Genomic DNA, 288,358 nt, shown 5'->3' with positions numbered 1-288,358 from the left:
TGTTTTGGCCACTCTAGCCCCCGCAATCTTAGGCTGCATTAACAGAAGAATAGAATCAAGATCACGTGAAATGTTAGTACCACTTTATAATGTCTCAGTAAGACCACACCTGAAATATTGCATCTGGTTTTGGTTGCCACAATATAAAAAGATATCTAGTCTAGAAAGAGTGTAGAGAAGAGCAATATTAATGGTTAGGGGCATAGACACTAAAAAAGGAAGAATTAGGTATATCTAGTTTAATGAAAAGAAGGACTAGGTATAACATGATAGCAATATTCTACTACCTAAGGTACCTTATCTTACCTGAAGGCAGGATAAGAAGCAACGGATGGAAACTTATCAAAGAGAGATCCAACCTAGAACTAAGAAGAAATTTCCCGACAATTAGAACAATTAATCAGTGGAACAACTTGCCTCCAGAAGTTGTGAATGCTCCAACATTGGAGGTTTTTAAAAAGAGTTTGGATAACCATTTGTCCAAAACGGTATAGGGTTTTTTGCTTCTTGACTTTTCATTAGGCCCTGGATTTGCCTGGAAGTGAAAACTTTTTGTTAGAGGTCAAGAAGCCCCATATAAGATCAAAAGCAAGTGGAGCAGTAGATAAATTGTCCCAACCCAACAGGTGGAACAAGAGCTATGGATATTTGGGAGGCGGAAAGATAGGGATGATCTGAAAAACAGGCTCTAGGAATGGCTCCAAAGACAATTTGGAGTACAGGAATCAATTCACTAAGGCCATCTTAGGAGGAGTCAGTTCCGGTAGAACAGGACCGCTTCTCCAGAGGTAACCCAACCATGTGGGGTAGGGATTGAAAATGGTGAGCAATGGAGAATTGGTGAAGGGGAATAACTAGAGAGCGGAAGAATGATAACCTTTTGTTCAGTGTCTTCTCTTCTTCTTGACAAAATGTGGCCAATTGGAATTAATTCTCAGAATCTTTCAAGGTAGAGAATACCTCAGGATAAGGATACATTGTGTTCCAAAGTCAATATTATTTCAGTACATTTATTACAGCAAATCCAACCTATTCATCCTGATAAAAAGATATGAACTTTTGTATCATGATTAATTATATCCAGATCTGTAATTACATCGGCACTGGGAATGCTAGAGCGGAAGGAAGGGGGAAAAAAAACTTCCACTGTATGTCTTGTCTTTAAAATAACCATCCGACAACCGACACCTCCTAAATAGAGATGATGTTGTACAATGGCAAACAAGGGTACAATGGATCCCTTATTCTGGGCAGGAATCCCTCTGGGTTGCACCCACAAGGAAACAAAGGAGGGTTGTTCACACTTCAAGGCACCTTGATGCTGCCATTTGACTTGATTTTTTAAAATTAATTATGCCATCCATTAAGGGAGAACTTTCTGACAGAGGTGGCTACCTGGTCTGGCTCTGAGCGATTTGGTCTGCATCCTATTGGTTCCACATGTGTTTGTTCTCAATAGGGGAGGATTCCAGGGTGAGAAGGAAGCATTACTGATCCATTCAGGTCAATCAAGCAGAAACCTTAGTTTTGTGTTTGTTTCTAATTCTTCCATCAACACTTGAATTAATACTTATATCAAACACTTGAGCTGTCCCCCCCTCCTTTATCCGTAGAACTCTGGTTAAAAGAGGAGGAGTTCCAGTTAAGTCCACCCATCCTGTTTCTGCCCCCTTTGCAAATATGAAAGAAAAAGAGCAACAAACTAAGGCAAATCTGAATTCATGTACTTAGGAACTCAGCATAAAAGGGAATGGAAAGAAAATTGTATTATGTTCTGCTCTAATGAAATATTAAAGTCAGGATTATGATGCTCCCCCCGCAAATGAGAGATATATTTAACTATGCTGGACAGATTGTCCACCCAATGTACAGGCAGAAAATTGGGTGGATGATGTCTGAAGTTTTTCAAGGGAAGGAGAAATTCTCCAACTGTTTCCAAGAACATGGCACCCATTTGGCTGGAGAGTAGTGCGGTCCCTCTGGATATCTCTCCCTTTGGTTGTTTCTAGCTCTCTTTCAACATGCTGATGGGACTGGCCCTTCCAAGGGAAAAAACAGATTAAAATATTAAGTTGGAAGACTTCCAGGTAATTATAAATAGCATCTCGGTGTTGCTTCTCCTGTGTCATAACCTCTCAGATTCATCCTCAACATGAAACATCTGATGAGAGGTCTGAGGACTCATCCATTACACGAAGCCCAAGTAGCTATAATTTCATTTTCCATACCCATATTGCCTCCAGTTTTTTCACACAGCCATGTTGTCCTAATCGGGAAATCTGGCTGATTCCATTCAGTATTATTATCTGTGCTGCGACAGGATTCATTTTGAGGGATCTCACATGAGTATCTACAATTGGAGCACTTTATGGTGGATTTCCTTTACTTTTATCAGTGTTTTTTATGCCTTGATCTTAAACTAATCTGCAAAAAGGTGACACTTTGGCACCGCAATGGAGTTACGCCAGAGGCGAAATGCTACTGGTTCGAACTGGGTCTCCTGAACCGGTATTAAAAACGCTACTGGTTCACCTGAACTGGTAGTAAAAAAAAAAAATTAAACCGGTTTGGCAAACCAGTTTTTCTGATGATCAGCTGTGGTGTGCGATTTACATTAGCTAGAAAGCAGGATTCCCCCCTGCCTCACTGAACCAGTAGCAAAGGATTTCACCCCTGAGTGAAGCAGTATTTTGTTGATTCATCAAATACAGGTAGGTGTATAATCAAGAAACAAACTATATCCTCAATCAAGGAACTGCCAAGATCACCCCCACTAACACTAACAGGGCAAGCCACTAGACAGAACATAAAATGAGAGCAAAACCCACTCCCTACTAGCACTGATGATGTTTCCTAGTTTGATATGAAATGTCTGCAAAAAAACAACAACCAAAGACCCCACACATCAAGCCTGAACTACAAATATTCTTTTCTACAGGTAGGTGTAGAAAGCACTTTATTGGGCAGAATCTATGCTCAAAGGCATTTACAAAGGTTTTCCTAGATTAGTTAAATAAAAAAAAAATCACATATACATGTAATTTTTGTTATTGCAAAACATTTTATTGTATGGAATTCAAGTGCTTCATGAGGATAGAAAGCCTTTTGCTAGATTTTTAGCTTATAACAGGGTGAAAGCTCTCATTTTCCATACATAATATGAATGTGTGCTTATTTTTAATCTTGTTGAATTGCAAACTGGAAGCCATTTCAGCCAGTTTCTACTTTACTCTGAACAGATCTTGTATGCTGGAGGACAAAATCATGGCTGTCTTTATGACCATGTTGCACTGCTTGACCTGATCCATCACTTTAGATGGATGCAAAATTATAAAACAAGCTGCAAAGCTTTTAGTGGACCTTTAGGTTACCTTGCAGTCACTTAACGTAAATGGAGTCATAAAGATAAAAACGTACAAACGGCCCTGAGTCTCCTTCCTATTCTTTGCTCTACATTAATACAACACACCCAGTTTTGATAAAGTGGTTTATGATTGCTAGAGTTTAAGTTCTCTAAGCATCCCTACTATAAAGCAATGGAACAATGGTTCAGAACAGATGTGCTGCAGCTATAGGATTACAGGCTGGGTGGAGGAGAAAAAAGAATAATAATGTAGAAAACCAAAGTTCACACCTTTGAAAGAAAAAAAATTAATCTGGTCCAGGGAAATCCAATCTATGTATTTGTCTAGAAGAATAGCCTATGAATTGCTATAGTGAAAATGAGGAAAGAAGAAGAGGAAGTGGTGGAGGAGGAGGAAGAAGAAGAAGGAGAAGGAGGAGAAGAAGGAGACGGAGAAGGAGGAGAAGGAGGAGGAGGAGGAGGAGGAGGAGGAGGAGGAGGAGGAGGAGGAGGAGGAGGAGGAGGAGAAGAAGAAGAAGAAGAAGAAGAAGAAGAAGAAGAAGAAAGAAGAAGAAGAAGAAGAAAGAAGAAGAAAGAAGTGGTGTTTTGGTGTAATCCAATGCTGATTTGTTTGGAAAACATTTGGATTTACTTCTTAGATAGCTTGCAAAACCCAAAATTTAGCAGTAGTGTCCTTATTTGACATGAGTTGTTCTGCTGTTTTGCTCTGTTTCAAAAATAAACATTAAATAATAATTATTTTGAAAAGCCCATTAAAAATACTTTACAATTTAAAAGAACAAGAAAACACTAAATCAATTAAATATATGTGTATATTTACTGTACTACAGTTATTGACCACTAATGGTGAATCTAATGCCTTTTTTCAGATTTCATAAAGACAGAGACAGAAGCAATTATAAGAGTGGTGATTTCAGAGGAGATCTGATTGTCCCTTTTCTTATGTGCACAGGCACTCCAAAGTGACATTGAGATAAATCTTTTGTCATATTGACAAAAGTTTTGGGGTTCTTTGGATGCCACTGGTTTCTTTTGCAAATCTTTAAATCTGAGCAGATTTTTACTCAGAGGCAATTCCTCAGACAGTAAAACTCTAAGCTTAAAGATAAATAGTAATCCTTTAAATTATACTTAGAAAAAACTGGCAGATATTTTTGTATAGGTACAACCACAATTGATGTTGCTAAGTGAGACAGCTGAACAGCCATGAAAAGGAACTTCTTACTATAACTACTCTCTATGAATTCAGCAAGGAAATCCCTCAGGCTGCAAAGCTGCTCTTTCAGGAAGGTATGACTCCATCTTTGTTAATTAGTAGGATTATTGTTGTGGCCCGTCAGTGGCCAGCGGAGCTGGCAGCAGATTCAGACAATGAGGAGGTTAGGGAGGAACATGGACCAGTCCTGGAGTCTGGGGAAGGCTCTGATGAGGGCTCTGTGTCGGAGGCAGAGAGAGGGCCAGAGCGTATGCCAGTTATCAGCTGCCTTCAGAGTCAGACATCAGTGAGGCAGATGAACAGCTGGAGCCTGTTCCAAGTATGCGCATGCACAGAGTTGCCAAGACAAAGGGAATAGCTAAAGAACAGGAGTTGACTTGGGAGTAAGGCCACAGGTGGACGATAAATGGGCCTCCCAGAGGAAATAAAAGAGAAGCAAAAGGGGAGTGGAGTTTGCAGGAGACAATTAGTTTGCTTAATTGGTTTGTGACTCTCTGGAGACTCCTTGCCAAGTTTTGCAGATATCGACCTGGCAGCTCTCCAAGTCAGATAAGGTCTGTAACTGTAAATCCTCCCTTGAAAGACTTTGCTGGATATGAATGAGTAGAATTCACAGTAAATCAATAAAAGGGTTTTTTGTTGGGACAAGGAGTTGCTTCATGCTCTTGGGAAGCCTAGGTCAAAACAATTATATCTACATTCTTGATTTGATCTTTACTATTGACAGATGAAGTGCCCCAGGCATATATTTGTCCCTTTCCATACTCTTCATCCCCCAACCATTTATAAAATCTGAAGGGCCTTCAAACGACAACTACTGAGAGGTGTTCCTTTTGGTTGTATAGGGCTTCTTTAGGCACAATCAGAGCTCAAATGCTTGATGGACGCATGACAATCTAATGCTCACCCACAACAGGCTAATTTGGGTGAGATGGCCAATGGTCTACCAATGGACCAGCCTTACTGTGACCAATGAGATTTTCATATAGAAATCCTGATGTGGCTAGAGCATGGGGGAATGATCTTTTCTTGTTTAGTTTTACGTAAGTTTTCAAAGCAAAACTGATTCCATAGCAAAGCTATGAGCAAAACCCATTTTAGAACAAATGTAATTCCAGAATCAAGACAAAAATGTTTTTCTCCTTAGCGATGTTCACAGGAATGTCCTTTCCGCAAGAGACTTTTGAATTTATACCGAATTACATCTTATTATCAGACGATTTACGCAACTGCTTTTCTCTTTCCCTTTAAGAATATGCTTTGGCAAAAAGATCCAGTGTCAGCAAAGCTTGAAAATTTGCAGGTATGCAGGGAAAATCCTTGAGAGAGCTTACCACTAGAAGGCCCTCTGGCAGGAGGCTCCATTTCACAAAGGCCCGAGAGAAGTTTAACTCAGATCTTCCATTTTGAGTTTAAGAGTGCTTGGATCACGCCAGGCAGCCTAATGTCTCCCTCAACAACACCATAAATATACTCTCAAGCAGAACTGAATGTGCATAGAAATTATATTATGTATTTCCAACTTGGAATGGAAGGGAAACACAGATTGAATTTCTCAAGTATCACAGGAAATAAATTGCGAGTTAAAACTCCAAACCTGCACAGAGTTAATGTTTGCTTAACCTGACTTTGCGGTGTAAGCATGTTTAAATGAATATTGGATTTAGACCTGTTAGAGGCCATAATCCTGCTACATATGTAAGGAGCACATATTTTTCCATGCCAGTTTCTTACTAAACTATCAGATGTTAAGTGCTTGAAGTGGGGGGGGGGCACACCAAGTTAGCTCTGTTTTTTGTCTCTTAATGAAGTTTGTCATGTCTCTGTAGGGAAGGGTGTGTGTAAAATAGTTTAATTTAACACTAACAAGAGAGGATAATCTAAAAGAACTCTCTCTCTCTCTCTCTCTCTCTCTCTCTCTCTCTCTCTCTCTCTCTCTCTCTCTCTCTCTCTCTGCAAAATAGGATGATAAGTATTTGAGAAAATATATCCCCTGCAAATTGTGTTTATCCAATCAAGCAGATCTGAACTAAGGTATCAGGCAGGTGAATAAATTATTTGTCTTTAAATCAACCAAATGGACAATTTTACCTCCTAGGATTTCAATTATAAACATCTTATCACTGAAGCTTGACTCTATGGAAATGGAGACACCAGGGGGGTATATTGATAATTAAGGTTCTTGCCTAATGCTTTATTCCTAACAAAATAATTTCAGTACACTTACTAATTTGACAGAATGTTTTAAATGATTTATAATTAAGTGTTAACATCCCTGAAATAGAACATTATCATAGGTTAATGGTCTCCTGCTGGAGCAAATGTTTATTTTCCAAGTAGGAGTGCTAATCCTCTAACAGTGTTCAGCTACAATGATATTATTTTCATAATAACAAATGTCTAGTTCATTATCTTATACAGGTGAGTGGAGCAGATTGACACGGCTGCTTCACCATATGATGTATTGACCCAATTTGTTCCAGGGATCCCTATAGCAATTGGGACTGGAGGAGGGAAGGCTGATTTTAAAGTACAGCTCCCAATTTTTGAGCATCAAAGAGATAAGTGCCAGACTTTCCTTTTTTAAAAAAAAATCCTAACCCACTTTCAATTTTCCCCCTCCTCCGCATCACATTTCAACTTTCTCCATTGTGCCCTTCAAGGTTTTTTCAGCTCCCAGAAACTTTGGGGATTATGGAAGGAATTCATTTTCTTCTCTAGAGATTGCATTTCTCTTTGGTCTGAGATGGGTGGATTGAGGAAGGAAGGAAGGAAGGAAGGAAGGAAGGAAGGAAGGAAGGAAGGAAGGAAATAAATCACAGGATCATAGAGGAGCATGTACCACCACTCCTAAATTTCTTGCAGATTAAAGCAAAAGCTGAACTTCACTCCCAGATGCACAGAAGTCAGATCACTGGTCTTCAGAGAGAAAGAAAAAGAGGTCTCAGTTTTAGGGTGGGCAAAACAGCCAGGTTTGGGGCAAACAGAGAAATAAATAAATAGAGAAAGAAAGAAAGAAAGAAAGAAAGAAAGAAAGAAAGAAAGAAAGAAAGAAAGAAAGAAAGAAAGAAGAGAGAGGGAGGGAAAAAGAACAAAAGAAAGAAAGAAAGAAAGAAAGGAGAGAGGGACAGAGGGATGGAGGGAAGAAGAAAAGGAAGGAAGGGAGGGAGGAAAGGAATCATGAGATTTCAATGTCTTCTCATAGTAGCCTGTAACATCTGAGTATCACATCACTGAAATATCATGAAATTTGGCTATTTTGCAAGATCTGAGCTATTTTTAAATTCTTGTTTTTATTACATTTGTTATTACATTTGTCAGCACTCATGCCATCAAGTTTTGTTGCATGGAAAAAACTATCAAGCATAAGACTGCCTGGCTGTTAAAAACATTATGCTTATATTGAAAACCAAGCAGGTAAAAATGGAAGATTGCCCCAGGAGAAAAAAAAAACTATAGAAAAATAGATAACTTCTGTTTTAGGTAATCCTTGACGTGCCGCCATTCATTTAATAAATGTTCAAAGCTACAACCGCGTTGAAAAAAATGATGTGATTTTTCACACCATTGCAGCATCCCCAAGGTCACATGATCAAAATTTGGATGCTTGGCAACTGGCATGTATTTACGGTCTCAGTGTCCTCTGGTCATGTGATCACCTTTCTGACCTTCTGACAAGAAAGTCAATGGGGAAGCTAGATTCACTTAATAACCATGTTACTAACTTAACGACTTCAAGGATTCGCTTAAACAACTGCAGCAAGAAAGGTCATAAAACAGGATAAAACTCAACAAGCCTCTTGCTTAGCAATGGAAATCGTGGACTCAATTCTGGGACTACCCATGGTCACCATCTTCCATCACATGTCTCTACCTTTTTGGCTAAAACATTTTTGTCAAACCTAACATTTTCCCTTTCTGACTCCATATGACTTGCAGCATAACTACTTCATTCTGTAACATTCTGTAGAGCTCTGGTAGCACAATGGTTAGAATGCAACATTGCAGAGTAACTCTGCCAACTGCCAGGAGTTTGATCCTGACCGGCTCAAGGTTGACTCAGCCTTCCATCCTTCTGAGGTTGTTGAGGAGCCAGATTACCGCTTAGAGAGGGCTGTAAAGTATTGTGAAGCAGTATATAAGGCCAAGAGCTATTGCTATTGCTACCCAAGTCTATAGAAAAGTCTACATCTTCTATTGAAATGTATATTTAAAAAATTGATGATTGAGAATGTCTCAGGGAGGGTGAAATTTTTTTAAGATTGTGGTTGTGGCCACACAGTCAAAGTCCTGCCCAGTTTGGTATGCATACATTTAAAAGGGAGGGGAGCTTTATTTGCACTGTGGTGACACTATCTTGACTTACTTGGACTCCCTTGACGTGGACAGGACTTTCCTTATAAACATTTATCATAAATGCAGGGTATATGTTAAACTAGTTTGTATACTGTTTATTAATAAATATTAATAAACTAGTTCCAGAATACACAAGAAACAAGTGCATGAAAAAAGGTGGAAATTCATAAAGTAATAAATAGGAACCCTTGGCTCAAACATGGTCCTCCCAGATCTTAGTCCAACACCTAACTCACTTCACCACAGTGGTGAAATTATTTTTTTTTTACTACTGGTTCTGTGGGCGTGGCTTGGTGGGAGTGGCAGGGGAAGGATACTGCAAAATCCCCATTCCTTCCCCACTCCTGAGGGAAGGATACTGCAAAATCTCCAAACCCACTCCACTCTGGGCCAGTGAGAGGTGGCATTTGCCGGTTCTCCGAACTACTCAAAATTTCCACTACCAGTTCTCCAGAATCTGTCAGAACCTGCTGAATTTCACCCCTGCTTCACCCCCTTCTTATGAGCTCTTGTCTTTTACTGCAAGAACCATCCATCACCAAGTGTTTAGCATTTTAATATCAAAAGTACATATTCATTTATCAAGTGTTCCTATTTCTATCACTGTTATCGCTTGTTGGCATCCGGTCACTGAATTAGTAGAAAGTTGTCTCAGATCGGAGGAATTCAAAACTCCTAGACCATAATTCTTGCCTCTCCCTGCCCCCTTCCAACTTGGATTTGTTTAATCTGTCACTTCTTAAAGAGGGTCCCATCTCCTACACATATAATCCCTCTGAATCAGTGACCTCTCTAAGGCTACTCCCAAAGGATCTGATCCTTCTGCCTGTGAAAATGTTAGTCGGGCTCAGAGAGGAAGGTCTTGGCAGACAGCCGTCACCTTCCTATAATTCATGGGCCACTATTACTCATTAGTTATGTTACACATATTTAGCACAACAAACCCTTGGAGCATAAGATCAAGAGATGAAGACTGAGCCAAGAATAAAATCGTTTTTGCTAAAGAAGAGGGAATTATGCTCAGTTCAGATGGGTGTCCACTTCTCAATCGTTTCGTATTGGACAAGGTAGTAGTAAAATATGACTTCAAAAGTCCAGAAGTTATATGTTGTCTCAAGATACTTTTTTTTGCAATTAGGACAACATTTGTGTTTGTGTGTCTGTGTGCATGTGCACATGTGTGATCTATCTGTTTTAGAAAAGGAAATATTTGCTACCCATCCAAGGAGATAGTAATATCTCCTGTGGCAGAGATTCTGTGATATCTTTTAATAATATCTTATGTTGTTCATATTATACTAATGAATTCATAAGTACAAAATATGATAGATTTTTCTTCTTCTAGAGTTTGCATTTTTAGTTTGTACTTTTAATTTTTAAAGGTTCTTATTTAAAGATAAAAATCATTTTGCTATGAAAATAAAGATACTTCACAATGGAAAAATAACACCAACAAGACATTGTATCTGAATGCAAAAAGCACCAATTATATACTGAATTAGTTTATAGATATGAATAAACTTTACTATCTCAAAATAAAACTTTTAAAATAACCTTCTCCCAAACAACTGCCATGTGATCTGCACTTTGTTTTCTTGTATAAGCTTTTCTGAAAAAGGTAGCAACTGACACAGGTAGTCGTCCACTTACAATTATTTGAGCCCTGGTGGCGTAGTGGTTAGAATGCAGTACTGCAGGCTTCTTCTGCTGTCTGCCAGCTGCCAGCAGTTTGGCAGATCGAATCTCATCAGGCTCAAGGTTGTCCTTACGAGGTCGGTAAAATGAGGACTCAGATTGTTGGGGTCAAGAGGCTGACTCTGCTTAGAGAGGGCTGTAAAGCACTTTGAAGGGGTATATAAGTCTAAGTGCTATTGCTATTTGATTTATAACCAGTTGAAAAAGTGACTTACGATTGATGCTTTTAGTTGCAATCATTGCAAGATCCCCATTGTCATGTGATCAAAATTCAGGCTCTTAGTGATCCGCATGAACGTATGATAGTTGCACATCTCAGCCGGGTCATGTGATCCCCATTTGTGATGGTCCCAGCTAGCGTCCTCAAGCAAAGTCAATGGGGGCAGCTAAATTTGCTTAATGACCATGCGATTCATTTAACAACTGCAGTGATTCCTTTAACAGCCGTGGCAAAAAAGGTAATAATATCAGGTGTGTCTCACTTAGCAACCACTTTGCTTAGCGATGGAAATTCTGTCCCCAGTTGTGATTGTGAGTCTAGGCCTACTTGTATAATTATAGATAGTCCTCGACTTACAACAGTTTATTTAGTGACCATCCAAAGTTACATCAGCACTGAAAAATGTGATTTATATGACTGTTTTTCACAGTTACAACCTTTGCAGCACCCTCATGATCATGTGATCAAAATTCAAATACTTGGCACCTGGGTCATATTTATGACCATAGCTGTGTCCCAAGGTCATGTGATCACCTTTTGAGACCTTCTCACAAGGAAATTTAATGAGGAAATCAGGTTCATTTAACAACCAGGTTACTAACTTATCAACTGCAGTGATTCACTTAACAACGGTAGAAAGAAAAGTCATAAAACAGGACAAAACTCAATAAATATTTCACTTAACAACAGAAAAGTTGGGCTCAGTTGTGGTCCTAAGTTGAGAACTCTACCTTGAAACGTTAGTCAGCTTAGCAAGAAATACTTTATCTCGTTCAGAGGTTTTCCTCCCGTTTTATTAAACAATCTCTTCATGTGGTGAGGATGTGCAAAAAAAATTGGATCAGCTAATTCTGCACTGTGGAATAGTGGCATTCTTCCAGCATGATGCGATCCGAGAATTAATTAGGAATATTGAAGGGTAAATAGTATTGACCTACACCAGGCATTCTATAATGAGACGCTTTTGCCAGTGTCTCAGTATGTATTCAAAAGTTTCTCTCCCCCTTTTCATACTAGGCATTAAGAGCAGAATTTATCTTCACTTGGATTTATGTAAGTCTTCTCCCATCCTTGCCTCCTTTTGTAGTTATGTTTGTGTCTGGACAGAGGAAGTGGGAGAGGGGAGTTAGACTGTTGGCTATGATGTCTTCTTACTCCTTGATTGTTTTACTCACAGGAACGTCAGCTAAGTTCATGGTCAGTTGCTTCAGGACGGGAGAAGACCCTGCCTCCGTCTTACAACCATCAGATTGTTATGGCTGAACCAGTGAGGAAAGGTCTGGGGCCTCCAGGCTGGAACATCTCCAAATTCATCACAAGATTTTTATTTCAAAAATTGAAACAAACTTTCTTGGCTTCCTGTTCTTACTCCTCTTTCCAAGAAATGATGAGGGCTGTCTGAGGGGAAGATACAGACTGGGAAGAAGAAATGTTTAGAATGTCCAAATATGTATTTTATGATGACCAGTTGCTGAACTTCTAAAAGCACCCCATTCCCCCTTTCCAGTGAGGTGTGGTAAAATTAAATGGGGGTTGGTGTATCTACATTTATTTGGTGTATCTACTGCTAGATCAGCAGGTCAGCGGTTCAAATCTCACCGGCTCAGGGTTGACTCAGCCTTCCATCCTTCCGAGGTGGGTAAAATGAGGACCCAGATTGTTGGGGGCAATATGCTGACTCTCTGTAAACCGCTTAGAGAGGCCTGAAAGGCCTATGAAGCGGTATATAAGTCTACTGCTATTGCTATTGCTATTACATTTAATTTTTCTGTAGCAAAAGAAGCAGAGAAGTTATATTATAATACCTCCAGCAGCTGTACAGTTAAAATGTTAATTTAAAACAAAATAGTGCAAAGGAAATGATAAATTGCTCTGGATCCTGTTCTGGGCCACATAGTGATTTAAGAAACATTCTTCGAAACAAGTAAAATAAGATAGATTTGTTCTGTTCACTTCTGCGGCTGGTTTAGGCTGAAACCCAACCCACTCCCCCGAATAGCAGCACAATTGATTTTGGTTAGACTCCTTGCTGAAATAATTAAAAGTTTTATTAAATAGAGGAAAGAGAGAGAGAGAGAGAGAGAAAGAAAAAAAATCTGGAACCACCATTGGTATAAACCAACTTTCCCCCAGACTGGTGTCCTCCAGATGTGTTGGGAGTTCAAGTCCCCTCATTCCCCAGCTTGAACTGATTGCCTCGATGTAATTTATTTTTAAAAAATGAACAAGAATTTGCATAGCATAGGCTTTAAAAAATGCTGAAGTGCTAAGGGACATGCAGTAAAACATAAACAGAAAATAAATGCTAGCTTTATATTAGACATATTAAAAATTAAATACAGCTTAAGATTGTTCCAAATCAAGGTTTAAATAAAACCACAATAATGTGGTTTTGTGGTAAATCATTCTCCTGACTCTCTGGAGATTTTGGATGTACAGTTCTGCAAACAATTTTTAAAGTAAAAACAAACATCACTTTTCTTTGAAGCAATTTAATTAATTTGGAAGTTAGATTTTTTTTAATGTACCTCTTATAAGTTTGATTAAGAAATTATGAACTAATTATGTATATTTCTTTGTTTTATATCTGAAAGTGACATGTCAATGACAATTGATGAATTGATTTAGTTTCTACTTCTTCTTGTTGTTTTACCATTACTACTACTACTACTACTACTACTACTACTACCACCACCACCACCACCACCACCACCACCACCACTACTACTACTACTCCTCTTGCTCCTCCTTTTCTGATTACCCCACCCAGAATCAGAATATGTTTTCACTTTAGTACTCTTATCAATTGAAGTATCTAACTGTAGTGTTTCACACACACAGTCCTGCCTGCAGCTGAGACAGAGAGGTCTGTATGGAGAAGTTTGGTATGCTGTTTAGGATAAATACTTCAAAATCCACAGGACTCCTGATTGGAATGAAGCCATTATCTTCAGTAGAAGCTGAAGACAAGCTGCAAATGTTTTGTATCTTTTTACACTGATTTTTTTACACCAGTTGCAGCTATTAACTATATACACCGTGGATCAATAAAGTTGATGGATGCAATAAGGTGCAGGGATGCAACTTAGCTCCTTAAATTTAGAGGGTTATAGGAATCCTGATGATTTTTTTTTGGGGGGGGGGCATTTTTCCAGCCTGATTTTTGCATTTAATGAGACGTAAAGGTGATAATGATTTTGCTACCAGGATGGGTAAAATGTTATGGTGTGATTTTATTTTATTTTTTATCTTTTTGGGGAGAAAGAGGAATGGAGGGTTTAACGATAGGAACATGTCAACAGAATCACTAGCTTCTCATCTGCCCTTCCCTTTCCCTAAATTTTGCTACCAATTTCAGTGGAACAATCTCAGAAGGAAGCCAATCACATTCTGCTTGTGGATCGGAAGGTCTCCTGCTGTGGTTCAGTAGAAGGTAATGCATGGATGAAGTATATTTTTGTTTTCAAAGCACAAATCCATCCATCAGACAGCAGTTAAAGATAACCTGCAGCAAAGACAATGTCCTTAATTATACCTCTGTTCGTGCACCTTTGAAAAATATGCACTATAAACAAGCATTTTAAAAAAAACATTTTTCGTCTGCAGCAATTGAAAAGCACATCTCTTTGACTGGTTAGAGTATTACTGGTCTTCAGCTTCACTTATGTGGGTGCTTTGCAACACAGTATTATCCAGTTCAAACAGTCCAAGTGTGAAATATGGGTAAACCGCATACCAAACTGGTACTAGAGATCCAGCAGCACAATAGTTTAATTACATTGTGGTCGTTTTCAAAGCCTTGAGTGCAAAGTGCTGTGGCTGCTTCCTTTTAGCATGTGGTTTTGGAGACAGGCAGAGGGTGGAATGGAATACCGCCCAGCGTGCTCCAACAGACATATAATTAAAGCTGATGAGTCATGATTGGACATGTGTTCCAAGGAAAGAACTCCTTGCCTAAGTCTTGAGTTCCTCCAACACCCTTTTTAAGGGAAGGAATTTGGGCTGGTAAATGATTTCCGACAGTTCTCCATTTATTTTGATTGATTTCCCCCGTTTGCATTTGTTCCCAACAGTACAAAAAAGGTCCATATTGTCTAGAGAATTTTGGAAGGACTGAAAAGGCACAAGTCTAAATTCCTCATGGTCAGCTCTCTGGTTGACCTTGTCCCATTGAGTATTTCTTAAATTAGCCTACCTCATAGGGCTGTGATAGGGTAGAATGGGAGGGATCCATTTTTATTCATGCAGAGTACGGCAATTTATTCATGCAGAGTACGGCAAATATGAACATTACCAAAAAATAACCACAAAAAAGATTCACTCAAACCTTAGGAAGAATTTGGTTAGATGAAGAACTTCCTGCTTACGCAACCAGATATAAAGGAAATCTTGCCTCTCTGCTTCTTCTGTCTCTATGGTAATGTTCGTTGGGTTTCTAAACTTATATAAAAACAATGAAAGGGGAATTTTTGACACTGCTTTAGTAAACTATTAAAAGACATAACTATTGGCAGGGGTCTTTTTTTTGCATTCTGTTTCTGGTTTATTGCTTTCTGTTTTCAATATTTGGTTGAGAGCCACCCAGAGTTGGGTTTTAAGATGGCCAGCCTATAAATGTTGTAAATAAATAAGTAAATGGAGGAGGAATTGAGGACGGTATCATTTTTCAAGCTTTTAGCTTTGTCTCTCCTGTACAGATATTAAGTGAGTGGAGGCCCCTGCCTCTTCCGCAGCCACTGAGCATTTGGCACGCAGCCAGGAGAGCAGGAAGAGCCTCAGGGATATGCAAATGCCTCCCTAGATTGTACTGTCTGCCTCAATCTGAATCAGTCCTAGGGACGAAACAGGACCACCCTCAGACAGGGAAGACCAAAGGCTAAACTGGTTCTAGCCCATAGCCAAGAAACATTATTTCAAGCCTAGAGAAAATGAACTCCCCATCAGAGGTTAGAGGCTACTCAGGAGATCCGTGATCAGTTTTCATTCTTTGCAGCATAGACATTTCAGAGCCTCTTCCCCCCCAAAAAAAAGTTTGTCTTATCGTTTACTTTTTGCTAAATTCCTTCTTCTGTTCCAAGGCTGTTCGGCTACAGCCTCCATCACCCACCACCAGTGTGATTTCACACAGAGGAAAGAAGAAGTATAGATGGAGATTCTCAGTCATCCAGGTCACGGTTGTCTCAAAGGTGCTTTTTCAAGAGGCAACTGGACTTTCTGATTTTTCTTTTCTTGGAAGAAGTTTTGCTTTTCATCCAAGAAGCTTCTTCAGCTCTAACTGGATCCCCACCATCAAGTCAGAGCTGAAGAAACTTCTTGGATAAGAAGCAAAACGTCTTCAAAGAAAAGAAAAACCAGAAAATCCAGTTGCCTCTTGAAAAAGCACCTTTGGGACAAGGGGAAATGTAGCACAACCTGGCTGGAGAAAGCTCTTTTGAAGTTGTGAGTTCTTCCCTCCTTCATTGTGAATAATTACTTGCAGTTTACCAAGAGCTTACAAAGTAAGTCACCACTGGGCTAAAAATGAAGAGAAAGATGCAGGCCAAATTTTCAGATTGTACTTGTGGAAACTATTCATTGTGAATCTGGTTTGAAAATAAAAGGCATAGAGATAGCCTTCTTCCACTTTAATTTGACTTCTAGCAACTGGATGGTCAGCTGGTTTTTCTTGTAAGGATACCAGTGGGTAACCATCATCTTAGTCTGGGATGCAAACAATAGGTTATTTATAGGTTAGTCTGGTTGAATGTGACTGAATTTATCCTCCTATTAACGCATATACCGTGTTTCCCCGAAAATAAGACAGGGCCTTATTTTCTTTTGACCCCAAAATAAGTGCTTGGCCTTATTTTTGGGGAAGTCTTATTATTTTTGAGGTGCAGGAGGTGGCGAGTGTGGTCCCCTCATGGTTGCTGCTGTGTTGCAATATTTTTAGGGAGGGCTTATTTTCAGGAGAGAGCTTATTTTAGGGCATGCGCTCAAAAGCCTGTTTGGGCTTATTATCCGGGGAGGTCTTCTTTTCAGGGAAACATGTTATTATGTTTCATTATTCGGTGAAATAATTTCATATTTCATTAGTCGGTGTTAGTGGGAGGGCAGAGATCGTCCCCAAGGCCCCTGAAATATGGGGTGCCGCAGGGTTCGGTCTTATCCCCCCTACTATTTAACATTTACATGAAACCGCTGGGAGAGATCATCCGTAGGCACGGGATTAGATACCATCAATACGCGGACGATACTCAATTGTATCTGTCCGCCCCGTGCCAAATCAATGAAGCGGTTGACGTAATGGACCGGGGGCTTGAAGCCGTCATGGACTGGATGAGGATTAACAAGCTTGTGCTCAACCCAGAAAAGACCGAGTGGCTGTTGTGTTTTCCTCCCAAAAATTTGGCCATTAATCCAACACTCAGGCTGGGGGGTCAAATTTTACACCCCTCAGAGAGGGTTCGCAACTTGGGAGTCCTCCTGGACCCACAGCTGTCATTCGACCATCATATAGCGGCTGTGACCAGGGGGGCATTCGCCCAGGTACGCCTGGTGTGCCAGTTGCGACCCTACCTGAACCGGGAGGCCCTCACAACAGTCACTCGGGCCCTCGTGATTTCTAGGCTGGAATACTGCAACGTGCTCTACATGGGGCTGCCCTTGAGGAGCATCCGGCGACTTCAGCTAGTGCAGAACGCAGCCGCGCGAGTGATCGCGGGTGCACCCCGATTCACCCGCATTACACCTATCCTCCGCGAGCTGCGCTGGCTACCTGTCGATCTCCGGATGCGCTTCAAGGTGCTATTGATCACCCATAAAGCCCTACATGGCAGTGGATCTGGATACTTGAGAGACCGCCTTCTGCCAATTACCTCCCTACGACCTATAAGATCTCATAGGTTAGGCCTCCTCCGCATTCCATCGGCCAGCCAGTGTCGGCTGGCAACCACAAGGAGGAGGGCCTTCTCAGCAGCGGCCCCGACCCTTTGGAACGAGCTCCCCGTAGAGATTCGTACCCTCTCCACCGTCCAGGCCTTCCGCACAGCCTTGAAGAACTGGCTCACCCGTCAGGCCTGGGGATAAGGACCATTACCCCGCCCGAATGTTGTATGCATGTTGCTTATTATTTTATTATGTGTTGTCGTCTTAGTGCTGTATTCCCCCCTCCCTGGTTTCTGTGAGCCGCCCTGAGTCCCCTCAGGGAAAAGGGCGGCCTACAAATAAAATCAATTCATTCATTCATTATTCACTGGCTGTAATGTACTCCCAACAGTGCAGTTCTAAGATTGAGGCCTTCTGCTCATCAAAGCAGCAGGGAAGCCAGTAGAAATCAAAGGAGAAAGATCCTGTTGCCATATTTCAAAGCTTGGAAGGAGAATGTTAGACTAGATACCGCAAGACAAGCCTTCATAAAGTGACCTGATTATTAGCAGAAATGATTGCTCAATGACAGCCTGCTTCCAAAGAAGGTTAGGGAAACCTAAGGATTTGAGATATTTCTTGTCCCATAGCCTACATCCGCTTGATCTCCATGTTTCAATTCCATAGTTTTGTAGAGATTTGACTTTTGCAAACCACATGTGACCAGGTTGTAAAGAGAACACCATGTTCAAAGAACTATGCAAAAATCACAAAAGTGGGCCTGCCAAGCAATCTCCCCTCTGATTTTAAAAGCTGGGGAACATGTCCTATGCTTCTGATGGTAAAAAAGCAAAAACAAATGGCTTGCCTATCTGGAACAAGATTGGGCTGAACCTTCAGATCTGAGCAGCTAACCAGTATGAACAACTAGCACTTTATTATTTATTGGGTGGAGGGCATTTTAGTTTTTGCTTTTTTTAATGCAGCATTCCAGAAAATATAATCAGTGGCATGCATCCAGTTCCTACTTTGAAAGCATCAAAGTGGATGCAGCTGTTTGTGTGCCTGGTAGTTGCCAGTTTGATAGTGTGTAATCATATTTGCATAAAGATAAAAAGGAAGGTGTTATAGCACAGAGAAGAGCTTATGGTTTCACCATGCATTAAAGGTAATTTTAGACTAATTAGGTATAATTTGTTAAGGAATTCTTCCTGGCAATCACGACTCTGATTTTGTAATTATAGGACAATGCTTACTGTGGCTTTCAAAGGCAGGATAAAGCTCCCCCAAGGGGGTCATGTCCCACACTTGGCAGATCTAATGGTGCCACAAAAGACAGGTGTTTTGTCAGATTTCAGCCACACACTTTCGCACCTGCAACACATTAACTGCAACAGTGATGTTAATGAAAACCAGGTGCTTCTTCCATAGTCTAAATAAGGAGTCGGTGCTGATGCTCATAGTTTACTACCTGGAGGCTCCCTGTCTCTCTTTGGAGGAGTGTGGGGGAAACTCATACATTCTGCATTTCAAAGCTTTGGTGCAGGAGGAAGCTCAAGCATATAGGGAAGCCTGCTCATCATCACTACTACTACTGTACTGCTGCTGCTACTATTACTACTACTACTACTACTACTACTACTACTACTACTACATTTCTTCTTCTTGATGTTGTTCTTCCTTTTCCCTCCTCCTTCCACCTTTCCCCCTTCAGCTGTTCATTGCTAAAAAGGAAGGAAGGAAGGAAGGAAGGAAGGAAGGAAGGAAGGAAGGAAGGAAGGAAGGAAGGAAGGAAGGAAGGAAGGAAGATTTAACCAGCTCCATCTTCTAATGAGAAACCTAGTTAATTTGATTTCTTAGGACCACTAAACAAGACTAGTTAGATAGACACAGTAAGACTGGCTGAGGAATTCTGGGAGTTGAAGTACACACATCTTAAAAGTTGCTGCGGTTGAGAAACACTGCTTTCACATGAAAAAAAAATATGATCAGATGTACATCTTTGGCTATTTCTGTAGATGCCTCCTTCCTCCTAGTGTTACCTTTCACAACGCACAATTCTTCTTCACTTTTTCTTCTTTTGAAGAAGAATAGAAACCCAGACAGGATACACTGTGCAATAGCACCAAACCAAATTTTTAAAAGAAATGTTTTTTGCGATGCATGAGTGTGCAAATGAAGCATCACTTTTCAAATCATTTCAGCAGCTGTGTCTTTGGTACAGTTTGTGTGACTGCTTCAGAAATGGCTCCTGGAAGATTTTGCAGATGTGGGTATGCAAACCTCTTTTTCTTCCTTCTTTCCTAGCATAGATGTGGCTGTTTGAATGATTTAAAAGCAGCAGTTTTTGTATGCACTCCTCTGGCTTGCAAAGCCCTTCTCCTCCCTTTTTTTTTTAATCAAAAGGCTGTGCCCAACTCTATTGTGTGGTGTGGGCTTATGCACTGTATTCACAAAACACCTGACTATCTGTCATCCAAATGAAAACTCAGTCCTTTTGCTGAGTCTGATAAGAAAATGCTACGTAAACCATCACAAATGTCTTGCCATTGAAGCTTGATAATGATTAAAAGATTAGCAAAGAACTTAGTAAATCTCCTCTTACTTTACCCTTCTTTTTGAATCTCAGATAGAAGGTGGCTGAAGACATATGTGTGCCTGATCTTTCCAAAGGTCGTTCAGGGCTTGGGATTATTAAATAATTCATTATCTTGCTTGGACCCAAACTAGAGGCACATTTTCCTGTTCCAATTTCAATGGTCAGGCAATGAATCAAAATAGAGCTAGAAGGGAGCTTGGAGATCTTCTAGTCCAAATCCCTGCTCAAGCAGGAGATCCTATACCATTTCAGACAAGTGACAGTCTAGGCCAGTGGTTCCCAAACTTTTTTGTCCATGCCCTACCTAAGCATCTTTAAAATCCTGATGCCCGTCCACCCCCCCGGTGACATATAATTTTTACTTTATTCAAAAATTGAACTCTACTCACACGGAGAAAGTCTTAAAGGCCATTAACTTGGTTTAAACAAAGTTCAAATTGCCCCCATTACAAATAAAATTGCTCTCCCTGGGGGGTGTAGGCCAGGGGTGGGTTCCTGCCAGTTCTAACCTCTTCTATAGAAGACTTGCGTGCTTCAAATGCCAGAGTTTCTGAGCCAACATTTTGGTTGCTAAGCAAGAGCGTTGTAAAGTGAGTTTCACCACATTTTACAAGTTGACCACGCCCACCCAATCACATGACTGGCAAGCCACTCCTCCTGGTCACATGGCCAGCAAGCCACTCCCACAAAGCAGACCACACGTACAGAAGAGGTTCTAAAAAATTTTGAAACCCACCACTGGTGTGGGCCCCATGTTGGGAACCACTGGTCTAGACTCTTCTTAAAAACCTCCAGTGATGAAGCACCCACAGCTTCTGAAGGCAAGCTGTTCCACTGCTTAATTGTCCTCACTGTTAGGAACATTCGCCTTAATTCCAGGTTGCTTCTCTCATTGATTAGCTTCATCCATTGTTTCCTGTCCTGCCCCCTGGTGCATTGGAAAATAAGTTGACCCCCTCTTCTTTGTTGCAGCCCTTCAAACACTGGAATATCATATCCCCCCACCCCCAGTCTTTCTTTTCTCTAGACTATCCTGCAACCATCCTTCATATGTTTTACTCTCCAGATCTTTTATCATCTTAGTTGCTCTTCTTTGAACTTTTTCCAAAGTCTCAACATGTTTTTTGTGAAGTGGTGACCAAAGCTGGATGTAGTATTCCAGGGGCGGCCTTAGTAAGGATTTATAAAGTGGTACTAATACTTCACATGTGTGTGTGTTTGTGTGTGTGTGTGTGTGTGTTTTAGACCATGATGATTAGACCATAATGAATTGAAGAATAACAGCTACACTTCCTGGAAAGGGGCTAGTGTGGTTATTATAATAGCCAGTAATTAATCCAAAAAAAGATTATGATATTTTTATCTAGCCTGGTGGCCTCCAAATGTGCTAGACCCGGGATGGCGAACCTATGGCACATGTCCCACAGGTGTCATGCGGAGTCATTTGTCAGGGCATGTGAGGCGTTGCCCTGTCAACTGGCCAGTGTGCATGCACACGCTGGCCAACTGAGTTCAGCCTTTTAAAAACCATTTTTCGCCCTCCCCATGCTCCAGAGGCTTTATAGGAGCTTGGGGAGGGCGAAAACAGCATCCCCCACCCTGTTCCCCCGGAGGCCCTTCCCTGAAGCCCCCAGAGCGCCAAAATCTGGCCCTAAGGGGAAACCAGAAGTTCAGGAACAGAAGTCCAGTTTACTCATAGGGTTGTTTTTCGTCCTCCAGAGCCTTCAGGGAAGCCTCCGGAAGACCCTGAAGGCTTCAGAGGGCTTAAACAGGCCCTACGAGCAAACTGGAAGTCCATTTTTGAACTTCCGGTTTGCCCATAGGGCTGGTTTTTTGCACTACGGAGGCTTCAGGAGGCTTCCCTGAAGCCTCTGGAAAGCCCTGGGGGGCTGGTTTTGCCCTCCCCAGGCTCTTATAAAGCCTCTGGAGCCTGAAGAGGGTGAAAAAAGCATGTAAAAATGGGGGGGAGTGCTTGTCATGTGCACATGCACGCTGGGGGGGTGTCGCACATTGCATTATGGGTGTGGAATGCCCGCGCACGACCCCCCCTGCACTCCCCCGCTTAGGGCACGCGAGCCAAAAAAGGTTTGCCATGGCTGTGCTAGACTATGTAGTCTACAGTCTACATGGGGATCCTGGGATTTGTCACTGAACACATTTGGAGAACTCCACCGGGGAGGTAGGGCGGTCATGAAGGAAGGGCTTTAGGGATCACTTCACTTCAATGCAAGGAGAGGATACAGGTGGGGTGAGAAAGAAGGGATGCTCAGATCAGCAAAATAGCCAATAGCAAAATCCAGTGACAGGCAACTACTTGAGACAGAACGGGGCAAAACTGTTTTGAGGCCATGTTCCCCATTAGTAAGAGGCAGATTGTAGCAGGATGCTGACCTTTTCCTGTAAAGTATTGTCATCTGCAAGTTGTAACCTCATGCCATTAATTATAACCTATCATATCTCTAGAGTGTTTCTGGTCTATTTCTCCTGTTGGCATTAAACTTTTCTCCTGCTCTCCCTCCCCTGCTGCCTCTCCTCTCCATTTCCCTAACTCTCTGAAGAGATCGGGTTTCATGCTGCACTCTGAAATAAATTGGAGGAGGGGGGGTGAACAGAAAAAAGCACGTTGGTAGCGTTGTATGGTCTCTTTAGACAGGAGGCCTCAGCTGGAGGGAGAACGTGGGTTTTTGAAGGAAACTTTTTCACTGAGACGACAGCTGATTTATTTCAATCTGGGCAGTGTTTTTCATAACAAAATATAGAGGAATCCATATTTGAATATGTTGTGTCTTTATGAATAAGAATTCAGTGTTTCACGGGGAAGAATATTCTCATCCTAAGAAAACTTCAAAGTGGATAAATTGTGACGGTTTTTGTTTGCACATTTAAAGAGTTTTGCAAGCACATACAGAAGTATAAAGCCTTTTTTCTAAGCAGGCTTGATGGCAAAGCCAGGTTTTTAAGTGCCTTTTGAAGAGCCACAGGGTTGGGGCAAGTCTTCTTACTTCTGCTGCTGAGGCCTCCTCCTTACTTCTCAGTTCTTATGTTAGGTCAGTAATGGTATGCTATTGTCCTCACTACCGGTTTGGTAGCTGGAGCGTGTGCGTCTGGGCATGCACAGAACCTTCTGCACATGTGCAGAAGGTTCGTGATGATGTCAGGGCGGGCGGGCGGAGCCTCGCGCCACCACCACTACTGGTTCACCTGAACTGGTGTGAACTGGCAGCATACCATTTCTGTGTTAGGCCCTTGGTGTTTCCGAACTTGGGTTTTCTTGCAGACATTTCATTACCCAACTAAATAATATCATCACTATGATACACTATGTTATCTAATTGAGTAATGAAACATCTTCAAGAAAACCTTGCCACAGAGAAAACCAGAGAGCACTAAGGTCCCACAGTTCAACCTTGAGTTACAAATATTCTCGTCCATTGGCATTTTTATGTTACATTATGTAGCTCTGTTGTATAGAGTCACCTTTGGTGAAATGGGCAGCCATATGAATCTAATAAATAATAAACAATAGCATAAATACCCATCTATTACCTGGGGATTGTCAGACATCTAATATAACACAGCTGTTTTGCTGTGTCCCCTTGACTACGTCTTTGTACATTTAAAAAGTTTTGCAAGCACATTCACAAATATATCAAAAAGCCGCCTTTCTGAGCAGAGTGGGGAATATGCAGAAAAGCTATATGAATTTATTATCCCAATCAAATTCATTTGTCTTTTCTAAGCCAATTCAATTGCCTCAAACATTATCCTTGAATTTTCTTTCCAAGGAACTTTTATATTGTGATGCAATTTTCTGTAGTTTTCTAGCTGTGCTAAATCAGTGTCACAGAACCAGATTCCCATGCTTATTTTTTCTGGAAATAATGAGCAATATTTTTTAAACGGACATTTCCTAATTGTACCCAAGAAAGAATACCAATAGATGAATGAAGTTCAAATTCTATCCATTTGGCACTCCTTGGATATAGGTAGGAAAACTTTATGAGAGTCACAGTGGATAGAGTCTTTCCCCAAAGTTCTGGAATATGTTTTTGTCACGGTTTGGGACTTAGCCTTTTTATTTTCTGAAGTCATAAAATAGATTAAAGCATATTCAGCTTGCAGTATTTAATGCAGACTTCAGATCTTCATTAATGACTGCCCATTCTTGAAAAATAAAGTGGCATTAAATGTAATTTTGTAAGACTAAATAAAGTGGGAGAAATTAAATGAAGAGTATTCATCTTTGAAAAACAATCAAAGGGGTTTAAGGAAAAAAAATGACTGTGAACATATTCTCTTTGCTTAAGTCCCAATGAATATAATGAAGATTATTTTTGTGTAAGCATGTGGGATTGAACTGGGACAAAATGATCCCTTGAAAATGCTTATTTAGGACGTTGCTTTACTGCTATTAAAAATTTCTTAAGGTCAGAAATATTTCCCCATGCTCTCATCCCTTAGCTAAATGTAACAATAATCAATGATGTCAGTGCTCCTTTTTTAGTAGATTTGGAAATATCTTGGATACCTCTGAGCAATTTCCAAGGTTGGTCATTTCAGCATCATACTCTTTCATTCTCCCACTCAAATATTTGCTAAAAGATAAAAATGTGATTCTTCCTCTCTTCCTCTCTTTCCTGCCCTATTGCTTTAGTGTTATATTTACCTGCATGGAAAGTGAAAATCATCAACAGATACTACTGCTTTATTGTAACCCTCAATTTAGTTCTATAAATAGGAATTCTAACATAGCCAAAACCATGACATTGATACAAAAACCATGACATTGATTGAGGGCTCAGAGGACCTCAACATTTGCAGAGAAAGCTGATTAAACTTTAAGTACAAAATCACCCCCCCCCCAAATCCACCAGTGCCCTCAACTAATAGTCTAACAAGGTCTGAGCATATATAGATTATTCACAGTATATTATAAACCATCGATATCCACGATATAGCCTTAAAAATAAAACAATAACATGTTCACACAAAACAACACACTTTAAAAGAAGTAATGCTAATAATTTGAATCCACAATAGCAGTGCAATATAACCATTAATTAATAATATTAAAGATTTTGCAAACAATCCTGACATACTAATAGCCACTCTTTTACTGAACAGCTACATGCAGGATGACACTGATCTTCAAAGTCAATTTGGCACCTTTGTGGAAAGATTAACGTTATTCATGGGGAGAATTCCATAATAGTGGAGTTTTGACCTAATAGCATCCCTTCCTGATTTGTTTCCCATCCTCCCTCCCTCCCTCTCCCTCTCTCTTTTTCAGACTTCAGAAGCTGTATTCTGTCTTGCTAGTTCTATCTTTTGACTTTCACCGATAGAATTTCGTTGTGAATACTCAGCTGAATTTAAAGCAGGTTGCGATAAGTTGATTACATTAGCTTTGTGCAGTTGTACTTCAGTTAAAAAAAATGCAATGTCACCTAAGAGAGATGTGCTGTTGCATAGCCTGTCATGGATAGGGTACACTTTGTGAGATTAATAATCCATTTATTTTCCATGAAAACATCTATCCCTTATTTTTTGTTTCTATTCCACCTATGTAACTGCCTTGTGAGGTAGTCCAGACAGAAAGCGCACCCAGGTGAACAGAATCTTGCAAGTGTTAAAGCCCATTTCTTTCCTGTCACCTTTACAGCCCAAGAAATTAGGCGTGCTATGCCCACTCCCCTTCTATGGGTTAAGCTGCCTCTTATCTGATCATTTCCCTGGCTTTTGCTTCCCCCCCTCTCTCAAGATCATTCCCACATACCATCACAGTAACAGAGCAATCTTGATACAATCGCCACAAGCTGTTCTCATATTGAGCCATTTTTCTGATGAATCTTAATCATGGATATGGAGAAAAGGGGAGAACATTGAGTGCAGGCTGATGTGAAATTGGAGTAGTTGATTGCCATGGTTTCCAAAGAAATAAAAAGGCCCCTGAACATGGTGTGGGAGAAGGTGTTTGTAGAGCTGGCAGTCTTTAGAAAGAGAGAATCCAGACCCACTAATGGACAATTTTGTTTTGCTTATCTAAAGCAACCTCAGGCTGCTTAGAATGGAGTCAATGTTCTCCATCTTTGACGAGAACATTTCAAAAACTTTTTTTCTAAGAAGAATGGAAGTGTTGGTTAATATTACTTGTAAAAGTTCTTAAGTCTAACCTGAGCCATTCTCAGATGTCAATCACCTTTTGAAAATGATGGCATGAGTATTTTTATCTGGTGTTATTAACAGTAGTTTATTAGCCTTGTATACCACCTGTCTCTCAATCGCTGGCTGGGAGGTCTCTCAAATAACCACACCTTGAATTCCACCAAGAAGCAAATTGGCAACTAGTGCAGGTCACGAAGCAGGGATAGGCATGGCCATTTCTATTTACTCTGCTGAATTTTTGAAGCTTTCAGGTATTTAGCAAGGGCTTATGGCCATTCAAAACAGAAAGTGTGTGAATGTGTTGGTGGAGGTGCTTCAAGAATCTCCATCCCTACAGATAGTCTTCACCTTACAATAATAATTGAGCCCAAAATTTATGTTGTTAAGTGAGAAATTTGTTAAGTGAATGTTGCCCCATTTTACGACTTTTCTTGCCACGTTTGTTGTTAAATTAGTTGTTGTTAAGTGAATCTGGTTTTCCAATTGACTTTGCTTGTCAGAAAGTAGCAAGAGGTGATCACATGACCCAGTTGTCAAACATCCAAATATAAATCATGTGACCATGGGGATGCTGCAACGGTGATAAGTGAAAAATGATCACTTTTTTCAGGTGGTCACCAAGCGAACTGTTGTAAATCAAGGACTATCTATAGTATACATCGTTTCACTGGCTTGGTTTCCAGGTAGATTTTGGTCTGACAAATTCCCATCTGAATGTCTAAGCATTGTATTATGGTGGTTTAGCTACCATATGTTCATGGCATTTGGTATAAAAACTAAAATTCACAATTAATCTTACTAACCTAGTTCTAATAAATATCAGCAGTGTATACTTTTCCAGCAGGGTGAAATGTTGACTTCAGATTGTGTCTTTGAACAATTTGTTCTTCCAGCAGTCTGAGAGAATGTCTTCATTAGTATATGATTTGGATACACTTTGGCCCATTGGTCTTCTCTATCCTATTTTGGTTCCTTGCTTGGCTAAGGGCCAGTTTGGTGTAGTGGTTAAGGCTCCAGGCCAGAAACCAGGAGACTGTGAGTTCTAGTCCAACTTTAGGCATGGAAAACCAAACTGGTTGTTGGATTGTTGTTGTGGGAAAAATAGAAGGAGTATTAGTTATGTCCATTGCTTTGGAAACATGAATAAAGGTGGGCTAAAACATTTTTTGGAAAAAAAAATTCCTCAGTTTGATATGTGCAAAGGTATAATATTATATCTTGAGGAATATCAGTTCTGAGTTCCATTTAGAATAGAATAGAATTCTTTATTGCCCAAGTGTGATTGGACCCTCAAGGAATTTGTGGTGCATACACTCTCAGTGTAGATAAAGAAAAATAAAATTTATCTGTGATATAAATTAAATGGGAAGAGAGACAGGATCCAAGATGGCTTTGTTGGAATCCCTCAAGTCAGCTGGCTGATTATACTAAAAAATAGCGAAGGCAGCTTAAAGGAAGTTCATGTATTCCCTCCCCTGTTTGCCTCACAAAAGTTTTCTTCTGCAACTCAGTGGCTTAGGAGCTGAAGAGCCTGTGAAATAATGCTAGGCCTTGCAGATGCCTTCTCCTTACGTCGTCTTGCCAACCGTTTGTAACCCGGAGACCAACCATTTGGATTCTTTAACTGTGTGAACTCTGAAGCAGATGTGTGTAACACCGTTCTCATGGGTTATCCTAATCCTTCTTAGCTTTTGAAGTAAGAAAGCAGGGAAAAGGTACTAGGGGAAGAAAATAAAGTCCTTTATTATTTGTCTCTCTCCCTACCCTCCACCCCCCGGAGCTATTAAATTGCAACAGTTCATACTGAACCACATTGCTGCACAGATCTGAAATCCTCATAATTGGCCTGAATATGATTAAAGAAATCCCTCACCCGGAGGCTTTTAAGTCTGAATAGGTTCAGCTCATTCTGCTGACTGATAAACGTTGTCATGTTTGATCTAACATCAAAAGTATGGAGAGAAAAAGCAAACCAAAGTTTGAGGGGGCGGGTTGAGATTCAGTGAAAAAATATTAAGGTATCTGAGACCAAACAATTATACTTTTTCATACTGTACTCATTGAGATGATAGCAATGGATTTATTCCTGGGGGAATTTGAATTAATGGTTGCCTGTGAAATTGGTTTGATAGAGAATGGAGGGTTGTTTTTTTTTGAAAGGTGGCCCAATTCTTAAGTAAAACTGAGTGTGCATTAAATGATTCATCTTAATTAAAAGTTACATCTGTTCCACATATCCTTAACATACATTTTGCTGTACCTAGCATTATTTGTAAATGTCACAAAGTAGTTATATCTGCAATTGGAATCTGCAAACACAAATAGGCAATTTAAAGGCATACCAAATTCTAAGCATTTATGTATGCTTTTAAAATCTCCATGTGCAGTATTGTAGAAGAATTAATATTAATACTAAATAAACTGATACTAAATTCTAGTAACAAATTTAGTACTTTTTTTAATTAGAGTCAGCCTCTGCATAGTTGTAGCTTAACACTTAAACGTCTCTCTTGATCCAGAGGCATTTTGTTAATCTGTACGTATATAATGGGGATATGCAGATCTATTGAAAGAGGGGCTTGCTTTTTTTTCATGTTGTTAAAACGGCTACTGTACTTGAACAATTCCTTCTTTCCACCTATCTGTGCTTGCCATCTGATGCATTTGTTGGGAAAAGAGCAACATGGCTTTGCGTGACAAAGAAAACTGGGAGCAGCTTCTACAATCTGGAAGAAGACATGGCTCCTTTAACAAGAAGGGCTTTATACAATCTGCCAAGCCTTTTGAGGTACAGCTTTCAAAGGATTTGCTCAGCCATACGTTTTTCTAACCCAATTGATCATGACAATGGCAGTTGCTCTAAAAGTGCTGGGGTAGCAGATGTGAGAAAGCTATCTACATCAAGGGTATCCAGCCTTGGTAACTGTAAGACTTCTGGACTTCAATTTCCAGAATTCCCCATCCAGAATGGCTAGCTGGGGAATTCTGGGAGTTGAAGTCCTCAGGTATTACCCTGTTTTCCCCAAAATAAGACCTCCCCGGATGATAAGCCCAATCAGGCTTTTGAGCGCACATGCTAAAATAAGCCCTCTCCTGAAAATAAGCCCTACCCCAAAATATTGCAACGCAGCAGCCATGAGGTGACCATGTTCACCACCTCCTCCACCTCAAAAATAATAAGACCTCCCTGAAAATAAGGCCAAGCACTTATTTCGGGGGTCAAATAACCCCAAGACTCTGTCTTATTTTCAGGGACACATGGTAAAAGTTGCGAAGGTTGGACACCCCTGATTTACATAGATATAAAACATGCAATGGATGTGATTGAATGAAATACATTCTGTAATGGTTATTTAAAGAACTGGTCAAAGGGACCAAAGACTCCTCTTTCTCCTCTGGAGTTACCGTCTCCTTGTTTTCATTGAAGCCATTTCTTTTGGCCTTTGTGAAAGAGTCCTATTGACTCTGAACATTACAGGTTAGAGTCCTTGGTATGACAAGTGTGAGCTCACTGGAACTTCCTGTTTTTCTACTTTTGATAAAACATGGAAGAGCTTTGGGAAGTAACATTGAGAACTGCAAAAACAAGAAGTGACTGGATCTCATTTTTTTTATAATTTAGTATGCCAAGGAAAATTTCCTTTGCTAGTAAACATTAATTGCATTTTAGACTTAAGAAAAGGCATGGCAAGTGAAATACAAGTGAAATTATAAAACTCATAGTAGCAGCAACTTTAGGCATAGCAGGAATAAAGAAATGAAATCACTTGTGTGTTTCCTCACATGAAAAAAGTCTGCACATTTTGATTAAATTAAAAAAAACAAACACAACCAGATGAAGGAACTAAATCGATACAACCCACCCTAACATAAAGAAGTCATGTTGTACCTTCCTTTTATGGATGGAGTTCTTCAAAATGAGATGCCTGTCAGAAAAAAGAGGTTGAAGATTAATTTTACATGACTGTCATGGTTGAATGAACAGGAATTAAACCCCAGATTTTTAACATTTAAACCCTCCAAATCCTCTATTATCTTTGTATGAAAATTTATTTCTGCTACTTGGAAAGTTTTAAAATCTCCAGTTCATTCTGCTCCACATATGAAAAAAAACAACAAGATCTTTGTCCTTGCTGAAAAATAAAAAATAAAGCACAGCTAATCTCCATCACTCATAGATGCAAATTATCTTGCTCAGGACATCTGTGAATAACTTCTGTGCTGTTACTGTGCTGTTTGGACCAATCACCATTTCAGGAGTGTCCATGGGATGTGATCATAAAATTCAAGATGGGGCTCCAATAGTGTGATTGAAACACTACTTACTTTATGTGTATCATATATAAATTTGATTGCAGTGTCATGGTATCCATGATAGCACTAGCAATAGCACTTAGACTTATATATCACTTCACAGTCCTTTACGTCCCTGTCTAAGTGGTTTACAGAGTCACCATATTGCCCCAATAATCTGGGTCCTCATTTTACCCACCTCTAAAGGATGGAAGGCTGAGTGAATCTTGAGCCTGGTGAGAATCAAGCTGCCAAATTGCAGTCAGCCGGCAGTCAGCAGAAGTACCCTGCAGTACTGCACTCTAACCATTGCACTCATGGGACAAGTTGATACACTGATAGAGAATAGTTACACCTATAGTTATTATTCACAATCATGTAGATATTATCTCCACAATCTTCTTTTCTTCCCTTCCTCCTGCTGTATGAAAGGCTTACTTATTGGACCAATTACTGGAGGGATGGATCATAGGGCAGATGGCACACGTGGGGAAAATCTTAGGCTCATTTCATGACTTCTGAAAGTAAAGCTGAAGATATCTGTTTGAGACCTCAGAGATCCAACAATATTGACGCAGATCATATCAGACCAGTTAGGTCTATGTTCTGAAGCTGGCAGCTATAGGAAGTACATATACTTTCAATGCCTGGGAGTTAAATAGTTACCATGTGAAACTCTCTTCAAGTACCAAGACTCACAAATAGCTCTTAGAACCAAAAATATTTTCTCTGCCTGTTTATTGAATATTGAAATTGAGGACAGCTATAGGAGCTTTATAACTGCTTTGTTGCAAACCTTATGCATTCACGGAGGTAACAGCGAAACAGCATACAATAGTTTATGCCAGTTCTGCACAGAAATGTGATTTGGGTGAGCACAGGCATTGCACTTGGTTAATTATGGTTGATTGTTCAATGAGAACTATGAACCCAGCCAAATGTGGCTTCTCCTAGAAGACTACAGCTGAGAGTATTTTGCTTTCAGCTACAGGAAGTTCAATTTCTTGATAATGTCTGACCGAACTAAAATTAATCTAGAGCATCTTTTTCAAATTACCAAAGTTAATCTAGACCTTTATATATATTAAAAAATAAACTTCATATAAAATCTACTTTGAATTTGTGACAGGAAAAATTACGCTTTCCAACAAGAAGGAAATAAGGAGAGTCCGTAATGCAAACTGAACTGAAGTAATTATATGAAAATCAGTTCAGTAAGATGAAGTTCAGCAAAAGTATGGTTTTATTATCATATTGTTTCCCTTTGTAATTGAAATATGTCAGAACTGATTAATTTTCTTAGGGTTTTTGGAACAAAGTTCAGTTGGGGGGGGGGAGTCTTAGGATTTGCCATAGCTTATTTTCTTTCAAAAGAAATACAAGTAAATAACTAACTTAGAAAAAGTTATTTATACCTCAGTACTTACTGTCCTGAAAATGCCTGTCCCTCTGGAAACATGATTCAGATGGTTTGAACCAAGGAAACATTTTCCTTTTTCCTGTGTTATACGTGAGACAAAAGACAACTGCAAACACCTTGCTCAAAAATATTCATTTGTTTCCTCTATTTGGGTTTGACAAAACAAATTATACATTTACAGCAGCTTTCCTTATGAAGGTGATTCATGTTAGACAATGGCCTCCCAATGACCTCCCAAAGACATTACAAATAATTTCGTCTGTTTCTTAAAAAAAAAGAAGAGGAAAAAAGTGGAATCCACTCGATTCATATACCAAAGAAGGCTCCTTCACTGAAGTTCTCCTGAACTGAAGTTGTCCATCCATTGTCAGCCCTTCAAAGTAGACCACATTAGGAAACCAAAGTCATGCAGTCCAACACAAATATTATTATAAGGCTATGGTAACAGAATTTTGCAAATCTAACTGTACTTTATCTTTGTGATAACTAGAGAGGTCCTTCTCTGAGATGTTTTCTCAGATTACTGATCTGACACAGATTCAGATTTCTTTTATCTGACCACTAGCCGATAACCCGGCATTGCCTGAATATTTATTTATAGGGGGAAATACCCGGACCAAATGTAATTTCTAATGTTGGACTTTCCCCCTTACCAGAGAGAGCCCCCTTATGGAGTACTATGAAGCCATTACCATGGCAACTCCCCTGCACTGTACAGTAGAATCCATTTTACGGCAATACAGTAGAAGCCATTTTACAGCATTACAATAGAAGCCATTTTAAGGCACAACAGGCTGTATCTTAACAGACCACACCCCTTGAGGGGTGTTAGGGTGTCTAACCCCCACAGTATTTGTTTCCAGAGGTTAAGTCATCTGTGTACCAAGTTTGGTTGAAATTGCTCGAGGCATTCCAGTTATGCAGGAACACACACATACACACACAAACACACAGAGATTGATACACATACATATATACATGCAATCTTGTCTGCATAGCGGTTCTTCCTCCTGTTCTTTAATATTATTCCTTCTGCCTATTACATTCATGTGGAAATGAATGTGAGTAGAGGCATCTAACTTACTTTAATCGACTTTTGTTGTTTGCTTTATTCATCACACCATCACTTACCTTCTCATCTAATGTTTTAGGAGATTATTTTACGTGGTGTCCTTTCGACAGAAGACCTTTTGACAGAGGTCAAACGGGTTTTGTTTTGTGTGCACATGATGCTCCATAGAGGATTATCACTCTATGATCCAAACTATTCTTCAGTCAAGATTTTGTCCTTCCAAAAAGTTTTGATTTTTCCCCATCCTCATACTTTTGTACCATAGAATGCAGTGGTGGGATTCAATTTTTTTTACTACCAGTTCTGTGAGCATGGCTTGGTGGGCATGGCAGGCTGTAAACATCTCCATTCCCTCCCCACTCCAAGGGGATGTTACTACAAAATCCCCCTTCCCTCTGATCAGCTGGGACTCGGGGGGCAGAGACTAGATGAGGGCGGGGCCAGTCAGAGGTGGTATTTACCAGTTCTCCGAACTACTCAAAATTTCCACTACCGGTTCTCCAGAACTGATCAGAATCTGCTGAATACCACCTCTGATAGAATGTCCAAATATCTCTACTAAATCATCCCTTGCAGTTCAGCATCCAGATTCTCAGTAGGTGAGCCCACTGACAAAAATAAAAAACAATGTAGCCAGCAAACTTACATGGGAGGTTGCTCTATAACTTCCATTTAAATCAAGGGTGCTCCAAAGCAACATATTATGTAACAGTGTCCTTTGGGCGCATATCAGGGAAATGCCAGAGAGTTTCTGTAAGCAACTCCATCATGTATTGACCATATAAATAATCTACTTTTTAATTTGCAAACAGAGAATGTTCATTGAGAATGTAAAGGTGATGCGCTTATTAACATTTCTGCCATATAAATAAATAAGATCAGAGGTAGACAACTAATTTTCCCAGGGTGCTACATGAGAAATTGGGAGTTTGGTGGAGGACTGCTACTACCCACTACTGCTGCCCTGTCCCCATTCCCCTTTCCTGTCCATTCACCCCATCCCCCACCGCTGTTGACGCCACAGTCTGGACATGGACAACTGAGAACTAGATGTGGCCCATGGGCCATTAAATGCCTATGTATGATTTAGATTATTCATTATTTGAAAAACTGTAACTAATATATATGCTGAGATTCCATTATTATGTGTTTGAACAAGCTCCAAGTTTTGGAGATTTAATCCTCCTTTCTTTTTAGTTTCCTTTTTAACAAATCCTTTTTTTTTTTTTAAGAAATCTTCTCTTTGAACAAAAGAAGCAGTATTGGACTTTTCTGGCAATTTTCCATTTAAATGTATTGTATTATCTGAAAAGAAAGCTAGTGTTCTCTTGAAATGATTTACCTTTAAAAATGAAGGAGCATCTTGAGATTCTCAGAGTGAGGGGAAGGAACCTGATAAATCTTCCTTTCATGAAGATCATCTTAAATTCAGGTCACCTTTTCTTCCATAAATACAGGGTTGAATTTGATAGTCTTGCAGTCCCTGTTTTCAATTTCTTCAACATTTATGTCTTGCTGAATCAGCTCCTTTGTGTAACAGCAACCATTTTATATGTGTATCTGTAAAATAGCTCTGGGAATTGTGTTTAATAGAGAGAAAATATTTTTAAGATAACTATCCAAAATATTGAGTTTTAGACAACATGTAGTATCATTCCAAAGTATGGAATGCACTTCTTGGAAAGTACCCCCCCTGGTCCTCCCCCCCCTTTTTTTTCTATTTTTGAGAAAATAAGTCTTTGTTCTTCAGTTGGGACTTTAGTTCATTCATTCATTCAATTTATGGGCTGCCTTTCTTCAAGGTTTTGGTGGCTAACAGTGTCAATATATAAAGCAATGAATCCCCAACCTGTAATATCTATAAAATGCCTAATAAAAATGAAAAAGACCAAAAAAGACAAAACAAAAGCACTGAAGTACCCTGGAACCTTTAATTACAAACCTTCAGCTTGGTCTTTCTAATTTTCCTAACAATCAAGAGAATGGGATACTAATGATTGTAACCTGTTTTTAATATTGGGCTTTAAGAGTTTTGTGTTTTAAAATTTGATTAGAAGGCAAAAATTGAAATAACAAATGAGTGCAGTTTCCCTGTCTTTATCAAAAAAAAGTATCTACTGCATAGAATCTTTTCTGGTTCAGCGATTCTAAAACAAAATTACATTCCCCCTTTTAAGCCTCAAAATTTAAAAGCACACCGTAGAAAGAAATTTATATCTTGTTGAGCAAATCATTCTCAAGTGTAAATCAGCATAATTCCACTGAGGGTTAATGCATTTTACATCAGCAAAAATGCAGCTTTATAATAGCCCGTTGCCTTCTTCCTGTTATTAAAGAGGAGGTCTCTTTGTAGACGTTTTGAAAAATGGTTCATATTGTCAAATTTCAAGAAAGCAATCCGTTCACTTGAATATTTAAAACTAAGTAACTTAATGATACCTGATAATGAGCATGTGAAATGTTTGTAATGAGAAACTATAGTTCAAACTGACACCAGATAAGGAACCAACGTAAGAAAAAAGACATTTGGGCTGATTTTTAGGGACCAAGTGATAGAAAAGACTCTGTACTTCAACCTCCAAATGTTCTGAACTCTCATTTTCCATGCTCTGATAAAGATTTGTAAGAGGAACCTCCATGGATCCATGAAATAATTCTACCTGTTCTGGTAAAGTCCTGAATTTGTGACTGAATGCTGTAATTCAGTTAGTTTTGTACTGCTCATCAAACCGGGGGAATGATTTTGAATTTTAGATAGTGCACGGAACTAATTTGTGTTGGTTTATTTTGAATTAGTGCCCACAGAACCACATTTGTTCCTTCAAAGGCGAGCCAGAGGTCAGCTTAAGTCCTGATGAAACCAAGCGTGATGTACTCTGCTTCACAATCAGATTTTCCCTGAGTATGCAAGCACTTCACAACAGTTTCTCTCTCATCAACTGTCTATTCTTCTCCATACGTGGGGTTCTTTCTGAGATTCGTCAAACCACAAAATTGCAACAGTGTGTTCACCAACTAATGCAATATTATGAGCGCATTATAAGACTAACAATTTGCCAACAGGAAGCAAAATTATACAATGTTACTATGGGTGGACATTATGACAATCACACAAATCAAGAAATACTTTATTACGTGAGTTAATCATATATATTGCATCTTACTGGTTTGTGATTTTCTTTTTCTTGGAGGGTTGGTTAGTTAACTTTTCAACTTGTTGCTCCTTCACACTTAGCCTCCCTATTTTTCCCCTTATCCTATTCTCTACCTACCCATAGAACACTTTTACCCCATTTTCCAAGGCCAACATTACTATTAAATTGAGCAAGACAGGTTCACAATATTACAAAAGGCAGTATATTCTTTTTTTCCCCATTGGCGATTACTACATTTTCCACCACTAGGATGGAAGGGAATGCCTGGTAGAATTTTCTGTCTGATGTGCTGAGGAAAAAAACATGCCTGGCTTTGGGATAATATGGATCTTAGGTATTATATTGGATCATCGATGACATTTTTTGTTTTTCTGCAATCCCTACCCCCAGTTCCTTACATTTGGTAAAGAAGTCTTTTCCAACTGTTAGTCTCTAAGATGTAGGAGGCAGGATCAGGGCTACTTATGATAGGACTTATTTTTTTAAAAAGCTCAAATGGCAAAAGCAACACTCTGAAAAAAATATATGTATGGTCCTTTTATAATTATTTTTGTTCCCTCCTCTCTCAAAGGAAATTTCTGAATTATTAAAGCACTGCTTTTCCAAACCTTCCTCCTGTCAAAGTAGGAGTGGGAGGTGAAACGAAAGTTAAAAACATACCAAGAACATTTGCTCTGTCCAAGCCAGTGGTGGTTTATGACCAATACGCCCCAGTATGGGCATGCCGGTGCCTGATGGGAGCACCAGGTACTGTTCTGGTACGGTGCTCCGGAGGGCCCACCTGCCCACCCGCGCTCTTTACTTGTATTGAAGTTTTCGGTGCTTCCGCACATGCGCACGGAGTATATGGTGCCTGCACAATGCTTCGCCAACCAGCTGGGGCATCACAGGCGGTAAGCACACATGCGTGCATTGTGCGTGTTCATGTGGTGGATGCCCGGCCACATTGCACCATACCAGATGTCTATCCGAGTTTGTTCTAATTAAAACATATTTTAAGCAACTCTAATCAATGAGAGGTGGAATGTAACAAGGAAAAAAAATCAAGAAAAAACACTAGCTGTTTAAAACTGGATTTCTGGAAACTACCGGCGAATCATTTGCTGGAAGAAAGAACAAAGAACAAAGAAAGCGAAGTGATTAAGATGTCTCCCCCTTCTCTTCCTCTCTATGTTAGCTGAACTGAAATATATACCTGGACCAGAATCTCTCTGTTTTAACTGAACTAGAATATAAATTGGACTGGAATTGTGAAATTATAATCAACAGTATAGCTAACTCTAACTTTGGGACTGGACAGTATAGAAAGGTTGGAATTTGAAGAGTTGTGTGAAATTTAAAAAAATATGCATAAATCATTAAAATTAAGTTTAAACAGAATTTTGAAGCCAGAATCTGAGGAGAAGCAGGAAATGAAAGAGGAAGAGGGGGAGGGGAATGAAATTTTAGAAATGGTGGAAAATAATAAGCAAATAAAAGATTTCACTGGGCTTGACAGTGACATAGGGAATATTGAAAAGGGGAGAGGTGAACCCATAAAGGGAAATAAAAAGTAGAAAAAAGATTTCACTGACTCTGACAGTGGCACAAGGAAAACTGAAAATTGAAAAGGGTGGATATATCCCAACAAAGAAAAGGGAGATGACAGGAATATAGAATTGGGACAAAAGACTTGTTAGGGAAAAATATGATATTTAGAAATTGTTACGGGGAGAATATAAAGTTAGGCATGTGGTTTACATCTTAACATGATAATTAAACTGAATTGCTAACTGATTGAACAGGATAATGGAAAGATAACTAAATAAAAGTTAAAATATATGAAATATTCTTTTACACAATAAATTAAACTGAATTATTAATTGATTGAATATGATAATGGAAATACAATTAAATATAGGTTAAAATACAAGAAATATGAATGCATATAGAATTTTTAAGAAGATGAACAAAGTGAAGTGTGTATTGCTTGTTATTTTATGTAGCAGATCAATGGAATTGTAATGAACACTGAGCAGCAGGGATTGTTATTTAAAGACAATCAAATATAAGCTAAGATATGGAAAAACGGAGGGGGAACATGAAATATACTTATAATGAGATTATAAAAACAGATTAAAATTTGGGGCGGGTAATGATATATAACTATACAATATTATGATGAGAATAGCTGGGAATTGTAATCAGGTCCACATTCTGAACTAAAATAAGTTGGGGGCGGTTAAAAAATATAATTGCTATATATGTAAACTTTTTTTTCTTCATTGCTTAAAAAAAGATGTTAAAACTAAAGAGGTTTATTGATATGAAATTATAAATACCATTAACATAAAATGGAGCTTGCTCAGTGGTTAAGAGGGAGAGTGTGGAAGAAAGGGGAGAGGTAAGGGAAGAAGAGAGGGTAAGGAGAGAGGGTGGGGGGATAGGAGAGAAAGAAGGAGTGGAAAGGGGAGAAAGGAGAAGAAGAGAGGAAGCGGAAGTTGAGAACAGAAGAATGACAGAGGGTAGAAAGGAGGTAGGGAGGATTAGAGAGGGAGAAAGAAGTGATGGACAGGGTAATATGGTGTATGGAGAGCAGAGGAACCAGTAATAGTTTTTGGGGAGTTGATGGTAAGATGAATTGTTGTTAATATTTAATAATATAAAATAATGTGGTTATGTGTTATGAAAATGAAAAAATAAAAACTTTAATTAAAAAAAAGAAGTTACTTAAAAAAGACCTCAACTAAGCACACCTCCCATCACACCCCAGAAGAATGAAATATTTTGGAAAATATTAATAAAGGTAGGATAGAATATTTCCCCTAAAGAAGAAATGATGAAAAATCTTAAGGAAAGCATAAACCAGCACCAGTCTCCCTGCCCCCAAGCAGAAACTGAGGACACCAGCTTTTAGACATGCAGATTTGGTAATCCATTCAAAACAGGATGTTTCAAAACTCCTTGGCAGAATGGTAGGATTAGAAAACAGCCCCTCACCCAAGATCCAATAAAAAGCCATGAGCCGCAATAGGAGTTGCCCAACACCCTTTCAGAACACAAGCCCCTTTATTGCACCACCCTCAGAACAGTCCAAACTTCAAAGAAACCTCTAAAGATCCACTCATTCAACCTTTTTGTCAGCTGCACCACAACCACAAACCCTGATGGTTCTACTTCAACATTAAACTTTCTTTCCAATCAGCCTCCATGTTGTTTCCAGCGTCATTCTCCCAACTTGGAACTGGACCAGATGGATTTTCCTTCCAACACAAGATTCCTATGAATCAAAACAAGCAGAGTCCAAAAATTCAATATGATTGAATGTGCAATCAAATGTGTATTTGAGATAAGCTGCATGTGATAAAAAAAGGTAGCAGGCCTTGTCTTACGCAGTTGTGCATGCCATTCTTGACTTTTGAGATCCCTTCTATGGATGGACATGAAAACAAAACAGTCTTTACCCTTGGGCTTCCAACTGAAAAAAACATAATGCAAAAGAAAAGCAAAAGGGGGAAAATGAAGATTAATTCTCACCCCACAATGGGCTGTGAGAATAACCTTGAGGAAATAGAGGAAGAACTGCAATCAAAGCAACTGTCAGATAAGAGAAGATTTAGCCCAAAGTAGAAATGTAATTTGAGAAAATGTCTCAGACTCGACACTCCCTCACAGGGCTGACACATCCTAAACAATTGCAATGTAGAGGTCAGATGGGTTTATGGTAAGAAAGCTGGCAATGCACAACTTAAGAGAGTTCTGGTGTAGCCCATTGTGGGTGCCCATTCTGTTATTACTGCCTCTTGAATTTTACCTGCATCTTGCCATTGCCAGGTGAAAAAGGCAGGAAGAGGACAGTCCATTAGGTCTTCCTTGCTATAGTCTTGATTTTTCTTGATTTTTAGCCTACAATTATGATTGAACTCAAAACGGTCTTCATCATTTCAGGCTCTTCTGGATGCCCCACACTCTATGCTTTCATTAATAAAAGAGATATTTTCTACCTCTTCTAAAAGCTGAGATGAAAAAGAAAACATGTAGTCACTGTTCCGCCTGTTTTATCAAAAAGATCCCCCCCCATCTTTAATGTTTTAAATCAATGAATGAACATCCTCACAAATGATTGGAATAGATGGTATACAAAGAACGTGTGTGTGTGTGTGTGTGTGTGTACGTACTATAGCAAAAACAGCATTTCTCTCAAAACAATTCATTCTATTGAGGTGGCACAGAGCCCTCTCTTTGGGCATGTGTGCTGTCGCCAGCTGCTCTTCTGGTTTCCAGTGTGCCAGTCTTTGCGTGCGCTGGAGCGTTGGAAACCTGAAGACCAGCTGGCTGGCACACATATGTGCACAGCTGGTGTTCTACTTTCCGGTGCTCTGATGCGCATTCCGGTTTGGGCACTTGGTGCCGAAAAGGTTCGCCATCGGTTTTCTAGTCTTTTGTGGTAACTGTGCTTGGACAATCATGTCTGCACAAAAAAGGTGCAAGTAAATATAAGAGTTTGCTTTATAGTACTATAAAGTACTTTGCAGTACTTTAAAGCTTAAAAATGCATTTTTCTGAACATGTTTATTTTGTTGTAAATTTCTCCATTGTTATATGCATTTCCCTTTGTTACTCATCCATGAAGATAAAACTTTCCTCCAGAAGTCTGGATGTTCACCCCAAGAAATGTTTGCAAGCTCTGGATGTAATTATGGATTCTTTGCGACTTCCGGGATGATTTTCAGTTGCAGTCCTGGAGTAATGTTGATAGGCTAAACATCCTTAAGAATATTTTATAACTCAGGCGATTGGCACCCAGGGATTAAAAACATGAAACCGACTATAATCCCTGATCCCAATAATTCCACTTACCAAAAAATAAATAAATACTATTATCTCAAATCTCCCATTCAAAATCGTTACTCCAATTGATGAAGCCCCGCAGATTTTCCAGAATATATATCATTGTTTTAAAAATTTCTTTTGGGAGAACATGGTATGCTTCCAAGAACTGTCTGTTTCTAATTCACTGTGATAAAGGAAAGGAATGTTTGTGAGATTTACATAAAGATGACCATCCCAAATCAGCCGTTTACTGGGAGGGAAAAAAGCTTATCCCATGAATTGTTTGAAGGGTTTTGGTAGTGGTTATTTTTACCACTAGTTTATGATATGTTGAACAACTTAGTTTTAATATAAATGAAATGAGCACCACACATGAAATACCTATGTGAAAGTCTGATACTATTCAATGGGAAAGATGTGCAGAAATACAGAAAATCCAAACTAAAAAAATATTTTTTTTACAGAACTAAATATTGGTGTTTTCTTTTGCCCTGAGTAAAATTCCCACAGATACTCATGCTTCTAGCCAATTTCCGGCATTTGCAATGAAATCATCATCAAATTGTCTTCCTGCCTATTTGTCTCTTGGTGTTAGTTACACAGCTCGTGTATCATGCTGGAGGCTGATATCAGCCTGTAGATAAACAAGGAAACACATCAATTGATGCCTCTTGGTAATTACGAAGGCTGTACAATTATAGCTTTATTTTTGCTCCACACTAATTATTATATGGAGTGGGAAACATTTCCCCAGTTTGAAGAACAGGAAATGACTGGCTCATTGGTTTGGGCAACCTTAGCTTAGGGACAGAAACAATATCTCCTTGAGAAGTTGTATTTAATTCTACTGCTGGAAAATGTTTTTGTTTAGCCATGCGGTTCCTCTACCCATGTTATCTAGCAGGAACGCAGAACTTCTCTTCACCTTGAAGGCCAGGCAATCTTTAAAGGACACAGCAAGGACCTCATTCCTAAAATAAACAGGGCCAGGGCCTATTTGGAAATCGGCTTTAGGAGTTTTAAGTGCAGAAGAGGATGCCTTAAGTTTGCAAACATAGGGCCTCTCCTCACCAAGAATGTAACACCAGCCCTGGGAGAGTGCTGGGGAATGGGGTGGGGTGCTATTATGGGTGAAAGTGCACAATAAAATTAAAACTCCAAAGGAAACAATACAACAAGGAATAAATGTAAACACTTGGGTAGTCCTGCAATTCTATTCAATATTAATGTCCAAGATGAAGGTACTCTATGTCAAGATAGGGCTAATGAATAGCAACCTACTTCATTCTTATTACATTTTGCAAAACTTTTTAGCATTTTGTGATTTTTTTTCACTTAAGCAATTTCTTAGTCTCTTATCACTATCCAGAATAAATTGAAAGATGGTTACTTACCTAAGCAAAGGTCCATGGCCAAATGAAAATTTGACCTCATTCTGGATCTCCCAGACTTTCTTCTAACCTTTAATGTCTATGGAAATTATCAATCATCCAGGTCATGGTTGTCCCAAAGGTGCTTTTTCAAGAGGCAACTGGACTTCCTTGTTTTTCTCTGAAGATGTTTAGCTTTTAATTGAAGAAGCTTCTTCTAACCTTTAACCAATATACCATATTGACTCTACACAGATATGATGGAGTGCTATGAAACTTTGTATAAATAGTGGTAATTAAACATTAATTGCAAAATAATAAAGGAACACACCGTTTGCCACCGAACCGGAATTAGTTTATGGCGTCCAAACAGATCCTGTGGTTTTGTGACTCACTTTATTTGATCAGGCAATTATGGCCCATATTAATCTTGACCTTCTGATACGTCTCTTCTACATATCATCTTAGGCTTTCATATTTTCCTTCCACTAAATCCAAGGCACTTGTTTTTCCTAGGGTCTAATTGTAGCTTACTGAGTAGCTTATGGAGTGGGCTCCATAAGTGGCCTGGTTTAAAAATATGAATTGAAAAAGCATATTCACTCTGGTTCAAAAAATGAAGCAAAAAAGCATTTTCACCCATAATGTAACTGGCCAGATTTATATTGCGAATTTATATTGCAGGTCCACTTGCAATATAAATCTGGTCAGAATTACATTACGAGAGAATATGGGGGTGGTGAGGATGGTGGTTGCAACCCAATAAGCTGTTTACCATCATACCTATGATGATAAATACTGTAAGTAACTAAATAATGGTTATTTCATCTTATACAAATAATACAAGACTATTAAAATGTGCTTAATAAGATAAATGGCATTATAAAAGACATGCAAAATAAAACTATTACAATGTTAGGACCAATAAATACGGTAAATGGAAATGATAGCAAAATATAAAATTATGATAGGTTAGCCATTGTGACATTCTCAATAATTAATCCATAGGGTAGGTTTAAATAATTACAGACTTACAATAGTGCTGTGGATCCAGACTAAATTGTGAATCCCACCTGCTTGATATTTTTTATATTATCCATGCTGCAGGATGGTTGTGTAGTGAAAGTGTGAGTCTTGCATAATTTGAAGACTTAATTAACTGTTTTTATTTGGCACTGAAAGGAAGAAACACAGTATCATAGATCTGAACAGAAGCTTCCCAAAGTTTACTGGCAGAGAAAAAAGCGGGCTGGTTCATGAACCATTCCTGATTGTTTTTACTGGCTGACAACAGAGTTGTTGTGATTGGAATTAAAATATCAGGGTGAAAGAAATCCAGAAAAGAGAACATAGTACTTCGCAGAATGTTTCTGTCAATTAAAAACAAAATTAAGCTAAATTAAACCATCAATAATTCAAAGTTGCCTGATTTACATCAGTGTAGGCTTGGGATGTGGTGGCTCAGTGACTAAGAAGCTGAGCTTGTCAATCAGAAAGGTTGGCAGTTCGAATCCCTAGCACCTCATAACGGAGTGAGCTCCCCCTACTTGTCCCAGCTTCTGCCAACCAAGCAGTTCGAAAGCATGTAAGAATGCAAGTAGAAAAATAGGGACCACCTTTGGTAACAGCATTCTGTACGCCTTCAGTCTTTAGTCATGCCAACCACATGACCATGAAGACGTCTTCAGACAGTGCTGGCTCTTTGGCTTTGAAACAGAGATGAGCACCACCCCCTAGAATCGGAAATGACTAGCACATATGTGTGAGGGGAATCTTTACCTTTAGGCTTGGGTCATCTCTCTTTTTAGAGATCCACTCAAGTACATGCCATTTTCAAGTAACATTTCTAAAATTATTTTTAAAAAAGACAAAAATGAAAACAAAAAGATAACATAACAGCAGACTCTGGGTTCTTAATTGTAGTCTACATGTTGACAACTGCTTATCAAAATTAAGATCCTAAAGTTAAAAGACAAGGGTTTTTTCACCACCTGAATATAGATTTTATTTTTTTTTGAAAGTTATGTTCCTTGACAGTTCCATGATGAATTCAATCAGACCTACACAAAGAGAAACTTCTAAATTCTCTTTATTTCAATTTCCTTGCAAGAATTCTCTAGACCTTATTTAAAACTCAAAATAAAAAAATTGCGGCTGAATGCTAGCTATGCTTCTTCAACAGCAAGGAAGGATTGTTATTGTTGTCGTTATCTCTTCCTGCTTTTCCCCACCCCCAGCCATGCTCAGTATCCAGCATGATGAAGAGTGCCTGGAGAACTGCGTACCTCGCACCTTCTTTGGTGACATTTTGATGGCTGTCACTTAAAACTAAATAGCAGATTAATGTGGCAGTGAGATAGCAGACTGATGCATGCAAAAGTGACACCAAGTCAGAAATAGACTGATTTTCCCATCTGTGGATGTTTCTGTTATTTGTATTTTTCATGGGTCCTCTTCCTTGTTCCAAAATTGGGATGGTGTGGCTTGTATGAAAGATCTTAGATGAAGTTACAACGAAAGGTGAAAAGCAATGCAGAAAACCACAAAGTAAGGACCTAAAAAGACATTGATTTATCACTGAATAATGTGTGCCTCTTTGGGGCTCTGATATTTCCCCCCTGATTTTAGCCCAATAAAATCCCTCTCCAGTTGAGATGAGACAGTGAATGGCTGCAAGTTGTGGTAGGATTGGAACTGAGATCTTACTATCCCAGTCTCTCTAACCACAAAACCAAACAAACTAGTAAAGTACTGTCCCCACTCTATATTTTCCTATTTTATTTTTTAATAACACCATTCCAGAATATGAAACCTTGATATCTCTGTTCACTGTTGTCTCTCAAAAGTTTAGGAATATTTCACTATCAATTCAGAAATAGATGCAGGGGAAGAATATATCTTTTAAAAGATTTCACTCTGCACAATCAGCATTATATTGATATTTGTACTTCCAGAATGTGTGGTATTTGCTAACCCTCATCCCATAGAAGTATGAGTGGGTGCTCCAGAGGAAAATAAAGTATGGCAAATTTTCTTGCACAACTAGGTCTGTCATAGTTCTTGTGGTCTTGCAACAAGTGCTAATCTATCTTTTAAAAAAACCAGTATGAAGTCTTGTGATTTTATAATTCTCAATTTTAGTTATAAATATGCTGGCATTCTCTTCCTGTGGGAATTTCAGGGTAAAATGACATTGCACTAAAACCTTAGGCATACTTGCAATACTCCAGAATTTTGTGCCTCGAGCCAAGGTGGCGCAGTGGTTAGAGTGCAGTACTGCAGCCACTTCAGCTGACTGCTAAGCTACAGTTCGGCGGTTCAAATCTCACCGGCTCAAGGTTAACTCAGCCTTCCATCCTTCCGAGGTGGGTAAAATGAGGACCCAGACTGTGGGGGCAATATGCTGACTCTGTAAACCGCTTAGAGAGGGCTGAAAGCCCTATGAAGCGGTATATAAGTCTAACTGCTATTGCTATTGCTAAGTGCAACAATAAAAAGGTGCACAGTTGTGCAAAAGAAATGTCTGTTCCAATCCATCCACCTAATGTTTGCATGAGTGCAAAATGAAGGAAGGAAAGATTAAGGGGCTGGAGGGACCGACAGAAGAAACTTACACAAACCATTTCAAGCACTGCAATTAATCCCCAGTGTGGACAGCATTCTGCAACTTTCTGTGAAATTAAGCCCAGCCAGAAGTCAACTCAGCAACCAAACCCAGAAAACAAACAGCATGAACAAATAAAGTGTTTTTTTTAATATAGTGTTTGACCCATTCTTTGACTTTTTTCACTGGCTGTGGGAAGGCACATTCCCATTTTAAACGAACTAGCAGGGATCCGTAAGTGGTTTCTTATTGCCCTGCAAAAGCTGAACAAGACTGGCTGAGGGAAAACCCGTAAATCAAAAATGGAGGCTGTGCCATGGCTTGACTGGTCTTGAAGTAATTCTAGAAGCCTGTCCTCTGGAGACGCTATTCGTGCCTTGGCAAGAACTGGAGTGTGCATAAGACTCCTTTAAAAGCAGAATGGATATTATTATCTAATAGTAATCTAATCTGCAATATATCTATGTGTAAAAAGTGTGTAAAATAATGGGTGCATTATTATCCAAATCTCTGTGTGTGTTTATGTGTAAGCACATATGTAGAAATATGTGTGCGTGTTTGTATGAATGTATGTACAAATATGTGTGCATGTACACATACCAGTACATACATATAGAACTAAGTAAGTTGTTCATGTAGGTTTGTGTGTGTGTACGCACACACCCACCCACCAATTGGTTGTATATGTATATGTATGTACAGGCATAAGTACATACACATGTATTTGTACATACATTCACACACACCCCAACTTAATAGGCTCTATATGTATATGTATGTGTGTATATGTACATACACACATATTTGTATATAATATTGTAATATAATATTAGTACATATTGGATATGTATATATCTGTGTATAAAAATAATATATCTTTTTCTTTCCAGTGAGAGAAGGAAAAAACTGCCTCCTTCAGTATCGCCTTTAAAACTCGGAGACTCCACGAAGCATTAAGCATTCAAGAACCTTAGCTGGAACAATAAGAAACGTTCAGAGTTCACCTCATAATCATAAGCAGACATCTTATCCTCCCACTCTCGCCTCCTCTTTCTTGGGGCTGCTTCCAACCCCCGCAATTTCCCCATTCGCGAGAAAGAGGAGCCGGGCAGGGAAAGAGGGAAGAAGAAGCAGGAGGTAGCCCGGAGATCTCGACATCTGGCCTCTTCCCTCCCCGGCTCCTCTTCCTCGCCGCGCGCTCTCATTTTCACCCGGTGTCGGGTTGTATCTGAAGGAAACAAGCCGAGACTGGCTCCCAACCCGCTCGATTCTGAAGGAAAAGAAGAAACGAAGGAAGGAATAAATAGACGAATAAATGAAGAGGGGGAGGGATAGAGGGAGTTTACGAGGCAGGCTTCGAAAAGCAGGGATGCGGCTGCTTACTCGAAGCATATGTGGGCCACGGAGGAGCGCACCGCCTCGCCTAGAGTCCGCCAAATCACGTTACGCAAGCCAAGCCGCTTATTGAAGTTTTCCCAGTGAGGCTCACGTAGGCCCGCTGAGAAGAGGACGTTAAAGGATTTAGGAGGGGTGGGAAACCTTCTGCCCCTTTCCCTTATTTCTCTTCTCTTTTCTTCTTTCCTTGAGTCCCGCGCGGCCCTAATCCGCATCGACTTCCCGACCCCGTTGCGCACGTTTCGTTTGGCCTGGGAGACGCCGCGCTTTTTGCATAAATCAGACCTGGTTTTTCCAGGGCTGAGGGCGTTTGACTTTCAGGTAACAGCTGACTCTGTTTAGACATGGCTTTCGAGGCAGAGGCTGCCTTGTTAGCCTCATGCTGCGGCTCTTAAGTTTGCAATTTGAAATCTGAGCACAGTAGCCTGTGCAAAAAAAGGTTCGTGCTAAAAAGTTCCCCGCGTTTCCTTCCCAGGCTGTGGAATGTCCGTAACTTTTTTGTTACTGTTGTTCCCCAAAGGGGGGGGGGGGGAGAAACACAATTTTATTAGTAAATAGGTATTTTAAGATTAGTAGAAAGAAAAGGGAGTTTTGATACATTCTTTAGAAAAAAACAAACAGCTTTAACATCTACGTGGTGGTGTATTTGCAAGATTCAATTTGCTCAATGTGCTCAATGTATTATTTGATTCTTCCTTGTTGCATTACTGAATCCTTCACTTTTGACTGACAATGGGATGACATCTGATTTAGAATGGCTCATTCAGAGTCTAAGTCAACTTGCAAATGTCATCCAGGCGAAGCATGTATGCCTGAACCTGGTGTTCAGGTAGCAAAAACCTAGCACTCACTGAAACCAAGGTTTGGTTTACTTCTTTTTAATTCAATCCTGAAAAATGTCACTTATTTATTTTAGATGAACTTTTGATTATTAACCTGGGCCACAGGACTTCATTTTGTGTACACTTTTCAGCAACTTTGCCTCAGTTAAAACTGACAAAGTAGGTTGCAGGATTGTTCCATGTGTGTCTTTGTTGAAGGTAGAGATGTGTGCTCTTGAATGCTTTTCCACGTGAACTATTGTAAAATCTCTCAAACTTGGCAACTTTTAAGATGTGTGGACTTCAACTCCCAGAATTCCCCAACCAGCCTTCACAATGAGCGAATATCCAGACGCAGGAGGTTTTGTGTCTCCAAAGGGATCATTTAAATTTGCTGCTGTGCAAACAAGGCAGCACAAATGCTTTTGTGTCATCTTTGAAAAATGGAATGAGAGCTTTCTATGAGCATGAATGCCTAGAAATTCAGCCACATGACTCCTAGAGAAGCAGTAATGGACCAATGAAAAAAAAAGTTGAGACATTCTCACATTGGCTTATGGTTGTTTTTTTTTTTGTAGATTTCCAGCCTGCAGCTATTATAATGCATAGCATTTATTGTACAAGATCAAGGTCATCGTGATCTAACAATGATCCTAACAATGAAAAGTTGAGACACTTGAGACATTCCAATATATGGTATTAAAGTCAATACCAAAAACAAAGCAAATGTTTGGTTTTAGTGTATGTGTTAACAGCTGTGCATACTTTACTGTAATCTTTCTAAGGGTGTAATTACCCTATAAATGTGCATAACAAGACTAAGAACAAGTTGATTAAGAATTATTAGATTTTTATCCTGCCTTTTAAAATTAACATATATTCAATACAATCAGGAGTAAATATAAATTCAAAAAGCCTTCATGTAGCTCTTAGTAACTTATAAATAAAAATTAAACATTTGCTGATATTCTTGTTGCATCCCTTTCCTATATTCTGGCAGTTGCTGTAGTTATCTTTTAAAGTGGGGATCCAAGGAATGTTATATTCTATGAATAGAAGACTCTGGAGTCCCTGTGAGGGAGATGGGTAGTTTATGATTTTGGTAAATACAAAGGAAAGAAGTAAAGGGAGGAAGGAAGGAAGGGAAAACAACGAAAATCAAAATCAATCTCATGCAGCTCGCATGAGTCCAGAAAGTGACAGTCAATCCCAATCCCTAAAGAGAAGTTCTCAAGATTTGGCATTTTGGCCTATATGAAGTTCTTGAATCTCTTGAGATAGAAGTTGAGAAAGTACTTAGTTATGGGGATGCAGATATAGGAATGGACAAGCCTACTTTATGGGAAAGTGGAGTCTCCTTTTGAATAAAGGTTCTTCTTAAGAATAGTGTGGCAAGTTGAGGCTTGGATGGGTCTTTGAATTACTGAATTTAATTCTGACTTCTGGCTGCTTAGTTTACTACCTGTATATCAGCCTCTTGCATCATATTTTATAGTCTTCCTTTGAATGTTGTTGGTGTATTAATCTTCCCATAAAAATGTCTTTTGTTAGAACTCATTTCTGGACTCCAGAAGTCTTGACTAATTCTGCTAACATTTGGTGATAGTTCAGATTTTTGTAAGCCAGAAATGGTAGCCCTTGCTCATGTTCTTTGCTTCTGATCTCACCCATTGCCCAATTTGAATAAGCCAGAAAGACCTGCAGCCAACTTTGGCCCCGATTGAACCTGAACATAGAGGCCTTGCATGGAGCTGTCAATCTCCCAACATCTTTTTTACAGCTACGAAGCCACCCATTTCCATAAAACAATTCTTCCTATTGTTCCTAGAAGAAGAATGAATTACAGTAGTGAATATTTAACTTTAACTGCTACAAGCTAGGCAGTAGACAAAGCCCAGCCTTCTGTGAAAGATCTGGATTCTTGAAATCTTTAGCCCACATTTTACACCACCATGATTTAGAAATGCCCAAAATCAAATAATCCAATTTAAATTGAAATTATATGGTATGGGAAGTAAAATGTAGCATCCAAAAGCAAATGGCAACTACTCAAGATTTGCACAAAATACTCACTTTTCTTCCAGATATTGCAATATTTCTGTATTTTAGATGGATTTTTTAAAAAAATTATTCCATTCAAACAATACCTTTCAAATTTTATATGTATAAAATCTGATGCACTCCTAAAAACAAGATGTTAATGAAATGGTCCTGACTCACATCTATAGCTTTGAATGACAAAGTTCTGTCTTTTTGCTGCAGCAATAAAAAAGGAAAAGTATAAAACTTTATAGGTTATTTCTGTAACATTTCTAACACCACATCATAAAGGTTCATTATAAAATGAAACCATTTTAAGAAATATATAATTCATTTGGATTTTTCATTATTTTAAATACATATTGCTTGGGCTTTAGCAATACTTTTGTCTCAGGGGTGAAATCAATTTACCTTTGCTACCGGTTTGCAAATGTGAGCATGCTCACGCTCGCTTCAATCGCATGTGCCACCTTTGTGTATGTGCAGGACCTTCCACGTATGCTCATAACATCAAAAACAGGACGTGATGTTGTCCAGGTGGGTGGGCACTGCCTCCGGCTGCCACTGCTACTGGTTCTCCCGAACCAGATAGAACCATCTGAATTGCACCATTGCTTTGTCCCATCAGGTTTAATTTTGTCAGATTGTCATAATTGTTAAAAACCAAGATTTGTTTCCAGACAAGAGCGATGATGCTGATTTAGCTAACAAATTATATTCGTTTCCTGAAGAATAAGCCACATTGAACTGAATAAAGATTTATTTTGGTTAGATCTAACAAAACAACACCATTATTGAATTCCAAACATTTCAAACATCCTAACTGAAAATATTCAGTTATGACTAATTTTGCAGAAAAAAAGTGAATCTGAAAAACTGGCTCTTGAAGGCTTCAATGGGCTAGACAATGTCTAGGGAGATTTCAAACAAAATAATTTGCCTTCGAAATGCCAGTGAACGGCACTCTGCATGGCTGGAGAGGGGGGAGGGGTTACGCGAGCGGCTGTTCCGCTCTCACTCACGGGCCTCCCAGCCTCACAATGCCCTGGCCCAGCTCTCCCTGCAGAGCCAGGGCACCTCTGCTGCCGCCACCGCCATCCCAGCATGGTGTTTTCGGTGGCTTCCAAACCAAGTCTTCCAGCAGTGACTGCTCTGGGCCTACGCTCTATGGTTGTACGTTCTTCCAGCAGCTGGCTCATGTACACCCAGAGCGTACTGCTGGAAGACTCGGTTTGGAAGCCGCCGAAAAAGCCATGCTGGGGTGGTGGTGGCGATGGCGGCAGCGGAGGTGCCCTGGCTCTGCAGGGAGAGCTGGGCCAGGGCATCATAGGGCTGGGAGGCATGTGAGCAAGAGCAGAACAGCCACTCGTGCAACCCCCATCTCCAGCCATGCAGAGCGTCATTCACTGGCATTTTGAAAATGCCAAGCTGCGGGAGCCAGGCGATGGCGAACAGGCACTCATGCGGCTTGGCGATACCCCTAGGTCAGTGAATGGTGCTGTGCCCAGATGGAAAGGGGGTTTTCTGGGTGGTTGCTTGTGAGTGATCACTTCATGGCTGTTGTATTGCGCTGCTGTGACAGCGCAACACAGCCATTCAGCCATGAGGCTATGCCCGGCTCTTTGGGGGCCTGCTCGCAAGAGAGCAGCCACCTGGCAATTCCCCTCTTCAGCTGGGTACAGCGCTGCTCACCAACCTAGTGGTATCCCGAAGGCGCCAAGCAACGTGATCACCTTTGCCTCCCCCCCAAATCTTGGCACCTTTGGGATACCGCTAGGTTGGTGAGCGGCACTCTGCCTGGCCAGAGGTGAGGGGTTGTCCAGGGGGCTTATTTGCGGGGGAGGGCTTATATTTTTGCCCAATGTGAAAAATGTGGCATGGCCTTATTATCAGGAAATGTCATATTTTCAGGGAAACACAGTAATTATTAATTATATTATATAATAATATAAGGGAAAAATACATATTAGTGACAAATGAACATGACGAAAGAAAGAAACAGAACTCAAAATAAAATAAAGCAGAATTTAGCCAAAGGATAATAAAACTATTTTTCTAAACCTTTTCAAACCTATAAATAAGAACTTACCAAAAAACAGCTCAAAAATGTGGTTAGGAATAGCTTCAATCAGGAGTGTCTGTAGGTCAAAAAAGTCACCTTGATGGCCATGATAGTTTGATCATAGCTACTTTTTAATGTGCATTGCACTATAGAACAGAAGAACCTTCAATCATACCATTGTGGCTGCCATCTTGAATTTTTTTTACGATATCCTGTAGGTAACCTTGGTTTCAACAGTAGAGAAAACTAATCTCTGTAAGGAGGCACTCCCCAAAAAGAAAATAGGGCTCCTAAAGACTGTAAGAAACTCTATTAGCTAACACTGTTAAAAATAAGTTCAAGATGAGGATCAAAGTTCCAATATTGAGGAATGGCAGTTTTAAGTTGATATTCCAAACTTTGTTGGGACTGTTGACATCCCCCAAATCTCCTTACTTTCTGAATGGTTAATGCCCTTCACATCTATTTAAAAGTCTGGGCTAATATACTAGATAAAGGAATCCTGCAAAAAACTATTTCATTGCCTCCAGGGACTGATACATTCTCAAAGCTTATTGGAATAGCACGGTACAGATGAAACTTAAAAGTTTTCCCATGCATTTGCATTTTTCTTACTGCTTTTAACCTGGTTACCAGCTGTATAAGAATATCTACTTTGTGCCTTTCTCATATCCCAGGATCCAGGCAGATGTTTGCCTTCAAAAATGATAAAGACTGCTTTATAAATCAAATGTGAGTCAAAAATTTTTGGATCCATTTTTTTTCCTCACATCCTGTTTCAAGCTGCTACAGGCCTCAGTTTGGAATACACCTAGGCTCCTTCCATCCTTTAAGATTGTACTTGTCGAATTTATATGACCTGTCTCAGAACTGTTTGGATGCTAAAGCTGTACAGTTCAGTGAAAGGAAGATCTCAATAATATGAAAACCCTGAAAAAACTTTATTCATTCATTTAGATAAACTTATGACGTGTGTGTGTGTGTGTGTGTGTGTGTGTGTGTGTGTGTGTGTGAATGCCAGTTCGACTATATTTCAAAATCCCTACACCAAGGAACTGCTAAATTGAATTGGAGAAACAATTAATTCAACTCACTGAAACAAAGACAAATGTAAATGTTGCCAGATAAAAGAGAGATAAACTGAACTTCGGTAAATCATTTTTTACCTGTAACTGTTTTTGTATTAATCTGCAATTAACAATTTAATCCGCTAACAAAATGTATCTTAATAAACATTTTCAATATGCAATGCAATATGTATTTTCTCTGAAAACATATGCTTAATGCATATTTTGAGATATTTACACTATTGAGAACTGTAACGCGATGTTCAGAAAAGTGTGACATTTGCATTGTATTCCCATCTGTACATTTGTCCATGAAATGCTGATGAACTCATTGCCTACAAGAATCCACAAGAATTCCTAGCATGGCATGGCAGTGTTAAAATTTCACAGTTTAACAAGGTTTGTACAAAGGAACTTTCTTTGTGGATCAGGCACTCTATAAGCATACTGTAAAAGTGAGTTGCATGGATCAGAGGGGAAAAAATAGGGGGCTATATACACTCTACATTTTAGATTTGCTTTTATATAAAAAAACGTTTTAAAACTTCTGCTTCCATCTTTCATTTCAACAGCAAGTCTCTCTCAAAAGATAGGAGGCCCCTCATCCAAGTTTAGAAAAAAAATAAATGAAAAAGCAACTAAAAACACTGCAAAAAAGTGTTGAACAATTCTCTGTGTGAAGAAAACTGTTAACAAATGTCCAGAGCACATCGCAGAAGCTAGGAATGTGCAGCTGGAGATACAGCCTTGTCTCCAAGCAGTATATTCTTAATCTGAATTTGGAAAGCAGCACAAGGCTGCACAACAGCTGAAAGTTTTAGCAGCTGATGTGCCAGCTTTCTCTGTCTTTAACTTCGTTAGTTGCTCAGCATTACAGATGTTCTCCCCATGAATCACACCTGCAAGCCTTAAAACACTTTTTTCTTTTTAAACAAGCTGGCAGATCTATGTAGCTTCAATACTTATGAAAAAATAAGCAGGAAAAACATGCCTTATTCCCGCCCCCCTCTGATTTCAGAGAGGGTGACATTATTGTCCCGGCTGTCTAATACTTGAACAATTTAGATAATTCAGTATTGGATCAGACAGGCCTCCTTGAGAGAAAACACACGCATAAGGGGTCCTACAAAGATGACTGTCACCAAGTACAAACTACACTTATTTTTTTGCTGTGATGATTACCTTGTTAGATCTCTATGGCGAATGCTGTCTTAATATTTGCTTACACAAACATGAGTTTATCCTTTCTGTGTATAGCACCAAGGCTGGCCTTCAGCACCATATAGAAGGGCGAAACAAGAGGGGCAGCAGCCTATATTTTGTTGAATTAGTCAGAATTGCTATATGTTTGCATCATCCTTATGTGGGTTCTCAACAATGTGCTCTTACAATATCATCCAAACTAACATTTGAAAATGTACACAGTGCAATAGGCTAAATAAATACATAAATACATTTCCAAATGTTAACTCCATTATAGGAGTTAATTTAAATCCCAAACTCAAGATTTCCAGGGCAACCTTTTGCTTAATTTCAATTCCTCAAAACTTGTCCAATATAATTCCTATTGGAAATGGACTTTGGACATAAAGCATAATTCTTGGATACATTTTAAATTTGTACTAATGTTTCTAATCCCCCTCCCCCCACCGGGTTCCCAGTTAACAGAAATAGCTTGAAAGCACTATAAATTATGCTGGGATAAAAATACCACAAGCAAACAAATAACCCTTCTAGAAAGAAACCGTCATCTTCACAAGATAAGTTTTTAAAAGTAAAGGCAAAGGTTCCCCCCACACATATGTACTAGCTGTTCCCAATTCTAGGGGGCAGCTCTCATCTCTGTTACAAAGCCGAAGAGCCAGCGCTGTCCGAAGATGTCTCCATGATCGTGGCTGGCATGACTAAACGCCAAAGATGCTCAAAACGCTGTTACCTTCCCACCAAAGGTGGTCCCTATTTTTCTACTTGCATTTTTATGTGCTTTTGAACTGCTAGGTTGGCAGAACCTGGGACAAGTAATGGGAGCTCACTCCGTTACGCAGCGCTAGGAATTCGAACCACTACCGACCTTTCTGATTGACAAGGTCAGTGTCTTAGCCATTGAGCCACAGCGTCCCTCAAAATAAGTTTTTAGGGATAGAATATCTATATTAAATCTGTTATGATCAGTGGCACCAAGAAAATCAACTTTCCCTTGTCAAATACTCATTCCTGCAATTTGTTTTGTTTGCAACAGACACAATTTTTCTGTCTGATCTGAATCCCAATGCATCAGACATGTTCAGCATCCCATTAGCTATTTAACAATTCTTAATATTCCCCAATTCTGAACCTCATTGGGGAGGGGGGGAGGTATATATTATATATTGAACAGGTTACAACTTCATTACACTCTCTTTTTTCATAGGTAAACAATAAACAAATCAGGTTTTCTTGTTGTTCGTGTGCTTCTATTTTATGCAATTCAATTCAAATAAAATATTTTTATTACGATCTTTGGCAAGCTTAGTAAAAACTAGGCCATCACTGAGAGTCCTGATCTATCCAAAATATCTAGCATGAGTGAGGAAGGCTTTGAATGACAGGACTTTCCCCTTCATTATTTTGTGGGCTGTGATCTCTACAGGGTTGAACAGTGATGTAGATGGAACTTTGATATGGGTGGAAAACATTACAATTTTATTTTTAATTCCTTTGGGGAGAAGACCTTTTCCCACCCTTAGATTTAGGGGCTGCTTGCAGTACTGTGACCAAAGATTATCCACTATTATGTAATCAGGAAATATCATTTCTGGGCATCCTAAACACATATAATCTGGGATTTCTTGTAGTTTGGGCAAGAAACCTGTGGCACCTGCTTGGGTTTCCTTGGGAGTTGTGTTGATTGCCATCCTAGAAATGGCTTTGCTTGCCCATTAAAAAAGCCACATTTTTTTTTTTTTTGCAGGAGATACTCTCTCTGCATGGGGAAATTACAATGATTTTACCTTCTGGAATTCCTATTGTTTATTGAGCAAAATAACAGCCTAGGAATGGTAGCTTTTGTTACTAAAGATATGTTACCCCTTTCTTTATTTTGACAACTGTGGTCTTCAGCTTTCTGGGATAAAGAAAGGAGTGTTAACTGCCAGTTTACATCTGTAATGTGTCTTTTTTGTGTGTGGGTCATCAGAAAGAAACGGAAGGGAGAACCTCTCTATCACCTCATTTTGTTTTATCTACACACCCACCATAGAGATAGATATTCCACCTCTCTTCCTGTTTCCCAACACTCTGTAATCTACTATAATGGGCTACTTTCTTTCCTTGTCCTCATTACCTACCTGAAGAATGAATAACATGAAGCAAAACAGGGCAAAACCAAGCCTTATCGGGTGACTAGATAAGGACACAGCCTTAGCAGAAACAGGCAGCGAAAGCCCCAAGAGGAGAACTTATCTGCCTGAAACAGGAAGTTCTGCTTTATGTCTGTTCAATGCATTTTAGGGAGTTAACAATGCGTTTTCCTTTCCTTTTTTTAATGAGGCAAAAGCAACACATGTTCATTCCTCCTTGCAGTGGTTGTAGGCTGTTGTCTGTTTAAAGGCTGGTCAGGAAAGGCTATTGAAACCAGCCTGAAGCCATTTTGTTCTAATTCCTACTTTCTTTCTTTTTTTAAATAAAGGCTACCAGGAACCAGTCTTGAGACATTTCTGATTGAGTATCAGCTCTATCATGTGCAATACTGCATCCTGCACTCCTAACATTTTGGATAAGAAATTTTGCTAAGACTGTTTCTGGAAGAGTAGAGATTTCTCAAAAAAAAAAGGTTAATCATAATTAGTGGACAACCATTTAAATATGAGCCAGCAGTGTGCAGCAGTGGCCAAAAAAGCCAACACAGGCTGCATAAACAGAGGGATAGAATCAAGATCACGTGAAGTGTTAATATCACTTTATAATGCCTTGGTAAGGCCACACTTGGAATACTGCATTCAGTTTTGGTTGCCACGATGTAAAAAAGACGTGGAGACTCTAGAAAGAGTGCAGGGAAGAGCAACAAAGATAATTAGGGGACTGGAGGCTAAAACATGAACGATTGCAGGAACTGTTTATATCTAGTTTAATGAAAAGAAGGACTAGGGATGACATGATAGCAGTGTTCCAATATCTCAGAGGATGCCATAAAGAAGAGAGAGTCAAACTCTTCTCCAAAGCACCTGAGGCTAGGTCAAGAAGCAATGAGTGGAAACTAATCAAGGAGAGAAGAGAACTTAGAACTAAGGAGAGATTTCCTGACAGTTAGAACAATTAATCAATGGAACAACTTGCCTCTAGAAGTTGTGAATGCTCCAACACTGGAAGTTTTTAAGAAGATGTTGGATAACTATTTGTCTGAAGTGGTATAGAGTTTCCTGCTTAACAGGGGGTTGGACTAGAAGACCTCCAAGGTACCTTCCAACTCTATTATTCTATTCTATTCTATAAATCCCAAGCATGCAAAGAAAACTGCATCTTTCATATATGCTAAGGAACTTCCCCAAGCTCTCTCATACTTTTGCTTGCAGGAAAATACACATCTGCCAATCATTCTTGGATGTCTATCCCAACTTTTGGGGAACTTTTGTTCTGTCTCCACAACTTGGAAACCTTTCCATTGAACCACTGGGTTATGGATTAGTGAGTCCAGGATAGTCTTATTGGCCCCAAACCAGGCTTCAACCCCTTAGAATCACAAGTTGTCGTTAATAGAGCATAAACTCAGTCTGTTTTTACTTCTGTTGCTCTTCCTTGATGTTGTTTATCAACTGTAGACTGGTAAGTTAAAGAATGTGGCAAGGTGGGCTTTCTAAATGTCTTCCTCAGTAAGGTTGCCACAGGCAGGGTTTAGAAGTCCTGTAGAACTTTGGCCATCTTTTATGAATTATTTGTTTTCACTTCTGAGCAATCCATCTCTATAGGTAGCCCTTGATCTAGGACCATAATTAAACCCAACATTTCTGTTGATAACCGAGACATTTGTTAAGTGAATTTTGCTCCACTTTGCAATCTTTCTTACCACAATTGTTAAGTGAGTCAATGCAGCTGTTAAGTTAATAACATGGCTGTTTGGTGAATCTGATTTTCCCATTGACTTTGCTTGTCAGAAGGTCACAAAAGTAGATCACATGATCCTAGACCATTGCAATCGTTGTAAATATGAATCAGTTGCCAAGCATCTGAATTTTGATCAGATGACCATGGGGATTCCGGAACAATTTTAAATGTGAAAACCAGTCGCAAGTCACTTTTCTCAGTGCTGTTGTAACTTTGAACAATCACTAAGTGAACTGTTATAAGTTGAGGACTACCTCAACTTATAACAAATAGCACTATAAAGAGATACCCATTGAACCCCACAGTATTGATTGTATCCCTACTATAATTGCGGGTCTCATTTGCACTAAGTTGTGTATTTAAAATGTATATACAGGTAGACTTACAACTGCAACTGGAATTTCTGTCATTAAGCAAGGTCGTTCAGTGAGTCCTGCTTGATTTTATGACTGTTTTTGCTACGGTTGTTAAGCAAACCACCACAGTTGTTAAGTGAACCCCACTGACTTGTCAGAAGCTGTCTGGGAAGATCGCAAATGGCGGTCACATGTTCCTGGGACACTCCCATCATGGTAAACACACACCGGTTGCCAAGTGCCTGAATTCTGATTACATGACCATGGGAAAGCTACGATGGTTGCAAGTGCAAGGACCAGTCATAAGCCACATTTTTTCACTGTTGTTGTAACTTAGAATGCAAAATGCATGTTGTAAGTTGAAGGCTACCTTATTTTGTCTTAACATACAGCGCAAGATGAAAGGCCAGAGACCAGACATTTCGTTTAGATGCGGGGAGGATCAGAAATTAGGCACGAAGGAAGTTAGTCATGTTCTGCTGGTCCCATTGTGAATGCCACCTCATTTCTCGTAGTCTTCGACTTAACAACAGTTTATTTAGTGACTGTTCGAAGGCACTGAAAAAAGTGACTTATGACCGTTTTCCACACTTACAACCATTGCAGTATCCCTGTGGGGAAGCGATCAAAATTCAGATGCTTGGTAACTGACTCATATTTATGACGGCTGCAGTACCCCAAGGTCACCTGTTCCCCTTTTGTGACCTCCTGACAATGGGGAAAGCCAGATTCACTCAACAACTGTGCTACCAACTGAACAACTGCAGTAATTCACTTAACGGTTGCAAGGAAGGTTGTAAAATGGGGCAAAATTCCATTAACAAACACCTCACTTAATAACAGAAATTTTGGGCTCGATTATTTTCGTCAGTTGAGGACTACCTGTAATTATTATTAGGTCCTCACGAAGCAGTCCATATTTAGGGTTTCCCCCTTGGAGGTGGAATGCATGATTAGTTGGGAATCCTCAGCCATTTTCTGAATGATGCTAGTTATGCTTCACCCAAATAATTGGGTGAGCAGCTGTATCCTCATTTGCCGACTCCATAAGACTGTTCGACCCATAGGTTCCATATATCCAAACAGCATTTCTTTCTCAATAGGACATCCTTGAATGTGCCTGATTAAAATAATATATAGTCAGCCAGCTCTGGATGAACATCTGGACTTCTCCCAGACAGTCTGAGGCACCAACCAGGCCTTTTTAACAAACTCCATTTTCTGAATCTATTTTTTCCTCTTTAGCTTCCACCCACATCTCGTTCCAGAGTAAGCTAGTCAACGAATCGTGAGATGCATCAGATTTTGAGTGTTTGCTGGGATCATGCCAACATTCATAAAGTCAGACCGTGCCTGCCTCAATATGACTAACATATGGTCTTAACAAATTTCAACAGCACTGTATATAAAAAGAGAGCTGATCCAGAAACTTGTTCTGTTTTTTGCAATCCATTTTCTCCCCCTTTCTATCTTTCCTAAGGCCCACAGTATGGCACAAACTGTTCCTAGGATTCGGTCGTCTTTGAAAATGCCAGAATAATGATGATTATTTCTACAAAATAAGAAACTGTTTTCAGATTTATGTCCTTAGCATTTGATTTTTCTGTTGTCTCCCAGAAACGGACTCGGTTTAGCATTGTGGTGATTACACAAAATTCCCCCCACTCCATTATGTGAAAAGGAGCTACAATAAAGTCTTGGCACAGTTTCTTTAAAAAACCATTTCCCAGTAATAAAATCCTGCCGCTGTATTCGTAGAAAAGCACTCCATTTCTATTTAAACTTGAACCTTGCATAATTCCAAAAGCTTTAAAAAGGCTGCACTCCAATCCATTTTTACTCAGAAAAGGAACTCTTTTGTGGCAAAATGAGTCATAAATGCTGCAGTGACTAGATTACGTTGTTCAAATTCTGTTTGAGATATATTCTTTTACACTCTCTTGAATAACCGAAGTTACATCTCCGTCTGTACATACCACTACTTCATAAAAGCACTTCTGTTCATTAACTTAAGTCCTGCCAGACAGCCTCGAGTTTTAAAAGCCATCTGTGACTGATAAGAGATGTAAATACTTATCTCTCCTCCTAAGGCCAGTGGATCACAGCCAAATGGTGCATGAAAAGCTTTAAACATGCTACCATCTTGGTTATGATCTGCTGTTACACTGGAAGGCGAGATTAATAAGGCAATGTAGCATGTGTGTATGTGTGTGCGCAGGCAGGGGATGTCAAATTATCTTTCCTATTCAGCCTTTAAAAAAAAATAAAACCTTGGGAAAAAGAAGACCCATGGTTTGAAGGCAATTGCCAAGCCTCCCTTCCGAGCCCTGTGTTTACTGATAACGACTAATTATACCTGTACAAATACAGTGTGTAAACAGCCCTTGTAAATTAAACAGGCTTCTTTATTTAAGAAAAAGCACATACCAGACTATATAAAATGCAAAAGTGCCTCCTGTTTTGTCTGGTAAATTGAGACAACAAATGTGAGAAAGTTTTCTGTTAATCTGTGATAAGGAACATAGGCATATATCTACATGCATGTAGTGTACACAAATCTACACATTCTTTATGGTAGGGTTCAAGATTCATGTAATGTTTATTTGTCATGCCTGATTTTATTCTCTTTTTTTGGTCTCCTTAAAATGGAATGCTCATAAGAAATCAAAAGCACCTTCTTATGATTCATTTAAGTTGGTCTATAGATTTGGAAATATCTTACACAGGGAGGGCATGTTTTTTCTTGTTCTGATTTAATTTAAGAAATAACTTCTGGTGATATATTTTCTCCCTTTTCTCCTTTTAGGAAGGAAATAGAGACTTAATGAGGACATTCTTTTCTAAATGAAGGAAATTAAAATCAAGGCCGGCATAAGTAGATACTAATCATGTTACTTAACTTTCTTGTTTTCTAGAGATGTATTTGTTAGAATTTACTCCTGGCTTTTGTTCCAGAGCAGAAAGTGGTATATATAGTGTGCCTTCTTTCCACTTGTCTCCTCAATGAGGATTCTGTGAAGTACATTGGGCTGAGAGTTACTAACTCAATGTTACTTGCCGAATTTACACAGCTGAAAGTGGACTTGAACCTGTGTCTGTCTGCTGCCCTTCCATTACTGCCTTTTGGGTGATGCCTTTGAATCAGTGTTGATTCTGGGCAATTGCCTGGATGAGTCCTTGCAATTTTCCTGGCATTGCCTTCTAACTAGGGCTGAGAGAGAGGCTGGCCTAAAGTGACCTGGTTGACTTCATGAATAAGGTGAGACTAGAAGTCACAGTCTCCCAGTTCCTAGTCTGATGCTTTTAACCACTAAACCAAACTGCATGTTACTATATATATTGTCTTACGCTGATGCCTAAATCTATATGCATCAGTCACAAAACAAAAAGGAAGATTGTGCGTGTACAGTATGTGTAATTGCTGGTTTTTCACCTGGCATTTCACACCAATATTATGTCTGGAATAAACTTCCATCTTTATATATTATTTGTTATAGATTTGGAGATGTTGGCTTCTGAATAAAGATAGGATTATACTGTGGGTCCTTTTTTAGCATTGTATGCTGACCGATGGGCTTCTTGATATTGGAACAATTTGTGAAGTTGGGAAACTTATTCCAGAAACTTTTTGTTAAACAATTGTTTCAACTTGATGATTCTTGTTACTTACCTCACGTACAATATTCCTAACAAGGCCGAGGATAAAGAGCATTGTATGTATATTATCTGTGGTTTGGTCTGGTCTTCAAATGGGAAGGAGGTTTTACCCATAGAGGACAGTTTGTTGAACAGGATGACACTTCCCAGAAATGCTGGACATCTATGGCCAACTTGCCACTGCTGGCAACCTGAACTAGATAGATTTTTGGTCTTCCTTGCCAAGAGAATTGTGTAGGCATCTAGGACTTGGTGAAATAAAGTATTTATTGCTTTATTCAAGTGTATTTATAGGGTCATCTATCTTGCAAGCATAACTCTCGGTCACTGAGATGAGAAAAAAATAAACAAAACCATAACCAAATAAAAGCAAGAATTACACAAAATAAAAACCATAAAATAGCAACAAGGCAATCAGCCAATCAACATATTATGGGCTCATCTAATTCCCAACCCCCATTTGGGAGAAAATAACTAGATCTTAAGAGGCTTCAAAAAACTCAACAGGATCAGGCCAACCTAACCTCAGATGAGAAGATGCTTCAAAGGACAGGGGCTATGACAGAAAAGGCATACATCCTGAGTCCTGCAAAATGTCATTTTCTGATTGACAGGACTCAGATCAGGCAAGAGACCGAGGGCTGAGCAGCTTTGTCTGTTACTTCAGACCTTAGGAGAGCTCACTTGATAGACAGCCCGCAACAATGAAAAGATGCATTTAAATTTTATACTGGTATAGGCTTTCATAGCCAGTATCTGCTGAGTAGTATTAGGCTTCAAGGTTTAGTAACTGTGGGCCAGGCAACAATTCCCTAACTTTTCACCAGCAACTATGGCTGGCATTTTCAGAAGCAAGCTGGTGCATTCCACAGGCACTAACTGGGATCCTGTCTTTATACCCTGATGCCTTGAATGCTGGTTTCCAATTAGTGCAGGTTGGTAAGAGCTGGTCTCTAATTGGTTCTTTGTTTGTGCTGTTTTCGATTGTTGGTTTTGGTGGCATTTTTTATTTTTCGTGAAACAAAAGTTAACTGACTTGGATGAAGCATCTGAGAAGGCAAAACAGACTTGATAGATCCCGGGGAAGGACATATGTTCCGCATTATACAAAGCAGGAGTTCTCTCCCCCATTTAAATAATAGGTCTATAAATTTTTCTCTGTAATTCAATATCCAGCATTTTGGATGACTTTACTCCCTTCTCTATTTTTTTTATTTTTTTTTGCGTTAGGAGTATGAGAAGAGAGCAGAGGTAAATTCTGAGATGTCTGCAGCATTATTCCCAATTAAGGGGTCTGTAATCAAGACTACATAGTGGGGAAGGGAGTGACTACATAGCAAGGGAGTCTCTCTCCTATTTTTCTTTCTCTTCCTATTTTCCCCACTATAAGAACCCTGTGAGGTGAGCTGGGCTGAGACAGAGTGATTGGTCCAAGGACACCCAGCTAACTTTCATGGCTAAGGCAAAACTAGAACTCATGGTCTCCTGCTTTCTAGCCCGGTGCCTTAGTCACTAGACCAAACTGACTTTCTATGTTGGCTTAGGAATCCAAGGTTAACATTCTGATTTGATGTGATCATATATTGTCTAGAATAGGGGTCCCCAATCTCCTACTGGACCGCGACCTGCTCGGAACAGGGCTGCGCAGGCAGTGGGAGAGAGTGCGTATTTGTGCATGTGCTGCTCATGCAAATGGAGTTGCGTGTGCCCGTGCAAATGCAGTTATGCATGTTCATGCAAATGTAATTGCACACATTTATGCACACAACCCACCACTCACAAGGAACCATCCCCTTGTCCTCTGCTGCCAGTCCACCAAGCCGAAAGGTTGGGAGCCGCTGGTCTAGAACATGTTTGGAAAAGATGCCAGGACATGGCATTCAGTATTCCACAAGGGATTATGGCATTTACAAAGATAGATTGAAGATCGTGAAATGTTTTCACACTGACCCAACAAAGTTTAAACCAGCACTGGATCTTGTTTTCCAAGACTTTAAAAGTGCTTTCTTAGCATATCAAGTATTTGATAGTATATAGTATATGGAGAAATTATATGGAGGAAGAGGTAGCCAGCAGCATAGTTTTTGAGATGTTAACCCAACCCCTCCCAATTGATTATGCTGCCCAGAAATTTAGGCTACCATTCAGTATCAACTATTTAGCAGCAGATTGTTGGTGGAACTAGCACAGAGGAGGAGGCTCAGTTTTTAACCCACCCTGAATTATAGAATTGAATTAAATTCATTGAATTTAAATTGGTGTTTTTTAAAAACCTGGTTACTTTAAGATGTGTGGACTTCCGCTCCCAACATTCCCCATCAGCAGAGTGCTGGGGAATGCTGGGGATTGAAGTCCTCACTTGTAAAATTGCCCATATTGAAAAATGCTTCTTTAAAAGAATACAGACCTTGGGAAGACAGACAGAAAGAAATGGTGAACCATTACGGGCAGGGGGATTTGCAGAAAATATTACAATAACAGAGTTGAAAGGGACGCCCTGCTCAGGACAGGGCAGGAAACCCTGTACCATTTCAGACAAATGGTTGTTCAAGCTCTTCTTAAAAACTTCAAATATTGGAACATCCACAACTTTTGGAGGCAAGTCGTTCTACTGATTAATTGTTCTACCTGTCAGAAAATTACTCTACAAAATTACAATTCTGTATTGGTTCTCTCCTTGATTAGTTTCCCTCCATTGCTTCTTGTCCTGCTTTCAGGTCCTTCCGAGAATAAGTTGACCCTCTTCTTCTTTGAGGAAGCCCTGCAGATATTGGAACACCACTATCATGCCATCCCTAGTCCTCCTTTTCATTAAACTAGACATATCCAAGGTTTGGTTTAGTGTAAATTAGGACAAACTTGGACAGGCTTTCAAAATTTTGCATTTTCTACAACAAAGAAAAGTCCTAGAATCCCTATTGTGCTTCAAACAGCTGCTGCTCTCTTAGTCCTGCCTACATCACAGGATTGTTTTTGTGGAGAACAAGGGAAGAAATAGCACCATCTATGTGCCTTTCTGTTCCTGTATAAAAGGTGGAATACAAATCTAAAAAATGAAATGGACCACCTCCAAAGGCCCACCGGATTCTGTTGGCTGGCTTTCTGCATATCACTTGACCAATCTGGCAGCTTCCAGATGTGCTGGAATTTCCCCACCATAGTCAGGAATAACACAGGCACTGGGAGAAAGTTAACATTGAATGTATGGATTTTATCGTTTGCAGCTGAGGTTTGTGCTTAATTTGATATTCTGGCTTTATGATTTTAATTTGCCTGCCAGGATTTTGTTGTTACTCTAAACCGCTCATCTAAATGCTCCAGATAAATAAATACTTGCATAGGGCACCATGGGGTTCAAGCCAGTATTAGACATGCCAAGGATTGATTATACCATATTGAATAATGATATTCAGTATTGTACAGAAAATTCAGGGCAAATGTAGAACAAATTGGAAGCTGCGTCTGACGAGAAATGGTAGCTCAGTCCCCTCCCCATGTAAGTAAGATAATTTAGCTAACATTCCTGAATGATTCCTTGTGTCTAGATCAATTTAAGTGTGGTAATCAAACTTCTAAAACGGGTGTGCGAGAAATAATTAGAAATTCACACCAATCCAATTTAAAAATAGAATTGTTATTATTCTAAAAGTAATACCTTTGCTATTATTGCCCCAGGCTTGTTTTTCACTCCATCAGTCACATGTATTGCTGATACAGATTGCTGGTAGTCTTAAACCTACGTCCACAGTAGAGGCCAAAATTCCTTTGCTAAGCAGGACGGTTGTTTGGTGAGTCAGATGTGGGATTCTACCGGTTTGGGCGAACTAGTAGCACCGAAGATCATTTGGGAGCAAACCAGTTCACACCCACTAGCAAGTTGGGCCACCCGCCTGCCCCTGTGCTTTACCTACCTTTATCTTCTCAGCTGAGTTGCGCAGCAGAGTGGATTGCCGCGCCTCAGTTGTTTTCCTTCCCAAGCAGCAATCCAGAAGGTACGTCTTCTCTAAACTGCGCATACATGCATAGTGCGCATCAGGTGCATGCATGAACGAAGCGTGTGCATGCACGCAAAGAGCGTGTTCAGCCAACTGGTTGTTAAACCGGTAGGATCCTACCCCTGCAGTGCAGTGATGTGCGGTGAGGTTTATGGCTGGTGAGGCAGCATTTTTTTTAGACTTGTGGACTTCAACTCCCAGAATTCCACAGCCAGGCATGCTCAGTTCCGATTTAAAGCGACAGCATTTGTTTTCTAAACTTATTTGCTAAATAAGTTTCCTTCTTTCTTTTTCTTTTTCTTCTCCCTTCCCCTCGTTCCTCCCTCTCTCCCCCCTCCCCCTCTCTCAAACACACACACACACACACACACACACACACACACACACACACACACACACACAAAGTTGCACCAGGATTCAGAAAATTTAGGTTTTCCTCCTTAGCCCATGTTAGCAATACCACTAACAGCATTTTGGCTGGCAGGTGTAAGTAGAAGTGGAAATTCATTCTACTGAAAACATTGTTTTTGCTTATGGTTGGATAATTAAAATTTCAGAAGACCCAAAGGCATAGTATTAGAGTGTTACATAGTACATAAACTAAAGAACTGTCTCAATATGCTACCTCCACTCTCTTTCAACACACACACACACACACACACACACACACACACACACACACACACACACACACAAAGTTGCACCAAGAGGATGAAGTTTGAAAGGAAAAATGCAAGAGCTGCGGTCAGGCTGAGCTAGTTGCTGCCAGAGTCACCGTGTGGATGACTCTGCTTAACTGTTTAAAAAAGCCTCCAAAAAAACACCCTCTACAGGAGGCAGAAGAACGACGTGCCTCATCTACGTCAGGAATTTTTTGGCTTTTAACCCTTGCCTAGCTCTGCTCAAGTGATCATAAAGTCAGACTAGATGAGGCACCTCGTTCTCCTGCCGCCTCCTGTAGAGGGCACTTTTTTAGAGGCTTTTTTAAACAGTTAAGCACTAAGCAGAGTCATCCATGGTGACTCTGGCAGCAACTAGCTCAGCCTTTTTCCTTTTACATTTTTTTTTCTTTTCATGATGACAGTGGGGAGGCTCTGCCTCCCCTGCCTCCCCTGTCTGCACGTCCCTGCTGCAGTGAGTCCTGCCCAATATTCTGATTTTTGCCACAGTTCTGAAGCAAATCACTGCAGTTGTTAAGTGACTCACATGGAGGTTAAGCAAATCCAGCTTCCCCCACTGTCTTTGCTTGTTGGAAGGCCACAAAAGGTGATTGCATGAAGCCTGGGACGCTGCAACTCTTGTAAATATATGCTGGTTGCCAAGCGCCTGAATTTTGATCATGTGATCATGGGGCTGCAGCACCAGTTGTAAGTATGAGGACTGGTCATAGGTCACTTTTCCTAGTGCCATTGTAACTGAATGGTCATTAAACGAATGATTGTAAGTCGAGCACTATCTGTATAGTATCTTTTTCTTGCAACTGCTTTATTGAGGATTGTAGTGGCTCCTGTGGTGAGGATGCTGGGTTGGTGATTAGCAAGAGGAGTCCACTGCTGCATGGAGAGAGAGCTCCTGTCGTTCGCTCCAGCTTCTAAACTAACTAAGGGAGAGAAGCAACCTAGAACTAAGGAGAAATTTTCTAATGGTGATAGCAATCAACCAATAGAATAGCTTGCCTTCAGAAGCTGTGGGTGCTCCATCACTGAAGGCTTTCAAAAAAAGCCTGGGCAACCATTTGTCTGAAACAGTGTAGGATCTCCTGCTTGAGTAGGGGGTTGGGCTAGAAGATCTCTGAGGCTCCTTCCAACCCTCTTGTTCTATGTTCTATGTTGCTGCCAGCAGTTCGAAAGCAAGTAGTCGCAAGTAGATAGATAGGTACCACTTCAGTGGGAACATTAACGGGGACATGAAAGGGGCCCCTATTGAGCATCGGCCAGACAATGGTGATGTCACTGGCTAATTCTTTCAACCCTGAAGTAACTTGGGTGTTTCCGAGAAGAATGGGAGAAAAATGGCGATATTTACTTTTATCTTCTCCTTAGACTTTAATGCAATAGTAACAACTTGTCCTCCTTGCAGAATGTTAGCTGAAGCCGTAGACCACACAGTTTTGATTACAACCCTATTTGGGTCGATTAAGCGAAATCCGCCTATAAGCTTTTTACTGTGCCTCACCACAGGAATGAATTATGCTTCGAATTCACCAGGCAGACACTGAGGACATGTAACAACAACACAACTCCCTGGATCTGAATCTGCAAACAAAGAGGATCTGGGAAAAGGAATTGGGGCTGGAGGCATACCACAAACACCATGACAGGTTGAGGAGGCATTTATTTATAATGACGGAGGGGCTTTCATTAAAATGGAGCCTCTCGCCATCTGCTTTTGGATTTTCCTGATGTAAGGTCAGGATCCTTTCGGTGCTTCAAATGAGCCGAGATGTGTAATTTGTGTTAGAGCCTGTGGTCGAGCTGCAAACATTTTGTTTTTCCATTTGCAAAAAAACCCTCAAAAAACCCAACTCTAAACCGCAGTCCCAGGACACAACAGAAAACAAACTTTTCCCAGCTGCACTGCTGTCTGCAAGGAACCCATCTTGAGCAGAGGATTGACAGTCCTGCCACTTTAATTCTCAGTCTTGTCTTGGTGCTGGATGGATGCCATGAGGAACAGCAGTGTAACTTTATCTGCAAGAAAATGTGCTTTGCTGCTGCCATATGGGGAAAACACAGAGGATCAGCTGTGGAAGACCTCTTTAGAGGAGCAAACACACACGTGTACACACACACACACACACACACACACACACACAGACACCACATGGATGCAGGGACAGACAAACATGGATAATGGTGGGGATAGATTTGTCCTGATTAGTTGAGTAAAATTAAGACAGGCTGCCCAATTTTGCATATCATGCTAGGAGTAAGGAAGGATACAATTAGAATTGTCTGAGGGCTAATTCATAGGTTGCTGCAGAAGCTGTTTCTCAGTTGCCTGCTTAATACCAAATGCCAGCTTTATTTTTTTAATGGAAATAAGATGGTTTGAGAAGAAAGGAAACCAAGGTACAGCAAGAGCCTCGTCCTCCTTGCAGAATGTTAGCTGAAGCTGTTCTCGGAGGACTGGAGACTCCACAGCATAGCAAATATGTACCAAAAGTTTTACCCAAATAGTTCTCGAATTACGACCATAATAGAACCTAGCTATCACAGTCATAAACGGTTATAAATCGAATCACCTATGTAACCAATCTGATTTTGTAACTTCTTTTTGTGGCAGTTGTTAAGCAAACCTTGCAGTCATTAAGCAAACTAGTACCATATTTTTCAGAGTATAAGACGCACCTTCCCCCCCAAAAGGGAGCGAAAATTTGGGTGCATCTTATACACCGAATGTAGCTCCACCCAGCCCCACCAGAGGCCAAAAACCCAATGCACGGTGGCAGCGCTGGTTTATGGCAATCCCTGCAGCCTGGAACAGCTGATTGGGGGTATTCCGGCAGTCCAATCCACCCGCCAATCAGCTGTGCTGAATTGGACTGCAATAAGTGCTGAAGCTGATCTCGCTGGTCGGAGTTGCAGCAGTAATCACATTCAGAAAGAATAGTAACTGATTCAGCAGAATTCAAAATAATAATAGTGTACAATACATTCCCAAAAGCAGGTTTTCCAAGGTAGCAGTAAATACAAGCAAAACACAAGCAGTTTCACTTTCAGTTCGCAGCTCAGGGTCCTTCCTGTCTCCTTCTTGCTCACACAGCAAGTTTCAGAGTCCAAATAGCCCTCATTGGCTTTGTTGCTATGCCTATTGATTGGCTGACCTTGTTACCATGGATGCTGATAGGCAGAAGAAAAATTTATTTTCTTCTTATTTTCTTCCCCCAAAACTAAAGTGTGTCTTATACTCTGGAGCATCTTCTACTCCCAAAAATACGGTAGTTTGCTATCAGTCACTTTTGCCCAAAACTGGAAATACAGTAAATACCAGTTTTTAGCAAAACCATAATAAAATGAGACCCTATGACTGTGAGACACTGCATAATTTTAAATGTGAGATGGTTATTGTGGGGGTGGTGGGTGAGTGGGCAACCATTAAAACTTCAAATCATGGTCATAAGTACCCCAGGGAGGGCCATCATCACTGTAAGTAACTTGTCATAAGTCAAGGACTACTACCTATATTGCAACCCACATCTTCCCCAACAATAGGCTACTGCACTGAGTCAACTCTACTTTTTGCAAGATGATGTTGCCACGTGAATGAGGTCTTTAATACTCAGTTCTTTAGTGCTTAGGCTTTCAATACTCATTTCGAACAAAATCCCCAAAGTCTTTAATGTTAACATACAAGATTCGCCTTTCTCCAAGCATTCTTGCCCTTGTTGGGATGAGTTGCTGCTTCGGTGTGGTTGTTCCTTTTCTAGTTGCTGCCGAACTCTAGGCAAAGCTCCAAGCAGGATTCCCAATGGATGTGCTGCTCCCCGTAGCTTGTGCTCCCAGAAGTTGAATTAAAGTCCTCTTGCCTCTTGTAGTAGCTGCCAATCTTCAGAAGCAGCCTCTGTTTCCCTGTCTGTCAGTTGTTTGATTAGCTCCTTTCCTACTACAAGCATCTCTCCTCTCTCTGTCTTAGCGTTGGCTTTTCAATGCTAAGAGTCCCCATGGGGGATGGGGCGCTGCCCCTGGATGTCTGCATGTCATTCAAAATGCCAGGGTGTGGTTCGGTTATCACAAACAGCTGCAACACTCAATGGGAAAACTGGACCCTGTGAATAAATGCAGACAGTCCAAGGACTGTAAGACTTACAGCACAATTGGAACCAGAATTCCCATCGCTAAGCAAGGCAGTTGTTAAGTGAATTGTGCCTCATGTTATGACCTTTTTTTTTTTTTTGCAATGGTTGTTTAGCAGATAGGTGTTGTTATTAAGCAAATCCGAATTCCCTCATCCATTTGTTTGTTGGAAGCTGGCAGGGAAGGCCACCAATGGCGATCACATAACCCCCAGGCACTGCAATTGCTGCGAAGCCATGCCTGTTGCCAAGCTCCCAAATTTTGATCACGTGATCACAGGGATGCTGCGGTGGTCATAAGTGCAAGGGCCGGCTGTGAGTCCTTTTTCAGTGCCATTGAAACTTTTGTCCCAAAATGAATGATTGCAAATAAAGGACTACGGTATGAATGAATATCTGAATGCATAAGGGATGAGTTTGGAGATAAGCTTGTCTGCACCGCTGCAGCTACTTCTGAAAAGAGCAGACACTTCCCCAAATTCACTCCCTCAAAAGGGATAAAAGGAATGGAGAGGTGATGATTGATTGAAGAAGGGTTTTTTTGGGAAGGGGGGAGGAAAATAGAGGAAAGGAATATCTTTGTTACATTTGGAGCCTTCGTAGATAGAAGGGAAGTCCTGTATGTGAACCGAGCAGGATAAGTAATAGGAATTCATATATGGAATACAGATAAAAGCTTATGCAGGAAGTTATAAAAACTATCCCCCAACAGTTCCTTTATCAAAACTCTAGCTAAGGAGAGTTCAGCTATTTTCATGATTTGGGAGATTTAAATGGTGGAAATGAGAAACCAGCTGTTTGCCAGGTGAGCTGTGGCCAGTGTTTAATGCTGGAAACGTAGCTCACATGTCATATTTGTGTCCCATTTCTTGTTTGTTTTTCTGGCTCAAAGTTTGCCAAGTTCTGGCTCAAAGTTCGCCAAGAGAGTGAATATGTGTTATTTGCTTAGAAGGCCATAATACTCACTACTCATGGATTGGTGGAAAGAATTTGTTCGTGGTATACGGAATAGGATGGTGAGAATTCGCTCTTACACTGCTGAAGTCACACCTCAGGATATCCAAAACAGAAATAAGCCATTAAATGGCTCAGAGATTTAACCTTCTTAAACTGCAAGTATAAGGGACGCGGTAGCTCAGTGGCTAAGGCGCTGACCTTGTCGATCAAAAAGATCTGCAGTTTCGCGGTTTGAATCCCTAGTGCCACGTAACGGAGTGAGCTCCCGTTACTTGTCCCAGCTTCTGCCAACCTAGCAGTTTGAAAGCACATAAAAAAATGCAAGTAGAAAAATAGGGACGACCTTTGGTGAGAAAGTAACAGTTCCATGTGCCTTTGGCATTTAGTCATGCTGACCACATGACCATGGGGATGTCTTCGGACAGCGCTGGCTCTTTGGCTTTGAAACGGAGATGAGCACCACCCCTTAGAGTCGGTAACGACTAGCACATATGTGCGAGGGGAAACTTTACCTTTACCTAAACTGCAAATAGGTTTAATTAATCTATTGCTTTTTATCTATTCTGTTCATTAAAAGAATGAGAATTCTTGAGATACGCACATACACATGCATACCCAAAGGTGCTACACAGAATTCTCTCGCTCATGTCTCTTGATCTTGCCGTTTACTCCTCTTTCTCACAGCTGTATCAATGTTCCTTTCTCAAGGCCTTGAGCGGGCTGAAAAATGTCCCTGCATTCATGCTCTGGTCTAATGATGGAATCTTACTGCATCTGCCTTAGTGATGAGTCTGATATTTAATGCAGAACAGTGAAAGTTTGTGAGGGGCAGATCCTCTCACCCTCCTTGCCCTATAATAAGGTAAAGGTAAAGGTTTCCCTCGCACATATGTGCTAGTCGTTCTTGACTCTAGGGAGCGGTGCTCATCTCCATTTCAAAGCTGAAGACTCAGCGCTGTCCAAAGACCTTCCCACCAAAGGTGGTCCCTATTTTTCTACTTGCATTTTTAAGTACTTTTGAACTGCTAGGTTGACAGAAACTGGGACAAGTAACGGGAGCTCACTCCAGTACGTGGCGCTAGGGATTCGAACCGCCGAACTGCCGACCTTCTGATCAACAAGCTCAGCATCTTAGCCACTGAGCCACCTATAGGATGAGTTAAATGCACTATCCAATAACAGCGAGGGCAATAATTGGTGCTGGCCTTATAGTTCACAACTTAAGAATTGGTAGATTTCTTTAGTATGATATGCTGGCAGGAACTGCATGTTCTAAAAACAAGAAGACAGATAGTAAAATGGATATTGGTCATAACAAAATCGGGCCCTGAGATATCTGATCCATAAGTGTATGTGTGTGGTGGGAGAAGGGAACCCAATATTTTTAAAAGTGGGTCTAGTACTCTTCTAGAAAATATATGGAGTATAAAATCTCTTCTAGGAAAACAAATGAAAAATATCTTAAGTATCGAGTGGATCTTCCCCCACAATGCTGTCTGTGATCATAGTCGAAATAACTTACTAGCTCTTTCCCAGGCAGGGAGGGTAGGACTTGCATGGCTCGGTTCTAGGCAGCAATGTGTAAAGAATCTTATTTATTTATTAGGTTTTTAAAAATCTCACTTTTTTAATAACAGGTAGTCCTCGACTTACAACCATAGTTGAGTCAAAACTTTCTCAAAATTGCTAAGTAAGACAGACATTTAGCGAGTTGTGCCCCATTTTATGACTTTTTGCTACATTTATTAAGCGAAGCTCTCAGTTGTTAAGTGAATCACTCCAGTTGTTAAATGAATCATGTGTTCATTGACATTGCTTGCTGGAAGCCAGCTGGTATTGTTACAAATGGTGACCACATGATCCTGGGATGATGCAGTTGTCATAAATACGGGCCAGTTGCTAAGTGACCCACATTTTGATCACGTGACCATGAGGATGCTGCTATGGTTGTAAGTGTGAAAAAGTCATCTTTTTCAGTGGTGTTGTTAACGTCAAGCAATCACTAAACAAACAGTTGAAAGTTGAGGACTATCTGTAACTCAATGTGACGTTATTGTACCCTATCGACAATAACGGCCCATCTCTATAGAGCTTACACAGTGTATCACAGAAGTGAGTACACCCACTCACATTTTCTAAATATTTAAGTATATTTTTTCATGTGACAACACTGAAGAAATGACACTTGGCTACAATGTAAAGCAGTGAGTATACAGCTTGTATAACAGTGTAAATGTGCTGTCCCCTCAAAATAAAGCAACACGTAGCCATTAATGTCTAAACAGCTGGCAACAAAAGTGACTACACCCCTAAGTGATAATGTCATTTTCCCTCCCTGGTGTCATGTGACCTGGTGTCATGTGTGTGGTACAAGGTCTCAGGTGTGAAAGGGGAGCAGGTGTGTTAAATTTGGTGTTATCGCTCTCACTCTTCATACTGGTCACTGGAAGTTCAACATGGCAATTAACTCTCTGATGATTCTGTATAAACGTACCATATTTTTCGGAGTATAAGATGCACCGGAGTATAAGATGCACCAAGATTTTAAAGAGACAAATTTTAAAAAAAGTTTTTGCACTCTGCAGACCTCCCAAAACAGCCCGTTTTTTGTCAAAAAAGGGCATGCATAACCTTTAGGAGAGTGCTCCAGGGGCCTGGGGCAAAATTGAGCAAAAAACGGCCTGTGTTTTGCTCATTTCTGCCCTCCCCAGCCCCCAGGAGCACTCTGGAAGCCTCCTAAAGGCTATGCAGCGCCATTTTGGTGAAGGTGGCAGGGTTTCGAGAGGCAAAAAATGCTGTATTCAATGTATAAGATGCACCCAGATTTTCAGTCTCTTTTTTGAGAGAAAAAGTTTTGTCTTATATTCCAAAAAATACAGAAGTTTACACTCATAGGAACAGGTGTTTGTACCAATCAGAATAGAACTGGACATTCACGTCCAAGGATCATCCTGCCAGAAAAGAAAAATAAAAAAACTGCATAGGTCAGAGATCAAGATTTTAAAGTTATAGGCTCCTCTCAGACAAATTTGTGTGAGTTCTGCCACAGAGGAACCCCTTTTTTGTTGCTTTTCAGCTTATTTCATCTGCAAGGCCCACAGGCTGAGCTCCATGGCCAAATTTAACATCTGTACTGTGGCTGGTATGTATTTTCAGGATTGGCATTAGCCTGTGACCACAGCCATGCTTATTGCTCCGTTACTATAATAGCTTGGCAGCCTCTTCCTTTCCCTCAGGCTAGATAGTAAGTATGGTGAGAGGGCAACCAGCATTGGCGGTCTGGAGACTTATGTTAATAAATGACACATTAAAATATTTCTGCTGCTTCATGGAATAACCGGTTAAAGTGTGTCGTACATTTTCAAGTTAAATTAATCAATCATTAGATTTGTAAACCTTATAGGCTTATCTGGAAGGATACTTTCCCTAGAATTTCATGGATCTTCTTTAATCTGGATTTTAATAGACTTGAGTAAAACAAAGAGACAACTGGGAAAGTTTGCAATCCCGGTGAACCGTGAAGTTCTGCTTCTACCATCACTTGCACACACCTCTAAAAATTAAAATAAGTTATAAGAAATTATAATTAAGCATCTCATTGACAATGTTATGTGAAAACTGAACTTTGAGCCAAGAGGTTCCTAGTTCAAATTTAAACTATATAATGAGCTCACAAGCTAGCCATAAGGCACTCATTATCCATCAGCCTTTGTCATTGCAGTAAAAAACTCTGATCTATTCCATATGATTCTCATAAAGCAACCTTACTCAACCTTGGACTTCATTTCCCAGAATTCCGAGCCAGCAGGGCCAAAAGGAAGGCCTTTGTACAATGACATAACAGGGGTTTAAGAAACAGAATCGCACCAAATTCAGACTCTCAGCTCCATCTAGCTCAGTTGTGAATTTTAACCCCCTGAGTTTTAAAGGCTTTCCAACTTTATTGTAAAAAGAAATGGAATTTGCAAGCTTTTCTATGTCAACCATGCACACAGCTTTAGCATATATGAAAAGTTCTGGATCTTCAAATTTTAATTATTGTATATTCCCCAATGTACATTATGGTATTTCGTATTTTCTATGGAACCTTTGGGAATTTCCACAGTGCCAACTGAAACTGCCAAACCCCTTTGGGGGAAACATTTCTGTCTAATCCAATAGCAATAGCAATAGCAATAGCAGTTAGACTTATATACCATTTCATAGGGCTTTCAGCCCTCTCTAAGCGGTTTACAGAGTCAGCATATTGCCCCCAACAACAATCTGGGTCCTCATTTTACCCACCTCGGAAGGATGGAAGGCTGAGTCAACCCGGAGCCGGTGAGATTTGAACAGCCGAACTGCAGAACTGCAGTCAGCTGAAGTAGCCTGCAGTGCTGCATTTAACCACTGCGCCACCTTGGCTACATACAATAGGGCTTCATAATAATTCTTGAAAGGACCTTTTTACAGATAGTCCTTGAATTATGACCACAAATGATCCCTACATTCCTGTTGTTAAGCGAGACGGCGGTTAAGTGACTTTTGCCCCATTTTACAACCTTTCTTGCCCCAATCACTGCAGTGGTTCAGTTAATATTGCGGTTGTTAAATGATTCTGGCTTCCCCCTTGACCTTCTTGTTGGGAGGTCTCGGAAGGACATTACATGACCCTGCAACTGTCATAAATACAAGTCAGTTGCCAAGCGTCTGAATTTTGATCATGTGACATGGGGACGCTGCAACAGTTGTGAATGTGGAAAGCGGTCAAAAGTCACTTTTTTCAGTGCCTTTGTAACTTTCAATGGTCACTAAATGAACTGTTGTAAATGTGTAGGCCAGTTAAATGAAATGGTTTCCTAGTTAAGCGGTGCTGCTTTGGGTGGGCTCCAGAATGCCTTCATGAACCTGGAAGGTGACTTACAGCATCTTCATAATCTCACTAAGCCTGTTGTGAATCCTGATCATTTGGAACAACGATGGTTGGATATATGTAGAAGAAGTGGGCAGATGACTTTAGAATGCCTTTTTCCTCTGGTGTGGGGACTGACAGCTCCCAGGCTCCCTCCTTTCTCAGTTTTGCTTGTTGGTAGCTGAAAACGGCCCTTGAGTCTATCAAAAAGCTAAGATTTAGAGACAGAGACCCCACACAAAAATAGGATGCAATGTTATATGAAATAATTAGTGTTCTCACATGTAATTGAGGGTTTCCAATCCAGATTAAGAATATATTGTATCCAATGGTGGGATTCCAAATCTTTTCCTACTGGTTCTATGAAAGAGCGCTTTGCGCTCGCGCGTGCCTAACAGGTGCTTTACACATGCACACAGCACTCAAAGACCGCTCTCAGTGTCAGTGCTGGTGAGTTGAGCTGTTTTTTTAGCTCAACTGAGGTGCGGCAATCCTCTCTGCTGCGCGAATCAGCTGAGGTAAAAAAACAAGGGAATATAGGATAGAGAACTACAGGGGCGGGAGGATGGGGCCAACCAGAGGCGGTATTTGCTGGTTCTCCAAACTACTCAAAATTTCTGCTACCAGTTCACCTGAACCAGTCCAATCCGGCTGAATATCACCTCTGATTGTATCCCCCAAGAGTAAAAAAAAAAAAAAAATCCAACAAAAAATGAAAAATTACTAATAGGTTGTGTATGCTACAGTTGGAAGGGAAAAGTAAAGAATGGTATGTCCCAGTGCAATGAGAAACCAGTTTGGTGCTAGACCTCCCATACTTTATTCTGAATAAAAACCAAAATAGAAATTTTTCACCCTATGAGCAATACTTTTGGTCTACAGAAGGAATTTGCAAGTGGGTAATGAATGGGTAAACTATTCTGCTTCCTACCCTTTCTAATTTGATTGATAAATGGTCTCCAGTCTTAGTATTTATCTGTCCTGTCTACCAGGGTTTGGATGTTGTAGTAGAGCTTTCCATGCTGCATCTCTTGGGCCTCAAATGATAAATGACCCAATGCAGGAATGCATCTGGAGGCACCAGACTGGGTCTGATTGGAGATTTCCAGTGAATTTCGTTTGTGCTACCTACCAAGCCTCAGAAAGCAGCAGAAGCATAGATGTGGGTCCCAAATTTGCCAGGAACATGATATATTATCGAAGAAGCCAAGTAAATTAATTATCTTTGACATTATAAAAAGATGTTAGATTGGCTGGCATTGCTTTTAATGTTCAGATGAATGCACTCACTCATCAATCTTGAGTTTTTGTTGTTTTCCTAGCCGTTTCAAATATGCGGCATTATTAAAATATCAACAACTCCCCAAATTATGAACCACCGAAACATGGAGGAATAAATCTTCCAGAGTTTGCCTGGCAATGGCACATTTGCTGTTCCGTGCACCAGCAAGGAAACTGAACTAAGACATATGGTTGCCATCAGCCTAGATGATTAATTTTGAGATGATGCACTTATTAATCCATGTGGAAAAGGGGAAGCTACCAAAGAACTGGTTGCAATTAACCAACCACAAATAACCTCTTTCATTCCCAAGCCAAAGCCAAGAAATGCCATTTTGGAATGATAATATCCCACAAGGATTTGCAAGGCTTGATGAGTCCCCAAGGTTAAGATCGAAGTCGTTGTGTAAAACCAGCCTTCAATTATCCCTTTGCAGGGAGAGGCAGATCAGTAGCAGGTGGCGCCTGCTATAAAAGGCTCATTAGAACACCTTCTGGTTGAATTTCACAAAGGAGACATGCCAGATGGAAGCCCATCACTACATGGCCACCTTACCTTGAGTTTCACCTGACACATTGGAGATTGCTGTTCCCCCCCACCCCACTCGCTTCACTTAACAAGGCTCTAAGGTTGAGAAGTGGATATATTAGGATTAATAGCACTTGATGACTAATCCATTGTCATGCCATATGCTGGCAAAATTGTTCCTTGTTAAGGCTCGAGACAGGTAGGCCCCCTGTGGTAATGTAAGCCCTCCCCAATTCCATGGAGCTAATCCAATTTCATCTCCAGGCAGACCTTGGATTCCAGTAAAAGATACTTAGCTCTTCCTGCCTCGCCTCTTGATGCATTTTGAATGGCTGCAAATCTGATATAGAAGCTAATGATGCTGAAAGTTGCTGACAAATTGGAAAACATTTTCCCCTTACCCTTCCTGCCACTGCTTTCTGTATTGTCTGAGAACTTGATGAGCCAGATGTATATGAGAAGAGTGCACTGTTTGCTACGTTTGAATGATGCGCATAGAGATCGCAAAGGGAGATCTTGGCTTTTCACACCTCTACTTTTTGAGGTATTCCTCAGCATTTTCAGAGAAGCTGAAAGGTTTATACCAAGAAGAACGATTATTGGCAAACTGAGAAGTGTGAGCAAAGTTTGCAGTTGCTGAGGGAAAACTTTGTCACCTTCTGCAACTCTGCGAGTGGGAGGGTTTTCCCTCCGGGCCTTGTCTTTGGGATGGGTTCAAATAATTCTCTGTCCAACTAGAGTACTTCTATTATTACTTTTTAAAGGATTCTGTTGTGAATTTTTGTGTTAGGCTACTTTAAGTTAAAAAAAAAAAGGAACCACCTACTAAGTCTGTTTCTTAAATCAAAGAGGTCATGCTTATTTAATGCTTAGTACATATGAGTAAGTTGAAGGAAAAAATGTTAGGAAAATAAAACCTTTACACTGGGGGGAAAAAGCATCGGAGAAACCAGGCCCAAATGGAGATTGTTTGTGGATCTAAATCTTGAAATGTGTCTTCCTTGTTCCTCTGCTAGCAACATTCCTGCCCAATTGCTCAAAGTATCCTTGATTCCTCATTAAAGCTACCCCCACCCCCGTATAAAAATTGCTCTGTGGTGAAAAGATGAATCTATTCTGTTTCCAGTTTTTCAGAGACATTGGAATGATTAAGGCGTGTGTGTGTGTGTGTGTTGAGGGAGGGAATTTCCTGAAATAGTTTAAGACTTATTGGGGTGAAATGTGATTGAGCTCTGGAGAGCATCTTCAGAAGACTCTGGGTATGATGCTGAAGATTATAAAAAAAGATTTCTTCCTCCTGTTATCACTGGGATGTGAATCATCACTGAGCTGTTCTGAGTAATAAAAGTACTATTAGGACTTGAATATCATGCTTAGAATATGTGAGCCTGTTGTAAATTATTAGCATCATATTTTTTGGATAAAGTCATTCACATCTGATTCTACTTAGAGTCTATAGATAGACGAGAGTCCATGCTGAGGAATCATTAGTGACTTTTTCTTGGATTTGCTTGCATCCTTTTCAGATGACTTCTGTGTGACGCGGTCTGCATAGCCACATGTATGTCAGTCTTCTTCTAGGCCATCATATTGGATGGTAGATGCCACCAGAGAGAAATGGGAAAGAACCTTCAGCTCATGGGGTGGAACAAAACACAATTTTCCCATCTAAATCCAGTAGTCAGAGTTTAACCTTCATTTTCAGTAACCTTCTACCACAATGGCTTCTGCTTTGTATCTAACATTTTGAGGAATACAACTGAATACATACTTCTTCCCAAGTTCCAGAAAGTTCTGGGTCATGTAATGGGGATAACGATAATAATTTCTTTCTATTTATTAGATTTATATCTTCATTTAAAAGGATGATCTGGGAAGGGTTTGAAACAACCATTAAGGAGTGGCTTACAGAAACAATTATACAGTCCAAAGCAGTGGTGGGTTCCTACAAGTTCAGACTGGTTTGGCTGAACCAGTAGTAGCTTAGCGGCTTGAGTCGCTGGAACCGGCAGTGACCCAGGCCTGTCATGTCCCCAAACTGGTTCTCCCAGTGCCGTCATCTTGTTTTTGGCTTCTATGCAAGCTCGGAAGCATTTCTATAGTATTGCACATGCGCATGCTGTGCAACCACAAGCGAACCAGCAGTAGTCTCTGCTGGAACCCACCCCTGGCCCAAAGATTGAAGGAAGATTGAAGGAATCCCTATTCCTGCCTTGGTTTTATTTAGTCTCATACAGGCAAGAAGAAATGTGGCTTCTAAGAGTCTATTACTATATTCTACAATATTTCTTGAATCCTTGCAGTGCTTGTTTTAAGAAGAGACTGGACAACCACTTGTGATAAATAGCACAGGGCCTCCTGTTTGAGCAGGGTCTGGACTAGAAGACCTCTAAGGTACCTTCCCACTCTGTTATTCTGTTATTTCTTGATCTGCTCTATCTTAAAAGGTGGGTATTTGCCTTTACTCCAAGAGTTATCAGTAGCCTACCTATTATTGTTTCCTTCAGTTTTTCTCACAAACACCTTGTAGAATAGCTTGGATGGAAAAAGTAATTCTCTCAGTGATCCAGTGAACTTTTGTGGCCAAGAAAGAACTAGAATTTGGCTATCTTAGATTTAACACATTATCCATTCTACCACACTGGATATCCATTATCCTGAACTGAGGCTCATTCTCACATATTCACATAGTCTCTGGCTGTAAATACACAATTATTGATGAAGATAGTTGAGTGACTGCAGAATAGAATGTCCAAACACTTGGTTAGCTAGGTAGTTATGTAGCCATGTGCTATTGAATTGGATTCCATCCCTGGAAACCATATGTGTAAAATGCCTGCCACCTCCTCCTGCCCTGGAAATTATCCATAGTTGTTGCAAGGGCATTCCACAGATTTCTAGATCTTATGATTTATAATCATTTTTCATTGTTATGACCTTTGCAGCATTCCCCACCATCACATGACCAACATTTGGATGCTTGGCAACTGGTTCATATTCATGACCTTTGCTATATCCCAGGATCATCGGAGAAGCAAAGTCAGTGGAGAAGCCAGATTCACTGAACAACCAGGTTACTAGCAGTAGCCACAGCACTTAGACTTATATACTGCTTCACAGTGCTTCATAGCCCTCTCTAAGCAGTTTATAAAGTCAGCCTATTGCCCCCAACAATCTCCTTTTACCCACCTCAGAAGGATGGAAGGATGAGTCAACCTTGAGCTTGGTGAGATTTGAACTGCCAAATTACAGGCAGCCGGCAGTCAGCAGAAGTAGCCACATCACCGTGGCTCTACTAATTTATTAACTGCAGTGATTTACTTAAAGGTGACAAGAAAAGTCATAAAATGGGGCAAAACTCACTTAACAACAGTAATTATGGGCTGAATTGTGCTCTTAAGTCAAGGACTACCTGCATATGTCCAATCTTTCTGGAGTTTAACTTGTATGCTTCACACTAAGAAGTAGTGATCATAATCTTCATGCAGAAGTATACTGGTAGACTAATTTGTACAATTCTTCTTTGTTTTCTTTTTATTAATACAAGATCAGTTTGATTCTGATGTTGTGCAGCCACTGGAATCCAAATGCGTAGCGTCTTGCTATTTTTTGCTTGTTTAGTAATGAGCACATAATTCTCTCTGCAAAATTCTATCTCTTGCATTATTCTTGCATCCCAATCAGCCATGTGTACTATTACATCCTTTCCCTAAGCTGTATTTAGCATATCTATCGATTTGCTATGGAGTTCCTGATATCTTCCAACATGGTAGGGTGGGTTTACTCTGGGTAACATTGATGTTCTCTAGATATTATTTCCAATAAATAAGTTCTAGTCATTCACTGGGTTATAGCCAAGCACATTCTTAATAGTGTCCTTTATGAGTGAAGTGCCACTCCTTCATATGATCTCATGTACTCAACACTGTATCAAGTAATTGTCTATTTGTGAAAGTTCAGCACTTTTTCCAGGAACTACAGCAGTGTCTTCCAACCTGTAGATCACATCATTTGACCTACAAAGTTGCTAAATGTTTTATTCAGGTCCATACAAGTTTGGGGAGATGTGTGACGACAATGCAGACATTCTTTGCCATTATTTTCTTTTGAATTTGATGCTTTAGGTTCTTCTCCTAGGTGACTTGAGTGCTCTCACATCTGCAAAGACTTTCTTCCTAGATTGCATTTAGCTTTATTGCATCCATTCTATCTAGAATCCAACTAGCCGCATTATTATTAGGAATATATTACATATTGTTTCCTTTGATTGTTCCAGATCTTAACCACTTATCTTTAACCATCTCTTTTATTTCTCATCTTAGCAATTTCTGGTGTTCCTCATGTTCCCATGATCTATTCATATCTGTGTGAATTGGGGCTAGGGTGTTTGGAGTGCCTGGACATAATATGCTAATGATTCCACTCTATTTTTTTATCAGTCCCAGAGTCAGCAGACTCTGTATATAGATCACCAGAGATTATGTCTAAAGAAGGAATCTCCATTCTCAAAACATGTGAGCAAGCTGAGCATTGAGGAAACACAAATCTGCCTCAGCTGTCCCCCTCCCTATTGACCAGGGGGTCTGGATGTGCTAAGAAAACTCCCTTAAATACCTTAGAAATTGCAGACAGGCAATACAATGGATACCACTATACTACTTTCATACTCATCAGTATTTGCTGTTTGAGGATTTCTTGTTATGTGGTCCTATAGTGGTTGATAGGAATCTAGGATAATTTGCTGTGGGCAACTCACCACAGCCAACTTGCTGTGGCCAAGTCACTATGGCCAACCTGCTATGGCCAGCTTGCCTTGGCCAACTTCGCTGCAGGACAAGAATTATGCTAATATTGAAGAAACAGTGGAATAGAATCATTAAAGAAAGGAGGGATAAAATGAAATGTGAATGACAATTTCTATCGCTCATCTGATTGAGGAAGGTTTTTTCCCCCTATTGCTTGATGTCTTGTTATTTTTCCTGGTCTGCTCTGGATGTAGCACGAAGTGTTTCTTAGGACTGATGGGGATTTAAAGAAGCCCAATTGATGTGCAGAATGCCTTATTTAAGCACAGGAACTGCTAGTTTGGAACAACATTTTGTTGAAAATCAGATACAGTGTGTTTAACATAATTTCATCCAGTATCTCTCATTCATTTTGCTTGTTTCCAGTTAGACATTCCCCATTATAGACTCTAGTTATTATTCCCTTTCTTCAGAAAGGCCTCTTACCTTCCCTCCATGCTGCTGCTAGCCAAAGCATAAACATCATCCTATATTTTCCTGTTTATTTGGCTGGTTCACAACTGGCCAGTTGCCTGATTGCACACACTCAACAGAATGCAGCATTAGGATTCCTTGATTTGTATCATATCCTCTTGTATGATGGACAGTGGCGGGGTAAAAAGCTGTTGTGCTGGATCTGTGTTGTTTTATGTAATGTTGATTGCATTTCAACATGTGGTTTCCAACCACAAAGGAAAATAAAATCAGCAATAAACTTGGAAAGTAGAATTCCCCGGAGGAGTAGAAGCTGTAAAGAAAAAAGGCCTTTGATGGCTCTGTCTGACTCACTAACCACTGCATAAAGATTGTTCCAATTGCTGACAATTCTATATGCATCACCTTCTTTTTATCAATTTAATCACATATAACTGTGACTTGTATTTTTCCCCTGCAGAAATCCTATACATTAGCCTATGGCAGTCTTCCCTAGTCAATGACCTGCCTCCCCCCCCAGATGTGTTGAGACAACATCAGGCTTTTCAGTGCATAAGCTTTGTATCCTAGCATTTTTGTTCCTGATAGATTCATCCTTATGTCTACCTAACTATGGCCCAAAGGTAACCCATAAACCATGCATAAATGACAATGACCTCATGACATTGCCTTTGTATGTGGAGGATGTGTATTCTCCGAGGCTACATCTTTAACATATGGTGTTTATCAACATAAGAGAGAGAGAGGGAGGAGGGAGAGGGAGATGGAGGGAGAGGGAGAGAGCAAGAGAATGAAAGAGAGAGTGAAAGAATTTATCTTTGCATAGTATCTCAGGTTTATGATTATTATTTTGTTCTCTTAGAACATAATAGATCCTGTAGTTATTTCACATATATTGAAACTGCTATCTGAATCTTTGCCTGTAAAAGGAGAAAACGGTTCAGTTCATTTTGAAACGGATGAGAAGTGAATTATGTGTGAATTGAAAAGTGAGTTTGCATTGACTACCTCTGTTTCCGAATTTATGCTCAGTGTTTGCGTGGGGAACTGCCGCAGTGTATTTTTGTACGGGGTTTATAAAGACAACTAGCCATAAGTCAAGGGCTTCCTGTAAAATATCTATAGTCTTATTCCTTTAGCATAAGGATATATATCTATATATCTATAGTCTTATTCCTTTAGCATAAGGTTGTAAAGAGACAAATATAGTCTCTTTACAACCTGTGTACTTTAACTCCCAGAATTCTTGAACCAGCATGGGCGGTTCAGAAATTCTGGAAGTTGAAGTCCATAGGTTGTAAAGGGACCATAATTGCCGACCCATGCCCTAGTAGTTCATATTTCCAAAGTGGATTACATAAAACAATATACTGATTTATTGTTAAGAAGCATATTCCAATCACATCCATTTTGAAAGAAAATAATAGCATGACACACCAACCAGAAGATTTGATCTAAGCTTAAATCAATTTGGAACATGAACCTAAATCAGAAACTCCACTTCACAAATACCAGGTGAGATTTCAGATACTGAAATTTGTCTCCCACTGCCTAGCAGTAGCTTTAGTACATTTTAATTATGGGATGAAGCTGCAGGCACACATTACCTCCTTCTTATTTTTAACGACATATACACACAAAAAAGCCCTGCCATTACGTCACTTCTTAGGGACCAAGTCATATAATATTTGCAATGGTAGCTGCTTTCCTTAAGTAGGTAAAGAGTGCCAAATTTCTGACTGAGGGACTATCAGGGCTTGTGTGCAAAGATAATATTTACCAGATTGGGATGTTTAAAAAGAATTAACCATCTTCCTTAGATTTGTTCTGCAAAAAAAGGCAGATATTGTGATAAAAAAAAATAAGCCTGGCAAATTAGAAAAGAAGTGTGCAAGTATTTTAGAGGTAGGCTGTTGAAATTCTGATTATTTTATTTAGAAAGCAGAGAAAAGTTATTTTTCCTTTGATTTGGGAACATGAAACCAAAGATTCATGTGCAATTCTCTCCACCCGAAACACAATGATTGGAAAATCTCTACTGAACAATGTTCTATATTCTATAATCAGAGGCAGAGGTTGAGACACAGCCATTGGTCATAAGTATGAACCAGTTGCCAAGCATCTGAATTTTGATCACATGATTATGGGAATGCTACAAGGTTTAACTCTGAGAAATGGTCATAAGCCACTTTTTTCAGTGCCATTATAATTTGAATGGTTATTAAATGAACTATTGTAAGTTGAAGACTATTTGTATCTTCCTCTTCTGTCCTCCACTTTAAGGACAGTCCAAGACATTAACAAAGGAGGCAGCTCACTTTCAAAATGTTGGTAGTCATTTTCTGACCTTCAAAACTCCAACAGTACGCAATTTTGGGAGAGGACAAAGAAACCTTAGGGTGGCTACCTCAGTTCTTCTCTCAAGCGTGATCTGGGCTGTGTGACATGCCTATCAAGATGGCAGATAGAGCCCATTCTTTTGGAATGCATGTGACATCACCTCATCTTCAAAAGTGTCTGCCAACTTGCTGATTTTGACCCTCCACCCAGTTTCTTCCTACAAAAGCATTTCAAGTTCCTTCTCAATTAAAGTCTGTGTGATCACAAGACACATTGGACAATGGAAAAATAGGCCTGACTCTCACAGCACTTCTTGGAAGTTATTTTTGTCTGGGTATCACATCATGTTGGTCTGTCTGTAGACACATGTTTGCAGTTTGTGCTCTTTGTTTTTATATAGTAGATCTTAGTATGATAAGTGTTGGGTAAAATTTTCCTGGCAGAATTTTTGCGACAAATTTCCTATGAGAAGATTTGTGTTGATTGTACCGATTTCAGCTTATTTCCGCACTAGTAACTTATAGCATCTTCAAAACATTTTTCAGGCCTTGTTGACGGGATACAAGCCTATCCATGCTGTTGTTACACAACAATGGTTAGATAATTCTAGAAGCTTCTGTATATTACTAAATGAGAAATGAGACAGAGAAGCAGTGGTGGGATTCAAATAATTTAACAACCGGTTCTCTGCTCTAATGAACGGCTGGGTGGACGTGGCTCAGTGGTCATGTGACTGGGTCGGCATGGCCAGCTCAACATCGCTCACGTCAATGGGCACTTCGCCTTAGCAGTTACAATGTAATAAGGGCTAACGTGAGAGGCAGTTTCTGTAAGCAGGGCAATAAAGATTAGGCTAGAAACAACACCAGAATGTTTCCTTCCTGCCTTCCTTACAGGATTAGCCCTGCAAAGTGGAAAAAAAGAAAATAAGATTTCTTCCAACAACTGGTTCTCCAAACTGCTTAAAAAGTTAACAACCGAATAGGTGCGAGCTGGCTGAATCCCACCACTGCAGAGGAGCCAATCAGCAAAAAACAAAAATACCAAAATCAAGCAGGGAACCAAATGTTAGTTTGCATATCTATATATCAAGACTGTGAGGGTTGTGTGCTTGTGTATTGTTAAACTCATTACCTGATGAAAATTATGGTTTATTGAAGATAACTAAAGATTAGGCGAAATCTAAAATTTAAAAACTTTAAATTGCAGGTTAAGTTATAGAATCTGATAAACAGTAAGAGAGGTCAAGAAAATATATTGCACAAGCACTGCAGTGTTTAGTTGTTTGCTTGTTTGGAATGGCTTTTATCTCAGGCATCACAACTTTAAACAGCTCGCACATACGAAACTGCCATGATACAGTAAAATAATAATAATAATAATGCCAGAAAGCAAAGCGTTCTCAGATTATACAATATAGAAATAATAAACAATAAATGGCACAAATACAAAAGTAATGGAAATTTATTATCAGTCTTAAGAGTATGAGAGAATGTCCTAAGGTTGTAGTCTGGATTGACAAATCACAGAGGATCCTAGAAAATGATGGCAAACCAATTCTGCTCTTCCAAAAAAACAACAACAAACACATGGAAGAGTCTCATGAAGTTGTCAGGAATTGAGCAACTTACTTTAGAGACTAGCAGTTGGAATTTTCCCTTTAACTGTAATTTTACTTATAATATTCTTCAAAATAATCAGTTGGTAGTTAACCCAACAAAGAAGGAGAACATCCATGATCATAAAGATTTTGATTATGTTCCCTGTTCCAACCCACCTAAATTGTATTACAATGCTAATATTTGGACTTTAACTTGGTTAGCACTTGGATAAAAAAAAACTGCCAAGGAATATGTAGGCAGAGGTGGGTTTCACATATTTTACCACCAGTTCGCCGCGCACCAAAACTGTGAGCGTGCATGCCAGTGATGGGATACGACCAGTACGTCCCGGTACAGCTGCTCCGGAGGGCCCGCCCACCCTCCTTACCTGTATTTGAGCCAATTGGGGCTTACGCGCACGGAGTGTACGATGCCTGTGCAACGCTCCGGCGAGCAGCTGGAGCATCGCAGAGCGTCGCTGGTGGTAAGTACGCATGCACGTGCTGTGTGCATGCTGAGTCTGTGCATGTGGTGGATGCCCGGCCCATACCAGTTGCAACATGATCCGACCGGAACCCACCACTGGTGTGCGCCTTCCACACGTGTGCGGCCTTCCGTGCATGCACTTTGCTTATGCATGGGACTTGCACACATGCACACAGCTTAGAAAACATGGCTAAATAGGACAACAGAGGTCGCCACTACCGGTTTGCCTGAACCGGTCCAAACCGGCTGAATACTATCACTGATTGTAGGCTGGATGGGAAAATAGACTGGGAAGAAGTCACCTCGGTAAGACATTTTGGTTTTATGGAGAAAACAATGACAGGGAATGTCTTTCAAAGGATTATCATGTAGGAAATAAAAGCAGGGGAAATACAAATTTGAGAGTTTGGAACAGGCTTTTATAATCCATATTGGCACCAATTAATCAATATTTCTGGATTCTCTGCTTATCTGACTTCAATCTGGCTTTATTTGAGTGACATTCAGTATATATTGCAGCATGTGAACTTCTCATGAAATGTTTTATTTTAATTCAAATATTTCACAGAATAATTGAAGTCAGGTAAAAAAGGGGATCCAGGAATATTGATTAATTGGTGCCTATGTGAATTACAAAGCCTGTTCCAATCTCTCAAATTTGTATTTCCCCTGCTGGAGGTTAAACTGAAATGAACTTCCTGAGTAATTGTTATACTTCACTTAATTTCACAAAACAAGCCTCTTTTTGAAAACTATGTACAAAATGCATAATGCGCAGCAAATGTCTTGTTTTTTAAAAAAAGAATATTAACAAATGCAAGCACCATAGGAAATGCAAGGAAAATGCAATATTTTTTAGAGATTCCTCTCTACTCCCTCAAGATCTCAAACTGCTGTGGAAATGTGGGAAATAAATGTAGGACTGGAAAACATTAAAAAGTAAGATAAACTGGAAATAGCATTGTCTGTTTCTACTTACATTCTTTTCAATCTGGGTTTTTTCCATCATAAAAACAATGGATTTTTCTCAAGCAACGATGGAGTCTGCCATTTTATCCTTGAATTAAAAGCAACTTTTAGGACATCCTAACTTCTTTCTAAGTTAAAATGATTCTTAACTGTAAATGAATTCTTTAAAAATAGAAAATAAAGTTGACATCTTTCCTTCTTAGGATTTGCTAGATTTTCACATATACATAAGCATACAATAAGCCCCTTAGATTTAATAATTTCTGGGCTATTAAACTTCCTTGATATTTTTAGAAGAAGAGGGAAAATTGGGGAAAGTGGATTAGTTTTGTATGCCACTAAATATCCTTAACAGAATTCTGAAAAAATCATTAGTAGTCCCAAAGTCTTTTTTCTTATTCTGAAATTTCTCAAACATTTCTCCTTTTGGAATTGGAAGTTTCCCTTTTAGATCGTTTTGAAGTTTTGATTAAAGCAAGAATCTGTAATGAATAGTGCTCCTGAGCACAAAAACTTTTAATGGCACAGCATTCCTGCAATAGCCCCAATGCCCAACTGATGAGAAGCAACAGCCCTGCATAGATATTACGGCTGGTCCTCGTTTAATGACCAGTCACATCATTATAAAACATTGCACGGTATCACCCACTGCAGTCACGTAACCAGAGGTGGTATTTTGCCGGTTCAGACCAGTTTACCCGAACCGGTAGCGGAAATCGCAGGTGGGCACTCTCACCCGCCTGGCTCTACGCCATCATATCTAGGCATGTTTTTGAGGCCAGGTGCATGCACGGGAGGCATATGTGTGGGTAAAGCGCATGTGTGGAAGGGACGTGTGTTAACAAAATGTGAAACCCACCACTGCACATAACTACATTTCAGTCACTTGACAACGGTTTCACATTTACAACCCGTTGCAGCACCTTACAATCATGTGGCCACAATTTGCCATACTTTTTGTTGATTTTCTGGCAGAAAAAGGCAAAAAACTTCCCATTGGATATGGTAGATGTGTTTAATGGTTACATGGTTTGCTTAATTTGCTTAATGATTTATGACGGTCATAAAAACAGTCATAAATTGAGTTAGATCATATGGTGACCCACTTTAACTGGGCCCAGTTGTGGTTGTAAATTGAGGACTATTGTATGACTAGTATTCCCTAAGGCTTATGTCAGAATAAAAACTTTGGTGATAGTTTTTCCTGTAAACGTCTCAAGGATTTTCCAAGGCAGAATCTGCAATTCTCTTGATCACTTGAGTGTGGGTTGGTGATAGGTTTACTAGTAGGTTAGCACAGGTATGGTTTGCACTGCTGTTGAATTTTCTTTCATGACTGCAGCTGTTGTAAATCAGTGTCTTACAACTCTGGAGCCATATCTCAAGAGCTGAGTTGGGAGAAGACCCTAGGAGTTGGGTAGATCCAACATGCCTTTGCAATAGGTCAGACTTCATGGACTGCTTTCCTCCCATTTGTTTGTTTCTGTTCTATGAGCCCCTTGCCATATTCTAATACAGTATTTGCAGTTCTTGGAAATCTGTGCCCTCGTTGCTACTGTTAACCGTGATGTGCTCTAGGTCTCCCCCAGAAATGTTCCAACTGTTCTCGGGGCCTCCGTTATTAATTATGCAGTTGAACAGCTTGTGCCAACTTTTTTTTATCCTTATGGTTACATTCTGGAAACTATATATAAAAGAAGATGAAGTCAGTTTATTGGTGTAGTTAACTAGCTGGAAATATTATTTTATTGAAAGTCTGGGATGTGGGGGAAATACTCAAGAGTTTTAGAAACTGTGACTTCATTTACCTTTTAAGGGGAAGTAACAGCCAAGATTTAGGAAAGGATAAGGGGCGTAAGAGGAAGTTAGGGCTGCGGGAGCTTAAGCTGAGCAGTTCTGTCCTAGTCGACAGATGACATTAGAATCCCCCAGAGAAGTGGAGCTTTTATTGTTAATGGGCCAAAGCAGTCATTAGTATAACTCCAATGATGTCATTAAATTGACATTGTATGCCAAGAACGATTTTTTTGGGTGCATGTGCCTTGTGTAAGAAGGTCTCTCTCTCTCTCTCTCTCTCTCTCTTTCTCTCTCTCTCCCTCTCTCCCTCCCTCCCTCCGTCCCTCCCTCTCTCTTTGATATATACTGGTCTGAGAAAGGCCATTCCAGACTGGCAAAGCTCACAGGATCGTCTGTGCTCTTTTTTTTTAAAAAAAAACAACCTGTGTATATGTGTAAGAAAAAGTAGGCTAGAATAACCTTTTTTTCTCCCTGCTGTCCAATTTCTATGAGATACAGTAGGAAACTTTTTAAAAACACATTTTATTCTTTTATATGCAAGAACACTAAATCACAGTTTAGTTATTTAAGTTTCCACATTTCTGACTCATCTATTATACCAGGCTAAATATTGTCCCTAGTGATACTCTCAAACCATCCAGGAGCAGCTTGAAGTCTTCCCTTGCTTTGTGGAACTGAAAGGTCCATTACTGTGTAGTTTCACATGTTGTGTGCCCCAATCCTAGAACTTCCGCTTTTTGACATGTGCTTCAACCCACATCCATGTTTCCTAGAAGTCCTTTTCTTTGATATGAAAAATTGTCAACTCAAAGTCATGACTGACCTTGGCTTGTCTTCACAGGTTTCCGCACGGCTTGTAAATTAAGGATATAGGACCCTACAGGAGAAAAGTTACACAGAATCTAAACACCACTTCTTTAAAGTAAATAGAGATTAAGTAGGGTACAACATTTTTCAGAAAAGCAAGGTTTAAAAAGAAAGATATTTATGAAGTTCTACAAATATGTTTTATGAACCTTTCGGAATATATGCAGGTAGGCAAATTTTGTTCTCTTGTGTCAGAACATTTGAAAACCTAAGGCGGTTCAGCTTCAGTTCAAGTCTTACAAAGCTGAATGCTAGAAAATGCTAGAACAAAAATTAGCAAATATGTCTTTGAAGGGGGATTTGGATCATTGCCAAATGTCAAACTCAAACCTGCACCATTTTGTTCAGTGCCAGTTGTTTCTGCAGCTCCTGTGCAGAGAAAGAGATCGAGAAGAGAGCAACTGAGCAAACATTGTTCTTTGGAGTGTTTGCAAATGGATCAGGAGGGAAAAGAAATAAGAATCTTAAGATTTAGAAATATTTGGTAGAGATTTTCATCCCCGCTCTACAGACTTAAGAGTTGAAAAGAGCGAATGTTTTCTTGCTCACCATGAAATGTTTGTAATTTGTTCCTAATAAAAAAAAAAGCTGGAAGATTTATCCTAAAAATCAGGAGAGGACAAATTAAAGCAAAGGTAATTTCTAAGAGAAAAGATTTATCAAACTAGTTCTTTTCTTAGATCTCCTGTACTATGATAATGTGATGGAAATACTGTATTTGTGTATGAATGAACTACCAGTACATAGCATATACTGAAAGAATGATCTATCTACCTTCACAATATTCCACAAAGAATCACTGTGTGATTGAGGTGGCATACAAATTGATCAAACAGACTTTTTCCCATGACCTACCTCCATGATGCCGAACCGTTGGCATGTGTGCCAGAGGTGGCACGCAGAATACTCTCTGTGGGCATGAACGTCATCACCAGCTACTCTTTCAGGTTCCATTGCACGCATGCGTGCCGAACAGCTGCTCTTTTCTGGGTTCCGGCATGCAGATGTGCGCTGGCCAGCTGGTTGGTGCACATGCGTGCGCCAGCACCTAGAAGAGAGCAGCTGGCATGCTGGAACCCAAAATAGTAGCTGGCTGCCACATGCATGCACCAGCCAGCTTCTCTCTTCCGGGTTCCGGTGCTCCAGCGCACATGCTTCAATTTCAGCACTCGGTACTGAAAAGTTTAATCATCGCTGGGCTACTTGATTAATAATTTTGTAATTACAAAGTGAAGAAGAATGTGGCATATTCTTGACAAATCCATGATGAATTCAAGTAATCAGCACCTTTTTTTTTTAAAAAAAGTAGAATTTTGTACTAGAATTTTCACTAGTGCTTATGATAAATAGATTACAATTACTATGTACAATTGATTATTTCCTTAATAATACTTATTTCATTAATAGGATTTGGTTTCTTGTTTCCTCAATAGTCTGGTTACCTTCAGCATTGCCTTTAGAAGCCTAGAACTCTCAAGAGAAATTTAAGAGATTACAAGATAGATATATAAGAGAAAAGGAGATTTTCGTTCCAACTAAAAATGAATTTAATTCATAGATTTTGGTTTTTGTAGCTGTAGAAAATGGGTTAAGTTTGGTTTGTTAACTGGTGTGATAGATGTATTTAGTTTTCAGAAAACCATTGACATGTGGGACTAATCAGCGCCTCCTATGCAGAGTTGGACAAATAAGTTTGTTTTTTAACTTACGGAAGAACAAATAAATTTCTCTACATTATGAGCCATACTTTTTTTCAGGAAAAGTGATATAAAATAAAGCATTCGTTTCTTTAATCTACTAAGAGCTTGATACTTTAGCCCTCTTGTCTCTCTCTTGTTTTATGGACTCTTAAAAGCCTATATTTAGAAACAGAGTAATCTGTCTTCAAAAGATTTGTTTTCTCAGCATAAAAAGCCATCATTCTTCATCTTTCTTGTTCTGTCATGTCATGGAGATTTTTGTAAAGTTAAGTATTGTTGTAAAAAACAAGGCCTAGATTATCACAGAATACTGTTGAGTTTTCCGGTGAGAATTAAATGTACATGCGTTTCTTATTATCCATTTCAATTGCAATTAATTTAACCCAACCAATGTAATAGGTAGGACACTATCAGATTCCTCTCTGAGCATTCTTTCAAGATCAGTGATGCTATTTTACTACACCCATATCTTCTTCTGATATGAAATCTGATTGGAGAGGCCAAATGTTTTTCAGTGCTACAGATGTACGAACATTTGTTGCTTTCCACGCTCAGAAGATAATATGGAGACTTCCTAGATTTGGGGTGGGGGTGGGGAATCCTAATTAATTGTACTAAAATTGTACCAGTGATGAACAAGATGGTCCAAATGATATGAATCCATGTAGCAACAGCAATAGCAATAGCCATAGCCATAGCATTTAGACATACATACATACATACATGCATGCATGCATGCATACATACATACATACATACATACATACATACATACATACGTCTACATTTTACCAACCTTGGAAGGATGGAAGGGTGAGTCAACTTGAGCCGGTCAGGATTGAACTGCAGGTAGTAGGCAGAATTAGTCTGCAATGCTATATTCTAACCAGTGGTGCGATTCAAATTTTTTTACTACCTATTTTGTGGGTGTGGCTTGGTGGGCATGTCAGGGGAAGGATACAGTAAAATCTCCATTCCCTCCCCACTCAAGGGGAAGGTTACTGCAAAATCCCCATTTCCTCCCAATCAGCAGTCAGGGCAGAAAGCCTCCAGTTGATATCACACAGTCTATTAGAGATGCACTTCCACTAGACCCTTGGTTCCAGGTGAATCAGCAGGCTCTACCAAAAGAGATGGTTTAGCCTGGAAAGGGCTAAAGTTGCGCATAACAATGCAGTACATAGTAATACTGGGTATACCCCCTACCGTATTGTGAATGGGTTTGATTTCATGGCTATACCTGAATGTCCTTGAGCCACTGCTGATCACAGAACTATAAAAGAATAGATAGACTACATGTATCCAGTGTGGGAAAATGTCCAAAAAGCATTGCGAGTTGCAGCAGACACGTACAAGAGACACGCCGACAAGAAATGCAGCCCACAACCAACATTTTGGGTCGGGGATAAGGTATTTTTATCTACCAAGTATATACGCCTTAAAGTGACCTGCCGTAAGCTGGGTCCCAAGTTCATAGGTCCATTCCCAATTGTCAGAGTAATTAATCCGGTCACGGTAGAATTCTGCCTCCCATGTTGGGGAAAACCCACCCAGTATTTCACAGCAGTTTACTCAAACCGGTAACTGCCACTGGGCTGCATAATCTTCCAACACCATTGTCTTTGGTGCCGGTTGATGGTGAACGGCATTATGAAATCAGACAGATAGTAGATTCCCGTCGTCGTCATGGCACTTTACAGTATTTAGTAGTTTGGAACGGATACCCGTTTACAGCCACATCGTGGGTGAGGTCATCTGCGGTACGTGCACCACGCCTGATTGCCCGGTGCCATCGTCGATACCCTGATAAACCTATAGAGGATACTGCTAATAGCACTTTTTGTCTTCCAGAATCCTCTCCACTGGTAGGGGGGCGGCATGTCAGCCCTCAGGCTGCCATCCAGGGGGACCCTGTCCATCACTCGACCATGCTTACATGCCACTAATGCTGCCACATTGATGTTGTCTCTCTGATGTCGATTGAGCCTGTAGCTGCATGTGGCTCTTCTACTCGGGTGCAACTGCCTACTCTGATGTAACTCTTCTACTCAGGTGCAACTGCCTACTCTGAGGAAACCAGGAAAGAGGCTATGATGACACTGAGAGAGGGTGTGGCTGAGGGTGTGGGTTATGGTGATTGGTAATGGTGGGTGTCATCTGGATGGAGTTGTGGGTGGAGCTGGGTGGGGTAATGGATTATATATATGGGTGATGGTGTTAACTTGGTTAGAACTGACTTGGATTTTATTACCTTTGTATCATTGTCATTTAGTGCTGGTTATCATGTAGTTTCTTAGATAGAGATAAAAGTTTTTCACCAAACAAACTTAATCTCTATTTGAATGCAATGTGAACGCCGGAATGTGACACTGGGACTTGGGAGGCAGAGACTAGATGGAGGCAGGGCCAATCAGAGGCAGTATTTACCGATGATCTGAACTTCTCAAATTTTCTGCTGCCAGTTCTCCAGAACTGGTCAGAACCTGCTGAATATCACCTCTGATTCTAACCACTGGACCATTATGGCGCTTAGGTAGGGCTGCTTCCTATGTTCCAATAAAGAACATAAATGGGATCTGTTTCAGGTTGTTAGTCATTAGATGTCTGCAGTTGTGATGTTCTGTTTCCTCCTTTATGATCTTCAAATCAACTGAACTCTTGTGATTGTGAGAATTATAATGGTCTACCATTGTCTCTCTGGCCAAATCTTCCTTCTTTCTCTGCTTGAAGAAAGGACATTTGAGGTCATACAAGGGGTCACTGTGGTCTTTTCAGAGGAACAGGCAGAAAGAAGAGCCTTGTCTGAACTTGCCTTCAGATCATAGGAGAGCATGGATTTGGAGAATTTGCATAGAGATGCCTGGGGCTACTGCTATGCAATCAGGAAGAAGAAATGTCTAAAACAAATAACCAGAGCTTTAACAAGTTTAAAGGAATAAACGATGTTGAGCATTGACAGCTTTACAAACGCAGCAAACTCAAGGAATGAATGTGACGCACCTTACATGGGATGGCATGGCATGTGCCTTTTAGGTCTCTTCTAGGAGATGATGGGTCAGCAGACTTCACAAGATGCATAACATGTTAATGAACAAAGTCTAAGGGGAAGATACGCTTCTCATGAGGACTAGCAGTGGAAATCTCCATGGTTCTCATGTAGATTGTGAACATCACACTATTCTGACATACATATGGTTTTAATGGAGAAAAGAGAGCAGAAAGATATTATACATCTGACTACATATTCTAAATGCATGTTTTTTTTATTCATTAAGGCTACTGGTTCTAGGCAGCAACATCCAGATAACCCTTAGATGGTAGAAAGGAGAGGCCGAAAACAACACTTCATTACCATTGAGTGATTGCTGGATCTTTATAGCACAGACCCAGTAGTTCTAATTTATGTAATGTAAATGAACAAAAAGGGGAAAGGAAAGGAAGCGGGGGAAAAGGACTTAATAGCACTTAAGACTTATGTACCACTTCACAGTGATTTTACAGCCTTCTCTAAGCAGTTTACAGAGTCAGCATATTTTCCCCAACAATCTGGGTACCCATTTTACCCACTTCAGAAGGATGGAAGGTTGAGTCAACCTTGAGCCGGTCAGGATCGAACTCCTGGAATGAGCAGTGAGTTAGCTTGCAACACTGCATTCTAACCACTGCGCCACCACAGCCCTTATGCAATGCCAACAGGTTGAAAGAAGAATGACCCTATGCGTACTTATTAATAAGCTAATTAGCATGTAAAGGATGGAGATGCAATCCAATGCTTGAGAACTTAAAAGAAAGAAAAACCATCTATCCTCAGGAGCTCTTCCCATTGGATCGTGCAGTTCTTATAATTGTTTCCTTTTTCCTCTTTTGTCCATTGGAAAGAATATCGGTGGTACTGTTAGTGAAGCTTCTTAGCATCAGAACCAGCAATGAACTATAATCTCTTGGATTCTTTGGAAAAAGACAGGACTGGGTGGTGGATAGAAATTGAAACAATAGGTAAAGGTAAAGGTTCCCTTTGTACACATGGCCTAGTTGTTCCTAACTCTAGGGGGTGATGCTCATCTCCGTTTCAAAGCCGAAGAGCCAGCACTGTCCGAAAATGTCTCCATGGTCATGTGGCTGGCATGACTAAATGGCAAAGGAGCACAGAACTCTGTTACCTTCCCACCAAAGGTGGTCCCTCTTTTTCTACTTGCATTTTTACATGCTTTCGAATTGCTAGGTTGGCAGAAGCTGGGACAAGTAACGGGAGCTCACTCCGTTAGGCGGCACTAGGAATTCGAACCACTGAACTGCCAACCTTCTGATAGACAAGGTCAGCGTCTTATCCACTGAGCTACTGTGTCCGTTATATTGAAACAATAATCATAGCTATATAATTATCATTGGTAACAAAAAATAAGTGTATCAATATGCTTAAATATTTGCAGTGTGTAAATATAAGGGGATAGAGTGAGTTAAATAAGACTTAGGAAGTCTTACCAAAGCTTTCACTGCAGAGTCATTTGAATTAGGTAATTTTTCTTTTCTTCATCTTTAAATGATTGTGGTCCTCATTGTTACAGGAAGCTTAATGTGAAAGTTGGAACTGACAAGGTACAATTAACCAGGAACCTGGGTAATTGTTTTTTTTTAAAATGATGTATATTGCCCACAGTCACTTGTTGAGATAAGTGACTATGGAAATCAAATTAATAGATAAAATAAACCTGGGACCCAACAAAGAATATTTTTTTGGTAAATGCTGTTTTTTAAACCAGCCTGCATGAAAAATACTTTCAGAAGTCCATTACATCCAAAGAGTAGGATAAAAAATAATAATCATGATTTAATGAGGAGTTGAGGTGATGCAGTGGTTAGAGTGCAGTACTGCAGGCTACTTCAGCTGACTGCTAGCTGCATTTCAGCAGATCAAATCTCACCAGACTGAAGGTTGGCTCAGCCTTCCATCCTTCTGATATCAGTAAAATGAGGACCCAGATTGTTGGAGACGCTGACTCTGTAAACTGCTTAGAGAGGGCTGTAAAAAGCACTATGAAGCAGTATATGTCTAAGTGCTATTAATCTCTGGGGATTCATATATTCATATCCTTTGTAGAAGTTGTTTTTTGTGATAACTAAGGTTGAATTTTATTTTGATGACTTATTGTAGTAATCCCCTTCTCTAATGAATCTAATTTTATAGTCCTATGTATTCTATTAGCATTTTGTCATATCCTCATAACCAAGAAAATTATAATAGTAATAATAAAGCAATTCCATACGATAAAATCTATTTCATCTACGTGGCACCAATTTCATGCGGCTCACTGCACATTTGTTGATGTTTTGATTACATATGTTGGGGGAAGAATGGGAGATGAACTTGGTCCTGGAAAGGAATTCCCCAAAGCCAATTTGATAGAAAATATCTGGGTTTCACTGGTTCTGTAGAAGACTCCAGACTTTTTTTTGTTACCCTGCCATATTTAATGTAACACAATCCAGCTGATACAGTTAATGTCTCTAGTTTCTGTACAGAATGCGGCAGCCATGTGGTAGTGATCTACCGTCAGCTTAGAGTCAATGACAACATCAAGTGACAAAACTTATATTATGGCTGTCTGCACTGTACCTGAGGCAGAAGAGACTAAACAGAGGAAGTAATTTTTAGTTCTGGGTAGTTGAGAACTGAAAGCTGAAATGTGTGTGATCAGACACACACACACCCACAGACATTTATGTTAGAATCAACAGAGAGATAAAACTAACTCTGTTTTATTTTACTCTGATTACAGATGTGCAACTGGGCATATTTGATTCAAACTTTCATGCTGTAACATTTTGTTTAACCAGGATTCGTTGGTGTACCAATCCTGGTAAGACATGAGGTAGCTACCATGTTTTCCCCAAAAGAAGACCCGGTCTTTTTTTCTTTTGGGCTCCAAAATAAGCACTAGGGCTTATTTTCAGGGGATGTCTTATTTCTTTTGAGTGCTGCAGCTGTGGCCGTGGCAGCCCACTTCTTCCGGCACTAGCGCAGCACTGGAGCAGGAGGCTGAGTTATGTGTTGGTGCTGTGGCTGTGAGACAAGGCAGTTGTCGGGGCATGGATGTCCTGGCTGTGGGGGCCCTGAGATAAGCTGGTGCAGGGTGCATGGGGCTGCTCCACCCTCCCTTGCTTCACCTCACCTTGTGTTGGTGGCACAGCAGGCAACCAGATGGAATGGGTGGGCAGCCGGCTGTGCAGGTGCTTAAGTAGGGCTTATTTTTTGGGGGGTAGGGCTTATATTGGGTGTGAGCGCAGAAAACATGCTAGAGCTTATTTTCAGGATAGGGCTTATTTTGGGGAAAACACGGCAATAGCCCTGGAAAAACACAACAGCTGCTCAACAGCAGTACCTAAAACCTGGGGAGAAACCAAAGTATTTGTGTTTTCTGAACATGTGTTGATTCCTATAACTTTTTTGATTCCTCAAAGGATGGTTGTACCAGGATCATCAAGAGATTCAATAAGGAATAAGAGAACTTATGACCATACAAATAGATGATACACACATAAAAATGTTTTTTGTGATTTTGTGATGGTTTCTTGAGTAGAGAATTATAAAAGTCCCCACTTTATAGAGGAACACAGAGAAGGACCCACTTGTATAATTCATCTCACAAGTGAGATGACGCCTTCATTTCTCCAATTGCTCCTTAAGTAGTATTTACAAGAGAGGAGGAGAGGCTCTTCAAAAAGCAGATTGGAAGGAATATGTCCTCTACTTTGCATCATTTTCAGGATGCTCCTTATCAGTTAAAAGTTATTTCTGGACCAGGTGGGCATATGTTTATGGAAGGCATTGACTGGCATCACTTTTTATTTTTTCGGGTGGTGGTAGCATCTATCTTCATCCTCTGCCTTTATTCTTTCACACTGTTCCCAGAGCATTATTATTGCTAGCAGAATATAAGGTGGTTGGTTACAACTTAACCTGAATTTTTGAATTCTTGAATTCAGTGATAATGTATTCACAGAAAATGCAGGCTAAATAATAAAGCAAAAAAAATCATCTTTAGTTTATCATGCAGTACATATTCTCCAGGCAGTCCTCAATTTACAAGCATTCATTTAGCAACGTTCCCAGTTACAATTGCACTGAAAAAAAGGTGTTTTTTCACACTTATGACCATTGCATCCCTAGGTCAATGGGGGAAGGCAGATTCACTTAATGACCAAGGCAAAAAAGGTTGCATTTAACAGGCGGCTTGCTTAGCAATGGAAAGTCTTATCCCAATTATGGTAGTAAGTTGAGGACCCCTATACTGGTAGACTGTAATCTAATCATGATTCCTGAGATCTTGTAGGAAAAATAGTTGATGATTATTATAGATAGTAAGAAATCTTTTCAAGGTCTGAAGAACATTGTGGACGTTAGCTGCTAAAATAATCACAACATATATTAGCATTTACATTCTGTAGTGGCACAGTGGTTAGAATGGAAGATTGCAGGCTAACTCTGCCAACTGCCAGCAGTTCGAATCTCATGGCTCAAGGTTGACTTCCGAGATTGGTAAAATGAGGGCCCAGATTGTTGGGGACGATATGCTGACTCTTTAAACCTCTTAGAGAGGGCTGTAAAGCACTGTGAATCGGTATGTAAGTGTTCTGACCCAGCCTTAGCAGAAGCAAGAAACAGACTCCTTGTCACAAAAAAACCCTCTTTATTTACCTCTTGTGAATTAGTTGCATTCACCCACGGGAAAAAGTCCTTTAAGGAGTTAACGGCAGTAACAGACCTTATCAGTTCCTAGTGATAATTGCAAGGCTGTGAGCTCCCAGCCAAAGGCTGCAAATTAAGTTCTGGCAAGCAGTCTTTGTGGCACAAAACACGATGAGAAAAATCTTCAGAAATGCAAACTGTTGTCTCATACGACAACCACTCCCCTTTCCTTCTATTTATTCCCCAGCCAAGGAGGGGCCATTCAGCGTCCATGTGTGCTTTGCTTCCCGAGTCGACTCCTTGTCCTCTGTTGTTCACCTCTCCTAACTGCTCTGTGTACAAGTGCATTTGGAACAGGCCCCAGCTGTCCCTCCTCATCACTCATATTAGCCTCCAAAGACAGCTGCCTCTCTGGTGGCTGGGAAATGTCGGACAGCCCTGGCTCTATGTCTGCCTCCGAAGTAGAGCATCCATCAGAGCCTTCCCCAGACTCCAGAACTGACCCAAATTCCTCCCCAACCTTCTCATCATCTGAGTCTGCCACCAGTTTTGCTGGCAGCTGGCAGGCCACAACAATAAGGCTAAGTGCCATTGCTTTTGGTATTCTAGTTTTCTTCTGATAGTTTAGGCAGAATCTCCTCTAATTTTATACTTTTAAACTCAAGACCACTCTATAAGAGTATTGAAAGTGCATGAGAGTGTCAGCCTTACAAGTCAGACCAGATCAATAGATACCCTCTACAGAAGTCAAAAGACACATTTATTGAGATTTGCTATAGTAATATAAATATAATCTTGCACTTTGATGTGCTCTTTTATAATTACACGGATTAGGGAAGTATCTGCTGTGATATTTATCTGATCTAATCACATCACACTGATGATGTTATCTAGTTGGGTAATGAGATGTCTGCAAGAAAAGACCCAAGCTCAGAGAGCACCAAAGATTCCACATAATCTAGGTTTTCATTTCATTTCATTTATTAAGTTTGTATGCCGTTCTATTCCCGAGAGACTCAGAGCGGCTAACAATAAACTGCTTTGCGGAAGGCCGGAAGGGTGGTAAGGGTCCAGATCTCCATGGGGAGATTGTTTCAGAGGGCCGGAGCAGCCACAGAGAAGGCCCTCCCCTGAGGGGTCGCCAGCCGACATTGGCTGGCAGATGGGATCTGTGGGATCTGATAGGTCTTTGGGAGGTGACTGGCAGGAGGCGGTCTCTCAAGTACCCAGGTCCGATACCATGTAGGGTATGTAGGTTAAAAGTAACGACTAGCACCTTGAAGCATGTCTGGAGACCAATGGGCAGCCAGTGCAGCTCACGGAGGATAGGTGTAACATGGGTGTATCGAGGTGCACCCACAATCGCTCACGCGGCTGCGTTCTGGACAAGCTGAAGTCTTCGAACACTCTTCAAGGAGCGTGTTACAGTAGTCCAGTCTTGAGGTGACGAGGGCATGAGTGACTATCCGAAGGGCCTCCCGGTCCAGGTAGGGCCGCAATTGGTGCACCAGGTGAACCTGGGCAAAGGTCCCCCTGGTCACAGCTGACAAATGATGTTCTAAAGTAAGCTGCGGATCCAGGAGGACTCCCAAATTGCGGGCCCTCTCTGAGGGGCGTATAATTTCACCCCCCAGGCTGAGAGATGGAATAGCTGGACCATCTTTGGGAGGGAGCATCAATAGCCACTCGGTCTTGTTGGGATTGAGTGCCAGCTTGTTTGTTCCCATCCAGACCCTGACAGCCTCCAGGCACTGGCACATCACTTCACTGAGTTGGCACGGGGCGGACAGATACAACTGTCTGTTTCTTGTCCCTTGAGTAACATTTCTCCCTCTGTCCCTCAAGGTCATTCTCTTTACCCTCTAAGAGGCTGAGCTACTCAAAGTCACCCAGTGAACTCTGAGATCTACAGTATGTTGTTCCATCCTAAGTCTAACCTCATAATTATTGCTATGAAACCACATTTGGCACCAGTCTTCCCTCAGCTCAAACCAAGAAATATGTCCAAAACTTGAAAGAGGTAGAAGGATCATCTGTCACTGTAGGAACTGACTTCTCCTCAAACTGAATTTGCTTCAACATTGAGAAAAACATGACCAGAAGGTAACCATTAAACTACCTACCTAGCAAAGGTACTAAAATATTACACGGTTCTAGCAAGAAAAACCAGTCTTTTAAATGAATAGAAACCACTTGTGAATGTGTTTGTGGTTGACTTCACCCAAATGTCTCTGTTGACTGAGTTTTTTTTAAAAAAAAATCCAAGGCCTCTTTTGAACTGATCTTGCCAAATGGGAAGTTTATATGATGATAATGTTTGGAACCATAAAACTAGTTTATAATTCCTTCACAAAGGCATAATCATTACACATGGGAAATATGTGTGCAGTTTGTTTAAACAAGAAGAAAAGCAATTTCCATCTTTATTTAGGGAAAAATAGTTCAAGGATGAGGTGAGCATTCACCACTACTTGACAGCTGTATTCCCCAGTATAGTTCTGTTCTCCAGATGCGAACAATAGTGGCAAGCAATAACAAAGCCACAATTTTAGATACTTCATGCTGCTAGAAACTTTTCCTTGCTAAACAGCACTAAAATTAGTGGATGATGTAGGTCAGACTGTTGAGATTTTCAGATATAATTCTGTCTTTTTCTAATTGGCCAGACTTGTATTTAATTACTTTTAAAAATATACTTATTAGTGCATTTAAATGACTGTGATTCTTGGCTGCTACATTAAATTCTGATGTACGTGGGGTTAAATTTAAATAACTAAAATGTGTGAAGGAGTGCTGCTTTTAGAGCTGTTCATCTTATAGCTGGAACTAAAAGGACAGAAAATGTTAAAAGTTAATTCAGGAGCTAATTATGAGTTTTATGAGGATAATGAACTGAGAGACTGGAAAATATTTCAGAACTCTTTTCCTTCAAGAAACCGCTTTTATTTTTAAGCTATCAATCCCTGCTCTTTCTTGGACTTCTAATTTTATTTCTACACTTATTTCCTTGGCAGCAATTGTCACTGAACTGGTGCATAGGATCAATTAGAATTAAGTGGTTACCTTATGCTTTGTTCAAATATTGGCTTTAAATCCCTTCTTCATTGTTCCCAATGATATCACAGCATGTACTTTAAGATACTTCAGTCAAAATTCAACCTCACAAAGGTACTCAGCTCACGTGGGGACTACATATTAATTTTCTTCACATTTCCATCCAGCAGGATAATCACAGCAGTTTCTTTGAGCAATAGCAGCGGCCATACAACTAATCTTTCTGCTTGTGAAAATAAATAAGTGTATCTTGATCTGTTGATCTTTAAATCCAATGGCAGACTAGCAGTGCTAATTTATGTGATGGTACTCTAAAATAAATTCTTTTTGAGGGCTCTCTTCCAGAAAGTGTGCATAGGATTCAGACACAAATCTATCCTTATTTAGAAGATTTATTTACTTTATTATTATTTCATTTTATTTTATTGATATTTTTTTATGGCTGCCTACCTCACAGATGTGACTGTGGGTGGTTATCAACACATTAAAAACAATTTTAAAAACCGACTATTTAAAAAAGAATAAAGCCAAGAATAAACCCAAGAAATACAGGTAGTCAACATATGACCACAATTGAGCCCAGAATTTATGTTGCTAAATGAGAAATTTGTTAAGTGAGTTTTGTCCCATTTTACGACTTTTCATGCCACAGTGGTTAAGTGAATCGCTCCAGATGTTAAGTTAGTAACACGGTTGTTAAGTGAATCTGGCTTCCCCATTGACTTTGCTTGTCAGAAGCTCACAAAAGGGGATTCCAATTACCCTGGGACACTGCAACTGTCATAAATAGGAGTCAGTTGCAAGCCTCTGAATTTTCATTACATAACTATGGAGATGCTGCAACTGCCATAAGTGTGAAAAATGGTCGTAAGTCACTTTTTTTCAGTGCCTTTGGAACTGTGGAAAGTTGAGAACTAGCTCAACAAATTCCCTGGGCTAGATAATCACAGCATTTTGCAAAAGGCTGATAGGTTAGGGCCAGTCTAATCCTGTGGAGAGTTGGGTTCCAATGGCCAGCGCTGTGACAGAAAACTTCCAAGGTCTCATTAAATGGCATCCTTTAATTAAGGAGAGCAGTGGAGCAAGCAGTTAGATTGGTGGGAGAGGACAAACAGAATGAGACCGGCACCATGCCATGAATGGGGACCACCAGCATCTTGAATTAATAATAATAATTCTAGCTGGGCGCCCACTGGAGGCCAATGTAACTTGCAGAGTAGAAGTGTAACATTGGCATATTGAGGTGAGCCCATAACTGCCTGTTCCACCACATTCTGGACCAGTTGCAACTAGCTTCTGGAAGGACTTCAAGAGCAGTCTGATGTACAGCAGCATCAGTGGTGGGTTCCTAACCGATTTACTACCGTTTCACTGAGAGGGTGTTTTGCGTATGTGCTGCTCACTTCACCCGCGCACACACCCGCTGCATATTGCTGAGCATACGCAGTTGACTGAAAACTGTTCTACACCTGTGCAGAAACATGCCAGTGACAGCAGAGGAGAACCAGTTTGGGGGCATGGCAGGCCTAAGTCGCTACCGGTTCCAGCGATGCAATACTACTACCAGTTTGGCCGAACTGGTCCAAACCGGTAGGAACCCACCACTGAGCAGCACACTGCGAAAATCTATTTGGGGGTGTGAATAAGGACCTCTGACTGTAAGCACTGCTTCCTGGCCCAGAAACAGGGCACAACTGATGCACAAAACAAATAGTGTAAAAGCCCTCCTGGCCATGGCCATGGCTCCTGCTGCTGCTGTTCAAACAGGAGTTGAACAAGTTGTCTACAAGTTCTGCTAGGAGTAGGGCAACTCCATTCAAAACCAAAGAACAACAACATTGGATCCAAGGCCCTTAAGACTCACAACTACTTTTGCTATGGTTAAGCTTGACTTGAGTGTTTCCTATCCAGTACCCCCATAGTCTTCTGACACTGAGACCAAACCTGCATAAAATAACTGATTGGCCCACAGTGGAGCTGAGTATCATCAGCCTATTGATTATTTATTTATTTTTATAGATATTTATATTTTGCATTTCTAGACAGGCCATTTCCCTCAAGGAGAGATGTCCCCATGGTAGTGGATGATCTTGCCCAGTGATTTCATGTGGATTTTAAATAGGAGCAGGAAGAGTTCCAGCATTTTGTAAATACTTTGGATTTCAGAAGACTTATTCACTTATTCCTTATTAGGTTTGTTAAATCAATCAGAACTTTTGACCACTGCAAAAATCAACAACCTTAATAAAGTTAAGAGCTGTATTAGATTCAACCTAGAAATAAGGAGAAATTTTCTGACAGTGAGAACAATCAACCAATGGAACAGAAGTTGCCTTCAGTAGCTGTGGGAGCTTCATCTCTGGAGGCTTTGAAAGAGAGACTGGACAGCCATCTATCAGAAATGGTGTAGGGCCATGATGGCAAACCTATGGCACTCAGTGCCCTCCCAGCCAGCCAGCTGGTCATTGGGTCTCTGCAGTGCATGCATGGGAGGTGGGGCACATGCGGGGGGTGGAATGCAGGTGGGGAGACTTGTGGTGGGGGCCACACATGCATGTGTGGGGGCCGGGCACGTGCATTACATTTTGGAGGTTTGCATGCATTTTGGGTACTCAGCCTGGAAACGTTAGCCATCACTAGTGTAAGGTCTCCTGCTTGGGCACGTGGTTGGACTATATGACCAACAAGGTCCCTTCCAATTCTGTTGTTCTGTTATTCTTTGTTCTCTTACATTTGAAGAGTGTATGCTACATGCAAATATTTGGTTAGGAAATGATATATCTGCCTACCAAAGAGAATAGAAAAATATTATAAATAATGTGTGTGTGTGTGTGTATGTGTGTGCGTGTTTACTGCGCTGCTATTACATTCCCAGAATAGCAAACAAAATAAAGTTTAATTTAAAATGTTTTAAGTTAAGTTTTAATTAAATTAATGACATGTGTTTGATGAAATGTTAATTAAAATGTTTTCGATCCCTGCAACAATGTCTTGCAAGATACCATTTGTTCACCTGAGCTTGGAGAATATTGCTTAAGTGATGCAGTGCCTCCTTAAAACCATATCAGCTGTTCAACAAACAAACAGTCCCAACATTTTCTGGTCGCTTCTTCTATTACACTGTGCTCATCCATATGACATTCATATGAAAATATCAACGTATTTGGGAATGGGATAGACACTCACTGATTGACTTCGTCTAGTGTGGTTTGGCAGCCTTTGGGATCTAGTTATAGTTCAGTGACTATATTGGCTATGCTAACTGAATATGCAGGGAGTTATAATTTAGTAACGTCTTGAGATGTTTTCCACAGTGGGTCAAAGAGAAGATTTCTCTAGTATGTGTTACGATGGATCTGTGTTTCTGTATAAACACTCTTATAATTGAAAGAAGATTAAGACAGTAGTTTATGCAAGACACAAGATTTTATGCACTTCAAGTATGAGACTTGATTACAAAGTTTTCCAACAATCTTTTTTTTAAATGTACCCAAGTGATCTGCAAATTCTTTGTGTAAGTGATCTTCCTACAAAGAGCTGTGTTCCTTTGTCCTGCCTTACCCCTCAAGTTGGAGAGTGCCCACCACAGGTACATTCTGAATAATCCCAATTTACAATAGCCAAAAAATAAGATACTATTTTTTTGATACTCGTAGTCAATTCAGTCTTTCTCCTTCTAATTCTAATGATTTACGCTTTCAGTCCCGTTGTTTTGCAACCCGTGAGCAACTCCTGTAGCAATCATATACAGTTCACGTACAGCGTGAGAAGGCGGGGGGGGGGGGGAACACAGCCATCTGTATTGGTCCATAGCTTTCTGTTTGGAAGCTTAGAAACCACATCTGTTTTCACTCCTTTCTTTAACTTTCTGTGCTTTTCATAATCTCAATATAGCAAGTGAGTTTCGCTGGAGGACAACCAATCCCCATTTCGGTGCCTCTCTGCCTGTGTGGATTCATTTAGCTTGCAAGTCAAACAGTGGTAGCAATGGTGCGGGGATTCTTTCTGCCTGTAGCCATAAAACTTTATTTGCACTGAGGAGGAGAAGGGGAGAAAAAAACAGTGGGTCTGCCAGAATCACTGCTGAATGTTAAATCTGCAGCAGATGCCTCCCTTCAATGTCAAATGTGGGCTATCTGAACAAAGATGAAGTCAGTACAGACAGGGTTGCTTCCCTCCCTCACAAATATAACATGTTTTGTTCTCACTTTAGGGATTCTGGCCTTTGTTAGCCGAGTCGATCTTTGTGTGAAATTCATGTCTTCAATAATGGGGCTGCCACAAAGAAGAAAGGGTCGACTTATTTTCCAAAGCACCAGAAGGCAAGACCAGAAACAATGGGTGGAAACTAATCAAGGAAAGAAGCAACTTGAAATTAAGGAGAAACTTCCTAACAGTGAGAACAATTTAACCAGTGGAGCAGAAGTTATGGGTGCTCCATCACTGGAGATTTTAAAGAAGAGACTCGACAGTCAATTGTTCCAAATTGTATAAGGTCTCCCGCCTGAACAGGGGGTTGGACTAGAAGATCTCCAAGGTCCCTTCAACTCTAGTCTGATTAAGATTAATGAAGACGTCATTCTGTAAGCCATGTAAGAACATATGGGATTACAATAACAATAATAACAACAACAACAATAGTACTGCTAGCTGTTTCTTTATCATTGCCAGATGTCCAAGCTTGCCCCAGACAGTTCATTAATGGTGAAATTTTGCTGACAAGGATTTCGTCCCAGACGCTTAGTGTGTATGCAAATGATTTTCTTTCTTTCTTTCTTTCTTTCTTTCTTTCTTTCTTTCTTTCTTTCTTTCTTTCTTTCTTTCTTTCTTTCTTTCTTTCTTTCTTTCTTTTACAAAAGTATAATCTTTCCAGTTAAAAGTAGATTCTAATGGAATTGTTATACTTTAGGACCAACAGGATTGTTCAATAGATCTCCCCGTGCTCAGGGAATCCCAATTAAAGTTATAAAGGATCTGTAGGAGCTTCCTGTGTTAATTTGGTTTCAAAGGAACTGTGGTGGCATTTCCTATTCTCTCTAGCAGAGCTAAAGTCAGCATGTATTCAACTTTTCTAAATGAGAAAAGGGCTGATTTGTGAGCTCGGTATTGGTTTTAAAAATATTTGTGGAAGATGTATTCTAGCATGTGTTTCTATATTTAATGGCAAGCATCCAGGCTTCGGGGCTTTAGCTATTACTTCTAGTCTTCCCAATAATTGAAAAAAAACAAAACACAACCATCACAATTCATTCTTGGAAGAACTATGAAAAAGAATTGGTATAATCCATTAGGTACCCACACAGAATGCAGTCTGGTGCTTTACACTTCTTTGAGTTCTCAAGAGAAAACACAGAATAGAATTATAATTAGTACTACTACTAAAACTACTACAATATTTCCTGAAATTGGATGACTTAACTTCCAAATGAAAAGTTTTAAGCATTTATCTATCACATTTTACTTTAGGGAAATAAATAAGTAATAAGGAAGCTATCTTGGTGCCTTGATCTCCATTTACTCCTTTGTCTATCAGAAAATGCTCAGGTTTTACATCATTTTTTTGGAACAATTCAGCACAGGATTGTTTTGTTTCCAAAATTGTCTATCCTTTGCTTAATAAACTATCAATGTAAGGAGGCTCAAGGCAGAAGGGGAACATATTTCACACTTTCACATATCTACATTCTCTTAAACAATTTTTTCTCCACCTAGCATTTTGGTTGGTGTTATTTTGTATCTTGAGAAGAAATTTATCTTAGGCAAAGGTTGTGGCATATGGTTTGAATGTTAGCAACTGAACAAGCCATGATAACCTATCCCTTGGCAGGCCTATGCCCAATTTAATATTAATTGACATAGTTTCAACTGCTCTGTCTGATGTCAGAGTTATCACTCTCAGGAATGTGGTCCTCTCAAGGTCCCACATTCCTGCCTTGCATTTTTGGTTGCAAGAGCTGCAAGTTATAGCTGGAATTGGAACACCCAGTTTAACTCCAGGTATCATGAAAACATCCTTGTGCATAGACCGGTTCTCCCAGCCTGCTACCATTGAGATGCATTTGAAAGCTCAGTGCGTCTGGCTAAGGAGGGCTACATGAGCCACAAGTTGTTATGCGTTTCACTTGGACCCTTAAAATAGTGTCTATATAGATTGGCATTTGATCATTGCTTTTCCTTTCTTCTACCATACTCAAGCTAGTCAATGGGAAACATAGATTCAAACACACATATACGTGTAGCTGAGAAAAATTTTCATCATCATTATTGGTTATATTTATTGGGAGTTTTATGTAAAGTAAAAGAGAAATTGAAAGAAAAGAAGGAAGAAGGAAGGAAAGAAAGAAAAGTAGAAAGGAAAGGAAAGAAGGAAGGAGAGAGAGAGAAAAGAAAGACAGAAAGAAAGAAAAAGAAAGAAAGAAAAATAAAGGGAAAAAATGGAATATAGTGACTTCCAACTTTCTCTTCGATAGATACAAATCTATTGCTTCCCCTCCATCTTATGTCTTCCAGAAATCTCTTCAACCACATATTAAATCCAACAACCATCAGTCCACTTTTTAATTCTTTTAGCAAAAAGTCCATAAAAGCTTTCCAGTCTCATATTGTCTATTGATCAAATTCTTAGTGTATTCCAGTCTACCTTAAAAAGTTCAGGCTTCAGTAAAAGCGACAAAAGTTTTGTCACCGTAGAAAAAGCCGGATCTATGAGCGTGGCTCCCCCTAGTGTTCACAAGCAATGCTAAAAGTTTAACAACGGCTCCATTCACATCCGATATAAACAGATGAATCCACTCTTCTAAAGAGTACTAAAATATAGCTATTGTTTTGAAGAGTTACTCATAGTGACTGGACAGAGTATCAGGAAACAAGCCCAGCATTTGTTTCCCAACCTGTGAATCTCAACGTGTTTTGATCAGTCTTACTAATCCATTCTCATCTCAGTTTTCCTATTTTAGATTCTTTTTGTATTTGTCTGGAACTTCACATAATCTCGGGTTTGCAAATGTTCCAATGCAGCTACAGGTCTGTGGACATTTGGTTCTCCCTTACAGAATCTTAAAAGGCATTTCATATATTCTAAGGCAGCAATTATATAAAATAACAAGCATGAATAGCTGGTGCTGGAAGTAAGCAAAAAGACAGAAGTGGAAACCTTACAAGCAGATGTTAATATTCCTTAACATTTACTCTACCTCTTACATATATATCAATACTAGACGCCACAGCCAGCAGAGTGGATTTCAGCCTTTGCAAAGTATCAGTTGAAAAGGAAACCAGGAACTAACATGCATACAGCGAGATGATAAAAATCTGACATTTTGTGCGAGTATCCATTACTAAACTTTCATTTCCTACAGCAGAATAAACAAAACAATTGTCCCTTGCTTTTAGTTGGAATATTGCATTCAGTGTTGGTTGCCATAATATAAAGATGTAGAGACTCCAGAAAGAGTGCAGAGAAAAGCAACAAAGATGATTAGTAGCAGGGGTGGGTTCCGGCAGGCAATATTGCCGGTTTGCTTGTGGGAGTGTTGTGTGCGCTATGCGCGCATGCACAGTGCAATAAAAAATGTTCAGCGCATGCAAAGAAGTGAAAAACAAGATGATGATACCTATGGCGCCGCCCGGAGAGCCAGTTCGGGGGCATGGCAGGCCTGGGTCACTGCTGGTTCCAGCGACCCAGGCTGCCAAACCACTACCGGTTCGGCTGAACTGGGCCAAACGGGTAGGAACCCACCACTAGTTAGAAGGCTGAAGGCTAAAACATGAAAACGGTTGCAGGAAGTGGGTATGTCTACTTTAATGAAAAGAAGGACTAAGGGAGACGTGATAGCAGTGTTCCAATATCTCAGGGGTTTCCACAAAGAAGAGGGAGTCAAACTATTCTCCAAGGCACCTGAGGGTAGAACAAGAAGCAATGGGTGGAAACTAATCCAGGAGAGAAGCAACCTAGAACTAAGAAGAAATTTCCTGACAGAACAATTAATTGTGGAATCACTTGCCTCCAGAAGTTATAAATGCTCCAACACTGGAAGTTTTTAAGAAGAGATTAGATAACCATTTATATATTTGTCTGAAGTGGTGTATGGTTTCCTGCCTAAGCAGGGGGTTGGACTAGATGAACTCAAAGATCCCTTCCAACTCTGTTATTATTATTCTGTCATATTTTGTTAGTCCACTCAGTCATCGTAAATATATAAAAGATACTGATATCTAACAGAAATGACATTTCTCAAATAACTTTTATTAACGGATATAAAATGAGTAGTGATAAGCGACCTGGGATTAAATCTGCTCTGTTTAACGAATCACTTCTGAAGACAATCGTCCAACTGTCAAATTTTGGTTCCTTTTTAAAATAAGCCAAATTGGACCCAGAGGTGGACTTGGAGATATGCGTAACTTTCTAAATGCTATGATGTGGCCAAAAGGTGCTTTTTACCTTTTTTTTTTTTTTTTAATTTTGAAGTTATACTTACAACAATTCTGAGAAAGGACAGGGAATCTTTCTGCACCATGGAAGGGCCAATTCCAGGATAGCTAGGTCTGCAGCATGGATAAATCCCAATTCGCTCCCAGCAAGAATGGTGGCTATTAAGAGCTAATCCCATTATCCGACTTAAAAAAAAATGAGCCAAAGACATATACCAAATCAAATGCTACTTGGCTATTTATCAAACTTTATGAAATGGCATTTTTGCCATTAAGGAATGAGTAATAACTCGTAGGCAATAATGTCACTCAAAGATGCCTCAGCAGCTTATTTGAAGATATTTGTTTGGAACGATTCAAAGCTGGCTTTCTCCAAAACCTTCAAAAAGAGCTGCAGGTTTTCTGGTTTGCATCCCCCACCTGCAAAATTTTAATTACACCCCTAAGCCACTCATCGGCTTGATTCTCATGTTACTTTTTGATCTACTTATATGTTTTCCCCCATACAGCTGTTTTACCATGTCCCCTCAATACTCTTTCTCATACTGAAATCTTGTATTTATTGTGTTATGAAGCACTGCACATTTTCACTGCATTTTCCTCAGAGGGGAACCAGCCAAACCTATCACAGTAAAATGAAATATTATTTTACTAAAGTAATGCAAAGAGCGATGCTGTGAAAAGATAATGAAATGAATAAATAAAAAGGATTTTTGGATTCAAAGCTGGTAAACCTGAAATCAAGTTGAACTCTGACAGTTGTTTCAATGCATTTAGATTATACCAAGCTAAGGAAATGCCTTCTTTCAAAGTTTATTGGGTTAGATCTGTTCTCTGTTCTCCATGAATAATAGAATATGATATGATACGATGTAATGTGATGTGATATGATATGATGGGTTGGGTTGGGTTGGGTTGGCATTCCATGGAATGGAATAGAATAGAATATTCTTTATTGTTTTATTAGGTGTGAGTTTCTCATCTGGTGTTGCGTCTTTGCTGGTTGCGAGAAAGAGAAGACAGTGATCATTAATTGCTTTCCTTTCATCACTATCTAGATTGTCAAGATCTCCTAAGACTAAAGCTACTTACTAAAACTTTAGCAAAATGTTCTTGAATTGTAGATAAAAGGGGATATTCTAACACTCTCCTTCTGAGAATGCCGTAAAACATTTTAAATGGAACTCATTCATGGTCATTCTTTCACTGTTAGAAAAAAAGATGCTGATTCCATCTAAATGGTGGCTTGCTTAGCCAGTAGTGATTTAGCACATTATGAAGATGACATCTGGCCTGATGCAAGCAGTCCTGCCTTGGTTTGGACTAGAAGACCTTCAAGGTCCCTTCCAGCCCTATGATTCTATAGCTTTACGTTGACAAGAATTTGGGGGGGGAAAGAGAATTATTCCATCATGTGATTTCCTTGTTCCTTTTCGGAAGAGATGCCATTTTAGTCTAGTTTAATGAGCTTTTATGTGGGTTTTAACTTTGCTATAGTTTCATGCCTGCATATCAAGATTGGACATGAAGATTCTAAATTGGATTTGGACACAAACGGGAGCAGATCTGTAAAACAGATCTACTTTATCTTACACAGGAGGAAGTATTAATCATGGTAATGTGGCCATTTATGATCCTTATTATAATTATATACGGTGTTACCAAAGTGACATTGTGCTGTATGATACAAGATACTATGTACAATTTTAAAGGGAAAATGCTAGGTCTCAGAGCTAAGAATTTCTCCTTGAAAAAGGCTACAGCCATGTACTCTCATTGAGTTTCCTTTATTAGACTACTTCAGCCAAATTTAATTTTGTCTAACTGCATTTTGGCATAGTGTATAGGATGCACATTAATAACGTAGCTGGATTGCAGAAAGATGCTAATTGATCCATTAAAAAGTGAATGCGCAGTTCTTGTAAAATGGTCTTTAGTCCCGAAGGTATCCATCAGTTCTAAATCACAAAACTTTTAAAGTGGTAGGGATGTTTTCCTAGCATAATGATGCATGGTGCAGTTATATTCGGAGTCCAAGATAAATTATCTCATTTGCAAACTTTCCCTGGCTTTTTATAGCAAATACTCATAGGTAAATGGAAAGAAATTGAAGTCTGCAGTGAAAACAAGTTTTGGAAGGACATTGGAAAACGTTACAATTACAATACAGACCTAACTGCACTATAAATCAGTTTTAGATTTATTTCTATGCAAGGCCATTGGTATTATTTTGTTTTATTGTTACAAATAAACATTTAAATCAACTTCTGTAGACTAATAACCTCCAGTTTGGGTTGGAATTACAAGTTTCAGAATTAACACCCAGCAGGGCGAAGGCAATGCATATGAGAGCATCAACTCAGAAATGACTGATCTATTAATTACATTCCGAGAATTCTTTTTAAATAAGAGGAAAAAAAATCAGGACATATCTTCTAGTCCAACTCCCTGCTCAGGCAGGAGATCCTATACCATTTCAGACAAGTGGCTGTCCAGTCTTTTCTTAAAAACCTTCAGTGATGAAGCACCTACAACTTCTGAAGGCTAGATATTCCACTGCTTAATTGTTTTTCACTGTTAGGAAGTTTCTCCTTAATTCTGGTTATTTCTCTCCTTGATTAGTTTCCATCCATTTTCTTGCCTTTTGCTGCTTTGGAAAATAGGTTGGCCCCCTCTTCTTTGTAGCAGCCTCTCAAATATTGGAATAAAATCCTTCTTTTCTCTAGACTATCCATACCCAATTCCTGTAACGGTTCTTCATATGTAGATTGTAAAATCTAAAATTTATAACAGTAAAATCTCTCTTCAAACTTTCTGTCTCTGTGTGTGCATACAAGCATGGATCAAAATTTCAAGAAATTTGAAGGTTATCAAAGATAGGATGCCATTTTCTTCTGTATTTATCTTCTGTGTGGTGTATAAATTACAGTTCCTGTTCTAGAGAATCAGCAGGCTACCATCCTATCTTTCTGGAAGGAAAGATCTGGGATGTTGGAAGTGAGATTAGAACCCAGTACAGTTGAAGGCAGATGTGTGAGGAGGTGTTGCCTTTAGAATACAGAAAAAATTGTTGCATTTTTTAAAAGTTTGCTTTAGCTTTTATTTGGTTTGATTGTTCCTTTATAAGCCACCTTTATAAGCCACATGGGTGGCTATATAAATCAACTACCTACCTACTTACTTACTTTTTCTATATTACTGACTGCGTTAACTTCACTTTTTCTGTCTCCTTCTGTCCACATGGGGATGTCATGTTTGAATTCAACCTTTGACTGTAAAATTAAATTTGGGTTGGAAGAAAGGCTTTGATAGTTTACCATGCAATGGTGACTTAATTTAGAGATGGTGTGCCTGCACAATTAGACAGGGGTTCCCATAAGCTGACAGCCTTCTTCCCATGATGGACCATGGCAGAAGAGGGGAAATAAACATTCATTGATTAAATGTCTAAACGAGAACTTTAATTTGGTTTTCCGTTGCCTCATATCCAAGGTCTTGCATTAGAAGCAGTTAAGTCATTTTATCTCTATACATTAAATACTCATCTATGTGAATTGAGACTATAGATGTCAGGTTTGTGTATTGGGTGATGTTGTTACAATTATCTTCAATGTTGTCATTCAAAGTAATCAGATGTCACAGTTTTGCTATTGTTAATAGGAACATGTATTGATAGTTCTGCATATTATTTCTTGGGAAGACTGGAATGGAGAGTGGTTTCTCTCTGTCCCCTTATATTCAATCATATATATATATATATATATATATATATATATATATATATATATATATATATATATATATATATATATATATATATATATATATATATATATATATATATATATATATATATATATGTTCACTATATATACTCACTATATATATATATATACTCACCCAAGCATGAAGCCGAAAACACCAGCCTGAAGATGGCAAGTGAGACCTCACCGAAACGTTGCCAAGACAATCTCAATCTTACACGGGAAAAGACCCGAATACAACAAGACCAGCATACCTACACCCGTGAAAATCTACGAACACACATGCACACGCACACACACACACGTATATTTATATGTGTATATGTATATGTGTGTGTATGTATGTATATGTATATGTATATGTATATGTATATGTGTGTGTGTGTGTGTGTGTGTTTGTGTGTTCGCGTGCTCCAGCATAACTCTGGAAAGCCTCAAGCAATTTCAACCAAACTTGGCACACAGATGACTTACTCTCTGGAAATAAATACTGTGGTGCAGTGGTGGGATTCAATTTTTTTTACTACTGGTTCTGTGGGCATGGCTTGGTGGGCGTAGCAGGGAAGGATACTATAAAATTTCCATTCCCTCCCCACTCTAGGGGAAGGTTACTGCAAAATCCCCATTTCCTCAGCTGGGACTTGGGAGGCAGAGAATAGATGGGGGCAGGGCAAGTCAGAGGTGGTATTTACCGGTTCTCCAAACTACTCAAAATTTCCGCTACTGGTTCTCCAGAACTGGTCAGAACCTGCTGAATACCATCTCTGCTGTGGCGGTAAGACACCCCTAAAACCCCTTGGGGTGTGTATTCTGTTAAGTTACAGCCTGTTGTGCCTTAAAATAGCTTCTACTGTACTGCCATAAAATGGTTTCTACTGAACAGTGCAGTGGAGTTGCCATGGTAACGACTCCACAAGAGGGCTCCCTCTGGTAACGGGGAAAATCCAACATTAGAAATTACGTTTGGTCCAGATATTTCTCCCGTATATATAAATACCTGGGCAACGCTGGGTTATCAGCTAGTTTCATATAAAATCTTGCCAAATGAAATTCCTTATAAGAATAAAGGTATGTATGCCAGTAGGAATCATAACATATTTTCTTTGCACAAACCTGCATATACAATATCCATATTGTTTTGGAATACAGATAGTCCTCAACTTACAACCATTCATTTAGTAACCATTCAAAGTTACAATATCACCAAAAAAACAACTCATGGAATCAAGATTCAAGTACTCGGGAGCCACCATGTATTATAATGGTTGCTGCATCCTTGAATTATGTGAACAACATTTCTACCTTCCCAGCTGGCTTCCAACAAGCAAAGTCAATGTGGGACACTGGATTTGTTTAACAACATCATGGTTGACTTAACAACTGCAGTGATTTGCTTAACAATTATGGCAAAAAATGGGTTGTAAATTCAGGCATTTTAACAACTGCTTTGCTTAGAAATAGAAATCCTCATCCCAATTGTGTTCATAAGTTGAGAATTACCAGTATAGCATTCATAGTTTTCCAAAATTTCACAATCATAGTTCAAACACTCAATACAAGTCATGGGAGGAATGAGCAAGAGGTTGTTGTCTCATGGACTTCCCATTGGCATGTCAGGTCATGATGGAAAAGAGGAAATTAAAGTTGATGGGCCTTTAATTTTCCTTATATTCTTCTGTTTTTATTGTATTTTGGCATCAGGAAAGTTATCACATGAGGAAAACTCCCTTTACTGGCACATCACTGTGCAGTGGAAACCAAAGTTTGTTCTTTGCTGGACCTCTTTTTGGGGAGGAACTTGGATTCACAAGCTTCTCCCAACCTTTGTTTTCCAGACGAAGAGGCCGGTTCCCTGTCCTGATGTCCTGCCCGCCAGCCTCCCTACCCACAGGTTGGAAACCAATGTCTGGGATTATATCTTCACTTGGCATGGCTTAACTTAGGGGTGATCGGGTTCAAGAAGATTCAATATTGCTAGACTTCCATCCTTTGCAACTGGACTGTTTTAAAATTAACATCTAGAAATATTTTTTTTAATTTCTTTTTTAGATTTTTAATCCTACCTTTATTATTTTATAAATAACTCAGGTAGCAAATATAGCAGTACTCCTTCCTTTGCCTATTTTCTCCACATTGGCCCTGTAAGGTAGGTTGGGCTGAAAGCGAGAAAGTGACTAGGGACTGGAACACACAGTCTCCTGGTGATTGGTCCAAAGTGACCCTGTCAGCTTTCATTCCTAAAGTGGAACTAGAACACACAGTCTCTTAATGATTGGTCCAAAGTGATCTGCCAGCTTTCATTCCTAAAGTGGGACTAGAACACACAGTCTCTTAATGATTGGTCCAAAGTGATCTGCCAGCTTTCATTCCTAAAGTGGAACTAGAACACACAGTCTCTTAATGATTGGTCCAAAGTGATCTGCCAGCTTTCATGCCTAAGGCAGGACTAGAACACACAATCTCGTAATGATTGGTCCAAAGTGACCCTGTCAGCTTTCATTCCTAAGGTGGGACTAGAACACACAATCTCTTAATGATTGGTCCAAAGTGACCTGCCAGCTTTCATGCCTAAGGCAGTATTAGAACACACAGTCTCCTTGTGATTGGCCCAAAGTGACCTCACCAGCTTTCATGCCCAGGACTAGAGTTCACAGTCTGGTAGAATTCACAATCTCCTGATTTCTAAGCCATCACTACGCCACTAGATCAGACAGATCTACACCAAAATATCTTTGCACTAGATAATACCTACTCTTATAGAGATATCTTGGGTAAACCCAATTATTATTGTATTTTGTATGTGTATGTGTGTAACTCTATGGGTGCGTGATGCAAATGAATGGTATTGAATGTTATTATCTCCTAACCTCACTTATATAAAATGTAGGAGCTAGCTCAGCAGACAAAAACCAGGAAATCCACAATTTTGCCCAGCACCTCATTCTTTGCTTTCCCTTTTCTTGCCGCCCTTCCTCCACCCCTATGATCCGGAGATGGAGTTTGCTCCTTACCTTTGAATTTCCTGGCTTTTGTCATTTTTTTAAGCTGGGCTGTCAATGTTATTTAAATGCTGGTTTTCTCCTCCTAGCCCTCCTACCCCCTTATTTAATGTTATTTTTAAATGACCTATCTTGTTAACCTTGGGAGGGACACCACACTGGAGCTGGACACTATTCAAGTCATAATAGCTTGACAACTCACTCCCCGTGGACGGCTTTGCAGAGTCTGTCTGGATTTTTTTTTTTTTTACAGCCACACTATTCACACTAGAGTCACCGGCTAGTCCTTTTCTTTCCATCCCTGTATGGGATCTTATTCTGAGGGGCAGTTTTCACTAAGACCCTTTGAAACAATTAAAACAACCACGTCCCAAAAGAATGATCTGCTGCCATGCTAATTAAAACAAAGGGGTGGGGTTTTTTTTGTATAAACTGGGCTTCCCCCCTTCCTTTTCCCGTACAGAAAGTGGGCAAACAAACACGGGGGGCCTGAGTTTGTTTGTTTCTTTTGCACCAGGTCCTATAAAACCGCGGGGAGCTAAATTTTAAAATATAATTAAAGCAAATGCCCCTTTGAGTTTTTGCTCTGCGCTGCTTGCCAGACTTAATTCCAGCCGAATTTGCCAAATGTTAACTTTTAAATATGGCGTGCCAAGCTTGGTTTCAAATGCTGTCAGGCTTTCCGAGTTGCAAATGTCTCATGCTTGAGAGAATAGCAACCTGCAGACTTTGCAAGTCCAGCAGCACTCCTTGGAATAAAATAAAATAAAATAAAAATCTTTTCTGGTTTTTTTTTTTTCATCCACGTTGGGCAATCCAGCAGGTATTTTTTTTTCCAGAGGTTCACTGTGAATTGTGTTAAGAGCAGAAAAAGGCAATGAAGCCTGAAACGTTCGTTTTAGTAACAATATACCCCCAGATGCACAAGCTTGTTCCTATGTCAAGGTGTTCTGTCAAAGTAAGGAGAAGTGTACAAACATGCCTGGGGTGTACTCTCTCCTTTTCTCTTTGACAGTAGTGGATTGTGTTACAAAGGGCAGGTGAGCTTCATTCGTTCCATTGGCCCAACGTTGCCTCTCTCCAATGTGATTTTCCGTTTTGACTTCTAATTAATGTACGCTGCTGCTGCTGCTGCTCTGGGTTATTTTATTAGTCACTGAACTTTTTTTCTTTTTTTACAACTTGTTTCATCAGATTCCTTAATGTAGATTTATTAGTTCAATCCCATTTCTGGTAATCAAGAGGAAGCATAACTCAGTGCAAAAGGGGCAGGGGGGGTGGGGGTGGGGTCGGGAGCCAGGGGCAAAAGCATAAAGTGAAATTAGAAACCTTGAGACGGGAATAAAACCAAACCTCTCCATCCCCATTAGAATTGAAATCACGCTAAAAGAAAACTTTCCTTAAACATGAGTTGGACTCCCACCAGAACTTTGAATGCCAGACAGCTTTGAACTTCAGTGGAGAAGGAGGGAGGGAAGGAAGGCTGGAAGGCTGGATTTGAATCCTAAGGTCCAAAAGTCTCCTTCCTTTCATTTCAAAAGAAAGTAACTATTTCTTGCTTGCTCCCCCCCCCTCCCTTCAACCCACTCAGAACTTACCATTTCTGATGGTGTTGGCAAGTCTAAGGCTATTGTCTTCTTGTAAGCAACCTGTGATCTGAGAACACTGACATTTTCTCTCTCTCCTTTCTGGAGAGGTTTTTTTGCAGATGATCTGCACCATTGTTTACCTCCTTGGGCTTTTTAAAAACCAATGTCTTAGATCATCTTCATTGTACAGTTTCATAATGCAGTAGAAGCCTTTTGTTGTAGCTCTGTGTTTTCCCCCTCATTGAATATGTTCCTGGAAAAAAAGAGAGGAAGCTGGAATCTCTGATGAGAAAAATAGCATATTTCTGAAATAGATTTAAGGCAAGTGTATTTATTTATTCCTATAGTTTTTACACCACTCCTGCCCTTTCAGGTCTGGACAGTGTAAAATACCTTCAATCATATTAGTAAGAAGCTAAAGGGATGTGGTGGCTCAGTGGCTAAGCTGCTGAGCTTGTCAATCAGAAAGGTTGGCAATTCGTCGGTTCAAATCCCCAGCACCATGTAACAGAGTGAGCTCTCGTTATTTGTCCCAGCTTCTGCCAACCTTGCAGTTCGAAAGCATGTAAAAATGCAAGTAGAAAAAAATAGAAATCACCTTTGGTGGGAAGGTAACAGCGTTCCGTGTGCCTTCGGCATTTAGTCATGCCAGCCACATGACCACGAAGACCATGGAGACAGTGCTGGCTCTTAGGCTTTGAAATGGAGATGAGCACAACCCCCTAGAGTTGGGAACGACTAGCAAATATGTGCAAAGGGAATCTTTACCTTTACTTTGAGAAGCAATATTGGAAAAAATTGCCATTTTCAGTTTCCCCCGAGGCCTCAAAAGTATCCCAAAGCCTTTTAAAAAGGGAGATTTCAGGAAGCTCCTCAAAATCAAGCAGCAAATTAGTAAGTAGAAATGTTAAGGGCCTCCTGGAATCATGGGTGCTCCCATCTCTGGAAGTTTTCACACAAAGTTTGAACATTTATCTGAGCAGAGTGAGGTTTATGAGCTGGTGGTGCAGTGGTTAGAATGCAGTACTTCAGGCTACTTCTGCTGATTGCTGGCTGCCTGCAGTTCGATTCTGACCCACTCAAGGTTGATTCAGCCTTCCATTCTTCTGAGGTTGGTAAAATGAGGACTCAGATTGTTGTGGGCAATATGTTGACTCTGTAGACCGCTTAGAAAGGGCTGTAAAGCACTGTGAAGTTGTATATAAGTTTAAGTGTTATTGCTATTCCTTCCTGGGCTGGATTAGAAGTCCTCCAACACTCTTATTTGAAGCACAGATAGATCACAATTGAGCCCAACATTTCTGTCTCTAAGTGAGAACACTTGTTAAGTGAGTTTTGCTCCATTGTACAATCTTTCTTGCTGCAGTTTTTAGATGAGTCACTGCAGTTGTTATTTTAGTAGCACAGTTGTTAAGTGAATCTGGTTTCCTCATTGAAGTTGGCAAAAGATGATCACTGTCCCTGGGACATTGTAACCATCATACATGTGAATCAGTTGTCAAGCATCCAAATGTAAATCACATGATCATGGGGATGCTGCAACCGTCATAGGTGTGAAAAACAGTCATAAGTCGTTTTTTTCAGTGCCGTTGTAACTTTGAATGGTCATTAAGTGAACTTTTTTAAGTCAAGGACTACCTGTGTTTGGGACAGGGAATCTTTTTCAAATTTGAAGTGAAGTTGGAGGAGATTTTATTATCTTTAGTATACAATTGTATTGCAGCTCGTATTCTCAAACCTGCTAGTGCAATCAACAACTTCTTAGTTTCTGAGTCACTCTCTTTTTCCACTTCTCTTCTGATTATCCATAAACCTAAATCTAGGATCTAAGATAGATGCCTAACTCTGTTTTAATCTGAATCCAGAAACATTCCACAAAACATCCACCTACATGTTCTCGCTAAAATATATTATGTTAATCACAATACCCTTTGGTAAGTTTGTCTATACACAGTTTGTACTTCTTTGTCCTTTCCCTCTGTTCCGTAATTAATTCTACCTATAGGTGAATCCAGCAAATAAAAATGTTACTCTAACCGCTTTAGCAATTGATTATTTAAAATTGATGTGATGGTCCATAGGTTCAAGTCCATTTAGGAAATTTGTTTCCTTTCACTGAATTCTCTGAACAATGCCTCTTAGGTTCAGTTCTCTGTGTTCCCTCTTTTGTGCTGAATAAGCAATTTTGGACAGCAGTTTTTCTGTCACTCAGTGATTGATAGCAAGCACAACTTCCAGGCATTGCGGACTTTTCATTGACCTCTGCTAACTGTAGGTAGTGGATTTTAATTCTAAGTCACGTCCCACGTCAGCAAGTTCTTCAGAGCTTTGAATTAAATAATGGAAGCTGTTTGCTGCCTGCATTTAAGGTATTCTAATATAATTAGATTCCCTGTGTGGAGGGTGTACATATTCATCAGGGTGGACAATATTTTGGCCTTTAAAGTTCCACACAACACCAGATGGTAGGTCAAAAGTTTTGTATATGGGAGAGCCAGTATGATATAGCAGTATCAGGGGTGGGTTTCAAAATTTGTTCAAACCCACTCGGTGGGCGTGGCCTCTTTTGTGGGCGTGGCTTGCCACCCATGTGACCGGATGGGAGTGGCTTGTTAATGCCACCGCCGCTAACGCCACCCCCGCTAACGCCGCCCCCCACCCGCCTTCGGCCGCGTAGTGCACGCAAGCCCGCAGCTTTTGCAAGGGAAGGCCTGGAGGCCTTCCCTCGCGAAAGCTAGGCCGCCGCCCCCACTTCAGCCGCTACCGCCGCCTCTGCCACTAACGCCGCCACTGCTACCACCGCCCCCCAGCTTTGGCCGCGTAGTGCACGTGAGCCCGCAGCTTTCGTGAGCAAAGGCCTGGAGGCCTTCCCTCACGAAAGCTGGGCTGCCGCCACCCACCCGAAGCCTCCCGAGTCCCGCTGCTGGGGCTTTGTTGCTTACCTGAGGGGGAATTTTTTAGATTTTAGATTTTATTTATTATTTATAGGCCGCCCTTTTCCCTGAGGGGACTCAGGGTGGCTTACAATTCACGGGAAGGGGAGTGCAAGACAAAACATAAGACAATACGTGAGTAAAAAAATTAAAACAATAAAACGCAACTTTCATTCAACATTCGGGTGGGGCGGATTAGAATTTTTATCCCCAGGCCTGACGAGATAGCCAGATCTTAAGGGCTGTGCGGAAGGTCTGGACGGTGGTGAGGGTGCAAATCTCCACGGGGAGATCGTTCCAAAGGGTCGGAGCTGCTACTGAGAAGGCTCTCCTCCGTGTAGTCACCAGTCGGCACTGACTGGCGGATGGAACTCGGAGGAGGCCTAATCTGTGCGATCTAATAGGTCGAAGGGAGGTAATTGGCAGGAGGCGGTCTCTCAAGTACTCAGATCCACTACCATGGAGAGATTTATGGATGGTAAGTAGCACCTTGAAGCGCACCCGGAGATCAACAGGTAGCCAGCGCAGCTCGCGGAGGATAGGTGTTATGTGGCCGAACCGTGGTGCACCCACTATCACTCGCGCGGCCGCATTCTGGACTAGCTGAAGTCGCCGGATGCTCTTCAAGGGCAGCCCCATGTAGAGCATATTGCAGTATTCCAGCCTAGAGGTCACAAGGGCTCGAGTGACTGTTGTGAGAGCCTCCCGGTTCAGGTAGGGTCGCAACTGGCGTACCAGGCGAACCTGGGCAAATGCCCCCCTGGTCACAGCCGACAGGTGATGGTCAAAAGTCAGCTGTGGGTCCAGGAGGACGCCCAAGTTGTGAACCCTATCTGAGGGGTATAAAATTTGACCCCCCAGCCTGAGCGATGGAACACTGGCCAAATTATTGGGAGGGAAACACAACAGCCACTCGGTCTTGTCTGGGTTGAGTACCAGTTTGTTAGCGCTCATCCAGTTCTTAACGGCTTCAAGACCGTCCACCGCTTCATTGAGTTGGCACGGGGCGGACCGATACAGCTGAGTGTCGTCCGCGTATTGGTGGTATTTTATCCTGTGCCTCCGAATGATCTCACCCAGCGGTTTCATGTAGATGTTAAATAGTAGGGGGGATAAGACCGAACCCTGCGGCACCCCATATGTTAGGGGCCTAGGGGATGATCTCTGCCCCCCAACCAACACCGACTGCGACCTGTCCGAGAGGTAGGAGGAGAACCACCGCAAAACAGTGCCTCCCACCCCCACCTCCCGCAGTCGTCGCAGAAGGATACCATGGTCGATGGTATCGAAAGCCGCCGAGAGGTCAAGGAGAACCAGGATGGACGCATGGCCTCCATCCCTGGCTCTCCAGAGATCATCGGTCAATGCAACCAAAGCGGTTTCTGTGCTGTAACCAGGTCTGAAGCCGGACTGGAAGAGGTCAAGGTAACTAGCTTCCTCCAAGGACCGTTGAAGCTGGAAGGCCACCACCTTCTCAACAACCTTCCCAACGAAGGGGAGGTTGGAGACTGGACAGTTGAGAACGGCTGGATCCAAGGATGGTTTCTTCAGGAGGGGTCTCACCACCGCCGCTTTAAGTGCGGCGAGGAAGTGCCCCTCCCGAAGGAAGCAGCAAGCGAAGGCCGAAGGGAATTTTCAAATGGAGGTCAAGTGTGAAAAAATCTTCGCTTCGCCTCCAGCCCGCTCACTGATTGGCTGTACTCCAGCCAATCAGTGAGCGGCAGGCTGGGCTTAGTGCGGACGGGCGGGGGAGCGAGGGAGCGAGCTGCAGATGGGTGGGGGAATGAGCAAGTGAGCTGCGATGCGCTGGCAAAAGGGCGCTTTGCAGCGACAGGGGCCAGGACCGGTACCGGCGTTCCCGGAAGTTAATTACTTCTGGGTTCACCGACGAACCGGTGCGAACTGGGAGGAACCCACCCCTGAGCCATATGATATAGTAGCCAGCATGATATAGTTGACTAAGGACTGGTGAGATCTAAGTCCAAGACCACCATCAGCCATGGATGTTCACAGTGTGATTTTGGATTTTGGACCATTATTCTACAAGGTGTCCTTGTAGTGAAAACCTGGAGAAGGGAATGCTAAGTTCACCTTAGCTTCTGGAAGGAAGCTAGGATATAAATATAACAAGAATAAATGCCTATACATTCACAAACAATGCATTTGCATATGTATGTATGTATGTAGGTATGTAGGTATGTAGCAATAGCAATAGCAATAGCAGTAGACTTATATACCGCTTCATAGGCCTTACAGGCCTCTCTAAGCGGTTTACAGAGAGTCAGCATATTGCCCCCAACAATCTGGGTCCTCATTTTACCCACCTCGGAAGGATGGAAGGCTGAGTCAACCCTGAGCCGGTGAGATTTGAACCGCTGACCTGCTGATCTAGCAGTAGCCTGCAGTGCTGCATTTAACCACTGCGCCACCTTGGCTCCTGTATGTGTATGTACCTACATATATATAGGCAGAAACAGAGAGGCAAGCTAGTGACTTTCCCTGCTGGGAGAGAAAGATCAGCGGTGGGTTGATTCAGCCCAGATCGGGTGAACAGGTAGTAGCGGCGGTGGGAGGCTCCGCCCACCCACTTGGATGCTTCTGCGAATGCACAGAAGTATTGCGCATGCGTGGGAGCACGCGCAGGAGCTCACCCAAACCAGTAGTAAAAAAATTGGCAACCCACCACTGAGAAAGATATATTCTTTCCTTTGCTCCCCCCCCCTCCAAACAGTTTGTGGGTAGAGTCTGAGGTCCATCATGACTGGGAAAGAAAGTAGTGGGCTGAAAGTGTTGCCACCCTGAAGATCTCTCTTGAAATAATGGTTTTACTGCTGCTTCTTAGATTTCTGTTTCCACAGTACTGCTTCCACAACTGCATTGGGAAAGCAATGATATCCTGTACTAGGATTGCTGAGATGACGTTCCCCAACCATAGAGACAATGTCCATACATCATGTACTGTAATGGGAAGAAGGAACAACCTTGAGGAATAGGAGAAAGAGCAACCAATGGTCAGATAAAAGAAATCTAAGCCATATTTATAACCTGTAAGTATTTCAAGACCCACCCAAGTTCTCATGAAGATAAAAGAAGGGGAAGAGAAAGCAGATTCAGACCTTTAAGATTCTGTTATCCAATGCAGGGATTCTTCAAGATCAATTTTTGATTTTGATAATTACATGCATGGATCTCTTGTTACACAGAACTCTTCAGACACTAACATTTCATATAGAATTGAAAAGTCCTCTACATTCTTTAGAGCAGTACAATCTTTCATCTAAAAAAATATTTATGCTAATTTCTGTTTTTGTAAAAATCACCTTCATTTTAAATACACCATGAAAAATGGGAGGCAACGTACAACTTGTCACATTTGTGGGGAGATTAATGTGATGAAAAATGAAACTTGACTAATAATAATAAAAGGTTTCCTGGTATTTTGGAGAAGAGAGATCATCATCGTGTCCCAGTCCCCCAGTGAAAACTTCCAGGAATTACATAAAATTCCGAACATTTAAAAAGAAAATAAATATAACATACAACCGATTTCACCTCCTAAATCCAACAAAACTATTATTCTTTCATCCTGTACGCTCTCAGGGCATGTATGACAGAACACAATGCTTGAGCAAGTTATCAAGGAGCTCTCTGTGGGAAGCGCTGTGGCCTGTGCAGCTTACAATTTGGTTAGGTAAACTAACTTGGTGTGATATCCTCTTTAAAACTCTGTCTGTTAGTTGAGTGAGGCAAGCTGTGATTTTTTTTCAGCTGTTCTTACTCAAAATTGCCTCTTGGACAATGTGAAACCAATTTGGATGAGTTCCTAAGATACCAATACTCCTTGAAGGACAAATAGGAGGAGGGACAATGAGCAAACCAGTGAATAGCGTGTAAGAGTACCTTCCCTTTCCAATATTCTGAGTGTCAAAATATCCAGAAATGTTTTGCCTGACTCAAGTTGAGAGCCAAATTATTGAGGAGAAGAAAAAGATCTATCTTCTGTACTGTCATAGACAGGGATGCCAGTTCTATGTGCAACCACTGTCTTATGCTCCTACCATCTTCATACAATATTGCTTTTGGAGCTGAAGATATCTCTGTCCGCTGATTTATTAAATCTAAATATATACATATATATTTGGCTTTTTTTTTTTTTTTTGCTTTGCTTTGACTGGTCCGCTGCCAGTAAATAAGTCACCAAACCCTGGCTGAGTGTCATTTGATAGGAAAAGGCTGGGATCACAAGGAAGCCTTCTGTCTTTTAACAACAACAACAACAAAATTGCTGAGGTAAGCAGTGTCAGCCCCAGCTGCATCAACACGATGGCGAGAAGACAAATGAGAGCTTTCACTGCTGGATATGGGGAAGAGAGAGCCCACCGCGCTGAAAAGGCGCTCCATATTCCCGAAACAGCTGTCATAACTGAAACTGCCAGGGACTGCCTCTTAAAGGACCCCTTTTGATAAGGGGGATTTTCTCTCTCTAGTCTTCTCTTTAGCATATAAACACTTTTGCAGCCATACATCGCTCATTTCAGAGGTAGCTGGGAATTGAATCACTGGTGGCTTCCTTTTTTTTTCTGGCTGCCTTCCTAGCTGCCATGCCGGGGTTTACTTCTGTAGCCCCAAATCTCATCTTCTAATGCTGTTCAAGGAATCTGCATGTCCTAATCATGGGTGGGGCACCTTTTGCGCTTCAGATTTTGCTGAACTACAAGTCCCAACAGTAGCCACCCTGGCCTGATAGGTAGACATTGGCAATACAGTTTAGCAATTTTGGAAGAGCCATAGGTTCCCCATGCCTGTTTGAAAGTATAAAGTTCCCTCCTGAAAAACCTAAAATGTTTTATAGGTAGTTCTTGATTTATGACGTTGCAGAGTAAGGTGGTTAAGTGAGTCGCGTCCAATTTTACAGCCTTTTGTCCCATGGTTGTTCAGCAAATCCTCCAGTTGTTAAGTGAACTATGCGGTCATTAAGTGAATCTAGCTCACCCCTTTGATTTTTGCTTGTCAGAAGCTGGCTGGGAAGATTACAAATGGAAATCCCATGATCCCAGGGACTGTCACAAATGTTACTTGCCAAGGACCTGGATTTTGATCACATGACCAGGGGGATGCTGTGATGCTCTTAAGTGCTAGGTTGTAAGTCACTTTTTTCAAGTTTGTCATAACTTTGAACTGTCACTGAGTGAATAGTTATGAGTCAAGGGCTACCTGTATTTTTAAATCCATAGGGTTGTGAAAATGGTAATGGGGGCACCTGTGTTTGTTTAAAACATTCTCTTCATTTACTCAAAGACAACCATACCTCTGTTTTTACCTTGACTCTGCCATTGTACAGGGGGTGACCAGAGGTGGTTGTTCCCAGTTCGGCCTGGATCGGACGAACCGGTAGAAGCGGTGGCAGGAGGCTCCACCCTATGCCTGGACGCTTCTATGCATGCGCAGAAGCATCACGCGTGGAGGAGAGCACCCAAACCAGTAGTAAAAAAGTTGGCAACCTGCCACTGGGTGTGACCTATGGACTTGGCATTATTTGTTTTCAGAATAACAAATATCCTAAATTTAATATTATTCTCATAATAACAAATATCCTAAATTTCCTCTTTCCTTTCAAATGTGGCGTAAGTCCAGATTAAATGAGCTACCACTGTTTTTAATAATTTCAGGTAGAAAGTAATGACTCAAACTGCCTTAAGAGCTCTTGAAGGGTCTGCTACTCTGAGATCTGAACCTCTTGTCAGATTGGAAGAGGCCATTCCGGAGTCTCTCACAGGAAAGGTGTGTAGTGAGTCGGTCAAAGTCAAACCCGATTCCATTAATTTGTTCAGGTCCACCGATCTGATAAATCAAGGCAAGAAGGAATGAAGGCCGGGGAGGCGTGAGGGAGGAGGAGGATTTATCGGGGAAACAAGTCAGAGACAGGAGAAGCTATTGTATCACAGATCCCGCCGGCTCCTTGTGCCTGTTGCCCAGGCAATGGCAGGGGGATTATAAGGAATGCTTGGAGACGGGAGTCTTCTTTTAGGCCTCAAAGATGGAGCAGAAGGGGGTGGATAGCTTTTGTCTATCTGTTTCTTCTTTTTCTCTATATATTCAACAGATTAGACAGGCGGGTTGCTGTGGCGACCACACGGAGGAAGTCTCCAGCACACCTGCACCACAACAAGGAGTTTTGCCAACGTGGAGCTGCCGAGTCCTGAAGGCAATTTCTAGCTGTGGGAAACACAGAAGGGGGAAGAAGTGGGAGGAGGACAGAGAGGGAGTGGTAGAGAGAGAGCGAGAGAACAAGAGAAATCAGGGCCTTTATCTTTCCAGGGCAAGAGCCTCTTCCTTGTTTACAAGGGACCGTTTTGTGCAGGCAAGATCAGAGATGAGTCTCCAGCCCGGGTTTTGGCTATCAAAAATTTCCTGTTTTTCAAAGGAGGCCCCCTATAGCACCCACCTATAGTTGCAAAATGGGTGAAATTGAACGTTAGTTCCTGTGGGGTGTGGGTGGAAGACATCTGCCTATCATGACACTCCCAGAGCAGAATTCGCTTGAGGTAGTTAATTGCGCTGTGCAGGAAAGAGAGAGAGAGAAAACATACTTGGTTCCAGCTAGGAGAAGGGAAAGCAGCTTAGTAAAAGCAGGAAAAATATAAAGAGTACCTAAAGGCAAACGTGCCACCATGGAGTGCTTTGGCGTCCATCCAAATGTTACTCATGAATTGCTCAGCCCTGCACAGTGTCCTTGGCTCACCTTGCCTGGACAGCTCCTGCCTTTTAGTGCTCTCTCTCACACTCACACACATGCACACCACATTCTTTCCTGCCTCCCCCACCCAGATTATTTCCATTGTCATCATTTTTCTTCCTCAGCTGAAAGGATTTTAAAGGAAGCCCTCATCCGGGAACATTGTGCAGACATCTACAGATCGTTATGCTACAGCTGGAGACCAAGCCGTTAATGTATTTTGCATAATGCTTGATGCAGGTTTTATGGCTTCTCCCCATTCAATAATTTATCTAACTTAAGAGTTTCTCACCATTAGGATGGTTTGATAGGAGCCCGGGCTGTGGGCATCGTCATCGGATGCTTCTAAGAAGATGGATGCAGTGGCTATTGCAAGTGGAAAGCATCAAGTCCAAAGCACCTGAAAAAGCAACGGGACAAGGAATGAAACTTTGGGAGAGCAACTCCTACAACTCTACCATTGTTTCATTAGTATCACCTCTTAATAGAAAACCCCAACTATTTTCCAGTAACATTGGGTTAGGGTTAGGCAGTTTGGTTGCTAAAGCTAGGACTTATTTTCCTTTATCCTATTTGCAAACCACCATTGAAGCCATTCTCCTTTTGATTTCAAGTAACCATGGAAGATCTTTCCTGGAAGATAAAATTCTTTGCATTCCTATGGCAAGTGATACAAATCTGCAATGGCATTTATCAGGCAGCCTGAAAGTTCTATAGCATCCAGGTTTTTTTAATGTCTATAATAAATATTGTGTGACACAAAAAGCAAATTGGAGATGTTTGAACTTATAACACAACAGATCTACAAATCATTTCTGGTCGCACCAGCTGCAGAGGGTTTCAGAAAAAAAACCACCCGTCCTTAGAACCAAAAAACAACGTTGCAGCCATGAATCATAACTTTTTTGTAATTTGCAAACTCACAATGGACATATAAAAGGCCAGAACTGGCATTTCAAGTCATGGTGAACATGACTTAGGAGTAGATGCCACTGGACCAAGAGATGGTAAAACAGGAAGCAATTATAAAGGAAAAGGAAGCTAAAGTTTAGCTGCTGATTTTTGGCAATAATAAGTCAGTAATAGAGGATCCCAGGATCCCAGGTTACTCCATGCAAAGCATTCTGGGAAATTCTTAGAATCACAATGCTTCCAGGTCAGTGGTGGGTTCCGGATCCCGTTCCAACCAGTATGGAGTGTCGTGCAGGCGCTATATGTTCCATGCGTATGCACGGAAGCCCCGAAAGCTTTAAAACACGGTAAGGAGCTTGGGCAATGCTCCAGGCAGGCTCCGGTATGCTCGTACTGGGGCGTACTGCCTGCAACCCACCACTGTTCCAAGTTCATTTAATCAGCACAGGGTGGTGGTGGTGGTGGTGGTGAGGATTTAAGTGGCTGGTTTGGGTAATTTACATACTCATGGTGTATTCTGGGAAGCGAGAAGAAAAGCTGTTAGGTATGCATGCTGGACTTTTCTATTAATTCAAACTAGAAATCTGGGAAGCAACTCTTAGAGATAATTTACATATTATTGGTATATTCCAAGAAGTGAGCTGAGGTCACACTGACTGTAAAGGAGGTTGGATTTTTTCTGGCTGTTCAACGTAAAGCTTAGGAAGTATATAGGTTGTGTGATACATGTTATTACTTCAAAAAAATAAGAAATTGCCTTGGGTATTTCATGTAACATAACCTTACATAAAAGGTTATAGGCCATAGCTTCTTAGATTAGAAGTGAAACATCTTTGAAAGAAAAAACAAAGTCCAGTTGTCTCCTGAAAAAAAAGCACTGCTGGGACAACTTTATATAAAGTTAAATTATTGAGCTGCAGTATGAATGCTATCTTTGTAGCTAATGATAATGTATGACTTTTCCGTGTTATTTTAGCAGAAAGGCAGTTGTACTTTTACATTTTTATATATAAAAATGTGTGTGTGTATGTTCCAGCATAATGCTGGAATGCCTCGAGCAATTTCAACCAAACTTGGTATACAGATGATTTACTCTCTGGAAACAAATACTGTGTGGGTAAAACACCCCTACCTCCCCTTGGGGCAGGTGTTCTGTTATGATACAGCCTGTTGCACCTTCAAATGGCTTCCACTGTACTGCTGTAAATGGCTTCTACTGTACAGTGCAATGGAGTTGCCATGGTAATGGCTTCACAGTACTCCACAAGGGGGCTCCCTCTGGTAAGGGGGAAAATCCCTTAGAAATTACGTTTGGTCCAGACATTGGTTCCCCCCTATAAATAAATACCTGGAAAATGCCGGGTTATCAGCTAGTAAAGTGAATAAAAAAGGTTATATTTGTCAGAAGTCAACTCAAATACTCAAAAAGTCTATTAGGAAAGTTGGGAGTTTTTCTGAAGCGCTCAAGTGGATAGCACATAAATTACAAAACTGCCAGCTCTATTATGTCTCTGGGTTCTGGAAAAGGTTCTGGATGTTGAGAAAGAAGGAAGAGAAGAGAATGACCAAGAACAAAGGCCCTGGGCCTAAGTACAATGGTGGTGAATGCACCAGTGGGAGACCTAAAAAAATGCTAGGGATTAGATTGTCAGGGAGAAAATCTATGTCTTGCTTGCAATCAAGTTGTAACTGCCTCCCTCCCTCCCCCACTCCCTGCAATACAGTGTAGGATAACATATATCCAGAGCAGTGGTGGGATTCAATTTTTTTTACTACTGGTTCTGTGGGTGTGGCTTTGTGGGTGTGGCATGGCTTGGTGTGTGTGGCAGGGGAAGGATACTGTAAAATTTCCATTCCCATCCCACTCTGGGGAAGGATATGGTACAATCTCCATTCCCTCCCCACTCCAGGGGAAAGTTATTGCATAATCCCTATTCCCTCCTGATCAGCTGGGACTCTGGAGGCAGAGAATAGATGGAGGCAGGGCCAGTCAGAGGTGGTTTTTACCCATTCTCCGAACTACTCCCAATTTTCGCTACTGGTTCTCCACAACTGGTCAAAACCTGCTGAATTCCACCTCTGATCCAGAGATGAAGTTCTGGCAATTGCTGGTAGCAAACACGTCTTATGAATCCTTCAAAAATTGACTCATCTTTCCATCCTTCCAAGGTCAGTAAAATGAGGACCCAGTTTGTTGAGAGTAATATGCTGATTATATAAACCATTTAGAGGGGGCTGTAAAGCACTGTGAAGTGGGAGATGAGTCTAAGTGCTATTGCTGTTGCCTTCTGTCAGAAAGCAAAGTGGATTTCATTTGCTTCAAGTATGAGGTAGCAATAGTTTTAACGGAAGTCAGACTACCAGGATTCTATTTCATTTTTCATCATGAAAACTTCTTGAAGAGTACAGTGGATTTACAAAGGGAAGCTTACATGTTGTTCTCCTTGACAAACTAGCTGCTGAATTGTGATTTAGATGACACTACACCAAGGTGAGTGCAAAACTGGCTGATAAAGCCTACTCAGCATAAATAACTCAAATTGAAGAGCAGTAATGAATGGGACTCTGTAGGGCCAGTCTTGGAATCAGAGGTATGTAATGTTATCTTATTTAATATTTTTATTAATGATCTGGATGATAGGATTGATAGCTGCTTGTCAAACAGCAAATAATACAACACTGAGAGGTCTGATCAATATCTAGGATAACAAATTGAGATTGAAAGAACAATATTTCTTTTAACAAGAGCAAATGTAGATTATTACAGTTATGGGCATAAAATGTAGAACCCACATATGAAGTAGGAGATTCATGACTTGGGAAATTACATCTGAGAACAGCTTGGGTGTGCACCTTGCCCCCAAGCTGAACATGAGTCAGTTGCTAGAAGGGTTCACATAATATTAGGATGTTTAGAATAAGAAACACCATATCAAAGACAGCTGAAGCTATTATTTCTCTCTGATTGGCATTGGTGAGATTGCACCTGGGGTATTGGTACAATTCTGGGCACCACCTTCCCAGAAGGCTATTAACAGGTTAAAAAAGGTTCAGAGGAGGTCAGTGAAGATGATTTAGGAACATGAGGATATGCTCTATGACAGGGGTGTCAAACCAGATTTCATTGACGGCTGAATCAGGGTTGTGTTTGACCTCAGAGGGCTGGGCTGGGCGTGGCCAGCTCAATGTCACTCATGTCAGGGGCGCCTATGGTGGCCTAAGCATTCTGCCAGTGAAAACAGGCTCCAGAGCTCCATTTTTGGCTGTGATGGCCTCCTGCAACCCTCTTCCAGTGAAAATGGAGCTTGGGAGAGCTACACACGGCCCTCCTGAGCTTCATTTTCTCTAGCAGAGGCACTGCAGGCCAGTCCTTCACTGTTTCCAGGGCAGCCAGATCTAAGCACCCTAGGGGCCGGCTCCGGCTCCCAAGCCTTGAGTTTGACACCCCTGCTCTATGAGGACAGACTGAATAAGGAATCTGGAATATTTCATCTGAAGAAAAGATGATTTGGCATAGCCTAGTTCACCTGGATATAGACAATCAAGAATTATTTTCAGTGGTCCAAAAAACTAGGGCCAGAAAAAATGGATATAATTTGCTGTTTACTAGATTTAATTTAAGTACAAAGATTGTTTTTTCTCGTAAATGTGTTTTTATTTTTTTCCATTTCATTTTCGTACAGTCACAAGATTGTTGTCTGTAGACAAGATCCATATATCAGTGGAGCATTCTACCAATTGGTCTGTAGAAGGTTTTTAAGAAGAGACAAGATAGCCACCCAAAGTTCATTTAATTGGTTTTCTTGAACATTCGATAGGATTGAACCCGATCAGTCTTTCTCAACTTTGACAATTGTAAGAAATGTGAACTTCAACTTCCAGAATTCCTGGCTGGGGAATTAAAGTCCATATTTCTTAAGTTTTCAAGTTTGAGAAATACTTGACTGGATGATTCCTATGGTCATTTCCAACTCTACAATTCTATGGTTGTGAAATGAGTTGTCAATCTTTGCGGGGCAGGATAGCGTAGAGGTTTTGAACTCATAAGCAAGTTAGCAGACATTTGGGGGCAAAGCGCTTTATACTAATGTATAAGAGGAAATGCCAATTAAGCTTTAATAGTGGAGAAGGAGGGCCAAACTAATGATGTTTTTCATCCTTTTTTATGCTAAATTAAATTTAGGATTAGGACTAGAGAGGAAAGTCAAATTCATTTTACCCACAGCTCCTAGCCTAGATATATTAAAATAGGGAATTTTAAAAAGGGAGAATAAATAATAAATAGCTAAATTACTATAATGTGTTTTATCCTATTTTTTGTTGATTCATCATATTTTCTTCCCAATAAAACTAGAACTTTAGGATAGAAGATAAAAATGTCATCTAATATTGCCAGCTTAAGCAATACTCTATTACATAACATGTTAAATGAGAATCAGAAGTACTATTTCTGCTACATAAGATTACCTTTGAGGGAAGAATCTTGTAATTCCAGCTATACTCTTAATCAGCTTTGCCTGATCCATCTTGCCTGGAATAAAGAATACAACATTGTGTTCCCATAAGCTTTTTCCACTGTACCAGTGGGGTGCCATATGATAAATCTGCGATCTTTGCAATGACAACAGGGGAACTGTGGATTTAGAGATTGTAGACTTATTGCTTGTAAGAAGAGCTACACCAAATAAGAAGTGTGGCAAACATTGGATTTTGCAAATTGACTATAAAAGTCAAGGATGGGATTAGAGAATTACACACACTTTTGTTTATAATGGGCATTAGTTAGGTAAAGTATGTCAGTATGCTTTCCTTTAGACTGTGTATGATGTTTATATCTTAAATGACTAATGTTGATGCATTGGTAAATTTAAAAAGAGAAGACAATTCCAGCCTAGGAAAAGTGAAAAAATTGATCTCCAGATTCAGTAGGGCTTCTGTATCTCAGCTACAAAGATCTAAATGACCCCAAGATGACATTATGTTTCTGTAGTTCTTTGCTGTTGTTGGGAAACTGCCAGCTAGGCTGGACGGAATGGTCAAGCAAGAGTCTAGCTTGGAATCCTTGTACATCTATTTTTCTGATTTTACATATATTTACTTTTCAGTTATGGTCTTAAATAAAGGTAGGATAAAGTTTCAGTATGAATTGGAATAAACATAAATTGTCTCTAAAATAAAATTAGCAAGATTGCATTAGTACCCTGAAAACACAGCAAATAAATTTAGGTTGCTCAAGTCATATGACTTAATGTTGCTGGCTTGGGGATTCTGGGAGTTGAAGTTCCCAAGTCTTAAAGTTCCCAGGGTTAGAAACTCCCACTCATTCTTTAAGAGGTTATTTCAGATGGAATTAACTCTTAAAATATCCCATGAAATGCATCAAGTGATAACCTTTATTTAACATCATGTTGGAACTATTTGTTTATCCTTATTAAACAAACTGAGGATTGTTCAGGTATTACAGGAAATGAAAGGGAGGAGAAACTGTTCTATGCTGATAGTGTATTGTGCTGTTTATCCAAAACATGGAAACTTCTCATTATATGAAAAACTACAGTTTGACTGAGCATGGAGGATTGCAAAAAAGATTACTTCTCAGTGTTGGAAAGCCTATATGAATTTTGATTTGCAATCCTGAATTACAAAATGGAGATGGCTCCTTTTTGACAGAATGTAAAAAGGGATGAATATTAGTTTCTGAGAATGTGTTTTAATGGTTTGCTTAAAAACTGGGTTGAATGAGTTCTTGCATAGAACATAATACAGTGTTTCTTTTTCCTTCTACTGTGTTTTCCCCCTTTTGCTTTGTGATCTTGACTTTCCTTTTTTTGGTTTTGGTTTGTTTGGATTTTAGAACAAATAAAAAAAAAAGAAAAGGCTGCCAACAACTGTCCTCAAGTTAGTTAGTTTACTTTATTTAATTATATGGTGGTTCTAGGATTCTGGGTACATAGCTATTACTAAGTATGTATACTGGAAATCATAGGGAAAAATGTAAGGAAAAAAATAATGCAAAACCATTAAAATGGTGATGGACATCAACTTTATACAAGCTTGCCTAGAACCAGTAAATTAACTTTGTCAACAACCCAGATGCACAACATAGTGTTATGGCATGAATCAAAGCTAGGGATTGTAATGGCTTAAACATAATCATTTGAAGTAGTTTTGTTGTAACCTAACTGTGACTGGAAATATGCATCTGGTTTTCAAACAGCTTTGCCAGTTTCAACCTGCTGAATTTGCAGTATATAACCAAGCGGTGTGATCTAACTTTTGTGTGTGTGTGTATGTGTGTAGAAAATGGGGAGGACAAAGAGAAATTAGGGAGGGAAATTCTTCTTTCTTATTTTTTCCCATTGCTCTGTGTGTAGGTTTGTATTTTCTTAAGCTGCTTGCTTACAGCTGCTTCTGCAAATAAAAACCCCACAACAGAGGTGTGTATGTTCCTTTTGTGCTAGATGTCGGGGAAAGCAGCAACAGCTTGGACTGGAGGCTAAAGCACATGAAGAACGGTTGTAGGGATTGTGTCTGCCTAGTTTAATGAACAGAAGGACTAGGGGTGATTATGATAGCAGGGTTCCAATATCTGAGGTGCTGCCACAAAGTGGAGGTTGGGTCAACCAATTCTCCAAAGCACATGAAGGCAGGACAAGAAGCAATAGATGGAAACTAATCAAGGAGAGAACCAACCTAGAACTAAGGAAAAAATTTTCCAACAGTAAGAACAATTAACCAGTGGAACCACGTACCTTCAGAGGTTGTGGGTGGTCCCAACAGTGGGGGTTTTAAAGAAGAGGTTTGACAACTATTTGTCTGAAATGGTATAGGGTTTCTTGCAGGGGTGGGCTTCAAAAATTTCAGCAATGGGTTCTCTAGCTGGGTGGGTATGGCCATGGTGGGCATGGCCTACTTGGCTTTCTGCACCACAGTGGGGGGAGGGGGTATTGCCTTCCCCAGGTTCTGGAGGCATTCCTCCAGCCTGTGGAAGGGTGAAAACTGTCTCCCCCGGGCTCTGGAGGCCTTCTGGGAGGCCTGTTTTTTCTCCTCCCAAACCTTCACACTTTGTTGATCTTTCAAGCTAGAGTAGCTGTGTTTGTCAGAGTGACGCAATCCCAAGGAAAAATAGAGGTCTTGACTTTGCAAAATATATTTTCAGAACTACAGAAATTATCAAATATAGTAGAGAAAAAACTGGAATACCTACAGCACATAACAAGAAAATATGATGAAAAAATTGAAAATGTTCATCAAATGCAAAACGGGGTGATTGAAACTCAAAACCCCGAAGTGGAAAATGAATATAAAGAGACTAAACCTGCTGATATCTATGGTAATTGGTTTGTTCCTGAAAATGGAAAGAATGGAATACAGAAAGAGGAATTAAATGGAGAGGAAATCTATTTCAAAGGTCAAGATATAGAAGAAGCTAAAATTAAAGAACCTATGGACTTAAAGAAAGAAATTCCACTAACAAAAGTTTTGATAACACTGCTCACAATCAAAGACAAACTGAATAAGGAAACAGAAAGGGGGCATCAAGATTATATGAGAGATCTTATAAGCAAGGAGTTGCTAAGAGAAGTCCATACAAAACTGATCAAGAAGATGCCTAGAGGATTGGTACCACAAATGGCAGAAGATATGAGATTGCTTTGTTATTGGAAAGAAACAGGTGATAGATGGAAGAATATAACTTAAAACTAGTTAAACTTAGTGAAATTTAGTGATAATATAGTTAAAGAAATAATTGATAATGATAATAATATATATAATGTGTAGTCTTATGATAAGTAATAATTGGATATGAATATTGAATTGTACCCATGAAAGGAAGATTAGAAATCCTTTTCGATTATATACAAAAGTTAATAAAAAAGAATTGAGTTAGAAATAGTTAAATTTTGATTATTAGGGGGGAAATGTTATGATACAGGATATAGTCAAATAAAGGAGGGATAATGATGACAACCTATGTATATGTATGAGTATAATATAAGTAAAGTGACCAGATTTTAAAATTGGTAAAGCAGGACACCATTGGCTGGTGGGGCGGGGCGGGGCGGGGGGGGGGGGTGTTCTTGATTAAAATTTTTGCCGCCAGCTGAGGTGAAGCTGCCAAAGCTCCCTCCCATGGCAGCAGTGGTGCTTCCTCCCCCTCCGCTCAGAGCACCTGAGCTGGGCACCGCGTTACCCCTGCCCTGCCCCCTCCTCCGCCGCTGTGCTTTTGAGAAGCCATCGGGCCTTTTTTCCTGCTCCCGCCCCTCTGACGCCTTCCTACTGGCTCCCGTGGCCTCAAGGCTCCTCAAAAGCACAGCGGGAGCTTTGGCAGCTTCACCTCAGCCGTAGCACCGGGCAGCAAATCCGGCGGTGCTGTTAGAGGAGGAGGAGGCAGCAGCAGTTAGTCCGGTGGTGGCGGCGGCTTACTGTCAGTCCAGTTACCCCGTGCTCATCACAACAAATCACTGCGGCTGCGCGGGAGTTGAAAAGTGCTGCGCGGTGTTTTCTTGCCTTGGGAACAGTGGTCCCGCGGGGGAGTCTCTGGCTGCTGCGCTCACCTCACCCGCCGCCCCCCGAAGTGTGCGAGGGATGCTTTGGGGAAAGGCTCCACTTCCAGACCCCGCCGAGGGCCACACACACAGGTGGCTCTTTTTGGCGAGGCAGAGGCTTTCCCATGGCTTGTCGGGGTGGAAGTGGGGCTGGAAAGGTGAGCCGCTCCCCCGCCCATCCACCCGCTCACTCGCTACACCCAGCCCATGCGAGCAGCAGCGGATGGGCGGGGGAACGAATGAGCGGCTCACTCGCTCCCCGCCCATCCGCTCGCTCATTTGCTACAGTACCCCACCCATGCGAGCGGCAGCGATGGGTGGGGGAGCGAGCGAGAAGGCACCAAAATTAAAGCAGGATCTTTTGAGAACGCCCCAGAACGCGGGAAAAATTATGAAAAGTCGTGGCTGTCCCGCCAAATGCGGGATGTCTGGTCACCCTAAATATAAGGAAATTAGAGAAAATTGCCAACAGTGATTTGGAAAGGCAAATTAGAAAAGTTTCTTATTAAATATTATGGATGTTTAGCTAGAATAGGACATAAGGATTCAGTGTTATTGGAGGATTTAGAAATATTAAATGAAATGCCAGTATGTGGTTATGTATTAAATCTTGGTATATTTTATGATGAACGATGTTTAAATAATTACAGTCAAATAAAAATAGGGGTATAAGGGTAACATGTATAAATATTTGAGTTAAACGACTTGAGTTAATATGAATTATGCTTGATGACTGTGGAAGAGATGCACGAAAACCTTTTGTAACCAACTGACACACTTTCTACAGTATGTAAAGAAGGAAGATTTTATGTGTTGTGTTTGTTTTGAAAATAAAAATAAATTTATTTTAAAAAAAGAATTTGGTTCTACTGTCTCGCAGGTGTGATGTGCTTCATAGCATTTGGTTTCCCACATAAGGGATGCACAGTGACTGATTTATGTTCATTGTCTGTCATAGTTTGTCCTGGTTTCCTGCATGCTTGTAAATTTCAGTGTTCTCCAATATCCTTCTTCAATAACATCCTGACTTCCTCTCAAAGAGGCTATTTATTCATTCTGAAAGTTGCTATGTTAATTTTTATTTCTCCAAATGGCAACTATTTGTGACTGGCTCCAAAATGTAAAATATCATGTGCGGTTAAGTGCAAAAAAAATCCCTCTTTTTTTCAAAGCACTCGTGGAAATCAATATGTTGCTCAGGAAGACGTGCATTGTTTCAAGACGAGTTTTTATTTTTTACAGTTGAACAGAAGGGCTTGCTAGGCTATGCAGAATTTCCAGTTAATACAAAACTGCGAATAAATGGATCTAATTTATATTTTGCTTCCAGGTTAACCAGAGTGCACAGTTCAGAACTGCCTTTCCATCCCTTTTCTTAAAAAAAAATACAGCATAATTTTAAACAAGGATGGACTATGTAAATAAAAATAAAACTCTGCAAAGATTTATTTCTGGGGAAGTGAGGGGACTACCAAATATGGAAAAAGGATCTTTTTTGTCTTGTCTGTAGTGTAATTTTTCTGTAGTATTCATATTTATTTCCCTCTGTCTTTAGTTTCTCAAAAAAAAGTTTGTTCCCAAGTAAGAATAGAACCAGAGTAGAAATAATAACTCTACACCAGGACTAAATTGAAAGTGGGCTTAAGTCCAAAATGATTCTTTGCTTCTTCACACTTACCTCTGAGTAGCAGGAACAAACAGTGCAGCTGGCCAATCTAGTCCAGCAGTCTGTTCCCACAGTGGCCAACCAATTGTACAAGAAAGTCCTCTAGAGTTCCAGCAGATAACCTTCTTGCAGCCATCAATAGTAAAAGTAGTCCTTGAATTATGACCACAATTGGAACTGGAATTTCTGTTGCTAAACAATACAGTTAAGTAATCACCATGTTTTTGCAATATATATATATATTTTTGGCCATGGTCATTAAGCAAATCTAGCTTTTCATGTTTACTTTGCTTTTCAGAAACCCGATGATAAGGTTGCAAATGACCCTCGGATGTTCCAACTATATAAATGCAAGCCAGTTGCCAAGGATGCTCATAAATGCGAGGACTGCTTGTTAAGCTTTCAGCACTGTTGTAACTAAGATAGGTTGCTAAATATATGGTTGTACGTCAAGGAACACATGTAACCATTGACTTCCATGAACTGGTCCAATGTCCAAAGTCCATGAATGTGGTAGCAAATTCCAAAATTTAATTGTACACTGTATAAAAAATTGTTTGTTGTTAGTTGCAAAGTCGTGTCCGGTCCATCGCAATCCCATGGATGACGTTCCTCCAGGCCTTCCTGTCCTCTACCATCCTCTGGAGTCCATTTAAGCTCATGCCTACTACTCATCTTCAGGATCTGGCCTTCTAAAGAGTAGTCAGGGTTGATCTCCTCTAGGACTGACTGGTTTGATCGCCTTGCAGTCCAAGGGACTTGTAGGAGTCTTCTCCAGCATCATAGTTCAAAGGCCTCAATTCTTTGAAACTCAGCCTTTCTTATGGTCCAACTTTCACAGCCACGTATTGCAACTGGGAAAACCAGCAAAAAAATATTTTGCATAAAAACATTAAATTGCCTAGATTATAAATATATCACCATATAGTATACCACTAAGAAATAAAATAATAATAATAAAAACTACACAATTCTTACATACCAAGTGTACAGTATTCTCAAGGTCCTCCTACGTGTGCAACCTGAATCCTTGGGGACAAGGTCTTCCATTTGGTGGGAGGCACAGAACCCAGGTCACTAGTCCACTAACATGAATTCAATATGGATGTAAGACACCACAGAGTCATCACTTCAGAATCAAATTTGGGTGATTTTACTGGTGATATATTGTGCCAACATGTGATAGCATCGCCATGGCAGTTTTTCCATCATTCTTCTTTTCCTAAAGTGAGTGCGAATCATCTCAAACATGATTGCTGGGTGACATAAGCACAGAGAAGAACTGGCACTTTACCATCTTTATCACCATAGAATAGGCCTGAACTCTTATCTATACTCAGATTCATTTTGCTTTTTTGTACTGGTGTTCCAGGTCTCTTGTCTGTTGCTTTATCTTCCAAGCAACTGAGTACAACAAGGGACCTCTTGGGCTTGGAAAACAAACAAACTAGATTTAGATATAGTCACAAGAAGTGCTGTTGTAGCCTCCTGGTTCCAGAATCCATCCAGCTGTTCAGTAGAAAATTCTCAACTGTGGGCAAGCTGCCTGCAGAGTGTACAACCATAGAGCGTGCGCCTAGAGTGGCCACTGCCGAAAGACCCAGGTTGGAAGCCGCGGAAAAAGCCAGGCTGGGATAGTGGCGGCGGCAGAGGTGTCTTGGCTCCATAATGAGAGCTGGGCCATGCATCGTGAGGCTGGGAGGTGGGTGAGTGAGAGCAGAACAGCCGCTCGTGCAACCCCCCTCTCCAGCCATGCAGAGCGCCATTCACTGGCATTTGGAAGGTGCCAAACCATGAGAGCTAGGTGGCAGCGAACAGGCGCTCACACAGCTTGGCGATACCCCTAGGTCAGTCAAAGGCACTGTGTCCAGGTGCAAAGGGGGTTTGCCGGGTGGCTGCTCATGAGCGTGGTCACTTCATGACTGTTGTGTTGTGCTGCTGCGACAGCACAACACAGCCATTCGCCCATGAGGCTATGCCTGGCTCTTTGGGCAACCCCCCCTCTTCAGCTGGGCACAGCGCTGCTCACCAACCTAGCGGTATTCCAAAGGCGCCAAGCAACGCAATCACCTTTGCCTCCCCCCAGGTTCCCGCGGCTTGGCACCTTCGGGATACTGCTAGGTTGGTGAGCGGCGCTCTGCCTGGCGGGAGGTGGGAAGTTGTCCAGGGGGCTTATATGTGTGTGGGGGAACAAAGGTGATATTTTTTCCCACCAGAAAAATGTGGCATGGCTGTATTATGAGGACATGTCATATTTTTGGGAAAACACTGTATGGATGGTCACTAAATGAACTGTTGTAAGTTGAGGACTACCTGTATGTGCTTTCTGTGTTGTCATAACCACCGTGGCAGCTATTTTATACTTAAGCAAATCTTACCATCATGGTAGAACTTTGGGAAGTTTTCAAACTTCAAATGTACATAGTTCCCTCCCACAGCTTTTAAATATCAAACAAGATAACTTATATTGTATAATATCTCTCAATTGTCTTTACTGGGAGATATTATCCAATATATAATATTATACAGACTTCATTGGCCAGTTAAATTCCTTCAATTAATATAAATAGATTGTTGGATTAGGCTATTGGAAAACAGAATTGGAGGGAAGTCCTTGGCTTATGACTGATTTCTTAGTGATCATTCAAAGTTATGATGGATCTCCCCAGAGTTACTTATGACCGACCCGTCTTTGTAGTTTCAATGGCCATCTGCCTCTCCCATGGTCACTGTATTTTGCACACTTGGACATTTACAGATATTTGTATCCTGTTTCCCTGCAAATAAGACCTCCCTGGATAATAAGCCCAATTGGGCTTTAGAGCACATGCGCTAAAATAAGCCCTCCCCTGAAAATAAGCCTTCCCTGAAAATAATGCAACACAGCAGCAGCCATGAGGTGACCATGCTCGCTACCTCTTGCACCTCAAAAATAATAAGACCTTGCCGAAAATAAGGCCTTGTTCTTATTTCGGGGGTGGTGGTGGTGGTCTCAAAAGAAAATAAGACCCTGTCTTATTTTGGGGTAAACACGATAGTCCTGTGATCATATGACCAAGAGCTTCATGGTTTGATTTGTTTTTGCCAGAGACTATATGTTCATTGAAAAACTAGTGAAAAATTACCTTACGCTGAAAAAAAGTATTAAGATTGTAGCCTAGATATTGTGTGGAACTCACATGCTTGGACCACATAGTGAAATATAATGCCAGTCCTTGCTTATTCTATAGATTCTGTCATAATGTTATGCCCTTTGGCTAAGTATAATAGGATTTAGACATGACTTAATATCACCTGCATCCAAATGCATCCAAGATTTCGAGAACTGAGCTAAAAAATTGCCAGACAAATTCCTTCCTGATAATCACACCCTCGCTATTTATTCTGTACTACTTCATCTTGCAGATGAATTTGATGACTTCTGTATAAAAGGATCATTGAATTTTCTTGCAACGTATTGGGAGCTGATTTAAACTTATCGTATCGAAATTAAACAACCTCTAGAAACCTCTATTAAAATGCGTTCAATTGAAGCAGCATTGTTTATTTGGGTAAGCCAAGTGCCTTTATTTATTCATTTGTTGTTTATTGATTATTCTTGACTCTTAACATTCATTTTGTTCCCTTTGTATTAGAAGAGACTAACCAATTTCACACCTTGTTTCTGGAATAAGTTAATGTCTTAAAGACTGTATTGGAAATTGGGAATTTTCTATTTAAATCTCACTTCTGCCAGGAAGTCACCAAGCAACTCTAGCCGTTTTCTTAACCAGCTGTGTGCAATATTGGGGATAGGGAATAATAATACTGACTGAAAGCTGTTGAAATGGCCTTAATTTACTTCCTGACTCATTTGAATGCCATCTCAATCACCAAGGCAATTCTAGGGGACCTACATGATGAGATTAAAACAAGCATACAAGTAATAAAAATGACAAAACAGACACATAAACAAACCATTGATCAGAGAGGGTAATCAATTAAACAAAATGATAACAATCGGGAATAAGCTACCCGGGAGCAAAGCACTTACTCCAGGCCCTGCAGGAAGAGCCAGGTTTTTACAATTTTATGAAATCCTGAAAGTGTCAGGACCATATAAACCTCGGGTCCTATTGGGTGGTGGTGGTGTTTGTCTTTAAATACTTATTGCCACTATGCTTATATTAATAAATCTCATCCCCCAAGCTGATGCTTTTTGTTTATCATCTGTTACCTTTCTTCTTTCATTTTATCCTGCAGTTTAGCTCTTCATGTCAGTGCTTGGGAATTTAAATGAGTTATGAAAATACAGGTTTAGAAAGCGCCTCATCGAGTTTCTGAACAGTCCTTTTGAATGGCACGACATTTGCCTTTGCTATTCTAAGAGTGCCCAGCTTCTAAAGAGTCCAAACAGAAAAGAAGCCCCTTTAATGCAGAAGGCTTCACTTGGCCTGCCATCTGCTGAGAAAAAGTGAAGCTCCCAAGCTACCAGGGAGAAATGGCATTATCATTTTATGGGCCTTGGCACTGCCATTTGAATAATAAAAGAACGCCAAGCCCCAGAACACTACGATTCCCGGGAGCAAAAATGACCGCGTCTTAGGCTAAGCCACAATTTGAGCAATTTACTATCATTTTCGAAGGCAAATGTGAGCGATCGGGAGAAAGTCCTTGTGTTGAGCTGGATGTGCCAGTGGATAAACGCTTGGCACTTTCAAAGCTGCATTGCGGGGAAGCGTTTAGCTGCTCACTCCTGCCAGCTGATGTCTCTCTAAGCCCCTTTGCCAAGAAGCAAAAACTGGAAGCAGGTGCAAGGCTAGAGGAACTGAATGTGGCCGGGTTTGGGCGGGGGGAAGTGTGGGGTGGGGTGGAAGGAAGAAAAGAACAAGAACAGAAGTTTGTTTGTTAAAATCCTGTGGCCTTCATTAAGGTTGAAACAATGGTTTACTTTAAACATGGAGAATATTTCTCGTCTGATAGACCACTGCAACAAACCCAATCTGACAATCAATTGCATTTATCCCCCTGGACTGAAATCCTTTCCCTCCCCCGTTCCCCCCTCCACCCCCAGAGCTGTGGACTGCCTAACAGAATGTGGTCTGCTGATTATTATAACAGCTTTGCTTCGGAGGCAGAGAGCATCTGCTTCTTAATGGGCTCCCATCATCCCCCACCATCAAACCATTATTTGGAAACATCCACCTCCCTCAGCCCAGGGCCTGGGAAAAGAGTCTCTTCCCCAACCAGTTCGGCCTCTTTCCCGTGCCATGTCACCAGTTCAGGCATTGTAGTATGCTGCTTCCTGATAAAACAGAAGGGAAGCATCAGCAATGCCAAGAATTTACATTCCCCTCAGCCACTCAAATGAGCTGCAGCCAAAAGGCTTCTTTGCCTGCTTTTATCCTCTGCTAAAATGGCACCTATTCAGGGGAGGAAGAAAGGACAGGTAGAGAGAGATCCTACTCACAAAAAGACAGGACACCTGGGTTTTGGAAACCAGTGTTGCAGTATGATTTATGGTGTGGCTGCCTTCCTCCAGATTAGTTTATTGGACTCACATCTCACCTCTGGCAGGCATATTCAGTGGGCACTAATTACATCCAGTCTTCAACAGCACGATCTGTGGGGTTGTTCTGTGTCAAGTTTCCCTCCTAAAGCTTATTTGTAGTTCTGTAAAGGTTGCTGTCAGTGGGCTGCAAAAGCTAAACCCCCAGGGCAATATATAAAGCCAAGTGCAACTGCCTTATATCTAACATTTAAATAAGGCAATAGGATGTATGGTAGTCTTGAGTCTGTTAATGTCTCTTTCCTAGGCGTTCAGCTCTACAGAATTTGAGATATTACATTTGCTGTAAATGTATAGTATTTTGAGCTAATGCCACTATCTCCAAACTGCATCCATCAAAGGGGTACAAAAGGCAATCAATAAGAATAGAGCTAGAAGGCACCTTGGAGATCTTCTAGTCCAACCCCTACTCAAGCAGGGCCCTATACTATTTCAGAGAAGTGGCTGTCCAGTCTCTTCTTTAAAAAAAACTGTGATGAGGCATTAACAACTTCTGAAGGCAAGTTGTACCACTGGTTAATTGTTCTCACTGTTAGGAAATTTCTCCTTAATTCCAGGTTGCTTCTCTCCTTGTTTAGTTTCCATCCATTGTTTCTTCTCCTGCCTTTGAGTGTTTTAAAAAATAAGTTGACCCCCTCTTCTTTGTGGCAGCCCCTCAAATACTGGAATACTGCTATCAAGTCACTCCTAGTACTTCTTTTCTCTAGATTGGCCAAACCCAATTCCTCATATATTTTAATCTCCAGGCCTTTAATCATCTTAGTTGCTCTTCTCTGCACTTCTTCCAAAGCCTCAACATCTTTTTTGTAATGTAGTGACCAAAGCTACATTACAATGTAGTTGCAATGTAGTTACAATATTCCAGGTGTGGTTTTACTAAGGACTTATAAAGTAGTACTAATATTTCACATATTCTACAGAAATGATCATTAGTCACTCTTCTGTTCATTTACCCAATGTTATTTCGCAGATGCTTCTTGTTAGCCCTTCAAGATAAACCAGATTATGTAGGCTAATGTTTTTTTTATGTCCAGAATTTAGCTCTCTTTTATCTGACCATAATTTTTGTAGCAGCTCTTCCCCGGGCCCCTAAAAGTCATTCCTTTTGCCTTCTACACTTCTTCAGTGGCTATTAGATTTGCTGGTCTCTGTATCCAGTCTTAATTTTGATAACTGGATGAAGAGAGGCTTTCATTTTGGTGATTAAGCACTTCATATGTTTATAATGCGTGGGGGCATTCTGACTACACCTCACATAAGAACTTTGACAACTTTTACTACTTCCACAAGGAGTAGTAAAATTCTGACTTGAAGGACAGTGAAAGATAATTCATCCCATTATTGTAGCCATCAATATCTGAGTCCACTGGCTGGGAGGAAATTCTTGTCTTTTTTGACATAGTTAGAAGCTGGAAACTCTGTTTTGAAATGCAGAGTTTTCTTCTCCTTTTTGTATTCTTCAACATGTCAAGTTTTTAACAATACAGTATTTATCACAAACAGAATAGTAACAGATGGGAAAGAATGCTGAATTATAAAAATCTGAAAAAAGAAATTGTTTACCACTTGGGAGGACAGAGAATGTATTTTAACTTAAAATCACTTTTTTGAAATAAAAATATGTTGGTTATGGCATTGATTACTGTTTAAAAAAAATATCACCTTTGCAACACTCCTCATTTGAAGGTCATATATACAATAATGTGCAACTTTTCAGATGCCCCTTTCAAAAGACAAGGCTTGAGAGGTAGGTAAGTGTCTGCTTGTCTTCTTCATATAAGGAAATACTTTTCAAAATCTTATTTATCGACTGTGGTTCCCTTGCTTTGATCTTCCCTCTTTTGGCTTAAGGGCGGAATCGATGATGACTTAAGGCTGATTGGTGTAACTTCTTAATGATTATGTTTCCAATCTGTGTTGATTTGTATTTTTGTAAGGATATACGGGAAGGCTTTATCAGATCTTGAGGCAAGCTCTAGAACCAAGTCTGAGACTCTAGTCTTTTAGAAGAATTTATCATATTTAGAAGTACTACAGTTTCCCTGAAAAGAATAAATTTTCTTACTTTGGTTTTTCTGTATCCTTACATGATTTACATGGCAAATCTAGACAGCATACTAAAAAGCCAACAAAAGTTCATATAGTCAAGGCTATGGTTTTCCCAGTTGCATTGTATGGCTGTGAAAGTTGGACCATAAGGAAGGCTGAGTGCCAAATAATTGAGCCCTTTGAACTATGGTGCTGGAGAAGACTCCTGCGAGTCCCTTGGACTGCAAGGCGATCAAACCGGTCAGTTCTAGAGGAGATCAACCCTGACTGCTCTTTAGAAGGCCAGATCCTGAAGATGAAACTCAAACACTTTGCCCCCTAATGAGAAGGAAGGACTCACTGGAGAAGAGCCTCATGCTGGGAAAGATTGAGGGTAAAAGAAGAAAGGGACGACAGAGGATGAGGTGGCTGGATGGAGTCACTGAAGCAGTAGGTGTGAGCTTAAATGGACTCCAGAGGATGGTAGAGGACAAGAAGACCTGGAGGAACGTTGTCCATGGGGTCACAAAGGATCGGACATGACTTCACAACTAACAACATGATGTTAGAATGAGAAATAATTCTATTTCTTTTTGCCACTGAATCCTACTATCAAGCAGAAACAGGAGTAAGAATAAGCTTTGTCTAATGTTATTTCTTTTAACATTGCTTCAAGGTAAACGTTTTTGGCAGAATGACAGAGTTCTAAAAGACTACGAGGCACTCCATATTCAGTGTTTAATCCATATCCTTGTCAGCAAATGAGATGTGTTCCCTTTCAATGCTATCGTTCGTGATCACTGCTCTAGTGCTGCCATAATTCATCTGATTTTATTTCATGGCACCGGAAAGCATTTGAAATACTAAGCAATTTGCCAGGGTGTATTTTTGTCTGTGGATGGATGCAAGTGGTTAAAAGCTCCGGACAATGAAGCTTCCAACACTATGTATCAGCAAAGTACGAGGACCAGTAATATAATAGTGAAACTGCTAATGGGATAGGTTTTCTACAAATGAACTACCTACCAAGCATATTAATAAGAAAGCAAATAATATAGTTATTTTTTTAAAAAGTAACATAGCCAGGTCCTATTAAATGAAACCTTTGATGCAGAAGACTTATGTCATCAAACTCTGAATTTTATATGTTTTATGTAATACAACTGCTGTAAAGAGGATCAGGAGCTGGTCCTTTATATCTTTTTTTTCCTTTCTTCTCTCTCTTTCCTTTCTTATTATCATTTTTTTAATTAAATTCTTTATTTTAAAAATATTATTGTTTTTATTCTGTAAAAAATCTTCAATCTTCAAATTAATTAAAAAAGAAATTTGCTCATTTCAAACATTAAGCAAACAGAATCATCTATAGTTATAGTTATAGTTTATTAAACTTGTATGCCGCCCTATTCCCAGGGGGACTCAGGGCGGCTAACAAACCAGTAGGGAAGGGGGGTGATACAAAGAAAACAAACAAGACAAAAACAAAATACAAAAAACAGATTAAAAGACTCCTCAACAGCCACAACAATTCGAGTGGGGCTGGGAACTCATCAGCCCCAGGCCTGCCGGAACAGCCAGGTCTTGACTAGGGTGACCAGACATCCCGCATTTGGCGGGACAGGCACGCCTTCTCATAATTTTCCCCATATCCCGGGCCATTCCCAAAAGATCCCGCTTAATTTTGGCGCCTTCTTTGACTCGCTCCCCCGCCCATCCGCTGCCGCTCGCATGGGCGGGGTAGAGTAGCGAGTGAGCGGGCGGATGGGCGGGGGAGCGAGCTCGCCTTTCCAGCCCCACTTCCGGACAAGCCGTGGGAAACCCTCCGCAAAAAGAGCCACCTGGGGCCGCCGCTTCTTCTCCGAACTCAGAGTAAGTGACGGGCGGGGCGAGTGAGCAGGCGGATGGTGGTGGGATCGCTGCCTGCTGCACTGTAGCTGACTCGCCCTGAGCTGGGCGGGCTGGGAGGCTTTGGGCATCTGGGCGGGAAGAGCGCGGAGGAAGGCAGAGCGGCACATGACGTGACTCTGCTACTTCTGCTGGAGGAGCCCCTAGATAGGGAAGGCGGGTGGTGGGGCGGAGCAAAGGAGCGCAAGCGGAGGATCCTGGGCTCATATGCAGACGGAGCTCTCCAGGCACAGGAGTGCTGGAAAAGTGCTCCACTCATGCACCCACCAGGACGGAGCACACTTGCTCGCTCGCTCCAGCCCTGCCTGCCGGCACGCTAAAGTGCCGGCATGACTTTGAAGTGCTGGCTTGCCTTCCACGTCAGCCCACGTGGAAGGCAAGCCAGCCCTTCAAAGTCATGCCAGCAGTTTAGAACTCGGCCGCCATTTGGCGAAACATGTTTCGATGAATGGCGGCCGAGGGGCACGCTAAAGTGCCGGCATGACTTTGAAGGGCTGGCTTGCCTTCCATGTCGGCTTGCACGGAAGGCAAGCCAGCCCTTCAAAGTCATGCCGGCAGTTTAGAACTCGGCCACCATTCAGCAAAACATGTGCGGGTGGCTGCTGCTGAGGCCTCCAGCCTTGCAATCCTGGGCGGGGAAGGCGAAGGTTCGCTCCGGAGCTGTGGAAGACTGTTGCTGCACCGGGAGGCCTCTGCCCCGGGGAGCCCCCGCTGCACCCATTCGGATTACCCCCAAACCCAAAGGAGCCTGGGCGCAGGGGTGCAGGCCAGGGAAGACGGGGTTTGGGGGCTCGAAGGAGGAAGGGGCGATCTCCCCCTCCATTCGTCTGTCCCACTGCAGAGCTCCTCCCAGGGGATTCCATTGCAAACGCTGATTCCCGTTTGCAAGACCAGCCCTCCACCTTCTTGTCCCATTGGGAAGGGGGTGGGTGGGAGACAAGAAGGGGGCAGGCTGGCCTCGCTGCTTGCATTTCCCCTATTCCCCGCTCCCAATATAGGTGCAGAGAAAGAGCCAGACTTCAGAAAGGAAAGGATATTTTTAATAATTTTCTTTGTCTGAATACGATTTCTCATTGAGGAAAAGGGGAGTTTTAATTCCCCACCAGTAAAAAAAAAACATTTAGTCTTTGAAGGGCCCTTGTGTAACATCTGCCTAGGATCCCACCTCACATACCTCCTCTTTCAGAAAGAGCTTGGTACATGTAGGATCCCACCTCACACACCTCCTCTTTCAGAAAGACCTTGGTGCACCTAGGATCCAACCTCACACACCTCATCTTTCAGAAAGAGCTTGGTGCACCTAGGATCCCACCCCACACACCTCCTCTTTCAGAAAGAGCTTGGTGCACCTAGGATCCCACCCCACACACCTCCTCTTTCAGAAAGCTTGGTGCACCTAGGATCCCACCTCACACACCTCCTCTTTCAGAAAGAGCTTGGTGCATCTAGGATCCCACCTCACACACCTCCTCTTTCAGAAAGAGCTTGGTGCACCTAGGATCCCACCTCACACACCTCCTCTTTCAGAAAGAGCTTGGTGCACCTAGGATCCCACCTCACACACCTCCTCTTTCACCTCACACACCTCCTCCCAGCTTGGGAGATGGTGGAATCTCCTGCTTTCTGAGCTTGGTGCAGCAAGGATCCCACTATCCTACAATTTTATTTTTCTTTATGTACACTGAGAGCATATTTACCAAAGACAAATTCCTTGTGTGTCCAATTACACTTGGCTAATAAACTATTCTATTCTACTTTACTCTACTCATTTCTATTTCAATTCTAACAAGGGGTTTAGCTTCTCTCTCTTGAAAATGTAAGCTAGCATAAGGCATTATAATGCAAGCTAGCCTTAACTTTCAAACAGTTCATTTAGTGACCAAAGTTACAATGGCAATGAAAAAAGTGACTGATGACCATTTTTCACACTTAGCAACCATTTTCACACTTAGCGACCGTTGCAGTATCCTCATGGCCACTTGATCAAAATTTTGATGTTTGGCAACAGATTCGTATTTATGATGGTTTCAGTGTCCTGGGGTCATGTAATCGCCTTTTGTGACCTTTTGACAAAATATAAACTTTTTAATCAAGCCCCCCACCCCCGGTCAATGGTGTCCCTCTTTACCAATCTGAAAATCTGGTGACCTTAGTCTTGACGGCTTTGCGGAAAGCCTGAAGGGTGGTGAGGGTCCGAATCTCCACGGGGAGATTGTTCCAGAGGGCCGGAGCAGCCACAGAGAAGGCCCTCCCCTAATGGGGAGTAATGATGAGGAAGAAGTAGCTTTTCCATCACCGACCTTATAGTCTTAAAGACCTAGTTTCTACTGTATAGGTACCAAATATTGTGTGCTGCTTGTGAAGAAATTTTTAAATAATAGTATCAAAGGCCCTTTAGCTAAAAATGTTTGGAGCAGGGATGGGTTACTACTAGTTCGCAACCCGCGCATTCCAGATGTGCACTATGCCCATGCTCTGTTCAGTGTAAATTGTTCTGCTCACACGCACAGAACAATTTATAGTGAACTGCGCATGCACAGTCACTAAAATCCAACATGGCGGCTACATCAGCAGAAGCAGCGAGGGAACTGGTATGGGGGAGTGTCAGGCCTGGGTTGCTGCCGGTTCTGTGACCCAGGCCTGAATTCCACTACTGGTTCGGCCGAACCGGAATAAACCAGCAGCAACCTACCTCTGCTTTGGACAAATGAAACTCCAGTTTGTCCTTTTCTTTAGTGGGAATCATTTTGCACTATTCTTTGAAAGGTATCGTGCATTTTGCACCCAACTAAGAATGCATAAAAAGCCTAGTATCCATTTATTTTACACAAACCTGGTTTTCTTAAAATGTTTGCATTGTACTACAGTGATTTTATTATTTTTCCCCATCTTTTCAAGATATTCCACTGCCTTTTATCTTAAGGTAGCATATAACTTGCTTAATTTGTAATACAGTTGGGAAAGAATAGTAGGTCATATTTTGGCACTCCCATGCAAGTAAGCCTGGCACATTTTGTGCAATTACCTTAACACAACATGTGAACTGAATAGTTAGTTGCATAATTATCAGTCATCAATATGCTTTGCACTGGATGTTATGTATTCTATCATTTCTATCTCTCTTTGTATGCATGCTGCATTAGAAGATATTAATATATATAAAGCTCTAATCCAACTAATTGCAACCAAGCCTTAGTAACCTTAATCATCATATCTTTAACTCTCATTATTATATTTCTTATGTAGGCATCTATTTCCTAATGCTTCACTAAAGTTTGTGTGTGCGTGCATCCATGCATAGCTAGAGAGAACTTCCTTAAAGACAATCCCTTCGGTGGTAGAATGTTTCCATTCCCTTTTGAAGTTCTAGGAAATACTTTCAATATATGATATGAGGACAGTATTAACTTTGCTGTGTGTTATTGTCAAAGCAATATCTAATAAGAAATATTAACAAAAGAATGGACAATGTATTTTAGCAGTCTATGGTGGATTATTATCTATTCAAACTGAAGCCCTATGACATCTTAAAAGCTAACAAACATATTATATATACCATTTGGCAACTGTAGTTAAATAATCTAAAGGCTATTGTCACATAGCTTTAAATTTGATTTCACATATCTCTCTGTCCTCTCATGGTTTTTTTTTTGAAAATATGTCAGAAAGAGAAAGAGAATGACTATCCTAACTATTTAGGTTATGATTTCATCTGAGCCTTGACAAATATATTTCCCACATTTCCACATTTCTTTCAAGGGAATTATATTAACTAATATTATATTAATTAAATATAATTAATTGATTTCCCTAGGTCACAACTGATTTTTAAGGAGGTGCCTGAAATGTTATCCATAGCCTCAGAGGTGGGTTTCACAGAAGTCTACCACTGGTTCGCTGCATACATGCTTGCTTTGCGAGCACCTTCCACACATGTGTGCAGCCTTCCACGCATGTACTTTGATCATGCGCACAGCTTGAATGCATGAGCACGGTTTAAAAATAGGAAGGCATGGAGCTGAGGTGGATGGGCGGAGCCCACCCACAGGTTGCTGCTACTGGTTCACCCGAATTAGTCTGAACCGTCTGAATACCACCTCTGCTTAGCCTGTGCATCTCTTTGTATGTATACAGGATAAATATTTGGTTTCCTTTTCTTGTCATGGAGTGGGGGTGATAAAAGAAATAATTTTGCATCTGGAGCCCAAATTTCTTTTGAAGAAATAAATGTTATATATCTGAGGGGAAGGGTTTGTTATATTTAAAAAAAAGAGAAGCAACAACAGAAAATATCTTGAAGTGGCAATGGAGTTCCCATCCTCTAGGCCAGGGTTTCTAAACCTCAGCAACTTTAAGATGTATGAACTTCAACTCCTAGATTTCCTGGCCAGCTTTATGACCCTTAGAAATGCCACCCAGAGTTGGTTATATGATTGGGGGCTATATAAATATTTTACATAAATAAATAGATGCCAGCAATTGCAACAGAGCATAATGTCTGGAGATGAATTAAAAAGAGAAAGATGACCGCCTCACTGAACACTTTGCTCTGTAGTTCAGTTTTCCTCCTTTTGTCAGAAATAATTTTTCCAAAGAGGTTTAACCCACTTCATTTTGTACCTTCTCTTACATTCATCTATGCTTTCACATATCGACGTGAATCACATATGGTCATGAAAAATATTAACATTAGGAAATGGGAAAACATTTCTTATCCTTCCTTTCTTACAAGCAGAACAAATGTCCAATTGTGCAATACTAGACAAAAGAAAGAAACTTTGCTGAGAGTCTGATTTTATACTTATTGAGACAATGTGAGGCAATATAAGTTTTTTTTTCATTTTCATTTCTGTGCTTTCATTTTGGCTTCCTACCAAAAGATAATATGGCTTTAATTCTGTACATTTTGTACAATGAGACTTGCTAATTTTGCACATCAAATATTCTGAAAAAATACCTTCTTTTTACCATTATGTATGTTGAAAAACTTATTTCTTTCTGTTCTCACATTGTAGAATTTCATCAAGACTTGGTATGTGTTTATAATATTTTTTTAAAAAAAACAATTTGGGGTGGGGGGAAGAATAGAACCCAAGGTATGTTCTGTAACAAACAGAAATGCTATGGACGAAGCAAAAGAATGCAAAAGGGATATGTAAATTCTAAAGCCATAATTTTCTATTAGCAAAGTTATGTAGAAGTGGAATCATATTTTCAATATAAGAGAAGCCAAAAGGACATTTTTAAATGCTATATCAGAACATCCCATTAATGAAAGTGGCTGTGTCAAAAAAAGGTTTCATAACTATTGCTTTGTGTGTGTGTGTGTGTCTGTGTGTATATTTATATGTATATGTACACACACACACACACACACACACACACAAACTTTAAGCCAATGTAAACCCATAGTGTATACTCTTATATAAATTTGTAGTAACTTTTGTTTTTCAAAAGATTCTGGCTTTTGATAATGAGAGGTAGTATGTGTGGTTATAAGGGTGTCATAGGATCCTTACTACAAACCTAAAACTTAAAGATTTGAACTTCAAAATAAGTGTCAATCCCAATTAGGTAGCTGCAGACTAAAATTTTAGCACCAATGCATTTGCTTGCATGTAATTCACTCTGTGTGTGTATAAATTATTAAAAACATTAAATAGAAGCTAAAAGCTAAGAAGAACTAATACAAAGTAAAAAGGAAAGAGAAAGAACAAAGACAAAATCAAAAGTTCAGAAAGAAAAGATAATAATAAAAAGTTGCTTTTGATTTCCTTCATAGCAAATATGATTACAAATACAAATACAAAATTACCTGTTGCTTCGTGGTTACAAAAACAAACTCTCTTTTTTCTCTTATCTGTCTTTTTTTCTAATCAAAACAGTCATAAATTCATTTTTCCCTGTTTCACACAAAAAATATCTATAAGGAGTTTCCAGTTACCAATGCCAATAAAAATTGTCTAATCAAGGAAGACAGTTTAGCCATCTCAGCAAATTCCATTATCTTCACCAATTAAGTAGTGGTGACGTTAATATTATTCAGACTTTTATAAAGATTTCTAATTTTTTTAGACACAATGAATGCAGTTTTATACAATTACTTCATTACAATCTGAATGGTAATAAACACTGTAAATGCCCTATTCGGTTACTGATATTTTACTATTTCTTCTACTATGTTTCTCTTTCTCTTTTTCTTTTGGTAGCCATTTCCCCCCTCAAATTTTTAATAATAAATCAAATAAATCACTACAACATTGATGTAGATGGAAAGCTGAAGGGAGAGAAGGTTAAGAAAATGACTTACTGAACAGATTTGTATTTGTTGTTTCAGGAAAGGAGAAAATTTAGATTTGACACCCCTCCCCCATTGTTTGAATTCTCCTATTGGTCAGCTAGAGGGAGTCTTAATTAGTTCATGATTTTTCCTACCTGTTCTCAGCAAACTGAATCTTGCAGAAAAAAAGACAATTAATGGTATGTTTCAAACCAGTTTACATTGCTAGCTGACCCTGAATGAAAATTGTCTCTTATGAAAGTGCCCATTTTTTCCAATATATAAACATAATAGTTCTATAGACTGGATCGATAAAGAAATGAACAACAGTGTTCATTGCATTCTATACTAATCAAATAAAGTGTTTTGTCAAACTTTGATGGAAGGCCAAAATCCTCCTGTAATATAACTGGGTTAGTATATTAAATGTACAGACATAATGTGCAGAATTTTATACAGTGTTGAAACTGATATGAATCCTGTAGGGCTATTAATTACAGAGAGATGCATCATTTCTCATTGAAGCTAACCTTTTATAGTTCCTCAAATTCAAATTAAAAGTAGACATTTTATTTTGGAGTTTTCTAGTACTGATATTATTATAATGGTAAATTCAAATTACTTAAAACAAGAGTTGTCAGCACTGATGACTTCATCTGCATTCACTAAAAACCAGCAATATGTCTCATTTCAGAAGAGAACTAGATTTTTCCTTTTTAATACTGAAAATGATTCAATAATGGTTCCAAGTACTGTCCAATCCAAAATTGTTTTTGGCTCTTCCTTAGCCACAAAAAGGCTGTCCAAAACAATTTCATTCATATTTTATTTTAATAAGACCCAAACAACAACAAGCAAGTCACTTGGAGGCTCAAAACCTAGAAAAGCTTCTCAAACTCCCCATTAAATGAGAACTGTTGATTTGAAAGGAACAAAATGCAAATTAGTTTATCTATATACTCCATTGGGCACATTTGTATATGTTAATTAAATTTGTATAGACCCCTCTTACAAAAAGTGACTGTTGAGCACTACACACAACAATTGGATAAAATGGATAAAAATACAAATATAAATACGGCATATATAAAAAAATGTAAAAATCTACATTTAGAATATAGTATAAAAATAAATATATAAACCCTTATCCAAAAAGAGGATAAAAATAGCTACCTCAACAATGGAGCCATCTAATCTTGTTCTCTGAATTTCTATTTCCTTGCCTTTATTTTAATGAAAAAAAATCTAAAGGTTGTGAACAAAATGGTCAATAAAGTTTTATTCTTAACTTTGTACCTATCTTTTTATTTTCCCATAAATGTAAGCCCAGATTCGAGACCAGAATGAACGGATGTTTCTGCTTTCCATTATGGATAATGGATTTCAAATTTGGAGAATGGAGAAAAATCTATTTAAATCTATTCATTTAAGACTAAATAATGAATATTTTTTCTCCAGTATTAAATTTATGCCAAGTTAATACATAAATTTAAATTGGTTTTATAAAGCTTATGCGTGCAGACAGAAATTTGAAAATATTGACAGAATTATAGCAGGGACCCACAGCATAGATTTTTATTGTACACAGATGTTATAGTTTATAAATAGGCCATAAATTTCTATGCTTAATCATAGCTAATGAATAAATAAGTTTGGTATCCTGTCTGATTATTCCATAATTGCAATGAATTGGAGTTGATGTCATTGCTCCATATGAGAAATTTTTACAGGAGTTGGAGGTTTAGGTTCTGTGCTTATTGTTTATTCTGAAATAAGAATTTCCAGGAATTTTTCACAATGGACAAATTTGAAACAATCCCATTTTAAGGTACATGAAATATGATTGAGAAAAATAGTCCAGAATTCCTTAAAATATTGATTAAAATGAGTTTAACTCCATGGTTGATTTACATTTTGACAAACTTTATATATTTATTTCATCACATTTTGTTACATTTTAAAATGAATTTCCAGGACATTTAATAATTTCTCATAGCAATGACATGTTGTGGTATTTTTATTGTACAAATTATAATTACCTGTTGGGGAAGGTGAAATTAACTTTTAATATTTCCTATTTATTGGTGGTATTTGGCTTTCAACACTGGTCTGTTTTTGAGGAAATTGGGTTTCCTCAACTCAATTCTAAAGAAATAATTTAAAAATCTTTTACATAATTTTTTATAGATTTTACTTCCCTCAGAATACTTTATTATTCTCCACTTTTTTTAGTCCGTCTTTTTTCACCAGAAGCGATTGATGGAGGAACTAAAATGTGTTTCTTAAGAAAGTTCATTTTTAAAAAATAAGAATGTATTTATTTACTTATTATATGTATATCCTGCCACAGCCTGAATTGTCTATTGGTAGCTTGACATGTTATTTTCATGATCTTTGAAATATGTGGTTATAATGGAATTTAGAGATGACTTTGAAGAAAATATGAAAGGGCTATTAAGGTGTGAAAGGAACGAATTATTAGGGAGGGACTTAGTGAAGCAATTACACAGTCCAAAGACTGCAGCAAGCAAGTGAAAGAAAGTCAAAATGACCACATCTTGATTTCTTTTTTTTCTTTTTTTTTAGCATAAGATGGGCAGAGAAACTCTTTCAACCTTGATATTAGTCCTTTGGAATAGGTCACACCAAGAAACAGACAGTCTCCCCCAGCCTCCTGGAAGACAGAAACAGATTGTTTCCGAACATCCGGTTGGCCCGTTGGGCCTATTTTTCCCACTCTCCAGGCTCTGGAGACTTTTTTGAAACCTGGGGAGGGCGAAAACAGTCTTTCCCGGCCCTCTGGAAAGCCAAAAATCAGCTCGCGCTGGAGCTAAGAGTTGGCGTGCCAAAAAATATGGCTCCGTGTGCCACCTGTGGCACGTGTGCCATAGGTTCGCCATCACAAGTATAGGATTTAATAACAAAATTATAAAAGACTATCCCATCTTTGTCGCATCTTGTAAGGGACAAAATTACAGCAGAGTTATTTTCAGATTCTTTCTCATACTTGCTTCAATCTCCATACTTTTCCCAAAGTCATATCTGAATTCCTTTACAACACTTGACTTTACTGTCCAAGTAAATTAGTGCAGGGTTACTTTAAGTAATATGAAATCTTATTCTAGCTGGAATATCTGTGTATAAGGTTTGGACCTGTCTTACTGTTTTCATATTTCAGACTTTCATAATTTATAAAGGCCCTGGATAGACCAAAGCATATATGTTCATCTTGGCTATATCCATGTTATTTTGAATCTATCAAGACATCAACAACTGCACAGTTGAATGAAGAATTTTTCAGCAAAAGGACAGGAGAGAAGGTTTTCAACTAGCATGGTTTTAAAACATTTTTCTGTTTTTAATTTAATTTCAAGGGCCTTATTATGAATGTTTTAGAATAGTACATTTTTAATACTATTGTGGATATAATGTTCTTTCTTTAATTCATTTGATATCATAAGGTTTAAAAAGTGAATGTTAAATTTAGAATGCTTTCAATAAATATTTTGAGTTTTCAATAATAAGTCTTTTTTACTGAATTATATTCAGTTTGGTTTATTTTCTTGATTCCTCCTTCACTTCCTGTTTTCATATATTTCATTGGTTCTTATGAATTTGTTGATATCAACATGAAGATTTCCTTCCTTCCTTCCTTCCTTCCTTCCTTCCTTCCATCCATCCATCCATCCATCCATCCATCCATCCATCCATCCATCCATCCATCCATCCATTAAAGGGAACTTCCTGCTTCTCTTTGCTTTTCTTTGTTTTTCATATTTAATCATGCTCTTTAGAAATCTACCATATGCCACCCCAAATTAATGGACAATTTGAACCTCATCCTATGCTTATCAAAATTCTATTATTTATATATCACAGTTCTCTTTTTGCCTTTGCATTTGTAACATCCAAAGATGTTAAATGATTCACCAACTTTATTCGTCTTTTCAGATCCTCTTCATTTTTCCTTCAATTTTTTTCAATAGACAAAGAGAATTAATATAATACAATTAAATGACAAATGCAATTAATGCAATAATTTGTCTTTAACAAAAACAGAATTAATTCCTATTAGTGCTTTACGCTAAAAATATTGTTTCAGATATAGAAAATGTGCATTTTATTCCGATCTAGTAACTAAAGTAACAATTTAGCACTTCTGAAGTTTGTTCCCTAAAATATATTTTCCATCCCAAAATTGCACTGATAAATGTAGTCTTTTTTGGAAAATTTTCTCCATGGTACAATCACTAATACTAATTATACATGAGTCACATATAATAAGGACCCTGTTGGGACAAGTGTATGTATTAATAAGGGACATGTAATTATATCCTATCAACATAGGCTGAAAGTGTATCCAGTTAAATGAAAGAAGTTAATTAAGAATGACATTATAAATTGAAATGAAGATAAAGGCTGATTCTGGATAGTATGTAAAAGCTAATGCAAATATATTATTATAAGAAGTAATAAAAATGAAATTTTATAATTATCTCTTCTTATTGATGCTATTCATTTTAATGGCATTTAGAGTCAATACTGGATCTATAAAGTAATTGTGAACTTACATGTTTTCTTTAAATAAAAAATCCTCCATTATAAAAGCAGTTTATTTCCAGCAAACAGGGCACCTAACTATTCTGCCAGGACCACTCAAAAAAGAGCCAATGGGATTTAAATAATATTATGTTGATAACATAGAACATCCTTGGTTTTTAGAAAGAACTCAATTCATATGAAAGCCAATACCAGTTAAAGCTGTGATTTCACATTATTGTGAATAATAATAATAATAATAATAATAATAATAATAATAATAATAATAATAATAATAAAAAAAAAAAACAAAAGCACTGGAATTACATTTAAAACAGTTAAAAATTGACAAAATCACCATCAGTCAAATGCAAAAAGCCGCACTGCTTGGATCTGCACGCATATTACGAAAATACGTTACGACGTCCTAGGCCCCTGGGTGGGGCCCGACTAGTAACCAATGCCAAATCCGGCGAAACAATTGTATAATAAAAATATCATCAGTCAATTTCAAAAGGAACAGCTTACGTCCTGTGATGTTACTTTAATAATATTAAACAGCAACATCTGCCTCTTTTAGGTCCTTGGGATTCCATACGGTGAAACTCGAAAAATTAGAATATCGTGCAAAAGTTCATTTATTTCAGTAATGCATCTTAAAAGGTGAAACTAACATATGAGATAGTTTCTTTATATGCAAAGTAAGATAGTTCAAGCTGTGATGTGTCATAATAGTGATGATTATGGCTTACAGCTCATGAGAACCCCAAATCCACAATCTCAGAAAATTAGAATATTGTGAAAAGGTGCAATATTCTAGGCTCAAAGTGTCCCACTAAGCTAATTAAGCCATAACACCTGCAAAGGGTTCCTGAACCTTTAAATGGGAAAACAACAAGAAGCACAACATAAATGCAAAATGGATTAAACAGATTGAGCATTCTATTAAAGTGCATAAAATGGAAGATATGAAAGTAATAAAAGAAATGGTGCAAAGACAGTCAAGAAAAGTGAAAAACTGGAGTGCATCTGGATCAGATGAGCTACATGGCTTCTGGTTAATAATAATAATTTCACAAACTGATTACCTACAATGCCATGTCTGTGTTGCTAAGATCATTCACTGGAAATTGTGCCAAAAGTTTGGATGTGAGTACAGCAAAAACCACTGGGAACATCAGGTTCAGAAGGTTTTAGAGAATGAGAAAGTCAAGATCTTGTGGCACTTCAGAATTCAGACTGACAGGCACTTGGCCCACAACACACCTGACATAACAATAGTTGAAAAGAAAAAAGTATGGTTCATTGACATTGCAATACCTGGAGATGCACGGATTGGAGATAAATAGCAAGAAAAAATCACAAAGTACTGGGACTTGCAAATTGAAGTTGAGTGACTGTGGAAAAAGAAATTGTCTGTTGTCCCAATTGTAATTGGAGCCCTTGGAACAATACCCAAATGGCTACCTTGCTATTTGGAAATTTTAAATTTATCAGACTTGAACATTCTGAATCTACAAAAAACCACCCTATTTGGAACAGCTTATATCCTCCGACATTACCTTAACAGTTCCTAGAGCTCTTGAGCTACCAACCAGCCCCAAAGGCTGTGAATCTCACCAAAGATTAACCACTTAATAATAATAATAAGTTCTTTGGGGCCCTTATCTTAAATGAACTAAATAACCTAAATATTGAATCTATTAGATAAACAAGAAGTAATGTAAATGAAAAACAATCTTAACAAGGGAAGGAAGATTAAAAAGAAGTATCAGGTGAATTTCAACATCAAGTAGCTCCCAAATTCTGATATTGAGATAGTGGCTGCAATTTAATTCAGGAAAGTTAATGGAAAAGACAATTGAGTTTCATTTGCTGAACAACATACTTAAAATTACCAATGGTGCTAATTGGGGATTAGGGATCATCTGGGAAAATAGTGACTATAATGTAACTATAGAAAAAGTATGTAACATGAGATCCATAACATAAAAATGAATAATTGTTAATAATCCTTGAAATCTCTGTTTGAATTCTATTTTGGCTGTCTAAGTGCTTTATCTTACAAACTCTGATATACAATTGATGGCTATCTTCTGTTCCATCTACAGCTTCAACCAGAAGCTTCCAAAGACATATGCCAGTGGCAGGCCAAACATGCAAAAATTATTATAGAGAGACGAAGTTATTAAAACATTCTGATGACACGGCCAGGTTAAAAGATTGAAAACTCATGAAGTACTCTTGTTTGATTAGTGGAGCAGGAGGTGTTATTGCTTCACTGAGGTCACAAGTCTGTTCTCTGTTATATTGGAGGAAGAAAATGAATTCCATAAAATTCTATGACAGCAGCTATATCAGAGATGTGAATTTTAATCACATGTGCTGAAATGCACCGGACATTTGCTACAGTCAGAGAGAAGGAAATCAGTTCTGAAGAAGTTAGTAAGCCTTCTAATTAAAATGAAAGTTAACCTGCTTTCTGTCATTTAGGAACTCAGACTTAATACAGCAAGCTCTTTTAGTGAATTATTTTAACTATTACTACCTTCGGATACTATTTAAAAAAAGGTATTGCTGTTATTCCTGCAAACACAGCAAATGCTACAAAATGTTTACTTCATGCTACATCTAAAAAAAGGCTGCCATCATTTTTTAGTGTATAGAAACAGAAGACTGTGAGTTCTAATCCCATTTTAGGCATGAAAGCTAGCTGGGTTACTTTGGGCCAGTCAACTCCGTCAATCTCACAGAATTGTTATTGTAGGGGAAAAATAGAAAGGAGTGATAGATGTGTTCACCACCTTAACTTAATTTATAAAAAATAATAAAGGTGATAGATAGATAGATAGATAGATAGATAGATAGATAGATAGATAGATAGATAGATAGATAGAGTAAGTAAGTAAGTAAGTAAGTAAGTAAGTAAGTAAGTAAGTAAGTAAGTAAGTGGATGGATGGATTACTTCTGAGCCAAAATGTATATTTAGGCATTATCAGGTATGTTCCTTTTCTAAACATATCACTTGAATCAAATTTTAAAGCAAATGTAGTATAGCGATTAAAATATTGGAAGGAGATATGATGGTTCAAATCCATATTTAATTTTCTACTCGTCACTCTCTCAGTTCATCTTATGGAGTTGCTGGGTTGAGAATAAAATGAAAGGAAACTCCAAGGTACTCAGTATTGAGCTCTGAGCAAAGAACAAAAAGGCTGAAAATAAACACACTGCAAAAATAAACTAGTAACACAATACAGATTCACAACAACATTTAGTTGGAAGAATGAATTCAGTGGAGTTTGTTCTCAGATAAGTGAGCATAAATTCACAAAACTAATTTGGTGGGGTGGAGGGCTTCTCTCCATTGTTTCCTTTATTTTAATCCACGAATCTTCTTCTAGACTTCCTTTCTACTGGGACAAATGGAAAAAGAAGCTACTTCATTTCTGTCCCTATTCTGGACTAGTAATAATAGAATAATAGATGTAAAATGCTCAGAACAAATGATTTTGTTCTGTCATGCAATGCATCCTAAGTAGCTTTACAAACTAAGATGTTTGTATCTTGCTTAAATGCAGTTAATATAGTGGGTAAACTCTGCACTGGGATAGATTGTCTAGGAACATATTTAATAGGTTCAGTATCCCTAACCACTTGATCAGAACTTTATCTGATCAAAATTTACTTGCCCTGATTATTTTTTTACCCTAATGCTATAGTAATTATGCTTTTTCACAATCTATTAATAAGAACTTCCTATTGGTGGATGTATATCTGGTGCTTGATTTGAGGCATGTACATTCATCAGAACGTAGCATCTACAGACTAAAATAAAGTTGAAAGTCTCAGGACGCACGTGGGAGTGACAGAAACTTCTACCAGTATGTTGAGCTGATTAATCAGTATTGACGCTTCATAGAGTTCAATTAACAATATCAAGTGGAGACTTGGCAGACTATTTTTGCAACCATGAGGATCATTGCTTAATAATAGGCAAACAGAAAGATACCTTATCAATGGCTTTTTGTTTTGCAAGACGATTTCTCAAATACAGCAGAAACAAATATACTAATGGCCTTGGTGACACAACGAAGAAGTAAACAGATTCAAAGAATAAGGAAATAGAACCTGTCAGATCCCCAGATCAAGATAAGTCTCTTGAATCTCAGAGAATTCATGGCTATGGAAATGTAGTTTTCTTGCCACTGATATGGAAGTGGCTTGCCAGTGGCATGCCTTCTCAGAAGTTTTTCAACTTCCAAAACTAGCCCATAATTCTCAGATATTCTGGTGGTCTCCCATCTGACCTTATTTAGATTTTTCAAGTTCATCTAAATTTAGATAGATATTGCAACCTAGCCAGGCTTTCTGCTATCTTTCATTTTCTTTTCCTATTTTCTTTTTCTCTGCCAGTGAATTGAGGAGAATAAATACATCATGTGAATGAATTGTGATATAAACCAATATTTCTCAAGCTTGGCAAGTCCACACACCTTAATGTTGCTAAGGTTGAGAAACACTGGTATAAATAATATGCCACTTTCTTTCTATAGTAGAGTGATAGATGACATAGATAGATAAACAGACAGATAGACAGTTAGATAAAAATCTACCAGCAAAGCAATAGAGGTCGTTTTAAACTCCTAGCCCAAAATAAGAGGCTACTCCCTATGCCTGTTTGATGATAGAGGTCTCTTAAGGCATTTAGTAGATCTATCAGGCAGAGATACCTTTTCTCCATAAGCCTCCTTTTTTGGCAGAAGAGTAGATAGAAAAGGCAAACAAGCAGCATTTAAGTACTCATCAGTGGTGAAATATCAATAATATTCCTATCAAAAAGATTTCCTTGGAATTTGCCAGAGTATTCCAGAATATCATCTACATGTAGCACAAATTATGACTATGCTGAAAAAGGAGTCTTATGAGCAGTCCTCAAATTTCTGGTCACTTTCACCCTCCCCTGGCATATTGCAGCTACCTGCCACAATTGTGCCACTTGCACACCCTTTCTCATTTGGGAAAGCTTACCCCCAGACTTCCTCTCACTTGCCTGCTGGTTTGCTTGTGAACCATCTGGGACTTGCTGAACTGCTCATGGTCTTTGATTAAGAATGGCAATAGTGAGTGACAATATATACAGTATGCATGTTTGTGTGTGTGTGTGTGTGTGTGTATTGACCACAAGCTGCAAAGAGCTTGCAGCTACCTTAAGTTTTAACAAAGACTACGTTGGTTTGTGAGAAATGCAAAATGTCCACCTTAAAAAAAGAGAGAATATGGATGCAGCCTTCTGTTATTTTTATATTTATGGTAAGTTCTAAAAGTTAAAATTTTTAAGGACCAATGAATCTCACATAAAGTACATCTGAGTCCCATCTGCAGCATGTTTCCTGGTGGGCTGAGAAGCATTGTGCTTGATTGCACTCTGAATATTTCTGTGGCAACAAATATGTGTGGCATTCTATGCAAACTTCGTGCCTTAGAATGCCTCTTTGGCAACCACACGGCTCTGCCTCAACAGGCATATTGGGTGGAAAGAATTTATTAAGCGATATTTCAAAATCAGAGATAACCTCAACCGTCTCCTCAGTTCCACACATCTTCACACATAAGATTCTGCATTTGTTTGTGCAAACACACAACCATGTAAGCAGGGGGGGAAATTAGAGTGGAAAGGAGAAATTGAAAAGGGAAAGGAGCACACTGTGAACTACTTATATTCATCTTATGGGTTCATTTATATTTTCTCTGTTATATATTTAACAGAAAAAGCAGTAGTGTTAACAAGGCAGGCATTTTTTCATTAAAGTAGTTCTGGCTGGAATACTTCTGACAAATTCATTGTAAATTTAACAGGTTTCTGACAAGGCATGTTTTAGATTCACAATTCAGAAAATTAATGCAGTTATTGTTTTGGTACAAAGGCTGATTATAGCATGGTTAAGAAGTGAAATATGCCTCTCAAGTTGATGTTAATTGAGTGAGTATTATTAATGGGACGTAGGAAGGAAATTGTGATGAATGGCACCATTGAATAGTACATACTTTACATATCTATCAACTAAATTTGAGACCTTATTATACTAATTTTCAACTATTTTGAGATTTTAAGCTCTTCCAGGAAGAAAGAGGAAAACGTGGGGATGGATTCAACTTGAAACCTTGATTAAAGTGCCCCTTTGAGGCTGCACTGTGAAATGTCATGAATGGAAATTACCAGTGGCTCAGCCTATCACAGCATTAACAAAGAAGCTGCTTCATTGTCCTTTTGTTAATTTTCTATGCCTGAGCATGAATTTTTAAATATCCGACTGCATTTCCAACAAATTAAAGCAGCCAGAAAAAAGTGAAGCAGATCGTCTTTTGGTATGGATGAATAGCACCTCACTTTTTCATGTTGAGGGACATTTAAGACAAGATCACTCTAGGAATCAGAAAAAAGTGATCCGTGAAGGAAATTGGAACTGCCTTACATACTGTCGGCCCATGCCACTGTGCCCCTATTGTTTTCTGATGTCACGCCCATGTAGGTATCTAGGATTTGTATAAGTCATATAGAATTTTTGTAGCATGTTGCAGTTTGGTCATCCCAATTTTAGCAGAAACCAAAAATTTTATTTTGAAACCTTTATTTTTTGGCATATATGGATTCCGTTTTTTGTGCCCACTATACAAAGTGGTGTTTGTTGGGCTTTAGATATGATCCATTCCCTGTTGTGGCCCGCCAGTGGCCAGCAGAGCTGGCAGCAGAGTCAGACAGTGAGAAGGTTGGGGAGAAACATGGAGCAGTCCTCGAGGCTGGGGAAGGCTCGGACAAGGGCTCTACGTCGGAGGCAGAGATAGGATCAAGGCTGTCTGGCAGTTCTCAACTGCCTTCGGAGCTAGACAGCAGAGCCTGTTCCCAGTGTGCGCATGCGCAGAGCTGCTGGAAGAAAAGAACAGCTAAGAAATCTGGTCGATTTGGGAGTAAAGTCGCAGGTGGATGGTGAATGGCTCCTCCCATAGGAAATAAAAGAGGAGCAAAAGGGGAGTGGGCTTTTGCAGGAAACAATTTGTTAGTTTATTCGTTCATTCATTTCAGGAGTGTGAAGATCTGTCCATGAATCTCAGAGATTCTGTGCCAAGTCTTTCCTTGCACAGCACTGCATTTGGAAAATATTTACATGGCAGCTTTCCAAGCTAGATAGGATCTGTGGTCATAAATTCACTTTTGAAAGACTGTTTACCAAGCCTTTGCTGAATGTGAATGAGAGGAATTCACATTTGTTTAATAAAAAGGGGTTTTTTGGACCAGGAATCTGCTTCATGCTTTTTGGCAAAGCCTAGGTCAGAACATTCCCCTATCCAGAATCAGTGATTCTGCCCATAGACTTAGTGCATATCTATTACAACTGGAGCTCTAATACATTTAAAAATGTATTTAAAAATGCCTATAAAGCTCTGGAGTGATGCAATATCAGGCATATTCTGAATACAAATATGGGTGGCATCTAGAACCCAGTTAACCTTCCGAGATCCCTTAATATTATAATGCTGTCTAAAGACTGTCAATCTTTGCTATCACTGACGCTAAATATATGTTCATAAACCTGTCATTCTGACAAATGGAGTTTTTCTAGGGCTGAGATCCTGACTTTTGTTGAGAGCTTTGGATCTAAACCAGTAGGAAATGCCCTGGGTTTGAGTGACGGTTCTCATACAATGTCTTTATTCAAGATATAAATTAGGTAGGGCCTACTATTTTTCTGGGTATGCCTTATTAAAACTTTGTATGGCCAAGGTGGCGCAGTGGTTAGAGTGCTGTACTGCAGGCCACTTCAGCTGACTGTTATCTGCAGTTCGGCGGTTCAAATCTCACCGGCTCAAGGTTGACTCAGCCTTCCATCCTTCTGAGGTGGGTGAAATGAGGACCCAGACTGTGGGGGCGATATGCTGACTCTGTAAACCGCTTAGAGAGGGCTCAAAGCCCTATGAAGCGGTATATAAGTCTAATTGCTATTAATTGCTATATTCTAAAAATCACCTAGAGGCAAACTCCATCTTTATTAATCAGTATATAAAGTTGCTGCACTGTTTTATAAATTATTCTCTTTAGATTCAATACTTTGTCTTGAAGACACAGCTAATAAGGTTCCCAGTCAGGGAGTCCAGGCATCAATAAGATGTGGGAAACAGGGGTGGGTTCCAGCAGGCACTCCCAGCGGTTCGTTCGTGTGTGCGCCATGTGCATGCATGCACAGTGCAATAAAAATTGTTCTGCGCATGCGCAGAATCAAAAAACAAGATGGCTCTGCCAGCTCGGGGGTGTGGCAGGCCTGGGTTGCTGCTGGTTCCAGCGATCCAGGCTGCCAAACTACTACCAGTTTGACTGAACCTGTCTGAATCGTTAGGAACCCACCACTGGTGGGAAAGCTAAAAAATAATCCTCTGCAGTCTTTAGTCTGGTCTTGGTGTGGCTATTCAGAACCAGATTCTGTACCAGTGTACTCCAGAAATCCAGGAACAGAATTTCCAACAACGATCTAAGAATGCTCAGAATTTTAGTCTCCATATGAATGGAGGGGCCCACTTTAGGGAAGATGACTTGTACCTTCTGTGGTCTATGTTTTGGAACAAGACCTTGTTGTTATTCTCATTCATTCAAGACAACGTGACATCCATCTAAATAAATTAAAAAGTTTCCATGTAAGAAAACTGCATATCATGTTCCGATGACAAGTATGCAGGCCGACTGAAATAAAATCAGCATCATTCACAGATCAAAATTTGCATGCTTTCTTTTAGAATAGAAAGATTGGAAAAGTTACTGAGAATAAAGGTTGGTGGAATTGCCATCGAGGGTTGCTTTTCTCAAAGTAAAATAACGTTTCAGATTAAAATTTATTAGGAATAATATATCATACTTCTTTCTATAGTCACTGTGTTAATCGTATGTCAATTTGAGAGCTAATTAAGACACCACCTGATGGTTTCTGACAAACTGCATTCCTATGAACTTCTGTAAGCCCATTATATACCTCATTTCCTTTTTACTTCACAGTTTACAATGCTTTGCAGGCTTTGCTAAATAAATGTAATTCGGTGTTTGCTTTATTATGCAGTTACCAATTTCAGTGGAATGGCAACTTCAGCAGCTGAAAGACCCACTCTCAATCACTCCAAACCGTCTCATCTTCATTCACTATTTATGGCGCTAAGAACAGGCAGACTCAGGCTGGCCTTCCTGTATAAATGGCACTGCAGAGAGAGAAGTGAAGGTGAAGGCATGTTTGTTTAAATTAAATGCTATAACAGATGGAATGAAATCAGGGGAAGCATCAGCCTCGGAAGGACAACTTTCTGTTGACCTGCTAATTCTCTCTCTAAACACTGAGAGACAAACCCAAATCCTCCCCATCCACTGAATTCAAAAGTGGAACAACCCAATACCATAATTACATAAGGCAATTCTACTGACTCTACAATTCAGCCTTAAAAAGAGGTAAGGTGCACAGTGAAGGATATTTGACCATGACTGGCTGTTTTCTAGGAAAAGGAGCATTTACAATGCACGGGAGAAGATAAAAAGGGCAAAGCAAGGTGGGAAAAGAAGGAGAAATTATTTACTTCTGACCTCATAAAACCAGATTGGATGCATCTTTAGAATAATGAACCAAATCACTGTACAGCTGTAAGCATTAGAAAGTGCTGCTTTTAGAAAACCGCGTTTAAGAGTAGAAAATAGGGCAGAGGCTTCTATCTCAGTTTCAGAGAATTTTGTGCTACATGCTCCTCTTCTTGTTGGCATTCTAGTAAGGAGACGTAAGGCTACATACTTGATTTGGGATAGGCCCTGCCCTACTTTTATAGAGCTTGTTATTCATTTCAAGCCTCCAGACTCCTTGAGCAGCTGCTGTTTACAACTGACCTATTCTTAGAGGATGACAAAGAGCCCTTTCTTTCTCCATTCTCACAGGTGGAATATTTCTACATTCCACTTCAATTATGTCTTGGGCACCGCTGGAAACAAGAAAGGTGCTGAGTTGCTTACATACCTGGCCCATGCTGTGCAGTTCTGAACCCTGACAAGCTGGTTAAGATTCGGCGAAAGGAGCCAGGAATAACCACATACCCACACACCAGCATCCCCCTCCCCTGTCAAACTACAAATAAAACCCGCCAGCTGCTCGGTGCGCTGGTTAATGCATGGAGAAAACTTTGCAGGACGAAAGAGGCGCCTTCATGTGCCATGCCCTTTCACGTCAAGCTGTACATGAGACTGTGGGATGGGTTGGGGGCGAAACAGTGTAGATTTCAATTTTGGTAATGTATAATGCAGTTGGGATGGAGCAAAAGAACATGACCATGGCAATTTATCTCCGGTAGATAAATGTTGGAGCAGGCAGGTATGTCATAAAGCATGACTTAATAACATGGAAAAAATCCTTGTATTTTTCTCGTTTTCATTAATGCATTGTGTCTGCCTCTGAGATTCCCAGGAGATCTAGCACCTATAGCTTTGCGGTGCTACCTCTGACTCAGAGAACGTCAAAATGTCTGAATGTATGGGATGCTGCCTTTGGAAAGACAATCCCTAATGCAATGTAAATGTAAACTGTGGCAGAAATTCCAGTGGAGCAAAAGAGGCCTCATATTTTCTAAAACCATATACATGTCAATAGGCCATTATTCACTATGTTTAAATGTAATTGCAGCAGTGCTTGGAACAGAGCTTGGAAATCATAAAATAGACCAAGCGCAGTTACCAAATCTTCCAAAAAATTCTATACAGTACCTCCCTCCCTGCCTCCCCCTCCCCATTTCTGAACAAAAGAATAATAGAAAACTGGAGGGCCAAAAAGGCAGCGGAGGGGAGGAGGAGAGTAAGCGATGATTAAAGGGAAGTTTACTCCAGTCTTTCCCAAACTGGCCGTAGAAGGTCAGGATTTCCATCAGATCTTGCTAGCAGATACGTGTACTGAAATATTTTGGATGGCATCAGATTGAAGAAATCCATTTTATTTCCATTTTCAATTAAAAAACTGATTTAAAAAATGATTTCAGGGATTATGAAACTTTTCTTTTTCTTTCTTTCTTTCTTTCTTTCTTTCTTTCTTTCTTTCTTTCTTTCTTTCTTTCTTTCCTTCCTTCCTTCCTTCCTTCCTTCCTTCCTTCCTTCCTTCCTTCTCACTAGTTTTGTATGACAAATTATTTCCATATAATTAAGATTATTCATAATTGTTTTCTCCAGTGGATTCTGTCTTCCATTTCCCAATTGTTTTTCAAGCAACTGTTTCTTATAAATCTGTGGCAGACGTTATTTTGCAAGAATCTTTTCTTGCTCATGCGAATTTCGGCTGCAGCCACCTTAAAAAAAAAAATTCTCTGATGCGTAATGCAGCCTTTATCACTCGTACTGCTACGATTTAAGGTATCATTATTTCATTGCGGTTGCCTCTTTCCACTTGGGAGAAGTCCAAGAAACAGCTCCTATGATTGAAAACAATGCAGATTAATATTGCAGTAGTGTTGAGCTGTGGGATCCGTTTACTTCTTTTCTTTCACACCCCTCCCTCTTCCTCTTCTCCCCTTTTGCCCCATCTTTTCCAATCTACTGCTTTCTACAAATAAATCCTCGTGGTTCAGTTACTAATATGGGGAAACATATTAATAGAAAGGGAGATTTTTGACAGTAACCAATTAAATTGCAGACTCAGGACTTAAACCCAATGTAGAGAGCCTTTTTGAATAGTAACAGGATGGCGAGGGAACAGGACTCACTTGGAGAGGCCAGAATTCAATAAACTAGTGCATAGCAACTAATCTGGCATTTCATCACAGGCTGCTGTTTCATAGACGGATTATTGTTTTACAGAAAGGCTTGGCACCCAATTGTATAGAGGAAGCAGCGGTGGCTGTGTGGTCTTATTTGATGTACATGGGCTCTCTTGGTTAGATGGAAGAAATGAGGCCATTTTATCCCAGCCTCAGAACCTTCATCTTTGTTCAGTTTACATCCTGGCCTAAGCATTAATTCCAGGATTATCCAACTCCCAACAAATTAAAATGCTGTCACTAAAACCCCGAGGATAGGCAAAGCTATAAAATTAACTTTACTGTAACTTTGAAAGTTTATATACATGTGTATTTGTGTGTGTGTGTGTGTGTGTGTGTATTCACGCATACAGACAAAATTAGTCTTCTCAAGATTTAGAGCCTATAGTAGTTGATTAGCCCCTGCAGTATGGAAAATTAAATTCTGTGGTTGAGACCCAGCGTGCTTGGCTGATTTAATAATGCTATGGCCATCATCCAACAGCTGACAACCGAGAACTTTCTGTTCTTTACTCCCTCGTGCAACACCTGAAAATCCCGGGGCGAATCAAACAGCAAATTAAATCTTTTTTTTTAAACCCTCACCTGCAGTGCCTGTATAAGAAACTAATTTTAATGCTTTTAGGCTGAAGTCATTGGGATACAAGCCCAAAATAAAAATGACAAAAGTAAGTTCCTAAAGCACCTTTCCAGCGTGTTTAAAACTCCCCCCCCCCAAAAAAAAACCCTGCTGTTGTGCTTTACAGTTTAGCTTGTGTGATTCCTACTTAGAGGAGGCCAAGAAGTTCCATAAAAGCAATAAATCTCACCGAACGTGTCGGAGAACAAACTTTCATGGGTTACTAGAGAACTATTCCTGCTAAAATGGCATATCATCTGCAGTGTTTTTAGTAGTTGGAGTATGTCTTATTTTTTTTAACTATGTTGCATTATCTTTACATTACTTGATGCTCAGATAAGGTCCAAGAGCAGTAGTGGGATTCAAATAATTTTACAACTGGTTCTCTGCCCCAATAATTTCTTCCAACAACCAGTTTACCAAACTCCTCAGAAAGTTAACAACCAGTTTTCCCGAAGTGGTGTGAACTGGCTGAATCCCACCACTGTCCAAGGGTCTGAGTTAAGCCCTTCTCCTTCAAAAGTACTCTCCTCATCTTCCTCCTCCTCTCTTATTTTTTCAAACAAGTAAAAGTTGTTAGACTTGAAGTTAAACTAGATGGCTGGAATGTGAGCCACAACTTTTAAATCCGAAACTGTTTTTTAAATATTCAGTTACAACTTATTTCTTTCCTCAACTATAATACTAGCTGAAGTTATAGTGAAATAACCCTAGGGACAGGATGATATAAGTAAGGTACTGAAAAATAAAAAAAAATCTTTCTACATACTTTATTATACATGCAGATACAATGGTCACTGAAAAAGAAGAAAAAGCTTTAGTAGAGGGTGATGTTGAGGTGAAAAGGAATATATGTTGGTTTGAGGTGTGTTACTGTGTGGAAAATATTCACTCAACATTCTTGTGGTTTCCATAAAATGCTTTACATCTAATCCAAGGGACCTTTCATAGAAAGAAACTTCCGACCTTGAGTCAGGAGCTATTTTACGTTCTTGAGAAAATACTGAATTACTTCCTAAGAAAAATACCCTGTTGTTTGGTCTACACTACAGCATGGCAGTTTTCCTTTTCCCCCCAAGGAAAGTCATGTTCTTGAATAGAAATGGGAACATTTTGTTCTGAGGTTATATACTTCTTTGAAAAACTTTACATTTTTAGCTATGTGATAAACTGTACTATTAATTGTTATGAAATATGTTTTTAGGCTGCTTGGTAGTAAGACTGTTGGAGCGTATTTTGATCCTTAAATATTATTAGGAACAGTCACCTTATGAAATACTAAGTGGCTATAATACTAACTCACAATTCTCTGTATTAACTCTCCCACTCATATAATTTTGTTTTGGTGATTGGCAAAGACCAGAAAGATGTGTTGAGGCATATTTTGCATTTGATTTCCCTAGTCCAAATGCTGAATACTATATTTTCAATTCACTACTGAATATTTTGGAATATAAAGGAAGTGTATCAGTAAAAGTATGAAAATTAAGAGAAATATTTTGCTACCCTTTCTGAATGAAGTGGGAATGAATGGCAATATTACATTATTAGAATTCTTGAAAGAAGGTTATGATATGGATCTCTGGACATGTGAAAGAAATCTGCTACGGATTTCTAAAAAAACACATTTGTGAGATCTGCCAAAATGAGCTCTTCCAGACACTCCAGCAACCCTAAATGGGCTCTTCTTCTGTTTCTTTTCCAAAAGAAATTTGTTTCTAGAAATGTACCTGAAAAAGAATACACATGTCTTAAAATGACATACAAAAAGAAAGCTAAAATCAGACACATTTATCTTAAAACCTTTATAGCCAGACTAAGAAAACACCTTGAGGGAGATTTGTTTTAAGAGCACTTGGATGGGAATTTATTAAAAATTGCATGTGTTAGAAAGCTTTTTACACAGTCTTCATATATTAGGGAAAGAGGTCGCTTTTGTATAAATGCAGGGGAAAAAAGATAGATCAAACTCTATTTGGTAGCATGTAATATTTCCTTCATATTTGCTCATATTGTTAATGGAGAATCCAGCTTGGGATTTGCAATAAAAACCTATTGGCCAACCTGCTCATTACTAAACTTAGCCTGATGATTAATTCTATCCTGTTGACATCATCGTTGTGGTGAAATGGAATATTATAATTCCTTTCCTACGAAGGGGAAATGGGCACAAAAAGTGAGTGACACGAGTTTGAATCACAGGAACAGTTGCGGGGAAAGCCAAGGGCTTGAATCCCATTCCCCCCCCCCCGAATCTTCATCCTGTGAGCTTGTAAAAACGGCATGTCTTTCCATTTTAATCTTTAATTGGCCTCAGTGCTTGTGTTATTTTTATAAGGAAAACAAGAGGGACATTTTTCACGGTTCTATTCAAGCATGTTATGTCCAAGTTAGATGGTGTCCTTTGAGTTTGTCCAGTCAGCTTTTCCTTCCTTAAGTTTAGACTTAATGGCAACACCAGTTTTCCTGCCAGTTGAATAGCTGAGGTTAGACATACTCTCAAAGGTGTTTGTTAGTGCAGTCATTTCTCGAACTCTCAGACCTGCCAGTAATGCTGTTTTCACAAGGGTGATTTGCATTAATTTTGGAATGATGTCCAGTACGTGTCTGCAACTTAAAATGTGCTTGCTCTGAATGAAGTAGACGCTGAGCCTCTTAAGAATTCACCCATAATTAGATACACTCTGGCTCCTCTAAATGTTATCCAAAGCCTAACTATCTGATGCTTAAATTGAAAAAGCTCATTAACGTTAAATAATGCTACAGCAAGCAGGGAAAAACTCTGGTGGAAATAGTAGATTGGCTATGAAGTGTTTGTTGAGCCTGAGCCTATTAATCTGAAGTTGACTGCACATTTGTGCAGCTTTGGATTTTTTTTTTTTTGTAATGGACATTTATACCATAGTTTGCATTCTGCTAATTTATTGCATGTTGAATGCTAACTCTGTGTTTGGAAGTAGGAGAATGAAATTAAATCCTGCCTTTGATAAGAAAGGGAGGTACCAAGCAGTGAGCAGAAATACTTTCCCAGATGTTATTACTTTGGACTTTTTTAAAAGTTGCATTTGCTGCTGGGAAGGATAGTCTGAACGGAGACATTACAACTTCTATACTGTTAATAAAATATTCATACATTTTTAGATCACTGAACCTTTTTAGCAAGAATGCAATATGTTATTACTTTAAACTTTCTCTTGTTTGAACATTTTTAATGTTTTTATCAGTAAACCTTATTTTCCAATTGGGATATACACTGAAGGGTAAATGCCAGTATGTTATTTTTATAATAAATTTACACATTAGTAAAAAAAACATTATTAACCAAGAAGATGATGTTTACAAAAACCTTTCCATTTCCACCAAAGTTCAGTTTTTAAGTCTAGTTAGAACTAAATTTAGTTCTACAAAAGGCCAAATTAGATGTGACAATATAAAAATATAAATAGAAGCAAGCAAAGCTTGAAGAAGGAGGCTGGAGAAATTTAATTCCCTTCCTGTTATAGTCCTGATCAAAATCACTTTTGTAAACTATTGATAATAATAATGGTTTTTGCTGAAATACAAATGGCTGTTTTTAGGACTGGAAGAAAGATAATTTTCATCCCAGAGATGAAAGACAAACTCTTTTTTCCTTCCCATTTCACATACTGAAGCTAATTGGATCCAACACTATCTTCCATCAGACCTAAAGCAGCAAATTACATTGGGAAAACACTGAGAAGATAAATAGGAATAATAACTAAGAGTCTGCAACAGTCATCTTTTGCAGTGCTAGTACCCGCCAAAGTAATTAATGCATTCTTCACTATATTTATTTATTAAATTTGTATATTGTCTGACTCCCAACTACTCTTGAGGTATTAACAACTTTTTAAAAAGCATTAAAAATCACAAGTACATGGGAATGAACAAGAATAAAATATGGCAAAACAGGCAGGAATAAAAAAGAGAGTCTTGCCTATTACTTCTGTGCCACTTTTCTACATCAAAAACAAGCAGTTGTCTCTAACAGCAGGAGCCAACTCAAGCAAAATAGTGGCTGCTGGTGTAAATTTAAAAGAAGCAATCCCTGAAGGTTAATGTTACCAGTAGAGTGGAATTGTTAGCTAGGGAATATAACTTAGAATCAAATAGCAATAGCACTTAGGCTTATATACCACCCCATAGTGCTTTACAGCACTCTCTGGGTGGTTCACAATGTCAGCATATAACCCACAACAGCGTGGGTCCTCATTTTATCCTCCTTGGAAGGATGGAAGGCTAAGTCAACCTTGCACCCTGTCAGGACTGAACTCAAGGCTGTGGGCAAAGTTTGCCTGCAATACTGCATTTTAACCACTGCACCACCAGTGCTCTATATAAAATCCTCTCTACAGTCTACAGATCAGTGTTCCAAATTGAAGGTGAGTGGACTTCAATTCACAGAATTCTCAGCAATAGCTATGCTGGCTGTGGATTTCTGGGAGTTGAAGTCCATATAGCAATAGCAATAGCCAAGATTGGGAAACCATGCTGTACGTTGTTTTGTAAATTGTCATCAGTGGCCAGTTACAGCAGTAAAAGTCAGCCTTTTCTCACCACATCCTTTTTTGGCTGTGTCATGAAAGGATACACTCTGAAGGGCAACCATAATGGCAAGAATACATATTTTCTGAATATTTCCTCTGCCTCCAGTAAAAGGAAATAGCAGGAATTGCCTCGTGGAAAGAAGAGATTAAGAGAAATTATTGTGGGAAAACATGAATTAAGTAATTACAGTTTATGCAATGATGGCTACCACTTACACTCTTCTCCCAAACAAGATAGAGTGAGTGCTTGTAATATGTTATCTCTTGTTGGCATTTTCAGTTCATCTTCTTCATGTCTTTGAACTGTCAACAACAGCTCACCTTTAAAAAAAATGCAAAGTATTGTATGTGCTCAATCTTACTTGGATGACTTACTTATGGAGAGGTCTCTTATATTTCCCCCATTTTTTCCCCCCAGTTGAGGCCCACATGGTGAAGCAACAGGGTGTAATATCGCCACAACTTGGAGGGAAACATTCATCTAACAGTTTTGCCTAGAGGAAAAAGCTGTCACTAATAGGGCCAAGCATCATCCCGCCCTTAGCATAACATGTGCTGAAAACGTAATGTGAGCAAAGATGGACAGAATCCCGTAGAAAATGCTGACTTTAGAGAAAGCTTCTGATAGACAGAGAAGCAATTTTTCTGACTAGTTACTAATTAGCTCTCTGAAACGACATGGCCTTTTCAGACAAATCTTTCCATCTAAATTGCTCCAAGCATTGCGTGAGATGGATTTACTTATAGTCAAACTGGTTTTGGGGGTTTTCTTTTTAATGTACATTTATTAATATACGTTGACTTCAATGGAAGAGGTTTTATGCTTTCTAAAATAGCTCCAGGGAATTATTTTTGACAGGACAGAGGAGATTTATATTCACAAAGAATGTTTGTTTTTCCTAAATTTAAATGATCCCTTTGAACACATTCAAGTATATAGGTGCCATTAAAGACCCATTTCAAAGTTTGCCTCAGTGACTATATAGACAGGAGGGACAAAAAAAATCCTGCTGGCTGTTACCCCATGAATTGCCTCCGGACAATATCTGAATGACGCTATATTAGTGCATGTTACGAGCTGGGCTAGGCAAGATGGTGACTGTGATTCCAACTGTGCCCATAGAGAATTTTCTTGCCTTCTAGTAGCCTTTTTTTGGCTACTTGATTTTAATTATTAAAAAAATAAGCTGATATATTGAAAAGCAAATTGTCCTCCTTCAAGATCTTTAATTACAATATAAAAGCATTCTAAGAAGGTAATAATGCTATATGTTGCAATCTGGGTTTTTGTTTAAAAAAATTGGATACCTGCTCAGAATAAGATTGGTTAGGATGATAGAGGTACAATCATAATAGCTAGCTGGTTCATTTTCTTTGTGGTTAAATGGCACTTTAAGACAACCTAGGTCAGGAAATTCCAATTTTATTTAGTAGGCCCAAAAGATGCTTCTCTGGCTATCAGTCTTGTCTGTTCAACAGTTTCTCAAATATTATACAACTAGAGTGTGTAAGTGCATGTTTGATAGTGACAGCCCATATAAATAAACCAGCTTTCCTTATAAGAAAAGCCTGAAGTGATAATCACTGTTTTACCCTTTGGCCTCATCTTAAACACAGTAGGTTGCTTAAAACACCTTGAATTACAACTCTAAATAGTAATTTTTTAAAAATAACATTTTTATGGCAGCTTCGGATACCATGTTTTAATTTCTTGCATGGAATTACAAGAATAAATAAATAAGTAAAGAAGATTTTATTTTTGCAGATGTGTGCTAGAAATGGTCAGAACAGTGCTACATTTCTGTAGGTATTGTTTTCTTGGCTTTATAATAATATGTAACAAACTGGGAGGCAAGGATGGGGTGATTTGAAGCCATAAACTTATAAAGTGTCTTGATTTTTTTTTCTTGAGGTCAATTATTAAAGGTTTAATAGTACCTTTTTGTCATTTGCCCATTTTTATATTTCAGGAAGCAAAAAAAGGAAGTTATATATTTAATTGCATGAGATCCAATCCAATTACATAATTATGTTGTGATTATAACCCTTTTGTAGTTCTGCTCATAATCTTTGTGAAGCCTTCTGAATGTAAATTAATTAATTGATCTTCGTGAAGCATTCTGAATGTAAAATCATGGTTTTAGGTGCAATTAAGGTATCTTTTGGGGAAAAAAGGAATCCATGAAATGGTATGTCCAGAAAATGGAGAACTGTCTGAAGATGGGAAATACAGAAAGATCCATTCACTTCTGATAGAAAACAACCAACATTGGCAAACTAGCTGGCAAAATGTAGCACATAGGAATTTCAATTCAGTTAATTGTGGGAATCTTTGGATAATTGCATAATTATTTATGTAATTTGTGAGTATCTTAAGAAGCTCCTTTTCCACACTTTTTAACCAGCAAAAATATATTAGAAAATTGTAGAATAAGCTAAAAAAATAAATCTGACACATTCTTCATAATTTTGATAAGTCATTATAGAAGTTTCTGAAAAAGGAAGAAAATTATGAGAGAAAAATGCACAATGTTCCTTCTGTGATGTTTTGCAAGAAAAAAATAGCTCTCCATGTCAGTGGTGTCAAATAAACTTTTTTGATCAGAAACTGCTGTTACCCATAATAAAAAAGGAAGAAGGGAGGACAGTTAAAAAAAAACACACCACATGAGACAGATGTAAAAGTTTAGAGTACGGCTTTTCAAACTTGGCAACTTTTAAGATTTGTGGATTTCAACTCCCAGAATTCCATGGCTACCATGATGGCTAGGATATCCTGGGAGCTGAAGTCCATACAACTGAAAGTTGCCAAATTTGGAAAAAACAATGGCTTAGAGTGTTTGTTTTGGCATTTTCTGATAAACCATTGTTATAGGTTACCTGGCCACTTATCAAGAGCCATAATGTGTTAGGGATGCAGCACTGCACTTTATAGTTTTCCTCACTCTTACTTGATGAGGATTATTGGTGAACATATAAACATCTGAATTTCTAACATAAAAGTTAGAGAAAGAATTTCCCCCAAGTATTATAATCCTGTATATATTTGCTCAGCAGTAAGACTCATCCCAATCAAACTGATTAGAACTTAATAATCTTCCTAGGAAATAGACTAAATGATTAGACAAAAATATTCTACTCTCTTACCTTCTAGGTTTATGTAGCATAGCATAAATAATGCTGTCATTTATCCATATTTTTCAGTATATGAAATCTTGTTTATGTTTTAACTTTTCTTTAGATTCATGCTTGGCAGCCATTTCAAAATCCCAGCAATGATTTTGTTTCCTTTTTGTTTATACCATTTTTCCTCTCTCATGGAACTTGACTTTGTAAATATCTATATTGTTTAGCTTGTCTATTTTCAATTTTTGTGAAATTTAATTTTATAGTATTTCCTATTTAGCATACTTTGCTTCACCATCTGCGACTCATTCATTGAAATATTATTTCTGGTATTTTTCCTCTGTCCATTATTGGATGATGCTTATGGACAGATTTTAAATCAATATGTTATCAACCAGTTATGCAGCAGTGTCCATTGGAAGCCTTTCATCAAATTGATGAAAGCAGCTTTACGTCATTATGATGCAAGTCCTGCCCTTTTGTTAACGCATGCAGTATCAATCCATATACGAAAAGGCAGAGTATGCAACATGAAAATAGTTTCCATTGTTAGTCTTCTCATGAGCACCTCTGCATTCATGCATCATTTGTGAATTCTGAAAATAGATTCTGAAATAGGCACAGAACTTTGCAATCATACAATGCATCCTGTTATGTTAGGATATTGTTATGTTATATTTTATGATACAATTGTGATGTGTTTGTGTGATAGGTTCTTAGGATCCAGGTATGTATTTGGTGTATATGAAATAGGGAGAAGCCATTTTCAAAGAAATCAATATGGTGATGTTAATAGACTATGTAGACTATGGCTACATTCATTTCCTAATTAAATTTTCAAGAAAAATCCTGGAACAATTGGACAATTGTTGGGTACCATCAATGGTTCTCTTCTGTCACAGGAGATGACCACACCTAATCAGTCTTGCCTGATCTTGAACAAGCAAAGCAGGGTAATATTGGGTTAGTTTAGACATGCAAGATCACCAGGTCATCTCAAGTTGGCAGCCTAAAATGGGAAGTCAAAAATATATCTTGAAAGAAGAGAATGGCAGACTGCTTTCATACATGTCTCTAGAAATTGAGCTTGCCTGACATAAATCTTCAAAATGTACATGATGATCTGAGTTCACTGATCATATAAACCGGGAATGAGTATTAAACCAATACATCCCACATCTTATTTTTCCTTATTTTCTTCCATTGAATGCTGGCTACAGCATTTTGATTCAGATCTTCATTAATAACAGTTTGCCATCATATTTAAATATGGATTATTATTTTGGAATATTTTAAAACAAAAAACACAATAATCTATGGTTTATTAATAACCTGACACTTTACCTCAGTTCTCAATTTTAAGTATAATGAGAAAATGATGGGAGGACCCCCCAAAAATTGAATCCTTCATTTAACAGACAACACAACATATGGGACCCAGAATTAGTTCACGGCTTAATAAATTACAATATCATTCCAGAAATGCTGTGCTGAAATCAGGCAAACATGAGTTTATCCCAATGGCCAGATTTTATGTACAGGTAATCCTTGATTTATGACCACAATTGAACACCAAATTTACATTGCAAATCAAGGCAGTTGTTAAGTGAGTTTTGCCCCACTTTATGAACTCTTTTGCCACAGTTGTTAAGTATATCACTGCAGTTGTTAAGCAAATCATGCAGTTGTTAAATGAATTTGGCTTCTCCCATTGACTGCTTGTAGGAAGCTGGCTGGGAAGGTTACAAATGGTGATCCCATGACCGCAGGACAGTTTAACTGTCGTAAATACAGGTCAGTTGCCCTGTTTCCTAATTTTAATCATGTAACCATGGGGTTGCTACAATGGTCATAAGTTTCAAAAGTGGTCCTTTTTCAGTGCTGTTGTAACTTTGAACAGTCACTAAACAGTCAAGAACTACTTGCAACATGCAAAAACCTACTCCACTGCTCACTATGAGTGCTTGCAACTGTTTCCGATGCACTAACATAGTTCAATCATGTTGATTTCAGTGTATGTCACTTAAAGCAGTATTTCAGCATGCGTAACAATTAAATTCACTAAATTCACAAATGGCTAAGACAATGGGCATAGGGACCAGCTCATTAGCCCTATAGTAGAAATCAGCTTCCCCCAAGAATATGCCAGTGTGCACAGTTGTAGGGGGAAAAATCTGTTCACAGTTCTCTTTCTCCCACACAGGTGCAGTCCCACATGTGCATAATTTCATGCCAGATTGGAGTCTTTACAACACAGCAGTAAACAGCCTTGCTCGTACCTTTTAAATGTCATTGGCTGTGTTGTGTGGCAGCTCTCGCTTTGCTGCTGATTGCTCCAGATTAGAACCAGTCAGTCACTATAAACTTGGCAGCTGTAGATTCCAGATGTACAACCCTTGGAAGAAATGACTCTTTCTAGCAGTGTCAGTTGGCTATCACTTTCCCTTTTCCTGTGTTTTTACTTTCTTTCTTCTTTCTTTCAACAGATCTGATGCAGTGGCTCAGTGCATCATGCCAACATTATCCACTTCCACATCATTTCCCTTTGGCGGTAGGGAACTTACTCACTGTGATATGGTTTTGATGTGGGAAATGAACAAATTGCATACAATAACTGCATTCTCTTATGGGGCTGTGTATTTAGCTCTTCAAAGTTGTTGACAGCCTTGGGTCTCCTTGTTGTGAAATCTGCAGATCTTAAAGCTTGATCTGCAAGCGCCTAGAAGGCTCAATCTTGACTTTCATGAATCATTGAATAGGGAGGATAATGTTTAAAAGCACATAACTGTTGTTCCCTTAAAATTATCTACATGTATCAATGCTTTTTAGAGAGAGGATTCAACAGTATGAAGGTTAATGCTTAGCATTTTTGTAGCTGTTTTATGCATTCAGAGATCATTAGCTCATGATTCAATAATCCTACAAGATTGATCAGCATTTCTGTACATATAGACATACTGGAGTTGAAAGCTTCAGAATAAAACAGGCATAGGCAACATACTCTCCCTGGGCACCAATATGCCTTGATGATCAATCAGCTCCTGCTTCTCTTATCTTTAACTTTTTTAAAAAGAAGCTTTTTGGTGTAGTGGTTAATGTATTGGCCTATAAACCAGGAGACTGTGAGTTTTAGTGGCATCTTAAGCATGAAAGCTAGCCAGTCACTTTCTCTCAGCCTAACCCATCTGATAGAGTTTTGGTTGTGGGGAAAATAGGAGGAGGAAGGAGTGTTAGGTATGTTTATTGTCTTGAGTTACTTTTAAGGTAAAAAAACCAGGATAAAAAAAATAAGTTGGCCTACTGAAAAGCAAGAATTACCTTTATTTAGTCCAGCACTTTGCTTGGAAATGTGCCAATATGTGCCCAGAGAAAAATAAACATAATCTGGGGAGGGAAGGATGTGAAAGAAAGCAACTCCACTTTACTATGTGATAAATTGGTGTTATGTCATTTCAACTATCACTCTAGCAGCCATTTTGTGAGAAAGCTAACTTTCCATCCTCACATCCTTTTCCCCCCTATTAATCTCAAGTTCTCTAAAATAAAGACGCTACTTTGTGAATTCATGGCTAGAGATGAGATTTTAGTTGTCCAGTTAGTGCTGTGTTGGCCTTTCTCATAAAGTGGACTGCAAAAATCTGCAGCAGTGGATCGGAAGTGAAATGCCATCATGAGACTGTGAAAGTGACTCAATTTCTTTATCCTTGGTATCTGACTCAGAAAAGGCCTTTAAAGTGTTGAATCAATGCCTGCATTCAGTAACCAGGCAGGTGTGGGCCTATATATCAAAACCTAAAAATGACCAAAAAAAAAGCTACTAGGTAGGACAATTGGTGCCTGGAGCCTGGGTTTGAATCTTTCCTTGCCAGGCTTCCCTCTCCCTCCCTTCCCATCTTTATTGCTCAATGGTGTGTGTCTGTGTCTGCTAACCGATTTTGCTGGTGTCCTTGATTAATTTTTGGACTGTACTGTCAGTTGGTTCTGCTGACTTTATATTATGACTGCTTTTGATGAAGTTTCTAGATATTTTACTGGTGTGTTTTTGAAGAAAGAAGAAATCCAAAACATTTTAGTGGCAATATGCCAGCTTCGGGTCCCAATTCAGTATGCTAGTGCTTATTTAAAGGGTTTGGGACCCAGGTTTTTGAGGGGTGTCGACTTCCATCTAAACTGCTTATACAATTTCTAGCACCTTTCTGATTTGACAGACAGCCAAGAAAGACTGTTAGCTACAGCACATTTAGAAAGGAGCTGAGCCACTCATGTCCATATTTTGGATGCTACATAAAAAAACAGATGGAGTTTTTAAAACATGTTAGTTTTGCTTAGCAGTGTTGATAGATTATGTTTAATTTCTATTTATTGTTTTATTTAGAAATAAAGCTTCACAACACTTTAAAATGGCCATTGGATGAGTATCCATAAACATTTTAAGTGCATTACTGCAGTGGTAAGTTGCAGTTCAAATGCCCTTTGTTATATCCCTAGCTGCATTATTCCTCTTCCTCTCCTACCTGATCTCTTGTTTTTCCCCACAGCTACCAAGCATATTTTTTGCCACTGGGCACTCTTCAGGGATTTTCTTACAAAGCTTCATATTCCCTTGAGCTTGTTGATACAGCTAAGGCTGTTTCAGCTACATATGGACAAAAAGTGAACCATTTCCTCATAGCCAAACTAAAATGCTATCCACCCACCAGGAAATTTTATTGGCATAACATTTACTCACCCATTACAAATCTTTATCCTGGCTGTTTAAGTTTGTTGCCAAATTGTATTGTCCTTATTTAAAGTTTACAGCACACTTTTAAGGTGGGGATGGGCAACTAAGGCCTCTTTACCACCTATGGACTTCAATTCCCAGAATTCCTGAGCTGCGTGTGCCAGGTTAGGAATTCTGGGAATTGAAGTCCACAGTTTGTAAAGGGGCCATACTTGTGTACCTCTGCTTTAAAGAATGGGGCTAGGCCTAGGGTATTCCCCTGCCTTTGTTCACCTCCTTTACTAAATGATACTAAAAACACTGAGGAAATATCTACCTCTCCTTCTGCTTAATGTGGGCTGGTACTGAGACTGGAGGAAGATGCAAATTTTGATGAATGGCTAGGCCAGCTGATCGATGGTAAGGAAAGGACTGCATAGTGAAACAGCAGAATGGCAGCTAGGTTTCATCTGCTGCTTCACCCCTCCCAGCACTGGTCTAATTGAGCTTCTTCTGAACATGGGTTTAGTGCCACTTCATAAAAGCATTATAATTGTATAGAAAGCCAAGTAGCAGCTGATCAGCATTATGGAATACCAGCTGGTACTGAGGAAAGGCTCTCCCACTGCATCACAGAACTCCTTCACAATTTAGCAGTTAATTGGTCTTTTTTTTGTAATGATTGATGTGTGCTGTGACCTTGGAAGACAGGAGGGAGAGCAGCAGACTGGACAACTAGTGTGTGTAAAAGGTATCTCAGCCTAGAGAAGGATGGAGGGCATGGGAAGGGACCCTCCCTCATTTCCACCAAAAGAGCAAAAGGAAAGGAGAGAGAAATACTTTCAGCCTTGCAAGATTCTCCTAATGTAACCTTACAATAAAGACAGAGTTAGTATTCCTGGTTGTGCTTCTTGTCTTGACTGCCTTGCAAGGTTATCATTTTTATACACTGGTTTATAAAAATGCTAAACCTGTCTTCAAAAGCAATTGAACCAACAGTTGATGGGGAGTGGGTGGAGCAATGCAGTAGAAAGGCAGAGAAAAAAATGGCTTTCTTTGACTTATCCCCCATGATAGGTCAGTGAAACAGATCATGTTGTATTCAGAACAAAAGCTGTTAACAAAGGAAAACATTTTTTTTAACACCAGAACAGCTAAACATAACATGAGGCTGCCTGAGATGAGTTGGAGACCAGAGGAAAGCAACATCTTAAGGCCAAGAGGAAAACAATTACCAGGACATGTTTGTGCCAAATTTAGGTATAAGTAAGAAAAATCTCTTAGATAACTTTGATCATTGTTACATTGCCGTTACTACAGATGATCACAAATGATCTAGATTTTGAATATTCTGCTCCTTATCACTATATTCCCTTTGATACCCAACATTATTTCATTGTAAATAGGTTTACCAATCATCTTGAGCTCCATTCCTTCTCTTTAGGATTTGTTCTTAAAGTTTCCCTGATTTGTCTACTCACTTTGTCTTCTGAATAGATGTGGGTGTTATTTTGACTATGCAAACAATAGTACTCAAAGGATTGCAAGGGAAATAGAATATGGAATTATGTCTACTATTTGAAATATGTATTACATACTATGTGGATTAACAAATATATTGTAAGAGTATTGCTTGGGCTTTCTTTTGCTTTTCATAAGTCAAGCACTAAAAGAAAGCAGTAAATATTTCATAATTTGGCCATAATCCAACACAGAGATATATATTCTTACAGCTGCAGTCTTGTGTGCACTTATTTGGCACTATAAAGTCACTTGAACACAGCTGGTCTTGCTTTTGAGTTATCCTTCACAGGATTGTATTGCACATCTTTTGATTTGAAAAATCTTTAGTGTGCTTTCTTTTGAAAATACATTGCCTTTGAAACTCTTATTGCTTCCTTCATGTTCTTCACATCTTTCAAAAGGTGTTCTCATAACTTTTGTCTGGAGAAAAAAGAATCTGCAAGGAGATTCTCTAGAACACAGATCAAAATGCAGACTTCCATCTTGCGGCTCAATTCTGTACTGTGCACAAGATACCTTTGGAAACCTTGAAGCTGACATCACCATAAGACTGCTAAATGAATTCATAGCACACAATTTTCCTTAACTGTGTGCAGTTATAATTTGGGCTGCAGCCCAGTAGAAAAATATTGAAATAATCATGTCTAATAGATTATTTTCTTAAAGCTATTTTTTATAATATGTTACTTATTTTTACTATTTAATATTAACATTTAATATTTACTTTAGCATTGTATTTCCACCTGCAACTATATTCTGCAATATACAATCCAAAGACGAATACAGATAACTGGTGACTCTGTTTGCTACCACTGTTTTTTAGGATGAATGGTTGCTAACTTAGGGTTTATAGACATTTGTGACCAATTTGTTTTTCCAAGTGGCAAGCATATATTCTGAAAGGCAGATTTTTTAAAAAAATGATAGCAAAAAAGAGTACACATATATTATGTTACATTATCTTCTCTTCTAATCTGGTTTTTCATATTGTTTTAGTTGCATCACATTAGCTGAGTCCAGCACATCCAATTTGAACTGAACTGAAAATTATTTAATGTATTACAGTTTTCTGGTGGTATAAGATTTTGTCATATGGGGATAGACATAATATGAAAACAACAGGGAAGTCTGCAGAGCTTTCATCAACCACTCCTATTTCATTCTCTTACATCTGTATTTTTTCATCTCTAGCTGAGAAAAACTCAACCATCAGGATGTATCAGCTTGCCCAATTGGAGTTTATTATTAACATAGATTTTGAGAGAATCTGTCACACCCACAAAGTATTTTGCAATTTAGTCCATATTCCAGATTAAAAGCTATGAGACTTAATTATGCCCCAAAGGTAGGCAGTTTTGCTGTCAATAGCTCTCTCTATACTGTTTTTCACTTTAGGATAGAGGTTATCCCTGGTCAGAGACAAAAAAGGAAATTTTATTTTAGAAAACTAGTCTCTGATTCTAGTGTCTCCATTCTAAGTGTTAGGGATGAGGTGATGAGAATAGGGCTACTCTGTTTAACTACCTACTTTGGAGAACAGGGTCTCCAACCAGACATCCCCCCCCCCTAAATTATTGTTAAAAGAATATTGTATGGTGTAGGAATGGAGAAAGATTGTATTTATGTTCTAAATTTTAAAAAGTAGTCAAGTCCTATCTTTTTCTCTCTTGCTTTCTCCACTCGTCAGATTTTTAAAATGTCTTTATATTCCATATTTCTTAACCGCCTATCTTCTTGTTGCAGTGAAATAACATGATTCACTCTCAATAAGTGTGGAATTCTTTTTAATCGTGATGGGCCACTGTCTCCCCCACCCCCTTAAGCTCCCTGATATTCTCTCCTATTTAAATAAGTACTGCAAACTTGTTTTTAAATTAAAAAATAGTAATGAGAAATTGGAATGCAGAAAAGGTGCCAGCTCACTTTTATGTCTAAAAATATCTTTTGGCTCAACATAGTTTTCATAGCTGTTCCGAAAAAATAAAAATGGTGTGCGACTGCAGCCCAGTGCTTTATTTGAAAGTACAGGTAGACCTCAACTTACGGCCAAAATTGACCGCAACATTTCTTTGTTAAGTGAGATATTTGAATTTTGCCCCATTTTATGACCTTTCTTGCCACAGTTGTTAAGTGGATCAGTGCAGTTGTTAGGAACACAGTTGTTAAGTGACTCTAGCTTCTCCGTTGACTTTGCTTGTCCGGGGGGCCCTGAAGTGGTCATAAATGAGTCAGTTGCCAAGTGTCTGAATTTTGATCACGTGGCTATGGGGATGCCTCAATGGTTGTTAAGTGTAAGAAATTGTCATTTTTTTTGAATGCCGTTTTAATTTCAAACGGTCACTAAATGAACTGTTGTAAATCGAGGATTACCTGTATATCCATTTATTTAGAAAAAGATTGTATCTAAGTCTACTGAGGCTGCCCACTGGGGAAAAAGGTCAGGAGAGATGTGAGCTAATATATTTATTTATTTGTTTGTTTGTTTGTTATGCCATTGCTCTCACCTATTAGGCGACTCTTATCCATTACTTTCTGATCAATGGGCATAATCTGATTAGTGACACCCACTTTGGGTGGAGGAAAAGAATGTCTCACCCAGGTCAGCCCTTTTGTAAGAGTACTCACAATATGTCCCAAAGGTGCTTTTTTAAAAGGCAACTGGACTTTCTGGTTTTTCTTTGAAGACATGTCGCTTCTCAACCAAGAAGCTTCTTCAGCTCTGACTGGATGGTGGGAATGGAAGGATAATCATCCTTCCCATCCAGTCAGAGCCGAAGAAGCTTCTTGGATGAGAAATGACATGTCTCCAAAGAAAACCCAGAAAGTCCAGTTGTCCCTTAAAAAAAGCACCTTTGGGACAACCACGACCTGGATGACTGAGAATCTCCATAGACATTTAGTCACAATATGCTCTCCAAATTCCAAACATATCTACCAGCCTCCAAATTGTACAGATCCCTTGATATGAATACATAGCATTTGTCATTCAGCCATTGCTTAGTATCAGAAAAGGATACAGAAAGAATGACAAGCAGCCTTTGGAAACAAGACAGGTCACAAAATTAAATAGATAATTTAATGAGATAGATAGATATGCACACACCTACAAGGTCTTTGACAGAGAAGGCAGCTTTATAAGCCCAATAGTCTAAGACTTAGAATGAATAGACTGGAAGAAGGAATTATCAGCAATAGTTTTTCCCTCTTTTGAGTGAATATACATCTATCCTTGCACACATATATTTGTTTATCTAATTGTTGTTGTTAGTTGCAAAGTTGTGTCTGACCCATCGCGACCTGATGGACAACGTTCTTCCAGGCTTCCCTGTCCTCTACCATCCTCTGGAGTCCATTTAAGCTCAAACCTACTGCTTTGGTGACTCCATCCAGCCACCTCATTCTCTGCCATACCCTTCTTCTCTTGCCCTCAATCTTTCTCAGCATTAGGCTCTTGTTAGGTGGCCAAAGTATTTGAGTTTCATCTTCAGGATCTGGCCTTCTAAAGAGCATTCAGGGTTGATGATCTCTAGGACTGACCAGTTTGATCGCCTTGTAGTCCAAGGGACTTGGAGGAGTCTTCTCCAGCACCAAAATTCAAAGACCTCAATTCTTTGGCACTCAGCTTTTCTTATGGGCCAACTTTCACAGCCATACATTGCAATTGGGAAAACCATAGCCTTGACTATATGCACTTTTGTTGACTTTTTAGTATGCTGTCTAGATTTGCCATATTTACCTAATAGGGACTGGAAATAGAGTTTCACTGTGGAATGAGAGCCTTCAAACCCAGATTTACTTTGAACAACAGGACTTGGCAATTGGCCTTTGAAGAGTATAATTCTGCATATGCTAGTGACTGCAAGTGAGTTAAATTAGGTAAGAGCCTTTGTTCTATTATGCTACAGGAAAAAATTGTTCACCCATTTGGACTATCTACACATTATCTGTCTACATAGTTAATGTTTTTATCATTACAGTATTTTGACGGTATGATAGTTTGACTTTTCATCTATTGCAGGTCTATTCAGTGAAATAACAAGGTTAGAAAATAGCAGTCAGGGAGCCTATGTGCTTCATGGGCCAATGAATCTTTTCTCAGAAAAATGGTCATCAGCGGCATATCACCGCTAATACAAAGAGACCAAGCCTGAAGTTCAGAGAATGCAGTGAAATATTCTTATACTTTTAGTGGATGGAATGTGGGGGCAGCAGAAGGAAATGTTAGACTGCAATCCAAAAGAATTGAATGAAAGCACAAAGGAAAACCACATGTATGGATTTGCAGTGTTTGCCATAGTGGCTCATAGCATAGCCAAACCATTTTGCTCTTTGGGGAGCTACAGAGACAGATCCAGGCTATACATTTTGGAAGGATAAGGAGGCTAATATAGCTGGCTTTTTGTCAATTGTGCATTAGTCCTCTTGACGCAATTATCTGTTTCACTGTGGGGACAGAGTTCTTCTGCTTAGAACAAGATAATCTTCAAGTATGCATAGTCTCACAAGAGACCCTTAAGTTCTCTGAATCAGGCATCAATCTATAGCTTTTTATCCATAATACCAGAGGTGGTATTCAGCAGGTTATGACTAGTTCTGGAGAACCGGTAGTGGAAATTTTGAGTAGTTCAGAGAACCGGTAAATACCACCTCTGACTGGCCCCACCTCCATCTATTCTCTGCCTCCTAAGTCCCAGCTGATTGGGAGGAAATGGGGATTTTGCAGTAACCTTCCCCTGCCATGCCCACCAAGCCACACCACACCCACCAAGCCATGCCCACAGAACAGTTAGTAAAAAAAATTGAATCTCACCACTGCATAACATGGCAAGATTTTCCTTTATTTTTGTGTAATTGTACATTCGCCTTTTTTCTATATCAGATAGTGGGAGAAATCCGTTGTTATATAAATGGGGGAGAAAAACCTAAAGGCTCAAAATTAACCCAATCAAATCAAGCAGGGAATTCCAGTGATGATTTTTTTTTAAATTATAAAAGTAGACAATGGGAGTTTAAAAAAAATATTTTGACATTTGGGCTTGGCTGAAAAATACCAGATCACTTAAGTCAGAGCTGCAAGGTTTGTTTCTAAAAATATGATTATGAATAATGGCAAGTACTTTCTTATCCCCCCATTTAGCTTTTTAAATTGTTTTGGAGACATGTGATTGGTGGAATGATGGCAGGTATGGCAGGTATGCTGTAGGCTTCTCTTTTTTATCCTACAAACTTTTTTTAAAAGTGAAGTATAGATAGCAGCAATTATAGAGCAAAATGGCTATAAACAACTGTCAAACAAATGAGAAAAAACTGGGAACGATCCAATCTCCAAAAGACTTCCCAAAGGATAGCATTTGCTACAGTGGGAACAACAACAACAACCTAGGAATGTGCAAAGCTTAGTTTAGTTTAGTTTAGTTTAGTTTAGTTTAGTTTAGTTTAGTTTAGTTTAGTTTATTTGTCTTGTATGCCGCCCACTCCCAAAGGACTCTGGGCGGCTCACAATAAACAAGGGAAGGGGGATAAATAGACAAAAACAACAGTTTAAAATATGCAACATTCACAGTTTCCGTGGGGCTGGATGTTTCACAAGCCCCCCGGCCTGCTGGAGCAGCCAGGACTTGGTGGCTTTGCAGAAGGCCGGGAGGGTTGTAAGGGTCCGGATCTCCACGGGGAGGTCATTCCAGAGGGCTGGAGCTGCAACAGAGAAGGCTCTCCCCCGAGGAATCACCAGCCAACATAAGCTTAAACGAGAACGGCAAACTATTGCTTGTATTGGTGGTTCTCGGATCCAAATTATTTTGAGCTGGATTTTATTTTTAAAAACTGAAATGACAAGCAGCTTTAAATGAGAGGGTAGGTGTATGTCAGTTTCTTGGCAAACTGTTCATACTGCAGCTTTTGGGTGGTTACAAGAAAGAGATTGAAAGAGAAAGAGAATACATTTCTAAAAATACCTTATTCCAACCACAAAATTATGTGAATCTTAGTTCTATCGCTGTGGTACAATAGCAGGAACAAAGTGTGCTATGTGTAAGTTTGTGTATGTCTTTTATATGAATGAAGCATGATATTGTACACATGTATTGAAAGGATTATTGCTTTGCTGCTTTGGTTTTGTTATTCACATTGTATAGGCACAGTGAATCACTGTTCAGTGAAGGGTAGCTTTGTGAAAACATAAAAGCATCAAGGATCTTGTAGTATCCTGAAGTCTAAAGCATTTATTATATAATAGGCTTCTGTGGATATAGTGCACTTCAGAAGTGCACATACTATTGCAGCACTCCCCAACCTTTGTGGCTTGGTGGCCCGACTTGGGGGGGGAGGGGAACCAGGCTACACGAGCAGCGGGCACACACATACATGGATGCACATACAGTTCAACTGCAGGTTGAGCTGCACATGCATGCACGCTGTTCCACCACTCACACGAGTTGAGTTGCACCATGTGTGCATGCCAGCTCGCCTCTCACATGGCCCCGTTCTGAATAGGCCACCTCCCGGTAGTGGCCAGTGCTCTGGGGGTTGGGGACCCCTGTTCTATTGTACTTAGCAAAGACTATTAACTACATATTTGTGGTTGTGGGACAGAGGGACAGAAAGTAAAAGGAAATCATAGTTACATAAAGTATATGAAGTGCACACACTGAAAATTTCCCATAGACAATAATTGATTTTCGATATGACACACACAGATGAACTGATTAGTATAGATAGAGTGATAAAGAATATTTTCAATTCCATGGGAACCACTCCCTTGTACTTTCCAAATTGAAAACACACAAACATTTTTTTCTCATGCTTGTTTCCCGGATTACTGGACCATCTGGAATGTTGCCTGAAATATTAAAGTGCTTTTTGGTAACCTAAAGTATTGTCTAGAATAAAAAAGCTGCCATGCTAAGTATGGTATATACCATAAGTATAATACCATCAGATGAGATAATAAGATTTATTTACATAATGCTACTTCTTTGAAAGTCACTTGATTCTTTTTTTAAAAAATTAACAGGAAACATTCCTACAATGAAGTTGTGGTGGTTGTTATCCTCTTTGGATCACTGTCTAATTAACTGTGCAAGCCATGTTATGCCTTTTTTAAAAAGTTGGTTATTAAACAAAACGTTAAAGCAATTGCCAATAAAACTGAAAAGCTCAGAGAAGCAAAAAAAAAATTTTTTTAAAAAGGAGAAAGAGCAAATTGAAAAATGTGTGGCAGCAAAATGTCACTATGTACTGGGTGATGGTGATTAGGGAAATGTGCCTTGAGCAGGCCCCAGCAACATTATTTTTTAATCTCTTAAAAGTTGCCAAACTAAGTCTTGAAATGAGCTCCCTCTGCTTCTTAAAATTTCTTTTCTTGTGCTTTATCCCATAGGAGGAGTTCATCCCAATCAATAGCAGCACAAGTGAAGGTTTCCTTTTCCTCTTTCTGTACAGGTGGCACAAGTTAAGAAAAAGGAGAAACTTTCAAAGTGGTTATGACTAGTGGTGGGATTCATTTTTTTTACTACTGGTTCTGTGGGCATGACTTGGTGGGTGTGGCATGGCTTGGTGGGCAAGGCTTGGTGGGCATGGCAGGGGAAGGATACTGTAGAATCTCCATTCCCTTCCCACTCCAGGGGAAGGTTACTGCAAAATCCTCAGAACTGGTCAGAACCTACTGAATACCACCTCTGGTTATGACCAAGAAAATGTTTCTTTGTTCTTACGTCCTTTAGAGAGTATGCTGAATCTTGAACAGGGGCTCTACCCAACCCCGTGGACTTCAACTCCAGAAAACTCCAGGCAGTATGTTTGGCTGAGGGATCCTGGGATTTGAAGTCCACAGGACCTTAAAGTTGCCAAGGTTGGACACTTTGAGTAGCTTTGAGGAAAGAACTTAGCTGGAAATGATGGTGTAGGGGTGGAGTCTTCTTTTTCATTGTACCTCATCTTTCTGCAGCAGAATTTATTTTCACCATCCTCTTTTGCATGATGTTGCCTTTCCTGCTTGTCCTTTTATCTCTGGTTTGTATCTTGCTTACAATATAGGGAATATATTACTGTTTTTGCTGGTCTTGTAAAAAGTGAGATTTTCTTTCAAATGAAAGAAGAGAGGCTTATTTAACAGATATTAGAATTTAGAATTTATTTGTTATTTATAGGCCGCCCTTTTCCCTGAGGGGACTCAGGGCGGCTTACAGTTCATGGGAAGGGGGGTGCAAGATAAAACATAAGACAGTGCGTAAATAAAAATAAAACAATAAAACACAACTTTCATTCAACATTCGGGTGGGGCGGATTAGAATCTTATCCCCAGGCCTGACGGGATAGCCAGTTCTTAAGGGCTGTGCGGAAGGTCTGGACAGTGGTGAGGGTGCGAATCTCCACGGGGAGATCGTTCCAAAGGGTCGGAGCTGCTACTGAGAAGGCTCTCCTCCGCATAGTCGCCAGTCGGCACTGACTGGCGGATGGAACTCGGAGGAGGCCTAATCTGTGCGATCTAATCGGTCGAAGGGAGGTAATCCCTTAGATACAGTCTCATTGCAGAGTGGAATCTCAACAATGTATGGTTGGCATAAGACAACTGCAGATGCAAGATGGCTACAATGGCGATTCTGGGTAATCTCTATGGGTTAAATATTGGCCTTACACATAGCTTTAGACAAAATGCTTTTTAAAACGTGTGTTGCAACAAAAAAATCTAAGTAAATGGGTTAGTTTAAATGTGTCTGTGTCTGTGTGTGTATTCATACACACACACACATTAGTATATGTGTCTACCTACATTTCTGTAAATGTTACTCATTGGCAGAGACTGCTATGTATAATTATGCTGTTTGCTTCATAATATTTTAATGAATTTCCCCCCTCAAGATAGCAACAAAAGTGGAAAAGTAGAAGATTCTTAAAGAGGGAAAAGATGGTCCAACTCTTACAAGCTGGGAAAAGAAGCACTTAAGTGGAATGGCAACAACACTGCTAATATATTGTGCCAATTAAAGTCTTGAAATAAATAAGAAACTACTTAATATGTGTTGTAAATGTCATGCTGATTTAAATGTTGTTATGCATAGATTACATCTCTTTGGAGGATTAATGCTGAGGTTCGCAGAGGACTTCAAAAAACTTTACTTTGCTGAAGACTAGCAGTAAACAGTGGAAGATTGATAGTGGTGGGAGAGCTCAGTGTTTTAACACTACAAGCCCTATATGGGATATTTACCTCCTGTATCTTGGTATATCCAAAGCAACCAGAACAAAAATCCTACACCATAATAATCCCCTCGAACTTTCCAGCATGACTTTATAATTGATCAATTAATCAATCAGTCTGAGTTTTCACTATAAGAATCTGAGACAGAACTGCATTTGTTCTTGAGTCTTGGGTAAATTGGATTTTTTTCTAGTAATTTCCCCCCATTTTCCTTTTAATACAAAATTATTTGTACTTTATCTGTACTTTATCTATACTTCTGACCTTTCTGAAATCAGCCTCTATCAATATAAGAAACCATTGTTCTTGGGTTTTCAGCCTGAAAAGAGAAGACACGTAAGAAATGTGGAATGGAAGGGAACCGAAAAGAAGGAAAATCAGTTCTTCAAAGCCAGAATAAATTGATGAACTCTGTGTTGACATTTATATTACTTTGGGCCAAACCAGTCTTCTCTTGCCAGAGTTCTTAAATAGCAATTCCATGCCCTTGATCCCATAGCTGATGGAAGAAGCCAGAATATGCTATCCATCTACCCTCTAGCCTTAAAGCAACTCAATTGGGTTCAATATATCCCATCTTGAAATTGGGTGGGGGGGTTCAAGAGAAACAACTTTTAAACCTTTATGACCACGGCTCTGTGTTTCTTCTTGGATTCAAGGCAATTGGCTGATTTCCCTTCGATTTCTTTAGGAGAAAGGAGTAGCAAGCCAAATGAAGTAAACACATTCTACTTAAAACTACTTGGTTGAAATGGAAACTAACTACAGGAGAATTTGGAATCTACAATTTGGAATCCTCAACTACAGGAGCTGGAATCACCCAGGAATGTAATGTGAAGGGATTTTTGTGAGGATCAGGTTCCAGCTTTGTAGACCATTTGGAGACAGAGCATAGTATCTCCAAGAGCTGCAACATTTATCATGGAAAGAAGTGGGAGATGACTTCATTACTGTTCTTGGGAGTACTGGTCTCAAGTCATGAGAGGTTGATTATCCAGTCATATCCAGTTTATTTTTAAAAACATTTATTACATATCGTCTTCGACTTACAACCACAACTGGAACCCAAAGTTCTGTTAAGAAATATGGTCCCTACATGAGTCACATCCAATTTTATGACCTTTAAAAAAAATCTCTCAGTCACTGTGAGATAACAAATCTGGTTTGCTTCATTAGTTTGCTTGTTGGAATTACCCGTGGAAAGATTGCAAATGGTGATCATATCATATGACCTTAGGAATGCTACGATATTTGTAAGTGCAATGACTGACTGTACGTCACTTTTTTCATTGCTGTAACTTTAGTTGTAGACCTTCAATTATTTCTTGTTCAAAGGGATTGATCAAACCTGTGCCTTCTTAAGGCATCTGTAAATCATTGGCTGATAGTTGTATCTTGCAATTCATGTTAAGGCAGCTTCATGGGAAACAAAAAAAAATCAGGATGGGAGCCACAACTACACAATTGAAACCCCACCCTTTTAACATATATGTTGTATCCCTGGGTAGCTTATAACAATAAAACACAAAAAATCTATAAGTTGTTAAACAGTCTAACTTGTGAGTTAGTGAAGCAGGCACTGCCTGATGTGTGATACAAAGAGAATCCTTGAATTTGTTTGAATCTCTTTATTGGCTTTCCCTAAAAATTTAGAGAGAAAAAGTTATTCATTCCAAGTTCAGCTGACTCACAGGTTTGCAAAAACAAATTTTTCGAGAGCTGTTTTGGTTATTCCATGTAATCTTTATGTTTTTTGGTGCACTGAATCCGAAAATGACCTCCATTTTGTCATAAGACATCACGTTTCCTGACAATTTAACTATGTTAAATAAGGCGAAACCTCAAAATAAATGGAAATAGATTTATAAAATTAAAGTTTTATTACAATATTTTCATGAAAATCCTTTTTTGAATTGAAATGAGCAAATCTACACACACTAAACTCGATTCTTCTTCCTTGTGAGGCTCCTCTGGGTGCATTTACACTTATGAGTAGCATCTGGAATGTGTCTCTGAACCATCCAACAGTAGTCTGCTATCATTGTAATGCTCCATTTTCCCTGGTATCTCCTTTCCATCTCTTTAATGTCTTGGTGGAATCGTTCACCTTGTTCCTCACTCACAGCTCCCAAATTTTCAGGAAAGTAGTCAAGATGGGACTGGAGGAAATGCACTTTCAAACTCATCAGGCAACCTAAAGCTTGAAATGCTTTCAGCATTCTTCCAACGATCTTTTTGTAGTGAGGATCTTTGTTATTGCCTAAAAATTTCTGTACGACTTCTTTAAATGCAATCCACCCTTCTTTTTGAGGATCCATCATGGTATTGACAAACTCTTGATCAACTATAAGCCTTCTAATGTCTGGTCCGATGAACACACCTTCCTTCAATTTTGCATCCGACAGGCATGGAAACTTGGTGACCAAGTATTTGAAGCATTCTCCATCTCTTAAAAATGATTTTACGAATTGCTTCATCAATCCCAATTTTATGTGGAGTGCTGGTAGAAGAACTTATGGGAAAGTACCAAAGTTTCTTGGAGAACATTTTTTTCACCGACTGTTAACACCCTCGGCTGCCAACTCTTCTTGGTCCAGTGATTTTGTCGGTCTCGACTGTCCCATAGACACAGAAAACAAGAGTATTTGGTATACCCAGCTTGTTACCCGAGCAGCATGCACAAGACCTTCAAATCCCCACACACTTGCCAACCATGGTCTTCATATTTAAGTTTATGAAGAACCAATTCCAAGTTCTCGTAGGTTTCCTTCAAGTGTATGAAATGACCTACAGGTATGAAAGCGTAAAAACCGTTGTGGAGTAAAACTGCTTTGAGACTTCTTTTTGAAGAATCTATAAAAAGATGCCATTGCTCTGAATCATATTGGATTTTAAATTGACCCATCAGACCTTTGACATCGATGCAATAAACCAACTTGTCTTCCTGGGCAAAGTAAGGAACGAATTCCTTTTCACGATGAACCATGAAGATGACACTCTTGGCAACAATAAATTCCTGCTTTTCAGCCTTGATCCGAGTAACTCAGCGGCATCTTTGGGAAGATTCAAGTCTCTTACCAAATCATTCATCTCCTCCTGAGAAAACAATTTTGGTCTTGTATCATCTTCAATGTCAGAACTTGATTCGTCATCTGGTTCAGGTATGACTTCACCTTCATCGGAGCTAGGTATCTCTTCCAAGGTAGCAGGGGGCTTGGGTACTGGTATATCTGTGCCATAGGGGATGGGACGAATTGCTGCGTGAAGATTGGGATATGAAATGGAATGTTTCCATTTGGAATTAAACCCTTTCACATCGCATGAACAAAAGTAACAGTCATCACTATGATTCTTTTGCTCTCGCCATACCATAGCATACCATAACAGAAATATTTTTTCTTACCCTTGAACCAGTTTCGGAGGTCCTCAACACACCATTTGCACACTTTATGAGGCACCCAAACTTTACCTTGATCTCCAATTTTTAGTCCAAAGTATACAAAGTATACTTTTTTCACAAAGTCTGTAATATTCTGCTGTTGCTTCAACACTGTATATTCACCACAGATGAAACAGAAACTGTCTGGTGAATTAATATACTTTCGCGGAGCCATAACATAATGGTTGAAGAATGACGAGCTAACATGAATTGCGATGAAAAAGTGTGAACAGCCTAGAAACAAGAACCTGATGATGATTCATGCACAAGTGTGGCATGCAGGAAACAGCAGCTCTGTGTCTGTACATGAGACGTCACAGTGGTGGCCATGGCCCCTGCACTGACCGGAGATGCTGCTATCTACCCTGTGTCCCCCTCCCACTGGATTCTTCAGGAAAGATTAACCCCTTCTACCATTAGAAGCACAGACTTAAAACTTGCTTAGCTTATGTATATATGCTGACCATCAGATTTACAGTGCTATATTTTTTTTACATAACTCGGACAAACCCTTTAAGGTTTTTTGTTGGCATTTTATATCTTAAATGCACTTATGTGAATTAATTAATAGTAATTTGGACTTTAAAATTAGTTAAAAACCCATAATATAAAAATACCAAAAATTAAAAAAAATGATAAATTTGAAGACAATTTTGCATGTTGTGGTAAATCACGACATCTAGGAGTTTTTTCAATATTTTATTTGTTTTCAGCACACCCAAATACATGGAAATTAGATGAAAATAATCAAACAACTTTTTAGTCGCAGACCTGTGAGTTAGTGCAATATACTTCTGCAGTGTAGTATCTGGAGATGTACAATTATGTCTTTTAACATTCATAGTAGGTCAAGAAAGTCTGCAATACTGAATTGCAAATTCAGATGAAGAAACTTCAGTTTTTTATAGGTGCAGCAGACAGGAAAAAAAATCATCCAAGCAAACAAATAGAACATATATATCTTTTTTTAAAGCTACTTTTTAGAACTTGGCACTCATTTATAAATAAATGAAGTAATATTTTAAAAGTATATGAGCAATGGCTAAGTTAAAATATCTGTTTTAAAGCTTAAAGTTATGGAGGAGTTTTTGCTGTTTTCCTCTTCTTTCTGCTAGATGCAAAACATTACTTTTTATTATCCATTAGGGTAGAACCGCGGATTTTCTCACTTCCGAAACAGGATGACTTAAAATATAATGGCCTCTTATTTGAGAAACCAGAAGCTCTTGGGAATACAGAAAGAATGGCATGCTTTTTTCGTTTTTGACCAATGAGTTCAAAGTGGCTGAGGTTTTCATGTCTTCGGGATTAAAATGAGATACTGAGTGGTGGGATCAGGGGTGGGTTCCTGCCGGTTCTAGCCTCTTCTATAGAAGAGGTTCCACAAATCTACAGTGCCATTTAGAACTGGTTCCAGCTCAATTCCTGAAGTTGTTAAGTTAGGAACATGGTTGTTAAGTGAATCTGTTAACTTTGCTTGTCGGAAGGTGGCAAAAGGTGATCACATGACCCTGGGTTACTGCAACCATCATAAATATGAGTCAGTTGCCAAATGACTGAATTTTGATTGTGTGCTGCAACAGTCCTAAGTGTTAAAACCAGTCATAACTTTCTTTTTTCAGTGCCGTTGCAACTTCAAACGGTCATGAAATGAACACTTGTAAATTGAGGACTACCTGTACGGACCTTATTTTTTTACATTTACAGCACAGCTGTGCCAGAAGTCACGAACGCTGATGCACTTGCTTTTCAAGTTAGCTTTCTTCTCTAGGAAGTCAAACTTCTGGTAATACTTAATAAGTTCATTGTTTTAGCTTCTTTTCCATGCCATTGTATCTATGGCTGTGTCAGGTTGTTAGTTTCACTTTGCTTTGTTTTAATGGCTAGCACAATTTGACAGCTGGGCATCAAGGCAGAGTTAAAAATAATGGTTGTGTGATTATTCACAGCTATACAGTTGTGCAGGTATGCAATCAAAAATAGCTGTAGAAAGGAAATGGGGGGAAAAAAGGGAAGTCACTACTGATTTTCTTTCCACTAAGCATTTTGCTGCTGCTTAAGGTCACGAGAGAATATTGTAAAATGAGCTTCTCTAGCTGAAAATTACTTCCAAGGGTAATAGCTAACAAGTCTGAAATGCCTGTGGAAAAAGTGTTACATTTGTTTAATAAACAACATGCAGCGTTATATAGGATTGCATTCTTTGCAGCTGGAGCCACTGGAACATCCGATTCAAAATATTTAGGTTAGGAAGGATAGCATTATGGTGGATGAGATTATCAAGTTTGGAGAGCTTTTTTGCACGTGATTGGAAGATAAAGCAAGGAAGTAGTTCTGTAGTGCCTTTAGCTTTCTTATTTTAGCCCTGGACAAAGGTCAAGGTTATTGGAAAAATGATACAAACTTCATGAAGATTAGAATATAGAGCCTTTTTTTTGGTATTATTTACACAGCTTGCTGTAAAAATTTCTCTCAATATTTTATATTTATCTAAGAACTGAATACAACAGGAAACCAAGTCAAATACTTAATATAAATATACATAATAAATATATAAATATAGTCGACTACTATAGCTCCATGGTGAGATAGGTGGCAAACAAATATAACAAACAAACAAATAAATAAAAGAAACATGTAGGTATTTTCTATCCATTTTCTGTCCATTTTGGAAAAAAGGTGAATTTCTGCAGATCTGCATTTTTATTCACTTTCTTTTTAAAAAATTTTTTGTCCCCACAAAATTTCAGTTCTTTGGTCTTTCTGTTCAGCTTTTTTCAGTCCCCTACAGATATTCCTGGCTTGCCAACTGCCTCATTTAACAACAGACGACTTGAAATTACAATGATGTAAACAAAAGAGCTTTATGACAAATCCTCACATTTATGCTTTGCAACCGGCACACGCTCACAACTATTGCAACATTCCATATCATGTGATTGGCATTTGTGTGCTTCATAGAGACAAGCAAAGATAATAGAGAAGGCAGAAATAAAGTTGTAAGTTGTGAGCATGCTATGATTCACTTAATGACCAATGTTTGTCTCAGTTGTGGTCACTAAGTTAGGACTACTTGTATTTTTGTACTGATAAAACTTGTGACTGAGACTAGAGGTAGCTTTCTGGCAAAGATTAAATGGCATTATTGTCCTATGAAATGTATTTTTAGTGACAATCAAAAACTATGACCAAAAGTGGGCTAGATATGAAGAGTGATAAAACTATGAAAATGCCCACAACGTATTATCTGTTTTATATTACATATATTATGAACATGCCATTCATTAAAAAATATTATAGGATTTCCTAACCTCCGTGTTTCCTCAAATGTGCACATTATTTGCTTAAAAAAAAATATCTCAAAAATTCTTAGTGAAAACTATTGCCTAAATCACTACATTTTGTTTCTCTTTTATCTCTATGTTGAAGTTGCACATGTGTTAAGTAAGCAAAGAAGATGCAAGGGCAAAAAAAAAATTGATGTTATGTGGCTCTCTTGATTTTTTGGAAAGTTTATTTATTTAGAATATGGTATATCATATATGGACTAGCAATATATACCTGGTCATCATGCACGATATGCGTGTGTGTGCGTGCGTGCATGCGTGTGTGTGTATTTGGTAACATTTCACCTAGATTAGTAAAACACTATAAAATATAAATGTTAAAAAGATCTATGTTCAAATACCAATGTCTAGGCCATCTTAACTATTGAATGGCAGCATCATTTATATATTTTTTTAAATCAAATACTGGTCTGGTATATGCCCTCAATTTACAGCCAATCATGATGTGACCTACAGTTTGATGTGGGCCCCTGTAGTTGCACTGAGAGGAAGATACTAGGCCTCATTTATATAGAGAGTTCTGACGAAGGCCCTTTGGGGTGCAAATCCTATTCAGGATTGTTCATTCCTGGCGTGGTAGTTCAAAGCTTGGCATTTTTTTGGGGGGGGTGTGTCAATTATGGGTTTTCCTATATCTGGGCATTCAGCAACCCATTTTGTTTGGCTTTTCCATTAGGAATCAATGCGCAAGTTGTTGGGCAGATGCTCCAGGATCTGAGTCTTCCGGCTGATAAGTGTGGAAGGTTGGCATGCAATGGTAGGAGTGAATTGTTGATATTTTGTTGTGTTTTTTCTCTAGTGCATCTTGCCTTTGTAAATCTGGCAGTGCTAGATAGCTCAGAACAGGTAGCCAACAAGTCAGAGTGGTTTTAATACATCCGCTTATAATCCTCATGGTACTGTTGAGTCTGGTATCTAACTTACTAGTATGGCAGCTGTTAAGCCACAGAGGGGCCCAGTATTCTGCTACAAAGTAGACCAACCCTAGTTCTGATGAACTGAGGGTGTAAAGTATAATTTTTACAGGAGGACATGAACTATGATCATCAGGACTGGATGAGAAGGTATTGGCCCGGAAGGTAACAGCCACAAATGCTATTCATCCATTCGAAAACAAAGGTAAAAACATGCAAATCTTCACATTGGTGGGAAAGTATGTTAATGAGAAGATTTGTCGATGTGGCCTGGGCTGCCATATTCTCTTGAGCCCCACATTGATGATCACTATATGAAGAATGCCAGCCATTCTGAAGACTTCCTGTTGACCATGTAGCCTCCAAGTCTCTTTTTTCCTCTTTTCGTCTTAAAAGATTGACTAGAGAGACAAACAACCCTGTAAATCATACATTTGGCACAGCATATAATTTAGTCCTGTCTATATCTGTAACTAAAATGTTACTTTTAGTGAATGTAAGCCTAGATTTTCTTCCTTTTACAATAATGTTATTATGTGGCATGTCATTCTACTCTTTCCTAAAACCTTGTATATTGCAGTAAAAACACAGCTGTGGGAAGGAAATACAGACCAGAACACCTATTATAGCAACATCTTGGCTGTTTCCCTCTGGATCGAGTGGAAGAAAAAAGTTTGTTGCAATTGTGTTAATTTGGTGTTCAAAACACAGACCAACTGTCATGATCTGTTTTTCTAAAGTTGTGGGGTATTATTTAAAAAATCTTAACAAGAAGCAGTAAAGTGAAGTTATACATCAACACATTGGCAAAGATGATAACAAATAAATAATAATCACTGGAAAATAATCTTTATTTGGAAAATTAAAAGGCAAATTAGTTTCTAGTAAAATCCCAGTAGATATTTGCTAACCTAAAAGAATGATGTTGAATAAAACTAGTTTCTGATTATTGCTTCATATATAGTACTGTAAATTTTCACTGTTTAAAAATAGAAAACTAAAAATAGTTTATTTTTTTAAAAAAATGGTTACTAGAAATATTAGAACTCCATCAATGAATTTACAGTCTGATATAAATGTGCAGGTAAATGCATTTCTACTGCAGCTTTTTTGTATACTATGTGACCGAACTTAACTTGATTTTTTTTATCTTGAAAAAACGCAGTGGAGTCAGGCCAGGTTAGTTCTTAGATGAAGACTACTAGTGGTAATCCTAGGACACCAGAAAGCAAAAACACAACGAGCAAAAACCCATCAACTGTCAAGAGAACTCAGTGACAAGTCACATCCTATTTTTGCCAAGAAAACAGCAAAGACATAAGACCTCAAAGAGTGAAAAATCAAGTCAAGAGACTCATTTTTAACTATCAAACATGAGTTGGAATCTTCTGGAGGAAGCATCCAGAAAAATAGTACTTGGGAAAATCTTAACGGACTGTAGATAGTTAGCTCCATCCCTCTTAACATGCATTTCATTTTCCTCTTAATATGCATCTCATATTAAGAGGTAGTCCTCAACTTAAAATGGTTAATTTAGTGATTGTTCAAACTTACAGCGACGCTGAAAAAAGTGACTCATGACCATTTTTCACACTTACGACTGTTGCAGCAGCTCCATGGTCACACAATCAAAATTCTGATGCTTGACAACTTGTTCATATTTATGATGATTGCAATGTCTTGGGGGGGGGGTTACGTGTTCACCTTTTGCAACCTTCTGACAAGTAAAATCAATGAGAAAGCCAGATTCATTTAATAACCATGTTACTAACTTAACAACTGCAGTGATTCACCTAACAACTGTATCAAAAAAGATGGTAAAATGGGCAAACCTCACTTAACAAATGTCTCCCTTAGCAACAGAAATTTTGTGCTCAATTGGGGTTGTAAGTGGAGGGCAACTTGTAGTTGAATGTCGTGTTTTCTGAATATTGTCTGCATATGTTTTCTATAGCTTTGAAAATGAAGGCAGTGAAGCTAGATACCGTAGCTAAGCATGGTAGTACGGTACATATTTATGTTTATTTTGTAGAATGCTGTTTCTGTATAATTCTACCAATTTTTGTTAAAGAATGCATTAAAATATGAGAATATTAATATGGGAAGATTATGATCTTTTGCATCTCCGGTGCAAAGCAGAAGGAGGAATTTGATGTCTGGAGAACTGACTCTCTAAATGCATTGGGGGAAAAAGAGTCTGAACCAAGAATTCCCATGAAGTGGGAATGTGAAAATAGAAGAGGGAAACTAAAAGTCTGCCTAAATATGTTGATCTATTTATTAAACCAAATCAAGATGACCACTGGTCAGATTGCTTAACAGAAAATTCCAAAACTTGAGCCACTCTGCTCATAATCACTAACAACCTGACACAAAGGTAATACATGCTTACCTTAGCTTAACCAGGCTGCCTTTAATGATTCCAAGGCTAAACTAGATATTGTGTGTTTACCAAAAAGCAAACAGCCATGAAATTAAGATGATTTCCCTAAAGAAAGTTTATTATAAATCTAAACAAAAGTCCTTTGCATTGGCAGGCTTCCCTACTTTTCAACCAAGAATTGTCAACTACAGCTAAAAAAAATAAACCTTGATAGCCACGCCACCATTCCCCTGGACCCCCAATTAAACTATGTCTATCTAACATACCTGATTATATATCAGGGGAAGTCCCAAATAAAAAAGGCAAGAAGAGAATACGAGAGGAAACGTGGAAAGTAAAAACTGGATAGAGTTTTGATAAGGGTTGTGGTAACTGAACCTGAAAGAAAAGAAAACCTTATGTAGGGTTCACAAGTGGGTTAAATTCACCAGGGAAACCACTTCACTCAAGCAACAGAAATCTTCATGTTAGTCTTCAAAGAAATCCATGTTCCGCAGCAGTGATGTTACAGCCATTCCTACAGGTTGTTCATTCCTGTTTCTGGCAGTCTTCGCTCTTACTGGTGATGTTGGACTACCTTCATTCACAGGCCATTACTTGAAAGAAGTGTCTTTCTATTGGTAGGCTATATACGTTTGCTGATCATTAATTAGCCCAGAGATTACGGGTCCCAGAGGAAATGGAATAGGGAATTGTGAATTACTAAATTTGTTTATCTTTGTTGTGATGAAAGTTGGACAATCACATCTTTTTTTTCCTTTTCTAGTTATTCTTACTTCTCTCTTTATCTCTTTCTTTTCTTCCTTCTCTTTCCTTGCACTTTTTTACTCTTGCCTATTCTTTTTTCTTTAAGTTTAATAATCTTTGTATTATTATTTTTTCTACGTTTCTATTATATTTTACTATTAAAATCCAAATTCTTGATAAAAGATATGCATGCGTGTTGCGATAGAATGTAGTGAGGAGGGGAGTACCCAAGAGGAAGGGGATGTATTCCAGAGGACTTAACAGGCAACTCAGGCCAAATATTTTGTGTGAGAGAAAGAGGATGAAGACAGCCACTCCCTAATAGTTGACATAGAATGTAGTAGATGCAGATAATAGAGTTCTCAGTCTGGCAAGATTTTGCCTATAAGTTTGAAATAATAATGAAGTCAGCTTGGAAGAACTGCTACATGACATTCTTGGTTTTGGAACACACACACACACACACAAACACACACAAACAGATGATATACATTTGTGCAGTTGTTGTGGGAAGGGGGAGACAGAGACATGGTGGCTCAGTGGCTAAGATGCTGAGCTTGTCGATTAGAAGGTCGGCAGTTTAGTGATTCAAATCCCTAATGCTGTGTAACGGAGTGAACTCCCGTTACTTGTCCAACTTCTGCCAACCTAGGAGTTTGAAAGCATGTAAAAATGCAAGTAGAAAAAAAAACCTTTGGTAGGAAGATAACAGTATTCCATGCTCTTTTGGCGTTTAGTCATGCTAGCCACATGACCACAGAGACATCTTAGGACACCACTAGCTGTTTGGCTTTGAAACAGGGATGGGTACTGCCTCCTAGAGTCAGGAATGACTAGCACATATATGGGAGGGGAATCTTTACTTTTACCTTAGGGAAAAAGACGTTTTTACTTCCTTCTCCTATCCCACAATCATAGTATAGCTAGATTTCCTCCTTTGTGCCAAGCAAAACAGGAACCATGCAAAGGCCAACTTCATGACTATATATGTGACATTTAATTTGGTTCTTAGTGACAAAATAACCGATAAAAGAATAGAGGTAGGAAACCCTGTTCTGAAGCATACTGAGACTTTACAAAATGAAATAAGTGCTTTAAACTGTAACTGTATCATGAAATGAAATCCCATCTTTCTTGGTGCTTATGTTGAGAATTATGTGCTATGCTGTGGATTAGTTGTAGTTTCCACTTATGCCAAGTTTTATGATTGGAGTCAATAAACAGAATCAAGGGATTTGTGTGTGTGTGTTTGAGTTTTTTTACGGGAGGTGAATAAGAGAGGAAAATCTGGTGAAGAGCACACTTATCACCTATCTCTAGAAGATATCTCAAGGTGAATTGAGCTACAGAGGGAAACCAAATTCTGTGGCATAACTCTACAGAGTTTTTAGGTCAGATTGGTCCATAAGAAAAAATAATGCAAGAATATAATGCTATAAAAAATAATCATAAAAAGAAAGCCAGTATGTTTGCAGTTTATTGCATAATGTCAAATATGCTTGTAAAGTTAAATCTCTCTCTCTCTCTCTCTCCCTCCCTCCCCCCTCTCCCTCTCTCCCCATCCCTCCCGCCACAGTTTTCAGAAAGGACGTTAATTCCTTTGAAACCAAGGTGGCCAAATTGGAGATGTTTGAACAGCCAAAAAGAAACGTAGCAAGGACTTTCTACTATGTGGCATCTGCATTACATTCCCACGTGACCTCTCCTTTGCTATCAGAGAAAATAAAAACTTTGGGGAAGGAAGGCATCACATTGGGGGTAAGAGAGATGTTCTCGTAGGATGGACCCAATCCTTTCGTAATGAAATCATTTCCCTTTTTACTCTGCATCCTTTGAGAGGAAGGTTTTCTCTCTGTGGGTGATTTGATCATTAGAAACAGATGTGTTTGTGATGGATATGTAAATGATGCAAAGGTTGCACACATCATGCTCCATCTAAGTACAGTAGCAGATGGTGTGGGCCATCTGGACAGGTAGAGCAGAGGGGTCTTAATACATGAATGAGATATATCTAGACATTTTAGGGTACTGGACAACACTTTGTTACAGCTGATTATAAAAGAGAAATGGGTTCCACTTGAACTGTAGTGGAACCAGACTGCTGGTGCATAAAATCAAAAAGCAGCAAAATAGTTTTTAAGTTGATCCTGAGAAAGAGCCACAGGTTCTAAACAGCACACAGCTCTGAAGAATGTAAGCCAGTGATGGCTGACCTTTTCCAGACTGAGTGCCCCCCAAATGCAATGCGCACATATGCCCTGACCCCCATGCATGTGTGCCCCACATCTGCAGCTGCATGTGTGCCCCACTGCACATGCGTGTGCAGCCCCCCTGCAACCCATGGATGCACACCCCCACATGCCTCACCCCTGTGCGCACATGCCCCCTGCACTGTACGCATGCATGCCCTCCTCATGCACCCCACACTCCTGTGCATGCGCCGCAGGGACCCAAAGACCAGATGGCTGGTGGGAGGCACACACGCATGTGCAGCGGAGTTGAACTGGGGCGACGGCTCACATGCCATCAGAGAGGGTGCTCCGGGCCACCTCTTGTGCTTGTGCCATAGGACTACTATCACAGGTGTAGACCTTTCAGGAAATAATATAATGTATGGGACGTAGGTGGTATTCAGCAGGTTCTGACCAGTTCTGGAGAACCAGTAGCAGGAATTTTGAGTAGTTCAGAGAACCGGTAAATACCACCTCTGAGTGGCCCCACCCCGATCTATTCGCTGCCTCCGGAGTCCCAGCTGATCGGGAGGAAATGGGGATTTTGCAGTAACCTTCACTTCCCCTGGAGTCGGGAGGGAATGGAGATTTTAAAGTAGCCTTCCCCTGCCATGTCCAGCAAGCACGCCCACAAAGCCACACCCACAGAACCAGTAGTAAAAAAATTGAATCCCACCACTGCTATGGGACCAATGTTGGAAAAAGAGATGGTAATATCAATCAGAAGACAAAAAGACCATAAAAAAGGCCCAAGCCAGCAGTTTAAAAAGGGTAAGTTGTGTAGATATCAATATAACTATATATCCAGTAGAGGAAACCTTTATATTAAGATGGGAAAATTATTGTACTTGTCAATGGGAAGATGGAGTCTAATGGAAGCCTGGTGAAATGAATCAGAGGAATATGCTAATTCATAGATACTTTATAGAAAAACTAGGAAAGATGCACTGATGGAGGAGTTTCTTTTTTATTGATGGGTCAAATTCTAACATATCAGAAGACTAGACTTCTACATGGAACCACTATAACTAGCATTATCTTGTGATGGGTGTAAATTAGCTGTAAGAACGTACTACTGTCCACTGATCAAAATATTAGAACAGTCTCGTGATGTCGAAAGAATTTAGGGAAGCATGACAAGAAGAAGCTCTTGTAATTATGGACGTCTTTTATCTTCTCATAGACTAAGTAAAATTATGTTCATGCCAAGCCAAAGAAACTAAAATTGGAGAGACCCTGTTGTGCCTGACACTTGGTCCTGGAATTAATCAGAAGGGAGGGAAGACTTAATCCTAAGTAACGGTCATGATTTGGTGCAAGATGTCACTGTTGTTAAACAGTGACATTTAACAAACCTATAAAGGCAAATCTGTAGCAGAATCTGACCAATCAGATTTAATTTCCAAAGGGGATTTTTTAAAAAATAACAGATTAGTAAGAAAGAGACTGACAAAAAAAGAGGGCCAGATCTTTTCATAGTGACTGCATGAAGGTTATTTAAAATCACAATAATTGTGACCCATCTAGAATTTATATTCTTCTAAAACTCCCCTGCTGTGACTTTTAACTGGGCAAAACTGTGCCTCAAAGGTCAACATTTTCCCAACCACAGTTCTCTCAAATGGACTAATTTATAGAATATCAGAACCCATTAGTCTCGTAGGAATGAAATTTTGGAAAGTTCTTGCCACTTAAATGCTGCTGTGATGTTGCCTTCAGCGCGTCAACATGCTGCTGCAGTCATGTGATCCTCGTTTACAAGCTTCCCTGACACTTTCCCACAAATTAGTAAAGAACGCTGGGAAATTTGGGGGGAAAATGTCAGTGAGGTTCTCATGACTGCAGCTGATGATGGGAATCCGGCAAGGGTTTTGGACCAGCATTCTCTGTTTAGCTAAGGAAATATATCTGAAAGGATGACCCAGAAGGTCACAAGTTGTCTAGTGTTTTCCAAATCCCGGAAGACACCCAGCATGGCTTTTCTAGCAGGGTCCAGGAAGCTGTCAACATTAAGAAGGTTTCCTTCAGGAAATGGAAAACATGTCCTAACAAAAAAAAAAGTACAAAAAAAAAGGATCATAAGGTGGCAAAATCATGATAATGGTAATAAAGAATTGTTTTAAATAATGAGGAAGCCATATGGTAAAAATATTTTTAAAAGGCAACACAAAGTTATTTACTTTTGAAGTAGAACATTCTCACCCGGGCCGTTAAACAGCAGAGGAAGGAAAGGCATGTTCTAGTAAGATAGGGAGATTGGGGGGAAAATAGAAGGAATATTTGTGTCTTTCATTAGAACAAAAAAAAAATACAGTGGATGCCTAAGCTTTTATTATCTTTCTTAAGAAGGAAATTGGAACATCTAAAGTAAATTGAGACAATGAGAATATATTCTAAGGCATTTTGAGACTTTGTTGTTGTTAGTTGCGAAGTCATGTCCGACCTATTGTGTCCACATGGACAATGTTCCTCCAGCCCTTCCTGTCGTCTACCATCTTCTGGAGTCCATTTAAGCTCATGCCCACTGCTTCGGTGACTCCATCCAGCCACCACATTCTCTGTCATCCCCAGCACTGTGACAAATCTTTGAGACATGATGACATTCACCCAAGAGTTCTTAACTCAAATAAAAAGTTATTGAGCTCCTAGGAATATATGTAACTTGTCATTTCCACATGCCTGAAGAGTAGAAGATACCTAATATACCTAGATTTTTTTTTAAAGTAACCTGGAGCAGTTTGGGAAATAGGGCAGATCAGCTTAACATCTGTTTCAAGCAAATAAATAAAAATGGTAATCAAATAATATAAATCTAGGTACAGAGAGGAACAGGTTTTGCTGAAGGACAATCAATATGAATTCCATAAAGGTGAATACTGTGTTGCTAATTTTTAAGAGGTTTTTTAAATCTAAAAGTTCCTGAAAGACTTGGTTGTTAACTCAGTGAAGTTGCCGTGTCAGCTTTGAAAAAGGGAAATTCCATGCTAGGGATCATTAAGAAAATGACTATATAAAAAAAAGTCACAATTATAGCACTGTTATACAAATAGATGGTAGGTAAACATTTGGAACACAATTACAGTTCCGTCACTGCATCGGAAAAAGGTATAGAGGTAATCCTTGATTTAGAAACTAGTCATTTAGCAGCCATTCAAAGTCACAATGGAACTGAAAAAATGACATGACGGGCTCTTTGCACTTATGACTATTGCAACATCCCCACAGTCACATGATCAAAATTTGGGCACTTGACAACCGTCATGTATTCAGAGTGGTTGCAGCATCCCAGGGTCATAAAATTGCCATCTGTGACTTTCCCATCTGGCTTCCAACAAGCAGGTCAATGGGGGGAAGTCAGATTTGCTTAATGAATACTTGATTTGCTTAACAACTATACTGATTTGCTTAACAACTGTGGCAAAAGTCATAAAATTGTGCAATTCACTTAACAACTGCCTTGCTTAGCTAAAGAAATTTTCATCCCAAGTTGCTGTAAGTTGAGGACTATCTGTAATACAGGTAGTCCTCGACTTACAATTGTTTAGTGACATTTCAAAGTGAAAAAAGTGACATGACAATTTTTCACACTTTTGACATTTGTAGCATCCCCATGATCAAAATTCAAATGCTTGGCAACTGGTTCATACTTATGACCATTGCAGCGTCCCAGGAACATGTGATCCCCTTTGCAACCTTTTGACAAGCAAAATCAATGGGGAAGTCAGATTCACTTAACAACCGTGTTAACTTATCAGCTGCAGTGATTCACTTAACAACTATAGCAAGAAAAGTTGTAAAATGGGGCAAAACTCAAATGTCCCACTTAACAACATAAATTTTGGGCTCCATTGTGGTCATAAGTTGAGGACTACCTATATAGTTTTAAAGAAGGCAGAAGGGGGTAGTTATAACAATCAGTGATTGAAATAAATTTTATAAGAGAAAAAGAATGTATGGGACATTTTAGCTTGGAAAAAAGGTAACCAAAAGAGGAGATGATTGAAATATATAAAATCATGCATGATATGGAGTAAGTGGATAGTAAGAGGTTTTCCACCTCTCAAAACATTAGGGCCAAGCATTGATTATATTATAATTTCAATTTTATTAGTTGAAAAGAGATTGAAAACAGGGAACACTTTTGTTTAAGAACTTCTGTAGGTATGAAATAGAGATGTCTGCAAAGAAGATTCATATTCTTTTCTGGAGAAGGAGCAAAACGAAATCCCTTTCCCAATTACCTTCAAACTTCACCAAAAAAGATTTATAGACAGGTCAAAAACGTATCCTCTGGTCTTATGTCCCGGAATCATGGCTTTGCTTTTTAAGCTAGAGAATGTCAGTATTATTGTATGTTTCCCTCCCAAAAAATCTGAATAAATAACGGAAGAAGATCTACTAATTAAAATTTGGCAATAGATAAGGGTGAGCTTGAAGGTGCAAATGAAATTTGAGTTTGGAAAAAAGCAGTGGGAAGTCCTGTCTCCTCCTGTGCATGTTTTCAGAGTCAGTAAAGCATATTTTAAAATAAAAATAATGATTAAAGTTGGTTTGAGTTGACTTGTAACATATTCAGAGAATAAATGAATGAGCATGCACCATTGCTTCCATCCGTGTGTCATTTCTTAGTAGGACTAATACCAAGCCTTGAAGCTTTTTTTAAAAACATAAATAGGATGACAGCTCAAAACAGTTGGGGGTGTTTTGATTGCCAATTTAACTTGTGTTTAAATTGGTGGTTATTTAAGTGTTACTAAAACATTTAGGGCCCTATTCACCAAACCATCAGTTCTTTTTGCATTTTAACAGTTTGGTGTGTCATCTCCTGTTTGTTTTTCTGATGCCATATTATTTGCAAGTGTCTTTAACAGGATGCCAACTAATTTCAATTAAAACTTACTCAGGAATATTAAATATAGTAAGATTCATGGCAGTGTGTATGGGCATATTCTGCATATATATGAAAAATCCCATTAGGTAAGTCTTTAAAAGGCTCAGATTAGACACTGCAATGTTCCTAGGATTAAAACTGGATTCTTAATGCCTTCTTTCCTCCTCCTCCTCCTCCTCCTCCTCCTCCTCCTCCTCCTCCTCCTCCTCCTCCTCCTCCTCCTCCTCCTCCTCCTCCTCCTCCTCCACCACCACCACCACCACCACCACCACCTCCTCCTCCTCCTCCTCAAGAGATTTTCCAGTTGAGCTATAGGGCATCAGACAGTTAACATTTATTTATTAAGTTGACATCTGTTGTGGCCCGCCAGCGGCCAGTGGAGCTGACAGCAGATTTGGACAGTGAGGAGGTTGGGGAGGAACATGGGCCAGTCCTAGTGTTTGGGGAAGACTCTGATGAGTGCTCTGGGTCAGAGGCAGAAATGGGGCCAGGGCAGTGGTGGGTTGCCAATTTGTTTACAACCGGTTTGGACACGCTTGCACTCAAGTATGATGCTTCTGCACATGCGCAGAAGTGTCCAGGCAGGTGCCACTACTACTGGTTATGAGTTATGAGTTATGAAAATTTATTTATATGCCGCCCTTTTCCCTGGGGGGACTCAGGGCGGTTTACAACTCAAGGGTGGGGGGGGGAAACAGACATTTAACACATGAGAACAATACATAATTAAAAAAGCACAACATTCATACCATTCGGGCGGGTTGCAATCTTTAGCCCCAGGCCTGACGGGATAGCCAGATTTTAAGGGCTGTGCGGAAGGTCTGGAGGGTGGTGAGGGTACGAATCTCCACGGGGAGATCGTTCCAAAGGGTCGAAGCTACTACCGAGAAGGCTCTCCTCCGCGTGGTTGCCAGTCAACACTGACCAGCAGATGGAACTCGGAGGAGGCCTAATCTATGTGAACTAATTGGTCGCGTGGAGGTAATTGGCAGTAGGCGGTCTCTCAAGTACCCAGATCCACTACCATGAAGGGCTTTATGGGTGACAAGTAGCACCTTGAAGCGTACCCGGAGATCGACAGGTAGCCAGTGCATCTCACGGAGGATAGGTGTTATGTGGGTGAACCGAGGTGCACCCACAATCGCTCGTGCGGCCGCGTTCTGGACTAGCTGAAGTCGCCGGATACTCCTCAAGGGCAGCCCCATGTAGAGCACATTGCAGTACTCCAGCCTAGAGGTCACAAGGGCACGAGTGACTGTTGTGAGGGCCTCCCGGTTCAGGTAGGGGCGCAACTGGTGCACCAGGCGAACCTGGGCAAATGCCCCCCTGGTCACAGCTGACAAATGGTGGTCAAAAGTCAGCTGTGGGTCCAGGAGGACTCCCAAGTTGCGGACCCTGTCTGAGGGGTGTAGTGTTTGACCCCCCAGCCTGAGAGATGGAACACTTGCCAAATTAGTGGGAGGGAAACACAACAGCCACTCGGTCTTATCTGGGTTGAGCACAAGCTTGTTAGCCCTCAACCAGTCCCTAACAGCTTCAAGGCCCTGGTTCATCACGTCCACCGCTTCATTGAGTTGGCACGGGGCGGACAGATACAACTGGGTATCGTCCGCATATTGGTGGTATCTTATCCCGTGCCGCCGAATGATCTCGCCCAGCGGTTTCATGTAGATGTTGAAAAGTAAGGGGGACAGGACCGAACCCTGCGGCACCCCATATGTTAGGGGCCTAGGGGTCGATCTCTGCCCTCCAACTAACACCGACTGCGACCTGTCCGAGAGGTAAGAGGAGAACCACTGCAAAACAGTGCCTCCCACCCCCACCTCTCGCAGTCGTCGCAGAAGGATACCATGGTCGATGGTATCGAAAGCTGCTGAGAGGTCAAGGAGAACCAGGATGGAGGCATGGCCTCCGTCCCTGGCTCTCCAGAGGTCATCGGTCAATGCGACCAAAGCGGTTTCTGTGCTGTAACCAGGCCTGAAGCTGGACTGGAATGGGTCAAGATAACTAGCTTCCTCCAAGAACCGCTGGAGCTGGAAGGCCACCACCTTCTCAACAACCTTCCCCACAAAGGGGAGGTTGGAGACTGGACGATAATTGTTAAGAACGGCTGGATCCAAAGATGGTTTCTTCAGGAGGGGTCTCACCACCGCCGCTTTAAGTGCGGGGGGAAAGACCGCCTCCCGAAGGGAGGTGGTAACAACCACCTGGATTCAGCCCCGTGTCACCTCTCTGCTGTTAGCCACCAGCCAGGAGGGGCACGGGTCCAGTACACATGTGGAGGCACTCACATCTCTCATGGCCTTGTCCACATCCCCAGGGGCAACATTCTGAAACTCAACCCAGCGATGGTCTACCAGATTATCCCCTTGTGCCTCGGCTGGATCTGCAGAATCGGAGTCCAAGTCCGACCGAAACCGAGCAACTTTGTCCGCTAAGAACTGGACGTAATCCTCAGCCCTACCCTGCAGGGGGTCCCCCGTATCCCTCCTATTTAGGAGGGAGCGGGTTATCCTGAACAGGGCGGCTGGGCGCGACTCAGCGGACGCAATCAAGGTGGCAATATAAGATCTTTTTGCCGTCCTAATTGCCCTGATGTATTCCTTGATGCAAGATGTTAAAAGTGCTCGGTTCGATTCGGATTTATTGGACCTCCATGAGTGCTCTAGGCGTCTCTTCCAGCGCTTCCTCTCCCGGAGTTCCTCGGTGAACCAAGGTGGCCTCTGGAATCCACTGCCTCGGAGCGGCCGTAGTGGCGCAATCCGGTCAAGAGACTCCGTCGCTGCCGAGTTCCAGGCAGCAACCAGAGTCTCCACCGGACTGTGGGCGAGGGTATCAGGAATAACCCCAAGCTCCGTCTGGAACCTCAAGGGGTCCATAAGTTGCCTGGGGCGGAACCATGTGGTCGGTTCCTCCTCCCTACAGTGGGGGTTTGGTCTCCGAAAGTCAAGCCTCAGTAGGCAGTGGTCTGACCACGACAGGGGTATGATCTCATTACCCCTCAGACCAAGATCACAAGTCCACTGCTCCGAGAGAAATACGAGGTCGAGCATGTGACCTGCTGAGTGGGTTGGGCCCCGAATTACTTGGGTCAAGCCCATGGCTGTCATGGAAGCCATGAACTCCTGCGCCCCATCAGAGTGTTTGCTGAGCGAAGGCAAATTGAAATCCCCCAGGACCATAAGCCTTGGGAACTCAATTGCCAGCTCGGCTACCGACTCGAGGAGCGAGGGGAGGGCTGCTGCAACGCTGTTGGGAGGCAGGTACGTTAACAGCAAACTCACTTGACCCTTGAGGTCAAACTTCACCAGCAGGGACTCACACCCGACAAGCTCCGGAGCAGGGATCCTACGAGGTGCTAGAGACTCTTGGATAACAATAGCCACACCCCCACCCCTTCTCTGAGCTCTCGGCTGATGAAGCACCTGAAATCCTTCTGGGTACATCTCTACGAGGGGGACTCCTCCCTCCGGGCCCAGCCAGGTTTCAGTAATACATACCAGGTCTGGTTCACCCAATCTACGCCAAACCAGGAGCAACCCACCTCTGCGCCAGGGCTGTCTGACAGTTATCAGCTGCCTTTGGAGTCAGACATCAGTGAGAGACAAATAGCTGGAGCCTGTTCCTAGTGTGTGCATGCGCAGAGTTGCTAGAGGAAGGGAACAGCTAAAGAACAAGGGTCTTAGGAGTAAGGCCAAAAGTGGACAGTGAATTGCACCTCCTTTAGGGAATAAAAGAGGAGCAAAAGGGGAGGGGTGTTTGCAGGAGACAATTAGTTCATTCCTACATTCTTGCCAAGTATTGCAGTGTCTGAAAGATATCGGCCTGGTCACTCTCCAGGCCTGACAAAGGTCAGTAATTGTGAACTATCTTGAAAGACTGTGGGCTGGGACTTTGCTGGAGAGGAATTCCTTGTAAAGTAAATAAAAGGGGTTTATCGGGATGACTTTGACTTTGAACTCGACTTTGTGTTGTTGGGGAAGTCTAGGTCAGAACAATATCCTAAAATTCTGTTTTTAAAACCTCAAAAAATGGGTTATAATATTTAAAATTTTCAAAATGCAACATTAAAGCTGTTGCAATGAAAAATCAATCATGACTAAAATTGTGGCAAAAAGGCGCTATTTTTTTCCTTAATATTTGTGAAATAATCCAAAGCCTCTCCATGCAAGTTAGACAAGTGAAAGAGATGGCATTTCAAACAGATCCTCAATTAAACTTGTTGCTCAAGTGCTTGGAAGCTGTAAGGGTCTGGATGGCAATGAACTAACTTTGGTTCAATCCTGGTAAGACAGAGTAGCTTTGAGTTTTTAGCCCTCCAGGGTCTGGTGATTTGTCATCCTTGACTTTGGATGAAGTTACACTTCCCTGGACTGAGTGGGTGTGCAATTTGGAAGCAACCCTTCTGGCTTCTGTTTGTTAAGTGGGAGGGAAGATTTTGCACAGAGTTGTCTGGTACACCAATTATGCTTCTTCCTGAATTGGAAGATTTGCTTACGGTCATTCACACCTTACTCACCTCCTGGTTGGATTTTTGTAAGACACTTTACATGAGACTGCCCTTGAAAACCACTCAGAAGTTACAACTAGTCCAATATATAGAATAGAATAGAATAGAATAACAGAGTTGGAAGGTATCTTTGAGGTTTTCTAGTCTAACTCTCTGTTCAAACAGGAAATCCTTACAACATTTGAGACAAATGGTTGTCCAATCTCTTCTTAAAAACTTCCAGTGTTGGAGCATCCACAATTATGGAGGCAAGTTGTTCCACTGATTAATTTTTCTAACTGTCAGGAAATTGACTTAGTTCAGGCTGTTTCTCTCTTTTATTAGTTTCCACCCATTGCTTCTTGTCCTACCCTCAGGTGCCTTGGAGAATAGCTTGACTCCCTCTTCCTTGTGGCAACCCCTGAGATATTGGAACACTACTATCATGTCACCTTTAATTCTTCTTTTCATTAAAAGTCCTTCTTTTCATTAAATATTGGGTGCTTAGTGGTTTGCCCATGTAATATCTTTATTCTGCAAGTTGTATTGGCTCCCAATTTATTTCCTAGTGCTGGTTATCATCTTTATTTTTCTAAATAAATAAAGCTAAAATAATTTATTCAAGGTGCTGGTTATCATCTTTAAAGTCCTACATAGTGTGGAAGCTGGTTAATTGTGGGACCACCTGGAATATCTGCCTATCCCACTATTTCAGAGGGGATATGCAGCTCCAGGTCAGTTCCTTGAAATCATGTCACTTAGTGGGGCCTTGGAAATGTGTCTTTTCCATAGCTGCCACTACCCTCTAAACCATAACAATTATTCTGATCAACATATGTTATTAGAGAAGTCAAAGCAAAAAAAAATTGTTATCAAAATTATTATTAATATAATTTAATTAATGAATATAATCATATCAATATAAAAGTATTTGACCTATTGTTTTAGTAAAAATGTTTTCATTCTGTTTTATTCTAGTGAAATATTTATGGTAAAAATCTATTGATTTATAACTCATCTGGATCTAACCTAGCTTCAATTTGAATACTTCAAATTCAATTTAGATCAGTTTTCTATAATAAATGGAATCATTTGTTCAATCTGTGCTGCTTGATAATATATTAACAAATTGGGCATATCTGTGGGGATAGTTGGTTTTTCAGTAGCTGGCAAACCACGTTGAGGAATGCAACATCAGCACAGTGATCCTTAATGATTGATCCTTAATGATCCTTCCTTAAGAAGTGAGACATGAGATCTGGCACGTAGGCACATCATATTGTTTGTAGGAGGAAACCATGAGCCGTTCATTAACTGTAACATAGCCATAAGCTTTGTCTAGCTAACCATTATAAGTGAACTTTGATCGATGAATCAGCTTCTGCCACAGAGGTGTGTATGACAATAAAAGGGAGCTCCCACAAGCTGTTTGGAGTGCCTTCCCATTAAACTTCTTCCTGCCTGTGCGTTTTCCTTCATTACAACAACACATATCCCACCCTCTCTATTTCTCAGGCCTAAATAATTTTTTTTTTAAATTTAATCTCAGTTTAATTATTTATTATTTTGCCAATATCTAAAAGCATATTCTGGAATTTCCACTGGGAACATTGAAATAAAAAATTAAGCCTGCAAGAATTTCATTCTTACTCTGCAATTTGTCCTAAAATACTGAAATGTTTTTGAGCCTAGTTCTCTAATTTTTTTGTTTAATTCCTTCCATATTGGTACATAATTATTTGCATTTTTTAAAAAAAATTTTTTATAACAATAGCCTAAATTTTGTAAAGATTTAAAGATCTTGGAATTCCTAAAAATGTAGAATTTTTTTAAATTTTTGGGTATGTATGAAAAACATCAAATATTGAGTTATAAAATTAACTGATATTCCTAACACCTGTGACAATTCCTCTAACTCCTTAATGTAGTGGGCATATGAATAAGAAGCATATGAGAATGTCAAGATCATATCATCTGCAAATAGATTTAAAAGATAATGTCATATCTCCCATTTTTATCCTGTTAATCTGATTATTGGATTTAAGTGCTACTGACAGCAGTTCTGTAGCTAGGTTGAATAATAAAGGACAACCTTGGAACCTCTTAAAATTGTGCTTTAATATGAATCATAACTATTTTATCTGAGGTTTAGTTGATCCATAAATATGTGCAATCATCTTACAAAAACCAGCCCCAAATTTAAATTTAACAAATATTTATTTTAAAGATTGTATTTCCAGAAAATCCGAGGCTGCTTCATTTCAATTGCAATAGATTATACTTTTGTATTCTTTATTTATAGTGTAATTTTTCAAATATACAGTGTCTGTCTTATAGCTCTAGTTATCTTTTGCATTTTCTATCTTTTTTGTTTGTTTCTCTATATCAGGGCTTTCCAAACTTGGCCCCTTTATGACTTGTGGACTTTAACTCCAGAATTCTGGGAGTTGAAGTCTACAAGTATTAAAATTGCCAGGTTTGGAGACTCCTACTCTATATGTACCTTGGATTTATGTTAATGTATTTACCCGATAATGTCTATTTACCATTTGTTTTGATACAAGGAACTCATTGTCTCACTGTATATTGTGGGGACCAGCTTTGGCAATATGGATCTCACAGGTCCCTAAACATTCAAAATTGGGAAGCATATTTGAAATATTGAGAGGGATTATTCAAAAAATGTCTACAATCATGAGCATCGCCCATTATAAAACAGCCACTTATCAGATAAGAAATTGGCCAGATTGTGACCCATTCACACTTCCTTTTTCCTTTGAGCACATAGGTTCATTTACAAGCAAAAATACTGGACTGTACCCAACGTTTTAGGGGGGGGGGTTGCCTCCTCGGGCCTCTAGTCTAAGGGTAGCCCAAATGCATTGTGGGAAATATTGACTATTCTAGGGACTGGTGCTTTGCAACATGTCACCTTCCCACTTTTTAAACAAAGGGAATCTTTAAAAAAGAAAAAGATGGGCCAGGAAATCTTGTGTGTAGGAAGAGAGATTTAATTTGCAACATTGGCACTACATGGTATTACGACATTTACTTTGTTGATATAAATACTTTTGCAGATTATTATTATGCAGGCCAAAATTCAGTTACTATAGGCTATACTGTATGTTATATGTGAACATGTCTTTTCAAATGTGTAAATATTAATTGAATATTATTACTTACACTAATATTATTAATATTCTTTTTCAGGTGAAGAGGCAATATTAGTCACTCAGCCCATCTATTGCCAACACTTCTTCTACATTATCTCCCACTCTGTCCCTCCCTCTCCTCCTCTCCGTCTGTCTGTCCGTCCGTCCGTCCATCCATCCCTCACTCCCTTTCCTTCTTTCTCTCTCTCCATCCCACCCAGAGGTGGTATTCAGTCAGTTTTGACCAGTTCTGGAGAACCAGTAACGGCAATTTTGAGTAGTTCAGAGAACCAGCAAATACCACCTCTGGTTGGCCCTGTCCCATTTATTCTCTGCCTCCCAGCATAAATATCAACTGAGTCCCAGTTGATAGGCTAGGTCTTCTTCTGTTGCCCTGCACAGGGGAAAGGAGATGGAAAGCAGGTTGGTGGGGTGGGGTAGAAATTGAGTTTTTACAGTATCCTTCCACTGCCACGGCCACCAAGCCACACCATGCCCACCAAGCCAAGCCAAGCCACAGCCACCAAACCACGCCTATAGAACTGGTAGTAAAAAAAATTGAATCCCACCACTGATCCCACCTGGATTTGCATAATAAGTTTGTAAACAATTTCAGTCCATAATCAAACTATGGTAAGAAAAACAAATGCTTTATACTGTAATTATGTATTTGCATTTGGGATGTTGTGAGTACTCGGTAAGTAAATGCACCTATCATATGAAATGACACGTGTGGGTTCCTGTATCATTTTCATTCATGCATTAGCAATAAATGCATTTGCTCTCGCTATGGTACTGAGCCACTAATGAAGACGGGCTTTGTAGCTCCACAGTGGCGGGTGGCTATTGCTGTAAGTCAACTGGTGGGGAAATGCTCTGGGTGACATCGCTGTGAAACCTTGACCGTCAGTCACTCGTGATAGAGTCAATTTCCATAACAAGAGAAATTCATGCTCTCTGTCTGGCATTCTATTTTCCAAGCTGGTGCCCTCTAAATATGTTGGTATTACAACTCTCGGAGGCCCCAGCCAATACACTGTAAAAGGTCAGGTTGGGAAAAGCAATGGTAAGGAACGGAGCAGTGGTGTCCCTCAACCTGATACCTTTTCCATGGGTTGAGACTGTCATTCCAAAAAAACCCATGTTGGCTAGGAATTCTCAGATCTGCAACCTCTACATACCTAGAGAGGTATGCGTGGAAGCTTGCTATAGCTTTAGAGAAGGACTCCACCTTCCCCTTAAAATGAAGGAGAATCAGCAGTGATGAGAACACATCACTTTCTCTTCGTTAATAAGCGCAGCCAGGGACCAAAACAGATTGATGCTGACTTCAGCTCCTGCTGTATCTAAAACCCACAGTGTTGGTGTGATCAGCCAACACTTATAGCCTGCCTTTGTTTTGTGCTACCCTGAGGGTGAATTATTCATAAGACTCATTTTATATGCCTATTATGTCTGGTGGCAATAGCACCATGGCTCAAGGCACCAGGAAATCTTGGCACTCGGCTAGAGGCACAATCTTGTACACCATCCAGGGGCTTATTGCACACTCTCTGGGTTAGTGAAGCAAACCTAGGGAGTTAACAGTGGCATCAGCTGTGGAGGCAGCTGTTTCGCCCACCCTCTGCGCAAGAGGAAATGTACTGCAGGGATCACTTCCCTTTCCTCCAAGCAGCGTGCAAATGAGGAGGAGCAGGGGAGAAATTTGGGTATCAAGGAAAAAAACAGTTTGCCCCTGTTGTTTGGCTCCCATTCCCCATCTTTGATTCTGAACTTATAAGGCATTTTTAACCAAAGCAGATCTAGTACAAGTCCACGGCCAGCTATGGTATTCACAACAATGAGCATCACATTCATAACAATTAATAGAGATAATAGCAATAGCAGGGAATGTACAAATAATTCTGGAAATCAGGCAATAATTTTTCAAGCTGCATAGGCACCTTGACTAAGCGGTTCTCTTAGAAAGCTCTTTTCTGAATCTAATAGAGCTTTTCCATAACAATGAGAGTTATTACAATTCCATCTGGTATCATTTATCTGCAGATGAGAGACGTGCAGGCGGAGAGGTCCACAATCTAATTTACTAAAATGGCAGCCTTAGATTAACTCTTGCTGTATATGGCGATGCAGCCCATTTTAATTTTGAACTGGAGCCATGCCACTAGAAGAGAGTTAAATGATTGTTGTGAGGTTGGAGGCTTCTGGGCACAGAAATGTTGTGAGTGCTTTGTGAATATCTGGTGGATTCATTTTCATGGTCTTGTTTGTTTATTTTTAATCTCTAAGGCAGCCGCTTCGAGCAGCACGAAGAAAACTTTAGCCACAAGGTTATTTAATTTGCAGCAGCCAAATCTCTTTAGTACAACTTTTGCAATTTCTTGTTAAGCATTCCTCAGGGGTGGGGTGGGGGAGGGACTTTTGCTGGAGTTTTGACAGCAGAGTCAGGATGGGCAATGGTGGCAAATGAAAGTGAAGAGAAATTAGAGTTGAGGCTCATGAGGCTGAGCTGAAGTAATTTAAAAGACCTGCAGATGGGCTCCCAGCATATCAGGATCTGCAGATGGACAAAGACCATGTTAGGCAAACATAATGCAACAGGAAGTGAAGAGAAGTAAGGAGCTGAAAACTGCAATAACAGACTGACCAATCAAACAAGGGTGTAGAGCAAAGGGTGCCCTTCGGGGTTTGAGCCTGATGGGGGTAACATTGGGGTCTAGGTTGAATGATATGGGTTTCCCTGTATATTTACCTAGGCCCCCATCGAACACATCCCCAAATTCGGCCAGTAGCAGATCCAGATCATTCCATGTGATTCAGCCCATGATTCCAAACTTCAGAATCTTGAACCACTCTATGCCCAGCAGGGATGGATGGTTGTTTGGGACGACAGTGAGGGGTAGCCAGCCATTGAAATCTTTAAAGCCCACTTTGACTTCCATTCTGCCTAGTACTTGGATGCTGTTTCCCTGGAAGTCATTGACATGGACGTTCTGTGACTTGAATTGCTTCCTGGTGGCGGTTCAGGGGCTTTAGGGTTTGCCAGGACACAATGGTGAAGAATGATCCTATGTCCAGCTCCATTTGGAAGGGACTTCCCTCAGTGGTGACTATTGCGTGATATTGCCCCTCGTACTCGTCTGAATGCCCCACGATGATGTGGTTGATGTCTCTGGAGGCTGGGTACTGGTCCTCTTGGCACTTGGCTTGCTGCTGGCCAGGTCTCGGGTTAGCTCGGTGATGGCGAACTTATGACACCCATGTCACAGGTGGCACGTGGAGCCATTTGTCAGGGCACGCGAGGCACTGCCCTGTCAGCTGGCCAGCATGCATGCGCACGCTGGCCAGTTGAGTTCTCCCTTTTTAAAAGCCATTTTCACCCTCCCCAGGCTCCAGAGGCTTTGTAGGAGCCTGGGGTGGGTGGGCGAAAAGAGCCTCCCAGCCCCCTGGAGGCCCTCCAGAGGCTTCATGAGCTTCCCTGAAGCCACCGGAGCACAAAAAACCGGCCCTATGGGCAAACCGGAAGTTCAGGAACTGACCTCCGGTTTGCTCGGAGGGTCATTTTGACTGCTCTGGAGGCTTCAGGGAAGCCTCCTGAAGGTCTCTGAAGCCTCCTGAGGGCTTCCGGGAGGGGGGTGGCAGAGGCTTTTTTTGCCCTCCCCAGGCTCCTATAAAGTCTCTGGAGCCTGGGGAGGGCGAAAAAAGCATGCAAAAAATGGGGGGGAGTCATGCCTGTAGTGCACGCATGCACAGTGGGGGGGTGTCATGCATTGCATTATGGGTGCAGCACACCCACACATGATCCCCCCTGTGGCACACAACCCAAAAAAGGTTCGCCATTGCTGGGTTAGCTGGTTTGCGTTGCCCCGTGGTGGGCTTGGGTTGGTACGGGGTGGGCTGTGTGGCTCTGAATGCCTTGGCACTTTCACTGGCACCAACAGCAGATGGCTTCTTTGAAGTGGCAGGCTGCTCTCATGTGGAACCCCATGCAGCCGGAACAGCGGGGCTGCTTGCTTTCATACCTGGGGTTCGCTTGCTGGTCTGTGTCTTCCCACTCCTCTTCATATTCTGGGACTTTTGTGGCCCAGTCGGGTTCCCTATAGGCATGATGCACCTCACTGGCCTTCCTGATGTCTCCACAGAGTTGTCAGAGGATTCCGTGTTTCTTGCTTCCTCGACCACGTCCTTAAAAGTGACCCGTCTCCTGGCCAGTAACTTCCTTTGCAATGAGAGGTCTCTCATGCCCAGAATGATCCGATCCCTCATCATCTCCTCTGGGTTTATGAATTCGCACTTGGTAGCAATCTCCCTGAGGCTGGCAACAAAGTCATTTACCATCTCCCCCTCCCATTGCTGCTGGTGATAGAATTCATTTCCGCTTACCATGGGGGTGGCAGTCAGAGCATAGTGATCTTCTAAGGTGTGCTGCAGGGTTGTCCAAGAAATGGATTCCACCTTGGCAGCGGTGATCAGTGTCTGTGCCAGCTTGTATGTCTTTGCGCCACAGTAGATTAGATGAGATATATGTGTGCCAGTTCTTAGAGTGCGGATCGAAGATCACCGGTGTGGGGGATGTGTGCAATGCCATCCTGATGTTGACCGGTGCAGGGTCATCCTTGCTGTATGGCTGTGGATGCCATGAGGTGGATGGTCAGTTTCCTTTGTCCTTCATCGCCAGTGTTAGATCGGCGTGGGAAGAAGAGAATAGGTTCAAGAAACTTTCAGCACCTTTGATTTTCCTAGCTGCTGCAATACGAACTGCCAGCAGGCTGCCAGAGTTCTCCATTTAGTGAGCTCTGGCAGACTAGCTGGCCAATGACAGTGATTTAAAATTCCCGCAGTTTGGCGAACCAATCTGCGGGGACATACAAATCTGTACGTAACAATAATATTTTATGCATGAGTGTTATCTGGCCTAATACCTTCATGAATCCTACAAATATCTGCATAGGCTTTCATTGGTTACTACAGTGTCTGAGTCAGCGGACTCAGTCCCTGGAGAAATGATAAACTACCAATTTTGATTTTTCTGATTCTAAAGTAGGACCAATAAACAAAAATGGATCTTTGTCTTGATTAATGTTGTACTTGTCTGTATATTTTGTAACACTAATTTATATTCTCTCTTATTGTAGAGTACATATTTTCTCATGAGTTAATTCATGCCGAACTGTTGATTTCCATATTTGTATTCCCATTGTGGCATGCAAGGATCTTAAGCAGATATGTATCTGAATTAACCCTTTATTAAACTTGGAATGGGACCACCTGGCCATGCCCACTTCTTCTGAGTCTCTCAGCCTCAGCTGACCTACCGTGAGCATTCATCCTCAGCTGCCTCTCCACCGGTGTTCTTCCTCTTCCATTGTTTCCCCCATCTCTCTGCTCAATTATCCCGGATGTGTCACCAAAGCACACTTGCCCCGGGTTCACTGCACAGGACAATTAGTTCCCCTCCCGGTGGCCAATCCATGCACTCACAGCAATTCTACAAAATGGCTTTAGGTCAAATATTATTGGTCAATCCAAGGTTGTTCAGTGAGCTTCTGGGGTCCACATTAGTTTGAACCCAGGTCTACTGAAAGATGCTTGATCATTTTGACCGTGATCATGTTAAAAATTGTCCAGAGTCTTTGTTCATTGCTGAAGTAAAGATACTAAAGAGGATGACAGAGGAAAAAGAAAAAAAATAGTACCAGAGCAAATTATCATCTGGGGAGTTCCAGGCTGTCAAGACTGATCCTGATTAAATTAACCATCCTTTTGCTAAAGCCACATCTGATGTAATAAGATGAGTAGAGCCACTGATATATACCCCAAATTGATTATCTTTGGAATGAGCTGAGATGGAATGCTTGCAAGATCTCATAAAAATAAGGTTTGCAGCTGAATGTTGCAGGCTGCACACTGGCAGAATGTTCATTGCCAATTGCTGACTGAAATCTTTTGGACCTCCTCCCTCCCCATTAGATAGGATAAGAGTAATATCTGATGGGTTGCAATAATGACCAAATAAAGTAACTATGAACTATTAGGAAAGAAGTTAATGCCAAGACCAATCCTTTTTGATGGGACTTAATTGTAAAGGAGACTGATCAAATAACCACTTGTATTATTCCAACCCCATTACCAGGACCTCAGCATGCCCTATGCATAACCAAGGTCAACATAACCCTACATAAACATTTCCATAAACTTTTTAATTTCTTGATACGGTATTTGAAAAATCCCCCAGCCACTTGCAAAAAAAGGACCCATTGACTGTAATTCAATAGCAGTTTTTGTTATTGTAATTTAAGAGCTATTGAGCATTTGTGTAGTCTTCTTATATATTGAAGGTAATACTTTTGTTTGTAACTGAAGGAAGGATTTGCAATACATAAATAGTTGCAAGAGTGCCTGTCTCACTAACTACTACTAGTCCTACAAGTTTGTGAACTACACACTGCAATAAGATTCTCATTTTACTTTGGCATACTAATTTTTTCAAGCAAAATGTTTTTAAACTTTTGATCATTATATAAAGGGGCATTGGCAGATTTTCATGCAGGTAATTTGTAATTAGATATTACCATTGGTGCAATTAGCATTTGTGGAGCTTTTAAAGCATTCTACATATATAATCTTGCTATAATCTTGATGACAATTATATAAAATAGGATGGGCTTTTTTTTCCAGCTGCGGGGACTTTGACCACAAATGTCACACCACGAGCTGCACCTTAAAAAGTGGATGGTGGTGTGGTAGATTATACAAATGTTTCCAGAGGAAAAAAAATGCTTAAATTAAAAACTCCTAAAATATATATAAAGGGGAAAAAGGCATGCCGCTTAGAATTGAAGACAAGAAAAGACAAGTATGTTTTAAATGCCCCTGGAAGTCATAAAAATATTCCACACAAAGAAATGAACTGGTGTGGAAAACAAGATAACAGAGTAGGTTTATTGTCATATTACAGATAGAGATTACTATCTAGCTAAGCCAAGTGGGTTAAGATGTGAGAATTTCTTTCTTCCAGGACAGCATCAAATTATATGTGGCGTGCAAGCATTGTGATTAAACACCTGTTACATGCACATTGTTGGGTTCAGCTTATGGTTACTCACACACCTAGAGTTCTTGAAAATAGCTCACTCAAATTGCTTTCAATTCAGCCAGTTCACACCACTTTGGGAGAACTGGTTGTTAACTTTCTGGGTTAACAGAAAGTTATTTTCTGGAAGAAATAATTATGGCTGAGAACCAGTTGTTAAACTTTTTGAATCCCACCATTGGGTACAACCTGTACATAAAGATAGAGTGAATTTAAAGTAATACCAAAACTTTATTTCTTGCAGTGTACTTTTGCTCTTTCTCACACATGTGCACATACACACACACACGCACACATGCTTATCTTTGTCCTTCTCAACTAGGCTGGCAGGTACTAGCCAGAGGGTTGGAAGCTATCAATCCAGATTTAAAGATGCCTCAAAGAGTGGGCTTTTAACTCTCAAAGTCCTTGCTTGCTTTGCTTTGTTGATTGACAAGATTGGCAACTATGCTTGCCTTGTTAATTTAATTTGCAATTAATTTAATTTGCAGTTAATTTACAAATCTCAAGTTTTTGATTGGATTTGATTGGATTTCCCATGTGCCCAATTTCTTTTGTCTGGTTCAGGTACATTATTTCTTTGTTCCTTAATGACTTGGTTCTTCTTATCTATCTTTTGAAGGCATAACATTCCTGGCTCTTGGTCCACCCTGCTTACATGGCAGCTTCATCTTTATATATGGCAGCTTTGGCCTCACCTCATAAACCCTAATATCTGTTTGATTGGTAAAATGCTGGGGATGTTGGTGTGGTACAGATTGCTGGAAAGGAAGCTTACCCTTCAATCTGCTGTAATTCCTTTACTTAAATCATGTTTTTCCAGGCACATTTGTTAGCTTCAAAGGGAGAGATAAAGATTTAGGAATTCAGTTCTACATTAAGCACAATGAATAAGTTACTTCTATTTTACAAGGCTTAATTCTGAGTAAAGGTCCATAAACCTATATGTAATTTTGCAGTCTTTGAGGTGCTTTCCTTTGAGGAAGTATTGAAGATTATGGAATATTACTGAAGATTATGGAATCTGCTCTGTAAATGCACATTGGCTGCTCTGTGTGTTTCTTGCTAGATTTATGGATATGCAATGCTGCCAATTTTGGAAGGGGATGTCAAGAGGAAAGCACTTCAGATGACTGTCCTGTTTCTGAATTTATCTCTTGAAAATGTTCTTAGGTATATCAGAGGGAAAAAGATAGGCTTATCCAACCCACCCTTCCTTCCTTCCTTCCTTCCTTCCTTCCTTCCTTCCTTCCTTCCTTCCTTCCTTCCTCCCTCCCTCCCTCCCTCCCTCCCTCCCTCCCCCTCTTTCTTTCTTTCTTTCTTTCTTTCTTTTTAAATGTATATGCTGCCCATGTCACTATTATAGTGACTCTGGGCTTACCACATTGTGTCCTTTAACTGTTCCTATCCTGTGTTGATGTCAACTGGGGTATATACCAACAACTTAATAAAATGCTTTCCAGACACAAATGGGAAGGTGGTTTGGCAGTGAATTTCCAGGGGTTTAGTCCAGAATACTGGCTTCTTGCCCCCTTAGATCAGTTTTTCTGTTGGGCATGAACAACCAGACCTACACATGAGGAATTTAAACTAGCTACTTTATTGTTTTGTTGCCTATTTCACAGAAATCTTCCCATATTGGCAATTTGCCCCTGAGAAAGACTAGATAAGGTTCAATGACATTCAAGGCGGGTCTGATCTTGTCCTCTTGTGTCTCTAGACTATTTTGGTTTGACCACTTCTCCCGAATGGGACAGCTTCTCTCTGACAGTTTCTCAATCTCATCAGCTTTAAATTGTGTGGACTTCATATCCCAGAATTCGTAAAGTTGCTGAGGTTGGGAAATACATTTTAAAGCTGCTGAGATTGAGAAACATTATCTTAGATGATTCCCACACTGCTGTGCCCTTCCAAATTTCTGTGCCAGGAAAGCAATCGCTGGAACTGTTCTTTCTGTGGCCAGATATTTTGAGATGTATATGCATTTATACAATATACTTTATAAGATACACAAACATATATATGGCATACAAAGTGAAATAAAATACCTAAATATGAAGTTAAAGCATGAACATGCATACATAATACACAACAGTCAGCTTCAGAATGAAATTCCTTTCTTGCATTTTCTCAATTTTCCTCAATAACATCTGCTGCAGCTTGTATTGATCAATCAATTTTATTTTGGTCATAGACCACCTTAGTACAAATGGCATGACAATTTTTCTAAAATGGAAATAAAAATAAAAAGTCAAAAAGTTGATAGAATAAAATAAGTTCAAGATACAATTATTAATCATGGAGTAGAGGTATTAAAACAAAAAAGAATCCTATACAATTACAATTAATTTTACAAGGCATTAGTTACATTCTATAAATAACTAGGACAGATAGCTATAAAAGGCCATAAATAATAGCAGAATCTATAAAACACTGCAAGAATGTATACTCAATTATCTTAAATCTAAGATTTGCTGAAGCCGTGCTAGGCTTGTTGGAATTAAGACTGTTATGTTTCGGCCAATTATAACAACAACAACAAAAAATCAAAAATAAAGCATAGTGTAGTATGTATATATTTAAAAAGACAAGAGGGAGAGAGGGGAAGAAGGACATTGGGGGAAAGAGGAAAAAAATATATTTTAAGTTATGGAAGTCTAGATAAGACTCAATAAGAGCTGCTGAGCTTGTATTACAAATTTTTGTCAGCAGTGGAATGATTACACATTTAACTGTAACCCAGAGTTTTACTGATTTGAAATCTAGCAGGGACAGTTTTTATTTACTATTTTTTAAATTCCTGAGTTATCCACTGTACCACTTTTTCATTTCTTAAATAAATCCACTAGCATGTCCTTTCAGCATTATTCCAGTCACCTTTCTACTTCAAATCAATCCAAAACAGTACCATTATCTATTGGTGGACTTATTTCTTTTTTTTTGGGGGGGGGGGAGAAGTTGGTTGTATCATTATCAATTGTCTGCTAAATTTTGAATGAGGGATATTCTGCATGCTGGAAAGTGTTATAGCCACCATGCTACTAAGAAAATCTGTAAACAGATCGTATTGAAGTAAAACTGGAAAAAATAATAAGCGAGTGGTAATTTTTTGCCTCTGTACAGTAGCTAGTAAAAGTGCAGCAAGTTTCTTTGAAGAAAATAAAACACAGTAGGAAAACTTAACAGCAACACTTGAGAAGATAAAAACCAGAAAACACTACTTTACTTTCAGCTTGGAGTAGGAAATTACAGACGCAAACAGACATGTACAATATGCCAGGATCAAGGAAAGAATGACAACATTTTCTCCTGCCCTCCAGACATTTGGGTGGGTTGGTTTCGCATACTTGCAATGGGGCAATCCAGGAGTGTAGATATTCCCTAAGTCTATTTTTCCTTGCAATTATATTCACAAGGTCATATGCATGTCATTTGGGTTGAGTGCATAGCACAATGAAAAACAAATCAACTCTTTGGGCCCTGTTGAAATTGCTCTCTCTGTAATCAGGTGGCCTAAATTCCACATTGTGTGCACAATTTTTCTTAGATGCTATCTTTTCCATAAGACCTCTGCTTTATTTAGGGGCCTCCAAGATTTCTAGTTTAAGCACCTCAGCTGGGCTGCGATCTTAGTGTTTGCATAGCAGACACTTTAATTTTTTTTCTCGGTCAGTCTAAATTGGACCTTCAAATTATCCTTGGTGCAAATTATCCATTGAGGTCAATGAAATATTTTTGCTAGTGCAAATGTAGGCATGATGTGTTAATTTAAAATTAAAGCATGATGAGGTGGGGCAAAATGTAAATATCTTCTTGATCCCATGATATGATCCTAACCTGGATTACCAACTGGTAATGTATAGTGGAGAAAACAACGTAGAATTCTTCTTTTAATACTTGTCTTGTTCAGAAAAGAATAAATGGGATATGCTTCTCTCTGGTGTTTCATTAAGGGCAAGATTGAGTATCAGTGGTTCTGTAATCAAGGCAAGCCCAGTGTCAATTTAGGGGAAGAAAAATCTATAAACTACCTACATCATTAACATTTGCCATTATTAACCCATTGCCATGGTGGCACAGTGGTTAGAGTACTGTACTGCAGGCTACTTCTGCTGCCTGCTGGCTGCCTGCAATATGGCAGTTCAAATTTCACCAGGATCCAGGTTGATTCAGCCTTCCATCCTTCTAAGGTGGGTAAAATGAGGACCCAGATTGTTGGGGGCAATATGCTGACTCTGTAAACTGCTTAGAGAGGGCTGCAAAGTATTGTGAAGCTGTATATAAGTCTAAGTGCTATTGCTATTGCCACTGCATCCATTGAAAAGCTGAGGTAGGTTCCTATTAAGGCTCTATGCATAAGGATAGATTTTCTGCTTAGGGTTTTTCCTAATTCATCCATACAAAATAATGATCCCTGGAAGTAAGAGGTGAAAATGCTTTAAGGTAGAAGGAAGAAAACTCCATATCAAAATTGGATAGGGCACCTGGTTTCTAGGGGGAGATTTGGCTGATTGTCCCTTTTAGAGTAAATGTAGTTGTTCTTACAACCTCGATCTTTGCTTCATTAATCCGAGAAGTAGATGCTTTAAAGAGAGACTGGACAGCCATTTGCCTGAAATGGTATAGGGTCTCCTGCTTGAGTAGGAGTTGGATTAGAAGACTTCCAAGGCCCCTTCCAACTCTGTTATTCTGAAAGTGTGTTAAAGATAACACGGAGTGGGTCTCTTTGCGTATCAGAAATTCTATGGTGATTACTTATAGGTTTCATGCTATAGCAGTAAACCAAGGGAAACCATGCAAACCCCATTTTGGAATTGAACAGCCTTCTGAGCCACTGCCCAATTGCTTTTCTGATAGGAAGACATGGGGGTTTTGAGCTCTGGGTTTTTAAATTCAATCTGTCCTCCATTAGCTTCTCTCCTCCCATCCATACCAACCTCTGTTTTGTTTTCAGGCACTTAGCCTGCTAATGGACAGACAGAGGTAGAGTCCTCAGCCCCTTTAAATGTAAAGGTTCCCCTAGCATATATGTGCTAGTTGTTCCCGACTCTAGGGAGCAGTGCTTGTCTCCGTTTCAAATCCAAAGAGCCAGCACTGTCCGAAGACGTCTCCGTGGTCATGTGACCGGTATGACTTTATAGCGAAGGCGCACGGAATGTTGTTACCTTTCCACCAAAGTTGGTTCCTACTTTTCTACTTGCATTTTTACATGTTTTTGAACTGGTAGGTTGGCAGAAGCTGGGACAAGTAACGGGAGCTCACTCCGTTACATGGCACTAGGGATTCGAACCACTGAACTGCCGACCCTTGTGATCGACAAGCTCAGCATCTTAGCCCCTGAACCAGTACATCCCTCTCAGCCCCTTTACATGAATTAAAAAAGTAAGGTACGTATAAAACATTTGGCTTGCAAATTTAAAGAGTTTGTTGGCCCCTTCATATAATATACAGTATAAAGAAAAGCCATCCATGCTTTATAACTGGCTCATACACTTCAGATTGTGACAACTGATAATTCTTTGACCCTGAATCAGTGTTTCAGAAATATAGCATGTACACAAATCCTTTGCTGGTTTTTTTTAACTTCTGAAGCAATGTATTTCACTAGTAGGATCCCTGAAGATTTTCTTCTTCCTGTTTCTTCAAATTGGGGACATTAGACTGTACTAGTTACTACAGTAGCTTCCTCCTACTTTCTATAACATGATGGGATGTGTACCCAGAAGTGGACATCTTTGGAGGATGGAGCTCATGGCATGTCATATAAGGGCCTCATTCCAAAAATCTAGGTGGGACAAGACAAAAATAACTTAGTTTGATTGCAATGTAATTCAAAATAAAGTCATTAAATACAGCTTTCTTAACTACTGCCCGTGTTATTAATAGATGTTTTCCTTCTACTACATTCAAAATTGTAATTTCTACATTCCAAAGGGTTTTTTAAGGCCACTTGCAGCCCCGGGGACTCGGTTTTTGAGTTCATATCAGTACTGAAGGAGGTGACCTCAAAATCAAAGATCAGGCAGTGTTTTAGAAGATAGATAGATTTTATTACAGATAATAGACCTATCTACATTCTGCAACAAGCCTCCCAGGGTGGGAACGCAGAAAGAGATGTTCAGGCAGAAACATGAAATGAGAATGTTGCAATCTTCTCCACCTAAATACATGGAATTGTACGTCATGCCTGATATTGGAGAGATGGTTCTGGAGGAGTGGGGCACCACCAGAGGTTCAATTCAGGGCACACATACATGTAGGAACTTATTATACTTCATAATCTTCTCTGAAAGATGACTACGTGATCTGAGTTCTTTTGCTCCAGAGCCATCTCAATCAGCCTTCTTGAATTTCTTTGACACAGGATCCATCAGAGCCAGCTAACCAACAGTGTTAGAAGTTTGCTTTCTTACAGATCTTTTACATTCTTAAATGTTCTTTTGGAATTCTTCTATTTGTAACCATTCCTTTGTCTTACACTCTCTTCTTTGTTGCACAGTAGCAGCTTTATCTCTGTTACTCATTCAACTGCTTGGGAGTAGCAAAACCACCATGTTCCTCTAGCTTTCTCATGTCACTGCAATAATAATAATAACAACAACAACAACAACAACAACCTCCAGCCATAGCAGAATATATCACATTGGTCTGAGTTTAGAAGGCAGTGGGATCCACTCTTTCTCTCCACTGTTTCTCATCTACCACAACAAAACGAAGTCATCTTGTCTTCAACTGTGCTCCATTTCTCCATGTGGCACCATCCTTTAAATATTATAGCATTTCTACTTTGGTTCAGAGAAGAACAATGAAGCACAGATATTCCATCTTCTCTCAGTCAGACCTCACATTCTTCTACTTACCCTTTTACTTGGACAATATGGACTGCTATCATGTTTCCAAATTAAAGCTATGTTGGTGACAACTTGAATTATGCTTGCTTGCATGCATGTGAGAATACAGAGACTCATGTTATACAAAAGCTCATTATTCTCATATAATATCTGGCAACTAGAGAGATTATCTCAGTTTACATTTACATGACTTGGAAGATGGTCAAAGTGTTTAGCTGCTTCATATTCTTCTCTATCTTATTTCAGTCTGACCTAGTCTTAGTTCAGATTTAATCTGATCTTTTAAGCCTCCCTCCTTCCTTCTCTGATATTTTTACTGCTGTATCAAGGGCATTTAAATCCCAGGAACTCTGAAAATGTATATTTCCAAGGTACTTGAGCTTATTATTTGTATGTTAGCTGTATCGTGATCCTAATGGCCTTTACCCCATGTGTATAATCATTGACCTATTCTGTAGGTCAATTATTATAAGCATTCTGTTATAATAATTATTTGCATATGCATATACAATATGCACATTTAGTAAGAACTGGAGCAGTTGTCTCACTTTACCATCCCAATTCACAGGTGGTAAAAAAGGAGTGGTTATTTTGATTCCCAGCTTAAGGGCATGAGTAAAGCTATGAAATAGAGTCATTGGATATGAGATAAATTTCATAATAAAATAAATAAATAACTTAAAGGAATGGAGAGGGAGGCCTTTAGAGGCTACTTTTGTTGCTTGTTGTTGATGCTGTTGTGATTATTTAGGGTGCCAAGCTCCCCAACTGATCAATGGGATATCAAAGAGCGTTATCATATCCAGAGGTGGGTTGCTCCCGGTTTGGCTCGGCTCGGCAGTAGCAGTGGCTGGAAGCTATGCCCACCCTCCCGGACGCTTCTGCACATGTGCAGAAGAGTCATGCATATACGAGTGAACTGGTAGTAAAAAAATTGGAAACCCACCACTGATCATATCTCTAAAACTCTTCAGCATAATAGCATACATTCTGCGGCAAGCTGTTGATTAGTTGGTAAGAGGATGACTAGTTGGTAGAAACTCAATCATCCTGAACAAACTTGTTGGGACAAGAGGGGAAGTAACATGGATTCTCCCGCCTCTCAGAAATTATAGTTAAATATGACTAAGAATTACTGGAAGTAGTAAAGTTGGGTGGGGTTGTTGATTATGAATGGATCCATATACCTTTGCATATTGCTTCAAATGTGGGAATTAATAGGCTTGTAGGAAGTAACCCTACTAATATTCTTGGTTCCCCCCTCCCCTTTTCTTATATTTACAACTTAAGCGCTATATCATTCCAGAATCTGGAAAGATTCTGACAGTATTTACACTTCCCTCCCTCTTATAGCAAAGACACTGGAAGTTTCTTTCTAACTCTATCTTCCTTTCCTGGATTTAATTCATGTTTTACTGCTTTCCTTCTCCAAGGTCATGACTGTGGTTCTCGCAGAGAAGTATTTGGGCCATCTCATGGGAGCAACACATTTCCAGGCTCTGAAAGGCCTTGCTTTAGTAAATGCAATTTCCTACGAACTGCAAGCCATACTTAAGTTTTTCTTGTCTGTGTGTATTCCTTTCAAGCTGTTTCTTCTTTGTTAACCACTGGCACTAATAACTTACAGAGGACCTTTTAGTTGTGTAACTAAACATTTCATCTTTCTTGTTGGTTGGCCTGATGCCCAAGGAAGCAACCGGAAAATAAAACAGGTCTTTGGGAGCTTTATGGCCCCAAAGCACATCTGGCGATGGTAAGAGGTACCACAACCTCCCCTCCCACAGTCACATGATTGCATTTTGGGTGCTTACTCACCTTTCTCATGGATTGCAGCATCCCAGACTTACATAACTGCAATTTATGAAGAATTTTGCAAGTTTCCAGCAAAAAAAGCCACCACTTAGAAGAATGGCTGCAGTGTTCACTTAACAACCACAATGATTCCCTTAGCACCACCAGAAAAAAATGTCATAAAACCTGTTGTAACATGGCTGCCTCAACTTAAATCAAGGCAATGAGGTTCAATTGTGATTGTAAGTTTTATTCTTCTAGAGTTGTCAGATTTCAGAACAGGAAAGGAAAACATGGAAAATTGAAGAGGTGAACAAATGTGAACAAAAGGATGACACACTGATTATTTAACTTTCTTGGCACCCATGACAAAAATTACAAACGAACACCTGCAAAAAAATCGTACTTAGGCCTACATGTATGTGAAACTTCTTTTCCAGAATTAGAAAAACTGTTTTTTTTTCAGTTGCAATATTTTTCCAACAAATCTTCAGACTACAGTGATCATAAATTTAAAGGGGCAGAATTCAAGCTGATAGGTGCAACATAAATTAAATAATGTAAATCTAGGCTATCAAGACTATTGATGGATGGGGGAAAAAAAGAAACAGGCAATTTACAATGTCAAAATACATGCAAGTTTCAATGACTTCTATCGTGAAAACAGTAAAAAGAAAAAGTCCGAAACATTCAAAAAGTTTCAGGCATGAAAGACCAGATCCACATGTGAAGGTTTCATTGCTAAAATTCTATGTACAGGAATCTTCTCAACTAATGGACAGCATCTGGTTAGAGTTAGAAAAGAGTCAACAGTAAAGGGAGTTAGACTTGGCTTGTTTGTGACTACATAGTGATTCTAGACTGATCTTTCTTTTCACACCTTCCTCTATTTTGCCAGTCCTTTTCCTACATAAAGCTAGGACATGAAGACAAAAAAAAGACATATCCTCTTTTTGCCCAATGTCTGGTAATTCTATATTCCACTCCGTGTTAGCCAATTGGGATCCTTTCTAGCAGCAAAACCTACAGCTTCTGCAATGGGGAAAAAACACCTTTCCCTCCTTTACCTGGTTTTTCTATTTTAGGAGATGTATATGCTATTGTATATATACATTCTAATATTTTCTCCTGTCTACCAATGTGCTTTTGGACTTTTGGTGAATCAGTTGCCTTCCCTAAAAATATCCATGACCTTTTGATTGGATATATGTTGGCGTATACCCAACAATTTTCCTTTTTGTGAAGACTTCCAGTGATGAGTCATGGCAAACTAGACAACTCTGAAGGGACAGTGATGACATTGTGGTGAAATCAGTGATTTTTGGCCAGCATTGCCTCTCTGGGTAAAGAAGAGATGTTGAGATTGCCCATTAGCACTCTGGACAGCTGCTCTTCGTGAATAAACAACATTATGGTTTCTGCAGCTTGTGAGTGGAAAGGTTGGGAGTTCAGGGATTCCCACCTAGCTTACAGCCACAATGTAGCCATACAGATACACAATTCTGCCTAACCTCATTTCTTAGTCTTTTTTTAAAAAAGAAATGAATTTTAATTACATTTCAACTATTAATAATTTTCTGATTGACAAGTTTGATAATATGTACCAGGGGAATCTACTTCATTCCTAAGCAAAATAAGTTTCAAATATAAGTTTAAAGACATTTAAAAAAAACCAGGCTCTTTGGGAGGAATGGACAGTAAAAGTGTGATTATAACATTGATTTTTGAAACTTATAAACAGAATAAGGGTCCAGATGAATTTGAAGTAAGAATTTGAAACTAATCAAAATTATTCTTCCTGTGAGGAAATGTTCTTTTGAATTCTTATCAGAAAACACGTTAGAATGGGAAGATGAACATTGGACAGTACCCTGTTTTCCTGAAAATAAGACCTCCTGAGATAATAAGCTTAATCGGGCTTTTGAGCGCATGCACTAAAACAAGTCCTCGCCCAAATATAAGCCCTCCCTGAAAATATTGCAACACAGCAACAGCCACACTCACCACCTCCTGCACCTCAAAAATAATAAGACCTCCCCAAAAATAAGACCAAGTGCTTATTTCAGGGGTCAAAAGAAAATAAGATCTTGTCTTATTTTTGGGGAAACACAGTAGGTGGACTAAAGATTGCAACTAAGAGAAAAGAACACTTAAATTTGACTGCTCAAATGGAGCAAAATACTTTTAATGTTGAATCTATTGTACAATATTTTTATAATAGATCCAGACATTTATCTTAACATTTGGCATTATAGACAGACTGCTTTTAAAAGATATTTTGGAAATTTTACCAGACAAGACTGAGAAAATCTGAAAGTGAATTTGAAAATGCAAAATATAAGAATGATATTGAAAAAAGGGGCTGCATTGCATATACAAATGAAATAGTCTGATAACTTAATAATTAAAAGAATACACAAAGGACAAACCAAAAGAGTGATTTGAATAATTTTCTCCTATTGGATTTACCAAAGAGACTTGTTAAAGTTCTGAATGATTTTGTGAGAAGAGACAAATAAAAAATAAAAAGAAAATGATATTTGGAATATTATTTGAAGGGATTAAAGATTAAGAGGGTTAAAATAAAAGAATATAAAATAGGTTTATTTGATCAAGATTACACTTAATATGGTACCATTTCTGGGAACCCTTAATGGATGCTTACTCACCAGGACTGAATAATGAAGTTTTAACTATCTTTTGTAGATAAGAGATGAGACATGGGATGAAGAGATAAGTTTCTTATATTTTATAAGAAGGTGCTAAATTATTATATAGATAGTCCTCAATGTATGACAATTGTAACTAAATTTCCACTGCTAACAGATGGCATTTAGATCCTAAAAAATTGGCCTGCATGTATCCGAATTTACAACCTAAATGCTGGAGATGTGATTGTGTTGATGCTACATATTATCATATATGGTGGACTTGTAAAAACGTTAAAGCATTTTGGATAAAAATATGGTGGATTATGCAAAATGTGCTTAAAAAAGGATAAAGTTTACCCTTCAGTTATTTTTGTTAGGTATAACTACTGATTTACTGTTATAGAGACTAACTTGATTTTGTACTTAATAACGGCAGCAAGACTGTTGGTGGCACAATACTGGAAGAAGGAAGATTTGCCTACTGTTCAAGAATGGACAATAAAAGTAACAAACTTACCAGAGATGGCTAAAATATCAGCATATCTTAAGGACCACTCAAATGAAAAATATAAACTGGAGTGGAGAAGATGGATTGACTATATTCAAAATAAATACGGGACTAAGACACTCCAGATAGTTTTTGATTTAAAAAGCAAGGAATGATATAATCTGTTTAGAGTTAGCCTAACAATAGAGGAATTAAAGCTCAAATGAAAGATGATACTAACTTTCTTTAAGTTTATTTTAGAACATCTTTGTTAAAGATTTATACCCTGTATTTGTTCTGGGAAGTTGGGGGGTGGGTGGGAAGGTTGGGGGGGTTGGGCGTGGGTGGAGAGGGCAGGGGAGGGGAGCTAAATATTTGTAAAAGCCTTTTTTTAAAAAAAAATCAATTAAAAAATAAAATAAAATTTCCACTGCTAACCAAGATAGTTGTTAAGTAAATTTAGCTCCATGTTACACCCTTTCTTGCCATAGTTGTTAGGTGAATCACTGTCGTCATTAAGTTAGTAACATGATTGTAAAGTGAATCTGGCTGCAAGGGATGCTGCAATGGACATTAAGTGTGAAAAATGATCATAGGTTACTTATTTTTAGTGCTGTTGTAATTTTGAATGGTCATTAAACAAATGGTTGTAAAGTCAAGGACTATCTGTACAGTACTTGCTTCTATTTATTGTTTTTACACTCGTGTCAGAAGCTCTCAGGCACTTCTGAGTTGAAATGATTAGCCGGTGACACCACTGTCACCTGGGGACATCCAGTTGGGCACTCCTTTCATGTTCCCAGCAGATGCTGCAGTGAAGGACATGAACTCAACCCTGCCCGATGGCAACTCTCAGGTCTCGAACGTGGGCTTGCTAACCTCCTGCTCAGAGTTCCAACCACTCGAGCCACTATGTTCCTTTATTGTGGCAAAGGGAGGAAAGGGGTAAACATGAAATCTAAGCTAGAATTAAGTCTAACCCAAGGCTGTCAAACTGGCAGCCCACAGGCCGGAAACATCATGTGCAGGCCATACCCATCCCAGCTCTTCAAAGGCAAAAAACCCCATTGCAATAAGTCACGATATGTCACATAATGTGATCGAGTTTGACACCTGTGGTTTAGCCAGTATAAAATCAGAACTGAATGCACTATACGTCTCATCTGGTGTGTGATCATCACATGGAAGTACACTTCTATGCAGGGGTGGGCTGCTACGGGTTCGCCCAGGTTTGGGAGAACCAGTATCTAATGTTATGGCCAGTTCGGAGAACTCCAAATCCCACCCCTGGCTGGCCCCTCCCACCCTGCCCCTCCCAGAAGTCTCCACACAGCCTGTTTTGGATGTGAGGTAAGTGCAGGACCCACACAGAGGCTCTGGGAGGGGAAAAATTGGCCTCCTGGAAGTTTTGGAAGGATAGAAATGGGCCCATTTCCAGCCTCTAGAGGGCTTCCGGAGCCTGGGGGAGGCAGTTTTCGCCCTTCCAGAGGCTCAAGGAAAGCCTCCAGAGCCTGGGTGAGATGAAAATGCCTCCTGTCACCATGGTTCAGGAGGCTGGCTAAGCCACGCCCACCATGGCCACACCCACCCAGCAACCAGGCAGAGAACCTGTTGCTGAAATTTTTGAAGCCCACCTCTACTCCCATGTACAAACTGGGCCTAGTATACTCATTCCTTAAATTCCTGCAAATACCGTTTGTGAAGAATTTGCATGGTTAAAAAAGTAGATGCCAATTTTGGTTGTGGCGGAAATTCTTATAAAGCAGCAGCTCACTTTAATGTTTGTTTTGTACCTATCAACTATGATCCAAAGTAACAGTTCTAAGAAACAAAAGCATTCATTATATTATATTAAGGAAATATTTTCTGGAAGATTATAAAAGATTACTCTAGCCCACATGACTTACCTCGAGTCAATGCCATTTGACAACAAGGCTTACCTCTTAAACATTTTGTAGAGCAACTTGACATATTCCGGGAAAGTTATTTGCATATTGATGAATTTATAGTTAAATATATTCTAATTTTACAAGGAAGGAGAATGCACAATGATAAAACACTTTTTTATAGAATCCAGGGAACAAAACATGACCGACGGGATATAAATTATGTAGAGAAAAATTAACAATTGGTGTTCAGATGATATACAAGGAAAAGTTCAATATACCAGTTCCACAAGCTACACAGCTCTATGAAGATTTATAGTATAGATTAGGTACATATTTTAAGAAATCTCCCTCTAAGTTAAATATATATTCAAAAGAAAAAAAATGGGAAAATTATTTTTCTTGGCATTAGGATGGCAGAAATATTGATCTGAGTCAGATATGTGCTTTGGTATTAAGTGGTTCACAAGTCTGCCAATTTCAGGTCAAGGATGAAGACAGCTTGAAGCTATGGACAGTGTCTTCTTGAACTTTCTCTATTGTGCTAAATATTTTGAGAATGCAGAGGGACTAAGATTGTGGTGCCGACATGTTCTTCTCTTTTTCCAATCAATATTCCCTGCCTTAAGTAGAGGTAGTCTTCGACTTACAACCACAATTGAGTCCAAAATTTCTTTACTGAGACATTTGATAAGTGAGTTTGGCCCCATTTTATGACATTTCTTGCCACAGTTGTTAAGTGAATCATTGCAGTGATAAGTTAGTAACCCAGTTGTTAAGTGAATCTGGTTTCCCCATTGATTTGCTTGTCAAAAGGTTGCAACCAGCAATGGTCATAAGTATGAACCAGTTGCCAAACATCTGAATTGTGTTCACATGATCATGGGGATGCTACAATGGTTGTAACTGTGAATAATGGTCATAAATCACTTTTTCCAGTGTTATCATAACTTTGAATGGTCACTAAATTAACTACCTGAATTTGAAACATTTGAAGCAGGCATCTCTTCAACTATGGACATCAAATGGCTTAACAATTATTTTCCTTTCTTTGAACCCTGAGCAGTGTGCAATTCTGTAAACATTCATAGAAAATTTAAACAAATATCCTAGAACTGTCACCTAGTCATAATTTCTATCAACCATTTGTAATAGCTATGAGAGTTAAACCAGAATAAAAGTAATGTACATTTATGGTACTCATGGATATGTCCAAAACCATATATTCCGTATTCCATTTTCTAAGAACTTACCCTGACAAATTGGGGAATGGCATTTAATGAAAAAGCAGTGGTGACTAATCACAGGAATCATTTCATAGTAGCTGTGAAACTTGCCAAAACATTGGCGTGTCTTCCTTCTGTGTAGCTTGATTTAAAATGTCAGCTTCACCATCAAATTAATTTTTCATAGAACAGTTCTTAACACTGTGCCCAGTGTCGTCTCCTAATTTTTTAAAAAATGATAAAATTGGTTTTCCTCAAGAGATTTGACTCTTCTTTTGCAATGCAAATATTTTCAAGTGTACTAAACATGTTCTAGCACCTCAATAGAGACACAAAACTATTTGCATGCAAAATTACACAGAGTAGGCAGGCTGGCACAAGTTTATACTAGCACCATATGTGCTAAAGAATTTGAGCCAGGAAACAACTAATGTCTGGACATGATTTACAATTAAAATTTAATTAGATATTGTAATTCAAAAAGAGCTTAAATTGAAAGTTCCCATGAAAATTAATGTTGCAGGTGAAATAAATCTTAAACCCTCTTAAACCCAAATCATAGATGTTTTGCACATATTAATCCAGCTCAATAAAATAAGATGATTGTCTCAAAATTTCTTGTTTCTAATAGAAATGATCTTCAGAAGACTTGAATGATTGTATACCTTAAACCAACCTTGGTCACTTTAAGACTTGTGGATTTCAAATCCCAAAATTCCCCATGGCTGGAATTCTGGGAGTTGAAGTCCGCAAATTTTAAAGTTGTCAAGGTTGGACACCCCTGCCTTAAAGTGTATCACATTTTGAGCACCATCACGAACAATAGCACCCTTTGATCTTGATACTTAAATCTAGAGACATTTATTTAGCTTTATTTCTTTTAGACAAAGTACAATAAAGTACAGATTGTTTGTAGTAGCCATCCATTTAATATGGTACAAAAAGCCAAAAACTAATGTCTTACAGAAACCTAGAGGAGGGTTGGGACAATGAACCTATTCTGAGATAAATAAATACCGTATTTTCCAGACTATAAGATGCACTGGAGTATAAGAAGCACCAAGATTTTGAAGATGTAAATAAAAAAATGGTTTTGCCCTCCTTGTCCCCCAGGAGCACTCTGCAGACCTCCCAAACCCTCTGCACGCCCTGTTTTTTTGTAAAAAGGGGCCATGCAGGGAGTTTGAGAGGCCTGCAAAGTGCTCCTGGGGGGCACGGAGGAGAAAAATGTGACTCATTGGGTTTTGGGGTGTGTTTTTTTTGCAAAACATTGGCCCATTTCCCACAAAAATGGGGCATGGAGAGGGTGTGGGAGGCCTGTAGAGTGCTCCTGGAAGCTGGGGAGGGCAAAAAACAAGCAAAAAATGGCCTATTTTTCATGAAAATGGGTCCATCTTTTGCAAAGATGCAGAGACTTTGGAAGGCCTGCAGAGTGCTCCTGTGGGCTTGGGAGAGCAAAAACAGACCAATTTTTCTCAAAAATGGGCTGTTTTTGCCTTCCTACTTCGCAGGCCTCCCAAACGCTCTGCACGTCCATTTTTGCTAAAAATGGGATACGTGAGGTGAGATTTTGGGAGGCAAAAAATGCTGTATTTAGTGTATAAGACACACCCAGATTTTTATCCTCTTTTGTGGGGGGAAAAGGTGCACCTTATACTCCAGAAAGTATGGTAGGTGTGCTAGCTAATCTATGACTGTAGTCCAAAATGGATATGGCTAAAGTAAACACAACTGGGTAGAGATATCCTGGGGTATATAGCTCTCAATATGCTTTCTCCTATACTAACATACGTGCTTTATATCTTATCACGCACTCCTTCACACATCTTATCTATCGTACACATTTTCACACTCCAATGATTATTATATTCAAAAAGAAATAAATGCAGCTGTTTGCTTTCCATTTAGCTTCTTAAATATTTTTTGTGCCCATTCTTGATACAATCAACTCTGGAGATACAACTATAACATCCTAATGGGATTCTCAGGACTTCTCTGGGAATTTTCACCTAACACTAGAATTCTGTGATATTCAACAGATTTTTTGAGGTCTTTCAACAGAATGACCCCTATTGAGTGTTTTCTATCTGCCCTCCCAGTGGCCTTCTTGATAGGTGCCAAACCTGTTTGAAACCATGTAATGTAATTTTACACCTAGCTCTGCTCTAACACTACATCATGAATATGCTGCAATGAAAAATACATATTGCAGCTGTCCAGCGTTAACTGCAAGACTGTATTATGCTATTGATAGTTTGTGAATTGCTGGGCACTGATAGCTGTTTGAGGAATCTGCTTGTTTATTGTGAGTGTAATCATTGTCTTCAGGTGTTAGGTAGATGGCACACAGGTTAAGACTGTCAATCCATCTTGGTGGTGATATCCGATGGTGAACTACTCCAAACCTGGTACTTCTTATTCAATAGGTGGTATTCAGCTGGTTCAGACTGGTTCACCCAAACCAGTAGTGGAAATCGCAGCTGGGCCTATGCCATCCTATTTAGGCACATTTTCAAGCCTAAGCACATGCACGGAAGGCTGAGCGCATGCATGGACGTGCACGCTCACATTTGTGAACTGGTAGGGAAAGCAAGTGAATATCATCCCTGCATAGGAGCTAGATGAAGGCAACAGCATTGTCTCAATTTAGAATTTTCTGCAATTCTGGATAAAATTTTCTGGAAAATATTGTAATGATTTTTCAAGAGGGATTGGCAATTGTTTTATTGCTATGTATTTTAATGATATGAATTTGTTCCCTTCAAGATATATTAATTATTATTTCATTTTCCTGCTTTATTTGGTTTCTTTAAAAGTTGCTTTATAAATGCTCTGCATATTGATTGGCTATTTTAAGATTAGAAATGTTTCAATAGAAGTGAAATTTATTCTTATTATAAGGGCTCAGATCTTGCAATGGGCAAATTTAAAGAGGAGTGGCTGCGTTTTTACTCTCCTTGTCCTATTCCAGAAGAAACAGGAGGCTTGAATATGGACTAAAGCACAGAGGCTGCTGGAGAATTCAAAATTTGCACTCAAATCAGTTTGGATCCTAAAAGGTTTACTGAAGCTTAAAGAAGGAATAGTTGGTATTCCTTATTCCTACTGAGAGCTACCAAAATTTTATCCCTCATTATTCACGAGGGCCTTTAATCTTCTGGATAAGTTGTTTAGGAATTGCAACAGAGGTGGATTCCTCCCAGTTTGCCCAAATCAGTAGTGGTGGTGGTGGGAGGCTTTGCCCACCTGCCCAGATGCTTTGTGCATACACAGAAATGTTGCGTGCAAGCAGAAGCAAATTGGTAGTAAACCAGTTAGCAACCCACCATTGCAACAGATGGTACAGGAGTAGTTACATGGAGAAAAAAATATTATTGTCTCTACAACATACCATATTTTTTGGAGTATAAGACGCATCAGAGTATAAGATGCAGAAAGGTTTTGAAGAGGAAAATTAAAAAAAGTTGTTGCCCTCTGCAAACCTCCCAAAAATGGCCTGTTTTGGGGCCATTTTCCCCCCCAAAAAGGCATGAATATTCTTAAGGGAGCTTGCAGAGTGCCCCGGGGGGGGGGGGCAAAAACAAGCAAAAAATGGCCCTTTTTTTGCAAAAACGGGCCTGTTTTCATAAAAAAAGGGCATGGATTACCTTTAGAAAGCTTATAGAGTGCTCCTGGGGGGGTTAAAATTGAGCAAAAATGGGCTGTTTTTTGCTCATTTCTGCCTCCAGGAGCTCTCTAAAAGCTTCCTAGAAGCTATTCACGGCCATTTTGGTGAAGGGGGCGGGGTTTCGGGAGGCCAATGCCATCTGGCTACCTCCGGGTTCCGTCTACCAGCCAATGCCATCTGGCTACCACCCGGGGGAGGGCCTTCTCTGTTGCAGCTCCGGCCCTTTGGAATGAACTCCCCGCGGAGATTCGGACCCTCACCCCTCTCCAGGCCTTCCGGAAAGCCGTCAAAACATGGCTGTGCCGGCAGGCCTGGGGTTGATGAGTTCCCCTCCCCTCTCGACTTGTATGGCTGTATGACTCTTGTGTATTTTAATTACGTGTATTGTGTTTGTATCCCCTTTCCCCTTTGGAGTTGTTCGCCGCCCTGAGTTCCTCCCGGAGAAGGGCGGCATACAAATAAATTAAATCTTAATCTTAATCTTAATCTATATTCAGCATATAAGATGCACACAGATTTTCAGCCTCTTTTTTGAGGGAAAAAGGTGCATCTTATACTCCGAAAAATACGGTAGATAGGGTAGGCAATAGCAGAGGTGGGCAATTATGGCCCCTTTATGACCTATGGACTTCAACTCTCAGAATTCCATGCTGGCTCAAAAATTCCAAGACTTGAAGTCCACAGGTCACAAAAGGCCATAATTGCCTACCCTGCCTAGTAGGGTAGACTGAAACAAGTTTTCTCTCCTGAATGGCAGCTCCAGGCCTCTTAGCTTGCAGGAGCTGACATGCGGTCCCCTACCACGGAGACAGAATCTGGGGAGCTACGAATTACCATTAGTTAGAAGTTGACAGACCCCTTTCTCCTGGTTTTGTGGGATGTCTGCGGTGGAATCTCGCTACCAGGTGGGGTGCCCTACAGTCCTTGCTATGAACCCAAGATGACCCAGAGGATTGGTGTCTGGGCTTGCCAGCGGCTCAGGACCACAGAGGCTTACCACCCCATGCTCCCCAGCTCACCTCTTTTGGAACCCATTTTGCCCAATGGCCGGAGCTGACATCCATTCAATAAGTTCTTTCTCTCAGCTTAAGACATAAAGGGTGCAGGTAGTCCTCAACGTACAACCATAATTGAGACCAGAATTTCTGCTGCTAAGTAAGTGTCATGAATGATTTTGCGACTTTTTTCCCTGCAGTTGTTAAGCGAAACCAACAGTCATTAAGCAAATTCAGCTTCCCCCTTTGAATTAGCTTGTTAGAAGGCAGCAGAGAAGATTGCCAAATGCCCAATTTTGATTACATGGCTGTGGGGATACTGTGATGGCCATAAGTGCAAAGACAGATAGTAAGTTACTTTTTTCAGTGCTGTAGTATCTTTCAATTGTCAGTAAACAAATAGAAATAGCACTTAGACTTATATACTGCTTCACAGTGCTTTATAGCCCCCTCTAAGCAGTTTACAGAGTCAGCATATTGCCCTCAGCAACAATCTGGGTCTCATTTTACTGACCTTGTAAGGATGGAAGGCCAAGTCAATCTGGAGCTGGTGAGAATTGAACTGCTAGCAGCAGTCAGTCAGCAGAAGTAGCCTGCAGTACTGCATTCCAACCACTGCACCACCATAATGGTTGTAAGCCGAGGACTACCTGTAAGGGGATATGCACCATTAGCAAATGCTTTCCTCTTACTTAGCTCTCTTTCAGTACAGAATCAACAAGTCCAATCTTAACTCTTTCAGGAACATTGTCCTTTTGGCTCAGAGCTAAGCTAGGTGAGAAGAAAGAAACAGAACATCGCTTTTGTTTTGCAGTTTTCACCCTTTGGAGAAAAGAAAAAGTTATATAACCCAGCTCAGGTTTTCAAGGATCTCAGCCTTTCTCTGCCATTTTAAGTGCTAAAAAATGCTTTGTGTTTTGAAGTGAGAAACGAAGCCATCCTATTCCAACAGCCCATAATATACTGTAAATACCTCAGTTTGGAGAGTCAGAATGTAAACGAGGGCCTTCTGAACAATACTGGGAAAGAAGAATTTGGAGCACTTGACAGGATTTGTATGCAGATGAAGGAGACTTTCTCAGCCTCATCCTTTTGCAGGTATGGCATTTTTTATCTCCTGTACATCCTAGCCAGATTTTTAGGTAAACATAGTGAAATAAGGCAAATGAAGTTTTGTTCACTTTGTGTTTTCCATCTCTGTTCTTAAAGGAGCCTTTTGTGAATCATGTTTTACTGAGCGTGTTTAAGACATTTTTAACTGGATCCAATTGTTTTACTTAAAACAGTTAATCTACCCAGCCACTTACCATATACAGGTAGTCCTCGATTTACAACAGTTCATTTAGTGGCCGTTCAAAGTTATAATGGCAATGAAAAAGGTGACGTAATTACTGATTTTCACGTTACCACTTTTGCAACATCCCCATGGGCAGGTGATCAAAATTCAGGTGTTTGGAAACTGGTTCATATTTATGACGGTTGTCAGGTCCCAGGGTCACATGATCACCTTTTGCAATCTTCTGACAAGCAAATCAGTGAGGAAGTCAGATTCACTTAACAACTGCGTGAGTAACTTAACAACCACAGTGATTCATTTAATGACTGTGACAAGAAATGTAAAAGGGAGCAAAGCTCATCTAACTAATGTCTCACTCAGCAACACAAATGTGGAGCTCAATTGTGTTTAGCAACTGTTCAAGGTCACAATGGCACTGACAAAGGCACGTATGACTGTTGCAGTATCGCCAGGGTCATGTAAAACTACAAAATGGCTTGGCAATTGGCATGTATTTATGGCAGTTGCACTTACCCAAGATCATGTGATCACCATTTGTGATCTTCTCAGCTGGCTTCCAACAAGCAAAGTCAGTGCAGGAGGGAGGGAAACTGGATTTGCTTAACAACTGCATGATTTACTTAACAACTCTTGTAATTTGCTTAACAACTGTGGCAAAAGAGGTTACAAAATTGGGTATGTCTCATTTAACAGCAGCTTTGCTTAGCAGTAGAAATTCTTGTCCTCACTGCAGTCATGAATTAACGACTTCCTGTAGCATATATATAATGCATTATGGTTAGATGGGTACTCTAGTGCAGATATATGAATGTGCATGTACATAAAATGTAGGTGCATATCCCTCAGTGTTTTGATTGGAAAAAAATTATGGGGTTATGGAAAATTACACTTTTCCATAGATAGAAGCATGTGTCATTGATATGAGGATCACTTGCATCTCCCCACAGAGACCAAAATACACTAAAACAAAAAGCACAAGCAGGCTTTATATTTACATATTGTTTTTCTTACTATTTATCCCACTTGGTTGGAAGGCCCTGTGTTGTGTTGTGTACGTGCCTTGTTCTTACAGTAAAGATGATCGATGCATAATACAACAAAAGGTTTTGTTTTCCAAGCAACCTGTTACATAGCTTTATGTTGCTTTAGGGCTAGGAGGGAACAACTTGCTCAAAGTCATCCAGGTGACTTCTGTAGCTAAGGGAAGTCTAGAATTTGGCTTTCCCAGCTCCTAATCCAGCACTTTAATCACTAGGCTACAATGGTTCTCTAGCTATATGTTCATATAACAGTTACATATGTTGATCTGTAGACCATGCTACGAATTTGTAGACATTTATTAATGAATAATTGATTTTGAGGAAGACAGTGAGCTGATGAAATCTGCTGTTCAGATGCTAAATGTTTCTCCTGTTCTTTCTTTTGGCTTGTTATCTTTAAATCTAGCACTTGATGTGGATTGTTGGTCCAATTACAAGTTTTCTGTAAAGTTGACTATTTGGTGATTCTAGCGATGAATTGAATTTTCTCCATCATCCAAGAATGTAGTATAAGAGAATTGTCCGGGAAGTTGGTAGGAATAATTAAGGCTGCAGAAACACTCCAATTAATAATGTCAGTGATCTGAAATAACCTTGTCTGTAATGCAAATGCTACCAAATGACACCTATACATATTGTTCCCATGTCTGATTAAAGAGTGGCCATGTCAAACAAGCAGCACAGAAGGATGTTTTCCCAGGATCTTTGTCCTATCTGGTTAAAGTGGATCTGGAAAATTTAGATGAAATGGCAGGCTTCACATAATATGAATGAATGAATGAATGAATGAATGAATGAATGAATGAATGAATGAATGAATGAATGAGTCTGATTACATGCGCCCTTTTGAGGGAAATGCCTGGTATTTTATTTTGAGGGAAATAAGGAACATTATTGTCACTATTGGCCTCACATCATTTCACTATTGGTGTGTGATTATTAACTCACCAAAACGTGTTCCCGTGTCAATATTTAGCAGGTGCCCAAGTGCTTCTTTTGATCCAAAATCAAGATTGGAGGTACAGTAGCTTTCTTTGTGTATGGATTATAGCAACTTGTCCTTCCCACTAGGTAGACCAGACCAGAAAATCAACTCCATAAGAAGTCTAGAACTATACTTTATTGAGATAAGTTACAATAACAGAAATTTGGAAAGTTTGATTATACTATCCTAACTTTTGCTTTGATATCCCAGTGAATCAGTGAGGCATTTGCACAAGATGCTTCTGAATGTCATTTTGTTTCTCAAAGCTCAAATAATGTTTTGACCTTTTTTTGGAGGGGGGGGGCTTGGTAACAGTTCTTGAATATTTTTTCGGGGTCATTTTTCCTTACTATCTACATCATCTTGTTTGACACATAATGGTTTATCTGACTAACCTAAATAAGACCTGGATTCTGCCATTTGTCTCAGTTACGTCCTAGGCCAGGAGCATCTGTGTGGGAGTGTCAAATAAATGAAGATGATTCCCCTTCCCAGCAGACTCCTCTGGCCTCGGCTCCTATCAATTCATGTTACATTAGATGAGAAGTAGAAGAGAATTGTTCAAGACCTAAAAAGCAACAGCAGCAGCCATAGCTAAAAAGTCAAATCCCCAGCAAGTTAATCTGTCTCTTCCCACTACTTTTTTCACATTACTTTTGAAGTGATGTCTGTTCAACACTGTCCTTTCTGGCTCCCTCCTAGCTTATTAGACTTCTGTGCTCTACAAAAGGGAGAAAGCAGGAATATTCAATTGGCTGTAAAATTGGCTACTTTTAAACCTGATGTCCCATTCCAAAATAATATGTGAAAATGACATGCATCTGTGAGATTTACTTGTATTATTTCAGTAAACGAATATGATTCAAATGGCATGTTTTTGGGTGGGTATAAATTGGTCTCAGTCCATTGACAATGACAAATTGAGCTAGTGGGCTTTACTAAAAGACGAATGTGGTTTTGAACCTGCCATAAATTTTACCTTCTTAATAATCCCCCAAAGACCCCCCAAAATAGAACTGAAAATTCCGGTGCTCCTTCTGATCCCGCTTCAGAAACTGGGGGGGGGGGGGGGGGAGAATTCCTAACTGACAAAACAGCTTAAGTTCATTTTCTTCAGTTTTTAAAAGTGTACGTTATTCTTTCTTTCTTTTTTGCAGAGTGAATCAGCTAAGAGCTTCTTGTAATTAAAATAGCCAATATTACTAACATCCGAACGTAAATGAAAAATAAATAAAAATGTCCCACAAAAACTTCCTGAAATCTGAAAGAAACATTGAAGGTTTAGAGGAACTTATCTCCTTTTCCATGTTCCATTTTGCATATTAATGCCAGTGTATTTAAAACTGTGGCTTGAATTCAAACACTGAATTAAAGGACAAAGGAGAACAGGCAACAGGCAACCAGGGCTCCAAAACTAATACCAACAGCTCCCTCTACTGTCTGTAAATGCTAAAAATAAATAAAAATAAAAGCTGTTTGAGAATAAGAGAGCTGAGTGCTTTAAATCACACAACACTCTGAAGTTTGGGTAAAACAAAATGACTTGTTTGGGAACTGTCTAGGCTTCCCTTGGCTTCCTTCATCAATAATCAAGCACATATCTTGGTATAGTTTTGAAATGGGGGAAAACGAGGGGAGTGAATGGGATCAAAGCAGCTATTATAAGTTGCTGCTGAAAATGTTTTTGACTCACAGAGCCTTTATCAGGTGACCAGGCCTGTGAAACATATGACCCCTTCTCTGAAGTTGAACACCGTCCAAAACTGTATAATATGGATTCCAGATGGTTGACCATTTTCCAAGCTTATGAGAAGCAGCAGAAAGCAGATTACCAAACTCTGGTGGTTCATTAACTATGGCTGGTCCTCAGATCCCAAATTCCATGGGCCCCATTTAAGGTTCTTCCAAAATACCTTTCTGAGTAGCAGATAGTGGTGGGGGGGGAGTGCAAACAGGGCCAACACTGACATCTAAGATGGAATGGAAACTAATCCTCCTAGGACTGAAATTTCTGACTGCTGTGTCTTTTTAACAGGCTCATTATTGATACCCATCTTTTAAAATTCTTACTTTAAAAACAGGGTTTTCAATGGCTCAGTGAGCTTAGTCAGCTGGTTTGAGACCCGAGCGCTTTGCGATGGGGTGAGTCCTATTCCTTTCCCTAGCTCCTGCCTACCTAGCAGTTTGAAAGCATGCAAATGCAAGTAAATAAATAGGTACATCTTTGGTGGGAAGATAACAATGTTACGTGTGCCTTGGTGTACAGTCAATCTGGCCACATGACCACAGAAATGTCTTTGGACAATCCTGGCTTTCTTGGGCAAGAAACAGAGATAAGCCCTGCCCCTTAACTCAGACACAACTGGACAGGGGAATAGCAACAGTATTTAGACTTATATACCATTTCACAGTACTTTACAGTCCTCTCTAAGCAGTTTGCAGAGTCAGCCTATTTCCCCCAACAATCTGGGTCTTTATTTTACCGATCTTAGAAGGATAGAAGGCTAAGTCGATCTTGAGCCTGGTGAGATTTGAACTGCCAAATTGAAGACAGCCAGCAGTCAGCAGAAGTAGCCTGCAGAACTGTACTCTAACCAGTGGTGGGTTCCTACCGGTTCGGACCAGTTTGGCCAAACTGGTAGTGGTTCAGTGGCCTGGGTTGCTGGAACCGACAGCGACCCAGGCCTGCCATGCCCCCAAACCGGTTCTCCGGGTGGTGCTGTAGGCACCGCCATCTTGTTTTTCACTTCTGAGCATGCACTGAACAATTTTTATTGTACTGCGCATTCGCGCAGCGCATCCACGAATGAATTGGCAGTAGTGCCTGCCAGAACCCACTCCTGATTCTAACCACTGCGCCATCACGGCTCTTATATCCTTTACCTTTACCTTTAAAGCAGTCCAACTTTTAAAAAATACATGTGAAAGCTTTGTCTGCTTTAACAATTGTAGTCTTTGCTTTACAACCCATTCATTTAGTGACAGTTTTTCAATGGCACTGAAAAAAGTGACTTAAGACCATTTTTCATGCAACTCTTGCTGCATCCCCATGGTCATATGATGATCAAAATTTGGATGCTTAACAACTGGCATTTATTTATGATGATTGCCCAAAGAATTAAGGATATGGATTATGGAAGCACAAAATGATATAGCTATTCTTAGTAAGGTGGGTAACGTGAAATGTCTGACCAATTCAATCATACTTTTCAAGTAGACAGCTATTTGAAGTTACAACTACCAAAACCTCTTAGGGAGATATTTACGCGAGTGAGATTCAAACAGCTTGACACCAGGTCAGATATGGGAGATTCCATTCTATACCCTACAATGAGCGTTTCTGCATTTGCAGAACGGCAGAGGTAGAAGACCTGGCTCACATCCTTTTGATTGTTGCTTGTATAAGGGGGTGAGAGACAGGTACCTTGGTCTATATATCAAATGAATGACCCATTGGGATCCCCATATCAAAACTTACTTTATGTGTGGCCAGAACCTGAAAATAGCATTTAATACAGCACAGTACAGTCCCACTCTGATGACCTTCAGGAAAGCTGTAAAAACCTGGCTGTTCCGGCAGGCCTGGGGCTGTTGACCTCATTGTTGAGGTCCGGCCCCGACTAGAATGAATGTATGAAGGGTGTCTGTTGTTTTAAATTGTTTTGTCGTTATATGCTTTTTATATTTCTTGTAAGCCACCCGGAGTCCTTTGGGATTGGGTGGCATATAAAAACTCCAAATAAATAAATAAATAAATAAATGAATGAATGAATGAATGAATGAATGAATGAATGAATGAACGAATGAATAAATAAATAATTAGTACTTAAACAAAATGGTTCAGTTGAGATCTGCATATGTGGGACTGATTGGGGTAGATTGTAAGGGTGACATCGAAATATAATTTTATGTCATTTTATTCTATTTAACTTATTTATATATTAAATTATATTGTATCTTATCCTATAACTATTATATTTTACCCTACCTTTATTTTAAATTGTTTGCATAGGATTTTATTGGTGATATGTGTTTGAATCTTGTGCTTTGATATAGCCTATAGGCTAATCAATAAAGCTATAATAATGATGATTGCAGTATCCCGGGGTCACATGATCACCTTTTGCGACCTTCTCACAAGCAAAGTCAATGGGGAGGGGGCATGTTACTAACTTAACAACTGCAGTGATTCACTTAACATCTGTGGCAAGAAAGGTTGTAAAATGAGGCAAAACTCACTTACCAACTGTCTTGTTTAGCAATGAAAATTTTAGGCTCAACTGTGGTTGAAAGTTGAGATGTCTAAAAAAAGCGCTGTCCTTGTAAAACTGTTTAGTCTGGGTCCAAATGACAAGTTCAATTTTGCCCAGTGGTTTACACATTGTACAGGTTCTATTTTTAGTTATCTATATACCTTTATGCAAAGAGAGTTGTTATTATTCATGCCTTATCTTTCAGAATTATACATTGCCTAAAGACACAATAAAGAATGGCTGCTATTCTAACTACCACATCTTACATGGTTGATGAGCTAACATTCTCCTTTTTTCATATGAAAACATGTGCATATTCCCCGGAGCACATACGAAGATGCGTGACTAAGAGCAATCTTGAAATTAGTACTAATTTGCCAGATAATCAAATATGTAGAGAACATTATAGTATCAGTGTGGAGTACTCCTGCGTAAAATTGGGTCCAGAGTGGCCAAGGATTTTCTTTTTTTGCCAGCTATACCTAGTGTTATTAAATAGAGATATTTTATTGTTTAGTTTTTGTTTTTCTTATTGCTAAGATTGTGCTGCATGGAAATACTATGAGAATGAGAAGTGGTAAAGGAAAACAAGCAAAGACAGCATTTCATGTCATGGGAGCATAATAATTGGATGTGGAAATCCTTTTGTGCACTTCTGTAATATTTTATATTCATCAAATTCAAACTCAGGGCTGAGAAAAACCTGTCTGAGATTTTAACTATTGATCTCAATGGACCAACACTGATCAACAGAATAGCCATAAGCAAAGATATCCTATTGCCTCCCCCTCCAAAACATGGCTAATCCGTATGTTCCCAATTCTTAGAATGTTATCTCTTTCTCTTCATGTGGTTAAGGCATTCCATTTTAACTTATACATATAACTAAGTACACAGAGAGAAATTACTTGGTAAGAACAACATTTAAAGTAAACCCTATGATCTATTTCAGGCATGAAATGCTCTAATCTTTGCTACCAGATCGGAACTAGGAGTGCGCGGGGTGCTTCTGTGTATAACCTTCTGCACATGTGCAGAGCATCCTTGATGTTCTGGGTGGGTGGGTGGAGCCCCGCCCCCCACTGCTGCCACTACTGGTTCGCCCAAACCGGGGCAAACCGGCAGAATATCACCTCTGATCTATTTAAAACATAGAATAATAGGATTGGAAGGTACCTTAGAGGTCTTCTAGTCCCACTCCCTGCTTGTGGCAGGAGATTCTACTATTCCAGACTTTCTTTGGGCTTGATTGGATATATACATTTGATTATAGAAATAATAACAGAATAATGGAGTTGGAAATGACTTTATCTGGATTCAAGCTCAGTGCTTGAATCCAGGTAAATTCAATTGAATCCAGGAAAATGATTCAAACTGAGGTTGGAATTTACCTGAGGACGAGCCTTTTTCCTTTTTCCATATTTTTATTTTCTTGGGAAATTCATTCAAATTCAAATTCATGCAAGGGGAGAGATTTTAATGAATAAGCTTCTCCCTTTTGAATTCTCATTCTGCCCCAGAGCACATATATTTGTCTCTCTAGCTTCACTTTTTCTGGAACTGATCTGCTTCTTTCTTTTGGCTTCATTTTCCTGCTACTGCATGGATGCTCGGCATACATCAATGAAAAATGCATCGCAGCACTTAGTAGATTTAAAAAACACAGCCAATCTTCATTTAACTAAGTGGGGTCAAACAGGGTAAAGGGCTTCCATAAACATGTCACTCCAATGGCAGATGATAGCAGATTTCACGAAAAGAAGAAGGAGGGGGGGAGGAGAAGGGGAGAGGGGAGGAGGGGAGATGATTCTCTACATTCTGACTTGCACTTCAGACTTGAGTTAGCAAACCTTAACTGCAAAGTAAGGCTCATTGGAACAACAACACTTCAGACTTGGCATGTACTTTAATTAAAAAGGTAAAGGTTCCCTTTTCACATATGTGCTAGTCGTTCCTGACTCTAGGGGGTGGTGCTCATCTCCGTTTCAAAGCAGAAGAGCCAGCGCTGTCCGAAGACGTCTCTGTGGTCATGTGGCTGGAAAGACTAAATGCCGAAGGCGCACGGAACACTGTTACCTTCCCATCAAAGATGGTCCTTATTTTTCTACTTGCATTTTTACATGCTTTCAAACGGCTAGGTTGGCAGAAGCTGGGACAAGTAACGGGAACTCACTCTGTTACATAGTGCTAGGGATTCGAACCACTGAACTGCTGACCTTTACCGTTTTATTGAATAGTTCAATGGGAAGATTATCCCAATGTGTTACTGCTGTGGTGTGTGTGTGTGTTTTAAAAGATACATTCATTGGTAGGCATAATTGAACATTGTTTGTCATTGCTTTTGTCTGGATTGTTTTTTTCACGTTTCCAGTCTGGCTTACACAGAGATGGAGATCTTTCATCCATGTCTAATCAGATCTGCTCCAACTTAATTTCCCAGCCTTGACAAGATCAGGGATTTAAAATAAAGCTACCATCCTATAAATAAACAAACAATATGATCACATTTGGAATAATGGATATCAAATGTGAAAAAAATGCCCAAAACATTAAGGATTAGAGAAGCTATCATAATAAGAAAGACTACAGCAACTGGGACTTTTTAACTGGGAGCAAAAGTGGTTAAGGCAGGATTATGAAGGTATCTGGAAATATCTGTTTCTGTCTGTATCACCTAGAGAGCTCTATAAAATATTATGGTAGAAAACGTACATTTTTTTTGTCTTATAATATTAGCTCTTAAATCTTCCATTGAAATGAAATGGGTTATTTACTCCTCTAAGAAATTGTTTATAGATGAGTGATTTGACTACTTTCTCACAGAGAAAAAAAGGAAAGCGAAGCCACATGTATTTACAGGTCTCTATGATTTATTCAGAATGTGGCTTATTAAAAATAGTCCCAAACGTGGACTGAATCCATTTGATAGCGATCAAAGTATTTTAGCTTGAGCTGCTTCAGAGCTCTGAGAAATGTGGATATATATTTTTTGTTAAGTCTCCATTTTATGCTATCAAATTATATTGGCCTGATCTTGTCTTCTAGAAAACTCCATCACCCTCAGTTCAGTCAGTTCTATCTGGAAGTCCTTGCAAATGGATTTAAGGAAGATTTATTATGATCAGATAATCTGGAAATTAGAAAGCAGGACTAATGGAAACCATTAACATCCGAACAATCAGATAAAGTGGAGATCAATATAGTATATTAATAGGCTGGAAGCTACTGGATATAATGTAAATATATTTCACTTAGGATAGCTACACAATAAAGAAAAGGGGAGAAATGAAGGAGTCCTTACACATTTCAAAATCTGCTTTCTCATAGCAAAGACAGTTTGGTTAAGATCATTTAATGATATAAAAATATTAAAGTCATGTGATGAAAGTAGCTAAGTCTGATACCAGAGTAAATTTTCTAATGATAACAAAATTTTCAACAATAAATACTGTCTATATATGTCTATTTAAAATGAAGACCCATAAGACCCAAGGAAGCTTGTTCCCAGTGAAATGGAATGTAGCTAACAACTATCTTTTATCTACAATGAAAATAAAACTATTGCCTGTAACAGTCCAATTTGATATCCAGTCCTTTGCTGTACTGTTTGTGCTTGTTACCAGTTCAATTCAAAGTACCAATTGTTATCTGTAAAATCCTAATAGTACACAAATTAAGGCAAATGTACGCATACCAGAATAATGATACATGCTTGAATTTGGCTCGATCACCGGGTTAAGAATTTTATTCTTCCAGGCTTTCGGACTCATGCTGGAGCCCATCTTCAGGGAACTTCTCTCTACTGGAATAGGTACTTTGGGCTGTTCATTGAGTCGTGTTTATGTGGTACCTTCCTATTAGCTGATTGGTGTGTTGATGGCTGGCAATTGGCTAATAGTAATAATAATAGTACTGTGCCTTCTCTGAAGGATTTTCTAGGTCAAAGAGAATATACTTCCAATAAGGAAGTATAGGACCACAGAATCCATGTTTTACAAAGAGGTGATTTGAAAGGCCCCTCCATAACATATTAACCTGCTTAAGATCTCCTAGAGATCTTCAAGGAATCCACTTGAAGTTCTCTCTTAAAACATTTTGTTCCATGCTGAAGATCTGTAGTCCTATTGGACCTCAGACCAAAAGATTAATGAAGGGTATCTTTTCACTTCTTTGTTGTTCGTTTCTGATTTCAGCCTGCTTTTTAAATTTGCTATAGTAGCTTTTGTTCAGTGTTTTGTCCTATTTAATCTTTCATCATTTTGAGTTGTGTTTTGTTTCCACAACACTGAGACAGTAAAGTTGGGATAGGCATGCAATGATTAGGAAGGTATTGGTTATTGTTTATAAAGTCCTACATGGCATAGAGCCAAACTACCTATGGAAATGGCTTGACACCATCACATCAGCTCGTCCCAATCATTCAGGCAGAGGAAGTATGTTAGCGCCCCAAATATAGTCTGCTACTACAGTGATGATTGGGGGCTGGACGCTAAAACATATGAAGAACAGGTGCAAGGTTTGGGTATATCTAATCTAGTGATAAGAAGATTTGGAGGGACATGATAGCAATCTTCTAATATTTGAGGGGCTGCCACAAAGAAGAGGGGGTTAACCTATTATCCAAAGCACCTGAAGGCAGGACAAGAAGCAATGGATGGAACTAATCAAGGAGAGAACCAACCTAGAACTAAGAAGAAATTTCCTGACAGTGACAACAATTAACCAGTGCTGCTGCTGCAACACAAAAGGTTTTTAAGAAGAGATTGGACAACCATTTATCTGAAATGGTATATAGGCAGGAGGTTGAACTAGAAGACTTCCAAGGTCCCTTTCAACTCTATTCTATTATTCTGTTAAAAATGCTAGTCTTTTGAAAATAAAGAAAGAAAAAGAAAGAGAATGAAAGCGGAAGGTAGGAAAGAAGGAAGGAAGGAAGGTAGGTCAAGGATTTCACTTTTGTCATAGTGAAGCAGAAAAGTAGTACAGTGACTATATTAATTAATAATAAGCCATACACAAGACTATAGAAATAATGTATTTTCCTTTTCATACCATGGCCCTTTTCTTTTCAGAAGTGATATTACATCATAAAATTTGAGGGAGAATGTGTGGTTATTTATGTCTAGTAAAACAATTGGACTCCTTGTCCTACCTAATCCTCATAAGGAAATCTCAAAGAGGAAAAGAAAAACCAAAGACATTGTTGCGGAATTCCTTTGTGTTGGATTCACATTATTTATTAGCCAGAAAAGGGTCGCCTATCATGCTACATTATTGATTTTGATAGATCAGTGTTCAATGCCTATTACTGAATGAATAAGAATGAATAAGAATAAGAATGAATGCTTAAGGAACTAATTATTACTTAAATGTGGTCACATTCCTTAGAACTAATACAGACTATGATTCAAGGAAACTTCTTCCAATTTTTTTAAAAAGAAAATTTAAAAAACAATGCATTTGCATCTTTCAAGGGTAGGTTTTTAACTAAAAATATAGTTAATGAGTTCTCCTTGGATGTTTTCTTTTTTCTTTTTACCTAGGAGAATATCTATGAAAGCCAAGATGTCTTAAACCAGAAGGGACTGTCTTGAGTCTTTTGGAGAGTTTGCTTTTGTGTATGCCCATATTTTTTGGACTATAAGACACACCTAAATTTACAGGAGGAAAACAAGAAAAAAATAGTTTTTGGCCTTCATGTGTCACCTTTCTGCCCTCTCAGGCGCCCAGAAACACTGTGCAGTGTTCCACATGGCCCATTTTTGCCAAAAATGGCCCTGTTTTCACCAAAAAATGTGCCTGTTTTTGACCTGCAGAGTGCTTCTGGGGGCCTGGGAGGGCAAAAACGTGATGCACAGAGGCCTCGGGAGCCCAAAAATGAGCCAGTTTTTGGCAAAAATGGGATGAAGGGAACACTGCAGAATGCTTCTGAGGTCCGGGGAGGGTGAAAATGCAACGTGCAGAGGGTTCAGGAGCCCAAAAACGCCCATATTTGGTCTATAAGATACACATAAATTTTTGCCCACTTTTAGGGGGGGAAAGGTACGTCTTATACTCCGAAAAATATGGTACATACTGAAGACTGCATACTATAGTTCACACAATTTAAGAAAACATTAAGTAAGAATTCCTATCAGACTTTAACAGATAAGACAACTAATTTATGTAAAATGAAATTTTATGAAAAGGAGCAAGCTCACATCCAAAGCAACCTTAGACCCAAGTAGTTAGCATACACTGCAAAAATCTCACATCTGGGTGGTCCACCCAAAATTAGGTAGCAGTTACTGCAGTTTACCTTCTGCCTGTTTTGCTTTAACTATCACATTCTTTCCAAGAAAGGAAAGCAGAAAGGATTGGGTGAGAGAGAAGAAGCTACCTGTCACTGAGTAGGCAGTGTATTCCGTTTTACATAAGCCATCTGCATTCATTTCCAAACAATTCTGGAATTCTCCTGAGTGATTTTCCTTATATGGATTTCATTGTATGGATTTCTCCATATTTTTAACGATCTGTATATTGTCAGATTTGCACCTATGTCACAATAGCAATACAAGTCCAATCAGAAAATGTATTATCAGATAAAGGCCTCAAAGAACATCGGAATAGCCAGTGTCAGACGAGGGCCCATTGAGAATGCAGTGACAACAGCTATTATTCATTTTTTCTTATTGGTTAAAGTTTATAATATCTTTCTTCATTTTATACCCAGAGCAACAAGCCTGTAAGTAGTTAGGTGAGGGAGTTTCCACTAATTTTGAAACAGGACCTTGAATTTTCCTAGTTCTGTTCCAGCATCCTAACCACTACTCCACATAAAGATTTGCATTAAAGTCTACTTATGAGGGGGCATATAAACTCAATAAATAAAATAAAATTTAATAATAAGTAAACACAAATGGAACTTCCAATACACATGTCTCCTCCCTCCCTCCCTCCCATAAATACTAAAATTGATTATCAAATATGCATAGATAATTTCTCCCAATAATTCTGTGCCAGACAATTCCTTAATAAGGATAGAGCAGGACTGTCAAACTTGCAGCATTACGTGACATATCAGGACTTTTTTCTGGTTGTGGCCAGCATGTGATGCATCGGGCCCGTGGGCTGCAGGTTTGACACCCCTGGGATAGAGGTCCTCCCTATGAATAGCTCTCTTAACTTTCCTCAGGTACTTTTATCCACAAAGCTAATTACCCAATACCCAATTACCAGCAAGTGCTGCTGTTAATAAAAATCAAGTGTTCCTTCATAAAATTGCATTTTAAAAAAACCTTTAGCCCTCCCCCTCTGCTTCCAACTCCCTCCCTCCTCCTCCCTCTCTTTCCCTCCCTCTTTTTCTTGACAAAATTAAATTTCGAGTCTCAATTTCTGGAATTAATTTTGAAGTTGATAGGGAGGAATGGTGGCAAGTCTTCTAATTACACGTTCCAAATCCCATATTTTTCCTTCAGAGAAACACAAATGCATTCGGAGAGCAAGGTAAAATGAGGTGAAGAGTGGCACTTACCTACTCAATGTCCTCTCCTCAGTCATTATGAATATATTTTATAGGAATGTGGGGTTTTAAATGTGATTGATATTTTGAGTCTGCTTCACTATTAGTTAAGTGTACCATTAAAACTTTCCATGGCTGACACAACCAATATTTGTTTAATTTAATGGAATTGAATGGCATATATTTCAACCGGTAACGGGTAAAATATAGCCTGATCTTCTTGATGGAAGAAATGTTTGTAGCTAATGTCGGAAGAATTCAAGGTCATGGATCTATTCCCATCAGTATAATGACTGTGGACATTTTGAAATGAGGCAAATTAATGACAAGTTGTAGTAATGCTCTTGGGATGTTCTTTCTACAGAGATGACTCCTGCAGTTCTTCTTGTTAGCTGGTCATTATTTCTCTTAGAATGAAGATAACATTTAAGCAAGAATTTCTTTGGGACCTTTCTACATTGGCTCCAGCTACAGAATATTTTCTATAGTTAGTCCTTGACTTATGAATGACAATTGAGCCCAGGATTTCTGAGGCTAAGTGAAACAGTTGTTAAGTGAATTTTGCCCCAATTTACAACCTTTCTTGCCACAGTTGTTAAGTGAATCAATGCAGTTGTTAAATTAGTAATATGGTTGTTAAATGAATCTGTTAAAGTTCCATTGACTTCGCTTGTTAGAAGATCACGAAAGGTGGTCATGTGACCCTCAGGACAATCATCAAAAACATGAGTCAGTTGCCAAGCATCTGAATTTTGATCATATGACCACGGGAATGCTGCAACACTCTTAACTGTGAAAAATGGCCATAAGTCACTTTTCCAGTGCCATTGTAATTTCAGATGGTCAGTAAATGAACTGTTGTATGTCAAGGACCACCTGTACTTGATGGCCCTTGGGACAAGTCACCTCTTGAATTCCCAATAGCAATAGTCCTTATAAATAAATGTAAATAAATGATTTTCCCCTTCATCACAATAAGTATAAACAATTTTAGTAACCTATCACCTTTTCTTAAAATACAACAAATTATTTTTCTTCCTATATTCCATCTTTTACCTATAAACAAATCCTTAAAGCCTCTTCATTCAGTTCTGATGAGTCAGGGGTGAAATCTTCCCGGTTCGGCCTGATTTGGCCAAACCAGCAGAGACGATTGGCATCAGTTCTCCAAACCAGTGGCAAAAATCCCTGGTGGCCCTGCCCATGCCCGCCTGATCTCCCCGTCACTGCTCACCTCTCCCGGCTGCTCAACCCGCCCACCCACTCCAAACATTTCTTTCTCTGTTCACAGCAGAGCTGCTGCAGCCTGTCCCTTTAAGGTAGTCCCTGGGAGGGAGGGGTTGGGGGGGAACCATAAAGGGAGCAGCAGCTCTGCTATAAACAGAGGAAGAAACGCTTGGATTGTCTCTGCCATAGAATTCAATGTTAAATGCAACAGAAACAATCCAAACATTTCTTCCTCTGTTCACAGCAGAGCTGCTGCAGCCTGTCCCTTTAAGATAGTCCCCGGAAGGGAGGGAGCCAGGGGGGGACCATAAAGGGAGAAGCAGCTCTGCTGTGAACGGACTCATACACACATTTTTTCCCTACTGGGTTCAGTAGGCGTGGCTTGGTGGTGGTGGTGGCATGTGACTGAGCGGGCATGGCCATGAGTGACATCGAGTTGGCCATGCCCACTCAGTCACAGGATCCCACCACCAAGCCACACCCACAGAACCAGTAGTAAAAAAAATGTCAATTTCGCCACTGAGATGAGCCATTAACAAATCACAAGAGATAACAACATATGTATTTTAATCTTGATCAAATACATCAACTTAATATTCCTTCCTCTCACTTTTAACAATCTTCATTTTTAATTCCTTCAAATAATGTTCTAAAATTTAATTTCCTTTCAGTTTTTGTCTCTTTACACAAAATTAGCAAATTGTTTATACTTATTGTGATGAAGGAGGAAATTATTTATTTATATATTTCTTTTATCTTTTCTTACCACTTTTTTCTTTTCTATTTTTTCTTTTCTGTACATTCTATTTCTTGTTTTATTCTTTGATTTTTTTAGTTTGTATTTGCAACTTTTTAATTGTCATGTTTAATAAAATTACTATAAAACAGAATAAAATATTTTGTTTTTGTTTTTTTCTTTAGGGACCTTCACTATAAATCCCACTACAAATCCCAATTCAAATATTGGGATATTCCAGGTAAACACCTTATTATTCATTCTTTTTGCAGATGTCAGAATCCTGAACATCTTGAGAATTAGTTTATAATATACAACATTTAATATCTAATCTAAATAATAATAAAATAATAATTTCATAGTCTGAGTTCTCAGAATCTCACTGGGCTAAAAATGACAGAAAAAATTAAAACAATGAGATAATTTTCCTTGGTATACTGCTTTTCTGCAGTATCCACAGATAATATACACATTTTAATTTATCATAGGAATGGATTTTCTATTTCCTCTTTACATCTTAATTCATAAACTAAACCAACTACTTTCTCAACTTTGAATTCAAGTCTGCAAATTCCTTTCTGGGTAAATCTGGAATTCAAAACAAGAAGTCAGGCTGGTACATTATAATTTCTTATTTCTTAGAGGGGTTTTTTGGGGGGTGCTAATACTACTACAAGAAGAAAGTTGAGAAAATGTTTCTCAAAAATCCAAAATCTCCAAAAATTACCAAATTATTAGAGAAATCATTCACAATATTTACCTTCGTTGCTATGGTAGTCTTCTTAAAATACCATTCCTACACAATAAAATAAGAAACATGTGTTCCTTCTATCATGCATTAAATTCCTACCCAACCATAAATTTCAGCCGGTGGCCTTGGGTCAGCTAAAATCTTTCAGAATATTTGAGGAGAGACACAAGTGAAAGAAAAACAAATCAGTTGTCATTTCAACGTCATTCAGCAGAAAAATCATTAAATGGAGGACATTGTAAATTAACTGATCACAAGTATTGTTTTTTTTTAAAAAAAGGATTGAACAATGTATAGTAATAATTGATGTTATTGTTAGCAAAGAAATACAGCATCTGATCTTAATTCTGGATGAGTTAGGAAGAGAATAGAAGCATAGTGAGTCGCATGAGAAACATACTACTCAAAATGAGTTGTAAATAACTTGAGAAGATAAATGATTTAGTTGTGCTCACACTCGTCTAGGTTTTCATTCTTCTGGAAGCAACCTCCCCACATTTGCTTCCAAAGAAATCTGTGGAGAAATGATTTTTCATCTTAAGATGGGACCACCCAGTGAGTTTGTGACCAAATGAAATTTGAATTAGCAACTTTCCAGTTCATAGCTCTTACCTAATGCCTTATATTACGGCTTTCAATGAGCTAAGACAAAACACAGCTAGATATTATAATAATAGTCCTGGAAATAAATTTGAAATACCTGAAATAAATGTATTTCTTGTCAGCATCAAATTTATTTGATGGCTGCAGTTGATGATCAGAAAACTTGAGGTCCTGTCCAAATGAAGTTCCATCTCACAGCTATGCGTGCACTCCTTACCCCTAGGCTTAGTTTCCATTTTTGTTTCTTAAACACAAATCATGAGCATAAATTCAATTATCTTCTTCACTGAACACTTGATGGATGGATGAAGACAATGTGTTCAATAATATGGACAGTTTCTCCTTCATCTTCATCTGTGGTTCCAATTCATAATTGATATTGCAGTTTTGAAGTTACTGTATAATCATAGATCTACTGGCAAAAATGAAACACAAAATAGGGAAAAGCAGGACTTTATTAGATTCAGTAATATTGGTATTCAGCAGGTTCTGACCAGTTCTGGAGAATCAGTAGCAGAAATTATGAGTAGTTTGGAGAACCAGTAAATACCACTCTGACTGGCCCCGCCCACATCCATTCTTTGCCTCCTAAGTCCCAGCTGATTGGGAGGAAATGGGGATTTTGCAGTAACCTTCCCCTGGAGTGAGGAGGGAATGGAGATTTTACAGTATCCTTCCCGCCATGCCCACCAAGCCACACCCACAGAACCGGTAGTAAAAAAAATTGAACCCCACCACTGTAAAAACGCTGAACATCAACTTGACTGCTTTAACCATATAGTTAAGTTTCATAATTTCATGCAAATACACGAGTAAGGCATTCAACATCACTTATGGGAGGCTGATTCTCAGCCTTGTATTGTTACTTGTTGTATTGGATTGTCCAGGTGCAGGATATTATTGCCCCCAAGGGTATTTACAGTATCCTTCCCCTGACACACCCATCAAGCCACACCCACAGAACCAATAGTAAAAAATTTGAATCCCACCACTGAGTAATAAGCCTATTCCAAAAACTGATGGCTAGAATTATTATTTCTTGTTAGATTGTTTTTGAGAAAGAGACTATTAACTATAGTGTTATTTTCAAGAGAAATATACATAATGCAGCAAAATACTGCAAACTCATTGCCAGTGTTCTTGACAATTTTGCAGTGGTAGTAAGGCTGTAAAATAATGGCAATAATTTTTTAATTAACTAAAATTTAAAAATGGCAATAAGAACAACTATCTCTCAATAATAATAATAATGTTTAGTTTTTTAACAATAATTTATGTTAAAGTCTAGAAATACAATGATTAAAAACTAATACAAACTAAGAAAAATATAAAAAGTAAAAAAGTGTAAAAATAATTAAAAATAAAAAGTTATATAAATAAATGATTCCTCTCTCCTTTCAAACAAGCACAAGATGGGCAGAAAACAAATTTAACCAACAAAGATATAAATAAAAAAGTAACTTATCACCTCCCGATAGCTCAATAAAATATACTTTTGTCTATTATCTTATCTTTTATCAATAAACAAGTTATACAACCTCATCACTCATATTAAATATATGTATCATATAATTTATCCTTAGCCAAATGAAACCATTTTATATTGCTTTCCTTTACTTTTAAGACAGTAACAACACTCTCTAAAAATGCAGCAAAATAAATCTCTTCACATACCCTATATTTATTAATAAACACATCTTTAAAGTTTTGACATTTGGTCCTGGTTTTTAAAAAGGTTATTAAATGCTACCAAAAACAAAAGCATAATTTGAACCTTGATAAAGTAAATCTATTTTATATTCCTTTTGTTTACTTTGAAAACACTTAACATTTGATTCCTTCAAATAATGACCAACAAATTGATTTCTTATCATTTTCTCTTTGTCGCTTACCTCTAAACATTTGTTTAAAATGTTTCTTTTATAAATCCAATATAAGAACATTATCCAAGTCACTATTCTGATTTATTATTTACATGTCCCCTTTAATTTCTTGGCAACAGCCAATTTCATTTGTAAGTATGTTATCTTTTTTCATATCATTCTTGTAGTCTAGCAGTTTTAAATCTATTTTCAGATCCTGATGCAAATCAGTTTCTATTTTATCCAGTAAAATCTGTTTCTCTTCTGTAGTGTCTTTTAAATTTGTTTTTATAATAGTAAATAATCTTAAGTATAATATCTAAGTGCATTGTTTCCACATAGCCTTGAATTCTTCCACAGTCAAATACTATTTCTCCATTGTATTAATAGATAATTTATTCTTGAAGTATCATCTTTAATTCTCTCAGGTTTCCTCTAAATTAAGCCTCAAATTTGCCTCATATCATGTATTTTTTCTAATCAATAACACTTTTCCATGGGATGCTTTCTTAGAGTTAGTTTTAAAATCTACACACACACACACACACACACACACACACACACACACACACACCGGTATTTGTAAAATTATAAACAACCCACAGGAAATATGCATTGAAGACCATCTGGTCCCTTAATATATTTATAACTTTTCAGAAAAAAAACATTCTAGTTATCCTTTTGCTGTTTATTCAACATCTTTTGAAGCTTCCTTTCAAGGATAGAAAGAAGCTCATCTGATGTAATGAAACGCGTCCTTCTGAAGGTTCTTATCATCAAAAAATTATTAACAAGGAATCTCCTAAGGTGATTAAGAAAGAAAGTAGGCAAACCCAGTGTCCACTTGAAAGCTCCGAACTGCATACTAGGTGGGATGACTGTCCCCTGGCTACTAGAGCTCTAAAAGCACCAGAGACTGGTGTCTTGTGATCTTCTTATAGAGAACCTCTATATGGAGCACTTGTAGGCAATCCTGGTCCTGTCTTTGCTCCAGAGAGGAATCCCAAAGAGCCAATCCATTTACCAGCTCCTCTTTCTGCTGTGCCTGTGAGCTTCACTCTGCAGAGCTAGCTTCAGTCTGCCATTTCTTGGAATTATTACCCTGGAAGTTTGTTTCCTCCTCAAATATTGATCCAAATTTCTCTGAGACTTTTGTCTCACCATTAGTGTGTCAACTATAAGAATTCTTTTTTAGTTCTCAATTTCAAGAATTCAGTCTCACATTGTTCCCACAGGGTAAGAGAGGCGTCTTATGTTGTTCTAAGCTCTAAGGTGGGTTGTTTGGTTTGGGTTTAGCTTTAGCCTGTTGTACACATCCAGTCAATTGTTGCTTGTCCACTCAACTTTGATGAATAAAGAAATAATTTAAGATGGTGGATGATCTCAGACCAAGCAACCAATAGAAAAGGGTTTTGTTACTAAATAAAAACTACAATTTGCTATGCCAATGACACTTCATCCTGAGTTGTGAGGTCTTTATTTATTTGATACAATTGAATCCCACGTAAGATATGACAATATAGCAAGCAAAAAATGTGTTCATTTGATAACTGTTTAACAATGGTGTGAAGTTATAAAAGATTAGTATTGCCCTAGTCTGATCAGAAGTAACCCCTAACATCTGGCACCAATTGGCTCTTGCTTTGCAGGTGGTCTTGTCAGAAATTTATCTGGTAAATGAAAAACATTCCTGCCCTTACAGGTGGTCCTAACAGTTTATGCTTCAGTCACCTTGGCAATCTCCTGCTTTGATTAAACAGATAGTTTCTGGGCCCAGAGCTGTGAGTCTGCCAACATTGGCATTAGTTGAAAAGAAAACAGAGATTATCAAGTATAATGAGTGATATGGAGGAGAATATACTTTATTGGTCCTTCTAGAGAACTCTGACATGGACAATGCTGGGTCTTGGGGCCATGTGGTGAGGAAGAGACAGATTTGGAAATTTTTGGAATGTGAGAAAGAGGAATGCTATACAGCGACAAGCAGAACTACAGTTTATAGAATATACCCAGAGGCCATATCTTAGTAAAGTTGTGATCACCAGTAGTTGTTTTGGCACTACATGTACTTTAGACCTTATGTGGAATTTAATTTTATTTAAAATGCTTGGCTTTTGTCTGACTCACATAAATCATATTGAGTGAGATAAAAGAAATATTTGATCTTTATCATCTAGAAATATATAAAGGTATATGCATCAGAGATGCTTGTTTTAAAAATGTCAAGCTGGAGGGAAATTAAATATATGGATTTCATATGTCAGGCAGAATTAAGAAAATATTGGGTAAGAAGGCAGGGTTGCTCAATCTGCAAAGACTGAAGAAAGCAAACTGCACTGTATATTTAAATTGGATTCACCTTCAAATTAGAGTAAACTTTAAAAGGTTTCCCAAAGATTAACTGTGATCATTAGCTATTGAAAGGTTATTAATTAAATCCCTAGACTGAATTTAATGACACTTATATTTAATCTAGCAATAATAAATAAATAAGTAATCAATTAAATATAAGATAGGTCTGACTTTGGTTCCTCTTCTTGAATTGTGGCTTAAATTATTGTAGATTGTGGGTTTCAAACTCGTGGTGCCACGTCATCATGTGATTTATCACGACTTTTCCCCCCTTTGCTAAATCGGGGGTATAGCCGCATGTGATACATTTGGCCCGCAGGCCGCAGATTTGACACCTCTGTTATAGATTAAAAATAATTGTTTAATTCTTATCCCTTTCTTCAAACTTCAGAACTGTTCTGTTTTATATTATTTACTTAGAACATGGCTACATAGAAATGGGGGTGGGGGAATCTAATGGAGGATCAGACCAGATGGTATTTGGAAATCTGTACATTTGTGCATGCACATGTATATATATTGTAAACCATTGGGAGTTTACATTGGAAACTGGTATTCAGAAAATAACTTGTTACTCATTGCATCCATTTATATCTACATAAGGCAAATATACTTACAGTATCCATTAAATATTGAATTCTCTTTCCTAAAACAGTTTAACTATGCTGTCTTAATATTGTTTCCCCAGTTTAATTCCATGATCACAAAATAATATGCCAGCTGAAATTATTTGTTTTGAATCTGTTGGCTTTCAGTAGGAAAGGGTAGGGAAATACTGTACTCTTCCTGTTGACTGAAAGTTAATTGCAAAACATTTGATAGTGTCCATATGTTTGCTATTCAACGCTTGTCACCAGGGAAACGTTTTGGATTGGGTAGAGATCCTAAATTTGTGACTCCATTTTTCACCTCATAATAAAAAAATAGATTAGAGACACAATCTTCATAATCTCACAACTGAAGCCTGTATAAATCACAAGTTTATGATTAAAAAAAAAACATTGGGAATGATGTAATTTGAAAGATCATTTATCTATCCATCCATCCAATCATTCACCAGAAGAGCAAGAACCAGAACTAAGTATCTCCTTCGACACCCAAAGCAGTAAAAAAAGGAGAATATATGTTGCCCATCAATTCAAAATCGTAAAAAAGATAAATGTAAAAACAGTTAAAATCAAGACGACTTAAATAAGAATGTAAGTCTCAATGTGACTTCTCTAATACTAAGGCAGCAGCTTGGCTCCAGTTTAGCCACAATCACTATGTCCAGGACTGAAGTCATAAAAGCATTTTTAGGAGTTGCTGGGATAAAAGTATTATTTGGACCCTCATTCATATTGTCATAAATTATGACAGTAGGGTAGCTACTGACCTTTGTGTCTGCTCTGAAGAACACACGTTGCTCATGATCGTAACTGAATGGTTACTCCATTTCCACCGATTTGTATTCAATATTCTGTCCTCTAGACTCTTATATTAGATCATAACTCAACCAAAGATTCACCACCCATCAAGTCTGGCAGGACATTACCTGTTGTTGCTAAGTTTTCTCCACATTGTTGTGAACACTGAGTTACAGATTTTCATTATGGAAATTTTGTTTCAGGCTCTGGCATGATTTTTTAAAAACTTACGTATATATTGCAGTTTCAACATTGAAAAATTGCTACCTCTTTTTAAAAGCTGTGCGGTTTTCTTGCATAATAATAATTTCAATGCAGCTATTTCAGAAACTCTTACGGACAGCTAGAGGAGACATTTACTAAAGGAAATAAATTAACTTAAGAGAATTACATTTTAATTTCTCTTTTCTCTCCACTAATGCAAATCCCAACAGATGTGAGTAATGTGTGTGACATTTCTTCTTGTCCTCTTTTTTTTTTTGTTCATTTCATTGATTACAAAATCATGGGGTGGGGGGGAATCTCCAATAAAAAAGCAGATGGTTTTCTTTTAGTTTTCTGTAATATTTTCATGTTTTTGATCCTTGTTTCTAATCTCTCAACACAACAGAGGTTTACTTTGCATTTCCAGATTAAGGTAAAGAAAATCGAGTCAAACTATACAGTAATATTGGCTCCTTTTCACTTTTGTATATTCCCTGTTGCAGTATCTTCTACCAACTATTGGTATTGCTTTGCAATTTAGAAATAATGCATTTATTTCTGTGTGCAACTGTGCTATTTGTATACGTACTTATGCAATTTCTTGACCTAGGATGGCAACTTTGCTTTAAAGTGTGGAACAAAATGCTCTGACATTCCTTGTTATAGCATTATTTGTTGTTCATTACCAACAAGAAACAGACTTTTCCTGAGTTCTACATAGCACTGCCGGCTTTTTGAAAGACCCTAAAAATCTGAGCCTTCACCAGGACACAAGGATCAGGAAGTTTTATAAGTCCATTCTAATTGTTTGCATTGTTTGCATTGCTTGAATTGCCTCTAGGTGCTTTATTTTGATCATATGACCATGATCACAGTTACGACCATGCTACAATGGTCATAACTTTGAAAAACAGTCATAAGTTTTTTCCCTTTTTTAACCACCATTGTAACTTTGAACTAAATGAGTGGTTGTAAGTCAAGAATTACCTATAATTAAAAAAATTCCGCCAACCTTTTTGTTTATGCCTGTTACAGTGGGGCAATCTGGGGTCTCCAGAACTAGATGAGGAATCAGTACTGATACAGGAGTATACATTACGACATGATGACAGTTCTTTCCTTCTTTCTCTTTAATTTAGTACATTTGTTTTCCGCTATAAGAATAAACGTAATGTGAATTGCAGAAGCTAAACAGTGGGACTAGCATGTGTTATGCACATAGGTTCCTAACTACAGGCAAAACATTAATTCCAACCTTCTTGGAAACCTTTATGTGAATGTAACTGCAAGAAATCTATGGCTGTATATAAATGTCTGATAAACAAACAAATAAATGTGTGCACATGCTATAAGATAAATGTGCCCTTAAGCTAAATTTGATTCTAGGTGATTACATTCATGTTGTTTTGTTAATGGTACTGCAGAAGTGGTACTGCTGCTTTCTGTTTATTTATTTATTTTTACTGAGTCTAAGCGGAGGTCCTGGAATTGCCCCTTATCCAAGGACTAACACGGACTAAACATATTTAATTTCTGAGATTAGACAGCTACAAGTTCACACTTCCCAAAATATGAAGAGGCAATGGAAATTCTGTATCTGTTTGTGGACTTAAAACTGGTGTCTTTTTCTCTGTCAATAAATGGGCCACCCTAATAAAGATTATCTGAATGAGTGATTTTGTGACAATACTCTAAAGTTCCTGTTAGCGATAACTCTTAGCATTTCATATTCAATTCAGGATCAGTAATGGTTTTGGTAACTTTTTATACCACATATAAGTATCAACAGACCAAAGAGTAACTTGGTAAAACAATACTCCACAGAGCTTCCTGTTAAGGCACTTGAAGCAGGATCCCACCAAGATTTCTGTTAGATGTAGGACTGAATGCATGCGGGAAAATATAGAGGCTGTCTTTACATAATGGGATATTTGATGTACTACAACAGAAGTCTTCCTAAGAGAAGTTTGCCAGGCAATGATTAAGCTCTTGGGACAAATGCTCAAATTTGTACAAATTTGAGTGGAGTCTGTTATTCAACAAAGTAATTTAGAAACATATGGCGGAAGCTAGTAGGTGTATCAAAGAGATCCAAATTATGAGTGAATATCATTTAGCTAATAAAGTAGTACCTATAGTTGGCTAGCACACCATGTACAAAAGTACTGGCATGTTTCAGGATACGATGACTCAAGCTGAAAAAAAAGGTCTATAAATACTAAATCATAAGATGAGAGAGTTACAAAAAGTTGGTCATGGATATAAAGAAAAATGATCTTTCTTTTGAGATTATCCAATAAAGCTAATGAACAACTATAAAAAAAGTCAAGGAAAAGTTTGTGTTTCTTTGTGCAAGAAAGAATCTGTGATATTTTGCTCTTCTAGGCTTTAGTTTAATAGGAAGATCTTGAGAAGTTAAGCCTTGTTTCTTCCAGGTAACAGGTAGGGGACTAAAGATGATCTGGTGTTAGAACTGATTAGACAAATTTACACTGAATGAAACACTCTAAAGCAGGACTCTCCTACCTTAGCAACTTTAAGACTTGGGGACATCAACTCCCAGAATTCCCCATAGTTGGCTGTGGAATTCTGGGAGTTGAAGTCCACAAGTCTTAAAGTTGCCAAGGTTAGACAACCCTGCTTTAAAGGTAGCCCTTTACTAAAATGGATCTTTTGTGGGATTGGGTTCATTAAGAAAACCTGGGTGTTCTGCTTCCCCACAAGGAACATGTCTGTTACCATTAATTGTTTACACTTGTTTGAGATCTTTAGCCAATCCTGGGTTTCTGATAGGTTGCCTCTGGTTATAGTCATTATGTTTATTTGATGCTTTTCAAATCTGTGGTGAATGAGCTGTCATGGTTTATGGCAGATGGTCATTTCTTTGTTATTGCTCACAACCTCAGATGCCATGTGCTTCAGCAGAAGCAGGTGTGACACAAGTTAGAATAACAGGTCATCACTTGTGTCCAGAGTTTAACAATCCTCTATATTCATTATGGCGCTAGATATACATACCTTTCTTACATTAAATCACACTTTGAATTATGTGTTCAAAATATTGACGTGTATACTTAAAACATATACAAAAATCATATACAATTTACAAAGCATCAGTCAGCATTGGGAGCTTTGTAAAACAACAATAGCAACTTTTATGCTTTTTGGAAATACTATATGACTCTACCAGAGAATGGAAGCCATCCTTTGTGATCTGTCCTGCCAAATTCAATGTCAGAATACAGCATGAAAAGACATTCCTGTCTCTTGGTCCACAGAGAATTCTCTTTCTCCATTTGTGCATTGTGATAGCAACTAAAAATATTTCTTTCAAAACAATCTTTGGATTTTCTCGTTGTCTAGTTTTTTTTCCAATTGAAATGACCTTCTGCTTTTAGCAATTCTGATAATTTCATTTTATGGATGGTTGGTTATTTTTCATTTTTCACTTGGTCTTAAAACTTTGCTGGTTGCCTTGAGAGATACAGAAAGAAAGTGGTTTTTTTTTTTAAATTCATACAATTAATGATATTATGCCTATCTTTGCAAAGTTAAAAAAGACCTGCATTTCTTCTGACAACATTCAATATTTCTTTAATACTTATTAAGTGGCACCTCATTGAATTAGAAAAAAATCAGTTAATTAGAACATTTTGTACAAGCAATACCTTGCCATATCTAAAAATCTCATCGGTATAATCAAACTATTACTCCCCCTTAAATTAATACACTGAAATATTAATTTCCATAATTTCCTTTTGGCTAGCTGCTGAATATTTCATTTTTAGTTATTCAAATGAAGTAGCATTTCATTCAGATTACAACTATGGCATTCTTTTAACAGATTCCTTGCTAATAGATTTTCCCCCTTGGTGTAATCTTGTATTAGTTAAACTGCACAATGCTTTAATGTGGTCTGTTATTTTTCCTTTCTTTTCCCTAAAAGGCTTGAAATTATTATATTTCACTTCTTCTATAAACAAATAAAATTTTTGTCTGAAATCTTCCTTGGGGTCAGATTTTCATCTAAATAAAATCCATAACTATAAAAATTGCAGTGAAAAAAAACCTGTTAATCTACATTTATGTCTGATACATTGATGTCATTTACATAAATATATATATATATATATATATATATATATATATATATATATATATATATATATATATATATATATATATATATATATATATATAAAATATATTTTTGTGCACAGTTATGTACAGTTTTTCTGATCAGATTTTGGGAACAATTAGCTTGTCTATTATTTCAGAGATTGCTGAAACACAGATTTGGCCTGTTTTGTCTGAGGCTGTTAAATGAAGGTTTATTAAATTGAGGTTTTAATGTATTCAAATTCACAAATAGATAATTGGATCTAGAAATTAAGGCTGCAATCCAACATCCATTTACCTGGGAATAAATCCCATTGAAGCCAATTGGCTGACTTCTGCGCCCATGCCTGCACGCACACGCACACACTCACACAGAAACTCACAAGAGTTTTAAATCATATTGTACTTACAGGAAATCTATTTGAAATCAACAAGCATAAGTAAGAATGATTAAAGCTGAGTTCCCAGAGGATAGTAAGCAAGATTGTTTTAATTATGGTTTATTTACTAAACCCTAGCTATCCATTTCACACATAATGCTAAGACACAATGGTAGGTTCATATTTCACAGTAAGTGAAAAACCAGCAAAATTTAATTTAGCTACACAGTTTATAGGGCTATGTGTCTTGCAAATTTGATTATGGACAGCTACCATAGTATTAAAAGAGAGAGCAAAAGAACATAGCAAGAGTAAAAACCCCAACATAAGTAGTACAAACGAGGCCAACTACAGTCATGTTCATATTCCCAAGCCATTGCAAGATGGGTTCACCCAATGCCCTGACCCAATGCCCTTAGGAAGAATCAACAGAAATAGGCCATCTGAATCCTGAATGATAAGCTGTTCCATAGGGCAGCTACTATGACAGAGAAACCAGTACTCCTGGGTCTTGCCAGATGGCATTGTTTCAGAGAAGGCACTTGAAACAACATTATCCTTCCAGAACTTTTGGGATAGGCAGAAAATTAGCATAGATAAACAGTCCTGCAAGTCTCCTGCACCATGAAGGACTTTATAGATAGTAGCCACCATCTTGAATTGCCCACAGAAGCCTATGCACCTTAGAATCTGCATTATTACAAGAATATAGTATGGTGCTGGGTGGGGATGAAACCCCCTGCCCACTGGAGAGATAGTACATAGTTAGATGGCTGCTGAAAATATTCTTTATAATTGAAACACCACTTTGTCTAGGGCAGAGGTGGCGAACTATCGCCCCTTTATGACTTGTGGACTGCAACTTCCAGAATTCCTGAGCCAGCAAGGCTGACTCAGGAATTCTGGGAGTTGAAGTCCACAAGTTATAAAAAGGCCATAGTTCACTACCCCTGGTCTAAGGTCAAGTCTAATGGTATCAATTTGTTTGTTGCACTCCAGTATGTCCAAGAAGTGAAGTTTGGCTTGAGGTTATAGGAAGGTTAACAGGTTTGAGAGATAGAGTAAGAAATCAGTAAAAGATGATTGCTTGACAAAATGTGGTTTTAATACAAACTTCCCGAACCTACCTGCTAATTGTGTTGATTGCCGTTACCAGAATTCCCAGAAAACGTGACATGAAGATGTTTGTATCTGCAGTCACAGCACATCTGGAAGGTTCTTAGTGAAGAACGTTGTTTAATGCAAAGTGTTTCTGCCTATAGATTGTCATCCAAAAATGTCTACAATGTGTATCTTAGTCTCTAAATGCTGATGGAAATCCATCATTTTAATACAGTATAATTTATAATGCACAGCACACTGCCAAACGCTTAGTACAAAATAGAGTTGACAATGCCATAAGTACTGCCAGAAGAATTATTTATTATTGTAGCAATATTATTCTGCATGAAATGTACTTTGCATTTTTTTAAAAAAATATCTGTCATATATTTGGCTTTTATTGGCAGTTCTAAAAATCACTGTTCTTCCGAAAATGTCTGCATCTTTTTTTAAGGAATATTTTTGTCACTCCAATATGCTTGGGAAGCGGAAAAATGCAAAGGATTAATTCCAACATCTATACGTGGTAGAATTTTTGGATTTATTAGGATTTGCATGTCTACTTTATGCTCCTGATTCTTCATGCACTGATACCAGCTAGCTTTTCTTTTTTGCAGTCATATAAAAGATTCTATTTTTCTAGAATTCTTTTATGCCCATAAATATATTACTGAAAATAACTAAACAAGGCAATTACTTATACACCTAAATCTATAGTATTTTAATATATACAGAAAGGTTATAATTTACTTTTATGCTTATTTTTACACCTTATAGCAATGCTTCATAATTTACATTATCTAACTATTTATACTAACAAACTTTGATAAACATATTTGTGAAAAGCTCCATGACAGTTTAAAAAGCTCATTTTTTGCAATCATGGCGAATTGTAGCTGGGAAGGTGCCAGAAACCTAGACTCTAAGAAAGGTGAAATTCCTATAGCAACAACATATACATAATTAATGCTGTTTTATCATTGTTAAGCGGCTTCAAATGTGTCTTTTTCTGCATTACTTTGTTGTATAAACCAGCAATTAACATAAATCCAAGGAATTTTAAATCTTGTCAAAGCAGAGGTTTGTTTGTTTGTTTATTTAAAACATTTATATAGCTGCCCATTTCATAACTGATTCATAATTTTTTGAACACATTATCAGTTTCTTGGACTCCAAAGACATTTTCCATTGTTTGTTTGTTTGTTTGTTTTAATTTAAAATAACTCATTTATTATAGAATTAAAACAATTTACCACTGGAAAAGAAATTAGAAAAAACTTGGTGCCCATTTCTATTTGTTAATTTTATGGAAATACTCATAAGCGAGAAAGTATTTGATGCAGAATTCTAAACATTAGTGTTTTCCTTATTAATTTGAAATATAAGCATCTTTGGATCTATCTTTCCTTCTCTAGGAATATCAGACTATACCTTTCAGATTATGTTTAACACAAAAATTATATGTTTTGTTCAGCTTTTGAGGTTTTTAATGACATTTTGTCCTTTTAATGTGCTGAATATTTTGTATTCAGTTTTTATCCTAGAATTTAATTTTATACTAACACAATTATATTCAGTGATTGAAGAATGTCTTTAGGCAGATAAATCATCTCCATCAATTTATTTACCGTATTTTTAAATTCCCCAATAACAAACCCATTAGACAGATTAGAAAAGAATTAAAAACAAAAGAATGAAACAGCACAAGGAAAACGCAGCAGAGGAGGAAAATGTGGAAAACGTCATCATATAATTGGATGAATGAATGAATGAAACAAAATTCCATTTCTTGAGAATTGAAGTCTGTTGTTTCCAGATTGATACAGTTGGTTCCATTTTAACTCCCTGGAGCTGTCTCTCCTTAGGCACCCTATATCATTTTATGGCTGTTTGATGTACAATACACTGTGATTTTATCAATGCTAAACATCTTCAGCCACCTATACATAATTGTTTTGAGCATCCTGATTTCCTAAAATAAGAGGGATTTTTAATTTTTTTAAGTTTTTCATTGTTTTACTTTTAAAATTATAAACACTTGCTTTTGCTGTTATCAAGTGTCATACAGCAGAGATGTGAGAGGTGGGTGTTTATTTGAGTTACCCAGGCAATAATTAAGTCTTTCTTTCACCCCCAACTGAGTTCAAGAACAATGGGAGGGTTTTTTTTATATCTTCAGTGACCTCGTCACACAGTCAGTCTGATTGGCTGCAAAGGGGCTGTGACATCAAATAGTGATCCCAACCAACCCAGATGAAGAAAATGCTTCAGTTAAAATGGAGCCTGAACAGCAGCAGATGGAGATAAATGGTTGGGGAAAAGCCAGCAGCAGTTCAGTTGTTCCTAAGGTAAATGCTTTTCATATACTTTTTGATTTCATGAAAAATAACCTTCATAATGATAATTGTCACCCCACAAGCGTCTTGCTGGCTTTATTGGCAAGACTATAGGGCAAACGTGAACTCTCTGGCACATTGTTCATACCCATAATTTTTCCATGGATTTTCTTTTAATAACCTCATTGTATTATAGCCTCTTTCCCATGCTATAAAAGTAGCTGAGGCAGTTTTGCTGTTGAAGGAGAGTTGATTAGGGTATTAAAAGAAACAAAAACATTTTGAGCTATATATTATATTGCAATGTTAAAGAGATTTAATAGATTAACAGAATTGGAAGGGACCTTATAGATCCTCTACTCCATGAGTATAGGAATATCAATGGAGAGAGAGGGTGGGCGGGAGGGGGAGGGTGGGAGAGGGATTGAATTGTAATGATATATTTGATTATAAGAGCTGTGATAGTGCAGTGGTTAGAATGCAGTATTGCAGGTTAATTCTGCTGATTGCCAGGAGTTTGATCTTGACTGGCTCAAGGTTGACTCAGCCTTCCATCCTTCTGAGATCTGTAAAATGAGAATCCAGGTTATTGGGAGCAATATGTTGTCTCTGTAAATCACTTAGAGAGGGTTGTAAAGTACTGTGAAGTGATATATAAGTCTAAGAACTATTGCTATTGCTATTAGTCCATGTTTTCTTGACAACTTTACAGAAGTGGTTGGACAAAAACATCTGGGAAGTTTTCTTTCCTTTTAATTTCCTAGCCTGTCCTATGTATGTGAAACTTCCTGGTAGTAATTCATACATCCATCAACCAAATCCAATTTTATCTGAAGAACAAAGAAGAAGAAACAATGGTCATAAGGAATAAGAAAGTTATAAGGAAACAGAACAATCTGTAAAGGAGCATAGAGTCCAGTTGAACTAATATATGCAATTCTATACACACTTAAATGTATTTTTGAACATAGGATGGCATCATGGGACTATCTCCCAATTCACCTTACATTAATGGAAATGAAAGTTGCCTGTTCAAAGGAATTGTAAACACAGGATATGAGGTTTTTTGGTATCACTTCTATTCACATTTTTGTTACCCAATAAAAAATTGATTCCTCTACAACAGCAGCATCCAGCCTTTCCAGCTTTCTGGATCAGTGGGAGGGGGAGGAAGAGTGGCAATGGTTCTGTGCAGGTGGTGGGTGAGCATACATGCACAACTCCATTTGCTCACACAAATGGAGCTTCATGCTCACAGTTGACATAAGTTAGCCTGTGTGTGCATGCGCTTGCCCACTTTCTGGCCTGGTTTTGAGCAGGCCGTGGCCCGGTACTGGACCATGGCGTAGAAGTTGGGGATCCCTGCTCTTCAATGAGAACATTTTCTGGGACAAGTTCTTTAAGTATAGATTGATTCAATTTGCAACTATATCAGGTAGAAGCATCCTTATGAGTTGTAACAGAGATGTAGACTCTTCACTTTCACTGTACTCTTACGTTTACGTTTATTAGGATTTGTATGCCGCCCACTCTCGAGAGACTCAGGGCGGCTTACAGATAAAGCAGGGAGGGGGAACATATAAAAATTAAAAAGAACAGACATTAAAATCGCACAACATTCATATAACTTAAAGTGGGGCTGGATAAATCAGCAGCCCCAGGCCTGCTGGAACAGCCAGGTCTTAATCGCTTTGCAGAAGGCCAGAAGAGTAGTAAGGGTCTGGATCTCCACGGGGAGATCGTTCCATAGGGCCGGAGCAGCTACAGAGAAGGCCCTTTTCATGACACTATACTCTTCACTACCATTCTGAAAATGGTAGCCCCAATACTTGAATTTGAGAAAATACTATGGATAGATAACAGCAACAATACAATGAATTCTCATTTCATGGACTGAGAGGAGTCAGTGTCTGTTATTCATAATTATCTGTTAAATACAAAGATACATCATCTGTGTAACAATGTGATTATATCACAAGCATACATTTCACTATTTGCATTTGCATAACAGCATCATGCGCACATAACATACATCACTGTAGATATTTGTTGAATTGCATGCGAAATCCATTGTAATGTAATGTCACTATAATGAGGTTTGCTAAGGCAAGGCTTTGCTGTAATAGAATTCACTGAATGGGAACCTCTTACCCGAATGGAGTAGCCAAGATTTCTAAAGCATTTTAGTGCAATAAAAAAGAAGGATTAACCTCCCCCCCCCTTTTTTTTAATCTATGAAGTGATAAAGCAGCCAAGACAACAGATGTAATTTTTGCTTCTTATCCTATTGGAGGACCAATTTATAGACTCCTTGTCTTTTTCAGAAATTAGAACAGAGTTGGGCAACTTATTTTTTAGCCCAAAGACAACACACTTCTTCCCAGTGGCATGTCAGAGGCTGCATTCTAAGTAGAGGGGACCAGGAAAGAAATTGGATTAGATTTGATTTTTCCTTAAAATTAATTGAGATAAATTAATTAAATATGTTAACATGAGAAGTCTTGTGTAGAGGGTAGTCCTCGACTTATGAACACAATTGAGCCCAAAATTTCACTTGTTAAGTGAGACATTTGCTATGTGAGTTTTGCCCCATTTTATGACCTTCCTTGCCATAGTTGTGAAGTGAATGACTGCAGTTAATAAGTTAGTAACATGATTGTTAAGTGAATCTAGCTTCCTCATTGAATTTGTTTATCAAAAGGTGATTTCATGTCCTTGGGACACAGCAACGGTTGTAAGTATGAATTAGTTGCCAAGTGCCTGAATTTTGATCACATGAGCATGGGGAAGCTACAAAGGTTGTAAGTGTGAAAAACATTCATAAGTCACTTTTTTCAGTGCTGTTGTAAATTTGAATGGTCGCTAAATGAACAGTTGTAAATGTACCTTTGTTTCATCATTTCTCTGTCTATCACATTAAGCATTAAAATTTTGGTTGAAACTTTTAGGCACACTCCAATGGCCACGCCCATGGATTTCAGGTGAAGCTCTGCATAGGTGGCCATCAGATTGTGTATCTTTGACCCAAAGCAAGGAAATGTTGGAGAAAAAAAATGAGCCACTTCCAATTAAGTTGATGTTATGGTTTCTTCTATGATGATAAAGACCTTCACTCCTTCACATAAGCCCACTATCGTCTAGTAACTTTTCCCCCAAGTGGTACAGAGATTTTGTTTTAAAAATCACAAAAGTAGTGAAAAGTAGTGTTTCAAAGTCACCCTTATAACTTTAAAAGATAGCACATGAAAGATTTTTCTTTGTCATGATGCTTGCCATCTGGAATGAGTTTGAGAACAGACCCTGGAGAGATGGTTGGAGTGCTTGTTCCATTCTGATTAATTACTTTTTCTTCATTAAGCCAAAGATTTGGACAAGTTCTTTGAAGGGACAAGGTTGGTCCCTCACTTTTTGGCTTTGTATCTTCCCTTAGTTATAAAAGCTGTTGGGGACTATAGCTGATAAGATGGAGTCTTGAATATAACTCCCAGTCTCATCTTTGTAAAGAGGAGAAACACTGAAGATTTTATTTATTTATTTATTTATTTATTTATTTATTTATTTATTTATTTATTTATTTATTTATTTAGTTAGTTAGTTAGTTAGTTAGTTAGTTAGTCAAACATGTACAAGATAACAGGTATAAGTATACACATGGACATGAACAAAGGAAATGAGTACAAATAAATGTGGAAAGTAGGACAGGGACGGTAGGCACACTGGTGCGCTTATACACACCCCCTTTACGGACCTTTCAAGAATGGGGTGAGGTCCACGGTAGATAGTTTGAGATTGAAGCTGTGAGGGATTTTGAAGCTATAACAACGGAGTCGGTAGAGCATTCCAAGTCGTATTTTCTACAATCGAGTTGGGAGCGATTAACCTTGAGTTTGTATCTATTGTTTGCCCATATATTATTGAGATTGACACTGAAGTAGTCATTGATGTTGAAATAATCATTGTAGCAGACAATTTTGTGTACTATGCTTAGGTCAGAGTCAGACCATAGGCAGAGTAGTTCCAGATTGTCCAAGCCCAAAATTTCGAGCCCTGCTGGCATAAGGGATTTATTGTGAGCAGAGGAGTAGAGTACTCTTTTTGTGAAATACCTCTGGACCCACTCAATTGTATTTTGTCACAGAGTGAAATATGTTTTTAAAATATGGTTTAAAACCATGCTATATAATACTTGATCCATTTTCTAACCTTTCCCTATATTGTCCGTGAATAGTGGCATCTTACTTCCAAAAAATTGTAAAAGTGCTTTATGGTTTTGTATAGCTATATGAGGGTACTTGGGGAGTTTAATTGGAGTTTGGATGTTGGATCTTATCCTTCTGCTGATAAACACCCAACTTTTCTTTCCTTTTCAACAGATGTCCTGATCAATAGTCTAGATAGGGTGAGAAGCTGCATGTAAATGAAGAAAATAAGGCTTAATTTTGACAAATAAAAAAGGCTTAATCTCTTCTGTTTGTCAGAAGAGAAGTCAAACCACAATTTGGAGCACAAACCACAATTTGGAGCACAAAGTGTCCTGGATGGGATAAGACTTCCATTGAAAAGCTAGTTTGGAAGTACTCTTAGATGGCATAGAGATGATTTTGTTTCATTTCAGCATATCTACCAGCTGTAAAACATTCTGGGGAAATAGGTTCTAGCTTTAATAATATGCTTTGATGGTGAGATTGTGTTACATTTTGAAATCTATTTTAAGAACCATTTTCCAGTATGTTCTGGATCCAGTTCAATCTGCTGATAATTACCTATGAAATCCTTACCTGAAATCCAAAATGCTTTTGGGTACAGGCCTGCCTATAATTCATATAAAGACCTGCCTATAATTCATAATTGTATTTTGAGGAAGAATTGTAGATCAGTGGTAAAGAATTCACTTTGTTGGCACAACATCCCAGGTTTAACACCTTACACCTTCAAGTAATGCTGATAAAACCAGGGGTGGGGTGGGGGAAATGTTAGTTAGACCTATGTTATACTACATGGTCTGATTCTTTTAAGGCAGCATTTATCTATCACATTAAAACACAGCACACTTGACAGCACTTCTTTCATAACACTATCATGATTTACTTATTTGTCAAATTTATATGGCGACCCATCTCACGTGAAGTGACTCTGGATGGTGGTGTACAATAAAACCTAATATTAAAGATCACTACAAAGTAAATTTAAAAAGAATTAAAACAGTAAACATTGATGAAAAACAATTGACAATAGAATTCCTATTCTTGATCTTGTTTTCAAGAGATTTGTTTTCAACCAATTTCGTAGTATTTATTTTGTACAATGACAATAAAGACTATACTGAGAACCACATTGAACTTTTTATTGCTCACTATTATATTCTGATTTACTGAAGTAAATGTTTCAGGTTCTGGTTTTACTTTTTCTCAAAAATATGGGATTTACATATTGCTTTTTAAATCTGGATCTTGTATATCATCACAAGTCTTCAGCAAACAACCGGTGAGTTGCTATCTCTAACTAAACTCTATCTTCTTCGTTCTAATGGAGCTAAATAGACACATCTCAAACCCTATATAGATTGGAACTAAGCCCCGTGGATTTCAGTAGGATTTACATCTGAGCAATGAATTTAACATCCGGATGTATGTCTAAGCCTAAAAGTGAAGAGGTACACCAGAAATAGATTTGGTTAACCGCACTACACTTCATCC

Source organism: Thamnophis sirtalis, unplaced genomic scaffold, assembly GCF_051295495.1.
Source record: "Thamnophis sirtalis isolate CommonGarterSnake01/CBP01778 unplaced genomic scaffold, rThaSir2_p1.2 scaffold_5, whole genome shotgun sequence".
Classification (NCBI taxonomy): Eukaryota; Metazoa; Chordata; class Lepidosauria; order Squamata; family Natricidae; genus Thamnophis; species Thamnophis sirtalis.
The sequence above is the reverse complement of the archived record's forward strand: the minus strand, read 5'-3'. Positions refer to the sequence as shown.